The following is a 273,751-nucleotide window of genomic DNA, read 5'->3' as shown; positions in this document are numbered from 1 at the left end:
GTGGGTTTTATTTTTTATATTTACTTATTTATTTATTTATTTATTTATTTATTTATTTTTATTTTTTGAGACAGAGTCTCGCTCTGTCACCCAGGCTGGAGTGCAGTGGCATGATCTCGGCTCACTGCAAGCTCTGCCTCCTGGGTTCACGCCATTCTCCTGCCTCAGCCTCCTGAGTAGCTGGGACTACAGGCGCCCGCCACCACGCCCGGCTAATTTTTTGTATTTTTAGTAGAGATGGGGTTTCCCCGTGTTAGCCAGGATGGTCTCGATCTCCTGACCTCTTGATCCACCCGCCTCGGCCTCCCAAAGTGCTGAGATTACAGGCGGGAGCCACCGCGCCCGGCCGAGAGGGTTTTCTTGCTCAGTTCCAGTAGAGAGAATCCGCTCCCCCTTCCTCGTGTCTTCTGGTCCCAAATACTCTCCTCAGTTTAGCTTTGGTTTCCACTTACATTATCTCCTCCCTCTTCTGTGTTCTGTTCTCTACATTCCCCGCCGGGAAGGGAGCGTCGTAAACTTGGGTGGAAAATGGGATGTCAGTCATGGGGCTTGTTTCAGGTGAAGTTACGTAGAATTTAGGTAGAAATTCTCTAGAGCCACGAGAGTGTCTCAGGACATTGGTTTCTTGTTGACACAGGTGCCGATGCAGAACGTGACCCCCCTACCAAGCTTCACCGCAGACGAATGAGGTGGAGGCCTCACGATGGACCGAGGCTGCGTTGGCAGCGAGATTCGCTGGGATTGGCAGGTAGGAAACAGCCTCTGCGTGGGCAGGGCATCCCAGGACTCAGGCTCTCTTTTGAGACCCTCCCCAAATCCCGCTTTTAGACTCATGTCATCTCATCTCTGCTATCCACCCATCGTCTGTTCAAACAGTGATTCCTATATTCTTTTTCTTTTTGAGACAGGGTCTCACTCTGTGGCCCAGGCTGGAGTGCCGGGCTGCAGTCACAGCTCGCTGCAGCCTCAACCTCCTTGGCTCAAGTGATCCGCCCGTCTCAGCCTCCCAAATAACTGGGACTACAGGCACGCAACACCACGCCCGGCTGATTTTTAAATTTTTTTGTAGAGGTGAGGACTCACTATGTTGCCCAGGCTGGTCTCGAACACCTGAGTTCAAGCGATTCTTCCACCTTGGCCTCCCAGCGTGCTGGGATTACAGGTGTGAGCTACCTGCACCCAGCCCAATCCCCATATTCTTTTTCTTTTCTTTTTTTTTTTTTGATACGGAGTCTCCCTCTGTCACCCAGGCTGGAGTGCAGTGGTGCTATCTCAGCTCACTGCAACCTCTGCCTCCCAGGTTCAAGCGATTTTCCTGCCTCAGCCTCCCGAGTAGTTGGGATTACAGGTGCTCACCACCATGCCCAGCTAATTTTTGTATTTTTGGTAGAGATGGGGTTTCACCATGTTGGCCAGGCTGGTCTCAAACTCCTGACCTCAAGAGATCTGCCCACCTGGGCCTCTCAAAGTCCTGAGATTACAGGCATGAGCCACCACACCCAGCTGATTTGTGTTTCTTGAAAAGAGAAGTTCAAGTTGTAACTCCCAGGACCTGCGAATGTGACCTTATTTGAAAATAGTATTATCTGATCTTTGCAGATGTAATTAATTAAACTAAGATGAGGTCATACTGGAGTAGGCTGGGTATCTAATCCAATATAATTTACAAGAAGAGAAAAAGAGCTGGGCGCGGTGGCTCAGGTCTGTAATTCCAGCACTTTGGGAGGCCAAGGCGGGTAGGTCACGAGGTCAGGAGATCGAGACCATCCTGGCTAACACGGTGAAACCCCATCTCTACTAAAAATACAAAAAATTAGCTGGGCGTCGTGGTGGGCGCCTGTAGTCCCAGCTACTCGGGAGGCTGAGGCAGGAGAATGGCGTGAACCCGGGAGGCAGAGCTTGCAGTGAGCCGAGATCGCGCCACTGCACTCCAGCCTGGGGAACAGAGCGAGACTCCGTCTCAAAAAAAAAAAAAAAAAAAAAAAAAAGAAAAGAAAAAAGAGAGACAGACACGCAGAAGGAAGATGGCCATGCAAAGACAGAGGCAGAGAGGCCAGGCTGCAATCATAGTGCTTTGGGAGGCCAAGATATGAGAATTGCTTGAGCCCAGGAGTTGGAGACTAGCCTGGGCAATATAGAAAGATCCCATCTCTACAAAAAAAATTATTTTAATTAGCCCAGTGTGGTGGTGTGCACCTGTAGTTCTAGCTGCTCAGAAGGCTAACGGGAAGGATTGCTTGAGCCCAGGAGCTGAAGACTAGCCTGGGCAATATAGCAAGACCCCATCTCTAAAACATAAATTAATTAGTCCAACATGGTGGTGTGTGCCTGTAGTTCTAGCTGCTCAGAAGGCTGCGGGGAGACTTGCTTGAGCTCAGGAGGTTGAGGCTGCAGTGAGCTATGGTGGTGCCACTGCACTCTGGCCTGGGCAACTGAGACCCTGTCTAAAGAAAAAAAAAAAACAGAGCCAACAATTGGAGTGATGCATCTACAAGTTAAAGAATGCCGGGAGCACTGGCTCACACCTGTAATCTCAACACTTTGGGAGGCTGAGGCGGGCAGATCACCTGAGGTCAGGAGTTTGAAACCAGCCTGGCCAACATGGTGAAACCCCGTCTCTACTAAAAATACAAAAAATTAGCCAGGTGTGGTGGAGGGCGCCTGTAATCCCAGCTTCTCAGGAGGCTGAGGCAGGAGAATCGCTTGAACCCAGGAGGTGGAGGTTGCAGTGAGCCGAGATCACACCACTGCACTCCAGCCTGGGAGACAAAGCAAGACTCTGTCAAAAAAAAAAAAGCTCATCTAAGGTGCAAATGTGGTAGGAGACGAGCATTACCCCAAAAGGAAGGGCTGCACCCAGAAAAGGAGGAAGGAACTGAGGCAGATGAAGCTTGTCGATGTCCACCACACCCCCTGTGCACCAGGGAGGAACTGAGGCCTTAGGCAGGTGGAGCTCTGCTGGGTCAAGCCTAGAGCTTCTGTGTAGTGAAGCCGAGATTATAACCCAGGTCTTCCTTTTCACAGTGTGAGCTCTGTCTGAATACATCAGGTTCAACTGGAGGATCGTTAAAATCAGCCTAAGAATCGGGCTGGTCAGAAAATTGTCTTCTTGGGGCCAGGTGTGGTGGCTCACGCCTGTAATCCCAGCACTTTGGGAGGCTGAGGCAGGTGGATCACCCGAGGTCAGGGGCTTGAGACCAGCCTGACCAACATGGTGGAACCCTGTCTCTACTTAAAATACAAAAGTTAGCTGGGTGTGGTGGTGTGCACCTGTAATCCCACCTACTCGGGAGGCTGAGGCAGGAGAATCACTTGAACCTGGGAGGCGGAGGTTGCAGTGAGCCCAGATCACGCCATTGCACTCCAGCCTGGGCTACAGAGTGAGACTGTGTCTCATAAATAAATAAATAAATAAATAATAGAGAGACAGAGAAGAAAATTGTCCTTTTGCCCACAGCCTTGCACCCTGTAGATCCTTAAGCCCAGCCCTCCTTATTCCGACGGAGGATGATGGCAATACTGCGGTATTTAGTGGATACAGACACGGAGACCCCACCACAGCTCTGCATTTCTCAGCGGAGTCTGTCCCCGTGTCTCTGCAGCGCGGCCTCCTCGTGGCTTGCATGTGGGCGGCAGAACTCACGCCGGCGACGCCCACAGCCCAGACCCACCCACCGCAGGTGTGCAACGCATGGAAGTCATTACTTCCACACACCGCATTTCCACCTGGACTTCCACTCCCACATGAGTTTTCCTCACCAGCCCAAGCCCATTCGTCCCAGCCCTGGAGGACTCACCAAGGCAAAGCAGGGAGAGGAATTCTGTGGTCATAGCGTCCCTTCTCCCAGAACCAAGGCCCCGCCTTCGGTTTTACCCTTCAAAGGCGGAGCGGGACTGGGGCGGCCGCAGCTCTCGGGCTGCCCGGTTCGTCCCCAGGATGTGCAGATGGAGGAGGTTTTGCTCAGACACTCTGGTTCTCTGCCCCACTCTTGCAGTTCCCTTCTCACAACCGACTCAGGAAACAAGAAGCCGTCGATGACAACTTCTTCCCCCTGAATCCGGTGTGTGCGGCCCCACCCGCCCAAGCTCTGTCCTACCTTATTTGAAGTTCTGCCGAGAGTTTTCTTTTTTTTTGAGACGGAGTCTTTCTCTGTCCCCCAGGCTGGAGTGCAGTGGCGCGATCTCGGCTCACCACAACCTCCACCTCCTGGGTTCACGCCATTCTCCTGCCTCAGCCTCCCGAGTAGCTGGGACCACAGGCGCCCGCCAACACGCCCGGCTAATTTTTTGTATTTTTTAGTAGAGACGGGGTTTCACTGTGTTAGCCAGGATGGTCTCGATCTCCTGACCTCGTGATCCACCCACCTCGGCCTCCCAAAGTACTGGGATTACAGGCTTGAGCCACCGCGCCCGGCCCTAAGAGTTTTCTGTAAATGTAATTTTTAATTTTAAAATATTAATACTGGCCGGGCGCGGTGGCTCGTGCCTGTAATCCCAGCACTTTGAGAGGCCGAGGCAGGCGGATCACCTGAGGTCGGGAGTTCAAGACCAGCCTGACCAAAATGGAGAAACCCTGTCTCTACTAAAAATACAAAATTAGCCAGGTGTGGTGGCGCATGCTTGTAATCCCAGCTACTCCGGAGGCTGAGACAGGAGAATGGCTTGAACCCGGGAGGCAGAGGTTGCTGTGAGCCAAGATTGCACCATTGCACTCCAGCCTAGGCAACAAGAGCGAAACTCCATCTCAAAAAAAAAAAAAAATTAATACCTATAGCTTCCTGTGTACCCACTAGCCAGCTCCCCACAATGTTAATCTCTCTTTTTTTTTTTTTTTTTTTGAGACAGAGTCTTGCTCTGTCACCCAGGCTGGAGTGCAGTGGTGCAATCTTGGCTCACTGCAACCTCTGTCTCCTGGATTTAAGGATTCTCCTGCCTCAGACTCCCAAGTAGCTGGGATTACAAGCATGCACCACCACACCCAGCTAATTTTTTGTGGGGACTGGGTTTCACCATGTGTGCCAGGCTGGTCTTGAACTCCTGGCCTCAAGTGATCTGCTCGCCTCAGCCTCCCAAAGTGCTGGTATTACAGGCGTGAGCCACTATGCCCAGCCAATGGTAATCTCTTATAACTACAGTACTTTTTTTTTTTTTTTTTTGAGACAGAATCTTTGTCAGCCAGGCTGCAGTGCAGTGGCACAATCTTGGCTCACTGCAACCTCTGCCTTTTGGGTTCAAGCGATTCTCCTGCCTCAGCCTCCCAAGTTGCTGGGATAACAGGCTCCCGCCACCATTCTTGACTAATTTTTTTTGTTCTTTTTAGTAGAAACGAGGTTTTGCCACGTGGCCCAGGCTGGTCTCAAACTCCTGACCTCAGGCAATCCGCCTGCCTCAGCCTCCCAAACTGCTGGGATTACAGGCATGGGCCACCGCACCCGGCATATGGTACATTTTCAAAACCAGAAACTGCACTGGCACCACACGTTTAACTAGGTTGCAGAGGTCACTCAGATCTCACCAGTTTCTGCATAATTCGTTTCTCTTTTTCTCTTCCTCCTCCTCCATTTCCTTTTCTCCTTTTCCTTCTTTTCTCCTGCTCTTCCTCCTCTTCCACCTTCTTTTCCTCTTCCTTTTTCTTTGTCTATAGGTATAGTTTTGTAACATTTTATTGCCTGTATGTATGGCTTTATAGAACCACCACCACAGTCAAGACACAGAACTGTCCCACCACCACGTAGGAACTCCCTCATGCTTCCCCTTTATAATCGCTCTCCCACCCTAGCACCTGCTAATCTGTTCTACGTCTCTATCACTTTGTCACTTTGAGATTCTTGTATAAATGGAATCGTCCATCGCCTCAGCTTCTGAGGGTGACCTTTTTCACTCAGCACAATGCCTGTGAGATTCATTCAAATTGTTGTGTGTTATGATGATGGATACATTAGCCAGGCGTGGTGGCACACGCCCATAGTCCCAGCTACTCAGGAGGCTGAGGCAGGAGAATCGCTTGAACCCAGGAGGCGGAGCTTGCAGTGAGCCGAGATCACGCCACTGCACTCCAGCCTGGGTCACAGAGCGAGACTCCATCAAAACAAAAAAGAATTATCTAATGGATACAATGTATGTCACTGGGTTAATGGACACCTGAAAGCCCTAACTTCATCATTTTGGAATCTATCCATGCAACAAAGTTACACTTGTACCCCATAAATGTATATAAATAAAAAATAATCAGCTGGGCGTGGTGACTCACGGCTGTAATCCCAGCACTTTGGGAGGCTGAGGCAGGATTACAGGTGTGAGCCACGGCACCCGGCCTATACTTTCTATCTTAATAACTACAAAAATAATAACTTGCTGGATGGGTCCCTGTGCCCACCCTGTCCTGTCCTAGGTGAGGAGGATGGGAAGAAAGCCATCGGCCTGTCCTGGTGCAGCTCTCAAAGAGCTGGAAATGCTGGCTGCACGGGAAACTCTAAGGATCGGCAGCTCTGGCGCGTCCTACCCTTGGCAGCTGTGTGGTCTGTGGATAGAGAAGGACCGACCTGTGGTTAGTGGAGGAAGACGAGGAATATTGTGTTGATAAGCACATCCTCAGAGTTATAACAGAGGAGACAATAGTTATAAAATAAGAATGATATTTATGAAAAATAATAAGATTATTAACAAGAAACAGCAACAAATCTTGAAAACAAAATGTAACTACAAAATATAAATTTTTTTTTTTTTTTTTTTTTTTGAGACGGAGTCTCGCTCTGTCGCCCAGCCTGGAGTGCAGTGGTGAGATCTCGGCTCACTGCAACCTCTGCCTCCCCGGTTCCAGCAATTCTCCTGCCTCAGCCTCCCGAGTAGCCGGGATTACAGGCATGCACCACCACACCCAGCTAATTTTTGTATTTTTAGCAGAGATGGGGTTTCACCATATTGGTCAGGATGGTCTCGATCTCTTGACCTTGTGATCCGCCCACCTCGGCCTCCCAAAGTGCTGGGATTACAGGCATGAGCCACCGCACCTGGCAACTGTTGACATTTTACATCAGCACCAGAAAGACTGGCTACCAATTACGAGCAAATGGATGCCATGGATAGAATGGAATTTCCCCCAAACTAGGTAAAATGTTGGAAACATATAAAATAAAATGTAAAAGAAATGTATTATAAATACAGGCTGGGCGTGGTGGCTCATGCCTGTAATCCCAGCACTTTGGGAAGCTGAGGTGGGCAGATCACTTGAGGTCAGGAGTTCGAGACCAGCCTGGCCAACATGGTGAAACCCTATCTCTACTAACGCATAAAAATTAGCCGGGCATGGTGGCACATGCCTGTAATCCCAGCTACTTGAGAGGCTGAGGCAGGAGAATCACTTGAACCTGAGAGGGAGGTTGCAGTGAGCTGAAATTACACCACTGCACTCCAGCCTGGGTGACAGAGTGAGACTCCCTCTCCAAAAAAAAAAAAAAAGAAAGAATGTATTATAAATACATATGACCAAGCACAGTGGCTAACGCCTGTAGTCCTGGCACTTTGGGAGGCCAAGATGAGAGGATCACTCGAGTCCAAGAGTTCGAGACCAGGTTGGGCAATATGGTGGAACCCCGCTTCTACAAAAAATACAAAATTTAGCCAGGCGTGATGGCACACACCTGTGGTCCCAGCTACTCAGAAGGATGAGATAGGAGGATTGCTTTAGCCTGGGAGGTTGAAGCTGCAGTAAGCCGTGATCTAGCCACTGCACTCCAGCCTGGGCGACAGAGTGAGACCCTGTCTCAGAATAAATAAATATAATAAATAAATAGGTATATCCCAATATTGGAGTAAATGCTGGTCCAGAAGCACAAAATAGAAAGAATGGAGAGGAAGCGTTAATAAATATTATACAGGAAGCAATGTTTCTCCCTTCGTGTGGAGGAAGAGTTCCCCGCAGGTGAGAGTCACCTACTACTCAATCTGACTCTGAAGTTTTAAGTATTGATTCAAGTTATCAAAAGTGTATTAAGGGCTGGGCATGGTGGCTCAAGCCTGCAATCCCAGCACTTTGGGAGGCAGAGGTGGGGTGATCACTTGAGCTCAGGAGTTCAAGACCAGCTTGGCCAACACCGGTGAAACCCCATCTCTACTAAAAGTACAAAAATTAACTGGGCGTGGTGGCAGGTGCCTGTAATCCCAGCGACTCGGGAGGCTAAGGCAGGAGAATCGCTTAAACCCAGGAGGTGGAGGTTGCAGTGAGCCGAGATCTTGCCATTGCACTGCAGCCTGGGTGACAGAGTGAGACTCCGTCTCAAAAAAAAAAAGTATTAGGTGGCTCATTGTGCCCAGTTCTGTCCTCCGTCCCCAGTGAGAAGTACAGGAAGAAGAAAGCCACCATCCTTCCCTAGAGCAGATCCCAATAGAGCTTAGAGTGCAGGTTCCACAGAAAGCGGTTAAGGCTCAGCTGGTCCAACCCATCATTCCCTGGGCAGCTGTGGGATCTATGGATAGAGAAGGACAGAGCTGAGCTTAGAGGGGAAGGAAGGGGATGAAGATTGTTTTCTCCTGGCATCCAAACACAGCTTTTCAACCACGGGGAGCACCACCCTCACTTCCCATCGCCCCATCCAAGGATATTTGAAAGGTATGAGAGTAGTGGCTGTTTTGTTTGTTTGTTTCACAATAATTAGGTCTTCAACAGGTGTTCAATGGGAAAGGAAGTATTAGCAATGTCGAGTTACGTGTTCCTATAATGGACAAGACAGTCTCACATGGTGAAGAACTATTGCACTTTAAACACCATTTGTGGCCACGCCCGGTGGCACACACCTGTAATCCCAGCACTTTGGGAGGCTGAGGCAGGTGGATCACTTGAGGCCAGGAGTTCGAGACCAGCCTGGCCAATGTAGTGAAACCCCGTCTCTACTAAAAATACAAAAAAATTAGCCAGATGGTGGCAGGTGCCTGTAGTTGCAGCTACTTAGGAGGCTGAGGCAGGAGAATCACTTGAACCTGGCAGGCAGAGGTTGCAATGAGCCGAGATTGCACCATTGCACTCTGGCCTGGGTGGCAGAGTGAGACTCTGTCTCAAAACAAACAAACAAAAAAACAAAAATACCATTTGTGACCATGTGGAGAAACGTGTGAAGTCCCCATGGTAGAGTCTGATGTTTAAAGAACCCCATATGGATTGAATGCACAGCAGGGCGGCTACAGTTCACAAGGCTGCACTGGGTAATTAGAATTTGCTAAGAAGGGCCGGGCGCGGTGGCTCACGCTTGTAATCCCAGCACTTTGGGAGGCCGAGGCGGGCGGATCACGAGGTCAGGAGATCGAGACCATGGTGAAACCCTGTCTCTACTAAATGTATAAAAAAAAAAATAAGCCGGGCGCGGTGGCGGGCGCCTGTAGTCCCAGCTACTCGGAGAGGCTGAGGCAGGAGAATGGCGTGAACCCGGGAGGCGGAGCTTGCAGTGAGCCGAGACTGCGCCACTGCACTCCAGCCTGGGCGACAGAGCAAGACTCCGTCTCAAAAAAAAAAAAAAAAAAAAAAAAAAAAAAAAAAAAAAAGAATTTGCTAAGAAGGTGGATCTTAAACAGAAAGGTCCATAAGCTAGATTGAGATAACCATTGTCACAATTAGTGAACTTTCTTCCTTGGTACACAATTAATTACTTAGTAGGAAAGTTCCCAGAAGGTGGATCTTAAACAGAAAAGTCCATTAGCTACATTGTGACAATCATGTCACAATTAGTGAAATTTCTTCCTTGGTACACAATAAATTACTTAGCAGGAGGGTTCCCCACTCGTAGGTTTATGGGGGTATAACTGACAAATCGAAATGGAATATATCAAAACATCACGTTGTACACAAATATAACTCCATTTTTATTTGTCGATTAGATCTCAATAAATCTGGAGCAGAAGAGAATTCCGTATCTCTACAGCAGCCCAGGAAAGAGAGAAGGGCTCCATTTTTTAACGTGAATCTGTTACTGGAAAGGGTTCCCAGTCCAGACCCCAAGAGAGGGTTCTTGGATCTCACACAAGAAAGAACTCAGGGCGAGTCCACGGAGTTTATGGAAGCAAGTTTATTAAGAGAGTCAAGGAATATGGCTGCTCCATAGGCAGAGCGGTCCAGAGGGCTGTCGGTCGGCTATTTCTGTGGTTATTTCTTGATCGTATGCTAAACAAGGGGGGGACTGTTCATGAATTTTCCAGGAAAGGGGAGGGGATTTCCCTGGAACTGAGAGTTCCTCCCTCGTTTAGCTTCTGGAAGTTGCCATGGCATCTGTAAGCTGTGTTGGTGCTGGAGGGAGTGTCTTTTAGCATGCAAATGCATCATAATTAGCAAATAATGCGCAGTGAGTCCGACCAGAAGTCACTTTTGTTGCCATCTTGGATTTGGCAGGTTTTGGCTGGCTTCTTTATTGCATCTTTGTGTCTTTGGGTCTTTGTGACCTGTGTGTTGTGACCTGTCTCATCCTGTGACTTAGAAAGCCTTAACCCCCTGGGAATGCAGTCCAGCAGGTTGCAGCCTCAGTTTACCCAGCCCTGGTTCAAGATGGAGTCACTCTGGTTTGAAGGCCTCCGAGAGATCCACCTGGAGACAACTTCCAGCTGTACCAGGCCTCCATCACGAAAGCTCCCATGATAATCACAATTATGGCAGCCAGACCCAGTCGTATGAAGTTACCCAGGGTGTAGTTGCTCGATGTGGTACCTGGGGGAACTGAAAGAGAGAAGGGACTCAGCACTGACCCTCAGAGGTATCCCTCCTTCTCAAATGGCCCCACCAAGTCTGACTCTCATCACCCACTCAATGTTTTCGGGTTTTTTTGTTTTGTTTTTGAGATGGAGTTTTGCTCTTGTTGCCCAGGCTGGAGTGCAGTGGCGCAATCTCGGCTCACCACAACCTCTACCTCCCCGGTTCAAGTAATTCTCCTGCCTCAGCCTCCCGAGTAGCTGGGATTATGGGCATGCGCCACCATGCCCGGCTAATTTTATATTTTTAGTAGAGATGGGGTTTTGCCATGTTGGTCAGGCTGGTCTCGAACTCCTGACCTTGGGTGATCTGCCCACCTCAGCCTCCCAAAGTGCTGGGACTACAGTGTGAGCCACTGCACCTTGCCACCCACTTAATGTTTTCTAGCCGGTAGTCCACTGTACTTTTATGTTTTAATTGAACTTTTTTTTTTTCTTGAGATGGAGTTTTGCTTTTGTTGCCCAGACTGGAGTGCAATGGCGCAATCTCGGCTCACTGCAACCTCTGCCTCCCGGGTTCAAGTGATTCTCCTGCCTCAGCCTCCCGAGCAGCTAAGATTATGAGCATGCGCCACCACACCTGGCTAATTTTGTATTTTTAGTAGAGACGGGGGTTTCTCCATGTTGGTCAGGCTGGTCTCAAACTCCTGACCTCAGGTGATCTGCCTGCCTCAGCCTCCCAAAGTGCTGGGATTACAGGTGTGAGCCACCATGCCCAGCCATAATTGAACTCTTTAAAGTTTTAATCCCTGAAAACAACAGATGGAATCTTTGTTGTTGTTTTTGAGATGGAGTCTCGCTCTGTCACCCAGGCTGGAGTGCAGCGACACAATCTCGGCTCACTGCACCCTCCACCTCCTGGGTTCGAGTGATTCTCCTGCCTCAGCCTCCCGAATAGCTGGGACTACAGGCACCTGCCACCACACCCGGCTAATTTTTGTATTTTCAGTAGAGATGGGTTTTCGCCATGTTGGCCAAACTGGTTTCAAACTCCTGGCCTCAAGTGATTCGCCTGCCTCGGCCTCCCAAAGTGCTGGGATGACAGGCATGAGCCACCGCGCCCTGCCAAAATATGGAATCCTAATGAGTTGTAGTGGGAGTTCCTTTATCTTCCTTCCTTGATATTCACTCCACCTTAGCTCTCTTCCTTCGTTCATTTGCTCTTTATCCCATTTCCACCTTCCCACATTGCCTTTTCTCCTTCCCCATCCTTATGTTAAGGAATAGTCTTGGGGCAGCCCATGAGACGGAAGGAGCTCCACAGAACCCCGAATTCCGTGGCTGGATCAGCATCCTCGCAGCACACGCTGCTGTGCAGGCAGAGCACCTGAGAAAGTTTGAGTTGAGGCCGGGCACAGTGGCTCACGCCTGTAATCCCAGCACTGTGGGAGGCTAAGGTGGGAGGATTGCTTGAGGCCAGGAGTTCGAGAGCAGCCTGGGCAACATGGCGAAACCCCATGTCTACTAAAAATACAAAAAAAATTAGCCAGGTGTGGTGGCGGGTGCCTGTAATCCCAGCTACTCAGGAGGCTGAGGCAGGAGAATCGCTTGACCTGGGCCTAGGGTTGGGGGGTGGAGGCTGCAGTGAGCTCAGATTGTGCCACTACACTCCAGCTTGGGCGATAGAGTGAGACTCCATCTCAAAGAAAACAAACGAACAAACAAACAAAACCCTAGCCTCCAGATTCTCAGGGAGGCTGATTTGAGTAATAATAAAACTCTGATTGGCCAGGTGTGATGGCTCACGCCTGTAATCCCAGCACTTTGGGAGGCTGAGGTGGGCAGATCACGAGGTCAGGAGTTCGAGACCAGCCTGGCCAATATGATAAAACCCCATCTCTACTAAAAATACAACAATTAGCCAGGGATGGTGGCACGCACGTAGTCCCAGCTACTCGGGAGGCTGAGGCAGAAGAATCACTTGAACCTGGGAGGCAAAGGTTTCAGTGAGCCGAGATCGCGCCACTGCACTCCAGCCTGGGCAACAGAGCAAGACTCCGTCTCAAAAAAACAAACAAACAAAAAAACTCTGAGGCCGGGTGTGATGGCTCACGCCTGTAATCCCAGCACTTTGGGAGGCCGAGGCGGACGGATCACAAGGTCAGGAGATCGAGACCATCCTGGCTAACACAGTGAAACCCCGTCTCTACTAAAAATACAAAAAAAAAATTAGCCGGGCGTGGTGGCGGGCGCCTGTAGTCTCAGCTACTCAGGCGGCTGAGGCAGGAGAATTGCTTGAACCCAGGAGGCAGAGGTTGCCATGAGCTGAGATCACACCACTGCACTCCAGCCTGGGCGACAGAGCGAGACTCCGTCTTAAAAAAAAACAAAAAACAAAAAATCTCTGGTCTCCCGCTTACCTGGCTCAATGTGTATTAAACTCTTTTCTGCAATTCCTGTCTTGATGAATGGGCTTCATCCGGGCAGCAGGCAAGAGGAACTCATTACAGCAGTTTCAACAGATGCAAAATAATTTACAGAGCTGAGGAAGCAGCGTGCTAGCACCCAGTAAGGCAGGAAACAAGATACTTTAGGAATTCTAGCAGTCAGTGCTAAAAGACATGGGTAGACACCGAATCCATGGCACAGAAGCAGGAGGCTGTGCAAACACCATGTTCTGAGGATGACATAATTCTTTTTTAATTTGAAACTGGGTGTCACTATGTTGCCCAGGCTGGTCTCAAACTCCTGGGCTCAAGCAATTCTCCATCCTCAGCCTCCCAAAGTGCTGGGATTACAGGCCTGAGCCACCGCGCATGACTGAGAAAGAATTATTGAGAGTGAAATCACTAACGCCAAGAAAAAACAAAACATGCCAGGCACGGTGGTTCACACCTGCAATCCCAGCACTTTGGGAAGCCAAGGTGAGCACATCACCTGAGGCCAGGGGTTTGAGACCAGCCTGGTCAACATGGTGACAACCCCGTCTCTACTAAAAATACAAAAATTAGCCAGGTGTGGTGGCCGGCACCTGTAATCCCAGCTTCTCAGGTGGCTGAGGGAGAAGAATTGCTTAAACTTGGGAGGCAGAGGTGAGCTGAGATCGTACCACTGCACTCCAGCCTGGGCGACAGAGCAAGAGTCTGTCTCAAAAACAAAACGAAACAAAACAAAACAAAAAACAAAAATGCTAAGAGATGCAAAGAATGGTAGAAGGAATCTGGTGCTGGTGGATTCATAATTTTCAAAAACAGCCTAGAAATTATCCAAGGATGTAGTACAACAAAAAGGCAAAGGAGGGCCGGGCGCAGTGGCTCACGCCTGTAATCCCAGCACTTTGGGAGGCCGAGGCGGGCAGATCACCTGAGGTCAGGAGTTCAAAACCAGCCTGGTCAACATGGCGAAAACTTCATCGCTACTAAAAATAGAAAAATTAGCCGGATGGGTGGTGCTGGCCTGTAATCCTAGCTACTCGGGAGGCTGAGGCAGGAGAATCACTTGAACCTGGAAGGTGGAGGTTGCAGTGAGCCAAGATCACGCCATTGCACTCCATCCTGGCAACAGAGTGAGACTCCATTTCAAAAAAAAAAAAAAAAAAAGGCAAAGGAGTGGAAATTGTCAAGGGGAAAGGGAAGTTTTTTTTTGTTTGTTTTTGTTTGTTTTTCAGACGGAGTCTCACTCTATCGCCCAGGCTGGAGTGCAGTGGCAAGATCTTGGCTCACTGCAACCCCCGCCTCCCATGTTCAAGCAATTCTCCTGCCTCGGCCTCCTAAGTAGCTGGGTCTACAGGTGCATGCCACCATATCTGGCTAATTTTTTATTTTTAGTAGAGACAGGGTTTCACCATGTTGGCCAGGCTAGTCTCGAATCCTTGACCTCAGATGATCCGCCCACCTCGGCCTCCCAAAGTGCTGGATGACAGGCATGAGCCACTGCGCCCGGCCAGAAAGGGAAGATTTTTTTAAGAGCGATGATATTGCAAGTAATGAAGAAATGAGATTCACAGAAGAACAAAACAATCTCTGATTAAAAACAACACACACAGTTCCTCAAAATCATACATGCCCTTACCTGTCACCAACATCTCAAGCTGATCACTGGGTTCTGAGGCCCAGAAGGGAGACTTTGTCTGGTAGTACATGCAGCTGTAGTTCCCAGAATCGCCGGCTGTCACGTCCTCCAGAGAGAAGTCTATCTCCTTCCCTGCTGGACTCCGCAGCTGGATGGGCGATGACGTCCCTGCCTTCAGTAGAGCGAACATGATAGGCATGAACAATTGGTCTTGCTTCCGGCACTGCAGAGTCACCCTTCCACCTGCGGTCACTGTACCCCGTTGGTAGGTTTGGAGGAAAGGTTTAGATAAATGTCCTGTAAGAGAAGTCAGACTCTGAGGTCCTGGGGAGAAGTCTGGAATCTCCCACTCATCCCTGTTCTCCTGGCCGGAGGCTCTCATGGAGTGTGGGAAATGAGAGATTCCTGATCTCTTCTACCTTCCTCCACTTTCTACTCCGACCCCAGGACAGAGATTCTCCCTCCTACAAGACCTGTATAAGGCCGGGCATGGTGGCTCACACCTATAATCCCAGCACTTTGGGAGGCCGAGGTGGGCGGATCACCTGAGGTCAGGAGTTCGAGACCAGCCTGCCCAACATGGCAAAACGCTGTCTCTACTAAAAATACAAAAATTAGCCGGGCATGTTGGCAGGCACCTGTAATCCCAGCTGCTCAGGAGGCTGGAGCAGGAGAATCACTTGAGCCCAGGAGGTGGAAGTTGCAGTGAGCCGAGATGACACCACTGCACTCTGGCCTGGGCGACAGAGTATAAAACCAAGATATGCAATTTCATTCCTGTCTCTCTCCCTCTCCCGCCACCCCCAACTACTCTGGAGGTGGGACCCCTTTTCTCCCCCTGTTCTTCCACTTCCTCCCTCATCCCCTGTCCCCCATATGTCATTGTTAGGCACCCTGTCTGCACCTGTCACCAACAGTAGAAGGGTGTCACTGTGCTGTGAAAGGATGTGGGGGGATGCTTTTCTGTAGTATTCGCAGGTGTACTCTCCGGCATTTCTGACTTTTAGATTATTGAGGTGAAATTCGGCCGTGCCCTCTGTAGAATCAAGGGGCTTCGGGGACTCCAGAATAATTCCTCCCTTCCTGAGAACAAAGCTCACACCTCTGGCAGGAGTCCAACAACGCAGCGTCACATTGCTGTTGGCAGGGACCACCGAGCTGGGCCAGGCACTGAGGGACGGCTTGGGCAGTGACCCTGGAAGGAAGCAGAGCCCGGTGCTGGACTCGATGCCCTCCCCTGCTCTCAGGAAGCCCTTTTTAAAATTTATTATTATTATTATTATTATTATTATTTTGAGATGGAGTCTCCCTCTGTTGCTCAGGCTAGAGTGCAGTGGCACAATCTCAGCTCACTGCAACCTCCGTCTCCCAGGTTAAAGCGATTCTCCTGCCTTAGCCTCCCGAGTAGCTGGGATTACAGGCACGCACCACCACACCCGGCTAATTTTGTATTTTCATAGAGACAAGGTTTCACCATGTTGGCCAGGCGGGTCTCAAACTCCTGACCTCAGGTGATCCACCTACCTTGGCCTCCCAAAGTGCTGGGATTATAGGCGTGAACCCCTGCGCCCAACCAGGAAGCCCATTTTAAGAAGGGAAAGGGGCCGGGCGCGGTGGCTCACCCCTGTAATCCCAGCACTTTGGGAGGCCGAGGTGGGCAGATCACGAGGTCATGAGATCAAGACCATCCTGGCCAACATGGTGAAACTCCGTCTCTACTAAAAATACAAAAATTAGCTGGGTGTGGTGGCAAGCACCTGTCGTCCCAGCTACTCGGGAGGCTGAGACAGGAGAATCACCTGAACCCAGGAGGCGGAGGTTGCTATAAGCCGAGATTGCACCACCGCACTCCAGCCTGGCGAAAGAGTGAGACTCTGTCAAAAAAAAAAAAAAAAAAAAAAAAAAAAGAAAAAGAAGGGGAAGGGGAAGGGAACAGCAGGGAATTTGGGATGACAGGCCAAGGAGGGTGTAGTTGAGGAAACACTCACCATCTCCCCCTGTGTCTCCTTGGCCCACGCACAGTCCTGCAAGACAATCCTCTGTGAGCCAGAAGCCCCTGCCTGGAGCCACATCGCCCCCTGCCCTGACCCCTGGAGACCGTCCCAGAGTCTTCTGCTGAGAACAGACCCTTGGAGGTCATGCGCTCAGGAGTTCTGTGGCTTCCGCTCGACTTCCAGCTCCTCCGTCCTTTCCCAGAGATTCTCTTTGACCATCCTGTGTGGCTCTCACCTCCCCCGGCTCCAGGCCTTTCCCACAAATCCTTCCATTCTCATCTTCTGTTTCAAAACGGCACTCATTCTTACCATTTCTTTCTTTCTTTTTTTCCAGAGACAGAGTCTCGCTCTGTCGCCCAGGCTGGAGTAGAGTGACGCAATCTCGGCTCACTGCAACCTCCGCCTCCCGGGTTCAAGTGATTCTCCTGCCTCAGCCTCCCAAACAGCTGGGATTACAGGCATGCGCCAGGACGCCCGGCTGAGTTTTGTATTATTAGTAGAGACAGGGTTTCACCATGTTGGCCAGGCTGGTCTCGAACTCCTGACCTCAGGTGATCCACCCACCTTGGCCTCCCAAAGTGCCGAGATTACAGGTATGAGCTTTGCACCCAGCCTCTTCTTTTTATTTCTTTTTATATTTTTTAGTTTTATTATTGTATTTTGAGACAGGGTCTCTCTCTGTTGCCCAGGTTGGAGTGCAGTGGCTCCATCATGGCTCACTGTAGTCTCCGGGGCTCAAGTGATCCTCCCACCTCAGCCTCCCGAGTAGCTGGGATCACAGGTGTGCACCACCACACCTGGCTAATTGTTTAGTCTTTTGCAGAGAGAGTCTCCCTATGTTGCCCAGGCTCATGATCTCTTTTAATCCCTTCATGACTCCAAATAGGACAAAATTTATTGTTTGATGTCCTGTAACAAGCCTCAAAACATCCAAATGGTCATTCCAGAAAGGGGAAAGCATACATTCCTCCCTGTTCCACACACAGCTGCATTTGCTCTTCTTCCTTTTTAATTGTTTTTGATAGAGACAGAGCCGGGCTGGTTAAGAACTCCTGACCATGCTGGGCGTGGTGGCTTACGCCTGTAATCCCAGCACTTTGGGAGGCCGAGGCAGGTGGATCATGAGGTCAGGAGTTCAAGACCAGCCTGGCCAACGTGGTGAAACCCCGTCTCTACTAAAAATACAAATATTAGCCAGGAGTGGTGATGGGTGCCTGTAATCCCAGCTACTCGGGAGGCTGAGGCAGAGAATCGCTTGAACCCAGGAGGCAGAGGTTGCAATGAGCTGATATCGCGCCACTGCACTCCAGCCTGGCGACAGCGCAAGACTCGGTCTCAGGAAAGAATAAAAAAAAGAGAGAAAGAAAAGAAAAAACATAATATCAAGCCTGTTTATGAACATTATCATAATAGTGAGATTGATCTAACCTGAAGAAAGTTAGTTAGGCCAGTGTGTCTGAGAGATTGCCTCTTTTCCCCCTGTGTGAACAGTTTTATGTCTCAGCAGGAAAAAGGAGAAGTTACCAGGCGTTTGTGCTACTATTGCATCCATGAGCCAATCCATAAACTGACACTTCAAGTTTTGCAAAAGGAAATTGTGAACACCCGAAAGGTTCAAACAACGTAAGTGTCCATCCATGGAAAAATGGATAAACACAGTGTGCTCTATACATTCAATGGGATTTTTTTTCTTTTTCTTCGTTTTCTTTTCTTTTCTTTTTTTTTTTTTTTTTGAGACATAGTTTCATTCTTGTTGCCCAGGCTGGAGTGCAGTGGCGCGATCTTAGCTCACCACAACCTCTGCCTCACGGGTTCAAGTGATTCTCCTGCCTCAGCCTCCCAAGTAGCTGGGATTACAGGCATGTGCCACCATGCCCACCTAATTTTGTATTTTTTAGTAGAGACAGGGTTTCACCATGTTGGTCAGGCTGGTCTTGAACTCTCCACCTCAGGTGATCCGCCCACCTCAGCCTCCCAAAGTGCTTTTTTCCTTTTCTTTTCTTTCTTTTTTTTTTTTTGAGACAGGGTCTCGCTCTGCTGCCCAGGCTGGAGTGCAATGATGTGATCCTAGTTCACTCCAGCATCAACGCCCTGGGCTCAAGTGATCCCCACCCCTGCCTCCCGAGTAGCTGGCACTACAGGTGCGCACCACCATGCCCAGCTCATTGTTTTTTGTTGTTGTTTTTTTTAATATTTATTTATTTATTTTGAGATGGAGTTTCGCTCTTGTTGCCCAGACTGGAGTGCAATGGCACGATCTCGGCTCACTGCAACCCCTGCCTCCCGGGTTCAAGCGATTCTCCTGCCTCAGCCTCCCAAGTAGCTGGGATTACAGGCACCTGCCACCACGCCTTGCTAATTTTTGTATTTTTAGTAGAGATGGGGTTTCACCCTATTGGCCGGGCTGGTCTCGAACTCCTTAACATCAGGTCATTGCAAAAAAGTGCTGGGATTACAGGCGTGAGCCATCATGCCCAGCCTCATTTTTGTATTTTTTGTAGAGACAGGGTTTCACCATGTTGCCCAGGCTAGTCTTGAACTCCTGGGCTCAAGCGATCTGCCTGCCTCAGACTCTCAAAGTGCTGGGATTACAGGTGTGAGACACTGTGCTCAGCCTACAATGGGATTTTAGCCACAAGAAAGGAAATCTGACATATCCTACAATATAGATGTACCTCGAGGATATTATGCTGAGTAAAATAAGCCAGGCACAAAAGAACAAGTGTAATAATTATTTCTGGGTGTGTCTGTGGGGTGTTTTTAGAGAGATCAGCGTTTGAATTCGATGCTGAGTCGGGCAGGTTGGCCCTTCCTAATGGAGGTGGGCATTCTGCTGAAGGCCAGGATGGGAGAAAAAGGTGGAAGAGCCACCACAGTGGCTTACGCCTGTAATCCCAGCACTTTGGGAGGCTAAGGCTGAGGCGGGCAGATCACCTGAGGTGATCACCTGAGGGAGCTCAAGACCAGCCTGGCCAACATGATGAAACCCCGTCTCTAATAAAAAGTACAAAAAATCAGCAGGGTGTGTGGTGGGCACCTGTAATCCCAGCTACCCGGGAGGCTGAGGCAGGAGAATTGCTTGAGCCTGGGAGGTGGAGGCTGCAGTGAGCTGTGGTCAAACCACTGTACTCCAGCCTGGGTACAGAGTTAGACCTTGTCTCAAAAAAAGGAAAGAGAAGGAAGGAAGGGAGGGAGGGAGGGAGGGAAGGGAAGGAAAGAGAGAGAGGAAGGAAGGAATGAAGGAGAAAGAAAAACCAGCACTTTGGGAGGCCAAGGCGGGCGAATCACGAGGTCAGGAGATCGAGACCATCCTGGCTAACACGGTGAAACCTACGAAAAATACAAAAGTTAGCCAGGCATGGTGGCAGGCGCCTGTAGTCCTAGCTACTTGGGAGGCTGAGGCAGGAGAATGGCGTGAACCTGGGAGGCGGAACTTGCAGTGAGCTGAGATCGTGCCAATGGCACTCCAGCCTGGGGGACAGAGCGAGAATCTATAAAAAAAAGAAAGAAAGAAAGAGAGAGAGGAAGGAAGGAAGGAAGGAAGGAAGGAAGGAAGGAAGGAAGGAAGGAGAAAAGAGAGAGATGAAAGAAAGAAAGAAAGAAAGAAAGAAAGAAAGAAAGAAAGAAAAGAAAGAAAAGAAAGAAAGAAAAAGAAAGAAAGAAAAAAGAAAGAAAAAGAAAGAGAAAGAAAGAAAGAAAGCAAGAAAGAAAGGAAAAGAAAGGAAGGTTTTAGTGTAGATAGTGGTGATGGTTACACAGCAGCCTCAATTTACTTCATAGTTATCTATTTGACACTAAATTTTTATTTATGGTATTAAGGTATCTGGGCCAGGTGCAGTGGCTCACGTCTGTAACCCCAGCACTTTGAGAGGCTGAGGTGGGCAGATCACCTGAGGTTGGGAGTTCGAGACCAGCCTGGCCAACATGGTGAAACCCCGTCTCTACTAAAAATACAAAAATTAACCAGGCATGGTGGCACACCCCTGTAATCCAGTTACTCAGGAGACTGAAGCAGGAGAATCGCTTGAACCCGGGAGGCGGAGGTTGTGGTGAGCCGAGATCATGCCATTGCACTCCAGCCTGGGCAACAAGAGCAAAACCCTGTCTCAAAAAAATAAAATAAAATAAGGTTTCTATTCTGAATACTTTTACTTACAGACAAAAAGTCAGAGTTGATCCTGAGAAAAGGGGTAAGCCAATGAAGCCAGGTGGTGGAGGCATTCAGCAAAACTCACGAAGTTGAAACTAGAGGAGTTGAAGTTTGCAGAGCACTCGTTTCCAGGGAATGTCTGCGGTGCACTCAGCAGGACGTCTCACTCCTCCCATGTGCTCAGTAAGCCAAAGTTGATGTTATTATTTTCCATCCCCAGCCCAATTATCCCACCAGTTCCATGATTCTCTGCAGTCCCAGTGGATAGCCCTGTGAGACTTACTGAAACAGAGGAGGGAAAGCAGCTTAGGGATCATGATGGCTCCTCAGGTCTCCCAGGGTCCGTCTTGGGTTCTGCAGTCCACAGATGGGAGAAGAGCTTGAGTCGTCACTGTCTCTCTCCCACCCAAGAGTGTGGGCAGTAACAGCTTTTCTTAGCCTTTCAGTTCCCCCTCCCATATCCACATTCAGGAAACATGTTGATGTTGCTGATTGCAACATGCTCCTTACACACACCAGTGTTCGAGCACTTGACTCACAGGAAATGCTCCTCTGTCTCAGGCAGATTTCAGGCATCAAACAGGTAACCCCGAAAATGCTTCAGACTTGGCCCTGAAGGGTTCATATTGAAGAGATGAAAGCACTTCACTCTTTTTTTTTTTTTTTGAGATGGTGTCTGGTTCTGTCACCCAGGCTAGAGTCCAGTGGCACGATCTCAGCTCATTGCAACTTTAGCCTCCTGGGTTCAAGTGATTCTCCTGCCTCAGCCTCCAAGTAGCTGGGATTACAGGCGCATGCCACCATGCCCAACTAATGTTTGTATTTTTAGTTAAGACGAGGTTTCACCAAGTTGGCTGAGCTGGTCTCAAACTCCTGGCCTCAAGTGATCCACCTGCCTCAGCCTCCCAGACTGCTGGGATTACAGGCATGAGCCACCACGCCAGGACTTCATCACCTTCATCATCTTTTTTTTTTTTATTTTTTATTTTTTTTGAGATGGAGTTCCACTCTTTCGCCCAGGCTGGAGTGAAGTGGTGTAATCTCAGCTCACTGCAACCTCCACCCCCCGGGTTCAAGTGATTCTCCTGCCTCAGCCTCCCGAGTAGCTGGGATTACAGGAGCCCTCCAACATGCCCAGTTAATTTTTGTATTTTTTAGTAGAGACGAGGTTTCACCATGTTGGCCAGGCTGGTCTCAAACTCCTGACCTCAAGTGATCCACCCACCTCAGCCTCCCAAAGCGCTGGGATTACAGGCGTGAGCCACTGTGCCCAGCCAGTCATGAGCTCATTTTTTAAGTTCAGAATATTTCAGTATGTATCTATCTTTATCAAATAAGAACCATTTTTAAAATAATATAAGCACCATAGCACTGTCACATCAGGAAAGTTAAGAGTGCTTGATTGTCTCAAAAATGTCATTTCTATCAGGTTTTTAAAAAATAAATCAGGATCCAATTAAAGTCTGCAGATTGCATTTGATAATTATGTTAATTTAGCCTGGCGCAGTGGCTCATGCCTGTAATCCCAACACTTTGGGAGACCGAGGCAGGTAGATCACCTGAGGTCAGGAGTTCGAGACCAGCCTGGCCAACCACGGTGAAACATCATCTCTACTAAAAATACAAAAATTAGCTGGGTGTGGTGGTACACGCCTGTAATCCCAGCTACTCGGGAGGCTGAGGCAGGAGAACTGCTTGAACCTGGGAGGCAAAGGTTGCAGTGAGCTGAGATCGCACCATTGCACTCCAGCCTGGGTGACAGAGCGAGACTCTGTATCAAAAAAAAAAAAAAAAAAGATATGTTAATTTGAATCAGACAAAATTTTTTATTTTTTTGTTAAAATAAGAAATCAAGGCGGGGTGTGGTGGCTCACGCTTGTAATCCCAGCACTTTGGGAGGCCGAGGCGGGCAGATCACGAGGTCAGGAGATCGAGACCACGGTGAAACCCCGTCTCTACTAAAAATACAAAAAATTAGCCGGGCGTGGTGGCGGGCGCCTGTAGTCCCAGCTACTCGGAGAGGCTGAGCCAGGAGAATGGCGTGAACCCGGGAGGCGGAGCTTGCAGTGAGCCGAGATTGCGCCACTGCACTCCAGCCTGGGCGACAGAGCGAGACTCCGTCTCAAAAAAAACAACAACAAAAAAAGAAATCAAGCAAGTTAGTTTTTATCCATGTTTTTTTCATCATGCATTTGGAAGAAGGGCAAAATGCCCCCAAGGCTTGTTTTTGTTTTTGGATTTTTTTGTCTTGATAGCACCTACTCTTCTTACTGTTTTGGAACATAGAAAAGTCAAGAAGGCAACAATCTGTAAGGAGTAAAACCAACTATAATTACAGGTATTTCTTTGAAAGTTATTTTCACAAGATGTGGCAATGATTTTTAAAGGCTTGGGATTCTTATAAGATCCTTTTGTTCACATAACAGTTTTGTGTATGAATTTATTTCAACAGAGAACAATTTAGTGACAGTTATAAATATTCATTTAATTCTCCATATTGTACCAGAAAACAAGATTGATATTCTTGGGAATCTTCTCAATTCAACACTTTATCAAATCAGGTTCCTTAAATTAGTGTTGTGACTCAGAAAAAATCTTTCTCCTTATGCAGTATCAGGAAAAAGAGGACATCTCCTATATCTCTTCTTAACATCTCTTTTGCTAACAACGAAGATGCATATTTTAAAACTAGGCTCTGGAATTTTATCAGTCAACAGGAAAGGCCTGGTAAAGTTCCATTCCACTTAGAAATGAAGAAAGGAGACCCTGATTCAAAAAAACAAAACAAAACAAAACAAAACAAAACAAAACAAAGAATAAAGAATAGCTTAGGGCCAGGCAGGGTGGATCATACCTGTAATCCTAAGATTTTGGGAGGTGAGGTAGGTGGATGGCTTGATCCCAGGAGTTCAACACCAGCCTGGGCAACATGGCCTAACCCCATCTCTACAAAAAATACAAAAATTAGCCGGGTTTGGTGGTGCATACCTTTAATCCCAGCTTCTCAGGAGGCTGAGGTGGGAGAATCGCTTGAATCTGGGAGGGGGAGGTTGCAGTGAGCTGAGATCGCACCATTGCGCCCCAGCCTGGGCAACAAGAGTGAAACTCCATCTCAAAAAAAATAATAATAATAAAATAAATAAATAATCATTCACTTTGTTAGGTGTTTATCACACTTAACCTTAAGAATATGCTACCAAAATAAAAAGGCTTATAGATTAAATCATATTATATCTGAGGTTTACTTTAAAATACTCCAGCAGAAAATTTTAAATAGACTTGGGGGAGGGGACTTATCTGTAGTTATCTGCACATAATCTACATGATTATCTCAAAGCCATCCTTTTGCTGTTGAGAATTCTGACTTTTAGCTGGGCCCATTGGCACCCAGGTAAAAAACTACATTCTTCAATGTTACTTACAGGTAGATGTAGCCGTAAGTCTTCATCTAGGACAATGATATATAAGAATATTGTAGACAGCTTCCAAAAGGTTCTTTAATGAAGTACACTTTCCTTCCTTCATTTAACTGCCTAAAATGTGGATGTGATGACTGATAGTCTAGCGTCATCTTGGACCATGAAGATGAGGTTCAAGATAGTGGAGGGTAAGCCAGAAATAACTTAGGTCCATAATGCTTTTTAGAGTCATTGTGCCAGCCCTGGACTGCTCCCCTCAGATTTATTCTACATAGGGGAGAAATCAATTGGTGTTAGTTTTAAGTCATCATTATTTAGTTCTCTCTTGGGTTTAGGTTATCAATTACTGTGTAACAAACCACCCCAAAACTGAGTGACTTAGAGTAACAATCTTTTTTTTTTGTTTTTTTTTTTAATCATTCCTGATCTGGTGAGATGACTGGGCTCAGCTGGTGGTTCTTCAGCTCAGTGTGATGTCTTCCTGGGCTTCAGTCATCAGGGTGGCTCAACTGAGCTGGATTCTCCAAGATGATGCTTGCAAATGGCTGGCTATTGATGCTGGATGTTGGTTGAGAGTTCGGCTAGAACTGTTGAATGATGTACCTGCACATGGCCTTTCCATTTGATTCAGACTTCTTGGAGGATAGCTTCTGGGTTTCAAGAGGGGATGTCATAAGAGAGCTTTCTAAAATACAGAAGGCGGCTGGGCATGGTGACTCACATCTGTAATCCCAGCACTTTGGGAGGCCGAGGTGGGTGGATTACTTGAGGTCAGGAGTTCAACATTAGCCTGGCCAACATGGTGAAACCCTGTCTCTACTAAAAATAAAAATAAAAAAATTAGCCGGGCAGAACCCTGTCTCTACTAAAAATAAAAATTAGCCGGGTGTATTGGTGCACACCTGTAATCCCAGCTACTCAGGAGGCTGAGGCAGGAGAATTGCTTGAACCTGGGAGGCAGAGGTTGCAGTGAGCTGAGATCACACCACTGCACTCCAGCCTGGGCGACAGAATGAGACTCTGTCTCAAAAAAATAAATAAATAAATAAAATAAAGAAGGCAAAAGTTGTTTGTCCCTTTAAAGACTAAGCCTGGAACTGACACAGTGTCTCTTCTTCTACAGTCTTAAGGAAAGGCCAGATTCAAGGGGAAGGAAAATAAACTCTACCTCTCTATAGGGACAGTGATAAAGAATTGGGGGCCATCTTTAGTCTGTCATGTGTTATGGTCAATGGAAATAGATATATGTATATTTACTGAGTGCCTGAATCCCACCCAGAGATTTTCATTTTTTATTTATTTATTGTTTTTAAGATGGAGTTTTGCTCTTGTTGCCCAGGCTGAAGTGCAATGGCATGATCTCAGCTCACGGAAACCTTCTGCCTTCCAGGTTCAAGCGATCCTCCTGCCTCAGCCTCCCTAGTAGCTTGGATTACAGGCATGTGCCACCACACCCAGTTAAGTTTGTATTTTTTAGTAGAGATGGGGTTTCTCCATGTTGGTCAGGCAGGTCTTGAACTCTTGACCTCAGGTGATATGCCCGCCTTGGCCTCCCAAAGTGCTGGGATTACAGGTGTGAGCCACCGCGCCCAACCGAGATTTTAATTTTTATAATGGGTATAGGATGAGGCCTGGGTGTCTCATTCTGTGTTTTAAATGTTCCTGGGATATTCTCATGTGCAGTCAAGTTTGAGAACCACTGGGTTGGAACACATAACGTCCTTCCCATCTCAAGCCCTGAAAACTCCTGTATCTGGAGTTTTTCCCCCAGTTTTGCTTGGCTAACTTTGACTATTCCATCAGAAACCAGCTTCAGAATCCTTTCTTTAGCAAAGACTTCGCTGCAAGTTCTTTAACAGCACTTATCTCAGCTGTGACAAAATCATCAATGGTGTAATTGTGTCTTTTTAATGTCTTTCCCCCTATTCTTCATAATAGTCAAAGTAAAGGATAGCTCTTCTCTCAGTCAGAACTATTAATAGATGCTGTAATGGAAATGAAACAAGACTCTCAGACTCTTGATAAAGTAAGAAGTCTAGCAGAGTCTCAGGCTTTAAATTTTTTTTTTCCAATCATAAATGTGGGAGAAAGATAATTTAATCTGCTGCTAAGGTCTGATATTTGTTCCCTTGAAAACTCACGTTGAACCAGCCTGGGCAACATAGGGAGACCCTGTCTCCACAAATAATTTAAAAATTAGCCAGGTGAGGTGGCACATGCCTGTGATCCCAGCTACTCAGGAGGCTGAAGTGGGAGGATCACCTGAGCCCAGAAAGCTGAGGATGCAGTGAACGGTGACTGCACCACTGCACTCCAGCCTGTGCAACAGAGTGAGACCCTGTCTCAAAAAATAGATAAATAAGCTGAGTGTGGTGGCTCACACCTGTAATCTCAGCACTTTGGGAGGCCAAGGTGGACAGATCACATGAGGTCAGGAGTTTGAGACTAGCTGGCCAACAGGATGAAACCCTGTCTCTACTGAAAATACAAAAATTACCCGGGCATGGTGGCACGTGCCTGTAATACCAGCTACTCAGGAGGCTGAGGCAGGAGAATCACTTGAACCTGGAAGATGGAGGTTACAGTGAGCTGAGATCATGCCACTGCTGTCCAGCCTGGGTGACATAGCAAGACATTGTCTCAAAAAAATACATAAATAAATAAACTTATGGTGAAATTGAATCCCTAATGTGGCTGTATTGATAGATGGGGCATTTAAGAGGTGATTGGGTCATGAGGACTCTTTTCTCATGAATGAACTAATCCATTCATGGATTAATGGATTAGTGAGTTAATGGATTAATGGGTTACCCTGGGAGTGAGACTGGTGGCTTTATCAGAAGAGGAAGAGAGACTTAAGTAGCACGCTTAGCTCCTTTGCCCTGTGATGCCCTGTGCCACCTCGGAACCCTCCAGAGAGTCCCCAACAGCAAGAAGGTCCTCACCAGATGCAGTCCCTCCACCATGGACTTTCCAACCTCCATAACTACAGGAAATAAATTCCTTTTCTTTATAAGTTTTCTGGTTTCAAGTGTTCTGTTCTAAGCAACAGAATACAGACTAAGACACACACACCAATGCACAGCTTCTGATTTAACAGAATTGTTTTTACAAGCATTTATTCTGCTTGGAAATTCAGATGTCAATCATAAGATTGTTACCAGGGCAACAAAATATTAAGTAAGATCACCAAACGGCACCAAGGTTTCTCCTTCAAAATAACGATTGCAATACTGGCAATAATTTCTAATGTCTTTGGACTCCTACAAGATTATTTTGTGCAAATTACACTTCAAAGGACAGATTTATGGAACCAGAGAATGGAACACTGGCTGCTGTAATAAATATCCATAGATCTCCATACTATGCAAGACTATAAAACACATTTAGAGCCTTTTTAATATTCTCAGTTTATTACCTTATCCACATTCTGTTTGTTTTTGTTTTTTTTTTTTTTTACTTTAAGTTCTAGGGTACATGTGCACAATGTGCAGGTTTGATACATGTGCCATGTTGGTTTGCTGCACCCATCAACTTATCATTTACATTAGGTATTTCTCCTAATGCTATCCCTCCCCAGCCCCGCACCCCCTCTGTTTTTTTTTTTTTTTTTTTTTTTTAAGATAGGGTCTCGGCCGGGCATGGTGGCTCACGCTTGTAATCCCAGCACTTTGGGAGGCCGAGGCGGGCGGATCACGAGGTCAGGAGATCGAGACCACGGTGAAACCCCGTCTCTACTAAAAATACAAAAAATTAGCCGGGCGTGGTGGCGGGTACCTGTAGTCCCAGCTACTCGGAGAGGCTGAGGCAGGAGAATGGCGGGAACCCGGGAGGCAGAGCTTGCAGTGAGCCGAGACTGCACCACTGCACTCCAGCCTGGGCGACAGAGCGAGACTCCGTCTCAAAAAAAAAAAAAAAAAAAAAAAAAGACAGGGTCTCACTGTGTCACCCAGACTGGAGTGCAGTGGTGTGATCTCGACTCTCTGCAACCTCTGCCTCTTGGGTTCAAGTGATTCTCCTGCCCCAGCTCCCCCCAAGTACCTGGAGTTAGAGGGTTGTGCAACCACGCCTGGCTAATTTTTGTACTTTTAGTAGAGACAGCGTTTCGCCATGTTGGCCAGGCTGGTCTCACACTTCTGGGCCCAAGTGATCCGCCTGCCTTGACCTCCCAAAGTTCTGGGATTACAGATGTGAACCACCATGCCTCGCCTAAACTACATTCTTGAATTAGTTTTATGGCACAGAATATCTTTTTCTCCTCTCTCAATCCCCTCTCTCTCCCTAGCTCCCCTTCCTCCCCTACAGCTGCAAAGAAGAAATCTTCTTAATCCATTTCTAAAACTTCTTTTGATTAATTATAAAGAATTTTTGTTTTTTAGATGGAGTCTTGCTCTGTCGCCCAGGATGGAGTGCAATGGCACATCTCAGCTCACCTCAACCTCCGCCTCCTGGGTTCAAGTGATTTTCCTGCCTCAGCCTCCCGAGTAGCTGGGACTACAGGTGCGTGCCACTACGCCCGACTACTTTTTTTTTTTTTTTGTATTTTTAGTAGAGACGGGGTTTCACCATGTTAGCCAGGATGGTCTCAATCTCCTGACCTCGTGATCTGCCCACCTCAGCCTTCCAAAGTGCTGGGACTACAGGCGTGTGCCACTACGCCGGGCTACTTTTTTTTTTTTTTTTTTTTTGTATTTTTAGTAGAGACGGGGTTTCACTATGTTAGCCAAGATGGTCTCGATCTCCTGACCTCGTGATCCACCCACCTCAGCCTCCCAAAGTGATGGGATTACAGGCGTGAGCCACTGCGCCCGGCCAATTATAAATAATTTTTAAGGCTAAACTCTGGAATTTTGCTAGTTAGCCTTAAAAGCACAAAACAGGCCTATAAAGTTCAATTTTACTGGTAGAAAGCAAGAAATAGATGAATAGGATGTTCGCTGACAACCATGCAATTGAAAGCTCCTTTGCAAAAATTACGAGAGTGAGCAAACAATGGCCGTGAAGGAGATTGGATCTGGCCAGCCCCTACGTTGCCTTTGGCCCTCAAACTGCCTGTGGTTATTCCTGGGTTTAGGCTAATCTGACTTGTCTCTTTGGGAGACATTTATTTTATTTTCTTTTATTTTTCCTTGAGACAGAGTCTCGCTCTGTAGCCCAGGCTGGAGTGCAGTGGTGCGATCTCGGTTCACTGCAACCTCTGCCTCCTATTTCAAGTGATTCTCCTGCCTCAGCCTCCAGAGTAGCTGGAATTACAGGTGCCTGCCACCAAGCCCAACTAATTTTTGTATTTTCAGTAGAGACAAGGTTTCACCATGTTGGCCAGGCTGGTCTGAAATTTCTGACCTCAAGTGATCTGCCCGCCTTGGCCTCCCAAAGTGCTGGGATTAGAGGAAAGAAGGAAAGGAAGGAAAAGAAAGGAAAAGAGAGGAGAGGAGAGGGGAGGGGAGGGGAAGGGAGAGAAAGGAAAGGGTGAGAAAGGGAATAAAGAAAGAGAGAAGAAAAGAGAGAAAGAAAGAAGGAAAGGGTGAGAAAGGGAAGAGAGAAAGAGAGAAAGAAGAAAAGAGAGAAAGAGAAAGAAAGAAAGAGAAAGAAAGGAAAGAAAGAAAGAAAGGAAGGAAGGAAGAGAAAAGAAAAAAGAAAGGAAGGAAGGAGGGAGGGAGGGAAGGAAGGAAAGAAGGAAGAAAGCAAGAAAGAAAGAAAGGGAGAAAAGAGGCTACTTATAAATAACAAAAGACACCCTTCTCACCAAGGATTTTTGGAAATTCCAGAGTGATGGGGTGAGAAGGGTGTCTTTGGAACCAAAGCTGAAGACCAAATACATATTTCTTACTATATCACGATATCACGGGAGGTAAAACGGGGTGGCCTTGAAGCAGCTCCTCCCCAGCCCCCAATCCTCTTGTGTGCCCAGAGGATCAGAAGAGGTCCCGCTTAGCTGTGGTTCAATCCTCTGATTGCATGGATAAGTACCAGGTTTCCAGAGTGCCAGGGCAGGACTGCCCCCTTGCGGTGGCATTAACTTTCCATGGCTATTTAAAATCAGCAGAGGACATACGATCTTCAGTTTTACTTCCATATTTTCCCCTAGAGAGAAGAAAAATCATTAAACTTTTTTTCGTTTGTTTTTTGTTTTTTTGTTTTATTGGTTTTTTTGTTTTTGTTTTTGTTTTTTTGAGACGAAGTCTCGCTCTGTCGCCCAGGCTGGAGGGCAATGGCGTGATATCGGCTCACTGCAACCTCTGCCTCCAGGGTTCAAGTGATTCTCCTGCCTCAGCCTCCTGAGTAGCTGGGATTACAGCTTTGTATTTTTAGTAGAGTCGGGATTTCACTATATTGGCCAGGCTGGTCTCCAACTCCTGACCTCAGGTGATCTGCCTGCCTTGGCCTCCCAAAGTGCTGGGATTACAGGCGGGAACCACTGCACCCGGCCTACTGTATTATTATTTTTTTTTAATAGAGAAGGGAGTCTCAAACTCCTGGCCTCAAGCCATCCTCCTGCCTCAGCCTCCCAAAATGCTGGGATTATAAGAGTGAGCCACTGCACCTGTCCCACCCCCTCCCACCCTCATTTTTAGAAGGGCACAGGCTAGAGACCATATTTCCATCAGCCACTTTTGTGGCTAGACCTGGCCATGAGACTAAGTTCTAGCCAATGGGATGCAATAGGAAGATATATGCTCAAATTCTAGGTCCTGCTCTTAAAAAACAATTGTGTGGGCCGGGCGCGGTGGCTCACGCCTGTAATCCCAGTACTTTGGGAGGCTGAGGCGGGCAGATCACGAGGTCAGGAGATCGAGACCATTCTGGATAACATTGTGAAACCCCGTCTCTACTAAAAATACAAAAAAAATTAGCCGGGCGTGGTGGCAGACGCCTGTAGTCCCAGCTACTTGGGAGGCTGAGGCAGGAGAATGGCGTGAACCTGGGAGGTGGAGCTTGCAGTGAGCCGAGATCACGCCACTGCACTCCAGCCTGGGCGACAGAGCGAGACTCCATCTCGGAAAAAAAATAATAATAATTGTGTGAGCCCTTTTCTCTCTGTGCTCTCCACTTTCTTGGGGCTCAGAACCAGAAGTTAAAGCTACACGTTGATAAAAGCAAAACCATCCCATCTTAACAAGTAAATCGTTGAGATTGCCCAGTGATTTACTGTTAAGTGAGAGAGAGGTACATTTATATCTAGTTTTTTTCCGGTGGTGAGGGAGATTCTTTTTTTTTTTTTTTGAGACGGAGTCTCGCTCTGTCGCCCAGGCTGGAGTGCAGTGGCGCGATCTCGGCTCACTGCAAGCTCCACCTCCCAGGTTCACGCCATTCTCCTGCCTCAGCCTCTCCGAGTAGCTGGGACTACAGGCGCCCGCCACCACGCCCGGCTAATTTTTTGTATTTTTTAGTAGAGACGGGGTTTCACTGTGGTCTTTTTTTTTTTTTTTTTTTTGAGACGGAGCCTCGCTCTGTCGCCCAGACTGGAGTGCAGTGGCGCGATCTCGGCTCACTGCAAGCTCCGCCTCCCGGGTTCACGCCATTCTCCTGCCTCAGCCTCTCCGAGTAGCTGGGACTACAGGCGCCCGCCAACACGCCCGGCCAATTTTTTTTTTTGTATTTTTAGTAGAGACGGGGTTTCACCGTGGTCTCGATCTCCTGACCTCGTGATCCGCCCGCCTTGGCCTCCCAAAGTGCTGGGATTACAAGCGTGAGCCACCGCGCCCAGCCTTCACTGTGGTCTCGATCTCCTGATCTCGTGATCCACCCGCCTCGGCCTCCCAAAGTGCTGGGATTACAAGCGTGAGCCACCGCGCCCGGCCTCCTTTTTTTTTTTTTTTTAAATCTCTCTTTTTTATGAGATGGAGCTTGGCTCTTGTTGCCCAGGCTGCAGTGCAATGGCACGACCTCGGCTCACTGAAACCTCCGCCTCCCGAGTTCAAGTGATTCTCCTGCCTCAGCCTCCCGAGTAGCTGGGATTACAGGCATGCACCACCACGCCAGGCTAATTTTTTGAATTTAGTAGAGACAGGGTTTCACCATGTTAGTCAGGCTGCTCTCAAACTCCTGACCTCAGGTGATCTACCCGCCTTGGCTTCCCAAAGTGGTAGGATTACAGGTGTGCGCCACTGCGCCCGGCCAGGAGATTCTTCTTTACAACAGTTTAAAGTGCTCTGTAACCAATACACTATGCAGTGATTTGGTTAATACTTTGTGAGTTCCCTGAGTGCAGGGTTTATGTCTGCTATTGCTCCCCATTGTACCACCAGAGTATAGCACAATGCCATGCACGGTAGACATTGAATACGTGAGTGATAAGTGGATGAATGAGACTAGGGGAAATCAGTGGAAGCCCAAGGCCTGGCGCAGTGACTCACTCCTGGAATCGCAGCACTTTGGGAGGCCAAGGAGGGACGATGGCTTGAGGCCAGGCATTCAAGACCAGCCTGGACAACATGGTGAGACCCCACAGCTATAAAAAATAAACAATTAGCCTGGCGCGGTGGCTCATGCCTGTAATTCCAGCACTTTGGGAGGCTGAGGCGGGCGGATCACGAGGTCAATAGATCGAGACCATCCTGGCCAACATGGTGAAACCCCATCTCTACTAAAAATACAAAAGTTAGCTGGGCGTGGTGGTGGCGCGCCTGTAGTCCCAGCGACTCAGGAGGCTGAGGCAGGAGAATCGCTTGAACTCAGGAGGCAGAGGTTGCAGTGAGCCGAGTTCACGCCATTGCACTACAGCCTGGCAACAGAGTGAGACTCCATCTCAAATAATAATATAATAATAATAACAATAAATTGGCCAGGCGTGGTGATGGCAGTGTTGTCATTGTTTTAAGAGGCACGAACAGGGGGAAAAGACCCAGCAGTCTAACCACACAGACGAGTCCCAAGTTAGGCACTTGTGTGTGTCTTGGGGGCTGTTGATAAAGATCAGAAATAACCTATGTGGATCACCCAGCAAAATGACCAGTGTGAAAAGGTGTTCAGTGGTAGAAAGTGAAATTAGCATTATGACTACAACTCACTCAATAAGCATTCATTGAACACTGGTCACTGGTAAACTGCTATGAAGAAATCTCGGCTGGGTGCAGTGGCTCACGCTTGTAATCCCAGCACTTTAAAGGGAGACCAAGGTGGGCAGATGGATCACTTGAGGTCAGGGGTTCGAGAACAGCCTGGCCAACATGGTGAAACCCCATCTCTACTAAAAACACAAAATTAGCCGGGCATGGTGGCGGGTGCCTGTAATCCCAGCTACTTGGGAGGCTGAGACAGGAGAATCGTTTGAACCCAGGAGATGGAGATTGTAGTGAGCCGAGATCACAGCACTGCACTCCAACCTGGGAAACAGAGCGAGACTCCACCTCAAAAAGAAAAAAATCTCAAGGTTATTGGATAGATAAATGCATAGGTAGATTGACGGACATTGAATGAATAAATAGTTGAGTGGATTAAAAACTGACTGGTTAATGAAGAGATGGATGGGTAAATGGATAGAAATATGAATGAATGAATGATGAATAAGGACAAATGAAATAATAGACAAATGTACAAATGAAAGCAAAGGAAAAAGAGATGCTCAGTAGAAATAAATAAGGATGAGAATCAACGCTAGACATGAATGAGTGAACGGCGAATGAAGGAGCGATTGAATGGTTGAATACATGGAGTCAAGTTGAAGTACAAACTCGGCCAAGACTACTTTTTCTTTGCTTTGGGTGGAAATAAGTTTAAAAAAAAAGAGGGCCGGGCACGGTGACTCACACCTGTAATCCCAGCAGTTTGGGAGACTGAGGCGGGTGGATCACCTGAGTTTGGGAGTTCGAGGCCAGCCTGACCAACATGGAGAAACCCCGTTTCTACTCAAAATACAAAATTAGCCAGGAGTGGTGGCACACACCTGTAATCCCAGCTACTCAGGAGGCTGAGGCAGGAGAATCACTTGAACCCGGAAAGCAGAGGTCGTGGTGAGCTGAGATCGCGCCATTGCACTCCAGCCTGGGCAACAAGAGCGAAACTCCATCTCAAAAATAATAATAATAAAATAAAAAAAGAGGGAAAAAGGAAAAAAAAAAAAGACTCCCTGATGTGCCACTGACTTCCTGTACACATTTAGGGAAACTTAATATCGCCTCTCTTTCCACCATTTTCCCATTTATAAAGTGGGAAGACTGGATGTGATGACATCACAGCCTCATCCAAGTCTGGTTCCTTCCTTATAACCTGGGTGTCTTCTTTATTCTTTTTGTTTTTGTTTTTGTTTTGAGATGGAGTTTCGCTCTGTCACCCAGGCTGGAGTGCAGTGGTGCGATCTCGGCTCACTGCAACCTCTGCCTCCTGGGTTCAAGCAATTCTCCTGCCTCAGCCTTCTGAGTAGCTGGGATTACAGGCGCCCGCCACCACGCCCGGCTAATTTTTGTATTTTTAGTAGAGACGGGGTTTCACCATGTTGGCCAGGCTGGTCTTGAACTTCTGACTTCGTGATCCACCTGCCTCTGCCTCCCAAAGTGCTAGGATCACAGGTGTGAGGCAGCACCCCCAGTCTATTCCTTTTTTAAAATTATTATTATTTCCCACAGCCACTTATGCCAGGGAGGTTGTCCCAGATATATTCTACCAAGGCCCCACGCTGGTACTGAGGACAAACCCCGGAAGACTCGTTCAGTCTCTCCTCCCATCTTTTCAACACGTCAGCGCCCCCACGTGGCTAATTAGACTTCAAAATTCAGTTCTTGAGGCGGGCGGATCACCTGAGGTCAGGAGTTCAAGACCAGTCTGGCCAACATGACGAAACCCCGTCTCTACTAAAAATACAAACATTAGCCAGACATGGTGACATGCACCTGTAATCTCAGCTATTCGGGAGGCCGAGGCAGGTGGATCACTTGAGGTCAGGAGTTCGAGACCACCCTGGCCAATTTGGCAAAACTCCATCTCTACTAAAAATACAAAAATTAGCTGGGCGTGATGGCGCACACCTGTAATCCCAGCTACTCAGGAGGCTGAGGCACGAGAATCATTTGAACCCGGGAGGCGGAGATTGCAGTGAACCGAAATGGCGCCACTGCACTCCAGCCTGGGTGGAGTGAGATCTTCTCTCAAAAAAAAAAAAAAAAAGAAAGAAAGAAAGAAAGAAAGAAAGAAAAAGTTGTGCTTTATCATGCTTGATGGAAAAAAGGTGAGACCTTCCTTTCGACACTGAGTCTGGTAGAAATCGGTGTTACAGGGTAGCTAACGTTTATTGAGCACTTACGAGCCAGTCACTGTTTTAAATATTTTATGTGTATTACCCACTGGATCCTACAACAGTCCTATGAAGTGGGTTTTATCAGTGCATCCATTTTACCGTCAAGGCAAGAGAGAGTTGGGGAAGGGTGCTTTCTGAATGCTGCTACTGTATCTGGAGTTGGTTCCTTCCTGTGGGTTTGTGGTCTCGCTGACTTTAAGAATGGAGCCGCGGACCTTCGTGGTGAGTGTTACAGCACTTAAAGATAGCACAGACCTAAAGAGTTGGCAGCAGCAAGATTTACTGTGTAGAGCAAGAGAACAAAGCTTCCACAGCGTGGAAGAGGACTCTAGCGGGGTGTCGCGCTGGCTAGCTTTTATTCCCTTATTGTCCCCACCCATATCCTGCTGATTGGTCCATTTTACAGAGCGCTGATTGGTCCATCTTACAGAGTACTGATTGGTCCATTTTACAGAGTGCTGATTGGTCCATTTTATAATCCCCTTGTAAGACAGAAAAGTTCTCCAAGTCCCCATTCAACCCAGGAAGTCCAGCTGGCTTCACCTCTCACTACTACCTTTCTGTAGCTGCTACTACTACAGTGAGTAGACGGCAGTGCTGGGATTCAAACCCTCTGTCTTCTGGCTTGGAAGTCTTAACAACTGATCACGTCTTCCACTTGGCTACTCCTTGGGAAATGCCTGGAAAGAAGCTACAGCACAGAGCACAGGGGGGTCTAAGGACCGTTCCACGGGGCTCAGCCAGCAGGACTGCGAGGCTGCAGGAAAGGACAGTCCAGCCCAGGGTCTCAGCTTCTCCGCCACTCAGGTTGGAAGTCTCGGGTTGCAGTGTTCCTGGGGCTCAGGGGCGGATACCAGCAGGAGCACGGTTCTGGCTGCGCCAGTCAAAAGTGACCAGCGCGCCCAGGGAGATGAGAACCAGACCGGCCAGCCCCAGGCGGACAAGGTTCCCCTGGGTGTAGTTGGAGGAGCCAGAGTCTGCGGGTGGAGCCGGAAGAGAGGGGCCATCAGATCCCGGACCTCAAAGTCTGGGCCCTGAACTCCAGGTTTCCAGCCCCTGGGGTGGACTTAGGGACCTGACTCCACAGTCTCAAAGTTGAGGGGGAGTCGATGGAGGCTTCAACTCCTGGGTCCAGGAAGAAGGGGCTGGGGCCTGGACTCCTGGGTCCAGGAAGAAGGGGCTGGGGCCTGGACTCCTGGATCAGGAAGAAGGGGCTGGGGCCTGGACTCCTGGATCAGGAAGGAGGGGCTGGGGGCCTGGACTCCTGGGTCTGAGGGAGGAGGTACTGGGGCCCGGGAATCCTGGGTCTGAAGGAGGAGGGGCTGGGGCCCAGGAATCCTGGGTCTGAGGGAGGAGGGCATGCAGGACTAGACCCCTGGGTCTGAAGGAGGAGGGGCTGGGGGCCTGGGCTCCTGGGTCTGAGGGAGGAGGGCCTGGGGCCTGCATTCCTGGGGCGGAGGAGGCGGGCCGGGCCTCAGGGCCCTCACCTTCCCAGCTGATGACCAGCACCTCGCTGCGCTGCGACAGCACGTAGGGCGCGGAGGGCGTGTGATAGTAGCAGCTGTAGGTGCCCGGGGCGCGGGCGCCCAGCAGCGGGAAGTCGGCCCAGGGCTGCGCGGAGTCGCGGTACTGCAGCGGGGCCGCCACGCCCTCGCGGTACAGCACGAAGCTCATGTTCCTCAGGCGGCCCGCGCAGCGCAGGCTCAAGTTGGCGCCAGGAGCCACCACCGGCCCGGGCAGCGCCACCAGCGACGGCCGCGGGAGCTTCTCTGCGGAGACGGGGTGAGGGTCCGGGGCCGCGTGAGCGTCTTCCGCTCGCTCGCTCTCTTTCTCTGTCTGCCTCTGTCTCTCGCTTTCTCTCTGCCTCTCTCTCTCTTTCTGTCTCTCTCTCTTTCTGTCTGCCTGTCTCTCTCTCTCTGTCTGCCTGTCTCTTTCTCTCTCTCTGCCTCCCTTTCTCCTTCTGCCTCTTTCTCTCTCCCCCCGCACTGTACCTCTCTCTCTTTCTCTCTGCTCCCGTCTGTCTCTCTCCCCCTAGTATCTCTGTATCTCTGTCTTTTCTTGTGTCTGCGAATCTATCAGTTTGCCAGCCTCGCTCTGTCTCTCTTTCCCTATATCTCTCTGTCCCTCCCCCACCTCACTTGTTCCACCCACTTCTCCTCCCCGACCCCAGGACCTCACCTGTCACCAGCAGCTCCAGGGCATCGCTGGGCTGGGACCAGACACCCGGCCCCCATTCTGGCCTTCGGTAGCAGCAGCGGTAACTTCCCCCTTGGGCTGGAGTCACCTCCTCCAGAAAGAATTCTGCCAGCTCGGAGGACACATCCCGGAAGAGAAGGGGAGCGATCTCTCCAGGCTTGAAAAGTCCAAATCTCCAAGCAGGTTGGGGTGCCCGGCACCTCAAGGTCACGTTGACCCCAGGGGTCACAACTGTAGCCGGCTGAGCTCCCAGCCATGGCTTAGGGTAGTATGAAGCTGGGGGGACTGAATAAACGGGGCTGCCTGGGTCCTCGGGCCTCCTGGGAGCCCCAGAAGATGAAAGGGAAGTTGGGGAAGGAGGAAAATCACCTTGGACGATTACTGCCCCTTTCTTAGCCTCAGTTTCCTGTTTGTAAAATCGGGGAGAGACTGGACTACAATCAAGGCTTGTTAAAACCAGGTGCAAATCAGAGGGGCAGGAGAGAAACTTCTGAGCTTTACTCCACAGTTTGTAAACATAGTTTCAAAAGGTCAGGTCCCAGAACTCTGTAATTTTATTATTATTATTATTTTTAAGTAATGAGATGGGGGGGGTCTCCCTATGTTGACCAGGTTGGTCTCGAACTACTGGCCTCAAGCAATCCTCCCACCTCAGCCTCCCAAAGTGCTAAGTTTACAAGCTTGTACCACCACGCCCAGACTTTTTTTTTTTTTTTTTTTTGAGGCAGGGTCTTGCTCTGTGCTCAGGCAGGAGTGCAGTGGCATGTTCTCAACTCACTGCAGCCTCAATCTCCTGGGCTCAAACGATCCTCCACCTCAGCCTCCTGAGTACCTGGGACTACAGGCACATGCCACTACACCAGGCCAACTTTTTTTATTTTTTATTTTTAGTAGAGATGAGCATTCCCTATGTTGCCCAGGCTACTCTCGAACTCTTGGGCTCAAGCAGTCCTCCCCCCTTGGCCTCCCAAAGTGCTAGGATTACAGGTGTGAGTCACCACGCCCAGCCAGAACTCTAATTTTAAATAGCTTTCCAGAATATTTGCAATATAGTATTTCAAGAGTTGCCAAAACTTGCTATTTGGAAAAAAAAAAAAAGTTGGAGCCCTACCTCACACCATTTCCCAAAACAACTTCCAGATTAATTAAAGACCCTGTGTTTCATTTTTTTTTTAACTATAAAAGTATTCAAAAAACTATAGGAAAATATATTTGTCTTGGGGTAAGGAAGGCTTCTTAAAATATAAAATAAAAAGTTGTATGGAAGATTAATTAATTTGACCACTTCAAATTTCTTAAGTTGTGTATGCTAAAAGACAAAACTAGAGGACAAATGACAGTACTGGCAGATATCACTTATTCACAAATCACACAAATTAAGAGTACAGGAAGGCCGCTGGGTCCGGTGGCTCACAGCTGTAATCCCAGCACTTTGGGAGGCCAAGGTGGGTGCATCACCTGAGGTCAGGAGCTCAAGACCAGCCTGACCAACATGGTAAAATCCCATCTCTACTAAAAACAGAAAAATTAGCCAGGCGTGGTAGTGCTAGCCTGTAGTTCCAGCTGTTTGGGAGGCTGAGTAGGAGAATCACTTGAACCCTAGAGTCAGAGGCTGCAGTTAGCTGAGATCATACCACTGCACTCCAGCCTGGGCAACAGAGTGAGAACTCCATGGTGGCATGCACTTTGGGAGGCTGACGCTGGAGGATTGTCTGAGCCTAGGAGTTTGAAGCTGCAGTGAGCTATGATAGAGCCACTGTACTCCAGCCCGGGTGACAGAATGAGACCCCGTCTCTAAAAATGAATAAAAATAAGGGTCAGGTGAGGGGGCTCATGTTTGTAATCCCAACACTTTGGGAGGCTGAGGCAGAGGGATCACCTGAGGTCAGGAGTTCCAGACCAGCCTGACCAACATGGTGAAACCCTGTCTCTACTAAAAATAAAAAAATTATCCAGGCATTGTGGTGTGTGCCTGTAGTCCTAGCTACTCGGGAGGCTGAGGCAGGAGAATCCCTTGAACCCAGGAGGTGGTTGCAGTGAGCCAAGATTGCACCACTGCACTCTGGCCTGGGCGACAGAGACTGGTCTCTAAATAAATAAATAAATAAATAAATAGGTAGAGATAGCTATAGTGACACTGAAATATCTCCAAGAGAGTTTTTGTTTGTTTGTTTGTTTTTGAGGTGGAGTCTTGCACTGTCACCCAGGCTGCAGTGCAGTGGCACAATCTCAGCTTACTGCAACCTCTGCCTCCTGGGTTCAAGCGATTCTCTTGCTTCAGCCTCCTGAGTAGCTGGGATTACAGGTGCGTCCCACCACACCTGGCTAATTTTTTTTTTTTTTTTTTTTTTTTTAGTAGAGACGGGGTTTCACCACGTTCCAGGATGGTCTCCATCTGACCTCGTGATCTGCCCGCCTCTGCCTCCCAAAGTGCTGGGATTACAGACGTTGGCCATTGCGCCCGGCCCAAGATCCTATTTCTTAAGCCCTGTACTGTGCCAGGCTCAGGGTTTTGCACATGTGATTTGATGAAATCTCACAGTGGCCCATTTTACAGAGAAGGAAATGAAGTCTTAGCAAGCTGTGGCTTGTTCAAGGTCATATGGTCATATAAATGAATACGATGGTAAAACTGAGGTCCTAGCTTAGGCCTCTGCCTCAGAAGTTCCTGGTCTTCAGTACTCACCTATAATGGCCACTAAAGGGAATGAGAAGAGAAGGAAGGAAGGAATGGAGGGAGGGAGGAAAATAAGGATATCTGGGATGGGATTGGGCACCAAAATAAAATCTGAGTAGTTGGAAAAGGGGTGTCAGCAACATAAAGGAGAGTGGATGGGGTGGCTACTCACCAGACGGAGTGATGTCTGTGTGACACAGAGGCCCTGTAGAAGGTTGAGGGACTAGTTCCTTTTTTTTTTTTTTGTCTGAGACAGAGTCTCACTCTGTCGCCCAGGCTGGCGTGTAGTGATGTGATCTCAGCTCACTGCAACCTCTGCCTCCCAGGTTCAAGTGATTCTCTTGCCTTAGCCTCCCTCATAGCTGGGATTACAAGTGCCCGCCACCACACTGGGCTAATCTTTGTATTTTTAGTAGAGATGGGGTTTCGCCATGTTGGTCAGGCTGATCTTGAACTCCTGTCCTCAGGTAATCCGCCCGCCTCGGCCTCCCAAAGTGCTGGGATTACAGGCGTGAGCTGCTGTGCCCGACAGCGAGTTCCTTTCAAAGCCCTTTGTGGCCAGCCCCATCTCATTGGTAGCCCAGGAATCTGAGTCCCCAGCTCCTCTCTCCTCTGGGAAATGAGAATCTTATCCCTCCCTCGGGTTCAGGAATCTGGGTCCCCATTTCCCTCTTCTCTCAGGAGCTAAGAGCCCTGTTCCCAGCCCCCTTTTCCCGGGGAATCAGGAGTCCTGGCTTCCATCCCCCTCCCAGATGAGAATCTAGGAGTCCTCCCTGTCTCCTGCCCTCTTCCTGCCTCAAGAGCCAGAGAGACCTGTCCCCACTTCCTTCCTCCTTCCTCTTTCGGGAATCTGTGTTCTCTTGCTTTAGGACCCAGGGGTCTGGGCCCTAGTCCTGTTCTTTATTTGAACCTAGAACCCCAAACCTGCTGCCTGGTCCCCCTGCAGGGTGTCTGGGTCTCCACCTCCTCTCTTTCTGCCCCCAACCCCAGCCAGGAACCCAGGGAGAAAAAAGGGGCGGCTCACAGAGGGTCAGCAGCTGGAGGATCAGCATCAAGGCCATGGTGGGCAGCTATCCGCTGGAGCTGGAGCCAGGGCTTGGTCGCACCCTCTTCCCTCCCAGGAAATGAGGCAACATCAGAGAGCCAGACCCAGATACTCGTTTAGGGAAGTATCGAGGTGGGGGCCTGTGGGTGACTGTGTCATAGCCCTATGGCACTGTGGAAAAAGTTAGCAGGGGGGTCAGTCATAACCTGTGGTGTTCATTCATTTAACTCTAGAAACAAATACTAGTCGGGAGGTGGAGGCAGGAGGATCGCTTGAGCCCAAGAGTTCAAGAGCAGCCTGGGCAACACAGCAAGACCCTGTCTAAAAAAATAAATACATTGTGCCACTGCACTCTAGCCTGGGTGATAGAGTGAGACCATGTCTTTAAATATAGATAGACAGACAGAAAGATATCTGTCTTGTTTTAAAAATAAGAACCTAATATGTGCCAGACTCTTGCTGTGATTGACAGATAGATAAAAATTAGCACCTATTATGTGCCAGGCCCTTGCTGTGATAGATAGATAGATAGATAGATAGATAGATAGATAGATAGATAGATAAAAATTAGCATCTATTATGTGCCAGACCCTTGCTGTGATAGATAGATAGATAGATAGATAGATAGATAGATAGATAGATGTAGATAGATAAAAATTAGCACCTATTAAGTGCCAGGCCCTTGCTGTGATTGATTGATAGACAGATAAGAATTAGCACCTATTAAGTGTCAGGCCCTTGCTGTGATTGATGGATAGATAAAAACACCAATTATGTGCCAGTCCCTTGCTGTAATTAATTGATCGATTGATAGATTGGTTGACAGATAAAAATTAGCACCTATTATGTGCCAGGCTCTTGCTGTGATGCTGTGATTGATTGATTGATTGATTGATTGATAAAAATTAGCACCTATAGGCCGGGCGCGGTGGCTCATGCCTGTAATCCTAGCACTTTGGGAGGCCGAGGGGGGCGGATCACCTGAGGTCGGGAAGACCAGCCTGACCAACATGGAGAAACCCCGTCTCTACTAAAAATAGAAAAATTAGCTGGGTGTGGAGGCACGCGCCTGTAATCCCAGCTATTCAGGAGGCTGAAGCAGGAGAATCGCTTGAACCCGGGAGGCAGAGGTTGCTGTGAGCCGAGATCGCGCCATTGCACTCCAGCCTGGGCAACAGAGCTAGACTAAGTCTCAAAAAAAAAAAAAAAAAAAAAAATTAGCACCTACTACGTGCCAGACCCTCGCTGTGCGATGTTGGCAGGCACAGAGGGAACTCAGACTCCTTTACTGCTCTCAAGCAGCAGCTACCAGTCCGACTGAAAGACCCAGACCAGGTCAGTTTCTTTCTTTCTTTTTTTTTTTTTTTTTTTTTTTTTTTTTTGCGACGGAGTCTCGCTCTGTCGCCCAGGCTGGAGTGCAGTGGTGTGATCTCTGCTCACTGCAAGCTCCGCCTTCCGGGTTCACGCCATTCTCCTGCCTCAGCCTCCCCAGTAGCTGGGACTACAGTCGCCCACCACCACTCCCGGCTAATTTGTGTTGTATTTTTAAGTACAGACAGGGTTTACCATGTTAGCCAGGATGGTCTAGATCTCCTGACCTTGTGATCCGCCCGCCTCGGCCTCCCAAAGTGCTGGGATTACAGGCGTGAGCCACGGCTCCCGGCCCAGACCAGGTCAGTTTCTTAAGTGATCTGAGCTATAATGGCGGTAACAGGGCACTTAGCCCGCAGAAAGCTCCTAACCCAACTGGGATGAGACCTAGCGCTTCCAGGACGAGCTGATGTTGAGCTGAGACCTAGAAGGACAGGTTAGTCATTCACCTTCTCCCAGGCTCAGTTTCTTCGTCTGTAAAATGGGCTTTCATACATAAACTATAAAATGAGGACTATTTTGTTCTGCCTTAGGTGGGTCGCAGCAGGAGGACTAGTCACTCCGGAGCGACTTCTAGGCTGAGACTAAGGAGGTTCCACGCAGGTCCGCAAAGTCAGGCTTACGCTTGCTCCTGACACTACTTCCTTTACCTCCGCGGCTCCATCTTTGTTCTGCGCAAGTGCGCACGCGCAGTCTCCGAAAGCGGAACCTCGCACAGAGGGACCACAACTCCCAGAGTGCTCCGCGTCCTGGCTTTTTCCCTCCACTTCTGCTCCAGGGCGCACGCGCAGCCCGGGGAGCGGTTTCTCGCGCATAAGGACCACAACTCCCAGAGTGCTCCGCGTCCTCGCCGCTGTCGCCGCCGCCGAGACCAAGATGGCTGCGAGTAAGTGCAGGTGCCGGTGGCGCGCGGGGCTTGGGTAGTTTCGGGAACCTCCGGGCGGTCCTGGGACTGAGGTGGGTCAGGGCAGGGGTGGAAGCGATGGGGTCCGTGCTGGAGGGGGACGCAGAAGTCACGAGGGGGCTCCTCCAGGGCAGGGGTGGCACGAGAGGGTTAGAGGTCACCGGGGGCAGCTACTTGCAGGGTTGACGCTCCTCGCCACCCCTTCAGGAGTCGGCGCCTTCCTCAAGAATGCCTGGGACAAGGAGCCAGTGCTGGTCGTGTCCTTCGTCGTCGGGGGCCTCGGTGCGTGAGTGCTCTAGGCGCAAACTTGCATCGTCCACCCCCGTCCCCCTCCATCCCTCCATCTTGTACCCCTAAAGCCCTATCGCCGCCCTCGGGTCCCCTCTAGTGTGTCTGCACCCCCACGACATCCCCTTATCTATCCCCATACCCATTATAATCTCTCCACCATCGCCTCCCGCATTCCTTTCCACCTACCCAATACGCTCTTAATCCCTCTAAATGAGACGTTCTCAACCCTGCTTATGCCATAGCAACACCTGAGCACCAAAAATAAATAAAGTCCAGATCCTCCTCCTCCTCCCTTTCATCTCTCCCCCATTCTGAATTGAGTTGGCTTGGTTGGAGGTGAGGCTGGGGAATGAATCTGTGTCTTGTGAAAATCCCCATATGATCCTAATGTGCCTTGCGGATTGAAAACCTCTGCCCTCTGTCCTGGAACTGCGCTACTCACACCTTAATTAGCACCGGAGTTCCTGCAGGGATGGGGGCGGGGATTGTTAAAATGTAGCTTTTTTTTTTTTTTTTTTTTTTGCGATGGAGTCTCACTCTCACCCAGACTGAAGTGCCGTGGCGCGATCCCGGCTCACTGCAACCTCGGCCTCCCGGGTTCAAGGGATTCTCCTGCCTCAGCCTCCCGAGTAACTGGGATTACAGGCGCCCAGCTAACTTTTTGTTTTTGCTTTTGAGACTGAGTCTCGCTGTCACCCAGGCTGGAGTGCAGTGGCGCGGTCTCGGTTCACTGCAAGCTCCGCCTTCCGGGTTCACGCCATTCTTCTGCCTCAGCCTCCTGAGTAGCTGGGATTACAGGCGCCCGCCACCACGCCCGACTAATTTTTTTTATTTTTAATAGAGACGGGGTTTCACCACGTTAGCCAGAATGGTCTCGATCTCGACCTCGTGATCTGCCCACCTCAGCCTCCCAAAGTGCTGAGATTACAGGCGTGAGCCACCGCGCCCGGCCAGCTAATTTTTTTTTTTTTTTTTTTTTGAGATGGCGTCTCGCTCTGTCTTCCAGGCTAGAGTGCAATGGTTTGATCATGGCTCATTGTAACCTCCGAATCCAGGGTTCAAGTGATTCTCCTGCCTCAGCCTCCCAAGTAGCTGGGATTACAGGCGCGCACCACCACGCCCGGCTAACTCGTGTATTTTTAGTAGAGACGAGGTTTCACCATGTTGGCCAGGCTGGTCTTGAACTCCTGACCGCAAGTGATCCACCTTCCCAAAGTGCTGGGATTACAGGAGTGAGCCATTGCACCCGGCCAAACTGTAGGTTTCGATTCTGTAGGTCTGGGGTGGGGCATGGGGTTCTGCATTTTTGAAGAGTTCCCAGGTCTTGTCAGTACTGCTGGTCCACCAGCCAGGCACTAGGTAAGGTTCTGAACACTTGTTCAGTGTGGCAGCCACCAGCCACACCTGGCCAGTGAGCACTTGAAGTGGTGCTGGTATGAATTGAGGTGGTATAAGACACACTGGATTTTAAAAACTTAATATAACAGAGGGTGTAAACTACCAATAATCTTTTGTTGATTACATGTTGATGTTTTGGATGTACCATGCTTTTTTTTTTTTTTTTTTTGGTTTGTTTTTGTTTTTTTGAGACAGAGTTTGGCTTTTGTCCAGGCTGCAGTGCAATGGCCTGATCTCGGCTCACTGCAACCTCCGCCTCCCGGGTTCAAGCAATTCTCCTGTCTCAGCCTCCGTAGTAGCTGGGATTACAAGTGCATGCCACTACACTCGGCTAAGTTTTTGTATTTTTAGTAGAGACGGAGTTTCATCATATTGGTCAGGCTGGTCTCGAACTCCTGACCTCAGGTGATCCACCCGTCTCGGCCTCCTAAAGTCCTGGGATTATAGGCATGAGCCACCTTGCCCATCCAAGTATGTTTCTTAAAATTTGTTTCATCTGTATCTTTTATTTTTACTGTGGCTACTAGAAGATATAAAATTATATACCTGGCTCTTACCATCTGTCAGATATCACTGGCCTAGAACATTCCTTTTATGAACTGTACCCCATCCCCCAGGACTCCTGGCTCCCACCCTAGATGGACTGTGGTGACTGTTGTTTGTGCGACCCTTTCTCCTCCAGTTTGTAACAGTCTTTTTTTTGTGACGGAGTCTCTCTCTGTTGCCCAGGCTGGAGTGCAATGGCACAATCTGGGCTCACTGCAACCTCTGCCTCCCAGGCTCAAGGGATTCTTCTGCCTCAGCCTCCTGAGTAGCTGGGATTACAGGCTCCTGCCACCACGCCCGGCTAATTTTTGTATCTTTAGTAGAGATGGGGTTTCATCATGTTGTCCAGGCTGGTCGCGAACTCCTGACCTCAGGTGTGATGCGCCCACCTTGGCCTCCCAAAGTGCTGGGATTACAGGTGTGAGCCACTGTGCCCGGCCAAATTTGTAACAGTCTTGATTTCTCCGGAATGATCCCATGACACTACTCCCAGGATGCTCCATGATGACCCCTGCACTTAAACGTACTCATTCCATGACCAACCCCACTGCTCCCTCCTCTAGGCCCCATTATCTGTGAGTGTTAGGCTCCCACCCCTACCTCCACTTAACCCCCCAAAGAAGAGTTTTAAACCCTCCTGTCTGTAAGTAGGGATCCCGAGGTTCCAAGGATCCTCCTGGAGGTGCTGGCCCTCCCTGCTGCCCTCCCCCTTCGCACTTTATCTTCCCTTTGCCAAGGCTCAGCTTCTCTTCCCCTCTCCTCAGAGCCACCTTCCCCTGGGCCTCACCCCTGTGTCTCTCCACAGCTGTAATTCTGCCCCCATTGAGCCCCTACTTCAAGTACTCCGCCATGATCAACAGGGCCACGCCCTACAACTACCCAGGTGAGTGGGGGCCAGGCAGGGATCGCCGCCTAGGCCCAGCCTCCCTGTGCTGGGGTAAGGGCAGTTATGGGCAGGTCTTTCCTAAGCAGTTATCAGAGATTCTGCAGTGGTGCCTGGACCCCCCATTCCATTTTTTAAGAATTGAGATATAATTCGTATACTATTCTGTGTTTGTACTTTGAGTTGTGTTTTTTTTTTTTTTTTTTTTTTTTTGAGACAGAATTTTGCTCTGTCGCCCAGGCTGGAGTGCAGTGGCGTGATCTCAGCTCACTGCAAGCTCCGCCTCCCGGGTTCACACCATTCTCCTGCCTCAGCCTCCCGAGTAGCTGGGACTACAGGCGCCCGCCACCACGACCAGCTAATTTTTTTGTATTTTTAGTAGAGACGGAGTTTCACCATGTTAGCCAGGATGCTCTCGATCTCCTGACCTTGTGATCCACTCGCCTCGGCCTCCCAAAGTGCTGGGATTACAGGCGTGAGCCACCGCGCCCGGCCTGTGCTTCGAGTTTCTATTACCTTTCCAGATTTCTGTCCCTCTCTGGGTTCCCATCTGTGGTGGTTTCTTGGTCTCCATCTTCTCGGGTTTCCCATCTCTTTCAACCCTCGCTCTCTCGTGCGTTGGATCTCTCGCTCGCTCTCTATCTCTCTGGTCTTCCGTGTCTCTCAGTCTCTGTATTTCCAGCCTCTTTCTGCATCACTGATTCTCTGACTCTTCCCCTCTCACCCCTGGGGTCCCCCTTCCCTCTCTGAACATAAAGCAACAGACCAGCTCTTCTCTCCAGGGCCCTGGAGACGTGCTGGTCTCAGTGGCCCACCTCCTGTCCCACAGTGCCCGTCCGCGATGATGGGAACATGCCCGACGTGCCCAGCCACCCCCAGGACCCTCAGGGCCCCAGCCTGGAGTGGCTGAAGAAACTGTGAGCACTTCCACTGACAGAGGCGGCCCCTCTCACGGCTCCCAATAAAAATGTGAAAACCAACCCCAGAACGTGAGCGTGTGTGATCAGAGGTGGGAACAAGTAGACGGTGGCCGGGGTGAGTGTGGGGTCAGTTTACTGGGCATGGGTCAGTCAGAGGCTGGGCTGGCCAGGGTCAGGTAGGGCAGCAGTTTGTCTGGACCCCGAGAAACCCAACTGGAATCCAGGGCCTCATCTGCTTCAAAGCCAAAGTCTTCCTCAACCTTAATCTGCAGGAGATAAGGAACAAGGTGTTAACAGGCCTGGGAATCTAGAAAATCCCATCAGCTTCACTATTTTTGTTTTGCATTTTAAAGAGACAGGGTCTCACTCTGTTGCCCCGGCTGGAGTGCAGTGGTGCCATCATAGTTCACTGCAGCCTCTGCCTCCCAGGCTCAAGTGATCCTCCCACCTCAGCTTCCCAAGCAGCTGGGACTACAGGCACATGCCAACCAAGCCTAACATGTTTTTTTCTTTTTGGTAGAGATGGGGTCTCAGTATGTTGCTCAGGCAGGTCTCAAACTCCTGGCATCAAGTGATCCTCCCACCTAGGCTGGGATTACAGGCATGAGCCACTGCACCTGGCCAGCCTCGCAGTTCTTGTCTTCCCAGGCCAGTCACCTTCCTCCTTACACCTCAGAGGCAACCCCAGTGTTCCTGGGTCCAAATGTTCTTCCAGCTTTCCTCCCCGCACTGGGCCTTCCCTTCCACTCCGTCTTCTCTGATCCTTCCTTCTCCTCTACTCCCAGCCTCCTGTAGCTATTTTTCCTTCTCCAGGTCTTCCTCCTTCCCTTTCCAACTTTGCCTCCTTTTTACCCAAGCCTTTACCCCACTTGTTCCAACTACTTCCCTGCCTGATCCTAGGCCTCCAACACGTCCTGGTTCACCTCCCTTCTCCAACTCTCCCCAGCCCTGGGCCCCTCGGGGTGCAGAACCAAAACCCAAGAGCCCTGAACCTGACTCAGCCCCAGCCCTGGCCCCGGCCCCTCCCCTTGAGTCCTCCCCTCCTCACCTGCACTGGCGCCAGCTCTGGAGCCCCAGTCCCTCCCCTTGAGTTCCCACTTTCCTCACCTGCACCGGGGCCAGCTCTGGAGTCAGCGCATTTCCTGCTCGGCGTCCATCCCGTGGCACTCGCCGCCTCTTCCGCCCACTGGGCCCCTCGCCGGGGGCTGGGCTGCCAGGTTCTGGGGGTGCAGGAGTCCTTCTGGGCGGGGACAGTGCCTCTTTCTCTGGAGGCTCATTCTCAGCATTGCCTGGGGTGGGGGCATCCGTGCCCTGGCTGCCCTCATCCTGGCAGGGAGGAGGGGGAGGTAGGTGATGGGTGGGTCCTGAGCTCCCAGTTCCTTACCCTCCTGGAGGCCCAACACTCACCTCCAGCACAATGGTGAACTGGCTGGCCCGGTAGTCATCCCCGTAGGAGTCCAGCACTCTCATGAGGAACCTGCTCAGGGGCAGAAGCCACCAATGGAATAACTTATCTCCTAGCAGCTGGGGAACAGGGCCACAGGATAGAGCTCAGCTCCCACTCCGCTCAGCGCCAAGGCTGGCCTGGACCCAGATGGTCCTGAGCCCTGGCACTGGAGGCCTGGGAGCCATGCCCTTGACCAGCCTTGAGACCTCGAGCAAGACAAGGCGACCATTCTGAGGCTGTTTCCTGCTCTGCAAACGACATGACACCCTCGGCTGGATGTTGCAGTGGTGACACTGAAGTAGTGACACCAGATGATTTCTGTACTTAACATGATGTCAGCACTTAGTAAACATTCATATGTGAGTTATAATTTTTTACTGATAACTGAAGAGAGGGGAGTACAGAACGCTCCTCCTAATGACCACACCTCTTATAAACACCCCCTTCTCTTCTTTCCCCAGCCCCTGCCTCCAGAGTTCCTTAAAGTTCTAGTTGGTGGAATGCCTCCTGTGCACCAGCACCTGGGCAGGTTTGTTGTTGTTTTGAGATGGAGTCTCACTCTGTTGCCCAGGCTGGAGTGCAGTGGTGTGATCTCGGCTCACCACAACCTCCACCTCCCTGGTTCCAGTGATTCTCCTGCCTCAGCCTCCCGAGTAGCTGGGACTACAGGCGCCCGCCACTACGCCCGGCTAATTTTTTTGTATTTTTAGTAGAGACAGAGTTTCACCATGTTGGCCAGGATGGTCTGGATCTCCTGACCTCGTGATCCGCCTGCTTCGGCCTCCCAAAGTGCTGGGATTACAGGCGTGAGCCACTGCGCCCGGCCTATTTCAACTTAAGTGAAAATCTCACCTGTGGCCAGCGGCTACTGTGCTGGACAGCACAGGTGCGGACAGAGGAACCCTGGGAGCCGCAGGTTTCAGCTTTGCGGAGGGGAGGATGAACTAGCAAAGGCGGCCAAGAAGGAACAGCCGGAAAGGCAGGAGACCCCAGGCTGCTGGGTGCCCAGGATGGCAAGAATGGGCTCCAGGGAAGAGCACGTAGCCCTGGGCCACTGTGCCGAGGACCGAGATGAGAACTGTGGTTGACTCAGCAACGTGGAGCCATTCCTACAAAGCTTGCTCCAATTTTGCTGGGACAGGGACACTGAGTGGCAGGAGCAGCAGCCACCTGGGCAGGTTCTGTGGAGACGCACAGTGGGAAGCTCTGAGCTCAGCTCACCACCTGCAAGCTTCGGCTTAACCCCGCCACAGCCTCATGATATTGGTGCTGCCCTTAGTTGATAGGAAACAGCTCAGAGAAGGGACACTGCTTGCTTAGAGTCACACCGCAAAAAAAAAAAAAAAAAAAAAAAAAAAAAAAACTTGCAGCCAGGTCTGTGCTCATGTGCCTTCCATCCTGTTGTTCCCTCCCTTCAGGGGGAGAAGACCCCTCCACCCGGCCCTCCCTCAGTCCCAGGGCTCAGCCCCCTCCACCCCGCCCTCCCTCAGTCCCAGCGCGCAGCCCTCTCCTCCAAGACGGAATCCCACTCTTTCTCCTTGTTTGCCTCAGCCCCCCGGCCCTCATCTCCAGCTTTTCCTTGTGGCTTGTGAGGGTTGGGTGGATGTGGGAGTGGGAGAGACAGGGGCTGGGAGCGTTTGGGAGCTGAGGCTCACGGGCCCAGAGGGGATGGAGAAGGGGTTACCTCCGTTCCTGCTGCAGCCTCCGAGTTATCCTCTGCACCTGATGGAGCCTGTTCAGGACCCGCTCGTTCACCTTTGGGGTGGGAACTCCCATTAGCTGGATCCCACGGCTCCCGTTCATTTGTTTAACGGATGTTTAATGGGGCACGCACTAACCTCTGGGGAGATTGGCCAAAGACCATCCCGTGGCCTGAGGTCCTTCCACCTTCCCATCCCTCCGGCTCCCCTCTCACCATGCCGCAGTCCTGAGTGCCCTCCAGTGGGCATGCTGTTCCTCTCCCTGGACCTTCTCCCCAGCCATCCTCACAACTCACTCCCCACTCCAAGTCAGGTCAACTGTTACCTGCTCAGAGAGCCCGAACCTCCCATTAAGTCGAAACACACCAGGCCAGGCGCCGTGGCTCACGCCTGTAATCCCAGCACTTTGGGAGGCCGAGGCGAGTAGATCCCCTGAGGTCAGGAGTTCGAGACCAGCCTGGCCAACATGATGAAACCCCATCTCTACTAAAAGTACAAGAAATTAGCTGGGCGTGGTGGCAGGCGCCTGCAGGATAGTCGCATGAACCCGGGAGGTGGAGGGGTGAAGTGAGTTGAGATCACCCCACTGCACTCCAGCCTGGGTGACAGAGTGAGACTGTGTCTCAAAAAAAAAAAAAAAAGTGCCAGGCACAGTGGCTCACCCTTGTAATCCCAGCACTTTCAGAGGCCAAGGCGAGCGGATCACCTGAGGTCAGGAGTTTGAGACCAGCCTGACTAACATGGTGAAACCCTGTCTCCACTAAAAATACAAAATTAGCCAGGTGTGGTGGCGCATGCCTGTAATCCCAGCTACTCGGGAGGCTGAGGCAGGAGAATCGCTTGAACCCAGCAGGCAGAGGTTGCAGTGAGCTGAGATTGCAGCATTGCACTCCAGCCTGGACAACAAGAGCGAAACTCCATCTAAAAAAAAAAAGACCTGAGTTCAAGTTTCCGCTCTGGCTTGGCACAGTGGCTCATGCCTATAATCCCAGCACTTTGAGAGGACAAGGCAGGAGGATCACTCAAGGCCAGGAGTTCAACGCCAGCCTGGGCAACACAGTGAGACCCCAACACTCAAAAACTAACAAAATTAGCTGGGCTTGGTGGCCGTCGTCCCAGCTCCGTCGGAGGCTGAGATTGTAGAGCCCAGGATGTTGGAGCTGCAGTGAGCCACAGTCATGCCACTGCACTCCAGCCTGGGCAACAGAGCAAGACCCTGTCTCAGAAAAATCTCTCACATCTGCCACTGCTGAGCTCTGAGCTTGGGTGCATTACTTAACCTCTCTGAGCCTTGATTTTCTATACTTGTAAAATAGAAGTAATCTATTCCTGGGGGTGGATTAACAGAAGAGGCTCCAGTTGAGTCCGTTTGGGCCTTGGTGTCTGTTAAACAGGGTTTGGAATATGCCCCTGGCCTCTAGCCTTCCTCCTTACAGAACTCCCCAACACTGTCATCAAGAATTGAGGCCAGATGCGGTGGCTCATGCCTGTAATCCTAGCATTTTGGGAGGTCAAGGCGAGTGGATCACTTGAGGTCAGGAGTTCAAGACCAGCCTGGGCAACATGGCAAAACTCCATCTCTACAAAAAGTACAAAAATTAGCCAGGTGTGGTGGTGTGCACCTGTAGTCCCAGCTATTTCAGGGGCTGAGGTAGGAGGACTGCTTGAACCTGAGAGATCGAGGCTGCAGTGAGCTGAGATTGCGCCACTGCACTCCAGCTTTGGTGACAAAGTGAGACCCTGTCTCAAAAAAGAGAAAAAGAGTTGAAGGCCATGTGTGGTGGCTCAAGCCTGTAATCCCAGCACCTTGGGAGGCTGAGGCGGTCGGATCACCTGAGGTCAGGAGTTTGAGACCAGCCTGGCCAACATGGTGAAACCCTGTTTCTACTAAAAATACAGAAATTAGCTGGGTGTGGTGGCAGGCGCCTGTAATCCCTGCTACTAGGGAGGCTGAGTCAGGAGAATCACTTGAATCCAGGAGGTGGAGGTTACAGTGAGCTGAGATGGTGCCATTGCACTCCAGCCTGGGAGACAAGAGCGAGACTCCATCTCAAAAAAAAAGAGTGCAATTATTTTCCCCAAAAGAGCATGTTGAGGCTCTAACCCCCAGTACCTCAGGATCACCTTATATGGAGACAGTGTCGTTACAAAAGTAATCAAGTTCAAATGAAGCCAGTGGGTAGGCCCTAATCCAGTATGACTGGAGTCCTTATAAAAAGGGAAAATTGGGACACAGACACACACACAGAGGGAGCAGCAATGTGAAAATGAAGGCGGGGATCAGGGTGATGTTTCTACCTGCCAATGACTGCCAGAAACCTCCAGAAGCCAGGGGAGAGGCCTGGAAGATTCTCACAATCCTGTCGACACCTTGCCTGGGACGTCTAGCCTCCAGAACCGTCAGACAGGAATTTCTGTGCTTGAGGGACCCTGTTTGTGATACATTCTGGGAGTCCGAGCAAACTAATACAACTGTCTTCAGAGTTTCAGGCATCCAGACCTGATGCTGTCCCTCCCCCGTTTGAAACCCTTCAGTGGCTCCTTCACTCTCAAGGAAAAAAAAAATATCCAGACTTCTTGTCCTGGTGTTCCTTGCCTGCCAAGATCTGAGCCCTGCCTGCCGTTTCATCTTCACTGATTCATTGATTTTGAGACGGAGTCTCACTCTGTCACCCAGGCTAGAGTACAGCAGCATGATCTTGGCTCACTGCAACCTCCACCTCCTGGGTTCAAGCAATTCTCATGCCTCAGCCTCCCAAGTAGCTGGGACTACAGGCGTGCACCACCACACCTGGCTAATTTTTTTGTATTTTAGTAGAGACGGGGTTTCACCATGTTGGCCAGGCTGGTCTTGAACTCCTAATCTCAGGTGATCCGCCTGCCTAAGCCTCCCACAGTGCTGGGATTACAGGCATGAGCCACCACGCCCAGCCCATCCTCATTCTCAGCAAGGAAGCTACTGCAGTCATTCAGCCCAGACAGTTGGAGTTTGCAGTGGCAGCCGTAGGGATGGAGGGGAGGAGAAGGGTCCAGAGACATTCAAGAGGCAGAATGAATGAGTCGAGAGGAGTGAATCCTGGCAGGGGTATGGGAGATGTGAAGAGCCTGGGCTTTCACCTGTGAGCGGTGCCACGCATTGAGGGGCCCCCGGGAGACATCAGAGAACCCATCTGCATTGTCAGGGAAGCTCCACGGGAGATGGCCCTTCCCGGGGCCCAGCACAGGGCCAGACACATAATGCATGCTAAATGACTGAATATATAAGCGGAAGATTCCTTCAGCAAGCCAAAAAAAAAGGCTGGGCATGTGGAAAGGCAGAGATTGCGGGGGGGCGGCAGTTTAGGCCAGGGGACCCCAAAACAGGGGGATCCGCACTCACCTACCTGCTCGATCTCCCGGCAGCGCCGACCTAGTGCCTGGTACTTTCTGCGATTTAATTCCCGCTGGCGCCGCCGCCGACCCCGGGCTGCCTCTTCCTCTTCATCTCGCTCCCGGAGCCCTGAGCCGCCCAGACCACCTGACACAAACTCCACTTCCGTCTCCAGCTCGCTCTCCAGGATGTGGCCACCAAATAGGGGAGGCAACGCCAACTCTGAGCCTGGCGGCGCTGAGAACTCCTCAAAGCCCACGGCTGCCATGGTCCTGAGGGGCAGGGAAAGGCTCAGGGGCCCTGGATCCTGGACCCCCAGCCCCTTCTCCCACTGAACCAGAAGCCCAGACCCCAACCCCTTTTCCCTCAGACCTGGGAGTCCAGGCCCCCAGCCCCTCTTCCCTGAGATCCTAGAATCCAGGCCCCCAGCCCCTCCTCCCTCAGACCGTAGAATCCAGCCCCCAGCCCTCCTCCCTCAGACCCAGGAGTCCAAGCCCGCAACCCCGCTTTCGCAGCACCCACAAGGTTCAAGCCCTGACCCCCTCCTCCCAGGATGCAAGAGTCCAGACCTCCAGACTTTGTCTCTCCAAGGACCCAGGGAGTCCAAGCCCCAACCCTCAACCAGACGCAAGAGTCCTGGCTTCCAACCTCCTCGTCTCTCAGATCCAGCAGTCCAAACCCCTAACCTTCTCCTCCCTCAGGATGACCCCAGTCCATAAAAGGGTTCTAAGGTAAAGCAGTTGCATGAAGGTCCATGAAGCAGTTGCATCTAAGGTCCCAGTCCAGACCCCAGTTCATAAAAGGGTTCTAAGGTAAAGCAGTTGCATGAACTACAACCCCCATCAGACCTCAGCGTAAAAGCTCATATGGTTGCATACAATGCAGCTGCACTGTTTTCTGGGATTCGCACTTTTTCACAAGGGCTCAGCCACATACCCTTCTCTCTGCTCCAATTCCATCTCCGCGACCTCCGGAAGCCCCGGGCCTCAGAGCTTCCAACCTCTTCAATCTGTAGGTTAAGCCGTTCGCAAAACTACTTGTCCCATCAGGGTCAGCAGCCGAGGACAGCGGGACGTGGCCCTAGGCCTTGTGGGAGTTGTAGTTCCCTGTTTCCGGCTTCGCTTCGGCCCACCCCCACGTCCACCCCGAATCCCTGCTTAAAGGCCTTGCTTTCTTGTCTAACGCTGCAACCAGTCCTCTGAGTTGCCAACGTCTTTCTTCTTGTCTCGACGCCCCGTCGTCCGGCCACAGCGATTCTCCGCTTAGCAGGATCGGTCCATAGCGGGCCGTGAGTCCCTTTCCTCCTCGCGGCTTACCGCCTCTCTCCGCCTAGTGCCAGGTGCTAATAAAGTTGTTGTTTCAAATGCGGCCAGGAACATCGCGAGCGGGGACCAATCAGAAAGCAGCTTTGCCTCTATAACGGCGCGAGAGTGAGACGTCATCGGTGAGCGACGAACGCTCTGGGAAAGCTTATTTCCTAGAAATAGTGGTGCGCGGAGAGGAAAGGTGAGTGTGATCGAGACAAGAGGGGAGCGGGAGGCCGGGCTCCTGGGTCTGGGAGAAGAAGCGTGTGAGGAAAAAGGCGGGCCTTTACAGCTTGGTTTTTGTTTTTTTGTTGTTTGTTTGTTTTGAGACGGAGTCTCGGTCTGTTGCCCAGGTTGGAGAGCAGTGGCGCGATCTCGGCTCATTGCAACCTCCGTCTCCCGGGTTCAAACGATTCTCTTGCCTCAGCCTCCAGAGTAGCTGGGATTACAGGCGCCCGCCACCACCCCTGGCTAATTTTTGTATTTTTAGTAGATACGTGGTTTCCCCATGTTGGTCAGGCTGGTCTCGAACTCCTGATCTCGTGATCCGCCCGCCTCGGCCTCCCAAAGTGCTGTGATTACAGGCGTGACCCACCGCGCCTGGCCAGTTGTTTGTTTGTTTTGTCTGAGACGAAATTTCGCACTTGTTGCCCAGGATGGAGTGCAGTGGTGCGATCTCGGTTCACTGCAACCTCCTCCTCCCAGGTTCAAGCGATTCTCCTGCCTCAGCCTCCCGAGTAGCTGGGATTACAGGCGCGCACCACCACACCCAGCAAATTTTTTGTATTTTTAGTAGAGACAGGGTTTCACCATGTTGGCCAGGCTGGTCTCGAACCCCTAACCTCAGGTGATCCACCCGCCTGGGCCTCCCAAAGTGCTGGGATTACAGGCATGAGCCACCGCGCCTGGCCTTTTACAGCTTGTTTACCCAAAAGTCTTACTATGCGCCTACCATGGTGTGGCCCTGGGAATGTGGAAGGAACAAAAATTGTTCCCTGCCCTCTTAGAGCTTTGGTTGATGCCTGGCAGACAGGCTTTATCAAATAATTACTTCATTAATCACAAATGTGTGAAGTGCCTTACTGTAGACAGGCAGAGTGTGCGGGACACGTATCACAAAGCAACCTCCTGTAGTCTAGAGTGGGGCGTGTGGGTCAGGGAGGTGGAACGTGAGAGCTGAAGGCTGAGGAGATGCTGGGCTACTAAGAAGTGAGGAGAGCCAGACGCCATGGCTCACTCCTGTAATCCCAGCCCTTTGGGTGGCCCACGCAAAAGGATCGCTTGAGCCCGGGAGTTTGAGACCAACCTGAGCAATACAGTGAGACCCCGTCTCTACAGAAAAATTTAAAAATTAGCCGGGCGTGCTGGTGTGTGCCTGTCATCTCAGCTATCGCGAGGCTGAGGTGGGAGAATCGCTTGAGCCCAGGTGGTCGAGGCTGCCGTGAGCTATGATGGCAGCCTAGGTGACAGAGCAAGACATTGTCTCAAAAAAAAAGAAAAGAAAAGAAAAAACAAAGTGAAGGAAAGAGCCACTTTAGTTACAAGGGACTCCTTATACAAAGACCTGGAGGTGGGAAGAAATTGATAATGTAACCAACTCAAGTTTCTGCTACTCAGAGGTAGAAGAAGTGGGAGGTGGTGAAAGTAAAGAAGCTTTATTGATCAAATGCTCGCAGTTGAGAAATGGCCAAGCTAATGTCTTTAAAAGACCATTTCAAACTTTAGGCTGGGGAGAGGGGCTTAAAAAGGGGAACTTTGAATGGGAGGCCTACAGGAGTGGTTCTGGGTATGAGGTATGTGTCTCTTGCTCCGAAGGCTGTCTTGAGCCATGGGCCACCTGGAGCATGGGCTGGTGTCATGTCAACAATGGCCAGGTTGTAGATTGATCGCCTTGAGGTAATCTCTGGAGTTTTGCAGCTGGGTTTCCATACCTAGTTTGTTTCAAGATTAGCCCCCGCAGCGAGGCGCTATGCTTCATGCCTGTAATCCCAACAGTTTGGGAGGCCAAGGTGGGTCGCTCACTTGAGGTCAAGAGTTCAAGACCAGCCTGGCTTACATGGTGAAACCTTGACTCTACAAAAAAAAAAAAAAAAAAAAAGAAATGCAAAAAATTAGCTGGGCATGTTGGCAGGTGCCTGTAGTCCCAGCTACTCAGGAGGCTGAGGCAGGAGAATCACTTGAACCCAGGAGGTGGAGGTTGCAAGTGAGCCAAGACTGTGCCACTGCACTCCAACCTGGGTGTCAGAGCCAGACTCCATCTTTAAAAAATAAATAAATAAAGATTAGCCCCTGGAACTTCTAAGTAAGCACATATAGAAGCCAGCAGCGCAAGACAGTGTCTAGTGGGAAAGGAGGGAAACAAAGAATTTCAAAGTGTGTTTCGAAGGCTAAAGGAAAGAAAGGAATAAGAAAGTTTGCAAATGCATTTGGAATCTACGCCACTTGGTTCCAGTAAGTCTTAGCAAGGTGGTGGTCATAGGGGTGTGCTGTGTCTTGCACAGGTCGGAGCTGGAGACTCGCCAGTGAACAAAACAAACTAAAGCACCTGTCTTCGTGGAGCCTGCGTGCGGGTGGGGTTGATAAAGAAGGACCAGGGTCTTCTGGGGGAGAATCATCGCTCAGTAATAAGGAGGGACTTTGTCGGGGCAAGTTTTTAGGGAACCCTGCTCTCCCTCCCTAGGCCTCGGGATGTCTCTGGCAGATGAGCTCTTAGCTGATCTCGAAGAGGCAGCAGAAGAGGAGGAAGGAGGAAGCTATGGGGAGGAAGAAGAGGAGCCAGCGATCGAGGATGTGCAGGAGGAGACACAGCTGGATCTTTCCGGGGATTCGGTCAAGACCATCGCCAAGCTATGGGACAGTAAGATGGTAAGAGGACACGAGGGGTTGCTAGCAGCGGGCTCTAGACAGAATCTCCCAGAAGGGGGTGATACAGGCCTCTTTTTGAAGAGTCCTGGATTCTGACTCTGCCCTCCTTTCCTGCAGTTTGCTGAGATTATGATGAAGATTGAGGAGTATATCAGCAAGCAAGCCAAAGCTTCAGAAGGTGCTTCCTCCCACTCTGTGCCCCTCCCCATCTCCTGTCTCTCCTGCCAGGCCCCCTGGCTCCCTGGCTGCTTGTGGCTGGGTATATCTCCCTCTCAGCCTTTTCCAGAGCCTTCTTTTTTTTTTTTGTTTCTCCCCACCCCGTTCCCTTTTCCACTAAATATATATTGCATTGTAAAGCTCATGCTTCTTAAGTCCTTCCTGTGTGCTGAGCTTACTGATCATGATAGCACTCAGCTTGAGGTTTCCCAGACTTCAGTGATTCACATGACCGGTTACAGGGTTTTTGCTACATCTATAAGCCACTTATCCTATTATTTGCTAAAGAACCACCTAAGGCCGGGCGCGGTGGCTCACGCCTCTAATCCCAGCACTTTGGGAGGCTGAGGCAGGTGGATCACGAGGTCAGGAGATCGAGACCATCCTGGCTAACACGGTGAAACCCCGTCTCTACTAAAAATACAAAAAATTAGCCGGGCGTGGTGGCGGGCGCCTGTAGTCCCAGCTACTCGGAGAGGCTGAGGCAGGAGAATGGCGTGAACCCGGGAGGCGGAGCTTGCAGTGAGCCAAGACTGTACCACTGCACTGCAGCCTGGGGTGACATAGCAAGACTCCGTCTCAAAAAAAAAAAAAAAAAAAAAAAGAATCACCTAAAACCTTTTCTCATGCCCAAATTGAGAGAACACTAGCTTATCTCATGAGTGCTGACTCACCCTTAAGAGGGCAGTCCTGTTACCACTCCTATTCTTTTTTTTTTTCCTTGAGATGGAGTCTCCCTCTGTTGCCCAGGCTGGAGTGCAGTGATGTGATCTTGGCTCATTGCAACCTCCGCCTCCCGGGTTCAAGCGATTCTCCTCCCTCAGCCTTATGTGTAGCTGGGATTACAGGTATGCAACACCATGCCTGGCTATTTTGTATTTTTTAGTAGAGACGGGGTTTCACCATGTTGACCAGGCTAGTCTCAAACTCCTGACCTCAAGTAATCTGCCCACCTCGGCCTCCCAAAGTGCTGGGATTACAGGCATGAGCCACTACGCCCAGCCTTCCCATTCTTCTTGACTGGAATTTGTAGACAACAGGAAGCCATGGGAGGTTTCTGGGGAAAGAAGTGTAGTGAGAGGGCAGCGTTTCAGGAGACTCACTGCTTGCTTTAACGTTTACCTGGGCACCGAGTTGAATCGCCCAGGTCTTTGCTCTCAAAGTGCTCAAGGTCTAGTGGAAGAGGCAGGCCAGGTTCCAGACAGCTGTCGGCGGGTGGTACCAAGCTGGGGACACCGGAGCCACAGGAGGGACTGGCTGACCCTGCCCCAGGTGTCAGGGAAGAATCGATAGCTGAATTGGACTGTGGAGCATGAATCCATGCGCCAGGCAAAGAAAGGGGGCCCAGGGAAAGACAGCGGCAGGCCCGGGGTCTCAGACCTCCGGAGAGAGAATCCTGCAGAGTTCCAGATGCCAGGCTGAGGAATTTCTCCCTCCAGAGGGTTATGGGACACAGAAAGTGACATTTCCTGATGTTAGGCCAGGCTCAGGGATGGAGTCAGACCCCATCACGCCCGGTGTCTGGTTGAGGAGGTAGACGTGAAACATCTCACAAGCTGGTGGCAGTCCCTGTTTACTGGAGGTGCACAAGTGCTGCGGGTACACAGAAGAGGCGTCTGATCCTTCCAGAAAGGGAGGGAAGGATTCTGAGTCTCTGCCTGAGTCTTAAGGACTTAAAGAGCCATTTGAGCATCAGGGTTAGGAACACAGACTCTGAAGCCACCCTGCCTGGGGTCCGATCTGAGCTCTGCCTTCTACTGACTGTGACATCAGGCAGTTAGTATTTGCATGACTTTTAAACACAACATCTTTTTGTTTGTTTGTTTTTTGAGACAGGGTCTCACTCTGTCACCCAGGCCAGAATTCAGTGGCACGATCCCAGCTCACTGCAGCCTTGACCTTCTGGGCTCAGGCATTCCTGCCTCAGCCTCCCAGGCAGCTGGGACCACAGGTGTACACCACCATGCCTGGCTAATTTTTTTAATTATGTGTAGAGATGGGGTCTCCCTATGTCGCCCAGGTTGCTCTCCAACTCCTGGGCTCAAGCAGTTCTCCTGCCTCAGCCTCCCAAAGTGCTGGGATTACAGGTATGAGCCACTGTGCCTGGCCTCTTATTACTAAAGCACAAAGAAGCATTTTCCAGAAACAGAGATGGGATAAGGGACGCTCTGGGGAGAGGGAACAGCACATGCAAAGGCCAGGAGAGGTCTGGCATGGTGGCTCACGCCTGTCATCCCAGCACTTTGGGTGGTCAAGGCAGGTGGATCACCTGAGGTCGGGAGTTCGAGACCAGCCTGCCCAACATGGTGAAACCCTGTCTGTACTAAAAATACAAAAAAAAAAAAAAAATTAGCTGGGCATGGTGGTGCATGCCTGTAATCCCAGCTATTCAGGAGGCTGAGGCAGGAGAATCGCTTGAACCCGGGAGGTGGAGGTTGCAGTGAGCTGAGATCATGCCACTATACTCTAGCCTGGGCAACAAGAGCGAAATTATGTCTCTAAAAAAAAAAAAAAAGCCTAGGAGGAGTGGGTGTCTGGGGCACTGTGATCACTCCTTTATAGCTACAGTGGAATAAAATGGGATGTGGTGAGGGGATGGGGTGGGAAGGGCGGGAGGCCAGACTGCAGAGTTGCTGAGTCCGCAGATAGGAACTGGGCAACTCCCTGTGTGCCAGGTGCTGTCCTGGGTACTCGGGTGTGGGTATAGCCAACGCAGGCACAGCACTGGTCCCTGCAGAGCTTCCGGAGTTGGGGAGGCCTTGAATGTCAGTCTGAGGACTTGGTCATTAGCCTTGGGGCTGTGGGGAGCCGTAGGAGGGTTCACACGGTCAGTTCTGGGGTGGATGGGGTCAAGTCTAGACTGGTGTGGAGGGAGAGGGATTGAAGGCAGGAACACAAGTTCAGGGATGTCTGCAGACGTCAGCCTGTCCCTGGTTTACTCTTCAGCCCCTCCTTCCTGACCCCTCCCAGCCTCATCCTCCATCTCCCCCAGCTCTGGGACCCGAGAGGGGGTAGGGATTTAGATACTCACACCCATGCCTCTGTGTCCTCACAGTGATGGGACCAGTGGAGGCAGCGCCTGAATACCGCGTCATCGTGGATGCCAACAACCTGACCGTGGAGATCGAAAACGAGCTGAGTGAGTGCTGGGGGGCAGGTGGAGACAGCCCCGTGTGATGTCCCTCACGCTTCCTCTCCCTTCCCCACTGGCCTTTCCCAGGGTCCTGCCCCTAAGCCCAAGCTCAGATCGAGGTTCCCCTGCTGTCACAGAGTGGTTGAAATAGGAAGGAAGTGTGTTCTCCCACGCATGAGTCTGAGGAGCACTCAAGGATGGTGTGGCTGCTTGGCTGCCTGTAGGGCCTCGGCTCTTTCCATCCCGTTGGTCGGCCACTTGCCTCACGGTGCGAGGTGACTACCCCACCTCCAGCCATCACCTCCGCATTCCCACCAGCAAGGCACTCCTTTTCTTTAAGAACATGTCACTGCCGCTCACATTTTACAGACCAGAACTAATTCCCCTGGTCACACCTAGCGGTAAGGGCGGCTGAGAAATGGAGCCTGTATGCTGGTGCCCGTGTGCCAGGCTACAAGCCAGGGCTTCAGTTACTAAAGGAAGAAGGGGACATGGGTGTTAGGACCAACCAGCAGAGTCTACCTCCCATCTCACCCGACACCCGCCTGTCCCGTTTACCCTAGACATCATCCATAAGTTCATCCGGGATAAGTACTCAAAGAGATTCCCTGAACTGGAGTCCTTGGTCCCCAATGCGCTGGATTACATCCGCACGGTCAAGGTGAGAGCAGAGAAGGCGGGGTGCTTCCGCTGGTGTGAAGGGGCAGGCGGGGCTCACTCTCGGACCGCCTCCCAGAGGCCTCGGGGTCTGGAGACGATGGAGAGGAGTGGACGAGGGCTCAGTGGCCTGCTCTGCCCAGCGTGGGAGGGACGGAGCCTGGACAGGACTTTCTCAGGGCTCCCCTCCTACCCCGGTCTCCCGAGAGGGCTTCCCCGCCGGCCTGACCCATGCTGCTCCCACTTGGGTCGGAGCCGGTGGCATTGGAGTTGACATCCGAAGGTTGACACAGGGCAGGCACGCGGAGATTTGGGGGAGAGAGACATCTAAGTGCGAAGAGCTGAAGAGGGAACAAGCGGGGAGGAAGTGAGGCGGGGAAGGAGGGGACGGGGAAGAGGTCGGATCATGTCCAGCCTTTGGGTCTTAGGAGAAAGCCAAGGAAGGGTTTCGGAAAAGAGGGGCGGGTGCGCGTGAGGGCGGGGAGAGGAGGAGGTCCCCACGCGTGTCCAGGAAAGGATTAGGATGGCGACGGGGAAGCCCCTGCAGGGAAGCGAGGCCGCGGATTCGCGCTCCGACTTGACGCGGGCCAGAGGCTTGTGAGGCCGCGGTCTTTCCAGACGCCGCTCTGCCCAGGCTCCGTTTCCGGGTCAGCGAAAGCAGGGCAGACAGTGTGGACGCGTGAGGCGGTGGAGGCAGGAACGGTGTGGACGCGTGAGGCGGTGGAGGCAGGAACGGTGTGGACGCGTGAGGCGGTGGAGGCAGGAACGGTGTGGACGCGTGAGGCGGTGGAGGCAGGAACGGTGTGGATGCTTGGGGCAGTGGAGGCAGGAGAGGCCCCCAGTGCAGAGACCCTGACTGTCCCAGTGTCCCCAAGAAGAGACCCGAGGAGGTGCTGAGCAAGAGAGGTTCTCGAGCCTTCCTGAGTTCCCGAGCCTCCCCTGTCTTCTCTGCTCACCCCTAGGAGCTGGGCAACAGCCTGGACAAGTGCAAGAACAATGAGAACCTGCAGCAGATCCTCACCAATGCCACCATCATGGTCGTCAGCGTCACCGCCTCCACCACCCAGGGGTATGTCCACTGCGAGGGAGGCGCCGGGCCCGGGCTAATGGGACTGGGAATTAGGCTGGAGCTACACATGCAGGTGTGCACATGCACACACACATACACACGCACACAGAACTGAGAGGGTGGGGGCTGGGCCCACCTGCCCCTGCAGGCAGCAGCTGTCGGAGGAGGAGCTGGAGCGGCTGGAGGAGGCCTGCGACATGGCGCTGGAGCTGAACGCCTCCAAGCACCGCATCTACGAGTACGTGGAGTCCCGGATGTCCTTCATCGCGCCCAACCTGTCCATCATTATCGGGGCATCCACGGCCGCCAAGATCATGGGTGAGGCCCTGGGCTGGGTCCCATGGAGCGGGGTCTGCTGAACTGTGACCCCGGGGAAGCTGCATCCTTTTCCGTAGAATGGGGGCTTTGGCACCTGGGCCTCTGCACCTTGTCTCCCTGGACATCACAGAGGTCAGCCAGCCTGGCACACAGCGAAGCCTTGTCTGTGGGAAAAACACTCACCCACAGCTCCTCCTCCCTCCCCTGTGCCGGAAACCCAGAGATGACCACACCCAGGCGCTGTTGTCAGGGAGCTCCTGGTTTGGTGAAAATGGTTCCAAAACACAGACGTCCCTGGAACGCCGTTCGTGTGGCTTAGCACAAACGTGGTGGTCAGCTTCCTGTTGGAGGCCTCCTCCCCGCACCCCCAGGCCAGCTGCCCTCCCTCTCTGAGCCTCCTTTGCATCTGCCCCTCGCGGAATGGGCCAGGTTGCCCGCCTGGCAGGGCCACCGAGGAATCCAACCAGAACCTCACGTAAAGGTGCCCAGCACACGTCGAGCCCCCAGGCAGATTCACGCACCCCCACCTCCCTGCTTGCTTCTGACCACCCCCGCTCCCTCCCTCCCTCCCTCCCTCCCACCGCAGGTGTGGCCGGCGGCCTGACCAACCTCTCCAAGATGCCCGCCTGCAACATCATGCTGCTCGGGGCCCAGCGCAAGACGCTGTCGGGATTCTCGTCTACCTCAGTGCTGCCCCACACCGGCTATATCTACCACAGTGACATCGTGCAGTCCCTGCCCCCGGTGAGCCCACCGCGTCACGGCCCCTCCGCTGCCCCCCGGAGCCTTCCGCTATGCCCAGACAGCCTGAGCAGCCACCCCACCATCTGGCCCAGCTGACAGTAGCACTCAGGAGCTGGGAACAGGGTGGCATGGGACGTGAGAGCCAGGGCTCTGCAGCAGACCAGCTCCAGCACCCACCAGTCGGGTGACTGTGGGCAAGAGGCATGAGCGCCCTGTGCCTCAGTCTCCTCCCCTATCAAGTGGGAGCACAGCGCCCGCTTCATGAGTTGGGACGAGGGCTCAGTGCAGATGAAGCACTTACAGGTCCGGCCTAGCTCACGACAAGCAGCGTCGGGTTAGCATGCAGCTGCTCCAAAGACCACCCTCAGGTTTGACCATTCACTAGAAAGACTCACTGAATCCACTGAGGGCTGCTGTGCTGGGGACTATAGTTTATAACAGATAGAGACACAGGAGGGGCAGGAGAGGTCACCAACCTCGGAGCTTCCCGGGTCCTCTCCCTGAAGTCAGGACACATCACCGTCCCAGCATCGGTAACTGACAGCACACACACAGGACCGCCAGCCTGGCGGGGCACGGTGGCTCATGCCTGTCATCCCAGCACTTTGGGAGGCCGAGGCGGGCAGATCACCTGAGGTCAGGTGTTCGAGACCAGCCTGGCCAACGTGGTGAAACCCCATCTCTACTAAAAATACAAAAAAGCTAGCCGGGTATGTTGGCACACACTTATAATGCCAGCTACTTGGGAGGCTGAGGCAGGAGAATCGCTTGAACCCAGGAGGTGGAGGTTGCAGTGAGCTAAGATCATACCACTGCCCTCCAGCCTGGGTGACAGAGTGAGACTCTGTCTAAAAAAAAAAAAAAAAAAAAAAAACAATCAAGACAGGCTCTGGGACAGACAGGCCTGGGTCCAGACCCTGCTCTGTCCAACTGTGGCGAGTGACCTCAGGCTCATGGCCCTGTGCCCTGCCTGGCCTCCCCCAGGGATGGGGAGAACAATAGCACTGATGGCCGAGGCCGGGTGGGCATTTCCTGGCCCCACGCCCCAGCCCTGTGTGGGCTTTTTTTTTTTTTTTTTTGGTCTTTTCTGTGACCCTTTAGGTCAGGCACTGCTACTGGAACACATCCAGGGAGGCTGGCAGGTCGCCCCTTCCTGGAAGGAGGGAGAGCGGGTGATAGAACCCCGGACTGGTGGGCCTGGGGCTCGGGGCTCCAGCTGTCTCCCTGCACCCCTGCCATCGCCGCCGCCTCACAGCCCTAGGCATATGGGATAAACCTGCCCCAGGGAGCCTGGTGTCTTGTCACCCAGGTCTCTGCCTCTTCATTTGCCCATCTCACATCGGTCCAGGCACAGGCCGTACACATCACAGGCCCGTAAGGGAGGCCAGGGCTGGCCATCGCTTCACTGTGGCTGACAGCTGGGCTCTGTTTGCAGTTTGGATTGGAAGCCTGGCTCCATCGCCTGCTGGCTGTCTCCCTGGCCACATGACTTGAAGCCTTGGTTTCCACATCTGAAAAGGGGGTGCGATGATCGCACCAGCCCGATATTTGAGTGTTTGATGAGACGAGCTGAGGGGCGTGCTTAGCACGGGGCTGGCATCCAGGCCGAGCGCACTCCCCCCCGGCGTCTCCACAGACGTCACTGTCCTCGTCGTCAGTGTGTCTTACTGTCATCCTTACCTGACGGCCACTTACCAGCCGGGACATGGCTGTGTGCCCTGCCCTCATCCCCTCTTCCTGTGAAGTGGGAGCTGAGAGCACACACCTCTAGAGCCCACGGGTGGAAAGCCCCCTTCCGGGACCCAGGGTAGAGCCAGAGGAGGAGTGCGCGCGGTTGCTTTGCTATTACCTCTGTCTGTCTGTCTCATACAGATTCCACCCCTGTTTTCCATTGCTCCAGGATCTTCGGCGGAAAGCGGCCCGGCTGGTGGCCGCCAAGTGCACACTGGCAGCCCGTGTGGACAGTTTCCACGAGAGCACAGAGGGAAAGGTGAGGGGTGGCCGGGCGTCTTTTCCTCTGGCCTGGGGTGTCTCTGCGGGGAGAGCCCTCAGCAGGGAGCCCACCCCAGCGGGCACCGTCCTACCAAGGCGGAGGCAGTGTTTCTGCCCACCCTCCCTGGGGTCAGGAACCCCCTTCCCCAGTGGGGTTTCCTAGGGCTGCTGTTGGAAGGTAGCATGAACCTACTGGCTTAAAACAGTGCAGGTGTGGCTGGGTGCGGTAGCTCACGCCTGTAATCCCAGCACTTTGGGAGGCCACGGTGGGCAGATCACAAGGTCAGGAGTTTGAGACCAGCCTGGCCAACATGGTGAAACCCCATCTCTACCAAAATTAGCCCGGTGTGGTGGCATACACCTGTAATCCCAGTTACTCAGGAGGCTGAGGAAGGAGAATCGCTTGAACCTGGGAGACGGAAGTTGCAGTGAACTGAGATTGCATCATTGCACTCCAGCCTGGGTGACAGAGCAAGACACCATCTAAAAAAAAAAAAACAAAACAAAACAGCGCAGGTTTATTATCTGTGGTCCTGTAGGTCAGAAGTCCAAAATGAGTTTCACTGGGCTGAAGTCAGGGTGTCAGCCTGGAGCGTTCCTTCTGGGGGATTCAAGGGATAATCCATTCCCTTGTCTTTTCCAGCTTCTAGGGGTCACTGGCACCCCTTAGCTCGTGGCCCTCCCTCTGTCTGTGGAGCCAGCCACATAGCACCCTCAGCCCTCTCTCTGACCCTGCTTCTGTCTTCATATCTCGGCCTCTGTTTTTGTCCCCCCCTCTATTTTAAGGGCCCTTGTGGCTATACTGGTAGCCTACCCAGATGGTCCCGGATGGTCTTCCCAGCTCACAGTCCTTAAAATCCTTCTTAACCTCGTCACATCCCTGTTGCCCTGTGAAGTGACATTCACAGATTCTGGGAATTGGAACATGGACCTCCTTGGGTGTGTGTGTGTTGGTGGGGGCGTAATTTGCCTTCCACACCAGGACCTGCCCCCCGCTCCAACAGAGGATGTTACTCAAGCCATTATTCCGTCACCTTCTGTCTTCCTTGGTAGAGGTACTCGGGAGAGGAGACATGTTTTCTGTCTTGTGAACTGTCGTTTGCCTAGCACCCAGCCTGGCACAGCATTCAGGTGTTCCGTGTCCCCTTCTACTCCTTTCCCTCTCCCCACCTCACCCCTGCTCTGGGTGTGGGGGGTGCAGCTGTGAATAGCACAGACGGGGGCCCTGTCCCGTGGTGTGGACGTTCTTGTTGGGGCCGGGTCAAAGAGACAGTCAACAGGTGAACTCTGTCCTGTGTCTAGCAGTGCTAAGTCAACACCAAGAAGAGAAAGAAAGGGGGTTGGGGTGGGGCGACATTAGGTGCTGATTTAACTGGGATGTCAGGGAGGACTTAGAGCCCTGAGGAGGTGAGGGTTTAACCGGGATGTCAGGGAGAACCCCGGGCTCTGAGGAGGTGAGGTTTTAACACAGACCTGAGTGAAGCCAGGGAGCAAGGGACGTGGATACTTGGGGGAAGAGTCTTCCAAGCAGGGGCAATGATCGGTGCAAAGGCCCTGAGGCTGGAGCACAGCGAGCCCTGGAGGGGAGAGGGGAGGCCCTGGCGGAATCCAGGGGCAGGCAACATGGAGGCTGTGCATCCCGGGGAGAACGTGGGCTGCAGTGGAGGGGCTGAAGGGGGCCAATTTGGTATTGGTTCTGAAGGAAGAGCCCCCGGGACGTGTGATGTGGGAGAGAAACAGTGGAGTCGGCTGCCTGGCTCTTGGGCGCTGCCGTTTGCTTACACGGGGAGAAGGAAGGCGGACGGTGGAAGGCTGGGAGGAGGAGCAGGGATTCTGCTTGGCCCTGTTACGTTTGAAGGACCTGTTAACCATCTCAACGTCAAGGAGAGTTGTTTACAGGGTACAGAACCCAGAGGAAGGCTGAGCGCGGTGGCTCACGCCTGTAATCCCAGTGCTTTGGGAGGCCAAGGTGGACGGATCACAAGGTCAGGAGTTAGAGACCAGCCTGGCCAACATGGTGAAACCCCGTCTCTACTAAAAATACAAAAAATTAGCTGGGCGTGGTGGTGCGCGCCTGTAGTCCCAGTTACTCGGGAGGCTGAGGCAGGAGAATCGCTCGAACCCGGGAGGCAGAGGTTGCAGTGAGCCAAGACCATGCCACTGCACTCCAGCCTGGGCGACAGAGCGAGACTCTGTCTCAAAAAGAACGCAGAGGAGAGGTCTGAGGCGAGATGAGGGGCATCAGGTTGTAGACGGAACTGAAAACCCAGAGCCCTGGAGCAAGGACGGAGCCCTGGGGCGGGCAGTCGCTCGAGTGGACAGGCAGACGGCGGGCAGAGGAGCCCTGGGGTGGGCAGTCGCTCGAGTGGACAGGCGGACGGCGGGCAGAGGAGGCCTGGGGTGGGCAGTCGCTCGGGTGGACAGGCGGACGGCGGGCAGAGGATGGGGATGGGCAGTCGCTCGGGTGGATAGGCAGACGGCGGGCAGAGGAGCCCTGGGGTGGGCAGTCGCTCGGGTGGACAGGCGGACGGCGGGCAGAGGAGGCCTGGGTGGGCAGTCGCTCGAGTGGACAGGCGGACGGCGGGCAGAGGAGGCCTGGGGTGGGCAGTCGCTCGGGTGGACAGGCGGACGGCGGGCAGAGGATGGGGATGGGCAGTCGCTCGGGTGGATAGGCGGACGGCGGGCAGAGGAGCCCTGGGGTGGGCAGTCGCTCGGGTGGACAGGCGGACGGCGGGCAGAGGAGGCCTGGGTGGGCAGTCGCTCGAGTGGACAGGCGGACGGCGGGCAGAGGAGGCCTGGGTGGGCAGTCCACGTGAGCAGCTGCAGGACCTCCCCCTCGCCCTCCCTAGGTGGGCTACGAACTGAAGGATGAGATCGAGCGCAAATTCGACAAGTGGCAGGAGCCGCCGCCTGTGAAGCAGGTGAAGCCGCTGCCTGCGCCCCTGGATGGGCAGCGGAAGAAGCGAGGCGGCCGCAGGTGAGGGGCCCTGGGGGTCCAGTAGGCATGGGAGTCATGGAGGGGAGAGGCCGGCATCCTCCTCCCAGCTGACTCCCTGGCACCGCCCGCCCACCCGTCCCCAGGTACCGCAAGATGAAGGAGCGGCTGGGGCTGACAGAGATCCGGAAGCAGGCCAACCGTATGAGCTTCGGAGAGGTCAGACTCCCCCAGCGCCCTCCTCACCCCCACAGGCAGCCAGCCACCACTGCCCTCTGCCTCCTGCCGCCATCCCTCCTCTCGTCCTGTGGCCCTGGCTCATGTCTAGGGCGCTGTCCCAGCCTCCTCCCTCGTCCCCCGGCCTCTACTCTCATTTCCATCCATTCAGCCCCAAAGTGACCCGTGTAACCCTCGGAGCCTGTGTCTCCGGCGCTTAGAGCCCCTGCAGCTTCCCATCGCCCCAGGCTGCTTCGCCAGTTCCTCCCTTTCCTCCCTGCCCAGAGGCTCCGCGGTGCCCTGCTGCACTGCCGCCCCGTCCCTGGGCCCCGCCAGTCTCCTCTGTTATCCCAGCATCATCCCCTTGGTCCTGCAAGACCCAACTCAGAGGCCATCTCATCCTATGAAACCTGTTCTGGTTCCTGACACCCCCCAACCCACACGACTAAGGAAGTAATGGCCTCTCAACTCTGAGCTCACAGAGCAATGCTCGGACCGGGCCCCTCTCAGGCTCCCCAGCATCCCCCGCTTGTCGGGGCCCCCAGGCCTCAGTCGGGCCGAGTGGGTCCCTGAGCAGGTGCCCATGGGACCAGCCGGCTGGTGACTGCTGGGCTTCCGGTTGCTGGAGGGAGTGCCTCGGTGGCTGGAGGGCAGGCTGAGCAGGTGCCCATGGGACCAGCCGGCTGGTGACTGCTGGGCTTCCGGTTGCTGGAGGGGGTGCCTCGGTGGCTGGAGGGCAGGGCCTGGTCGCTGAACTGCAGGGCGCTTCCCCTTCCCCCTAGATCGAGGAGGATGCCTACCAGGAGGATCTGGGATTCAGCCTGGGCCACCTGGGCAAGTCGGGCAGTGGGCGCGTGCGGCAGACGCAGGTAAACGAGGCCACCAAGGCCAGGATCTCCAAGACGCTGCAGGTATGGGCCAGACCCAGGTGGGGCTGGGGACCGAGGGACACAAGGTGGGGGGAGTCCAGATCGCAGCCTCCTTGTCCTCCCCACAGCGGACCCTGCAGAAGCAGAGTGTCGTGTACGGCGGGAAGTCCACCATCCGTGACCGCTCCTCGGGCACGGCCTCCAGCGTGGCCTTCACCCCACTCCAGGTACTCCCCTGGGCCGGCTCTGTCCCCAGCCTGAGACCTCCGCAAGGTCCCTTGCCCTCTGCCCGTGAAGCAGGCCAGGATGAGTCCCCTCACGGGACTGTTGTGGAGGGTGTGGTGACGAGGTACGCAGAGGACCTAGACAGCTCCTGGCACACAGGAAGAGGTTGGCAGAGACGAGGGGCCAGCGCTGAGCAGTCCTCATGAGCACGGACTGCTTTAGAACCAGGCCCAGAGCTGTGTTCAGGGCACCCAGTTCCTCTCTGTGGGGCTGTGAGCGGGTTACACACTGCTCAGCCTCCAGGCCCTCCAGTTCAAAATGGCCAGGGCGGTTAAGGTAACCTCAGGACCCCATTCGAGAAAGTTCCCGGCGAAGTGGGTGTGGATGTCACGTGTAGGTCCAGGCCCCAGCCAGTCAGCAGTGAGCAGCGTGGAGCATGGCAGTCACCGCATCGTCGGTGCCTCAGTTTACCATCACAGAGCAGGGCGAGCCTGCACCATGGGGGCGAGACAGCAGCGAGCTCATTTCCTCAGTCAACGGGTGTCTGTGCAGCACCTTCTGAGTTCCATCGGTGTTCCCGGCTCTGGGGATGAGGCGATGAATGAGACAGCCAAGTCTTAGCTTCATGGAGCCAGTGGGTGGCCGGGCATAGACAGCTCAGTAAGATGTCCAGTGTAGTAGAAGGCGGAAATGCCAGGGAGGGGAGAGGTGGAAGGCAGGAGGTGGGACAGGGGAGGCTCTCGTTTTGGAGCAGCCAGGGAGGGCCTCTTTGAGAAGATGAGGCCGGTGGCTGTGCCTTTCCAAGCCTCCCCTCCTCCCCCATGACGTGCTCAGGACTGAAAAGAATGCGCAGGAAGCACTTGGCGCTGGGCTCACCATTAGAGCCTGATGACTGGGTCCTGTTAGTATTTTTAGAGACGGGCTCGCTCTGTTGCCTTGAAAATATTTAGGAAATGCCAGCCAGGTGTTGGCTCCCATCGCTGGCCACTGTGATCGTCAGTGGTGTTGGTGTGATCTGCGCTGGGACCTCAGGCCTGCCATGTCCCCCAGGGACTCAGTTTCTACATGCAGAAACTGGGCAGGATTGGCTGTCCTCAAGCATTGGTTGTTTTTAGCACCCCCTGAAGAACTTCATACAAATCTAGGCGCCCTGGTTCCTCCCTACCCTCCCTCCAGACCCACGGAGTCAGAATCTCCCAAGACAGGGCAACTCCAGGGACAGGCAAACTGTCTCATGCCCACCCACGGCCTGAGTACCATGGGGAAGGGCCTGGGCGTCTTTGATGGGTCACAGTTGGGGGCCTTCTCCTCACCTAACCCATCATCCTCTCCCTCACCTGCCCAGGGCCTGGAGATTGTGAACCCACAGGCGGCAGAGAAGAAGGTGGCTGAGGCCAACCAGAAGTATTTCTCCAGCATGGCTGAGTTCCTCAAGGTCAAGGGCGAGAAGAGTGGCCTCATGTCCACCTGAATGACTGCATGCGTCCAAGGTGGCTTCCCACTGAAGGGACACAGAGGTCTAGTCCTTCTGAAGGGCTGGGATCGGGTTCTGGCAGGCAGAACCTGCCCTGCCACCGGCCCCAGTGCTGGGACTGCCCAGGGAGGAGGCCTTGGAAGAGCCCAGCCCGGCCTCCCCCAGGACCGAGATCACCGCCCGGTATGGGCTAGAGCAGGTCTTCATCATGCCTTGTCTTTTTTATTTTAACTGAGAAAGGAGATACTTTTTTGAAAAGAGTACGATTAAAAGGACATTATCAAGGTCTGTCCTTGGAGAGTGATCATTTTTCAAACAGCTGGGGCAACTAGAAGAGTCAGAGCTGTGGCGTTTTGAGAAGAGCTTGGCCCTCGGGTCCAAGTGACGTCCAGGCCCACTCCCTTCCCCGTCACTTTCTCGTCACGGGATCCCAGAAGGAAAAGACCCTCTCCAAGCCCCTGGAGAACCTCAGTCACTTTGATAGCAAATTATGTGGCTGCCGACGGCCGCAGATCAGCGCAGGCCGACCGGGATTGCTGTCCACCTCAGGCCAGCCTCCTCACCTTTCCAAGCCTCCACACCTACGCCCGGGTGCCCAGGACTGCAAAGAACGCGCAGAAAGCACTTAGCATGGGACTCGCCATCAGCGCCCAATAACCAGGTCCTGTTAGTATTGGGTTTTTTTTAGAGACGGGGTCTCTGTTGCCCAGGTTGGAGTACAGTGATGCGATCACAGCTCACTACAGCCTCAAACTCCTGGGCTAGGATTACAGGCATGAACCGGCACACCTGGCCTCCTGGTTAATTTAATTTTTTTTTTTTTCCTGAGGTGGAGTCTTGCTCTGTCGCCCAGGCTGGAGTGCAGTGGTGCAATCTCGGCTCACTGCAACCTCCACCTCCCGGGTCCAGGTGATTCTCCTGCCTCAGTCTCCTGAGTAGCTGGGATTACAGGCGCCCACCACCAAATTCTTGGGGTTTGTTTGTTTGTTTTTCAGACGGAGTCTTGCTCTGTCACCCAGGCTAGAGTGCAATGACGTGGTCTTGGCTCACTGCAAACTCCGCCTCCTGGGTTGAAGTGATTCTCCTGCCTCAGCCTCCTGAATAGCTGGGATTACAGGCGCCTGCCACCACGCCTCGCTAATTTTGTATTTTTAGCAGAGACGGGGTTTCACCATGTTGGCCAGGCTGGTCTTGAATTGCTGACGTTGTGATCTGCCCGCCTCGGCCTCCCAAAGTGCTGGGATTACAGGTGTGAGCCACCGTGCCTGGCCGAGATGGGGTTTTACCATGTTGGCCAGGCTGGTCTCGAACTCCTGACCTCAAATAATCCACCTGCCTCGCCTCCCAAAGTGCTGGGATTACCCTGTGCCCGGCCCGGCCTCTTATTTATAACCAGCGTTGACGGGCTGTGTGGAGCCGGGCACAGGTGAAGCAGGCAGGCTCCCTGCCCTGGTAGGACCTGGTTGCTATGACAGTCCTGCCAGGTGAGCAGAAAGAGCACACTTCCCCTCCCCTGACCTCCAATCACTGAGTCTTGGGAACCGGGGCTTGGCCAGGGACACCTTTACTTGGGCTGAGGGGAATGTGGCCTGCAGACAGTCGGGAGAGTTTCCAGGGGACAGCAGGGGCTGTCCTAGCGGGTGGCATGAAACCGTCTCCCTGGAGAGGTTATGGAAGGGCAACTCCAGGGGTTCCATTTACTCTGTGCTCCAGAGCTGGGCTTCACGGTGGCACTAAGGAGGCAGCGCTAGTCACCTGACCTACAAGGTCGGGCTTCTGTTAGTTACCTAAGAGATGTTACCAGGACAAGCAGCAGCCTGGTGGGAAGATGATGCCCCCAGGTCTCCACCTCCCCTCTCTCCCTCCCTCTCTCCACCTCCCCTCTCTCCCTCCCTCTCTCCACCTCCCCTCTCTCCCTCCCTCTCTCCACCTTCCTCCTCTCTCTCCCTCACTCTCTCCACCTTCCTCCCCTCTCTCCCTCACTCTCTCCACCTCCCCTCTCTCTCTCCCTCACTCTCTCCACCTCCTCTCTCCCTCCCTCCCTCTCTCCACCTCCCCTCTCTCTCCCTCCCTCTCTCCACCTCCCCTCTCTCTCCCTCACTCTCTCCACCTCCCCTCTCTCCCTCCCTCCCCCTCTCCAGCTCATGCTATCTGGGTCTCCCTCTGACTTTCTAGGTCCTGTCTGAGATTTTGCTCTTTCTGTTCCCCGCTCTGGGCCTCCCCGTCACCACTCTGTGTATCTCTGGATCCCTGTCCTTCAACCCAGAGCTCTGTCTCTGGACCTCAGTGGCAATTTCTGAATCTCTCCTTCCTCAAGTCAAAAAGTTGACACACCCAGGAGGTTCCTTTGAGTGGCTGAACTACCCCAGGTTGCATAACTCAAGTCTGTTTTCTCAATTTTATCCCTGACCCTCTGGGTCAACCCTGTTTGAAAATGACAACCTTTGCTGATCTCTACATACTGGTCTGCCAGGGAAGGACCCATGGTCCACAACCCTGTTCAGAATCCCCCATTTCCCTTGGCCAAAATATCTGGCATCTACCAATGGGGCTGTGGCATGAGGGCGTGAATCTCAGGAAAGGAATCTTGAGTCACCTGGGCCTGCAGCCCTAGTGCTCTAAGAACAGAGGTTCTCAAAATTTAATACGCTTCAGAATTACACCAGGGGCTTGTTAAAACGTTGCTAGGCCCAGAGTTTCTGATTCAGTCTCGGGTGGGGCTCAAAAATCTGCCTTTCAAACAAGTTCCCAGGGGATGGGTATGCGCCTGACCCAAGACCACATTTCAGAAGCACTGCTCTAGAAAAGACTCTGTAAGTGGCTCTTACGCCGGGCGCGTAAGTGTCTCTCACGCCTGTAATCCCAGCTACTTGGGAGGCTGAGGCAGGAGAATTGCTTGAACCCGGGAGGCAGAGGTTGCAGTGAGCCGAGATGGCGCCACTGCACTCCAGCCTGGGCGACAGAGCGAGACTCCGTCTCAAAAAAAAAAAAAAAGAAAGTGCTGAGATTACAGGTGAAATGGCGCAATCTAGGCTCACTGCAGCCTCTGCCTCCCAGGTTCAAGTGATTCTCCCGGCCCCGCCCGGCCTGTAATTAAAAAAAATTTTTTTTAAAAAAGTTCCTCAGGTAGGCCAGGCACAGTTGCTCACGCCTGTAATCCCAGCACTTTGGGACACTGAGGCGGGTGGATCACCTGAGGTCAGGAGTTCAAGACCAGCCCGGCCAACATGGTGAAACCCCGTCTCTACTAAAAATACAAAAATTAGTCGGGTGTGGTGGCAGGCGCCTGTAATCCCAGCTACTCGGGAGGCTGAGGCGGGAAAATCACTTGAACCCAGGAGGCAGAGGCTGCAGTGAGCCTAGATTGCGCCACTGCACTCCAGCCTGGGGGACAAGAGCGAGATATCGTCTCAACAACAACAAAAAGTTCCTCAGGTGACTCTGATGTGCAGCCAAGTTTGAAAAGTCATCACTAGATCCTTGGTGTGCAAAGTGTGAACTGTGGACCGTATACATCACTGGGGCACTTGTTAGAAAAGCAGAATTTGCATTTTAACACATTCCTAGGTGATTCCGGAGATGTCTGAGCAGCAATACTTCGTCCAGGGGCCACAATTTGAATAGCAAAGCTCTAGAACAGTAACTCTAGGCTTCATTCCCGTTGTCTGTGTGTGGGCCTACGAATATGCATTTTAGCAAGCATTCCTCCTCCCCCTTGCGTCAGACCATTCTGATGCGGTGGTGCTGAACGGCTCCATACTTGTTCACGTTCACCTCTCCCTGGGGTTTATCTTATTTTCCACTACCTAGACAGGAAGGGGCGGATCTGGCTTCCCATCTCGGTTGTGTGACCCTGGGCAAATGCCTCCCAGTTCGTGGAAGCCTCAGAGTCTAATAAGTTTTCAATCACAAGTCACTCCTCACATTCATTCATCTATTCCTTTGACAAATGGTTACTGACTACTTCCTGCGTGCTAAGTGCTGGAAATGCAAAATCCAGACAGGGAAACCGAGTAATTACGAAAATGACGGTAGACGTACAAAAATAAATCCTAACGAACAAGGCGCGCAGGAGCGCTCCGCCCGGGAGGTCAGGGAAGTTTTCTCTCCAAGAAGACGACAGAGCTGAGACCTGAAACGAGCAGGCATTAGGGAGCCACCTGTCTCCTCTGTACCTTCTGCAGCGTCCTCAACACACTAAGGAAGAGGAGATGCAGAGAAGAATGACTGTGTCACCATCTGGTCGCCTAACCAGGCAGGGGCAGGACAAAAACTCCATGCCTCACGCTTCCCAACAAATTCTGCTATGCACGGTGCCAGTGACTTAAAGCAGTGTCTCTGGTCCCTTCCTTCTTTCACTCAGCAAATAATGAATTTCAGAGATGTGCCAACATAGAGGCACTTGGAGAAAGACGAGGCAGCTGAGAGACAAGGAAGCAGCTCACCTGGCCGGGACGCAAGGGTTGCGCCCAAGTCCCACTTCTGCCAGCTACACACACACCCTCTTTCACACGCTCTACGAGCAGCTACCGCCCACTCGCCAAGCTATTGGTCAAACTAGCAGGAATGATAACCGTTAGGGCCAACGAAGAGAAAGGGGTGGACTTTCTTGCCCAGCTCCTCCCACTTGGCCCAGTGGCTGTTTTGATTGGCAGATGATTTCGGCTCGGCCCCCGCTTTGAAGGCACCTGTCTGTCTCCCATTAGGTACGCGGCCCCTAACGCCCACACTCCATGCCTTCCTCCGCTTTCCCCACCCACTTCCAGGACCAACCAATGACTTCCAGGCAGAATATGCCCCCGCAACCAATTAAAAAGAGCTCTAAACTTGACGGACGACTTCCCGCCCCTGGACTGTCCTAGCTCCTCCCCCCGACCAATTGTTTTAGGAGAGGGGGGAGGATACATCCAATCAGCACGACACAGGTCTCTTGATTGACGTTCGGGTCCTCGCGCTGGCGTGTTGTGCCCTGAGGCGGGAGGAGGAGGAGGAGCGGGGAGAAAACCTGAGCCAATCCTAGCAGGCTGCGCGGGAGGCCAATCGAACGCCGCGCCTTGGAGCGATCACCCAATCCGCGAAAGGGGGCAGGGCGCATCCCTGCCAGGAACCAATAGAACGCCTCCAAGGGTCAGGAGCGACGTTCAGCGGGAGCAATGACAGGCCTATATTCGGGACTCGGGGGCGGGTCGGCGCCAGAGACGAGAAGAGAGGAGGGGAGGCCTCCTCCGCCGCCGCCATCTTGGACCGGGCCCGGTCAGCTTCCGCGGAGCCATCGGCAGACGCCGCGGCCTCCCTTGAGCCCCGACCCCCGTCGTCAGAACAACCCCGGGCCCACTACCCCCAACCCCACTTCCGCTTCGCGCCGCTATCGCGATAGCGCCCGGGCCCGGGGCGCGAGAAAAAGGCGGCGGGCGCTCGCCTCCCCCGCCTGTCGCGATACGCTCCTCAGCGGCGGCGCCAGCTCCTGTGGTGAGAGCGTCAGGCTCGACTGGGCCGGACCCCTTCCCCTCCTCCCCCCGGCGCCATCGGCCGCCCTCCCCGCCGCCTCCTGCCCTGGCGACACCGCCGTCTGTCGCGACATGGCCTCCCCTCGCCTGCCTCCTGCCGCCGCCTCTGCAGCGCGGTGCTCCCGGCCGGGGGGCGGCTCCCTCCCTCTCGCCCTCCCGTTCCTCCGCCTCTTTCACGCTCCTCAGAGCCTCCCGGGGGTCCTTCCGCGACCCGGACCCCGGGCCCCGCCCGCCGCCGCCTCCCCGCGTGGCATCGCGTCGGGCCCCCCCGGTAGGGGTGTGAGGGTGCGAAGCCTCCCGGGCGCGAGGTGCCCGCCCCTCTCCGCGTCGGTATTGGCTCCTGGCTGGAAGGATGGAGGCGCCCCTGGTCCCAGGTGCCCGCCCTCTCGGGGCTCAGGTGCCTGCTCCCCTCGGCCTCGGTCCTTCGCGTTGTTGGGCAGCCTCCGCGCCGGGGCTTCTCCCTCGACGGTGGCGGGGGGTTGGGTGGTGCCAGCACCCCGGGACGAGGACCCCAGCTGGGTGGGGGAGTCACCCTTCCCAGGGCCGAGGCCGCCCTCCGCATCCCTCCTCACTGCTCCCGGGAGCGCAGCCTCCCCTGGATCTCAGGTTCCAGCTGCCCGTCTGTATTGGATGGGAGCCTCTTGGGAGAGGAGTGGAGGAGAAACTCCCCATTAGTTGGAGCCTTTGCCGAAGTTTCCACCTCTGTAGTCTGCAGCTCTTCTCTCTCATAGCGAGTAGCGCCCTGGGTGGCTCAAGCATCGCCATCCCGCTGCACCTGGCGCCTGCCTTTTGGGGGAGTTTGGCTTTCCCCCACCTGGGGTACAGGACCGTCCTCAGTGTGGCCCACGTCTGGCCTCAGCTCTCACACTTCTTTGATCCTGGCGTCTGCTCCTGGCTTTGCAGCCTCAAACTCCCCTGCATCCTGACTCTCCGACCCTCTGGGTGTGGGCCTCTCCCAGTGATATCAGGGCCACTGTGGTCTTGGTGCTGGGGGCTGCTGGGCTCCCCTGGCGCTCAGGTGCCTGGTGAAGGCTTCGTAGTGAAGGACACTAAGCCCCCACGCTGTCCATGTTAGTGAGCTCCCAATGCGGGCAGCGCCAGCCCCTCTTTCTGAGCAGTCCCTGCCTCTCAGTGCAGGGCGGCCACCCACCCCGGGGTGAGCTCTCCTGCCCTTTTGGTGAGGGGTTTTGATGTCTCCCCTCACTCCCTTCACCCCTGCCTGAATATGAGGCTTCTTCCGCCTTCACACCAGTCTCCTCCTTTAGGGTGTCATCTCTCCAGGGACCAAGAAGCTCCCTGCCCTTGATATTTGCATCAGATCCCACACTGTGGGTTTGTTGTCTTCCCATCTACCCTTACGCTGGGTGTCAGCAGTTGGAGAACAAGGGTTTCGCCTTCCCGCCCCGCTGCTGGTACCCCATGAGAGTAGGAAGCTTCCTAGACTCGGGTCCCTGTACTGCGAGGTGGGGGCTCTTCCCTCTGGGGCTGTGCCTTCTCTCCAGGGTAAGGACCCTTTCTTGGTGTCGCCTCCCCCAGGGATAAGGTTCTTGCTATCCTTAGTATTGGTATGGCTGCTCTTCTGGATTTGAGGTGTCCACGCCTCTGCGTGTATCCCCACCATAAGGCTGAGGACCCCTCTCGGATGCAGGTGCCCCTGGCTAATGCTTCCAAAACCCCCTCTTGATTTTTCACTGTATGGGGTAAGGCATGATTTCCTGGCTGTGTGGATGTAGATACCTGAGTCAAGCGGGAGACTCCCCTGTAGACCCGGTCCCTGGGACCAGAGATTTCTCTGGTGTAGACTTTCCAATGTAGGAGTATCCAGCCCTCTACCCTTGGCATGGGGATCTCAGTGGAGATGACTACCTCTACCCCAGGCCCTAACGCATCCTCCTTCCAGAGTCTCAGAGCCTCTGTGTGGCCACGTCAGCAGCCACCCGGGTTAAGGATCACCCTTCAACATCACTTCCCAGAGCTCCTTGCTGCCGAGGCGGAAGCTCTCCCAGATCAAAGGCGCCTCATGACAAAGACCACTCTGTGGGCACATGACGGCGCCCAAGGTTAAGGACCACCCGGTGTTAGTTTCCCAGGGCTGAGCCTCCTGCCCCTCCCTCCTCGAGTCTTTGTGTGGTGGTATCATCTTCCCTGAGATGGAGTGTGGGGGGCTCTTCTTTACTGGTTTTGGCCCTGATTTTAGCGTGTTGGCTCCTGTGAGGCTGGTGTCCTGTTCACCCCACCCCCCGCCTTGTGGGTCCCTTCCCTGTGGGGATGTGTGTTCCTCTTGGGTAAATCTCCTAGGCCGAGGTTCCCAGATTCCTCAGTGCTCTTGGAGAGCCTTTGCTGCTGGAGCACAGGTTCTTCACGCCTGAGAGTGGACCTGTGATCACCACCTTCCTTGGAAGATCTTGGTGGATGCCCCCCTGACTACAGCAAATGGGGCTCTTTCTTCTCTGGTGGCGTCTCTGCTTCGAGACTCAAGCTCCAGTTTCCCTTCTGTCTGGTCCTTTGCTGGGGGGACCAGAGGTAAAGACACCCTCATGATATAGGGATTTTCTTAGCGGGGGAAGGTGTTGTCTCTGCTGTGGCTAAGGCCCTAGCCTCTCTAGGGGAGAAGTACCCTGGGCCTCTGGCACTTGCCCCTTCTCTGTGGAGGAGCTGCCTCCTCTCTGGGTCTCATCTGTAGTCGACTTCGATGTCACGCTGTTCTGTCTGAAACATCTCCTCCCTGGGTTAGGGCTCTTGTTCCCCTCCACCTGGCTGCTGACCCCTCCAGGACTTCCTTCTCTTGCTGCCACAGTGTGGTCCCCTCTCTGAGGGTGTTCTTCCTCTGCACTAGGGTACCAGTCCTTTCCGTGTGGAGACACAGGGAGGGCATCACCTCCCTAAGGTGTTGATTGCCTTGTTTAGGAGTGTAGACCATGAGACCTCTTCTCTCTCTGGGCTGGAGCACCTGCCCATGACCCTCTGTTGGGTTCTTGGGATGGAAAGAGGGAGTGTAAGCTCTCGTTTCACATTCTTGTTCCCCCTATGCAGTAAGAGGCTTTTCTGTGTTGGGGTGTTGGACTTTGGTGAGGATCCCTGCACACCTCAGCGTTGGTGTCCAGGCCCTTGCCTTGTATAAGCTCCCTGGGTCAAAGGGACTTGCCCCTCCTCAGTCTGAATCCCCTCCATGGCACTTTCTCCTGGGTCCTTTTGTTGGTTGCTTTGCCTTCTTGGAGATTCCCCAGGTACGGCATGTTAGCTGACCCTGGGCGGGGGCTGCTGCTGTTTTCTTTAGGTTGGGCTTTTTACTGAGGAGACTGAAGTTCCCTCAAGTGTAAGGTAGCACCCCTACCTATTACCACCCAGAATGGGTCCCCGCGGTGTTGGGAAAATTCTCCCTGGGGGTAAGGTACCAGCCCTGTCCTTTATGGGCTTCTTGTTCTAAAGCACACCCGTCCCATATGGTTGCTGCTAGTCAAATGTGGTGATAAGTAACTAGCTAAAAATGAAAAATTCAGTTCCTTCATTACACTTGCCACATTTCAGATGTTCAGTGTCCAACAGATATGCGCAAATAGAGTGTTTCCAGCATTGCAAAGTTCTGTTGGATAGCACTGTTTGCCAGATGTTCCCTTCCTTGTGGGTGAGGACCCTCTTGGTGTGACTTCCCTCTGTATTGAGGCTCTTAGTCCTCCGTATGGGGCTGTTTCTGTCTTTACAGTAAGTGACTACTCCAGGGTGCCCTGCCCTGCACAAGTAGAGTGGGAGCGGCCCCTGGATCCCAGGGAACTGTGCTTTTCATTGTAGGCCCCCTCCCTGGAGGGGAAGAAGGCAATCTCCGCTGGTATCTCAGAAGTCTTCTTGTGAGGCATAAGCCTCTCTCCCCAGGGCTCCCCTGGTCTCGCTGTCAGGCCCTAAGGTGTGTCTTCCCCTGGACTAAAGCTCCTTGGAACTCCCTTTTGACCTCAGTCTTCTCTGGGTTCCAGGTAACTTCCTTTAAAATAAAGACGCTCCTGTCTTTAAGTTTTGGATTCCTGCCCTGATGTTATATGTTTCCCTGACTCTAAATTACCAATCCACTTGATATGGGATTCCTTCGTGTGTGCAGATCGGCTCCCTCACAGCTGCGGTACCTTTGCACCCTCTTATCTTAGTAAGATTTCTGTCTTCTCCCAGGTCTCTTGGGTACTGCCTTCTGCCCCCAACTCTCTAACCCTTCTTGGTATCAGCTTCTTTGGGTTAGGAGTGTTATTTCCTTTTGGTTTAAGGATCCTGCTCTGGAATAAATTTCTTGGTGGTTTAAGTCCCTTCTACTTGGCATGCACCCATCTGTATGAGTGGGTTCAGCTCTTCATAGTTTTCGGCATCTCTGCTCGCCATCGTTTTCCCCCACCCCCAATCTTTCTTCTCCTGCTTACAGCTTACACACACACACACACACACACACACCCTTCTCTGTGAGCTGCCAGTTTCATTTGTCTCCTGACTTGTCTGAGGGATAACCTCTCCTAGCCATCTCTGTGCCCAGCCCCTCTGAGTAGGAAGTGTGATCTCCAGGGCTAATGCCTCCATCCCAGTCATCAGCTGTGTGCAGCATGACTTTGTCCTGCTCTGAAAAACCTTTTTGAGTATAATCTGGGGAGAAGGTACTCCATGCTCTAGGAATTTTCCACTTCCTGAGTCAGAGGCACACAAAAAAGTATGTAACTTTTCTTGTTTCAACAAACTTACAGGGTCCCCTGTTGGCCAGACACCATGCTGGGCAGTCAAGCGAGCATCAGGAGAACTGGGTCTGGTCTCTTGTCAGATAGCAAATGCTTCTTCCCCTTACGAGTCCCACCTACCTCACTATGCTGACTAGGTCCATGTCTCTGGGTTTTTACCAGCCGGGGAATACGTGTTAATTCCTCTCCAATCTCTCCTAGCAGCGTCCGTCTCCAAGAGAGTATGAAGAGAGTGCGTCTGTAGGGCAGGGAAGATGGCGGACAAGCGCAAACTCCAAGGTACTAGACTGACTTCCTGCTGCACCTGTAGCCACGTGCTCCCTCCTCTGAGGACTGCTCTTTAGATACCTGCCGCCTGGGCAGGATTCTCACAGCCTTGTTCCTCCCTGGCCAGGTGAGATTGATCGCTGCCTCAAGAAGGTGTCCGAGGGCGTGGAGCAGTTTGAAGATATTTGGCAGAAGGTACAGGGGCTGAGACCCTAATAATCTGGGTCTTCAGAGAGCAGGGCACAGGAAGGCGGCTCAGGACCTCTGGGTGTTGACCAGGGGGAGGGGCTACATATGCAGATGCTGAGGACCTAAGAGAATCAGCTCTAAGATGGATTGGGGGTAGGGGTTGGGGGGGTCCTCGAGTCCCTAGCATAAGGAAGAATCACTGGAGTGGGTACTGGGACATCCCCTCCCACACTGACTTCTCAATTCTCTCCATCCTCAGCTCCACAATGCAGCCAACGCGAACCAGAAAGAAAAGTATGAGGCTGACCTAAAGAAGGAGATTAAGAAGCTACAAGTGAGGGGGCTGGGGGCCTGGACGCCTTTGTCCTGAGGGTAGAGGGAACTGGGAGAGTGGACTGCTGGGTCCCAGGGAGAAGGAGCTGTGGGCCCCAGTTCCCGGGTCCTGAGGTCTGACTTTCTTGTTTTTCCCATCTGCAGCGGCTAAGGGACCAGATCAAGACATGGGTAGCGTCCAACGAGATCAAGGACAAGAGGCAGCTTATAGACAACCGCAAGCTCATTGAGACGGTAGGAGCCCAGAGCCTGAGTCCCAGAGAGGTAGGGAGGTCACCAGATTTTTGAGATCCCAAGGGGTGGAGGCAGAGCGGCCAGACCCCAGAGTTCCTCAAGAGAAGTAAGGTCTCTGCACCTAAGGGAAGGGAAGAGGCAGCGGACTCAGAGCTCAGAAAGTAGGGTCACGAGGCTCGGGTCTGAGTGTCTGCTGGCCCTTAGTCAGCTCCTTTCCCACCTTTGAGAGCCCCCCTGCCAACTGCACTCTCTACAGCAAATGGAACGGTTCAAAGTTGTGGAACGAGAGACCAAAACCAAAGCTTACAGCAAGGAGGGCCTGGGCCTGGCCCAGAAGGTAGATCCTGCCCAGAAGGAGAAGGAAGAGGTTGGCCAGTGGCTCACGGTGAGTTGGGGTAGAGAAGAGGAGGTGAACTCTGAGGATCCTGAACCCTGGGTGTAGGCGGGAACCCTGGCTGATGGGCTTCCTCTTCCTCTCCCTCCCCTAGAATACCATCGACACGCTCAACATGCAGGTGGACCAGTTTGAGAGTGAAGTGGAGTCACTGTCAGTGCAGACACGCAAGAAGAAGGGCGACAAGGATGTGAGTGAGGGAGACCCGACACTTTTGGGATGGGGATGGGCATGGGAATGGGCTGGCCAGCAGGAGGCCAGTCGTTTAGGCTCCTGGGAGTTGGGGCCTGGATTCCTCAGGCGGACAGGGCCAGCAGCCGGGATTAGGGATTTGAGAGACAGGATTGGGAGGGCTTAGCAGCTGCCTGGGTGGAGCAGGGAGGGGGTCAGACAGAATCTCAGGGTCCCCTGGGTGTCTGAGTAGACGGTGGGGCCTTCGTGAAGAGGAGTGATTTGGGGGAAGGTGAATGCAGGTTGAGCTTGGGCCACAGAGTAAGAGTGAGACCTGAAGGACACCCATGGCAAGAGGCCTCCTGGCACCCAGAGGGCCCTGGTCCTAGGGAGAGCACAGTGGGTAGAGACAAGGCAGAACATGGAGAAGGCAGAGAGCCAGGCCTGAAGGAAGAGAGGAGTCTGGGACAAAGCTGGATGTTGGGGTCCCAGGTTCTAAAATCCAGGATTGTGGGGTATGAGTTCAAAGGGATACAAACTGTACGGACTTGTTGAAACCAGAAAGACAGGGAGGAGAGAACTGGGTCCACAGGGAAGCTGTGGGTGGGAGAGGGTCAGGAAGTGGAAGATGACAGAGTCAGGTGTCAGACTCTGAGGGGTTTGGGAACCAGGGGCTTTCGGGGAGATGATGGGTCCTTGAACAGAGCAGGGATTTGGAACCGAGGCTAAGATGTTAAATCCTAAAGGGGCCTTGAGGGGAGGGCAGGAGCGAGGCTTATGAATCTGGGCTTCCTCAGGGATAAATGGGTAGGGTTGAGGGGGCCTAATGATGACAAATATCATCACGATTCTAAACAGCAAGCTTCTCAAAAATGGGGGTTATCATTACTGCTGGAGCAAGTCGGAGGGTATCTGTATGCCAGAGGCAGTCACAGTGGTGGGCAGGCTCAGCTGAGAAATCTGGGCTGTCAGTGAGGTGCAGATGGAGGCCAAGTCGTGGGATGGCACAAGGACCTCTGGGTCTTTTAGAGGTTTCCAAGGACTCCTGGAGCCAGAAAGGTGTGGGGAGAGGAGGGAGCAGTGGGATCCCAAGATGTCAAGGCTAAGATTGGTCCCCACAGGGCTCAGAGGGTGGGTGGACCCCATACTGCCCCACCCCGAAGGGGCTGGCGTGGAGGTTTTGGGTCTCCACAGGGGTCAGGGACTGAGGACAGGTTCTGTGGGGGCAGGAGGGGCCAAGCAGGTGCTCTGCAGCCCCTGAGCCTGGCCCTGGGCTCGCCAGCAGAAGCAGGACCGGATCGAGGGCTTGAAGCGGCACATCGAGAAGCACCGCTACCACGTGCGCATGCTAGAGACCATCCTGCGCATGCTGGACAATGACTCTATCCTCGTTGATGCTATCCGCAAGATCAAGGACGACGTTGAGTACTATGTCGACTCATCCCAGGACCCCGACTTCGAGGAGAACGAGTTTCTCTACGATGACCTGGACCTCGAGGACATTCGTGAGGCCCTGGGGCTGATCGTGGCACAGGAAGTGAGGGCCCAGAGTGGGCTGTGTGAGCCAGCTAAGCATGCCCTTCTTCTGCCCCCACAGCACAGGCGCTGGTCGCCACCTCCCCCCCCAGCCACAGCCACATGGAGGATGAGATCTTCAACCAGTCCAGCAGCACGCCCACCTCGACCACCTCCAGCTCTCCCATCCCGCCCAGCCCAGCCAACTGTACCACGGTGAGGCCCCACGGGGCACTAGTACCTTGTGTTTCCAGCAGGGCAGGACTCGAGGAGACAAATCTGGGTCACTCCAAAGTGGCTAGGGGAGAGTAATTGAGGAAACACAGATCTAGGTATCCAGGGTCTAGGCTCTTGGAGCACACCCTAAGGTCCTACACCTGGGTCCCTAAAGGACATAAAGAGTAATAGGGTGCATCCCGCGCCAGTTTAGGCCCTGGATCTGGGAGGTGGGAGGGGCCGGTGCCTGGGCTGCCTGAGGAGGCTGGGTGGCTGGCCACCTTGGGCAGGGATCCAAGGGTTGGCTTCCCTGTGGAGAGCAGGTTCCCAGATCCTTAAGAGGCTGGTGGGTCAGTGCTGGCTCCCAGAACACAAGAACATTGGAGAGCCTGAGTTTGGGTGGTTTCTCCAGGCAGATTAAGGACGGCCGTTTGACCAGCTCTGGGGCTGCAATGGCAGTCAATGGGGCCTAGGTCCCCGGGACATTCAGAGATTGGCGGTTCTCCATCAGAGGCCCCAGAGGTCACACAGGTTTCTGTTCTGCCTCCCCTACCTCAGGAAAACTCTGAAGATGATAAGAAGAGGGGACGTTCCACAGACAGTGAAGTCAGCCAGGTGGGTGTGAGTCTGGAATGGGTGGGCATGCCACTCACTTATTTATTGGTTCCCAAAGGCATATTGAGGCCTGAGCGCCGGCCACTGTGCTGGGCTGGTGGACACAGGTGGGTCAGAAATCAGTGCTGCCCTGAGGGCAGGTGGGCAGGGCAAGTGGACAGGTGACTGGTGCTGTGGTCAAGGGGGTAGCACAGGTCACCCTCGGCCTGGCCAGGCAGTCAGGAGAGGCTGCTGTGGAGTGCCCTGGGCTTCAGAGTCAGGTGAGTTTGCCTGGCAGGGAGAGGTGGCAGCCAGTAACATGGGCAAGTTGTGACAGAAAGCTTGGAAGTGTGGAGTGGTGAGTCTGGCCAGTTCTGCAGGGCCAGGGGCCCAACTCTGAGCACAGGGACTGGGACTGTCAGGCTGAGGGGCTCAGGCTTTGTGGACCTGAGTGGCCTCCAGAGTCAAATAAGCCTAGGAAGTGATGGGGCCTTTGCTGTGCTGATAACACACACTGCAAGTTTCTGAGAGGAGACGGTCGCGGGCAGTGTTTCTCCAACTCCTTTAACATCTCCCAGGACAGGAGCACACTTTCGGAAACGCTGCTACAGAAGATGTTAGGCAGGAACAGCATGGGCCTGAGGCCCCTCTGTAGGCTAATGGGATGGACAGTTCCAAGGGGACATCCTGAGTGGGCATTGAGGAGGCTGGTGTGGAGACTAAGGGGACCCACAGGTAGTAGAGAGGGTGGGCAGCAGGGCCAGGAGGTGATGAGCAGAGACACTGAGGCAGGTAATCCAGGGGCCAGGCTGGGCTCTGCCACCTTCCCAGGCCCCCACTGCCAAGCAGCGATCCCCAGGAGAGAAGTGGGTAGTCAGTCCTGTTGGGCGCTTGGTAAGCGCAAGGTGCCTGTGGGGTGGCTGCAAAGAAGCCCAGGAGGCGGTTAGGCTCGGCAGCCCGAGTGCTGTCGGCAGGCTGCCTGCGGTGGGGATACCATGAGCACATTTACCCTCCCACCGCTTTCTGGAGTGCTGGTAACTTGCAGCCCTGTGAGTAGTTTCTGTGACCCTTCAGGTGACATTCAGAATTACTATCCAATTTCCAGCTGTTTTTCCTTCTACTCTTGGACATTAGGCAGCTCCAGCTAATCTCATATTGAGAACACTTAGGTGTTTCCCTCTAGTCCCCTGGCTTCCAACAGATGGATCTTCTCTGGTGACAACCTAAGTTGTGTGTCAGATCCCTGTGGGGGTGTCCATGGGGCGGTGTCCAGACAGGACTTGGGAAGCTGGGCAGGCTGGAAATCAGTGTGAGTGTTCTAAGCATGAAGGTGATTGAAGCCATGAGGGTGAGTAAGGTCACCCAGGTCCCCAAGAGGACAGGAGCAGTTGGGGGCAGCGAGGCCAGAGAGGAGGCTGCTGGGACGAAAATGGAGCCTGAGGTGGGGTGGTGAGGGAGACCTGCTGGCCCACTGAGTCCTGACCCTCTGCTCTCTCCCACCCGCAGTCTCCAGCCAAAAACGGCTCCAAGCCTGTCCACAGCAACCAGCACCCTCAGTCCCCAGCTGTGCCGCCCACCTACCCCTCTGGCCCCCCGCCTGCTGCCTCTGCCTTGAGCACCACTCCTGGCAACAATGGGGTCCCCGCCCCAGCAGCACCCCCAAGTGCCCTGGGCGCCAAGGCCAGTCCAGCTCCCAGCCACAACTCGGGCACCCCTGCTCCCTATGCCCAGGCTGTGGCCCCACCAGCTCCCAGTGGGCCCAGCACGACCCAGCCCCGGCCCCCCAGCGTCCAGCCTAGCGGAGGCGGTGGAGGCGGCGGCGGAGGTGGAGGGAGCGGCAGCAATAGTAACAGCAGTGCCAGTGGAGGGGCTGGCAAGCAGAATGGCGCCACCAGTGAGTGGGGAGGCAGCGGGGTGGGGGGCATGGGCGGGGCTGGGCAGCAGGCGGCAGCCCTTTCCATTTACTCTTTGTTCCCAGGTTACAGCTCCGTTGTGGCAGACAGCCCGGCAGAGGTGGCTTTGAGCAGCAGTGGGGGCAACAATGCCAGCAGCCAGGCCCTGGGCCCCCCTTCCGGCCCCCACAACCCACCTCCCAGCACCTCGTGAGTGTCTCGGCCATCGGCAGGGTTGGGATGGCAGCCTTTCGGAACAGAGAGGCGCTGGTGCCTGACGCCCACATCGATGGGTTCTGAGCCCCCCGCCCCTGCTGCTGGGAATGGCCGAGCGCTATCCTCCACCTCCGTTGGGTGTTACACCCCCACTTCTTTCCAGCAAGGAAACTACATCAGCCTCCCTGCTTTGCCCTTCAGAACATTCTAAAATACATTCTCATCTAAGTGGAAGTTTTCTCAAGAGCCCCATACCCTTTCCTCCCCGTTTCTGTTACCTGCCTGAGGCCACTCAACTGCCACCGGAGGGTCACTGTTTCACTTTCAAAGTGAATTGTCCTGAGGTCCTCATTCCTCTGCAGCCACTCCTCCAAATCTTAGACCATTCCACTGGGTCTGCCTGTTCCTGAAGAATGCCCTAAGAAAGATCAATGTGCACAAAGGAAAGGCCTGCTTCCCGGCCCCCTCACCCCAGCTCCAGCTGGCCTGCCCAAGGGGGAGTGGGCCCTGTGAACACCTGCCCAAGGCAAGGGGTTTTGATCAGCCTGTGGCCTGGTGGAGCACCCGATAATCCTCACCCCCACCCCGACAGCTCTGCTCTGCTGATGGGAAACCATTCCAAAGATGGGGCTCTGCCTGTTTGCCCAGAGAACCACTTCTTTCTCCCATCTGTCTACCCTCAGCTGCCCCTCTCAGATCCCATCTCATCTGTGCAGTCTCCCCTCTCTCCAGCCAGGCCTCTCTGCCCACCCCACCCTCAGGGACCCTCCTCTCAACCCCCTCTTCCATGCTCTCTCTCCAGGAAGGAACCCAGTGCCGCAGCCCCAACAGGGGCTGGGGGTGTGGCCCCAGGCTCAGGGAACAACTCAGGGGGACCCAGCCTCCTGGTGCCACTGCCTGTGAATCCTCCCAGCTCCCCAACGCCCAGCTTCAGTGATGCCAAGGCAGCCGGTGCCCTGCTCAATGGGCCTCCACAGTTCAGCACCGCCCCGGAAATCAAGGTGGGCTCCTCGGACATTCCCCGAGCCTCTGTGTCCTGACTCTGCTGTTTCTTTCCTCCAGGTCTCTAGCTGTGCCCCCTGCCCCCACCCTCTTTCTGGATCTCTTTCTCTGGCTTTCTGTCTCCTTCTCACACTTGCTGTTTCTCCAGGTCTTTCTGTACCACCCTCCCCGTGACCTTGATCTCTGGGGGCTCTCATGCCTCCCCTCTTGTTCCCTCCAAAGCTCTGTTTCTCTGGGTCTCTTTTCCTTTCTCTTGGTTGTACTTGTTGCTTGCTCTCTCTGGGTCTCCATCTTCATCTCCCCCTCAGGCCCTCAGTTTCTGTCCCCGTTTGTCCTCACAAGACATACCAGTCTTGCTACTTCACGTGACCCATTACCTAGCTCACTACCCTTTCAGTCAAGAAAACACTTGTTCAAGTCCACTGGGGGCCAAGCTTTGTATTGGGTGAATGCAGCCTGGTTCCTCCCTGTAGGAAGCTTCCCTGCTGGGGCAGCTGCAGGGAAGGTTGCTGTGGGCCCACCGAGGGGCATCTGACCTGACCTGGGAGACAGGCCCAGGAAGGCTCTGAGAGGGGGTGATGTTTAAGCTGAGACCTGGACCAGGCAGGGGGGCTAACAGCTGCAGGAGGGGCTTCAGGAGGAGCCTGCATCTGCCTGGGTGCTTAGGAAGCTGGGCAGGATGCAGCAGAGAGGAGAGAGGTGTCCACTCTGCAGGAGGCAGTGCCACCAGCTGCAGGGCTGAGACAGTGGGTGTAGCAGGACAGGATGGTGGGGTCCTGATCATCGAGGGTCAGGAGCTGGGGCTTGGCTTGTGAGTCAGTGTACTGTAGCGCAGCTTCCACGGGGGACAGTGTGTATGCCCAGGCTGTCCAGGAGGCACTGTGCGCCCAGGCTGTCCAGGAGGCAGTGTGTGCGCCCAGGCTCTCCAGGAGGCAGTGTGTGCGCCCAGGCTGTCCAGGAGGCAGTGTGTGCCCAGGCTGTCCAGGAGGCAGTGTGTGCGCCCAGGCTCTCCAGGAGGCAGTGTGCGCCCAGGCTGTCCAGGAGGCAGTGTGCGCCCAGGCTGTCCAGGAGGCAGTGTGTGCGCCCAGGCTCTCCAGGAGGCAGTGTGCGCCCAGGCTCTCCAGGAGGCAGTGTGCGCCCAGGCTGTCCAGGAGGCAGTGTGTGCGCCCAGGCTGTCCAGGAGGCAGTGTGTATGCCCAGGCTGTCCAGGAGGCAGTGTGTATGCCCAGGCTGTCCAGGAGGCAGTGTGTGCGCCCAGGCTCTCCAGGAGGCAGTGTGTGCGCCCAGGCTCTCCAGGAGGCAGTGTGTGCGCCCAGGCTCTCCAGGAGGCAGTGTGTGTGCCCAGGCTGTCCAGGAGGCAGTGTGTGTGCCCAGGCTGTCCAGGAGGCAGTATGCGCCCAGGCTGTCCAGGAGGCAGTGTGTGCGCCCAGGCTGTCCACGAGGCAGTGTGTATGCCCAGGCTGTCCAGGAGGCAGTGTGTGCGCCCAGGCTCTCCAGGAGGCAGTGTGTGCACCCAGGCTGTCCAGGAGGCAGTGTGTGCGCCCAGGCTCTCCAGGAGGCAGTGTGTGCGCCCAGGCTCTCCAGGAGGCAGTGTGTGCGCCCAGGCTGTCCAGGAGGCAGTGTGTGCGCCCAGGCTTTCCAGGAGGCACTGTGTGCGCCCAGGCCGTCCAGGAGGCACTGTGTATGCCCAGGCTGTCCAGGAGGCAGTGTGTGCGCCCAGGCTCTCCAGGAGGCAGTGTGTGCGCCCAGGCTTTCCAGGAGGCACTGTGTGCGCCCAGGCTGTCCAGGAGGCAGTGTGTGCGCCCAGGCTCTCCAGGAGGCACTGTGTGCGCCCAGGCCGTCCAGGAGGCACTGTGTATGCCCAGGCTGTCCAGGAGGCAGTGTGTGCGCCCAGGCTCTCCAGGAGGCAGTGTGTGCGCCCAGGCTCTCCAGGAGGCACTGTGTGCGCCCAGGCTCTCCAGGAGGCAGTGTGTGCGCCCAGGCTCTCCAGGAGGCACTGTGTGCGCCCAGGCCGTCCAGGAGGCACTGTGTATGCCCAGGCCGTCCAGGAGGCAGTGTGTGCGCCCAGGCTCTCCAGGAGGCAGTGTGTGCGCCCAGGCCGTCCAGGTCCAAGTCTTGGCATTGTCCTTGCTGTGCATTCCTTCATCTGGGAAACGGCAATAGTCACAATTATACCTGCCGTGTAGGGTTATTTGGAAGACTAAATCATCCTCATAAAGCTGTTGGAACAGTTTCTGGCCCAAGAGAAGCATTAATTTTTTTTTTTTTTCTTTTTTGAGACAGAGTCTTGCTCTGTCACCCAGGCTGGCATGCAGTAGTGCGATCTGGCTCACTGCAACCTCCACCTCCCGGGTTCAAGTGATTCTCCTGCCTCACCCTACTGAGTAGCTGGGATCACAGGCGCCTGCCACCACGCCAGGCTAATTTTTGTGATTTTCATAGAGATGGGGTTTTGCCATGTTGGTCAGGCGGGTCTCGAACTCCTAACCTCAGGTGATCCACCCGCCTCGACCTCCCAAAGTGCTGGGATTACAGGTGTGAGCCACCGTGCCCGGCCCAAATTTTAGAAGTAGGTGGACAGGATATTTATAGTGTGTGCATTTTTCTGGAAAAAGGGAAACAGCAGCTTTGAGGTTTTCAAAATGGGTTCCATATCTTTTAACACCACCACCAACAAAAATGAATCGCTGGGGTGGGTGGTCGGGAACCACAGCAAGGTTTGGAGTAGAGAAGGAACAACGTGACTTAATTGGAAAGGTCCCCCGGGGCTGGTGAGGACAGGATTGAGGGAGGGTGGTCTGGGCAGGAGAGGACAGGCCTGGGCTGTGTGGGGCATGGTGGCATGACAGGGAAGGGAGCCATCCAAGGGGGGTTAGAAGCACGACGGATAGCCGGGTGCGGTGGCTCATGCCTGTAATCCCAGCTCTTAGGGAGGCAGAGGCGGGAGGGTAGCTTGAGCCCAGGAGTTTGAGACCTGCTTGGGCAATATAGCAAGACAGGATGGATAAGCCTTGGTGACTGACTCGTTGTGGAGAGTCCAGCACAGGGCTGGGGTTAGGGACAGCTGCACGTGGCTGGAGGAGATGGGAGGAACCAGCCCTGACTTTGGGGAACAGATGCCTGCTGTAACCTTTGTAATAGGAAACGAGGCTGTGCCTAGCCGGGCTGGGCCCACCCCGATTCCAGTCACCCCATGCCAGTCACAGGCAGACAGCTGAGCATGTAGACCTCCTGCCTCCTTCAAGACAGGCGGGAGCTCTCCCAGCGTGTAGGTGTCCCCTAGTGAAGGAGCGTGTACTATTGGCACATCCTTTGACAAAAGTGGTAGCGCACTGTACATATTCTGCAGGTTGGCGTTTACTTCTGTAGTACGTCACGAACTTGTATTTTGAAAATCTCTGCGTAGTACTCCGTGGTGCAGAGTCCCACTTACTAGACGTTCCTCTGCTGACGAATGCGTCAGTGGTTTCCAACTGTTCCCCTACAGTTTGATGCTTCTACCTGTCATGGGTAGATCGTGAGGAGTGGGTCATTGGCCCTCCACGGCCCTCAGACAGGGCAGGTGAGAGCGTCTGGGGCCTGTGTCAGGCTGCACTTGCTCCTGCAGCCCAAGTGCTCAGGCCAGGTCTCTCGTTTCCTCCCCAGGCCCCTGAGCCTCTGAGCTCCTTGAAGTCCATGGCGGAACGGGCAGCCATCAGCTCTGGCATTGAGGATCCTGTGCCAACGCTGCACCTGACTGAGCGAGGTGAGGGACCCAGGCTGGTGGGGAAGCAGCGGGCCAAAGAGGAGGGGCTGGCCCCTGACCCATCCTCACCACTGAGGGGGCCGGACCCCCACCCCTCCCCACAGACATCATCCTGAGCAGCACGTCAGCACCTCCGGCCTCAGCCCAGCCGCCCCTGCAGCTGTCAGAGGTGAACATACCGCTGTCGCTGGGTGTCTGTCCGCTGGGCCCTGTGCCCCTCACCAAGGAGCAGCTCTATCAGCAGGCCATGGAAGAGGCCGCCTGGCACCACATGCCTCACCCCTCTGACTCTGAGCGTATCCGGTGAGGGGCCACAGGGAAGGGGGATGGGCTGGGACTCGAGTCTTAGCGAGGAGGCAGTGGCCGAACCTGTGAGGCTGTGGATAGAGCGCCAGGCCCCTGACTTGGGCTCTCCACTGAAGGTCAGCACCGCCCCGGGTCTCTCTGTACTACCTTCCCCCGCAGGGATGCATTTCTGAGGACCCTTTTGATCAGGACAGGACTAGTAGGCAGCTGGCACTGACCTTCCTGTTGCTCCCACAGGCAGTACCTCCCCCGGAACCCCTGTCCGACGCCCCCCTACCACCACCAGATGCCACCCCCACACTCGGACACTGTGGAGTTCTACCAGCGCCTGTCGACCGAGACACTCTTCTTCATCTTCTACTATCTGGAGGTACAGCAGGGCCCCCGGGGCAGCCTCGGGCCCCCCGGCTTCGCCGCCACCGCCGCCGTCCCCCCTCGGGCTGGAGGGGTGAGGTGGGTGCCCCACTGCGGCCACTGGGACCGCACCCCCTCCCTATTCCCACTCCTGGGCCCCTCCCCCAAATCAACCTGTCCCTTTCCCCCCCGTCCAGCCCAGAGGTGTTAGAACTGCTTGGGTTGACAGCGAGGCTGGTCCACTGTGGCACACCTCAGCCCCGCTTCCAGTTGCTCACTGGCTCACCCGCGGCCCCTCCCCAGCCCTGCTCCAGCAGCCCCTCAGTCTAGGCCGACCCCACTCTGCTCGTCGGCACATTCTCAGGCCCCCCTGGAGACCACTGGGGAACTGTCCAGCCCCCTCTCAACCCCAGTGAGTCATGAGTGACCTCCACCCTTATCCCCACTTGGGAAATTTTCTAAATTGCCTCCTCTCTCAGCTCTCATCACACATTAGTTTTTCTTCCTTCTCAAAGCTTCTCTGAAAGCAATTTTCACCTCCTGTCTCATTTTCCTTCTCCTGACCAGCATTGGTATGTTCTGTGCCCCCAGCCCCATCTCCAAAGGATTGTCCAGCCCAACTGTGGTCTGTGGCGGGGGCCGGGGTTTAGCCCTGATGTCCTGCCCCATCCCCCTGGCTCCCCACCCAGTTTGGGGGCCCCCTGATCCCCCCCTCCACTGTTCCTCCCCCAGGGCACTAAGGCACAGTACCTGGCAGCCAAGGCCCTAAAGAAGCAGTCGTGGCGATTCCACACCAAGTACATGATGTGGTTCCAGAGGCACGAGGAGCCCAAGACCATCACTGACGAGTTCGAGCAGGTGAGGGCCCTGCCCCTTCTCTTCCTGCTGCTAGGGTTGGGGTAGAGTCCCCAGGCTCCAGGCAGCCCCTGCTGGCCTCTGCTCCCTCGCCTTCACCTTTCAGCCGGCGCAGTCCCTCGGCCGGACCAAGTTCTCCTCCCTCTGGCTGTCTGCTCAGCCTGGACCACCACCCTCTCATCCTCCACTTGGCCAGCTCCTAGGCCTCCTGTAGGTCTTAGCCCAAATGTCCCTTCCTCAAAGAAACCTTCCTGGAGCCACCCAGCCCAGTGCCTCCCCTTGCAGTGCTGGGCACACTCGCTTGGGGTGTGGGATTTTCCCAGTATGTGTCCCTGCACCAGGCTGTGGGCTCTGCTGCCCAGGGACCTTGATGGCCCCCACTTCACCTCAGGTCCCAGCACTCAGCAGGGCAGGGGCTCAGTGGGGAAACTTTTTTTTTTTTAATGGGCTTCTCAAGTTCTAATACTGGGAAATTCCTGCCTCTTGCAAACACTCTGGAGCCAGCCTTCCTGGGTTTGAGCCCAGTCTAGCTGGGTGACTCGAGGCAAGTCACTCGAACCTCTGTGTCTCAATTTCCTTATCTGTAAAAATGGGGGGAAGAAGACCTACCTAATGCAGTTGTTATGAAGATTAAATGAGTTAATAACATGTAAGTACTTAACGGTGACTGCTACATAGTCAGTGTCATGGATTTTTTTTTTTCAAATTACTTTCAGTTGGTGTGTTCTACAGTGATGTTTTTTCCCACGAAATACTTCCGTGATGCCAAGCCCCTTCATGGGGATGAAGTATTACAAGGTCCTTCAACCAGGAGAACTCAGTCCCCTCTCCTGGTTCTCCCAGGTTGCCATCTTTGAAGCATTTAAGACATTCATTTAGAACCTAGCTCCTCTCCCATTGTGTCCTCAGACGTTAACTACAGACTTCCTGTCCTTTCCTGGTTTGGCCCAAAACCATCCTCCAAGTTAGTACATTTCAGGGCATCCAGTCATTCAGAAATTCCCACACCACTTCCGTCACCAATAAAATGTCCCTGCAGAGTGCTTGGATTTTTGAGACTGTTCCATTCTCTAGAACAAGGGTGACAGTACCCGCTGCCTTGAGGTCTTTGTGAAGATTAAATGCTAGGCTGTGCATCCTGTACTCACACGTGAGAGGTGCTCAAAAGCCACAGCCCTCGAGGAAACGAAGGCTGTGCACTCACACCTGGGGCTGGGGCCCTGCTCTGGCAGCTGACTTCGGTGGCACCTCTCTGCGGCCCCCTCCGTTTCCTCCTTGCTGAAGTGGCATGATAACATTTCCTACCCAAGAAGAACCTTGTGCGGGTGGATGAGAGTGTGTGCGTGCAGGGCAGTTGGCGCAGTGCCTGACACATCCACAGCCCTAAGAATTGTCCCCTTTGTCTGTTGGTCCGGCCCAGATCCCAGACCACCACCTCGTCCACTCACTGACCGCCTTCTCCCCCGGCCAGGGCACCTACATCTACTTTGACTACGAGAAGTGGGGCCAGCGGAAGAAGGAAGGCTTCACCTTTGAGTACCGCTACCTGGAGGACCGGGACCTCCAGTGACACCGGCCCCTCCCTCTACCCACCCCCTTCCCCCGCATGCTGATCCCCCTGCCCAGGTGAGGGCCCTGCCCTGGAAAACTGGAGGGAGGCCCCAGGCCACGGGGCATCCCCCTCTCCCAGGAAGCAGGGAGGGGGCCGGGAGGTTTTCCTCTCAGCCCCACCCTGGGGGCCCGGGGGCGAGGGCTGCCCCCTCCTCCCCTCCCCAGTGAGGGACATTTTTTGGTAAACCTATTTTCATTTTGGAAAATATTTATGAATAAATAGTTTTATATGACGGCTGGCAGCAGCGGCCTCTCCTGTACCCCCTCAGGAGTCAATGAGCAAGGTGAGGGTCCTGCTGGCGGGGGCGCCGGGCCAGCTGGGGGTTGAATTGGGAGTTGTACCGCCGCCGCCGGTCATCTGTCTCGTCTTCTTCCGGCTGACCCTCCTGTAGTGCCCGGCCTTGGACCCGGGCCAGCAGGGCCTCCGCCCGAGCCCTCTCAGCTGCTTCCCTCCGCAGACGTTCAGCTCGAAGCTGGTCCAGGGATGGAGGCCTGCGGGGAGAGGAGTGAGGTCAGAAAGCTGGTAGCCCCTAGGAGGCCATTCCCCCAGCCTCTCCCACAGAGGGAGCTGCCACCTGGAAGCCCCCCTGCATCCAGCATGCCCAGCCTCCGCTCTTAGGCCTGCTGGAAGAAGCCACCTGGTGCTGGGACACCACAGGCACGTCTCTGGCCTTCCCTTCTATGGGCTTTGGTCCTCCCCAGTCTTTAAAATCTGATGCTTCTCCAGGTTAAGAAAGCACACTGAGCAGCCCCCCGGCCCTCTCTGGGCCTCACTTTTCCCTTTCTAGAGAAAAGAAGACTACAGGCAGTGTACCCCCTCTAGACCAGGGATACAGCATCCTGGAGATAGAAGCCTGCTTTTACTCTCTAACCCAGCGGCTCTCAAACTCTTTGGTCTCAGGACCCCTTTATACTCTTAAAAACCAAGGACCCCAAGAGCTTTTGTTTCAATGGGTTCTGTTAATATGCTGCAAATCAGAGTGAAAACTGAGAAAGTTTGGACACAAGCGTCTGTGCCATTAGCCATCAGAGCGAGGGTGTCTTCTCATCACACAGCCTCTGGAAACCTGCACTGCGTGCCTGAGAACGTGCATGGAAAAGGCCAACAGTGTTAGGAAAATAGGCTTGACACCTCGGCACCCCGGGAAAAGGCTGTCAGGACCCCTAGGGCTCCCTGGACCACATGCTGAGAACCCAGTCAGCCCTTCAGGGAGTCCCTGGCTGTCCTGACCAGAGACCCTGCAGTGCCCATGCCGGGCTGCTGCCAAGCCCTGAAGGTCTGGGCCCTGGTCTGCCGAGGCAGGGTCTTCCTTCTTACTCCTTGGGTTGCTGCTTCTCAGACCCCTCCTTTTCCTTTCTGCTGCGATTGCCTTCATCACCGCTGTGCCGTCTCTTCTTCCCCAGATGCTTCTGCATCTCCCGCAGAGGGTCCAGACGGCTCTTGATCTTCTCATCTGGGGCTGGGCCGGGCGGGGGGCCCCCTCGCCCTGGGGGTAGCTGGTACCAAGGGGGTTGAGTCTGTGCCTCTGCTGCACTCTGGCCCAGGTATGTCAAGATGCCCAGAGCTTTCTCTTGCCTCTCCTGAGGGGGCCAGGAAATACAAGAGATGGGATGTAATCTTTCAAGGTGTCAGGTGTGTCTCCCTGACACAGTTATCTAAGCGAACAGGTATCTAAGGCTTATTATGAACCAGTTGTACCAGGTGCTGGGGTTGGAAGACACCAACAGAGGCCAAGCTCCCCCTCCAGGGACAGTAGCAGGTACAGTAACAGCAGGGAAGGAGGGGACAAGTGGAGCCACTTGAGTGTTCAGAGGCAGGCATCTGCAGAGAGACTTGAAGAGAAGCCTGAAGGGATCAAGCAAAGCAGGAAAGCGATGGGTGGGGTCAGCAAGTCCAGAGACAGCAGGTGAGTGACAAGAGCTGAGGTACCTCTTTTTTTTTGAGATGGAGTCTCGCTCTGTTGCCCAGACTCGAGTGCAGTGGCACGATCTCAGCTCACTGCAACCTCTGCTTCCCAGGTTCAAGCAATCCTCCTGCCTCAGCCCCCCTAGTAGCTGGGATTACAGGCACACACCACCATGCACAGCTAATTTTTGTATTTTTAGTAGAGACCGGGTTTTGCCATGTTTGGCCAGGCTGGTCTTGAACTTCTGACCTCAGGTGATCCACCCACCTTGGCCTCCCAAAGTGCTGGGATTACAGGCATGAGCCACCATGCACGGCCACTGATGTACCTTTTACACTTGATCTTAGCCAAAAAGCAAGAGGCAATTGATTCACTTTTTGTTTGTTTGTTTGTTTTGAGATGGGGTCTCGCTCTGTCATCCAGGCCGGAGTGCAGTGGCACAATCTCGGCTCACTGCAACTTCCACCTCCCAGGTCAAGTGATTCTCCTGCTTCAGCCTCCCAAGTAGCTGGGATTACAGGCATGCACCACCATGCCCAGCTAATTTTTTTGTATTTTTAGAGATACCATGTTGACCAGGCTGGTCTTGAACTCCTGACCTCAGGTGATCCACCCGCCTCAGCCTCCCAAAGTGCTGGGATTACAGGCGTGAGCCACAGCCGGCTGATTTAAATTTTTAAAAGCCCATCAGGGCCGGGCGTGGTGGCTCATGCCTGTAATCCCAGCACTTTGGGAGGCTGAGGCAGGCGGATCATGAGGTCAGGAGATCGAGACCATCCTGGCTAACACGGTGAAACCCTGTCTCTACTAAAAATACAAAAAATTAGCCGGGCGAGGTGGCGGGCGCCTGTGGTCCCAGCTACTCGGGAGGCTGAGAAAAGAGAATGGCGTGAACCCCGGGGGGCGGAGCCTGCAGTAAGCAGAGATCGAACCACTGCACTCCAGCCTGGGCGACAGCGACACTCCGTCTCAAAAAAAAAAAAATAAAAGCCCATCAGGTTTGAGACTCCTCCAGTTTGGAGAACTGAGCTGTTTGCCCAGCAGCTGGGGACCTCTAGCATCTACCTCCAAGCCCTGTGGGCGCCCAGATGGCAATAGCCAACGCTTTTTGAGTGTCATGCTTTGATAAGGTCCTAAATTCTGTGTGTTCACTCTTGTTTGACCTTGGTCACAACCAGTGGCTAAAGTGCCCCCTCCCCCCAACTTGATTCATGGCCCCTCTGATGAAGTGGGTGAGGCCAGCTTACTTTCTCTTGTCGCTTTTCTTCCTCGTACTCTTTATTGCTTCTGATCACTCCTTTCCCTTCCTCCAGGAGCTCCCGAAACAGGTCCACATGGCCCGAACTTGGGGCTCCCGCCTCTGCTGCTTCAAGCTCAGGCAGTGAGCTCTGATGTCTGGCTTTCTTCCGTAGGAATTCTGTACGGGCCTGGGGAGAAAGTTACAGGCAGGACATTCAGAACCTAGAGGTAATTCAAGAACTGTGAGTCTGGTGCCCACCACAGAAAATGGTAGTCCAGGGTGCTGGGGTTATAAGAAAGGGAGCACTAGGCGCCTAAAAGAGGCACCTGTCCTAGCTGGGGGTGATGGTAGGCAGATGAGGCAACGCCTGGGTTTTGTTAACTCCCTTTCAAATAGTAAGCCACGGGTCATCAAGAATGTATGGGAGGAGGTCCCTGGCCTAAACCAAAGAGGTTCCTAACTTCAAGTGAGACAATTAAAACAGCCATAAAGGTATGCATTAGGCCAGACGATCTGAATTCTAGCCATGGCTCCAAGTCACTACCCCAAGTCTGCTGAAGCCCTGTCCCCCGCCTTCAGGACGCGGATTTCAAACAGCGCTCAGCAGCCTACTGAGATTCTAAAAACAGAGACTACCTCCCACCCACGGTGGAGGATCAGACTAGCGAAGGAACTGAAAGTTGGGTGTACACCAAACAGATTTAAGGAGCCATACAGAAAGCCCGTGTTTATGTGTATGTGTCTAGGGGGCGGTGCAGGAAAGGGCTCGCCCGATGGCGTGGAGCTTGGCTGTCCCCCTCTCCTTAAATGTGCCTTCCCCTCACTTAAGCTATCTCACTTCGTGCAACGGAGATGACAGTGCCCCTCTAAGAACGAACAGTGCTTACTGGGGATTCCGCAAGTCCAGTGCTCTGCATGTAGTTAGCATACAGTAGGTGCTCAATAAATAGGCTGTGCAGGCAAACTAAAAAGTGATCCGAATTTCCTTGAACTGTCCAAGGGTTCACGGATTCATTAAATGTTAAGCTTCTCTTTTGTGCTAGACACTGTTCCAGCCATGTGAAATACATCAGTGGGGGAAAAACTAAGACGAGGGCGAGATCAAGGGAGGTTTCGTGGAAGTGGGCACAAGGTTTGCAGAGCAACGTCCTCGAAAACGGGATCGGCGCCTGGTCCGGAATTTCACACGGGGCACACTGAGCCTGCGCAACGCCTCCGCTTCCGGCCCCCAACCGCGGCGCCTGCGTGCTGGGCCCCGGAGCTCCGCCCGGCTGGCCTCCGAGCTTACCTCTTGCTGAGCCAGCAGTACCCTCCGCTCACGCTCCTTCTCCTCCTCCCGGGCCTGGGCCTCGTCACGGCGCACGCGGGCGACATTGTCCTTGTTCCGGACGTGCCAGCTCTTCTTGGGCAAGATATTCATGGCGTCGTAGCTGTCCAGGGACTGGCACGCCCGCCTCTTTGCACTTCCGATTGGCGAGAGGATGCCCCCCTTCTTTTTGTCCCTACTTCGACCGCAGATTGGTTCCGAATTAATTGGTACGGCCCCCTGGCCTGTAACGACAGGTGATTGGCTGAGACACCCTTCATCACAGCGAATGCTAGGCGTTCGGCTCGTGGTATCCCCTAGCAACCGCCTCTTGTCACAGATCAGAACCAATCATAAGTTGGCCCGCCCCTGATGGTACCAGATGCGGCCGTCGATTGGCCAACATGACCGTCAAGTCTCCTTGCGGAAGAGCGCTCCGCACTGACAAACATGCCCATACATTTGATTGGCTCCTGCCCTGCTGTAGCCCTGCCCCCACCTTCAGGACGCAGATTTCAAAGCGCTCTCAGCAACCTCGGCTGTATTTATTGATACAAGAAAGATCACCTCGGCTGTATTTATTGATACAAGAAAGATCACCCAATGGCCGGGCACAGTGGCTCACGCCTGTAATCCCAGCACTTTGGGAGGCCGAGGCGGACGGATCACAAGGTCAGGAGATCGAGGCCATCCTGGCTAACACGGTGAAACCCCGTCTCTACTAAAAATACAAAAAATTAGCCGGGCATGGTAGCAGGCGCCTGTAGTCCGGGAGGCTGAGGCAGGAGAATGGCGTGAGCCCGGGAGACGGAGCTTGCAGCAAGCCGAGATTGCGCCACGGCACTCCAGCCCGAGCGACAGAACGAGACTGTCTCAAAAAAAAAAAAAAAAAAAAAAAAAAAAAAAAAAAAAAAGAAAGATCACCCGAGAGTCAGGGACGCGGCGGCGAGGGGCCCTGGAAATCTCCAGATACCAAAGCTGGAAGGGCGTGGAGTCTTCTCCAGTTCTCCTAGTTCACAGATGTTGTGACCTAGGCTTACAGTGGGCCTGGGGTCTGAAAGTGGGACGTGGGCAGCTGGGGTCACAGAGCCGGTTTGGTGGAGGTCAGCGCCGCAGTGCGCCGTGCCAGGAAGACTTTATTCTGCGCCTCCTGGGGCAAAGAGAGGTGGAGGTGAGACAGCCCTCTTCCCCAACCCATGTTCCCCAGGGGCCCTCTCAGGGACCCGCCTGGCTCACCGTCTCTCTCTGACGTTTGAGCTCAGAGATGAGGCGTCCGTAGGAGTTAGCCAGAGCCACAGTGTACGCCATCAGGATGCTGGAGGAGACAGGAACGGAAGCCACTCCTGACACGCTCTTCCATTATATCCAAACGTCTGGCTCCTTCGAAGCCAGGGATGTGGACCCCTAAGCCCCTCCTCGTCTAGGCTCAAGGAGTTCAGTCTCCCAGCCCCTCCGCCTTCACATCCAGCAGTCCTAAGTCCCGCGCACCTCCTCCTTCGGACCCAGCAGTCCAGGAGCCTAGGCCTCCTCTCTCAGACTCAGTATGTTGCCTGCTCCCACGCCCAAGCCTCTCCTCTCTTGGACGCAGGTGGTGGCCCCCAGATCACACGCATTCAAACCCAGACCCAGAAGTCTGGGCCACCTCACCTGGAGATCAGCAGAAGGGGCACAGCAAAAGCCTGGGTCCCCAGGAAGAAAAGGAAGTTCTGGGTGGTCTCAGGGAGGCTGGAAATAGACTCAGGGATCTGGGCCCAGATGGACGACTGCCCCCGGAATGGACCACACAGCTTAGAAGGCGGGATCCTGAAGTCAAGACAGGCTAGGCTCACGTAGAGCCAGGAGTCTGAACACTGAATGGGGGGAGGGGGAGGGAGAGAGGCGGGAGCCTCTCGCACTTACAGGAAGATGCTGTAAAGCAGGGGAACACTGGAGATGGCCAGACCGAGGAGAAGGACCAAGGGGAAAAAGAAATTCGCCGTGGAGGCCCGGAAGGTGCGGGCAGCCGGGGAGCAGGTGGAGAAGAGGGTAAGCTGGTGGGGAAAGGCACGGAGAAAGGGGATCTGAAAAACAAGAGTCTGTGCCTTTTTTTTTTTTTTCTGAGACAGAGTCTGGCTCTGTCGCCCAGACTGGAGTGCGGTGGCGCTCACTGCAGCCTCCCCTCTCGGGTTCAAGCTATTCTCGTGTCTCAGCCTCCCAGTAGCTGGGGTTACAGGTGTGCACCACCACTCCCGGCTAATTTGTTTTGCTGTTGTTGTTGTTTGTTTGTTTTCTCTTTTTGAGACGGAGTCTCGCTCTGTCGCCCAGGCTGGAGTGCAGTGGCACGATCTCGGCTCACTGCGACCTTCACCTCCCTGGTTCAAGCAATTCCCCTGCCTCAGCCTCTCGAGTAGCTGGGATTACAGGCGCCCGCCACCAAGCCCGGCTAATTTTTTTTTGTATTTTTAGCAGAGACGGGGTTTTGCCATGTTGGCCGGTCTGGTCTCAAACTCCTGACCTCAGGTAATCCACCCGCGTCAGTCTCCCGAAGTGCTGAGATTACAGGCGTGAGCCACCGCGCCCGGCCTACCTGCCTCTCCTTTTTAACAAACCAGGACTCTGAGCCCTTTCCTCATCTAGGACCCCGGAGTCTGAGTCCCCAGATCCTCAGACATGTAAGTCAGAATGCCCTAGACTCCTCCTTCTCTCAGATCCAGGAGTCTGTCCTCCAACCCCCTCCTCTCTCAGGACCTAGTAATCCAGCCCCCCTGGATCTTCCTTGCCCAGGACCCAGGAGTGCGGGCCCCAATACCTCCCGCCTCAGACCCAAGGGTCCCCCTACCCCTTACCTTCTTCAGGTAAAAAAGCAGCAGGAACTTGACCGTGTTAAGCAGGGGCAGTAAAGGGCAGAAAAAACTCCCCACCCAGACCACCGTCTGCGCGTAGATGAGCCCCAGCACCTCGTCGGGCACCTGGAACTCCTGGGTTCCCGCCAGACGACCCAGCGCCCCAGGACAGAGGCCACAGAGGAGCCTGAAGGACGGGGCGGGGCCGGGCCCGAGTCAGGGGAGCGGCGGCCTGGAGTTTCCCCGCCTCCACCGCCCCGCCCGCCAATAGGAAGCATGCGTATCTGAGGAGGGGCGGGACTTTCGAGACTCCACGTGGAGGGGGGTGTGTCCAGAGGGCGGGTCCTGAGGCCTAGACCGGACCCAGGTGTCTCCGTGGTAGGGGCGGGGCCCGAGGGAAGTAACCCACTAAAACAAGGGCGGGGAGTGGGGAGATCAGCGGACCTAGGGCAAGCAAAGGGAGCAGGCAGAGGCGGGAATAGTAAAAAGGTGCGCGGTGAAAAGAACAGCGCGATGGGGCAGGGCCTGGTCCTAGAGGGGCGGGGCCACAGCGAGGGGCGGGGCTCTCACTTTCTAGGAAACTGGATAAGCAGCGCGACTGCCAAGACAGTCAGCAGATCAAAGAGCAGAAGTTTGTACATTTCCTGGCCCAGGACAGTCTCCCAGCACTGAAGAAGGAAGAAATAGGTCAGAAAGACCTCAGGACCCGGGCACCTGGAGGCCCAGGCGTCCGAGTCTCCACATCTCAAGCCTATGAGACCGTCAGTACTTTCTCTGGGGGTCCTCGTTTTTCAAACATTCATACCCTTGGGAGAGTGTTCCAGCACCCTCTCCGCCCAAACCAAGAGTCTGGACCCACCCAGCTCCATCTTTCCTTCAGGGACCCAAGAGTCCTAGGCAGATCCCATGCCGTTCTCACCGGAAGTTCTTTGTAATTGTAGCCACAGGTTTTGCAGTCCTCAGCCTCGGAGTCGCCCCCACAAGTGATCTGATTCCAGAGAGAGAAGAGCAGCACCACCAGGGAGGCCAGGCGAAGAAACACGGTCCTGAAGGGGGGAAGGCAGAGGAGAATGGGCCCTGACCCGGTACCCACCATGTGGCAGTTCCCGTCTCAGTGGAACGCGCCCGCATTCAACCCATCTGACAGATGAAGAAGCTGAGGCCCAGTGACAGAGTCAGGATTTCTTTCTTTTTTTTCTTTTTTCTTTTCTTTTCTTTTTTTTTTTTTTTTTTTTTGAGACACGGTCTCACTCTGTCGCCCGGACTGGAGTGCAGTGGCGCGATCTCAGGTCACTGCAACCTCTACCTCCCAGGCTCAAGCCATTCTCCTGCCTCAGCCTCCCGAGTAGCTGGGACTACAGAAGCCACTACCGCCGGGCTAATATTGGTATTTTACTACAGAAGGGGTTTCACCATGTTCGTCAGGCTGGTCTCGAACTCCTGACCTCAGCCTCGGCCTCCCAAAGTGCTGGGATTACAGGTGTGAGCCACTGCGCCTGGCCAACAGAGTCAGGATTTGAATCCCTGGATCCGATATCAGCAGGATTTCCGTGTCTTACCTGTCAGCGCCAACATCCCTCTGACCGCCCCCACCCTTCATCATTCCCAGCCATCCCCATGAGGCTGGAACCTGAGCAGGATAAAAACGATCTGGCGACTCCGAGTGTAGCCCTCCAGTGGAGCAATGAGCTTGAACACGGGCGGCAGAACAAAGTTGACCACAGCGATGAAGATGGACGGAAGGTAATTCAACACAAGCTTCAGCAGTGGCAACTCCTGGACAAGGGGCATCTCCTGGGAGGGGGATGGATCATGAGTAGAGGCTTGGGGTCCTGGAGGAGCCAAGCTTAAGGTCCTCCCCCCGGCTTCTTCTTCTTCTTCTTCTTCTTTTTTGAGACAGAGTCTTGCTCTGTTGCCCAGGCTGGAGTGCAGTGGTGCGATCTCGGCTCGCTGCAACCTCCGCCTCCCGGGTTCAAGTGATTCTCCTGCCTCAGCCTCCTGAGTAGCTGGGATTACGGGCGCCCACGCCCGTCTAATTTTTGTATTTTTAGTAGAGACGGGTTTTCACCATGTTGGTCAGGCTGGTCTGGAACTCCTGACCTCGTGATCCGCCCGCCTCAGCCTCCCAAAGTGCTGGGATTACAGGCGTGAGCCACCGCGCCCAGCCTCTCTTCTTCCTTTAAAATCCCTAAGTTCAGGGTCCAAACATACCCTCTCCCATACTTCCTCTCTAAGATCTCTGGTATCCCAAACTTCCGTCCCCTCCCTCCACCGTTGGAAATGTAGGTTCCAGGACCCCCTGGCTTCCTCTTCCAAGACCCTCCGCACCTGCAGCTCCACGGTGCACCCCGTAGCCCAGTAGATGCCATAGAAGGCTGCCCCCAGGAGCGCGACCACCAGCAGGTTGAGCAGCACCCGCACCAACCAAACCCTGGCTTGCTGGCCCAGCGTCCGCACCGCAGCCTGGCGCCGCACCACTGTCTCCTCCAGCTCCACCTGAAGGCAGGAGAGATGCCCGCTTGGACTCCATTTCCCAAGGCGCGGGCCTCTCGGTTCCCCAGGCCTGGCTCTCCAGAGATCCTCCTTAACGTGAACTGATGCAGGCGGTCTCCCCACCCGCTAACAACCTCTGCAGTCCTGGTTCCACTCGCTCCGGGGTGCTCCAGGAAACCAGCGGCCCTTTACAGCCCTGCCCCTTCGCGGCTGGATCCAGCAACCCAAGCCCCCATCCCTCCGCGGCCAATCTCAGCACCCCAGGCCCCGCCCCGGAGGCTCCGCCCAGCATCCCAAGACCCGCCTTTCGTCAGCCCTGCCCATCAGAGGCTCCGCCCCCAGGCGGCCCTGCGCTTTATTCCTGGCCTGAAGTTCCAGTTCAGCTGTATCAAGACGTCCCGCTGGCCGCTCCCATCACTTAACTTTGAACCAAATTGCCTTAGGCCCCGCCCGCTTCTTGTGCTTACTTAAAAAAAAAAATTTTTTTTTTTTTTTTTTTGGTAGAGAGGGAGCCTCCCTATGTTGCCCACCCAGGCTGGTCTCGAACTCCTAGACTCAAGCGATCCACCTGCCTCGGTCTCCCAAAGTGCTGGGGTTACAAGCACGAGCCACCGATCCCAGCCCTGGCGCATCCTTTTCCTACACCCTTGGACCTCGGGCAGCCCTATCTCGGCCTCCTCTCAACCCTCTCATTCCCCAGGACCTGCCTTTCTCGGAGAAGGAGCTGCCTAGCATCTCTCCGGAGGCCCCATCACCGAGTTAGGCCCTGTGCGTTATCTCAGCCCGGTCCTGTCTGGTCCCTACCCAGTTGCAGACCCCGCTCCCTAATCACACCTTTAATTCGTACAAGATGATGCGCTGTCGCAGCCGCACGTGGACGTCCCCGCAGAGGCCGAAGTCCCAGGCCGAGAACACCCGGTGGCTGTAGCTGGTCAGAGCCTCGGACTCCGCCAGCAGTGTCTGCTTCAGCCCAGACACCGAGCTGAGAGAGGAGACCCGGGAGACGGGATGTGAAAGGACAGCCAGGAACGGGGGTTATAGGGGAACCCCTCATACTGGGACAAACGGGGAAGATGAACCTTAAGGCCTTGGGTACTACGCGAGTTCCCACCAGACCAGATGGGGAAAGAGTCAAAGAGGCAGAGACACAGTCATTGAAGGCGAAGTCCAAGGGAGATTCAGAGACAGATCTGGGGTGCAGGCACCCCAAAGAGAGAGGCAGAAACCTAGGAGACAGGGACAGAGCCCCAGAGCGAAGGGGGCAGAAACCCAGAGTGAGAGAGACAGAGGCCCTGAGGAAGACAGAGATGTGGAGGAGGGACAGAGGCCCCAGAGGGAGATTCGGAGAAAGGGAGACAAAGGCAGTGAGAAAGGAGAAACTAAATCTACAAAAGATGGGGGTCAAAGACCCGTAAGAAGTACAGGCATCCAGAGAAGGGAGCTGCGGCGGGAAGACCCGAGAAGAAGACAGAGACCCAGAGAAGATGGCAGGTAAAGACTCAAGAGAGGGGGGCAGGCCAGGCGCCATGGCTCACGCCTGTAATCCCAGCACTTTGGGAGGCCGAGGGGGGAGGATCACCTGAGGTCAGGAGTTTGAGACCAGCCTGGTCAATGTGGTGAAACCCCGTCTCTACTAAAAATACAAAAATTAGCCAGGCGTGGTGGTGCATGCCTGTAATCCCAACTACTTGGGAGGCTGAGCTGGGAGGATCACTTAAACCCAGGAGGTGGAGGTCACCTCCAAAAAAAAAAAAAAGACCCAGAGAAGACAGGCAGGTAAAGAGACTCAAGAGAGGGGGGCAAAGACCCAAGAAGGAGATAGAGAACCCCAGCAGGGGCAGAACAGAACTGGACAAAAAGACCATGTGCACCTTCACTGCCCTGGCCCTGGCCCCCATCATCACTCACGTGAACAACCACAGAGGGCCCCCCTTATAATCCATTCTCAGTTCTTGAGCCAGTGGGACCTTCTTTTGATGCAACTCAGACTGTATTCCCCTGTTTAAAACCTATTCCAGGGCTTTTCCCTGCTCTTAAAATCGAGGCTTCTTGGCCGGGCACAGTGGCTCACGCCTGTAATCCCAGCACTTTGGGAGACCGAGGCGGGCAGATCACCTGAGGTCAGGAGTTCGAGACCAGCCTGACCAACATGGTGAAACCCCATCTCTACTAAAAATACAAAATTAGCCGGGCATGGTGGCACATGCCTGTAATCCCAGCTACTTGGGAGGCTGAGGCAGGAAAATTGCTTGAACCCGGGAGGTGGAGGTTGCAGTGAGCTGAGATCACACCACTGCACTCTAGCCCGGGTGACAGAGCAAGACTCCGTCTCAAAAAAAAAAAAACAAAAAATGTTGACTTTTGGCCAGGCACATTGGCTCATGCCTGTAATTCCAGCACCTTGGGAGGCTGAGGTGAGTAGATCTCTTCAGCCCGGGAGTTTGAGTGCAGCCTGGGCAACATAGCAAGACCCTGTCTCTATAACATTAAAAAAAATTTTTTAGCAGGACATGGTGGTGCGCCCCTGTGGTCCCAGCTGCTCCAGAGGCTGAGGTAGGAGGATCAGTTGAGTTCCGGAGGCCCAGGCTTCTGGTGAGCTATGATTGCACCACTGCACTCTAGCCGGGTGACAGAGTGAGACCCTGTCTCAAAAAACAAAACAGACTGGACGCGGTGGCTCACACCTGTAATCCCAGCACTTTGGGAGGCCAAGGCAGGTGGATCACCTGAGATCAGGAGTTCCAGACCAGCCTGGCCAACATGGCGATACCCCGTCTCTACTAAAAATACAAAAAATTAGCTGGGCGTGGTGGCGGGAGCCTGTAAACCCAGCTACTTGGGAGGCTGAGGCAGGAGAATCGCTTGAACCCTGGAGGTGGAGGTTGCAGTGAGCCAAGATAGTGCCATTGCACTCCAGCCTGGGCGACAGAGTAAGACTCTGTCTCAAAAACAAACAAAACAAATGAAAAACAAAAACAAATCCCAAAACCTTGATCTTTTTTTTTTTTTTTTTTTTGAGACGGAGTCTCGCTCTGTCACCCAGGCTGGAGTGCAGTGGCGCGATCTCGGCTCACTGCGAGCTCCGCCTCCCGGGTTCACGCCATTCTCCTGCCTCAGCCTCTCCGAGTAGCTGGGACTACAGGTGCCCGCCACCACGCCCGGCTAATTTTTTTGTATTTTTAGTAGAGACGGGGTTTCACCGTGGTCTCGATCTCCTGACCTCGTGATCCACCCGCCTCGACCTCCCAAAGTGCTGGAATTACAAGCGTGAGCCACCGCGCCCGGCCTGATCTTTTTTTTTTTAGATGGAGTTTCACTCTGTGGCCCAGGCTGGAGTGCAGTGGTGCAAACTCAGCTCACTGCAAGCTCCGCCTCCTGGGTTCAGGCCATTCTCCTGGCCCAACCTCCCTAGTAGCTGGGACCACAGGCGCCCGCCACCACTCCCGGCTAATTTTTTGTATTTTTAGTAGAGACGGGGTTTCACCGTGTTAGCCAGGATGGTCTCGATCTCCTGACCTCAGGTGATCTGCCCACATTGGTCTCCCAAAGTGCTGGGATTACAGGTGTGAGCCACTGGGCCTGGCCCAAAACCTTGATTTTAACTCACATAGAATAAAGGGTTACACAGTAAGACTGAGGATTCTTGGGGAGGGGGTTTCTGCCACCACTACTTGCTCCCCCACCCCAACCCGTCCCGTCAGGGGGTCAGGGGTGCAGGTGCCACTGACCGACGCAGGATGAGCAGGAGGCAGATGAGGCCAACGGCAAAGGCCCAGCACAGGTAGGTGACCGCCAGGCGTGGGCGGGGCGGGTAGAAGCCATAGAAGAGAGGGGACCATTCCAGGTAACCCTGTGGGGGGAAGGCGGCGCAGGGGCCACTGTGGGAGGTGGAGGGGCTCCTGGAGCTGCACAGTCAGGGTCTGGGGTCAGGGTTTGAGGTTCGTGTCATTGAAGGCACTGGGCTCACAGGTGGGCGGGGGAATCTCCCAGGGACCCAGGCACCTACTTCTCCCGAGAGCAAGTTGAAGAGCTGGGTGGCAAAGGTGACCAGGCCCTGGGAGTGGGGGTTATAGGGGCCGCAGGGCGAGGAGATGTCGGGGCCGGGAGGGCCTGGGGGAGCGCCTCCCAACCAGGTGGGCAGCAGCGTCATGCAGGCCATAAGCACAGACGCCAGCACGTTGAGAAGGAGCAGGAAGCGCAGCAGGGAGAAGTAGGACTCGGTGCCGGCGCCAAACTGGCCTGCAGGGGGCAGCAGAGAGAGGCTCAGGTTCTTTCCCGGGAGCAGACCACCCCCTCCCACCCCGGGACTGGGGCCCAGCCGCGCCTTTCTTTTCTTTTCTTTCTTTTCTTTTTTTCTTTTTTTTCTTTTTTTCTTTTCTTTTCTTTTCTTTTCTTTTCTTTTCTTTTCTTTTCCTCTCTTCTCCCCTTTCCTTTCCTTTTCTTTTTCTTTCTCTCTCTCTCTCTCTCTATACATACATATATATATATATATATATATATTTTTTTTTTTTTTTTTGAGACGGAGTTTCGCTCTGCTGCCCAGCATGGAGTGCAGCGGCGTGATCTTGGCTCATTGCAACCTCCGCCTTCTGGGTTCAAGCAATTTTCCTGTCTCAGCTTCCCAAGTAGCTGGGATTACAGGCATGCGCCACCATGCTCAGCTAGTTTTTGTATTTTTAGTAGAGACGGGGATTTCACCATGTTGGTCAGGCTGGTCTCGAACTCCTGACCTCGGGTGATCCACTCACCTCGGCCTCCCAAATTGTTGGGATTACAGGTGTGAGCCACCGCGCCCGGCTCAGCAGTGCCTTTCTCAGACCCAAGAGTCCAGACCCCCAGCCCCTCCTCCCTCATACCCAGATCCCAGCCCCTCCTCCCTCAGACCCAGGAGTCTGTCCCCAGCCCCTCCTCCCTCAGACCCAGGAGTCCAGGCCCTGCCCCCAGGACACCACCCGAACCCCACCGCACCCCCGATCCTCTTCAGTGTCCACGCCCAGGGCTGCAGGCTTCGCAAGCCTTCCTTTGTTTTCTCCTTGGATCTCCGAAGTAGCCGCACCCATTGGTCCGTCCTAGTTCCAGAGCCATAGACCACCTGGTCTCTGCTGGCATTTCTTTGCCTGGGAGGGAAACAGGCAGAAAATGAGGGGTTTCGCAGCCCCAGACTGGGAACCATCTGAATGTAGAAACAACCCAACAGTAGAATGGAGAAGTAAATTGTAGCCTATACATAAGATAGAATACTCTGTAGCAATAAAAAATAAACCGGCTGGGTACAGTGGCTCAATCCTGTAATCCCAGCACTTTGGGAGGCTGAGGTGGGTGAATCACCTGAGGTCAGGAGTTCGAGACCAGCCTGACCAACATGGTGAAATCCTGTCTCTACTAAAAATACCAAAAAAAAAAAAAAAGCTGGGCCTGGTGGCGGGTGCCTGTAATCCCAGCTACACGGGAGGCTGAGGCAAGAGAATCGCTTGAACCTGGGAGGCGGAGGTTGCAGTGAGCTGAGATGGCGCCATTGCACTCCAGCCTGGGTGACAGAGTGAGATTCCAAGGAAGAAAAGAAAGAAACCTAATGCTAGGCAGAAGATGCCAGCACAAAAGACTGAAGACTATGATTCTATTTGCATAAAGTTGCAGAGCACAGCTAGCAAAGCTCTACAGAAAAGCAGGAGGCTGGAGTGGGAGAATCGCTTGAGCCCAGGTGTCGGAGGCTGCAGTGAGCTGAGATCGCACCACTGCACTCCAGCCTGGGCATCAGAGCAAAAAGGTTAGGGAGAAGAGGTTACCTTGTCCTTGTGAGGAGAAAGGGGGTGTCAGGGGAGGGACACACAGGGTGCTGTCATGCTGTGTCGCTTGCCCTAGCTGCAGTTTATCTGGGCTCTCACTTTATGAATACAGCCGTCCCTCAGTATCCATGGGGGTTGGTTCAAGGACTCCCTAAGAATACTGAAATCTGTAGATGCCCAAATTCCTTATATAAAACGGTACACTAAGGCCGGGCGCGGTGGCTCAAGCCTGTAATCCCAGCACTTTGGGAGGCCGAGGCGGGTGGATCACGAGGTCAGGAGATCGAGACCATCCTGGCTAACACGGTGAAACCCTGTCTCTACTAAAAAATACAAAAAAATTAGCCGGGCGTGCTGGCGGGCGCCTGTGGTCCCAGCTACTCGGGAGGCTGAGGCAGGAGAATGGCGTGAACCCAGGAGGTGGAGGTTGCGGTGAGCCGAGATCGCGCCACCGCACTCCAGCCTGGGGGACAGAGAAAGACTCCGTCTCAAAAAAAAAAAAAAAAAGGCCGGGCGCGGTGGCTCACGCTTGTAATCCCAGCACTTTGGGAGGCCGAGGCGGGCGGATCACAAGGTCAGGAGATCGAGACCATGGTGAAACCCCATCTCTACTAAAAATACAAAAAAAAAATTAGCCGGGCGTGGTGGCGGGCGCCTGTAGTCCCAGCTACTCGGAGAGGCTGAGGCAGGAGAATGGCGTGAACCCGGGAGGCGGAGCTTGCAGTGAGCCGAGATTGTGCCACTGCACTCCAGCCTGGGCAACAGAGCGAGACTCCGTCTCAAAAAAAAAAAAATAAAATAAAATAAAACGGTACACTATGTGCATACAGGCTACACACATCCTCCTGTGTTTATTTTATTTTAATTTTTATCTGATTTTTATAGACAGTGTCTCGTTTTGTTGTCCAGGCTGGAGTGCAGTGGTGCAATCATAGCTCAATGCAGCCTCAAACTTCCAGGCTCAAGCAATTCTCCCGCCTCAGCCTCCCGAAGCGCTGGGTCTACAGGTATGGGCCACTACACCCAGCCCTGCAATGCACTTTAAATCATCTCTAGAAGCCGGGCGCGGTGGCTCACGCTTGTAATCCCAGCACTTTGGGAGGCCGAGGCGGGCGGATCACGAGGTCAGGAGATCGAGACCACGGTGAAACCCTGTCTCTACTAAAAATACAAAAAAAAAAAAAAAAAAAAAATTAGCCGGGCGTGGTGGCAGGCACCTGTAGTCCCAGCTACTCAGAGAGGCTGAGGCAGGAGAATGGCGTGAACCCGGGAGGCGGAGCTTGCAGTGAGCCGAGATTGCGCCACTGCACTCCAGCCTGGGCGACAGAGCGAGACTCCGTCTCAAAAAAAAAAAAAAAAAAAATCTCTAGATTACTTATAACACCTTGTACAAGGTAAATGTTATATAGATAGCTGTTCTTTTAACTTGTATTTTTTTTGTCATATTGTTACTTCGATTATTACTTTTAAAAAAATAGAGATGGGGTCTCGCTATGTTGCTCAGGTTGCAGTATAAAGCAGAGAGAAATAAATATTAACAGATTTTGGACACACACAGAGAGAAACTGAGGCAGAGACAGGATTGGTGGAGACCAGGGAGACGGCAAATCCCAGAGAGAAGAGACCCCAGAGCCACTGAAAGGCAGCACTCACCTGGAGTCCGAAGTAGAGACAAAGATGAGGAGAAAAAAGAAACCAAGAGAGGCAGCTCTGAGCGGGGCAGAGAGAGGCCCCAGAAGCCAGGAGCAGCAGAGGACAGAGGGAGGAGACCGAGTCCAAGGTATGGGAGAAGGGCCCAGTCCAGGCTGTGCGGGTCCCAGCTGGAGGTGGGGCCTCACCTGTGTGCCCGTCTGGCCTGCATGGGCCAGGGCAGTTCCCGGGAAGGGTGAGGGTCCTGCAGCTCTGTCTGGGTGACTTCTGTGAAGGCCTTTCTGCTCCTTCCTCCATCCTCCTCCTCCTCCTCCGCCAGCGCCCCCCAAGGCAGCACCCCAGGGCCTCGGTACCGAAGGGTGGCAGCACTCGGCAGCTCGTTCAGCACAGAGGACAGCGATGGGCCTGGGGAGGGGCAGGGGGCTGGGAAGACCTGGGAGTCTGGGCCCAAATTCCTCCTCCCTCAGACCAGGAAACCAGGCCCCCAGCCCCTCCTCCCTCAGACCCAGGAGTCCAGGCCCCCGGCCCCTCCTCCCTCAGACCCAGGAGTCCAGGCCCCCGGCCCCTCCTCCCTCAGACCCAGGAGTCCAGACCCCCGGCCCCTCCTCCTTCAGACCCAGGAGTCCAGGCCCCCGGCCCCTCCTCCCTCAGACCCAGGAGTCCAGGCCCCCGGCCCCTCCTCCCTCAGACCAGGAAACCAGGTTCCCAGCCCCTCCTCCCTCAGACCCAGGAGTCCAGGCCCCCGGCCCCTCCTCCCTCAGACCCAGGAGTCCAGACCCCCGGCCCCTCCTCCCTCAGACCCAGGAGTCCAGGCCCCCGGCCCCTCCTCCCTCAGACCCAGGAGTCCAGGCCCCCGGCCCCTCCTCCCTCAGACCCAGGAGTCCAGGCCCCCGGCCCCTCCTCCCTCAGACCCAGGAGTCCAGGCCCCCGGCCCCTCCTCCCTCAGACCCAGGAGTCCAGGCCCCGGCCCCTCCTCCCTCACACCAGGAAACCAGGTTCCCAGCCCCTCCTCCCTCAGACCCAGGAGTCTAGACCCCGGCCCCTCCTCCCTCACACCAGGAAACCAGGTTCCCAGCCCCTCCTCCCTCAGACCCAGGAGTCCAGGCCCCCGGCCCCTCCTCCCTCAGACCCAGCAGTCCAGGCCCCCGGCCCCTCCTCCCTCAGACCCAGGAGTCCAGGCTCCCAGCCTCTCCTCCCTCAGACCAGGAAACCAGGTTCCCAGCCCCTCCTCCCTCAGACCCAGGAGTCCAGGCCCCCGGCCCCTCCTCCCTCAGGCCCAGGAGTCTGGGTGCCAGCCTCTACTTCCCCTGGACCCAGGGGTCCACAGCCCTCGACTCTGTCCCCAAGCGTGGAACCCTCCTACTCCAGGGCAGTGGAGTCCAGGCTTCAACTTCCTTTTCCCTCTAGCTCAGGAGTGTGGGAACCCAGCCTCTCCTATTCCCGAGACACCCAAACTCCCAGCCCTGAGCCCTCCCCTCCTCCCAGACTAGCCTGGTTCTCCAGGCTCCTCCTCCTGAGACCCTGGAGTTCCAGCCTGCAGTTCCCTTCTCCCCCATAATATCAGGAAGTGGAACCTTCTCTCTTCAGGCCTCAGACTCAGGAGGCCAGGCCTCCCCTTTCCTCCTCCAGCAGGACTCCCACCTAGCCTGAAGGTCGGATGGATCTGAGCTTCTCCTGGCATCCCTACCTCCTCTGGCCTCCTGGCGGGCCAGCCACCCCCTAGAGGAGCCCCAGGCTTCTGATTCCAAGGTCGGGTTTTCTTCCATGGCCCCAGGCTGGGCTGTCTCTAGTGGCCACCAGGCAGACACTGCGCCTCAGGTAAGGGAGGGGCCGGGGACAGGTGTGTACCTGGCCAGCAGGTGGCCCGGAGGGAGTAAGGTACACTTCCTGTGGTTTCTCAGGGCCGCTGATGCGAAAGGTCTCCTGGGAGCTGAAGTCCTCGTGGTGCCCGGGCCTGACCGTTTGGTTCCTGGGCTGGGCTGGGGAGCTGTACCTCACCCTGGGACTTCGTGGCCTAAGTCCTTCCCGCCGTTTATCACCCAGATACCTGCACAGACACGATGCCTTTGTGCAACACTTTATTGGGAAGGATTTACACATGGTGACCTGTCATAGGCCAAGCGATGAGAAGAGGGTGCCAGGAGCGTTGGGGCCCCGAGGTGGCTCAGGTGGAAGCCATAGGACGGCCGTCCCCAGGCCCGCGAATCCGCACCTGTTTCCCCTTTGTGAAATGGGAAGCTTATGCTTCCTTCCAAGTCTGCAATATCGTTGTGATGAGCTAAAAGTGGAGTGAAAGACACAAGGAAGAGGCTTCCCACTCCCAGGACCTGCCCCCAAGCTCCGACCCCACATTGTGGATGCAGAGAAAGGGAATTGCCCAAAACCCACTGCCCAGGGGCCCCTTCCGTTTTGGGGAAGTGCAGTGCTCTCTGGATACCCAGAAGCTGGAGCAGTCGCCAGTGAGGCTCTTGTCTGGACAATACTTTGATTTTGCAGGAGTGGAGGTGGCCCCTGGGCAGAAGGCAGGGAGGACACCCCCGGGTCTGCTGCAGTTGAAGGCAGGGTATTTAGAGCTGGGGAAGAGGAAATTCTCTCCAGGACCCTCTCCAAGGTAAGGACTCTTTCTGGGGAGGAGACAGCAGCCTGGTTCACAGAATTCCCGGGACTAGCTGGCAGAGGGAGCACCGTGACAGCTTACTCCTCCCGGAGCTTCTCCGGGGCAAGGCTGGTGGGCTGGGATGCTGCCTTCCGCCGGCTGGGGCTGCCCCCACCCAAAGCCAGCCCCAGCCCCAGGGCTGCCAGGGCCAGGAAGTGGATACAGAAGTAGATGGAGGCCCAGTACCGAAGTGTGTCAGCCAAGGAGAGCAGCACGAAGCCCATGCACATGTAGTCATAGGCACGCATCTTCAGGAACCAGTGCACCCAGTCCCAGGCCTTCTGGCCCCCTGGGCTCAGCCGTCCCCGCAGGGCTGACTCCAGCCGGCCCTCGGCAGCCAGGCACAGCGGGATGGTCAGGAAGCTCAGGTAGTAGCCCGGGTGGAGGCCGTGCCAGTAGGCGCTCAGCAGCATGGTCCAGGCGCTCCTGGGGAGGCGGCTGGGAGTCAGGACCTGCAAGTCCAGGTCCCCAGTGCCCACTGCCCCCAGATTCAGGAGTCCAGGACCCCAGCCCCTCCTCCCTCAGACCCAGAAGTGCAGGCCCAGCCCCTCCTCCCTCAGACCCAGGAGACGAGACCCCACCTCCCTCCTCCCTCAGATCCAGGAGACCAGGCCCCAGACCGTCCGCGCTCAGACCCATGCCCCTAGCTCCAGAAGGTGGAGGAGGCTATAGGCCTCAGTCTCCTTCAAGGATCCAGGAGCTCGCAGCCTTCCATACACACTCAGTCCTATCAAGACCCTCTCCTCCTCTAAAGATTTAACACTTTATATTCCACTCCACTGCCCTTCCTCTCCCAAGACCAACAAGTCTAATTCTTCAGCCCAGTGGTTTTTTTTTTTTTTTGAGACAGAGTCTCGCTCTGTCGCCCAGGCTGGAGTGCAGTGGCGTGATCTCGGCTCACTGCAAGCTCCGCCTCCCAGGTTCATGCCATTCTCCTGCCTCAGCCACCAGAGTAGCTGGGACTACAGGTGCCCGCCACCATGCCCGGCTAATTTTCTTTTGTATTTTTAGTAGAGACGGGGTTTCACCGTGTTAGCCAGGATGGTCTCGATCTCCTGACCTCGTGATCTGCCCTCCTTGGCCTCCCAAAGTGCTGGGATTACAGACATGAGCCAGTGTGTCCGGCCCAGCCTGGTGGTTCTTAATGTGGGGTCCCAGGTCTGGCATCAGCATCACCTGAGAACTTGTGAGACATACAAATCCTTGTCCCCACCCCTTTTGCACCAGAAGCCCTGGTTAGGGTGGGGCCCAGGAGAAGTCTTCCAGGTAACAAGTCCTCCAGGTGACTTAGATGCCTGTTAACATTTGAGAACTCCTGCCTGGCCCATGAAGGTCCAGAAGTCCCTGGCCTGTGGTGCGTCCTTACTCTGGGCCCAGGAGATATGTTCCTCTTCCTCCAAGGCCCAGCGCCATCTTTCCTCACTCTTTTTTTTTTTTTTGGAGACACAGTCTCGCTCTGTCGCCACGCGACAAGGCTCAATGCAACCTCCACCTCTTGGGTTCAAGCTATTCTCATGCCTCAGCCTCCCAAGTAGCTGGGATTACAGGCAAGCGCCACCAAACCCAGCTAATTTTTGTATTTTTTGTTGTTGTTGTTCAGACGGAGTCTCGCTCTGCCGCCCATGCTGGAGTGCAGTGGTGCAATCTCGGCTCACTGCAACCTCTGCCTCCTGGGTTCAAGTGATTCTCCTGCCTCAGCCTCCCGAGCAGCTGGGACTACAGGTGCCCACCACCATGCCAGGCTAATTTTTGTATTTCTTTAAAGACGGGGTTTCACCATGTTGGCCAGGATGGTCTCAATCTCTTGACCTCGTGATCCACCCGCCTTGGCCTACCAAAGTGCTGGGATTACAGGCGTGAGCCATTGCGCCCGGCCATGTTTGTATTTTCAGTAGAGACAGGGTTTCACCACGTTGGCCAGGATGGTCTTGATCTTCTGACTTTGTGATCCACCCGCCTTGGCCTCCCAAAGTGCTGGGATTACAGGTGTGAGCCACCGCGCCCAGCCTTTTTTCTTTGTAGAGATGGAGTCTTGCTGTGTTGCCCTGGCTGGTCTCGAACTCCTGAGCTTAAGTGATCCTCTCACCTTGGCCTCCCAAAATACTGGAATTACAGATGTCAGCCATTGCACCTGGCCAACTCTTGTTTTCTTGAGAAGGGAGGACCGTTGGCTTTCTGGTTCTTCAAGAGTGTGGAGGTTGGGTGCAATGGCTGGCACCTGTAATCCCAGCACTTTGGGAGGCTAAAAATACAGATTAGTCTGGCATGGTGCCACGTGCCTGTAATCCCAGCTACTAGGGGGGCTGAGACAGGAGGATTGCTTGAACCTGGGAGGGGGAGGTTGCAGTGAGCCGAGATCACGCCACTGCACTTCAGCTGTAAAAGAAACAGGCCGGGCGCGGTGGCTCACGCCTGTAATCCCAGCACTTTGGGAGGCCGAGGCGGGCGGATCACGAGGTCAGGAGATCGAGACCAAGGTGAAACCCCGTCTCTACTAAAAATACAAAAAATTAGCCGGGCGAGGTGGCAGGCGCCTGTAGTCCCAGCTACTCGGGAGGCTGAGGCAGGAGAATGGCGTGAACCCCGGGGGGCAGAGCCTGCAGTGAGCTGAGATCCTGCCACTGCACTCCAGCCTGGGCGACAATGAGACTCCGTCTCAAAAAAAAAAAAAAAAAAAAAAAAAAAAAAAAAAAAAAAAAGAAACAAAAACGATGAATCCTGTGCATTTTAAGGTGTTTAGGAGCATGCCTGGCCTCCACCCACTACATCCGACTAGCCCCTTCCAGTTACAACAGCATGTCTCCAGGGACTGCCATGTGTCTCCTTGGGGTGCAGCAGAAGCACAATTGCCCCCAGTTGAGAAGCACTTGTCTAAACACTGGGGTGCTTTGACCTGGCCTCAGCCCCAGAGCTTTAAGCATCATCTATACCTGGCCAGATGCAGTGGCTCACGCTTGTAATCCCAGCACTTTGGGAGGCTGAGATGGGAGGACTGCTTGAGGCTAGGAGTTTGAGACCAGCCTGGTCAACACAGCGAGACCTCATCTCTATATATATATATATATTTTTTTTTTTTTTTTGAGACGGAGTCTCGCTCTGTCGCCCAGGCTGGAGTGCAGTGGCGCAATCTCGGCTCACTGCAAGCTCCGCCTCCCGGGTTCACGCCATTCTCCTGCCTCAGCCTCTCCGAGTAGCTGGGACTACAGGCGCCCGCCACCACGCCCGGCTAATTTTTTGTATTTTTAGTAGAGACGGGGTTTCACCGTGGTCTCGATCTCCTGACCTCGTGATCCGCCCACCTCGGCCTCCCAAAGTGCTGGGATTACAAGCGTGAGCCACCGTGCCCAGCCTATATTTTTTAAAAGGTAAAAAAAAAAAAAAAAAAAAAAATTAATTAAAAAATTTTGGCTGGGCATGGTGACTCACGCCTGTAATCCCAGCACTTTCGGAGGCCGAGGCAGGTGGATCACTTGAGGCCAAGAGTTCAAGACCAGCCTGGCCAACATGGTGAAACCCTGAGTCTACTCTTGGCATGAGAATCACTTGAACCCAGGAGATGGAGGTTGCAGTGAGCTGAGATCACAACACTGCACTCCACCCTGGGTGACAGAGCATCAAAATAATAATAATAATAATAAATAATAATAATAATAATTTTTTAAAGTACAATTTACACCTGATGCTGCTCAAGCATCCATTTTAAGAGCAACTTTTCCTGTAAGCATCAGAATCACATAATTACCTATCCAATAACCTCAGCTGGAAATCTAAGTCACCTCAAAGTCAATGAGACTAAACCCAAGCCCTGTTTCCTCATCCTTCTTACTCCCAAAACTTACTCCTCCTGGGTCTTCCCCTTCCACCTTTATCTAATTAAATTACATTAAATTAATTATTTATTTTTGTTTGTTTTTTGTTTTTTTTGTTAGTTTGTTTTTGAGACGGAGTCTCGCTCTGTCACCCAGGCTGGAGTGCAGTGGTGCGATCTCGGCTCACTGCAAGCTCCGCCTCCCGGGTTCACGCCATTCTCCTGCCTCAGCCTCCCGAGTAGCTGGGACTACAGGCGCCCGCCGCCACACCTGGCTAATTTTTTGTATTTTTAGTAGAGACGGGGTTTCACCGTGTTAGCCAGATGGTCTTGATCTCCTGACCTTGTGATCCACCCACCTTGGCCTCCCAAAATGCTGGGATTATAGGCATGAGCCACTGCGCCTGGCCTATTTTATTTTATTTTGAGACGAAGTCTCGCTCTATTGCCCAGGTGACCTCGGCTCACTGCAACTTCCGCCTCCTGGGTCCAAGTGGTTCTCTTGCCTCAGCCTCCCTAGTAGCTGGGATTATAGGCGCCCGCCACCACGCCTAGCTAATTTATTGTATTTTTAGTAGAGAAGGGGTTTCTCCATATTGCCCAGGCTGGTCTTCACCATATTGCCTTGACCTCAAGGTGATCCACCTGCCTGGGCCTCCCAAACTGCTGGGATTACAAGTGTGAGGCACCACTATGAGTTTCTACTTTTTTTTTTTTTTTTTTTTTTTTGAGACAGAGTCTCATTCTGTTGCCCAGACTGGAGTGCAGTGTGCAGTGGCGAGATCCCGGCTCCCTGCAACCTCCGCCTCCCGGGTTCAAGCCATTCTCCTGCCTCAGCCTCCTGAGTAGCTGGGACTACAGGCACGCACCACCACACCAGGGTAATTTTTTGTATTTTTAGTAGAGACAGCGTTTCACCATGTTGGTCAGGCTGGCCTTGAACTCCTGACCTCATGATCCACCTGCTTGGGCCTCCCAAAGTGCTGGGATTCCAGGCGTGAGCTGTCGCGCCCGGCCTGAGTTTCTGCTTCTAAAGGCTGCACAGATAACAACGTCAAGCACAGAGTCTCCACTCAAGAAATATTGGAAGAATGAAAAACAATAAAAATGAATACATAGCACGCACTTACCTGTCATGCCTCACATTAAATACATTTCACATTTTATCACATTTAGTCCTTCTATCTACCTATGAAACCAGTAATAAATAGCATTAACTCCATTTAACACTTGAGGAAACTAAGAGGTCAACTAACTCCTCAAGGTTTCTCCATAACCTGGACGGCCAAGATTCCAGGAAGCTGCCTATTGAGTCCATAGGACTCAGTACATTGCTTCTGTTGAGTGAGGCTGACTTTACAGAAGTAGAAACTGAGGCCCGGAGAGGGGGAACGATTTTACACCAGCATGCTGCCACTATAATTAGAGGCACGGTAAAACCAGGCTAAACAAACTACAATTCCCATGAGCCTCCGGAGCAGGGGCCCAGCCAGGGAAGCTGCAGGCTACCCTGGGGCCTGCTGGGAGATGTAGTTCTGCAGTGTCACCTGAGGCTGGGCGGGCTCACTCACCGCAGGACATAGGAACGGGTAGGTGCGCTCTTGTAGATATACTGCGCCAGCCACCACTGCACCGTCATGTTCCAGTACCGCATGCCATCGCGCACCCGCACGCAGAAATCTGTGCTGTAGCAGTCGATGTTGCGGATGGTCTCATAGTCATACTCCAAGGAAGCCGCCTTCTCCGGACTGGGGGGTGGAGGATGAGGGTGGGGGACAGACATGCAGCTCAGCCAGGCCCCCTCCCGACGCCTGCTAGTGTCCCAGCCCCGGATGCTAAGGAAGGGATCCTGGCCAGGCAATCGCCCTCTGGCTGTCAGACTTGCTAGGGCAACAAGGGAGGGTGGCCCAGAGGGTGCCTGTAAGGGAGGAGGATGGGTGGGCCGGGTGGTACAGTTCACTGACAATGGGGTTCTTCTTCTTTTGCTACCTAATGGGGCCTGCCACAGCCATGAAAAGCCTTGAAGGGCTATGGTTGCTAAGCTATGAGTCCTTTAGCAACCAAGCTCAGTATATTCAGAGAAGCCTCCAAGGATGGTCCCTTCTAAATTGTCGGACACTGCAGTTGCCAGGGAAGTTGTGGTTATCATCCCTAATAACAAGGTGCTTCACGGTTGCTAGGGAGATGTTCCAGGCGCCAGTGGGGTCCCCATGATCTTTGTTGCTAAGGAAAAGGCATTCCTTAGCAACAAGGCCTAGGATGTTTAGAAAGGCTTTTAGAAAGGGGCTTTCTTCCTGGGCGCAGTGATTGTTGAAGTGTCGCCTCTAGCAATACAGTGGCTCCCTCATCACTTGTGTCGACAGCCCCAGCACTGGGAAACATTGGCCCATATGAAGCCTTGGTGGCCTCTGATGACGGGAGGGGAGCCATCCTCTAGGGGTGAGGACCGAACAGATTTAGAAAAACCTTCAACTCCTGCTTGGCTTTACTAGGGGGCATCCTCTCTCTAGCAGCTGGAGGTCAGGGCACGGTTATTAGGGCAGTGGTAACAAATTCACGTGGGGCTATCACTACCCCCACAACAGAATGGCAGTTTGTGACTAGGGGCCAACCCTAGCAGGGAGTAGTTCATCATTTACATCAACGGGCTGTTCCCCCAGCCGCAGTCCAAGCCCCTGGGGGAAGGCTGACTGCAGCTGCCAGGAACAGAAGGGCAGTCTACTCCTGGCTGCCGGGGGTGCCATTTCCCTAGCAACACGGGGGCAATACTTCCTCAGCCACAAGAGGGTCCACAGCTATGGCCGTGCGACTTGCCTAGCAACGCCGGTGCTAGGGGGTGGAGCCTCTCTGGTAACAAGGGTCAACCCATAGTTTCCAGGGGAAGGTTTGGCTTCCTTAGCAACAGTGTAAGTGTAGTTGGTAGGAATGGCTGCCCTCTGCTGGAGAACAGCACTGGGCAGGGATTGAAAATTGCTATTTCCTTGCAGAGGGCTGCTATGTGATGACATCCGACGGGGTGGAGCAGTGCTACCTCCTAGCAACAAAAGGGGCAGTGCAGGGGGTGCCATATCTGCAGCAACAGAGCAAAACTTCTGGCAAAAAGGAGGTGAACTACTGTTGCTAGGGATCCTGCTTCCCTAGCAAATAGTGGCGTTCCGTTGCTAGGGAACCGTTTCCCTAGCAACAGAGGGTGACCCACCACTAGCAAAGGATGGCATCCCCAGCAAGCAGGAACAATCTGGTTCTGGGAGGTGACACTTGCGTGGCAACAGAGGGGTGGCACAGGGTTGCTAAGTCACCACCTTTTCCTAACGACGGGGGCAGTTCACCATACTGCGGGGTGACAAGCACTAGCAACAAGGGGCATCTGTCAGTACCAGGAGTCTTTTCCCTACCGACAGGGGCTGGCAGGCCGTGGTTGCCAAGGGGGCGACACTGCTAAAAGGTGGTGGCCCTGGCCCCTTGCTCCCCGCTCTCCTCCCTGCTAGGGACAGAGCCAGCCCTTGGAGGTGGGGGCTGCTGGGTCTTGGGAAGGCTCCCTCGCGCCGCCTGACCTGCTGGGGGGTGGGCATTGGAGGGTGGGGCCGCCTCCGGCCCGGGCTTTGGCGGCCACGGGGTAGGCCCCAAAGCCAGCGGCAATGCAGCCGCACTCGGCGGCAATCCAGGCCACGTAGAAGCGCATGCGGAAGGCGAAGAAGACGGGGATCATGTAGAAGAGGCGGGCGGGCAGCGGGCGGGCGTAGAAGGCGTCCTCGCGCACGGCCTCCAGCGGGAAGAGGTGAGAGGAGAGCAGGAACAGCAGGCCGAAGAGCGGGGCCGGCCAGGCGCGACGCAGCAGGGGCCGCAGGCTGGGCACGGCCCCGGGGAAGGGCTGCTCCAGCCAATCCAGGTAGGTGCGGTAGCGGAAGAACGGGCCTGTGGGGCGGGGAGGGAGGGCCGCGGTCAGACAGGCAGGTGGGCAGAGCTCAAGTCTGCAGGAGGAGGAGAGGGAGCTTGGAAGGAAGGTGGGAAGAGGGAGTGAGAGGGGCAGAGATGGGCGCCGGGGAGGCCCCAAGGGTAGGGAAAGAGACCCTGAGAGATGGGGATAAGGAAAGAGAGACAGGGCGGACAAGAAACTCAGAGAGACAGAGACAGTGACAGAAAAACAGACAGAGGGGCCGGCGTAGTGGCTCACACCTGGAATCCCAGCACTTTGGGAGGCCTAGCTGGGAGGACTGCTTGAGCCCAACAGTTCGAGACCAGCCTGGGCAAAACGGCAAGACCCCATCACTACAAAAAATAAAAATTAGCCAGGTGTGGGCCGGGCGCGGTGGCTCACGCTTGTAATCCCAGCACTTTGGGAGGCCAAGGCGGGCGGATCACGAGGTCAGGAGATCGAGACCATGGTGAAACCCCGTCTCTACTAAAAATACAAAAAATTAGCCGGGCGTGGTGGCGGGCGCTTATAGTCCCAGCTACTCGGAGAGGCTGAGGCAGGAGAATGGCGTGAACCCGGGAGGCGGAGCTTGCAGTGAGCCGAGATTGCGCCACTGCACTCCAGCCTGCGTGACAGGGCGAGACTCCGTCTCAAAAAAAAAAAAAAAAAAAAAAATTAGCCAGGTGTGGTGGAGGGCACCTGAATTCCCAGCTACTGGGGAGGCTGAGGCAGGAGGATCGTTTGAGCCCAGGCTGCAGTGAGCAGTGACTGTGCTACTGCGTTCCAGCTAGGGAGGAAGGGAAGGAGGGAAGGAGGGAAGAAGGGAAGGAAGGAGGGAGGGAAGGAGGGAAGGAGGAAGGGAAAAAGGGAAAGACAGAGGGAAACAGGAAGGAAAGAAAGAAACTAGGAGATAGCTGTGGTCTTTAGCTACAACATGATGGTGGGCTGGCCTAGAAAGGGGGTTAAAATTTTTAGGCCGGGCGCGGTGGCTCACGCTTGTAATCCCAGCACTTTGGGAGGCCGAGGCGGGCGGATCACGAGGTCAGGAGATCGAGACCAAGGTGAAACCCCGTCTCTACTAAAAATACAAAAAAAAAAAATTAGCCGGGCGTGGTGGCGGGCGCCTGTAGTCCCAGCTACTCGGAGAGGCTGAGGCAGGAGAATGGCGTGAACCCGGGAGGCGGAGCTTGCAGTGAGCCGAGATCGTGCCACTGCACTCCAGCTTGGGTGACAGAGCGAGACTCCGCCTCAAAAAAAAAAAAAATTTTTTTTTATATGTTCACAAAGACCGTATGTTTAGGTCAATGTAGCGTGAGAAATTAAAAAGAAAAAAATTAAAATAAATAAATAAGACCACATGTTGCATGATTCCATTTATAAGCACAATGTCCAGAACAGGCAAATCTTTACAGATAGAAAGTCAATTACTGGTTACCAGGGATGGATGGAGGTTTGCGAGATGATGGATATGGGGTTTCTTTGCAGGGTATGAAACTGTTCTGAATATAACTACACAGTGGTCATGTTTGCACAACTCTGTGGATATACTAAAAATCAGGGAGTTGTATGTTGGTTTTTTTTTTTTTTTTTTTCAGGAAATCAAAGAAGCCAAGAGTTGTATGTTTTAAGTGGATGAATATGTGAATTAGAGTTCCCTAAAGCTGTTATTGGAAAAAAAAAAAAAACCTTTGATGAGGTAAACATTAATGAAAAATATTTTCTTTTTAAAATTTCACATATACACACTCACACATACATATATATACACACATGCACACACACATACGTATGTATTTTTTGAGATGGAGTCTTTTTTTTTTTTTTTTTTGAGGCAGTCTCGCTCTGTCGCCCAGGCTGGAGTGCAGTGGCGCAATCTCGGCTCACTGCAAGCTCCGCCTCCTGGGTTCACGCCATTCTCCTGCCTCAGCCTCTCCGAGTAGCTGGGACTACAGGCGCCCGCCACCACGCCTGGCTAATTTTTTTTTTTTTGTATTTTTAGTAGAGACGGGGTTTCACCGTGGTCTCAATCTCCTGACCTTCTGATCCACCCGCCTCGGCCTCCCAAAGTGCTGGGATTACAAGCGTGAGCCACCGTGCCCGGCCGAGATGGAGTCTTGCTCTGTTGCCCAGGATGGAGTGCAGTGGTGCGATCTCGGCTCACTGCAACCTCCGCCTCCTGGGTTCAAGCGATTCTCCTGTCTCAGCCTCCCAAGTAGCTGGGATTACAGGTATACACCACCATGCCTGGCTAATTTTTATATTTTCAGTAGAGATGGGGTTTCACCATGTTGGCCAGGCTGGTCTCAAACTCCTGACCTCAGGTGATCTGGCTGTCTCAGCCTCCCAAAGTGCTGGGATTACAGGCGTGAGCCACTGCGCCTGGCCCTTTTAATTTTATATTTGTTTATTTTTTTAACATAAAGGTTTAAAATAAAGGGACGGGATCTTGCTATGTTGGCCAAGTTGATCTTGAACTCTTGGCCTCACGCAATCCTCTCGCCTCAGCCTCCCAAAGTGCTAGGATTATAGGCATAAGCCCCCACGCCCAGACGAAAAATATTTCCTTAAACTGAAAGTGGACCCTAAGCTGTGAATATTTGTTGTCTGGGCAGCAAAAATATCAGGTTGACATAGATCTTTGCCTCCTTTATCTCTTCTCTTTGCTCCCAATACGCTACAAGGAGAAGAGCAAGGAATTGCTTAGGCTGAGAACAGCCAGCTTCTACCCCAAAGCAGCTCTGGTCCATCGGAGGTGTGAGACATAGACCCAGACACATGCTCACCCTCACAGCAGCAGATGCTAGGATGGAGGTTGCCCCGGGCAGGGCGGGAACACAGAACGGGCACTCAGGGCAGAGGGGGACACAGGAGACAGGGTGGCAGAGCTGTCAGGGCAGCCCCACTCACCTGTCATGATTCCCACGTAGCAGTAGCTGTAGCTGAGCGTCTCCATCAGGGAGGGCACGTCGGGCAGCAGCCCCAGGGTGGGCCCCTTGCTGAAGCCTGAGGCCATTTCCTTCCTCTGGGCCAGATGCAGGTCCTGGACTTCACTGGCCAGGCTCACCAGCTGGGTGGAAGGGGGTGGGCAAGGGGCCAGGTCAGACTCTAGGCCCTTCCCCACACCCATCTCCCTTGCGCGGCTGCCCTCGGCAGCCAAGGGGTGCTGGGTGCCCGCAGCTCTGCATATCTAGGTTGTGTGTAACGCCTCTAGCTGGGCGGTGTTCCCCAGTGCTCAGTCCCAGGCCTTCCTCCCCTCTTTCCCTTTTCCGTGCTTACCTGCTCTCACGCAATCGCGGAGGTTTTGATACTATCCACACGCTGAGGATGCCCAAACACTACCCCAGCCCCAGACCTATCCATCAAATGGCTTATTGGCATTTATACTCGGATGCCTCCAGGCACCCCAAATGCACCGGAAACGGAACACGATGTTACCCACCCCACAAGGTAGATCCTCTTTAGTGTCTCCCCTCAAACAACAGGCCACCAAATTGTTCAAGCCAAAAACCTCCCTCACTCCCCAAATCCGATCCTTTAATCTTTTTTTTTTTTTTTTTTTTTTTTGAGACAAGTTTTGCTCTGTCACCCAGGCTGGAGTATAGTGGCGCATCTCGGCTCACTGCAAACTCCGCCTCCTGGGGGCTCAAGCAATTCTCATGCTTCAGCTGGCCAGGCTGGTCTCGAACTCCTGGCCTCAAGTGATCTGCCCGCCTTGAAATCCCTTAAGTTTGAGTCTGTTGCCTCTTTCCATCTCCACTACTGAGCTGAATATGTTGTACTATCCACCCTTTCCCACCAGTCCAAAGATCCACCCTATATCAATAGATCTCCTTCTTCCAGCTTGTGACTGGGTTGTCAATATAAATCCCTGGCTGGAGACGAAGTCAGGAGAGGGAGGGCAGGGCTTTTATTCCCTTGTGAGATGGCCTTGGGTTGGCCGCCACTCTTGATAGATCATTTCAAGGTGGGTGGCTCTATACACCCTTTAAAATAAATAATTTTGGCCAGGCGCGGTGGCTCATGCCTGTAATCCCAGCACTTTGGGAGGCCGAGGCAGGTGGATCACCTGAGGTTGGGAGTTCGAGATCAGCCTGACCAATATGGAGAAACCCCATCTCTACTAAAAATACAAAAAATTAGCCGGGCATGGTGGTGCATGCCTGTAATTCCAGCTACTTTGGAGGCTGAGGTTGTGGTGAGCCACGATCGTACCATTGCACTCCAGCCTGGGCAACAAGAGTGAAACTCCGTCCCAAAAAAAAAAAAAAAAAAAAAAAAAAATTTAGGGCCGGGTATGACGGCCCACACCTGTAATACTAGCACTTTGGTTGGCCTAGGCAGGCAGATCACTTGATGTCAGGGGTTTGAGACCAGCCCGGCCAACATGGTGAAACCCCATCTCTACTAAAAATATAAAAATTAGCCAGGTGGTGGGCGCCTGCAGTCCCAGCTACTCGAGAGGCTGAGGCAAGAGAATCGCTGGAACCTGGGAGGCAGAGGTTGCAGTGAGATCACACCACTGCACTCCAGCCTGGGCAACAGAGCGAGACTCCGTCTTTAAAAATAAATAAAATAAAAAAAATTCATTTTTTGCAGAAGACAGGGTCTCACTATATTGCCCAGGCTGGTCTTAAACTCCTGGCCTCCAGCAATCCTCCCACTGTGACCTCCCAAAGCGCTGGGATTATACAAGTATGAGCCACTGCACCAGGCCTAAACAACCCTTTTTCCATCCAGGTACCACAACCTGACCCATTTCCCCTGGGCCTAGGGTTGGGATCGGCTCCTTCTGCCCGTCTGGCGTTCAGGCACCATCCCTTCTTGCTCCTCTACATCCTGCCCACATGGTGGCCACTCCTTCAATCATCCTAAATGCACATTTCCTGCTGCAACTCAGACCTACCCACAGCCAGCCAACAGCCTGCATCAAGCCACCACAGTTTGTCACCTGGACTTAGCTAAAGGAGGATCCCTTTATCTGAGTCCATCCCATCTTGCCCTGTTCCACTTCAATTCTCCTTCAACATTCAGAACGAGTTTTCTTTTCCTTTTTTTTTTTTTGGGATGGAATCTTGCCCGGGAAACTCCAGGCTGGAGTGCAATGGCGGGATCTTGGCTCACTGCAACCTCTACCTTCCAGGTTCAAGCAATTCTCCTACCTCAGCCTCCTGAGTAGCTGGGATTACAGGTGTGAGCCACCACACCTGGCTCATTTTTGTATTTTTAGTAGAGACAGGGTTTTACCATGTTGGCCAGGATGGTCTCAAACTCCTGACCTCAGGTGATCTACCCGCATCAGCCTCCCGAAGTGCTGGGATTACAGGTGTGAGCCACCGCAGCTGGCCTAGAACGAGTATTTCTATTTATTTATTTTTGAGACGGAGTTTTGCTCTTGTTGCCCAGGCTGGAGTGCAATGGTACGATCTCAGCTCACCAAAACCTCCGCCTCCTGGTTTCAAGCAATTCTCCTGCCTCAGCTTCCCAAGTAGCTGGGATTACAGGCATGCGCCACCACGCCCAGCTAATTTTTTGTATTTTTAGTAGAGACAGGGTTTCTCCATTTTGGTCAGGCTGGTCTCGAACTCCCGACCTCAGGTGATCCACCTGCCTCAGCCTCCCAAAGTGCTGGGATTATAGGCGTGAGCTACCGTACCCAGCCAGAACGAGTATTTTTAAACATTTAAAACTGGTCACATTGCCTCTTCTGGCAGCAAACCAAAAATCCCCTCTTCCAGAAGATCTCAGTCCTCCACGGGAAGAAGTCCAGTGTCCTCACGGTCTCCAGCCAGGCCTAGCACGGTGTCAGCCCTGCTGCCCATTCCCTTTTGCTCGTCCCACAAAGTAGACGTGGCTGGTGCAGCCTGTGGAACCCAGCCTGCTCCCCTCCACACATCCTACGGCCTGAAATGCTCCTCCACTAACTCCTCTCTCATCCAACCTACTGCTGCCACCGCTGAGCTCCCACGGGGCACACTGAATGCTGGGAAGGCCACACTCCCTACCTAGCATGAGTGCCGTGTTCGCGGATAAGCCGCCAGTAGGAAACCGTGACTCTGTGGGTCTGGGGTGGGCCCTGGGATTCTGTTTTCACCCACCTTCCCAGGTGATTAGGACCTAGACCTGGATCCCTAGTTTTGTGCCCTTCACCAAGTACCTTCTCCCCAGAGCTGGTTTTTCTCCTTTGCAAAATAGCTGGCTACAGAGATTCAAGGACAGCATGTTGGTAAACCACCCAGCTGGGCCTCTGGCACACCGCAAGCACCCAATGGCACCTACTGTTACACTATGTGGGTTATTTCCCCACCCCAGGAGCTGGGAGGTGAAGACCTGCCCAAGGGCATGTGAATGGGGAATGCTGTGCCCAGGGCAGCAAGTGAGGTGACGTCCCACCCCCAGGGTATGTAGGAGGTAAAATCCCAGGAAGCCGCTGGAGGGGGAGGTAAAGTGGGAGGTGAAGGGGCCCACAGGGAGGCTGGAGGGGAGTGGCAAGCCCGGAGTCTGACCTTCAGCGTCAGCAGCAGCTGGACGGCATTGGTGAAGGGCGTGGGAGTGGGCAGGCCCAGGAGGCTGAGGGCTCGGAAGAACAGGAGATAGGAGAAGGTCCAGGCCAGAGCCAGGGCGTGGCAGGAGCTGGGCAAAAGCAGGAGGCGCGCTGTGTTGGGCACAGAAGTCTCGGCCTTGGCCACTCACTCCATGAGTCCAGCCACCAATCCTCCCCCAACTCTCCCCATTCGTTTAGAGACAGAAACACAGAAGCGCAGAGAGAGGACAGGAGGGTGGATGTAGGGACAGAATGAGTATGATTGAAACAGTGGGAGAAGAGGCTCAGCCACATAAAAACACACACCAACAGAGAAGAATGAGGTAAAGAGAAGCTTTGGGTGAAGACCCTGCAATCCTCCACTTTTTCTTTATTTCCAAGGTCCAGGGCTCAAGAAGAGAGAGGTGGATATGAATGAATATGAACGGTGGCTGGGCCAGCAGACACACCGTCCACCTCTCTCCATGACATGGATGTAGCGGACTGGGACAAACACACAGGGACCAGACGCAGAAGGCAGGGGAGGAAGAAAAGCAGATGAAGGCTGGGCGCGGTAGCTCACGCCTGTAATCCCAGCACTTTGGGTGGCTGAGGCGGGCAGATCACAAGGTCAGGAGTTCGAGATCAGCCTGACCAACATGGAGAAACCCCATCTCTACTAAAAATTCAAAATTAGCCAGGCGTGGTGGCGCATGCCTGTAATCCCAGCTACTCGGGAGGCTGGGGCAAGAGAATCGCTTGAACCCGGGAGGTGGAGGTTGCAGTGAGCCAAGATCCCGCCACTGAACTGCAGCCTGGGCAACAGGAGCGAAACTCCATCTCAAAAAGAATGAAAGAAAGAAACAAAAACATGAAACAGAGAAATGAGCTGATCAACAAGAGACAGCCAGAGATGAGGCAGAAGCTGAGAAAGACTCAAAGAGGAAACAGGTTGCTTCCCCCTCTCCCCTCCTCTCCCTCTCCTCCCTCCACCAAATTCTCACCAGGGCTGGGCCTGAATGAGGGCCCAGGTCCCGAGGATGGTGACCAGAGAATGCAAAGTGTGGGGGCCACAGGTGAACAGGGTGAGCCCCAGGCCCACAGCGGCTGCCCCCCATCTCTTCAGCCGAGGACCTGCAGGGGGAAGGGACAGCATAAGCCTGGAACCTTCCAGAGGGTCCCCCCCCTTATTTTCCCCTGGGGAGGGAGCCTGACTCACCGGCTTTCTTAAAGAGGAAGCCGATGGGGATGGAGATAAGAAGAACCACTAGATAGGTCCATTCTTCAGGCGACATGGTCTGGGGGAGGGGCAGAGATTCACAGTGAGAACCCAGGAATCCGGGCCCCCTGCCTCCTCCCTCTTCGAGGATCCAGGAACCCAGCCCTCTAGACCCCAGTTTTTGAGGATGTTGAAGTCTGAGCCTCAGTTCCTCCCCTTTGAGAACCTAGCAACCCGGACTCTAGCCCCTTCCTCCTTGGAGGAGACAGGAATCCACCCCCAGCCCCTCTCCTTTGAGCGCACAGGCCTCCAGCTCTCCTCTCCTTGGAGAACCCGGGAAAGTGTGGGGATCTCCCAGCACCCAGGCCCCTCCTTTGCGAACGCAGAAATCAAAGCTACTCCCCGCATCCATACTGGGGACCCACATTTGAAGACGCCCCTCTTTTAAAAACCCAGAAACAGCACCCCTCCCGGACCCTTCCTCTTCGACAGCCCAGGAATCTAGACCTCCGAGCCCCCTCTTCCAGAGAGGATCCAGGAACCCAGACCCCCTCTTTGGATCCCCCATTCCCCGGCCCTTGTGAAACCAGATATCCGGACCCCCCAGCCTTTCTCCTTCGAGACCACCCAGAGGAGCCTGGGCCTCCAGCTTGCGCCTCCTTCGGAGCTCCAGACCCTTCTCCTACTGAGAACCCGGGGATCGAACACCCTCCCCTCCCCAGGTCCAGGCCCAGGCCCAGCCCCAACCCGTCCCGCGCACCCCAGCGCATACCCGGCAGAGCCACAGGCGGTTGCGCCAGCCCCGAGCTCCAATGCGCCGCCGGGCCCGCCCCGCACCCGCCAGCCCGCAGAGACCCTGCCGCCGTGTAACCTCGCCTCGCCACTGGGCGCCGCCACCCTGGCCCACCTGAGCTGCTTGCCGGGAAGTAGGCGGCCGAGCAGTCCCAGCCCGCTGGCCGCCGCGGCTCCGGCCACGCCTCCCCCGCCCAGCGCACCCCCGCGCCTCCTGCTCCTTCTGGACGCCCGCCGGGTTGCGCGGATCAGACCCGGGAAGAGGTCACGGTCAGGGCCCCGAGCGGGCAGGGAAGGAGCCCCGGAGCAGGCGCCGAGAGCGCGAATCGGCAACGGGACTTGAGTCCAGGTCCACACTGGGATCCGAGCTCCGAGTACGTGAAGGGGCGGGCCTTCGGGCTCGGAACAGGGAGGAGCCAAAAGCTTTGGACCCGAAGGGGAACAGACGGGATCCGGAAAGGAGGCGGGGTCTGGAGCTTGGCGTGAGGAATGAGGCGGGGTCTCCTTTCGGGTTCCTTCGGGCACAATCGGGAGCTTGAGTTCACTGGAGGCGGGGCCACAAACTTCGGCTCACTTCGGAGATAGTCGAGAACGGAAAGCTGGGGCCAGTGTGGGCGGGGCCACATGTTTCGGCTTTCTTCGGAGATAGTCGAGTCCTTAGGGTCACCGTTCCGATGTGGGCGGGGCCACAGACTCGGCCGGATGTCGGTGGGGCCACAAGTTTCGGTTTACTTCGTAGATAGTTGGGTACAAGTGACGCTAGGATGATAGGCGGAGTCAACAGGTTCGCCAGAGACCGATGAGTATTTACAAGGGGGCGGGGCGAAAGCGACTTGCCCTCAAAGGGGCGGAACCCCGAGGGCCGGCGTGCGCCTACGGGACCGGGCCAGGGTGACGATCCTCAAGTTCCCAAGTTGAGGAGAGGAAGCGGCAGAGAGAGGTGCGCTTAGTGGGGCGGGGCCAAGGTGGCCCCCGCGGGAGGAGGGCGGGGCTTCGGTCCTGCGAGGGGCGGGACCTGACTTCCCGCGGTGCTGATGGGGCTGGATGACGAAGTTGACGAGGGTGTCGGCCTGAGGGGGTGGAGGAAGGAGCGCGTGGTGCGGTGCGTAGTGGGTGGCTCCGCCTCGACTGCGAATTACTGTTTATGAGGTGACTCGCTGGTTCTATCGGTGGACAGTGGGACATTCTGAAGGGAGGCAAGGAGGCGGACTGAGCGCTCCCAATTGGGGTGAGCCCGCCGGGGCGGAGAGTGGACGGCGGGTGCCCAGGGGGCGGGGCTTTCGCTGTGGGGTTCAGTCGTCGGGCGGGAACTCCCCAATTGGGGTGCGCTGGCGCTCAGAGGGGGCGGGGCAACAGGCTGCGAGACTGCTGGGAGCCGATGACGCCCGAACGCCGAACCTAGTGCGTCCGGGAGGAGGCGGGGCTACGGATTCGGCCGAGCCGAGAACACCCGAACGTCAAATTGCTCACGTTAGAGAAGGGGGCGGGGCTGCGGATTCGGTGAAGCCGAGGACGCCCGAACGCCGAACTTCCTGTGCTCGGGAGGGGGCAGGGTTTTGTACTGTGGGTGTCTGAGAGCGAGTAGGCCCGAAAGCCGAATCACAGTCGTTCGGAAAGAGGAGGAGCGAAGGCCCGAGCGTCCCGAAGAGGGTGTGGCCTCGGCGGTGCCTTAGCCTCGAGAGCTTCTGACCCCTGACGGGACCACCCGAAGGGGGACGCCCACTTTGCAAAAGAGTGGTGCCAAAATGCACCTTTGTAAGGGGGCGTGTCGCCGCGCTTGCGGAGGTTTGTTTTTCAGACTCCAAGGCGCAATGGTAGGTACGGCAGTGTGGGCACAGAGCGGGTGCCGACCGCAGGGACACAAGGGTAGAGCGGGGCCCCGGGGACTTGGCAAGGGTCGAGAGCCGGGGGCTCGTCTCCGGCGGCCGCGCGGCCTGGTGGGATCGCCCGGGGGCGGGGCCTGGCGCTCGGGCCCAGCAGGTGGTGAACGGCGGCTGAGCGGGGCCCCGCCCCCTGAGGCCTAGGGGCGGGGCTTCGCCGAGACCCCGGAGGTTTTGGGTGCGCTGCGGCGGTCCCCGGCGCGCAGCTGTTTCGGTAACTGCTTTGCCTCCCGGCTCCCGCAGGAGGATGCTGGTGGTGGAGGTGGCGAACGGCCGCTCCCTGGTGTGGGGAGCCGAGGCGGTGCAGGCCCTCCGGGAGCGCCTGGGTGTGGGGGGCCGCACGGTAGGCGCCCTGCCCCGCGGGCCCCGCCAGAACTCGCGCCTGGGCCTCCCGCTGCTGCTGATGCCCGAAGAGGCGCGGCTCTTGGCCGAGATCGGCGCGGTGACTCTGGTCAGCGCCCCGCGCCCAGACCCTCGGCACCACAGCCTGGTAAGGGGGCGGGGCTCGAACTCCTGGGTTCGGTGGGAGCGGGACCTGGGAGTCAAGATTCCTGGCTTCCGAAGGGACCATAAGCTTGGAGGTTCCAGCGAAGTGTGCTTCTCAGGCCCTGACAGCCTTCAAGCACCAGCAAGAGGAGAGCTTCCAGGAGCAGAGCGTCTTGGCGGGATTCCTGGTGGGATCGTAAGGGGGCGGGGCTCGAATCCCTGGGTTCGGTGGAAGCGGGGCCTGGGAGTCAGGATTCTTGGCTTCCGAAGGGACCATAAGCTTGGAGGTTCCAGCGAAGTGTGCTTCTCAGGCCTTGACATCCTTCAAGCGCCAGCAAGAGGAGAGCTTCCAGGAGCAGAGCGCATTGGCAGCTGAGGCCCGGGAGACCCGTCGTCAGGAGCTCCTGGAGAAGATTACGGAGGGCCAGGCTGCTAAGAAGCAGAAACTAGAACAGGCTTCAGGGGCCAGCTCGAGCCAGGAGGCCGGCTCGAGCCAGGCTGCCAAACAGGATGAGACCAGTGATGGCCAGGCTTCGGGAGAGCAGGAGGAAGCCGGTGAGCATGGGAGGTGGAGTCCAGGGACCACGGGAAGGAGAGGAGAGATCTTTTAGGAATTTTAGCTGGGAATCCAGTGCCTGGGTCTCCCTGAGGGTGAGAAGACTTTGCCCCTTGGATTTACCAAACTCTTCTCTGTACTCCCCACCAGGCCCCTCCACTTCCCAAGCAGGACCCTCAAATGGGGTAGCCCCCTTGCCCAGATCTGCTCTCCTTGTCCAGCTGGCCACTGCCAGGCCTCGACCGGTCAAGGCCAGGCCCCTGGACTGGCGTGTCCAGTCTAAAGACTGGCCCCACGCTGGCCGCCCTGCCCACGAGCTGCGCTACAGCATCTACAGAGACCTGTGGGAGCGAGGCTTCTTCCTCAGTGCGGCTGGCAAGTTCGGAGGTGACTTCCTGGTCTATCCTGGTGAGTATGGGTTGGGGCCTCTGGTCGCTGTGCCTTTCCATACGATCCCAATGTATTCTGCGTTTTTCTTTTCTATCTTTTTTTTTTTGTCTTAATAGTGGTGGGGTCTCTATTGTTGCTCAGGCTGGTCCCGATTCCTGGGCTTAAGCAATCCTTCCACCTCGGCCTCCCAAAGTGCTGGAATTACAGGCCCAGCTGCATTTTTCTTTTTTGTCTCACTTTCTCTTAGCCTCTGAAATTCATAGACAGACAGGAAACATTTGGGAGCTCCCAAACTCATTGGGCAAGCAGTTTAACGACTTTTATTAAATGATTACTGTGATCCAGAAGATTCACTTAGAAGTAAGTTAGACATCAGGCTGGGCGCAATGGCTCACACCTGTAATCCCAACACTTTGGGAGGCCAAGACAGGTGGATCATCTGAGGTCAGGAGTTTGAGACCAGTCTGGCCAACATGGTGAAACCCCGTCTCTACTAAAAATACTAAAACTAACTGGGCGTGGTGGTGGGTGCCTGTATTTCCAGCTACTTGGGAGGCTGAGGCAGGAGAATCACTTGAACCCAGGGGGCAGAGGTTGTAGTAAGCCAAGATTGTGCCATTGCACTCCAGCCTGGGGGACAAGAATGAGACTTCGTCTCAAAAAAAAAAAAAAAAAAAAAAAGCCTGGAAGTGGAATAGTTGGGTCCAAGAGCATCTGTTTTAGAGTATCCATAGTGATGGCTGAAATGATCTCAAATCTCCCAGTGGTCGTTCCCGTGGTGTCCAGCCCTCTGCCATTGGTCACTGCTTCAGTGCCTCTCTCCCTCCCCCAGGTGACCCCCTCCGCTTCCACGCCCATTACATCGCTCAGTGCTGGGCCCCCGAGGACCCCATCCCACTCCAAGACCTGGTTGCTGCTGGGCGCCTTGGAACCAGCGTCAGAAAGACCCTGCTCCTCTGTTCTCCGCAGCCTGATGGTAAGGTGGTCTACACCTCCCTGCAATGGGCCAGCCTGCAGTGAACTCCAGAGACCTAGGGGGATGTGGCTGTGTCTGCAGCAAGAGCCTTTCTGGAGGTTCCCCAGCTTTTCTCTGGGAGTCTAGAACATCCTACCTTTCTCCGTGGTTAGTTTTTGATTCCAGGTTTTCGAACACTACGTCCTTTTTATGTTCTTCCTTGTTTCAAAGCACTTATTGGCTGTGTTTTTGTAGTTACCTATTTTCACACTGTGAGCTTCCCGAGAATGGGGTTTGATTCATCTGTTTTCTACAGGGTTTAAGTCTCAGGAGGTCTCAATAAACTTGTTATATAACTGTTCATGATTTGAATGTTTACGACAGTCCTGGTACCTGTGGATGGTCTCATCTGCATGTACAGATGAGAAAAAGGCCTGGAGGAGGGGGAATGATTTGCCCAAAGTCACACGCTTAGTAAATAGCAGGCTTGGCCTTTCAAAATTGGTTTTCTGACTCCTAAATCTGCACTCTTTCTACCGCACTAAACTTCCTTTTGAAAAGATTTCTATGAAATTTCCCAGATGCATACAAAGGTTATAAATAAAAATATAGGCTGGGCAGGCCGGGCGCGGTGGCTCACGCCTGTAATCCCAGCACTTTGGGAGGCTGAGGTGGGCGGATCATGAGGTCAGGAGATCAAGACATCCTGGCCAACATGGTGAAACCCCGTCTCTACTAAAAATACAAAAAATTAGCCAGGCGTGGTGGCGGGCGCCTGTAGTCCCAGTTACTCGGGAGGCTGAGGCAGGAGAATGGCGTGAACCTGGGAGGTGGAACTTGGAGTGAGCCGAGATCGTGCCACTGCACTCCAGCCTGGGTGACAGAGCAAGACGCCGTCTCAAAAAAAAAAAAAAAAAAAAATATGTGTGTGTGTGTGTATGTGTGTGTATATGTGTGTATACATATATGTGTGTATATATGTGTGTATATATGTGTGTATACATATATGTGTGTATATATGTGTATACATATATATGTGTGTATACATATATATGTGTGTGTGTATACATATATATGTGTATATATGTGTGTGTGTGTGTGTGTGTGTATATATATATATATAGGCTGGGCATGATGGCCCACACCTGTAATCCCACAGAACTTTTGGAGGCTAAGGCAGGAGGATTGCTTGAGCCCAGGAGTTTGAGACCAGCCTTGGCAACATTGTAATACCCCATCTCTACAAAAAATAATTAAAAAAAAAAATTAGCCAGGGATCCCTTGAGCCTGGGAAGTTGAGGCTGCTGTGAGCTGTGATTGCACCACTGCACTCCAGCCTGGGAGACAGAACAAGACCGTGTCTCAAAAAATATACATATGTGTGTGTGTGTATATATGTAAATACACATACACGTATGTGTATATATATGTGTGTATATATATCATGAAAGGAAATGAGTATTGTAATTTTAGGAGTTCAGAGCATGGGGAGAATCTCAGGAAGGACTCTGGAAGGTGTTCTGCTTTTTCATGGCCTGGGTAGTGGTTGAGAATTTTTTTGATACTGTACGTTTATATTTTAGACTCTTTTTTGGATGTGTTATATTCTGCAATTTTTATAAAAGCTAAAACATGTATATGTATAAAATATGCACTTATGAAATCATTTACCCATGTTTTTGCTTAAGAAAGTACTGGAACACTACCACTATTTCAATAATTACACCTTTATCTTATCAATATGTAGTTTTATTTTGTCACATTTATTTTGTCGGTGTAATACATTCACATGGTGAGGCCGGGCATGGTGGCTCATGCTTGTAATCCCAGCACTTTGGGAGGCCAAGGTGGGCGGATCACAAGGTCAGGAGTTCGAGACCATCCTGGCCAACATGGTGAAACCCTGCCTCTACGAAAACTACAAAAATTAGCTGGGCATGGTGGCGGGCGCCTGTAATCCCAGCTACTCGGGTGGCTGAGGCAGGAGAATCACTTGAATCTGGGAGGCGGAGGTTGCTGTGAGCCAAGGTCGCGCCACTGCACTCCAGTCTGGGCAACAGAGCTAGACACTGTCTCAAAAAAACAAAAACAAACAAAAACTTTCAAATGGTAAAATTCTGGGGCTGAAAGTCTCCACCTCTAGTTCTTCTATTTCTTCCCCCCACGTTTCATTCTTTCTCTTTTTTGTGTGAATTGAGCAGCCTCTGGAACCAGAATAGGTTTAGAGAGACTCCCATCTCCCCTCTTTCTTGCCATTCCCAGTAAACAGACTTCATAGAATCTCAATTTCCTGTAAGTTTAGATTAATTTAAAATACAACACTGGGCCGGGCGTGGTGGCTCACGCCTGTAATCCCAACACTTTAGGAGGCTGAGGTGGGCAGATCACCTGAGGTCAGGAGTTTGATATCAGCCTGGCCAACATGGTGGAACCCCATCTCTACTAAAAATACAAAAAAAAACTAGCCGGGCGTGGTAGCACGCGCCTGTACTCCTAGCTACTCAGGAGCCTAAGGCAGGAGAATCACTTGAACCCAGGAGGCAGAGGTTGTAGTGAGCCAAGATCACACTACTACACTCCAGCCTGGGCAACAAGAGCTAAACTCCATCTCAAAAAAATAAAAAGAAAAGAAAAAAAATGACACTAACCCCTGTCTGGCCAATACTCTCTTCTTTGTGTCTCCTTCATAAGTGGCTTTGTAAGTCTATTCTCCACCCTTTCTCCTCTCTACAACAAAGTACTTAGAAGTCTCATTACCTCTGTCATGAGTCTCCCCTCTGAAAAGTTCCTCATTTAAAACTCTTGTGGCCAGATGTGGTGGCTCAGACCTGTAATCCTAGCACTTTGGGAGGCCAAGGTGGGAAGATCAGTTGAGCAGGTGAGCTCAGGAGTTCGAGACCAGCCTTGGCTGAACATAGTGAGACCTCATCTCATCTCTATTTAAAAAAAAAAAAAAAAAAAAGTTTGTGACTGGTGACCCCACATATTGTCAGTCAACAAATTCTACAGGTGCCATGTTCAAAGCACTGTGGATCCAGTTTGGCTCCACCCTCTACCTTCACTGCCAGTATCTTAGAAAAACCAAACCATGGCTCATTTGGTCTTGATAGCTTCCTAACTCATCCCCTGCCTTCTATTCTTGCCCCTCTATTGTCTGTTTTCAACAGAGCAGCCAGAATCATCATTTTAGTCAGACCATGTCACAGCTCTGTCTAAAACTTTCCTGGAGTTTTCCATCTCAGAGTAAAACTCAGAGGTCCCACTTTGCAGCTTCCTCGTGAACTGACCATGTGCATCCTCTTCCTTGCTTATTATTATTTTTTATTTTTGAGACACAGTCTCTATTGTCCAGGCTGGAGTGCAGTGGCACAGTCTCGGCCCACTGCAGCCTCTGCCTCGTGGGTTCAAGTGGGTTCAAGCGATTCTCCCACCTCAACCTCCCAAGTACCTGGGATTACAGATGCCTGCCACCACGTCCGGCTAATTTTTTATATTTTTAGTAGAGATGGGGTTTCACCGTGTTAGCCAGGATGGTCTCGATCTCCTGACCTGGTGATCAGCCCGCCTTAGCCTCCCAAAGTGCTGGGATTACAGGCATGAGCCACCACACCCGGCCAATATTTTCTTTTCTCTAGCTTAATTCATCATAGGAATACAGAATATAATACATATAGCATACAAAATATGTGTTAATTGACTGTGTTATTGGTAAGGCTTCCAGTCAACTACGAGTAATTTTTTTTTTTTTTTAATCCTGAGACAGTGTCTTGCTCTGCCACCTGGGCTGGGGTGCAGGGGCACGATCGTGGTTCACTGCTGCCTCAACCTCCTTGACTCAAGCAATCCTCCCACCGCAGCCTCCCAAGTAGCTGGAACTACGGGCACACGCCACCACACCCAGCTAATTTTTCTGTTTTCTGTAGAGTGCGTCTCGCCATGTTGCCCAGGCTGGTCTTGAACTCTTGGGCTGAAGTTCTCTGCTCACCTCAGCTTCCCAAATCTCACCTGGGATTACAGGTGTGAGCCACGGTGCCTGGCCTAGTAGTTAAGTTTTGGGGAAGTCAAAAGTTATATGCAGATTTTCTTTTCTTTCTTTTTTTTTTTTTTTTTTGAAGCAGTCTTGCTCTGTTGCCCAGGATGGAGTGCAGTGGTGCAATCTCAGCTCACTGCAACCTTCATGTCCTGGGTTCAAGCGATGCTCTTGCCTCAACCTCCTGAGTAGCTGGGATTACAGGCACCTGCCACCATGCCTGCCTAATTTTTGTATTTTTAGTAGAGACCAGGTTTTGCCATGTTGGCCAGGCTGGTCTCGAACTCCTGACCTCAGTTGATCCACCGGCCTTGGCCTTCCACAAAGTGCTGGGATTACAGGCGTGAGGCACCGCACCCGGCCTATGTGGAGGTTTTCGATTGAGCTGGGGGTCAGTGCCCCTTGCCCCCGGACTCTACAGTCAGCTGTGTTAAGATATTAAGCACCTTTAGTACACAAGGCTCTGGGCTGGTTTTCTTTCTTTCTTTTTTTTTTACTCTAAATCATCAAACCCTATGAGGAAAGTCCTGTTACCTTCTCCCATTTAGCACTCTTGAAGAGGCTAATTTGCCTAAGATCAAGAGCTCGTCAGTGACAGCTGAGATTCAAACGCAGATCTTTTTTAAGACTTGAGAACCTACAGGTTCAACCACTATTATAAAACCATCTCTGTAATTACGAGGCACCCGGAATTTGTGGAGCTTGGACTTCATCCTGAAGGGAGTGAAAACTTATGGAAGTCTTTTCCTTCCACGTTTCCCCCTTCCAGATGAATAATATATGCGTGTTCAAGATACAAAAATGCGTAAAATTTGGCTGGGCATGGTGGCTCACACCTGTAATCCCAGCACTTGGGGAGGCTGAGGAGAGTGGATCACTTGAGCCCAGGAGTTCAAGACCAGCCTGGGCAATATGGCAAAACCCCGTCTCAAAACAACAAAACAAACAAAAATCCCATAAAACTGAACAAGGTAGTTTGTAAGATATGGAAGTACAATGCAGATGACAATAATGACGATGGTGGCTAACACTAGGCGCTTTATTTATGCCAGACACTCTCCTAAACGCTGGATAGACTCTCACTTAATCCTCACAAGCTTATGAGGTAGGCACTACCATCATTCCCCGTGTTACAGAGGAGGACGCCGAGGCACAGAGTGATTGAGAAACTTGTCGAAGACACTGCAGCTAGCAAGTGGCGACGTGGCGTTTGAATCCAGGCATCCGGATGGCGTGGATGCCATGGAAGAGAGAGGGGCGGGTGGGACTGCTTCCTGAGGAGATGCTGACTGTCAAGGCAGCAGCGTAGGGAAGACAACTGAAGAACACGAGCTGTGGAGACAGACCATCGCATTCGGAGTGGAGAGATGGGTGTACAGACAGACAATAACCAGACTATATATGAAAAGAGAACTCTAGGTCAGGCGCGGTGGCTCACACCTGTAATCCTAGCACTTTGGGAGGCTGAGGCGGATGGATCACTTGAGGTCAGGCATTTGAGACCAGGAGTTCAAAACCCCGTCTCTACTAAAACTATAAAAATTAGCCGGGCTTGGTGGTGGGCGCCTGTAGTCCCAGCTTCTCGGGAGGCTGAGGCACGAGAATCGATTGAACCCGGGAAGCGGAGGTTGCAGTGAGCGGAGATCGCACCACTGCACTCCAGCCTGGGTGACGAGCGACACTCCGTCTCAAAAATTAAATTACTGATAATAGTATTAATACCCCTTAAGTGGGTATTGGTAATAGTACCATGGGGGGGCAACATCTCTGAGAGTGCTCCGTAAGTATGTATTGAAGATTGAGTAAATACATTTAAAATTCTTAGAACAGTAAGTGGCACATAGCGTTCCAGAATGCCACATTATTGTTAGTGACAGAAATAATCTCGGCTGGGCGCGGTGGCTCATGCCTGTAATCCCAGCACTTTGGGGGGCCACGGCGGGAGGCTCTCTCGAGGCCAGGAGTTCAAGGACAGCCTGGGAAACATGGCAAGACGCCGACTGTTAAAAAAAAAAATGTTACCCGGGCGTCGTGGCGTGTGCCTGTAATCCCAGCTACTGGGGAGGAGGTGGGAGGATCGCTCGAGCCCGAGAGGTTGGTCGGGGCTGCAGTGAGCCGAAATCACGCCACTGCACTCCAGCCTGGGCGACAGAGCGAGACCCTGTCTCAGAAAGAAGGAGAAAAACCACCGTCCAGCGGCGGAGAAGGAAGGTTCTCCCTACTCAGGTTTCCACTCCCTGGCCGGAAAAAACCTAGTCCTCCCAGGTTAGCAGGCCGCTCTAGCCCAGCCTCACGTCTCCACTGCTTCCCAGCCAGCCAACGCCTCTTCTGATTGGCTCTGACGTGCGTGGTGCGTGATAACGTCACGAGGCGCCAGCGTTCCTATAAAGGCGCAGCCGTGCTGCTTGCGCGCCTCTTAGCGACCTGGTCTTTCCCTCAGGTGAGGTGCGGTGGTGTGCTTTTTCGCTAGGGTTTGGGTCGGATGGTGGCCTGGGCCTTCCGAGTTTCTATGAGTAAGCTAAAGACGTTAGGGGTGAGAGCAGGGTGGTTGAACGGGAGTGCAGCACGGTTGTGGGGGCGGATACTGACTATGAGACCATTGGAGGTTATTCTCGCGAGATTCTATCTGGGCGCCGCGAGGTTTTGGCGTAGTTTTGGGACTGCGCAGGCGCTGCTTGGGGCCCTTAACTCACGCTTCTCTCCCGCGCAGGCGCAGACGGGGAAGCGGAGCCAATATGCCAGTGGCCCGGAGCTGGGTTTGTCGCAAAACTTATGTGACCCCGCGGAGACCCTTCGAGAAATCTCGTCTCGACCAAGAGCTGAAGCTGATCGGTGAGTGGCCAAGGCTTCCGAGAAGTGGTTCGGCTTCCGGGAGGCGGTTAGCACGTGAATGAACGCGCCCAGGTGCTCGATCTAGTCCGCCCGCTAAATTTGGTACTATTGGTGGTTTAGGAAGGTTTTGTGTATCCAAAGCTGCCAGCCTGGTTTTTGTGCCAGTACGTGGGACCACACTTGTCCACCCCCTTCTCCCCACCAGGCGAGTATGGGCTCCGGAATAAACGTGAGGTCTGGAGGGTCAAATTTACCCTGGCCAAGATCCGCAAGGCCGCCCGGGAACTGCTGACGCTTGATGAGAAGGACCCACGGCGTCTGTTCGAAGGTGTGTATGGGAGTCCACAGCAGAGGGATGGGGTGCAGGGCTTGTGAGGTTCATTCTGCCTTCTGCTGCCTCTGTTCCATTGATGAGAGAGGTCATTGGATAAATGGAGCCAGCCTTTTAACTTTTAGTGGCACTTGTGGAGGAGGAAAAGTGGATCTGGATCAGTCTTTGCCCTGTTTCTTAGGTGTGTGGCTTTTCTGCCCAGTTACTGGACCTTCAGTTTAGTAACGACCAGAGCTAAAGATAGGCCTGGCACACTTGGGCACCTGTCTGTATATGATGACTCAAAACAGTCATGTGTCTATATATGGGCACCTGTCTATATATGATGACTCAAAACAGTCAGTTATGTGACCTGTTGGCTGGTGGTGAGAGTAGACTGTGAAGTGGAATTTCTGGACTAAGAGATGGTGATAACAGGGTTTGCACATTTGCTTGGTTTATTGTTTTTTTAATTAAACTTTCTCGTTTTATTTATTTTTTTGATACGGAGTCTTGCTCTGTCGCCCAGGCTGGAGTGCCGTGGCGCAATTTCAGCTTACTGCAACCCCCGCCTCCTGGGTTCAAACAATTCTATCTCAGCCTCCCAAGTAGCTGGGACTACAGACAGGCACACGCCACCACGCCTGGCTAGTTTTACTTTTGAGACGGAGTCTCGCTCTGTTGCCCATGCTAGAGTGCAGTTGTCGCAATCTTGGCTCCCTGCAAACTCCGCCTCCAGATTTCAAGCGATTCTCCTGTCTTAGCCTCCTAAGTAGCTGGGATCACAGGTATGCGCCACCAAGCCTGGCTAATTTTGTATTATTAGTGGAGACGGGTTTTCACCATGTTGCCTAGGCTGGTGCTTGTTTTATTAAGCTGGTCAAGGACATTTAGGTGGTATTTAGCAAAGGCCTGAAGAGGAGAGAATCTGTAAAATGTTTCAGGGAACAGCATTTCAGGTGATGGCTTTAGGAGGGCATGCAGATCACATAGACTTAGGCTTACTTTACGAATTGTGGTGAAATATACATTAACTTGAAAATGTACCATCTTAATCATCTTGTTTGAAAATCTACTCTGAGATGCTGTGTTATTGGAGTGCTTTCTACAGCAGATTGGCATGACCGAGATTGGCATTAGTATATCCTGAGACGCTGCTTTTGCCTGAGTTTGGGTAGTCATGATTTATGGTGAAAAGCAGTCTCTACACCTGAGCCCTGACTGTTAAGCATGAGAGGGGTCATCCATATTAGGCATTGAGAAAGTCCTGGAGCATGTTTAGCCACAAATTATCACAGTTTGTCCCAGGCTTGCAGATGTTAGAAGCTTTTTTTAAAAAATAGGCACAGGATCTTGCAGTGTTGCCCAGGATGGTTTCCAACTCCTGACCTCAAGTGATCCTTCCATAGAGCTGGGGTTACAGGTGTAAGCCGCTGCACCTGACCCTTTCATTCTTTTCGTCAATTTGTAGAACCCTGTTGACAATCTCATGAACGTGCTGGAGATCCCTCCCCCATGGATACCGATGCTGGGTGGGAGTTCATCCCAGAGTTCTGTGGGGAGTGGGCTACAGCTGGTTCTGGTTTTAGGGAGGACTTCTAAATATAGATCCTAATTGCAATGAAACTTAGTCATGTGGGAAAGCGGTGCAGATGTCTGAGGGTTATTTGTGGTTTTCCAAGGCAGAAGTGAAAATTCCCAAGGGGTACACAGCTGTTCAGGTGAGTACACTTTCTAGTAAATGAAGCCATCTAGCCTAGCCACGGACAGGAAGGAGGAGCTTGGATGTTTGCTCTTTGGTGTAATCCTGCCTTGATTCAGATCCAGCCTTTCCCACTAAGATGTGTGACTGGCGAAATTGAGTCTTGTCTGTTAAGACTGAACAGCCGCTAACATTTGGCTGGCAGTTAATCAACAGAGGCCCGGCGTAGTGGCTCATGCCTGTAATCCTAGCACTTTGGGAGACCGAGGTGGTCGGATCACTTGAGGTCAGGAGTTCGAGACCACCCTGGCCAACATGGTGAAATTCCATCTCTACGAAAAATACAAAAATTAGCCAGGCATGGTGGTGTGCCTGTAATCCCAGCTACTCAGGAGGCAGAGGCAGGAGAATTGATTGAACCTGGGAGATGGCGATTGCAGTGAGCCAAGATCCGCGGCACTGCACTGGATGACAGCGAGACTCAAAAAAAAACACGAATTTCTCCCTCAGCACAACTGAAGAAATGTAGGAGTCATGTCCATTTTTCAGATCAGAAATGAAGGCCTTGTAATACCTAACTGGCTTGTATGATGACAAGGACCTGTTTCCCGCTGAGGTCCTCCCTGGTTTGCATTTTCACCGCATTTTAAATTCTCTCGGTGCATTGGCCCAGTGGAGTCTCAGCAGTAGGACATGCTTTTGTTGAAGGTGTAAGGTTTATTGTGCTGTTGAAAACTGTTGTCTTCATACTTAAAGGTTTTGCCTGTGGCTGACCCTCCTGTTCTTTTTCAGGAGATAGATGGTTTAATAAATGTGGGCCGGGTGCAGTGGCTCACGCCTGTAATCCCAGCACTTTGGGAGGCAGAGGCAGGCGGATCACCTGAGGTCGGAGTTTGAGACTAGCCTGACCAAAGTGGAGAAACCCCCTAGTCTACTAAAAAAATACAAAATTAGCTGGGCGTGGTGGCACATGCCTGTAATCCCAGGCTAAGGCAGGACAATCCTGGGAGGCGGAGTTTGCAGTGAGCCGAGATCACACCATTGCACTCCAGCCTGGGCAGCAAGAGCGAAGCTCTGTCTCAAAAATGATAATAAATGTGAAACACATTTTTTAAAATCATGCCTTTGTTGTGCCTAATGGTGATGATCTCACTTTGTCTCCCAGGCCGGAGCACAGTGGCATGGTCGTGGCTCACTGCAGCCTGGACCTCCTGTGCCTAAGTGATCCTCCTCAGCTCTAGTAGCTGGGACCACAATCCACCATGTATCACCATGCCTGGCTAATTTAGTTTTACTTTTTTGTTTGTTTTGGTACAAATGCGGTCTCACTATGTTGCCGAGGCTAGTTTCAAACTTCTGGACTCAACTGATCCTCCTGCCTCAGCCTCCCAAAATACTGGGTTGATAGGCCAGGCATAAGGTACTGTGCCTGGCTGAAGTTTCTGTTTTCTAATGTAAAGACAAAAACGCGTGAAGTGTCCAAAGAGGTAAATGATCCCAAAGTCATTTTCATTGCCTTTTGGACATGTTTTTGTATTTTGATATTCAGGTGTTTAAATATCCTCTGATGTTGAGTGTTAAAAAAGAACAAAAATTGAAGCCATAGTATGACATAGGTTGCTGGAAATGTACACAGCTGGTGTTTCCATTTTGATTCTCCCTACCTGTAACTGCTCCCTACTGGGAAGACTTTGGGTCCTCACAAAGTGAGCTAGCTTTCTTTCAAACTGCTTGGAGGGTAACAGTGCCAGGAATATCAGAAGCGCCTGATGCGTGTGGATCTATTTATGAAAGCTTGCTTGAATGGTGTGCTATAACTAGTAAGAGCCACTTTTTATAAAAGTGCACATAAGGAAAAAAGTTTGAGGTGTTTACCCCAGTGTCAAGGGGGCAGTTGATTTGCTGAACGCGTGTGGGATTATAGCAGTGAGCGGGAGCCCAGGGGAAGGCGTTTGTCCCCCGGGCCCTGGGGCTGTGGGCAAGGGCAGTCCAGAGTATTAGCTAGAAGCCACGGCTTTGGACAGGGTAAGGAGCAAGCCGTCCTGAGCCTGGGGTTGGAAGAAAGGTGTAGTAGCTGACATCTGTTGGGTATTTTATGCAGTGCATTGTTAGGTTATATACATACTATATATATTTTTGGTGGAAAATTTCATACAGAATAGTAAAATAAATGACATGTACTTAACTGGAAAAATTCTAGTGTTAGAAATTACTTTTCTCTCCCTAAAAGGTGTAGATACTACTATTTATGGCACAGGGAATGTGATTTAATCTCGCATCTGGTTAATCAGAAGAGCTTTCTGGACTGAGGGGATGAAGTTTTAAGCACTGCTTTGTTACGGTGGTAGTAGCTTAATAGCAGCTGCACTTGGTCTTTTGCAGATTGAGTCCTTGTAAGGAGATGATTTCCTCAAGTGATCCGTCTCCCAAAGTGCTGGGATTACAGGTGTGAGCCACCACGCCCAGTCCATAGGGTGGTTTTGACAGTGACAGTGGGTCACAGTGACTGGTGCTATACTACCTGTGCCTCACCACCACGACATGGAGCTACCAAGAGGTGGAACGAGGATTTGAACCCAAGAAGCCTGAGGTCAGAAGGCTGAATCAGTGTTTCCTCCCATTCTTCCCAGGCAACGCCCTGCTGCGGCGGCTGGTCCGCATTGGGGTGCTGGATGAGGGCAAGATGAAGCTGGATTACATCCTGGGCCTTAAGATAGAGGATTTCTTAGAGAGGCGCCTGCAGACCCAGGTCTTCAAGCTGGGCTTGGCCAAGTCCATCCACCATGCTCGCGTGCTGATCCGCCAGCGCCATATCAGGTACTACCTCTGATGGGCACCTGAATCTTCCTCCATCTGCCCCTCTGATGGTTGCCCTCACTAAGCCTGCTGTCCCTATCTCCTATGCAGCCCTTGGAGGTGATGGGTGTGAACTCACCCAGAGGGTACAGATTCACCCTTGCACACAGCTCACCAGGGAGCTGGGGCAGCCTTCTGCCCCAATAGCCCAGCGCAAGGGTCACTGCGGCTCTAGCCGTACACCTTGTGAAGGCCTCTGCCAGGCATGTGGGCAGCTGGACAGGTAACAGCTCTTGGTGTCCCCAGTGGAGGGAGAGAACCAGCCTCACCTCGCTTGGGTGGTGGGTTCAGCTGTCTCCTGGCTCGCTTGTGAAGTTGATTCCAGACCCTAATCCATGACTGCATTCTGGGTACTCAGTGTGCCCTTTCTGTAACGTGGCACCATTGAGGGGGAGGAGCTGTACAGAAAGAGGGCAAGATATTTGCGTTTAGAATCTTCGCCCCAGCCCTTCACTAACCCTGTGATGCATAGGCAGAGCCTTGTGTGTCAGTGCTTTCGTGGGAGACGTAGCCTCGGGTTGCTGCGTTATTGTGGGCATTGCTGCCGCTCGTGGTAATACAGCTCAGTGTCAGGCGTGGGGTTCAGGATGTTTCAGACTCGGAACTTGGGGGTTCTTACACGGCCACCTCATTTGCTTTGTGGTCTTCGGTGGGATGCTTTTGAATTTCTCCTATAAAATGGGGTTGAGAAACTCATCTGAAGCGTTTTTGGGGATTAAGGTGATACCCTAAAACCCCGAAGGGTGCCCATAGGATCAGGTGCACCCTTCCCGCAGTGCCTTGGTGTCTGTGGCCATGGCAGCCTCACAGCGTGGGTGAAGAGGACAGAGTGGTGCCTTAGCTGGGGTTAGCGTCCGTTTCTCCAGTCCACTTCACTTTGTCACCTCTTCCAGGGTCCGCAAGCAGGTGGTGAACATCCCGTCCTTCATTGTCCGCCTGGATTCCCAGAAGCACATCGACTTCTCTCTGCGCTCTCCCTATGGGGGTGGCCGCCCGGGCCGCGTGAAGAGGAAGAACGCCAAGAAGGGCCAGGGTGGGGCTGGCGCTGGAGACGACGAGGAGGAGGATTAAGCCCACTTGTCCCTCCTGGGCTGCTGGATTGTCTTGTTTTCCTGCCAAATAAACAGGATCAGCGCTTTACAATTGGTGTGTGGGGGTCTCTCCTCGGCTCACTCACTTCCGGGTGATACTTGGGAGTGCCTACCAGTTAGTGGTCCCTGGTCTCTCAGTACTTTTCTACAGTAGTGAACACACATCTTTACCAGAAACTTCTGGCATCAGGGGAGAGGCGAATGGTATTTTTGGAAAAACTGAGTCAAAACCAGAAGGAAATTCCCAGTAAGCCGGCGTTTGCATATAGGGGTGGGAGGGAGCCAGTGATTGCTAGGCAGGGCAGGCGCCAAGTGGAGGTGGGGGCCTGCCCTGCCTGCTGGCCCTGGGACCCTGACCCCACCCAGCAAGAGACAGGTGGGACGGGAGCTGACCTGAGGCTGATGGGTTGTTGGGGAAGGTGAACTGTTAGTGATTGTTGGGGAGCACTTCACAGAATTTGCTTGCCAGTTTCAAAGCTTGTGATGTGGTTGATGTTGGGCAAGTTCCCAGTTTTGTCTTCACATGTAGGGGAAGTGGGTTAGCGTAGGGGAAGGGGCGTTGAGGGAACTGTTCATCCTATCCGTGGTTGGTGCTTCTGTGGACTCATGGTCAAGAGGTTGGCAGGCTTCCCTTTTCTCGGCCTTGTTGATCATCTGTGTTGGGAAGGGGTTTGGTTTCTGAGGAAGTGAGAAACCTGAAATTGTGCAACCCCCTCAGGCTGCAGGCTGTAGTTGATTGGGTCCTTATCTGGAGGCCTTCAGGGTTTGAGGTCAGTGCAGGGACAGTTCTGGAACACAGCTGAGTTACTGTAAACCACGTGGAGAAGTCCATTGCGGCTGACTCGAGCTAGGTGGTTGGCCCTTCCTTCCCTCAGGGTTGCTACTTGGAAAATGATGGTGGTCTTGTGTCCGTGGGGCCAGCTGCTGCACTGTCTGGGCTCACTGTGGTCTCCTTCCTTGGAGCGTGGCGTCTGGGCTAGTGGATGGCCAGGGCAGCGTACTCACTGGGCTCCTGGGAGCTCCCCTGGGAGGAAGAGACTGCAGTTGTCTGGTCTAGAGGTGGTGGCTCACCTGGGTGTAGCTCACAATTTGTGGAGCTCCAGATGCAACAGCCTGGAGGGAGGGGAGAGTGGGAGTTGAGGTATGCGGTTCTGGGGAGAAGCCTATGGGCCTGGAAAGGAAAAGGGTCTTCATCTCAGGGCTGTCTACAGAGGCAGCGAGCGGGGCAACAGAGGGAGACTCCAGCTCAGGGCTCTGTCTACAGAGATGGCGAGTGGGGCAACAGAGGGAGACTCCAGCTCAATTTGTAGAGATGGGGTCTCACTGTGTTGCCCCGGCTGATCTAAAACTCTTGGCCTCAAGCAATCCACCCGCCTCCCAAAGCGCTAGGATGACAGGTGTGAGCCACAGTGCCTGGCCTGCGTGGGTCTGTTTAATCTCCGGGCCTCTTGCTCTCCCTTTCTTGGTGATTTCCTTGGACCACTTCCCTGTATCATTCTCTCCCTCAACTCTCATCACCAGGGATGACCCTGAGCCCAGGGTCCTGAGCAGAGAACGGGATGGGGGCTGGGTAGGGGCCCCTCACTTGCAACCAGGATGTTGGATGGGGGCGACGGGGGGCCAACCTTGGGCAGGAGGCACTGTGTCCACCGCAGCGTCTGTGCTGGACCCCATGGGGGTGGCTCACAGGGCCCAGGAGGAACAACAAAGATGTTGGGTGTGGGGGACGAGGCCAACCTTGGGCAGGAGGCACTGTGTCCACCGCAGCATCTGTGCTGGCCCCCATGGGGGTGGCTCACAGGGCCCAGGGGGACTTCCGGGAGGTGCCGCCCATTCTAGGTGCTGGGAGATTGGGAGCCCCTTGTCCTGGTCAATGCAGAGCTGTCAAAACCAGCCTCTGAGTGACGCTGAGGGCTTAGGCCGTCTCCAGAGAGCACCAGCGATCCTGGCTGTGCTGAGAGGGAGGGCTGAGGGCTGCCTGGATGCCCCTGCGATGGGGCGGCTGGTATTTAGGGGATGCACACTCTGGGGCCTGCAGGGAGAGCTCTCACCGGTCTCGACTCCATGCCTTCTGCCTTGTGCTTCCGGCCCAAGAGGTCAGGGTCACCGACCACCCCGTGTCCACCTAAGGCTTCCCTGGACACACAGCAGGGAGATGGGCAATGAGGGTGGGGGTTGTGGCCCTGCCTGTCACGGTCCCCAGCAGTGCAGATGAATTAGACGACTGAGCCACAGAGCCTGGGGGCAGATGGCATGCTGGGCATAAGGAGCCCTGGGCTCTGTGTTACAGGTCATGTGTTCTCACCAGTGGCCTTGCAGGAGGGGAACAGCCCCTCCCCCGGGCCTCGCTCTGCTCCCCCTGAAGGATGGGGCTGAGGGGACAGCAGGCTCTGGGGGCCTTTCAGACCACCTCACCCGACTCAAATCCAGGGGTGACCCTTGTTCTAGCACGAGGCCAGAGAGGGCAGGGCCTTAGGACACAGCCCACTGTTGTAATTCTAGAGGCAAGCCCCTTCCGTGTCCTGAGCTCTGTAATGCATCTTTTCTTTCGTGAGCCTCGCGATCAGGCGATGTTTATTCAGTGGTTACCACATCCAGGCATGCTGCCAGGAGGAGGGGAGTCATGGGTGAAGCTGATAGGATTCCTGCTGGACTCACGGAGCTTGGGTTAACGAAGACACATTACCCATGTTTAGCTCTGCGCCGGTTTCAACGAGTTGTAGGAAAGGAGAAAACATGCTCATAGGTGAGCAGCGTGCACCTGTCACGGGAGTGAGGGGTCCTTCTGGGGGATGGAGAGACCAAGTTGTGAACAGCGAGTGTGGCGCGCGGAGGGCGTCCTGCACCAGAAACAGTGTGGGCTGTTCTCAGACCTGAGAGTGAGCCAAAGAACGCTGGGACCATGTCATTCAGGGGACCTGTGCACCATGAAGATTTATTGGATGCTATGTTTAAGAAAATGGAAAATCCGGCCGGGCGCGGTGGTTCACACCTGTAATCCCAGCACTATGGGAGGTGGAGGCGGGTGGATTACGAGGTCAGGAGTTCGAGACCAGCCTGGCCAACATGGTGAAACCCCGTCTGTATACTAAAGACACAAAAAATTAGCCAGGCGTGGTGGTGGATGCCTGTAATCCCAGCTACTCGGGAGGCTGAGGCAGGAGAATCACTTGAACCCGGGAGGTGGAGGTTGCAGTGAGCTGAGATCGCGCCACAGCACTCCAGCCTAGGTGACATAGTGAGACTCTGTCTCACAAGAAAAAAAAAAAAAAAAAAAACAGGGAATCTTTAGAACAGGGAATCTTTAGAAACAGGTGTCTGTTTTTACAAGCCCATCACTGCACAGAATGCAATATGGGAGGGTCTTACTAATGGTTAACCATAACCACACGCTAGTGTGAGCCCAGCCGCTAGGCGATGTGCTGATAAGGATTCTAAGTGGTTTACGTGGACTCCTCATGGCCTGTGACACACATACATTTACAGTGGAGTGGAACGGATAAGGATTCTAAGTGGTTTACGTGGACTCCTCATGGCCTGTGACACACATACATTTACAGTGGGGTGGAACGGATAAGGATTCTAAGTGGTTTACGTGGACTCCTCATGGCCTGTGACACACATACATTTACAGTGGAGTGGAACGGATAAGGATTCTAAGTGGTTTACGTGGACTCCTCATGGCCTGTGACACACATACATTTACAGTGGGGTGGAACGGATAAGGATTCTAAGTGGTTTACGTGGACTCCTCATGGCCTGTGACACACATACATTTACAGTGGAGTGGAACGGATAAGGATTCTAAGTGGTTTACGTGGACTCCTCATGGCCTGTGACACACATACATTTACAGTGGGGTGGAACGGATAAGGATTCTAAGTGGTTTACGTGGACTCCTCATGGCCTGTGACACACATACATTTACAGTGGAGTGGAACGGATAAGGATTCTAAGTGGTTTACGTGGACTCCTCATGGCCTGTGACACACATACATTTACAGTGGAGTGGAACGGATAAGGATTCTAAGTGGTTTACGTGGACTCCTCATGGCCTGTGACACACATACATTTACAGTGGGGTGGAACGGATAAGGATTCTAAGTGGTTTACGTGGACTCCTCATGGCCTGTGACACACATACATTTACAGTGGAGTGGAACGGATAAGGATTCTAAGTGGTTTACGTGGACTCCTCATGGCCTGTGACACACATACATTTACAGTGGGGTGGAACGGATAAGGATTCTAAGTGGTTTACGTGGACTCCTCATGGCCTGTGACACACATACATTTACAGTGGAGTGGAACGGATAAGGATTCTAAGTGGTTTACGTGGACTCCTCATGGCCTGTGACACACATACATTTACAGTGGAGTGGAACGGATAAGGATTCTAAGTGGTTTACGTGGACTCCTCATGGCCTGTGACACACATACATTTACAGTGGGGTGGAACGGATAAGGATTCTAAGTGGTTTACGTGGACTCCTCATGGCCTGTGACACACATACATTTACAGTGGAGTGGAACGGATAAGGATTCTAAGTGGTTTACGTGGACTCCTCATGGCCTGTGACACACATACATTTACAGTGGAGTGGAACGAGGCAGGAGGGCTTGTCTTTGTCATAGTTTACAAGCTCTGCAGAGGTGTCGGCTACATCCAGATTGGCTCAGGGAGCAGCCGTCAGAAGACTCACACGTGTTTAATAACTGAGGTTGTGTGTGTCTGGTAGGGGGTGGGTAACTGTGATGAGTTTGGTGTGGCAGAGGGGGAGCCATAGCCTGTGAAGCTGGAAAAGTGTATCAGGTTTGGTCATCAACAAGCACAGAACGTGAATCTTATTTTTGGAAGATGGAGCCCCGTTGAAGGAATTTGAGCAGTGGAGGGTCACAGCCAGGTAAGATTGTCAGAAGAGGCCTCGGAAGTGATGAGAGGGATGGACTGGAGTAGGGATGGGAGCCAGTAGGGGGCCAGGAGGGAGGTTGATGCAGTGCACAGACAGGGCGTCCTCGGTTTCCAGCTGAGCTTAGACTGTGGGGGTGGACCAGCGGACACGGGTGGAGCCGGGTGAGGAGGGATGGGGGCAGCGCGGTTTGGATTTGCTCACTGTGTGTGAAGCAGAAAGTGTGAGGAGCTTTCCCACTCTCTGCCTTTGTTGATGGGAGGAGCCAGTGGGGCCGCTGCAGGACAGACGACCCGCGTGGGAGAAGGAGGCTGGGGGAGATGTTTCTAAGACTGTCAACTTGCTCACAGAGGGAAGCACGAGCTTCCTTCGAGCCTGGGTTTTGTTTTCCCAAACAGGTCCCTTCACTGACTTTCTTTTTTGAGACAGGGTCCCGCTCTGTTGCCCAGGCTGGAGTGTAGTGGCGCCATCTCGGCTCACTGCAAGCTCCACCTCCCAGGTTCACCCAGTCTCCTGCCTCAGCCTCCCGAGTAGCTGGGACTACAGGTGCCCGCCACCACGCCCGGCTAATGTTTTGTTTCTTCAGTAGAGACAAGAGTTTCACCGTGTTAGCCAGGATGGTCTCAATCTCCTGACCTCGTGACCCGCCCGTCTCGGCCTCCCAAAGTGGTGGGATTACAGGCGTGAGGCACCGCACCCGGCCAACTTTCCTTTTTTTTTTAAGACGCGGTCTTGCTGTTTCCTAGGGTGGATGGCAGTGGCATGATCTCAGCTCACTACCACCTCCACCTCCTGGGTTCAGGTGATTGTCCTGCCTCAGCCTCCCAAGTAGCTGGATTACAGGCACGTGCCACCACGCCTGGCTAATTTTTGTATTTTTAGTAGAGACGGAGTTTCACCATGTTGGCCAGGCTGTTCTCAAACTGCCTTGGCCTCCCAAAGTGTTAGGAGTACAGGCATGAGCCACCATGCTTGGCCTCTTTTTTCTTTTTCTTTCTTTTTTTTTTTTGTTTTTGAGATAGAGTCTTGCTCTGTCGCCCAGGCTGGAGTGCAGTGGCGCCATCTCAGTTCACTGCAGCCTCCATCTCCCAGGTTCCAGCAATTCTCCTGCCTCAATCTCCCGAGTAGCTGGGATTACAGACATGCGCCACCATGTCCGGCTAATTTTTGTATTTTTTGGTAGAGACAGAATTTCACCATGTTGGCCAGGCTTGTCTTGAACTCCTGACCTCAGGTGATCCGCCCTCCTCAGCCTCCCAAAGCGTTGGGATCACGGGCATGAGTCACCACGCCCAGCCTCTTTTCTCTTTGCTTAAAAGATGAGGTCTGTTGCCCAGGCTGGAGTGCAGTGGCACTATCATGGCTCACTGCAGCCTTGACATCGTGGCTCAAGTGATCCTCCCGCCTCAGGCTCCCAAGTGGCTGAGACTACAGACATGCACCTCCACAGCCACTACTTATTTTTGTAGCGATATCTATCAGCTGTGAATAGAGAAACAGTGTAGTATATCCTTACAACAAAATATTAACCGTAAAAAGGAATGAAGTATTCATACATGCTACATGGGTGAACCTTGATAATATACTAGATAAAAGCAGTCAGGGAAAAAAGGTCACACATGACGTTATTTCATTTATAAGAAGTATCCAGGCTGGGTGTGGTGGCTCACGCCTGTAATCCAGCACTTTGGGAGGCTAAGGCAGGTGGATTGCCTGAGCTTAGGAGTTCGAGACCAGCCTGGGCAACATGGTGAAATACCATCTCTACCAGAAATACAAAAAATTCACCTGGCGGCGTGGTGGCATGTGCCTGTGATCCCAGCTACTTGGGAGGCTCAGGTGGCAGGATCGCTTGAGCCTGGGAGGCAGAGGTTACAGTGAGCCGAGATCACACCACTGCACTCCAACCTGGGTGACAGAGTGAGACCCTGTCTCCACACACACACAAAAAAAGGTATTCAAAGAAGGCCAATCGATAGAGGCAAAAAGTAGGTTAATTGTTGCATGGGATTAGGTGGGAGTGATTGCTTAATGTAAACTCGGCTTCCTTCTCGGTATGATAATAAAAATGTTTTGGAATGAGATAGAGGTGACGCTTAACGCCATATTGTGAATTTACTAAATGCTACAAAATAGTGTTGTATCTCGAAAAAAATACGTTTGTTGGGCTGGGTACAGTGGCTATATGGCCTATAATCCCAGCACTTTGGGAGGCAGGTGGATCATGAGGTCAGGAGTTCGAGACCAGCCTGGCCAGCATGGTGAAACCCTGTCTCTACTAAAAATATAAAAATTAGCCAGGCGTGGTGGCATGTGCCTGTAATCCCAGCTACTCCGGAGGCTGAGGCAGGAGAACAGAGCGAGACTCTATCTCAAAAAATATATATATATAATATATTTTATATATATATATAATATATATATTTTATATAATATATATATATATGTTGGGCATAGTGGTGCGCACATGTAGTCCCAGCTACTTGGGAGGCTGAGGCAGGAGGACCACTTGAACCTGGGAGGTGGAGGTTGCAGTGAGCTGAGATTGCACCATTGCACTCCTGCCTGGGCAACAAGAGTGAAACTCCGTCTCAAAAACACAAACACACACACACACACACACACACACTAGTAGATAAAATCAAATACCATTCTGTATCCCATAAATATGTACAATTATTATTTGTCAATTAAAAAACTTAAGCTGGGCACGGTGGGTCATGCCTGTAATCCCAACACTTTGGGAGGCAGAGATGGGAGGCTCTTGAGTCCAGAAGTTCGAGGCCAGTTTGGGCAACATAGTGAGACCCCATCTCTACAAAAAAATTTAAAATATATTTTTTAAAAACCCTAATACAGGCCGGGCACGGTGGCTCACGCTTGTAATCCCAGCACTTTGGGAGGCCGAGGCGGGCGGATCACGAGGTCAGGAGATCGAGACCACGGTGAAACCCCGTCTCTACTAAAAATACAAAAAAAAAAAAAATTAGCCGGGCGTGGTGGTGGGCGCCTGTAGTCCCAGCTACTTGCTGAGGCAGGAGAATGCCGTGAACCTGGGAGGCGGAGCTTGCAGTGAGCCGAGATTGCGCCACTGCACTCCAGCCTGGGCGACAGAGCGAGACTCCGTCTCAAAAAAAAAAAAAAAAAAACCCTAATACAGTAGTCCCCCTTTATCTGTAATTTTCTTTCTGTGTTTTCGGTTACCTGGTGGTTAACCATGGTCCAAAAACATTAATTAGAAAAGGAGTCATAAGTTTTTAACAAATCAAAACGAAAAATATTTCTAAAAATCCAAGAGTAAGCAGGAAAGGGGAAACAACACACAACAGAGGAGACAAAAAGGCACGCCTGAACACAGTCACGTACCGCATAACGATGTTTCGGTCCACTACACATTGCATATGTGATAGTATAGCCTGTGCATGTAGTAGGTTATAGCACGTAGGTTTGTGTAAGTACACTCTATGATGTTCACACAATGGTGAATTTTTTGTTTTTCTTTTTGAGATGGAGTCTCATTCTGTCTCCCAGGCTGGAGTGAAATGGCACGATTTTGGCTCACTGCAACCTCCGCCTCCCAGGTTCAAGTGATTCTCCTGCCTCAGCTTCCCAAGTAGCTGGGATTACAGGCATGCACCACGATGCTCAGCTAATTTTTGCATTTTTAGTAGAGACAGGGTTTCACCATGTTGAGCAGGCTGGTCTCGAATTCCCAACCTCTGGTGATCCACCCATCTTGGCCTCCCAAAGTTCTGGGATTACAGGCATGAGCCACCATGCCCGGCCAAAATTTTTTAATGATGGATTTCTCAGAATATATCCCTGTTATTAAGTGACATACAATTGTAATGTCATCAGTGATTACATTAAATGTAAGTGATCAAAAAGAGATTACAAGATTGGATTTTTTTTTTTTTTTGAGACAGAGTCTTGCTCTGTTGCCCAAGCTGTAGTGCAGTGGTGTGATCTCGGTTCACTGCAACCTCTGTCTCCCGGGTTCAAGCAGTTCTCTGCCTCAGCCTCCCTAGTAGCTGGGATTACAGGCGTCCGCCACCACGCCTGGCCAATTTTTGTATTTTTAGTAGAGACGGGGTTTCACCATCTTGGCCAGGCTAGTCTTGAACTCCTGACCTTGTGATCTACCCGCCTCAGCCTCCCAAAGTGCTGGGATTATAGGCATGAGCCTCCGCGCCTGGCCTGTTGTTTATATTTTATCACATTAAAAAAGCAGAAGGATGAAAAATGTATTATGCAAACACTAATCAACAGATAATTTCACTGGCTTGTTAGTTGTTTTGTTTTTTTGAGACAGTGTCTCACTGTTGTCCAGGCTGAAGTGCTGTGGTGCGATCTTGGCTCACTGCAGCCTCGACCTCCTGTACCCAAGTGATCCTCCCACCTCAGCCTCTCAAGTAGCCGAGACTACAGGTGTGTGCCACCACGCCGGACTGGTTTTATTTTTTGTAGAGATGGGGTCTCACTATTGCTGCTCCAACTGACTCGAACTCCTGAGCTCAAGCCATCCTCCCCACTTGCCCTCCCAAAGTACTAGGATTACAGGCGTGAGCCACTGCACCTGGTTATGCTTCCTTTTATTTTTTATTTTTATTTATTTTTTTTTGAGACGGAGTCTCGCTCTTTCACCCAGGCTGGAGTGTAGTGGCGCGATCTCGGCTCACTGCAAGCTCCGCCTCCCGGGTTCACGCCATTCTCCTGCCTCAGCCTCTCCAAGTAGCTGGGACTACAGGCGTCCGCCACCACGCCCGGCTAATTTTTTGTATTTTTAGTAGAGACGGGGTTTCACCTTGGTCTCGATCTCCTGACCTCGTGATCCGCCCGCCTCGACCTCCCAAAGTGCTGGGATTACAAGCATGAGCCACCGCGCCCGGCCTATGCTTCCTTTTAATTTTTTTCTTTCTTTCTTTCTTTTTTTTTTTTTTTTTTTTTTTGAGACAGAATCACACTCTGCCACCCAGGCTGGAGTGCAGTGGTGTGATCTCAGCTCACTGCAAGCTCTGCCTCCCGGGCTCACGCCATTCTCCTGCCTCAGCCTCCCGAGTAGCTGGGACTATAGGCGCCCGCCACCACGCCCAGCTAATTTTTTTGTATTTTTAGTAGAGACGGGGTTTCACCGTGTTAGCCAGGATGGTCTCGATCTCCTGACCTCATGATCCACCCGCCTCGGCCTCCCAAAGTGCTGAGATTATAGGCATGAGCCACCGCGCCCGGGCTATTTATGCTTCTTAATTTTCCCATTTCGTAAGTTTGATATGTAATATTTACATTATCATTCAGTTTAAAACATTCACTCTTTTTTTTTAGAGACAAGGTCTCGCTCTGTCCCATAGGCTGGAGTGCAGTGGCAAAGTCATAGCTCACTGCAGCCTCAGCAGCTTTAACTTCTTGTGCTCAAGGAATCCTCCCCACTCAGCCTCCTGAGTACCACACCTGGCCTTTACGTCTGTTTTTTTTTTTTTTTTTTTTTTTTTTTTTTCTTATTAACTCATTGATTATTGAGAAGTCTGTTGCTTTATTTCCAAAATGCGACGATATTAGTCATCTTTGAGTCAGGTGAGTCCCACAAGTTCCCAGCGTCTCCTCGTGGTCTGTTAGGGGTCCAGGCTGACTGGGGTTCATTGGTGTCCACTGGGGGCAGTTCCTGTGCCTTCAGCAGTCCTGAGTCTCCTTCTCCTGAGTGTGGGGTCTGGGTCCCCCCTGGGCTAGCGGATGGCCAGTGTGGCATAGACGCTGGGCTCAGCTGGAGGTTCCCGTTCCTGGGATGGAGGAGGTTCAGTTGCCTCCCGTCTGAGGGTCAAGCTGTGCAGCTGGGCGTAGGTCACATCCTGGGGGGCTTCAGATGCAGCAGCCTGCAGTGGGGGAGAGTGAGAGGGAAGGAACGTGATGGGGGTGGGGGAGGCCTGGGGGCCTGGAGAGGAAAGGACTCACCTCGGTGTCCATCTGCCTGTCCTCTTCTGCCTGTGTGTCCTTTGTGTCCAGGAATTCCTCGGACAGTGGGGAGGGAGGGGAGGCCATTTCTCTCCTAGGTCTGGAGTGTTTCACCGGGGCATACGTCACTGCCTGGGGGTCTTCATCGTGTGGGCTCTGCTGGAGAGAGACAGTGGTGGGGGGTGTCCTTGAGTCCCCCTGACCCCCTGGAGTCAATTTTCCTCACTGTTCCCAGGGTGATCCGATTGCATCCCTTTCCTGATGGAATCTCAGGGACGCCCTAAGGCCGTGGAGGGTCTGGCTGCTCCCTCCCTGTGGTTCTGGCCTCTCCTCCTCACTCTGACCTTGCCCATTTGGCTGCAGCCTCACGCGGCCTTCCTGCAAGAGCTCGCTGCTGCCTCGGGGCCTTTGCACGGCTGTTTCCTTTGCCTGTAGGGGCTTGTCTATTAGAGGATCCTGTGCCCCGCTCCGTCCAGGCTTCTCAGAAGACAGCTGAGCAGACAGCCCTCCCCTTCCATTCAGACTGGCCCCACTGCCCCACACTCTCTGCCCTTTCCCTGGTTTATGTTCCCTACAGCACGTTGCACTGCTGGACACGGCGCATTTATTTGCATTTTGTCTCCCAGCACGAGGTGAGCTCAGGAGGCGGGGGCGGCTCTGCTCCCTGCTGTGTCTGCAGCTCCCACGGGGAGCCCGATCCACAGTGAGCTCCCTGGGAACACTCGCTGGATGAATGAATGAAGGGGAGCCCAGGGGACCGGGTGGTTCATTTATTCCTCATCTTCCTGAGGCCCAGGGAGCGCTCTAACAACCAGATGGCCAGAGGACGAGGAGCAGGAAGGGGACCCGGGAGGAGGCCCACGAGGTCCCAGGACAGCAGGAGAGAGTGAGGTCGCAGCAGGCGGGAGGCAGCGTGTTGGACAAGGAGGGGCCCACCGTGACGATGCTGAGAGCCGGGGGAAGGAGGACAGAGAAGTCCTGCAGGATTAGATCTGGCACCAGGAGGCCTTTGGTGCCCGGGACAGGGGCAGGGTCTCACCTGAGTGTCCATCTCCACCCCGTCCTCAGGCTGTGTGTCCTTCATGGCAGCATCTGCTGGGGCAGAGCAAGGGGTTCGTCTCCTGGTTCTCTGAGACCTCTCCGTCCTGCTGGCCCCTGCCCTGCTCCCAGATGGGGCCACTGAGATCCAGGGAGGTCCCACAGTGTGGGGCGAGACCATCTTCCACGGAGCCCCAGACCCTTCCCAGCCCCTCCCTTTGCTACTGAAATTTTGGGACTCCTGTCTCTCCAGCACCCCCATTTGTCCCCTCTCTTCCTCTTACAGAGGTTTTCTTCCTGGACGTCAGCAGCTGGGCTGGACCTGAGGGAGGACATGGGACTGTGAGGGGCAGTGTATGGGCTGCGGTGGGTGGGAGTCTGGGGTCTTTGGGCAGAATTACCTCTTCAGCAGGCTCCTGTCCTTGGGCTCTGGCTCTGCAGCTCCTGCAGGACGCTGGGAATCAGTCCGTCTCTGGTCTGGGTGAAGATGGACAGAGTCTCAGCCCTGGGAACATTAGAACCCCCATTCTACACATGCAACTTGAGGGAAAGAAGGAAAACTAAAAATATTCCTGCCTAGATGTTCCAAATATTTCATGAGATAGAAAAAAACTGCATGAATACTGGAGTTTGTAAATGCGTGCTGACATTACGTGCCCCTGGAACCGGTTTTCTAAACTGACACCTGTGTGTTTGGGTTCCCTCTGGCTGGTGCTCTGAGCCCACCCTCGGTCGGCCCATGGGTCCCCCGCTTCCCTACTCACCAGATGTCCTGTGTTTGCTCTGACGCTGACGTCGGAGGAGGAGGAAGATGAGAAGGAAGAGCAGCAGGACGAAGGCCACCGAGACCCCAATCAAAACCTCCAGGTATCTTCCCAGACCTTGACATGATGTCAGGAGTGGGAATGACGTCATTGATGTGAGCACCTACTGTGTGCAGGCGCGAGCCAAGTCTTTCCTTCGTGACCTCCAACCTTCACAAGCAGTCGTGCAACATGGAATTGCCACCCCCACAACCCATTTCACAGATGCACAAACTGAGGCTCAGAGTGGGGAATCGCCTGCCCTGGGCCCCCAGCCAGGAAGCGGCAGAGCTGGGAAGGGAGCCCGGGAGTCTGACCTGCAGCCCTTGTTCCTGCACCAGAGCTGAGCCCCGGAGCTGCAGGGAAAGAGCCTGACCATCCTGAATCACCGTCCTGTTCCCCTCCCCTGCCCCAGGTCACTGTCTGTGCTGCAGGTGGGACAGGACAGGCCCCTGCGGAATCGGGTCTGGGAGGTTCCCTGGTAGGCCTCCTCTCCCAGGAGGTCACAGCTGGGAGTCAGAACTGAAAGGAACTTTCCCACCCGCAGGCCTTTCTCCTTTACACTTGGAGAAACTGAGGCCCAGGCATTGGAGGGGCCTGTCCACATCGCCACCTCCAGAGGAGCCTGAACCTAGGACAGAACCCACCCCTGCCTCCCCCGCCCACCTCCCACTCAGAGCCCCTCACTCACCACTCTGGGGGCCTGACCCTGGGGGGCTCAGGGGCTGGTCTTCAGGGCCTTCTGGGTCAGGACAGGTTGGTGAGGGCTGGGGCTGCCTTGCCCCCCACATCAGCCCAGCTCCTCCTCCCCCAGGCTGGGCCCCAACATCTCCCTCTGCCTCGACACCCCCCCCAACCAGCACAGCCTCAGAGCCCCTGGGACACAAGCCTGTCCTTTAGGGGAGGGGAATGGGAAACTTTGGGAGACTCAGACTGCCCTGGGGGAGGCCGCGCTCCCCAAGAGGCCCCAGTGACTCACCAGGTGTGGAGGGCGGCCCTGTGAGTGGGGGGCTGGAGCCTCCAGCGGGTCCTGGATGGAGCACAGGAGGCGGGTGAGGGGCTGGGGCTGTCCATGGGGTGCACCCTTCCACTCCCAGTCTCTGTCTGCCCAGTGGATTCCCTGGAACCATTTCTCTGCCCACCTGGTACCTTCTGCATGCCAGCAGGGGAGAACGGGTGGCCATGCCTAGGAGAACCCCTGTTGGCCTCCTCCCCTCTGTGCGCTGGGTCCCCTCTGGCTAAGCCTCCCTCACAGCCTCCCTCACTCCATCCCAGCCGAGAGCTCTGCTCGGGGCAGGGCCGGAGCTGAGGTTTGAGTTCAGAGAGGACAGGGTCAGGGCCCTCACCTGAGACCATGAGTTCCAGGGGGTCACTGGGGAGAGAGAGCCGGTGGGGGTCGGAGCTGCGTGAGCCATAGCACTTATAGGTTCCCCCATGGGCTGAGGTCACAGGACTCATGTGGAATTCAGCCTGGTACTTATGAGCTCGGTACTTTGATCTCAGACTAAGCGGGGGATGGGCTGCCCCTTTTTTGGTCAGAAGGAAAGTGTCAAACTGCCACCATGACTGACACAGCAGGGACACATTCTCTCCTGAGGCCACCGTGGGGCCCGGCTGCACCGAGAGGGAGACTGTGTCATAGATCTGTCCTGGAGAGAAGAAGGATGGGTGAGGGGCTGCCCCTCCTTGTTCTGAGCTGAGACCTCCCCAGGCCTCTCTCTGGGACCCTCAGTCTCTCTGTCTCTGTTTTCTCTGAGTCTCCCCCTCCCCGCCCATCCCCTGTCTCTGTCTGTCTCTCCCTCCCTTGGGACCCCACCCCTCATCCCGGCCATCACCACCTGGGCTCCCCCGGCAGGGCCTGTGCAGAGCCTGGATCCCTGACTGAACCCGCTGGGCTCCTCACCTGCGATCTGGATGTCCAGGGGGTCACTGGGGGCCGACCACTCGGAGGAGAGGTTGTGTGCACCGTAGCATCTGTACTGGCCGCCGTGGGAGCCCCTCACAGGGCCCAGGGTGAAGTTGGCCTGGGAGAGCCCAGCCTGGGGCTGCCGGCCAGGGCGCTGGAGGAAGTCACGTTGCCCGTCCTTGTACAGAGCGAATCTGTCGTAGCCGACATCAGAGCCACACTGGAGGGTCAGAGTCTCCCCAGAGGCCACGACAGGGCCCTGCAGGGTCAGGAGGGAGGGCTTCCTAGACACGCCTGGAGAGAAAGAGGAGCCGGGACTCCGAGGGGCTGGTTCCTCCCACGCCCCTTCCTTCTCCCGTCCTCGCCCTGCAGGTCTCACTGTCTCTCACACTCTGGGTCTCTGACCCCAGGGCCTCCTCCTCACCCGGGGCTGTCTTGGAGTCATTTCAGAGGAGTGGGGTCTCCCTAGCCCTGGCCACTGTGCCTGATCTTTCCTCCTGTCCCTGAGAGCCGGGACCTTACAGCAAACACACCGGCGCCTTCCTGAGTCCTCCCCTTCCAGGTGAGGGTGGCCGAGGGCTCCTCCTCCCATGTCAGAGCCTCCCCATGGGGTCTCCCTCACGCCTTCAGCCCGTCCATCAACACATCACTCTGAGTCCTTTCCAGATTCAGTCACCAGCCAGACTCCCCACAACCTGTCAGCTGCCCCGAAAGTGTATTAGAGAAGGCCGTGGCTCCCTCACCTGAGGCCAGAATCTCCAGGGGGTCACTGGGCTGGGACCACACCTGGGGGGCGCTCCTATAATAGTAATAGCATCTGAACGTCCATCTGTGGCTGGGGGTCACGGGGCCCACAGGGAACAGGGCCTGGAACCACCCACTGTGGGGCTGCTGTGAGTCCAGGGTCCAGGGGAGCTGGTGTTCTCCTTCCTTCACCAGAACAAAATGGTGATATCCCTCCTGTGAGCCACACTGGAGGGTCACGTTCCCTCCTGAGGCCACCACAGGGCTGGGCAGGGCTGAGAGGGTGGGTTTGTTGTAGAATCCTATGAGAGAAGGAGGCACCGTGTTAAATGGGGCTCCCACCTCCCACATCATCCCCAGGGCTGGGCTGTGAGAGGGAGACGCCCCTGAGAGCCGGCCCCCTTCCTGAGGGCAGAGCCTGGGGCTGGGACCCCTGAGTGTCCTCTCACCTGTCACCACCAGCTCCAGGGGGTCGCTGTGCTCTGACCAGCCTGCAGAGCTGCGATAGTGACAGCGGTATCTCCCTGCATGGTGCTGTGTCATGGATGGGATGGAGAATCTGCCCTTGCTCCTGGGTTCCAGTGGGTTCTGTGTGTCCCAGGATGCTGGGCTTTCCTCTTTATACAGACGGTACTCCTCGGCCTCCAGGGTCCCCCGACACCAGATGGTCACGGGGCTCTCCCGGATGATCACAGAGCCTGGCTCAGCCCAGAGGGTGGGTTTGGGGAGGGGCCCTGGAAGGAATTCAGAGGCTGGATCCCAAGACGTCCCCACACTCAGATCCCAGCTTTCTGCCCCAGGACCCCCCGTCATCCCCATCAGTCACCCAGAACTGCTGTCCCCTCCCCCAGCTGCCCAGGTGTGGCCCTTGTCCCTACTGAGGAGGAGGGACCTGGGACAGCTGGGGACAGACTCACCTGCCTGCGTGTGGGTCCTGGGGCCCAGACTCAGCCCTGCAAGAGAGTTCCCTGTGAGGGATTTGCCCCGAAGCCTGAGCAGGTCCCCGCCCTGGTGCCTCCTGAGCTTCTGAGGTCTCCTGATGGACCAGGGCTTGTGTGTGGGGTGGGGTCCCTCCAAGATTGGGATCTCCCGCTCCCCATCTTGAAGTCTCACCGAGGCAGAGCAGGGCTGTGAGGGTGGGAGCCATGGCGTCTCCTCCCAGCGACCCCGGGCTCTGCAGGTGGATGAGCCCTCGGTGCCGGCAGGACAGAGAGACACACAGGGTGTGGCTGCTTGGAGGCTGGGTCCTTCTTGTCATGGGGTTGTTTCATCCGCAGCCCACAGGAAGGGGAACTGCCCTCTCCAGGGGCCTGGCTCTCATTTCCCCAGGGCTGAAGTGGGGGCGGTCACCAGGCTCTCTGCAGACATTTCAGAGAGAAATGGGGTCTCCCTGCTCCCTGGCCACCATCTCCCTGATCTGTCTTCATCTTACCGAGAGCCAGGACACAGCAGCAAATAGACGCGGTGCCTTCCTGAGTCAGCCCCTTTCAGGCGAGGGTGACCATGGGCTCCTCCTCCGTCTCAGAGCCTCCCCATGGGGTCTCCCTCCCTCCTTCAGCCCGTCCATCAGCACAGCATTGTGGAGTCCTTACCATGGCAGTCATCTCTCCAGCCCTGGAGACGCTTCAGGGAAGACAGAGGTCCATGCTGCAGGGAGACTCAGATCAGCAGAGACGCACCTGATACCTGGCTGTGCAGCCCAGGCTGAGCTGCGTGTGGCAGTGAGCACAGAGGAGAAATGCAGGGTCCACCGTGGTGGCTCATGCCTGGAATCTCAGCCCTTAACGAGGCTGAGGTGGGAGGTGGGCTTGAGGCCAGGAGCTTCAGACAGTCCCGGGCAACATACTTTGACTCTGTCTCTACAGAAAAGAAAAAAGTGAGCTGGGCATGGAGGCTCATGCCTGTGGTCCCAGCTACTCAGGAGGCTGAGGTGTGAGGATCATTTGGGCCTGGGAGGCGGAGGCTGCAGGGAGCTATGATCACCCCTTGGCCCTCCAGCCTGGGCGACAGCGCAAGAGCCTGTGTGAAAAGGGGAAATAGAGGGATACAGAGAAATATATATGTTTCCTTGTCATCTGTCATCTGATTCTGGGGGAGGGGAGCTGATCTGCATTCAATTCCTGATTATCATCCAGGTTTATGTGACCTTGGACAAGAATGTCACCTCTGAGCCTGTTGTCATGAACCCCACTCATCACAGTGGCTGTGGGGTCAGTGGTGCCCAGGACTTGGCAGGCTCAGCCATGGTGAATTTCCAGACCAGTTCAGACAGGAGGGCGGGGACGGGAGAGGATCCTGGTGTTGGGCTCCACAGTGGAGGATGATTGACGCCCCCACTCAAGAGCCCACATCGGCTCCAAATACCATGAAATTCTCCTTGTGATCCGTCTGAAATATGCAGATCATCACAGCCACAGGCACAGAAAGAGGAAGAACAGTTCCTCCCGTGGAGACGCATCCCCTTCAATGAGCAGAGTTCATTGGAAGAAGCAGGTCTGGGAAGGGAACCTGGGACCTTGCGTTTTCCCTAGCTGTCCTCCTGCTGCCCCACCAGGTGGACACCCACTTCCTGCTCTGGGTCTCCTCATCTGACAGGAAGGGCCTGTCTTAGTGTCTCCATCTGGGGCTGGTGTCCTCCTTGCAACCCTCCCTTCCCCAGCACAGCAGGGCCTGGGGGAGGGAGTGGGCTGTACAGGACGGACCCTGCATTGCTCTCACCCCCAGCCCAGCCAGGTCCGTCTCCCACCCTGCCAAGCCCTGACCTTCCCATGCAGGGCCTTTGACCACAGACTGAAGGCTGCACTGTCGGCTTCTCTGCTTCTGAGGTTTTGAGACTCAGACTAGCTTCCTTGCTCCTCAGCTTACAGACAGTCTATTGTGGGACGTCACCTTGTGATCGTGTGAATCGGTACTCCTTCATAAACTCCCCTTTTTATATACATCTATCCTATTAGTTCTGCCCCTCCAGAGAACCCTGACGAATACGTGTTTCTGAAATACGCAGCCGTAGAAGGATATGAGAAATGAAACTTCCTGACACAGGCAGGAAACCTCAGGAAGCAGCGAGGTCAGAGCCAAGTGGCTGCTGGTGACTTGCCATGTCAGGGAATCACTAAAAGGGAGGTTTCCGCCTCTATATGAGACAGAGGAGAACCCCAGGGCCCTCACAGACAGGGAGGGGTCATGGTTTTGGATGAAAGTGGGAGGTTGTGGCTCCCCGTCCCCTGTGTTTGTGGAGGGCACTGGGGATATCTCTGCTCATTGACTCAGGTCCATGGTCAGCCCTGAGCCGCCTCCTCCATGTGTGTGGAACAGATTCACTGCAGCGTTGTCACACATGGGCGTCTGTCCCACATGAGAGTCTGAGGCTCATACTGGACCCTCCCCTGCCGGTTACAGCCCTGAGCAGACTCATGTGGCACTGGCAGGTGGAACCATCTCCCCTTTTCCAGCCTTAACTCCCAGCACAGCCCTGGTGGAAACTCCCTCTGGAAGATGAGGCATGTGGGAAGCATGTGTCCAAAAATGACAAGAAGAAGGAATTATCCTAATGATCAAAAGTGCTATGATGGGCCGGGCACCGCAGCTCATGCCTGCAGTCCCAGCACTTCGGGAGGTCAAGGCGGGCGGGTCACTTGGACCTAGGAGTTCAAGACCAGCCTTGGCAACATGGCAAAACCTCATTTCTTCAAAAAATACAAAAATTAGCTGGATGTGGTGTCATGAATAATGGCCTCCAGCTCATCCAACTTGCTGCAAAACTCAATCCCTTGTACAACAGTTGCAAAAAATTAAAAATATCTAAGAATATACTTAACCAAGGAGGTGAATATCTCTACAAGAAGAACAACAAAATGCTGCTGAAAGAAATCGTAGATGACACAGCAAAATAGAGATATATCCCATGCTCATGGATTGGAAGAATCAATATTGTGAAAATGATCATACTGCCCAAAGCAATCTTCAGCTTCAATGCAATTCCCATCAAAATACCAATATCATTTTTCACAGAATTAGAAAAAAAATCCTAAAATTCATATGGAACCAAAAAAGAGCACGAATACCAAAGCAATCCTAATAAAAAGATCAAATGTAAATTTAATACCCATATCCTAGGCTGAATTGTGGGGGTTTTATTTTTTATTTTTGACAGAGTCTCGCTCTGTTGCCCAGGCTAGAATGCAACGGCATGATCTCCACTCACTGCAACCTCCGCCTCCTGGGTTCAAGCAATTCTGTCTCAGCCTCCTGAGTAGCTGGGATTACAGGTCTGCAACACCACACCCAGCTAATTCTATGTTAAGTGAATAATTCTTCTAAGTGAAGAATTCTATGTTAACCCAAATTATTAAAGACAAAGGTGGCCGGGCGCGGTGGCTCACACCTGTAATCCCAGCACTTTGGGAGGCCAAGGTGGGTGGATCTCGAGGTCAGGAAATCAAGACCATCCTGGCTAACACAGTGAAACCCCGTCTCTACTAAAAATACAAAAAATTAGCTGGGCGTGGTGGCGGGCGCCTGTAGTCCCAGCTACTTGGGAGGCCGAGGCAGGAGAATGGCGTGAACCTGGGAGGCGGAGCTTGCAGTGAGCCGAGATCACACCACTGCACTCCAGCCTGGGTGACAGAGCGTGGGTCCATCTCAAAAAAAAAAGAGTAGAGTAACAAGTGTTGGTGGGAATGTAGAAAAAACAGAACCCTGCACTCTGCTAGTGGTAATATAAATGAGTACAATGACCACAAAAATACTACAGATGTTTTTCAGAGGTTAATGATCAGAGCTACCCTATGTTTCAACAATTTCACCGCTGGGTGTGTATCCACAGGAAATGGAATCAGTAGGTTGAAGAGATGCCCGCCCTCCCATGTTCATGACAGCTTTAGCCACCATAGCCAAGACATGGAACCCGGCCAAGTGTCCATCAGCAGGTGAACGGATACAGAAAATGAAGTGCTCAGTATATACACAGCGAAAAACTATTCCGCCTTCTAGAAGAAGGAAATTGTTTCATTTGTGACAACATGGATGAGCCTAGAGGACATCACGCTACGTGGAATAAAGAAGGCACCAGAAGACACCTGCTGCCTGATCTCACTTATGTGTGGATTGCCCCAGTTCAACTCATGGAAGTAGAGAGTAGAAGGTGGTTCCCGGGAGCTGGGCTGGGGTGGAATCAGAGAGCTGCAACGAAGGATACCGCATTTCAGTTAGACAGGAGGAGTAAGTGTAGCGGATCTGTTGTACAATATGGTGACTACAGTTGCTGACAATGGATTGTATACTCGAAAATTGGTAAGAAAGTAGATTTTAGGGCCTGGCACAGTGGCTCACACCTATAATCCTAGCACTCTGGGAGGCCGAGGCGAGTGAATCACCAGGTCAGGAGTTCAAGACCAGCCTGACCAACATGGAGAAACCCCGTCTCTATTAAAAATACAAAATTAGCCAGGCGTGGTGGTGCATGCCTGTAGCCCCAGCTACTCGGGAGGCTGGGGCAGGAGAATCGCTTGAACCTGGGAGGTGGAGGTTGCAGTGAGCTGAGATTGCACCATTGCACTCCAGCCTGGGCCACAAGAGTGAAACTTCGTCTCGAAAAAAAAAAAAAAAGAGTAGATTTTAAATATTCTCTTAACAAAAAGATAACTATGTGATGTTACAGATATGTTAATTAGGTTGACCTAGCGATTTCACAGGGCATTCATATATATTAAAATATCATGTTGCACACCTTAAATGTGTAGAATTTTGAATTGCCAAATAAAATAAAGTAAAACATTAAAATAAAATAAAAATATTATTTTGAAACAAAAAAACTGTAGAGTTTAAAACATGCCTTTTATAGAATGGAAAATTCCATTTTATATGTGATGACTTTTTAAAAAAAATTTTTTGAGACAGAGTCTGGCTCTGTTGCCCAAGCTGGGGTGCAGGGGCGGGATCTCAGCTCACTTCAACCTCCACCTCCCGGGTTCGTTCAAGTGATCTTCCTGCCTCTGCCTCCCAAGTAGCTGGGACTGCAGCGTGCGCCACCATCTCCAGCTAATTTTTGTATTTTTAGTAGAGATGGGGTTTTGCCATGTTGGCCATGCTGGTCTTGAACTCCTGGCCTCAAGTGATCTGCCGCCTCTGCCTCCCTAGATGTTGAGATTACAGGCGTGAGCCACCGCACCCGGGCACATTGACTCTTTTTCTATTCTCAAGAAACATTTGTGATGCTCTGGGTGTGTTTGTGTGTTTCATTAGTGTGTTAATATTTGTAAGAAATCACCAGTGAAGCTTCGTGAACTCGAGTTTATACCATGGGAGCATTTTTATTACAGTCAGTGTTTTTCTCACACACACACACACACACACACACACATCTAAAATGAGTCAGATTCTCTGATGACTCTTACGTTCATTATGTAAACTCCAGTTTGGAATATTTCATCTATTTAATCTGCATTTTCTTTTTTTTTTTTTTTTTTTTTTTGAGACAGAGTCTTGCTCTGTCGCCCAGGCTGGAGTGCAGTGGCGCAATCTCGGCTCACTGCAAGCTCCGCCTCCCGGGTTCACGCCATTCTCCTGCCTCAGCCTCTCCGAGTAGCTGGGACTACAGGCGCCCGCCCCCACACCCGGCTAATTTTTTTGTATTTTTAGTAGAGACGGGGTTTCACCGTGGTCTCGATCTCCTGACCTCATGATCCGCCCGCCTCGGCCTCCCAAAGTGCTGGGATTACAAGCCTGAGCCACCGCGCCTGGCCTTATTTAATCTGCATTTTCTAGCATATTGGCATAGGTTTGCAGCCTGTTCTGGGGTTAGTTTGTGAAAATGTGTGTGGGATCTGCAGGGCTGTCTGCTTCTTCACTCCCATATGGAAATGCGTGCCTGCTCTTTCTTTCTCTTCCTCAGTCTAGTTAGGATTCATGAGTCTAATTAATATTTTCAAGAATGAGCTTCACTGGCTTTGTTGAATTTTCAAGTTTTGGTTTTTCCTCATGAGCAACTCTTCTTCTTATTATTCCCTTTCTTACACCTTCATTTGGAATAATTTGTTATTCTTTTTCTAAATTCCTTATACAAAAGCCAACGTCATTCATTTCCTAGTTTTTTTTTTGTTTTCTACTTTTTTCATTTCTGGTTTGTAGTTTTTCAATTTCATTGTGTGATGTGTAATATTTATATTGTGATTCAGTTTAAAGTACATTCTTACTTCTGATTTTAGTTTTCTCAGTTAACTCATTGATTATTGAGAAGTCTGTTTCTCTAATTAAAAAATGTAGGGATATTAGTTATTTAGACTGCAGAATCAACTGAGTCCCAAAGTTCCCAGAATCTCTCGGTGGTCTTTCTTAGGGGTCCAGGCTGACTAGGGTTCACTGGTGTCCACTGGGGGCAGTTCCCATGCCTTCAGCAGTCCTGAGTCTCCTTCTCCTGAGTGTGGGGTCTGGGTCCCCCCTGGATTAGTGGACGGCCAGTGTGGCGTAGATGCTGGGCTCAGCTGGAGGTTCCCCTTCCTGGGATGGAGGAGGCTCAGTTGCCGTCCGTCTGAGGGTCAAGCTGTGCAGCTGGGCGTAGGTCACATCCTGGGGGGCTTCAGATGCAGCAGCCTGCGGTGGGGGAGAGTGAGAGGGAAGGAACGTGGTGGGCGTCGGGGAGGCCTGGGGGCCTGGAGAGGAAAGGACTCACCTCGGTGTCCATCTGCCTGTCCTCTTCTGCTTGTGTGTCCTTTGTGTCCAGGAATTCCTCGGACAATGGGGAGGGAGGGGAGGCCATTTCTCTCCTAGGTCTGGAGTGTTTCACCAGGGCATACGTCACTGCCTGGGGGTCTTCATCGTGTGGGCTCTGCTGGAGAGAGACAGTGGTGGGGGGTGTCCTTGAGTCCCCCTGACCCCCTGGAGTCAATTTTCCTCACTGTTCCCAGGGTGATCCGATTGCATCCCTTTCCTGATGGAATCTCAGGGACGCCCTAAGGCCGTGGAGGGTCTGGCCGCTCCCTCCCTGTGGTTCTGGCCTCTCCTCCTCACTCTGACCTTGCCCATTTGGCTGCAGCCTCACGCGGCTTTCCTGCAAGAGTTCACTGCTGCCTCGGGGCCTTTGCACGGCTGTTTCCTCTGCCTGTAGGGGCTTGTCCATTAGAGGATTGTGTGCTCCCCTCCGTCCAGGCTTCTCAGATGACAGCTGAGCACACAGCCCTCCCCTTCCATTCAGACTGGCCCCACTGCCCTACACTCTCTGCCCTTTCCCTGGTTTATGTTCCTTACAGCACGTTGCACTGCTGGACACGGCGCATTTATTTGCATTTTGTCTCCCAGCACGAGGTGAGCTCAGGAGGTGGGGGCGGCTCTGCTCCCTGCTGCGTCTGCAGCTCCCACGGGGAGCCCGATCCACAGTGAGCTCCCTGGGAACACTCGCTGGATGAATGAATGAAGGGGAGCCCAGGGGACCGGGTGGTTCATTTATTCCTCATCTTCCTGAGGCCTGGGGAGGGCTCTCACAACCAGACGGCCAAACAGAGGACGAGGAGCAGGAAGGGGACCCAGGAGGAGGCCCACGAGGTCCCAGGACAGCAGGAGAGAGTGAGGTCGCAGCAGGCGGGAGGCAGCGTGTTGGACAAGGAGGGGCCCACCATAACGATGCTGAGAGCCGGGGGAAGGAGGACAGAGAAGTCCTGCAGGATTAGATCTGGCACCAGGAGGCCTTTGGTGCCCGAGACAGGGGCAGGGTCTCACCTGAGTGTCCATCTCCACCCTGTCCTCAGGCTGTGTGTCCTTCACGGCAGCATCTGCTGGGGCAGAGCAAGGGGTTCGTCTCTTGAGAAGGTTCCCTGGGACCTCTCAGCCCCGCCAGCCCCTGCCCTGTTCCCAGATGGGGCCACTGAGATGCAGGGAGGGGCTGCGATGTCCCCAAGGTCCCACAGTGTGGGGTGAGATCATCTCACCCTGAGCCCCAGACCCTTTCCAGCCGGTGCCCCTTTCCCCATTGCTACGGAAACTTCGGGGCCCCCATCTCCCTCCTGGCTGGTCACCTCCTCCTCTCACTCACAGAGGTTTTCTTCCTGGGCGTCGGCAGCTGGGCTGGCCCTGGGGGAGGCACGGGAGCTTTAGGGGCAGTGGATGGGCCAGGGGCGGGTGGGAGTCTGGGCTCTTCGGGCAGAATTACCTCCTCTGCAGGCCTCTGTCTTTGGGCTCTGGCTCCACAGCCCCTGCAGGATGCTGGAAATCAGCTTTTCTCTGGGCTGAGGGAAGAAGGACAGAGCCTCAGCCCTGGGAACATTGGAGCCCCCTGTGCCCCACACGCAGCTCGAAGGTAAAACACTCCTGCCTCCATGTTCCAAATGCCTCATGAGACAGACAGAGCCCGCAGGACACTTTACGTTTGTAGATGGACTGAGCCCGCAGGACACTTTACATTTGTAGATGGACCGAGCCCGCAGGACACTTTACATTTGTAGATGGACAGAGCCCGCAGGACACTTTACATTTGTAGATGGACCGAGCCCAGAGGACACTTTACATTTGTAGATGGACAGAGCCCGCAGGACTCTTTACATTTGTAGATGGACCGAGCCCGCAGGACACTTTACATTTGTAGATGGACAGAGCCCGCAGGACACTTTACATTTGTAGATGGACCGAGCCCAGAGGACACTTTACATTTGTAGATGGATAGAGCCCGCAGGACACTTTACATTTGTAGATGGACCGAGCCCAGAGGACACTTTACATTTGTAGATGGACAGAGCCCGCAGGACACTTTACATTTGTAGATGGACCGAGCCCAGAGGACACTTTACATTTGTAGATGGACCGAGCCCAGAGGACACTTTACATTTGTAGATGGACAGAGCCCGCAGGACACTTTACATTTGTAGATGGATAGAGCCCGCAGGACACTTTACATTTGTAGATGGACAGAGCCCGCAGGACACTTTACATTTGTAGATGGACCGAGCCCAGAGGACACTTTACATTTGTAGATGGACAGAGCCCGCAGGACACTTTACATTTGTAGATGGATAGAGCCCGCAGGACACTTTACATTTGTAGATGGACAGAGCCCGCAGGACACTTTACATTTGTAGATGGACCGAGCCCAGAGGACACTTTACATTTGTAGATGGACAGAGCCCGCAGGACACTTTACATCTGTAGACAGACAGAGCCCGCAGGACACTTTACATTTGTAGATGGACAGAGCCCGCAGGACACTTTACATTTGTAGATGGACCGAGCCCAGAGGACACTTTACATTTGTAGATGGACAGAGCCCGCAGGACACTTTACATCTGTAGACAGACAGAGCCCGCAGGACACTTTACATTTGTAGATGGACAGAGCCCGCAGGACACTTTACATTTGTAGATGGACAGAGCCCGCAGGACACTTTACATTTGTAGATGGACCGAGCCCGCAGGACACTTTACATTTGTAGATGGACCGAGCCCGCAGGACACTTTACATTTGTAGATGGACCGAGCCCGCAGGACACTTTACATTTGTAGATGGATAGAGCCCAGAGGACACTTTACATTTGTAGATGGACAGAGCCCGCAGGACTCTTTACATTTGTAGATGGACAGAGCCCGCAGGACACTTTACATTTGTAGATGGACTGAGCCCGCAGGACACTTTACATTTGTAGATGGACAGAGCCCGCAGGACACTTTACATTTGTAGATGGATAGAGCCCGCAGGACACTTTACATTTGTAGATGGACAGAGCCCGCAGGACACTTTACATTTGTAGATGGACTGACGTTAAGTGCTTTCTCCATTCGCCTGGTGAGAGATGCTGGAACAGTTTCTCAAAGCTGCATCTGCCCAGTGGTTTGGATTCTCTCTGGCTGTGCCCTGAGCCCACCCTCGGTCGGCCCACAGGGTCCCCCAATTCCCTACTTACCCGATGTCCAGTGTTTGCCATGACGTCGATGTCGGAGGATGAGGAAGAGGAGGAGGAGGAGGAGGAGCAGCAGGACGAAGGCCACCAAGACGCCGGTCACAACCCCCAGGTGCCTTCCCAGACCTTGAGCACCATGATGTTAGGAATGGGGGTGATGTCATTGAAATGAGCACCTACTGTATGCAGGTGACTGCTGGACCTTCCATTCACCACCTCCAACCCCCACAACAGTCGTGCAGCACGGAATTGAAACACCCACCCTACCCACTGTACAGATGAAAAACTGAGGCTCAGAGCGGGGAATCACCTGCCCCAGGCCCCCAGCCAGGAAGCGGCAGAGCTGGGAAGGGAGCCCGGGAGTGTGACCTGCAGCCCTTGTTCCTGTACCAGAGCCGAGCCCCAGAGCTGCAGGGAAAGAGCCTGACCGTCCTGAACCACGGCCCTTCTCCCCTCCCCTGCCCCAGGTCACCATCTCTGCTGCAGGTGGGACTGGACAGGCCCCTGTGGAATCGGGTCTGGGAGGTTCCCTGGGAGGCCTCCTCTCCCAGGAGGTCACAGCTGCGAGTCAGAGCTGAAAGGAACTTTCCCACCCGCAGGCCTCTCTCCTTTACACTTGGAGAAACGGAGGCCCAGGCAGGGGAGGGGCCTGTCCACATTGCCACATCCAGAGGAGCCTGAACCTAGGACAGAACCCACCCCTGCCTCCCCAGGACCCCACGCACCTCCCACTCAGAGCCCCCACTCACCACTCTGGGGGTCCGACTCCATGGGGGTGAGGGGCTGGTCCTCAAGGCCTGCTGGGTCAGAACAGGGCGCTGAGGGCTGGGGCTGCCTTGCTCCCCATGTCAGCCCGGCTGCTCCTCCCCCAGGCTGGGCCCCAACATCTCCCTCTGCCTCAACCCCTCTCCCCTCACCAGCCCAGCCTCAGAGCCCCGGGGAGCCTGTGGCCCCTCCTCTGGCTCTGTCTCAGCTCCCTGGAGGGAAGCCCTTGCTTGAGTCCCCGAAGGGAATGGGATTGTCTGGGAGACTCAGGACTGCCCTGGGGGAGGCTGCGCTCCCTCCGAGCCTGGAGGCCTCAGGGACTCACCAGGTGTGGGGATGGGACCAGTGAGTGGGGGACTGAGAACCATGGAGGGTCCTGGGTAAGAGAATGAGACGAGGCTGAGGAGCTGGGGCTTCCTTGAAGAATCCCCCTCAAACCAAATTTCTCTACATGGGCCCTGTGGCCTCCCCAGGTCCCTCCCTCCACCCACCTCTCCTGTTCACGATGCTGGCGATGCTGCTGAGGGCGGGCATGCCTTAGGGGGAGCCGTTCTCCTCCTCCCCTCTGAGGGGTGAGTCTCCCACTGGCTGAGATCCCTCAGACCCCCGCTCACTCCATCCCAGCCCAGAGCTCTCCTGGGGGCAGGGCCTGAGCTGAGCCTTTGAGCTCAGAGAGGACAGGGTCAGGGCCCTCACCTGAGACCACGAGCTCCAGGGGCTCACTGGGGTGAGTCAGCAGGTAGGGGTCGGAGTTGAGTGAGCCGTAGCACCTGTAGGTCCCCGCGTGGGCTGAGGTCACAGGACCCACGGGGAATTCAGCCTGGTGCTTATGAGATTGGTGCTTTGATTTTAGACGCAGCAGCGGATCAGCTGCCCCCTCCTTGGTCAGAAGGAAAGTGTCCATCCATCCCTGTGACTGACACAGCAGGGTGACGTTCTCTCCTGAGGCCACCATGGGGCCCGGCTGCACTGAGAGGGAGGGTCTGGCACGGATCTGTCCTGGAGAGAAGAAGGATGGGTGAGGGGCTGCCCCACCTTGTTCTGAGCTGAGACCCCCCCAGGCCTCTCTCTGGGACCCTCAGTCTCTCTGTCTCTGTTTTCTCTGAGTCTCCCCCTCCCCTCCATCCCCTGTCTCTGTCTGTCTCTCCCTCCCTTGGGACCCCACCCCTCATCCCGGCCATCACCACCTGGGCTCCCCCGGCAGGGCCTGTGCAGAGCCTGGATCCCTGACTGAACCCTCTGGGCTCCTCACCTGCGATCAGGATGTCCAGGGGGTCACTGGGGGCCGACCACTGGGAGGAGACGTTGTGTGCACCGGAGCATCTGTACTGGCCCCCATAAGAGCGGCTCACAGGGCCCAGGGTGAAGTTGGCCTGGGAGAGCCCAGCCTGGGGCTGCCGGCCAGGGCGCTGGAGGAAGTTACGTTCTCCCTCCTTGTACAGAGTGAATCTGTCGTAGCCGACATCAGAGCCACACTGGAGGGTCAGCTCCTCCCCAGGGGCCATGACAGGACCCGGCTGCACTGAGAGTGATGGCTTCTTAGAAACCCCTGGGAAAAGGTGGTCATGGTTTCCAGGAGCCGACCCTCAGGCTTCCCCACAAACCCTCCCTCTCCCCTGGGGCCTCACCACTGCTGATCTTCCTGTGTCTCTGGCCCCAGGAGCCCTGAGCCCTCTCGCCCCAACATCATCCCCCCTGGAGCTGCCGTGAGACGCGGCTTCTCCCCACCTGCCTGGAGACTCAGGGAACTCAGGGAACTCCAGGCAATGCTGCGAATGTCTCACCTGGGACCAGGAGCTCCAGGAGATCGCTGGGTGAAGACCACATATAGGGAGAGCTGGAGTCATAACCATAGCACCTGTACGACCACCTGCGACTCGGGCTCACAGGGCCCACGGAGAAGATGGCCAAGGACCACCCACGGGTACGGGGCTGAGAGATCAGGCATTGTGGGTGTTCATCTTCTCCTTCCTTACACAGAATGAAGCCGTCAAATGCCAGCTGTGAGCCACACTGGAGGGTCACTCTTCCTCCTGAGGCCACCACAGGGCTGGGCTGGGCTGAGAGGGTGGGTTTGCTGTAGACTCCTAGGACAGAAGGAGGCACCATGTTAAATGGGGCTCCCACCTCCCACATCATCCCCAGGGCTGGGCTGTGAGAGGCAGACGCCCCTGAGAGCTGACCCCCTTCCTGAGGGCAGAGCCTGGTGCTAGGACCCCTGAGTGTCCTCTCACCTGTCACCACCAGCTCCAGGGGGTCACTGGGCTCTGACCACCGATGACTGTAATACTGACAGCGATACCGCCCTGCGTGTTCCCAGGTGACGGATGGGATGGGGAACTGGCCCTTCTTCACTAGCTCTGGTCGTATCTGGTTAATCCAGGATGCTGATTTTTTCTCCCTATATAGATGGTACTCCTGGGTCTCCTGGCTCCCCTGACACCTGAGGGTCACGGGACTCTCCTGGGCAATCACAGAGCCTGGCTCAGCCCAGAATGTGGGCTTGGGGAGGGTCCCTGGAAGGAAATCAGAATTCAGATTCTAAGTCATTTCCCACCCGACAGATCTCAGCTCTCAGCCGCAGGACCCTCCAGATGCCCCCATCAGTCAGTCCAGAAATGCTATTCCCCATCCCTAGCTGCACACGGGTGGACCCTTGTCCCCAGTGAGGAGGAGGGACCTGGGAGAGCTGGGGACAGACTCACCTGCCTGCACGTGGGTCCTGGGGCCCAGACTCAGCCCTGGAAGAGAGTTCCCTGTGAGAGATTTGCCCCCTGAAGCTTGAGCAGGCCCTCCCCTCCCTGGGATCTTTGTGAGCCCCTGGGGTCTCCTTAGGGACCAGAGTTTGGCTGTGGGGTGAGGTCCCTCCTAGGTTAGAAGCTCCCTCCCTCTTCAAATCTCACCGAGACAGACCAGGACTGTGAGGATGGGGGTCATGGCGTCTCCTCCCACTGCCCTGTTCTGCGGATGGATGAGCCCTCGGTGCTGGCAGGACAGAGACACACAGAGAGAAATAGCCTCCCCTCCTTCCCACCCTGTGTGGACACTGGGAGGCTGGCTCCTTCTCATGGGGTGTTGTCATCTGCAGCCACACAGGAAGCAGAACTGCCCTCCCCAGGAGACTGACTCTTATTCTTTTAGAGCTGAGGTTGGGGCAGACACCGGGCCCTCTGCAGGCATTTCGGACTGTAATGGGGTCTTTCCTGACCCCCAGCCACTGTCTGTCTGGTTTCTCCTCATCTCACTGACAGCCGGGATGTAGCAGCAAATAGAACTGGTGCTTCCTGAGTCAGCCCTTTTCAGGTGAGGGTGACCGTGGGCTCCTCCTCCCTCTCACAGCCTCCCCATGGGGTCTCCCTCCCTCCATCAGCCCGTCCATCAGCTCAGTGTTGTGGGGTCCTTACCGTGGTCAGTGATTCTTCAGCCCTGGAGATGCTTCAGGGAAGACCCAGGTCCATGCTGGAGGCCGACTCAGATGAGCAGAGACGCATCTCGCATCTGGCTGTGCCGTTCAGGCTGAGCTGCGTGTGGCAGTGAGCACAGAGGAGAAATGCAGGGAAATAGGGGAAGAAAAGTTGACTTCTTTCTTGACACTGGATTGTGGGTTTTCTTTCAACCAAATAGTCCCCTCTCAACTTCCCCTTTTTTAATTTTTTTTTGCTACAGCATCCACCCCCTACTCCCCTACCCGGGAACAAACCTCTGAGTCTTTCCTGCCTCCTCGGTGCCCCTTGCGTCCTTGGCCGTCCCTCTGCACCTCAATACCTGTTCAACGTTTTGGGAACAATGACTTATGTTTGAGCTTTGATTTGGGGAGTCGGGGAGGGAGTTGATATTTATTCAACGACTGGTTATCATCCACTGCCTACGTGACCTCGGGCGGTAATGAACCATCTCTGAGGCTCAGATTCTTCCTTTGCTGACTGTTGTCACAAATCCCACTCGTGACAGTGGTTGTGGGGTCAGTGGTGCCAGGACATTGGGAGGGGCTCATTTGTGCTTGATTTCCAGACCAGGGAGGACCTGAGGTTTTTGGGACATGAGAGGATCTTGGTGTTGGACTCCACAGTCTGTGTAGATGATTGATGTGTCCACTCAAGATATCACATCAGACCGTAATGGAGAAATGTACGTGAGGCATTTCTGAAATACCCAGAGCATCAAGGTCATGAGCAGAAAAAGAGGTGTGGAAGTTCCCAAGTGTAGATGGATCCACAAGAAAGAACGGAGGCCAGAGGTGAGAGGCCACAGGGTCCCAGGACCATCAAGGGCTCATTAGGGTGGAGGATCCACCACTGAGTGGAGCTGGGAGAGGAACCTCGGGATCTGCAATGACAGTGAGCGGCTCAGGGCTCCAGACCAAGGTGGGAGGCTGCGTCCTCCAGCTACACCTGAGGCTGGAGTGGACCCCAAGCAGCCCAGGGGAATTCCCTCAAGGGAGTGCACCAAACCGTCCAGTGATAGAGCTGCTGGGATTCCAACGAAAGAAGCACTAAACACCAGGATGTGCATAGAGCATTTATTAGGGGGACTTCCGTACAGTCAGGCACCCTCGTCTCCTTGCCCAGTGTCTGTTTGTGGATCTCAAGGATGTGCTTCCACATAGCAGCATGTTCTTCAGATGGACAAGGAGACACTGGGTGTTCTACCCAAGGCTTTAACCTAAAATAAAAACAAAAATAAACCCCTAGAGAATATGATATCTCAGTAGAGTTGTTTCTTGGGATACACAGGGAATTCGTTTCGGCATTCCCTACATGTAACAAAACCTGATGTACCAAAGCAGCTGACAGAGCTGCTTAGAAACAGAGTTCCCTGGTTCCAGAGGTTCAAAGTCAGAGTTGCTGTCAGTCCATTGGAGGAGAAGCCGTTGCTGGGCAAGTGTTCTCTCAAGATCATCTTATCTGCATTCCTGACGTCCTAAAGAATATCTAGTGATAAAGCTTGTCAAAGCAGGAGATGGGTGAAGGACATGGAAGGGTTTCTTGTGGGGTTTTTAAAAAATGCTTAGAAACAGTTCTTATCTGAGACCTGGCAACACGAGCCTCCTCTCCTTCAGGCCTTCCTGGCCCTGTGGGGTCTGAGTTTGACCAAAGTCATCTCATCCTTACACGTGTGAATTTCCTATTGGGTGTCTGCAGTGAAGGGATTGGGTTACAAAGTTTAACCTGAGAGTTTCAGGAATTTGGTTCAGGGCAAGGCTTGTTTCCACATCTTTAGCAAAAGGGTTAATTTTTCAGTGTTTTCTAGAAAAAATCTAAAGTGCTTTATCAGTACTTGGGAATGCTCAAGACCTCAGCTTGGGTTCCAGCCTGCAGGTAGAAACATGCGTCTGTCCAGTCCACAGAGCAGTCATGGCACTTTGTCTCTCTCTCTCAGAACAAAGAAAGAAGTGGAGGAGACCGTTGGACCCTAGAGAGACTGGCTCCCCCTCTTCTGTGTTTGTGGACAGACCCTGGGATAGCTCCACTCAGTGACCTGGGCCACACTCAGCACTGAGCCACCTTCCCGGGTGTGCATGACACAGACTCGCTTTATCATTGCTGGACCGGGCATCTCTCACACATGAGTGTGAGGCTCACATGGGCCCTGCCATACTGGGCACAACAAGGAGCTGATTCTAAGCTTGGGAGTGTGGACACTGCAGGGTACGAGTGGCCACAGCAATGCCCCTCATCAGTTTTCGTTCCTGAGTGGTCCTGGGAGAAACCCTGAATGGAAGATCAATTGGGTAAGAGAAAAGTCACCCAAGGGGAATAAAAATCAAACAGTCTATTAGAGAAAAAACAGGCAATTCTATAAATGAATTAGAAAGATATTTTGAGGTGAAAAATAGTAAATTATATTAACACATTTAGAAATAATTTCATCCAGAACAACACACAGCTGAAATGATAAATATTATATTGGTGTAGAATGTTTATTAAAATTTTCAGAAGTAATCAGAGCAACTTTAGAAATGAAAAAATAGAAAACATAATTAACGCACAGAAGAAATAGAATGAGAAGGGTAAACAGATATCTCTCTATGGATCACACTTTCAGAATGAAAGAAATAAGGAGTATGTTAGTCAGTAAAACTTGCAAAGAAAACAGTTTACATTTTTACAGAAATGAACAAAGAACATGAGCTTAACATGCACAAATTTATAAATAAAATTAATATCTTGAACATGGTAGAATGAAAGATATCTAGAATAAATAAAAAGTAATTTTAAAACTACTGGAGAAAATGTAAATTATTCTCAAATGAATGACAAGCACATTGGGACTGGATTTCCCAAGAGTAAAAAGTGGTGAAAAAAATGACCAGGGGTTCAGGCTCAAGTTGAGTGAATGGGAACAGCTGGCGTGTGCCTCTCTCCTTAAGAGGAATAAAAATGGTGAGTAAATACCGAAACACCAGTGGATTTTCTCAGAGAGCACCCTGGGGCTCACCAGAGAAGCATGGGGACATGGAAAGCACAGAGGATAAAAGCCCAGAGCCAGGAGATCCTCCTAACAAGAGGAGGGGGTGAGTGAGTGAGAGGCCCCCTAACACGAAAAAGGGATGAGTGTGTTAGTCAAGGTTCTCTGGAGGGACAGAAGTAACCTAAAGCCTTTTGGTTTATGATACTGGGATGAGTTTTTCCTTATTTAGGTCTTTTGTTATTTCTTTGAGCAGTATTTTTAAATTGTCAATGTATACATATTGCATCTCTTTGGCTAGATGTATTTCTTTTCTTTTTTTTTTTTGTTTTTTGAGACTGAGTCTCACTCTGTTGCCCAAGCTGGAGTGCAATGTCACGATCTCAGCACACGGAAATCTCCGCCTCCCAGGTTCAAGCAACGCTCCTGCCTCAGCCTCCTGAGTAGCTGGGATTACAGGCATGCGCCACCGCGCCCACCTAATTTTTGTATTTGGTTAAATGTATTTCTATAAGCGTTTTTTTAAAAATAAATTGACTTGTTCCCCCTAATATACATGTTAAAATTCTGAGCCCCATTAGCTATAAATGTGAACATAGTTGGAAATAGAGTCTTCGCAAATGCGTTTAAGTCATGATCAAGGGATCATAATGAATTAGGATGAGTCCTAATCTGATCTGACTGGTGTCATAATCTGAAGAAGAGAAGGGACACACAGAGAAGAATGGGTGTGAAGACAGAGGGACCCAGGTAGACGTAAGCATTGAGAAGATGGAGGCAGAAATATGCACAATGCTGCCCCAAGCCAAGGAGTGCCTGGTCCAGCAGAAAGTAGGACTAGTAATTTAAGAATTCTTCCATCGGCCAGGCGCGGTGCCTTACACCTGTAATCCCAGCACTTTGGGAGGCCAAAGGGGCAGATCACCTGAGATCAGGAGTTCAAGACCAGCCTGACTAACATGTTGAAACCCCGTCTCTAGTAAAAATAGAAAAGTTAGCCGGGCATGGTGGTGTACACCTGTAGTCCAGTTACTTGGGAGGCAGAAGCAGGAGAATCGCTTGAACCCGGGATGCAGAGGTAGCAGTGAGCTGAGATCCCGCCATTGCACTCCAGCCTGGGTGACAATAGTGAAACTCTGTCCAAAAAAAAAAAAAAAAAAAAAGAATTCTTCCATCAAACCTGCATAGTTCTGTTAACATTTTTCTTATGTTGTACTTAGATTTTTGGGTGAGCCGTGTTATCTCTCACATCAGATATTAACAGGTTTGTCTTTTGTGGATATGCTAGGATAACAGTATCAGAATTTCATTTGACCTGTGCCATAACACTGAAGTAGAAGTGATCATTGCCTCTGAAATAGAAAGGACTCTAGGTATATGCGTGAGCTCTCAGTGGGATGTGCCACAAGTCCCTGGTGCTCATTAGTGAAGACAGTTCTGTCCCTTGCTTCCCAACCCTGCATTCAGTGAGAACCCATTGGCACCTTGATTTGGGCCATGAAAAAAAATTATGTCACAGAAACTGCAAGATACCACTAATAATAGCATTTTAAAGATTTTTTTTTTCAGAATCAGCATAGCTGTGGTGTCACTTGAAATGCCAGTGTGATGATTCCAAGTGGTGATATTTCAGGAGAAATTACACAGATAGCATCTGAGAAAGAGGGAAGGGCTAGTAGGGTACAGAGAGGGTGTCAGGGCAGCAGGGTGGATTTATGTCTTCCTGGTTGGAATCTGATCTCCTGTCGTTGATTTAGTTGGTGGTTCAGGTTTGGATCTCTGAACTGAAGAGATGGGGACTCAGTAAGGGACATCAAGGAGTGTGACAATGAGGAAGAAGGAAGACTGTGTCACATGCTGTGGACCAGAGCACGCAGGTGTGTGGAGGTGTGGACCCAACACTGCCATGTGGGATGGAGCCTCATGTCTGGGGATGGGAAAACAAAGGGGATCCAGTCAAGGAGAGTCAACATTCATAGATAAGAAAATATATCACAGTTTAATGATCTCCTAGGAATCACCCCAGACAGTTTCCCTGCACTCAAATATTGATTCCTGTCTCTAGAAATGACCAGCAGACAGTCCAAATAATGTAGGTCCTAGATTGTCCTCCAGAGCCTCCTGGAATCATCAGATCTGTCCCTGGGGCTCCACCACGCTGAAGGGTGCATTGTCCTCTCTGCTGTTCACCTCCCGGCTGCATCTTGGAGGCTTCTCTGGCTGTGCTGAGCCTCAAATAGCAGAATCCCGAGGACCACCAGGACCAAGCCAGCCACACCCATGCGGATGAGATTCTCCACTGTGTAATCCTGGGGGTGTTGGCCTAGGGATGCTGGACAAAGAGGTCACAGAGGTCAGGGCAGATCAGAATCACCCCGGGACCCTTGGATGTCCACCCAGAGCACCCACCTCCCCTTCACAGGACCTGACCCTCTGTGCCAGCCCCATAACTGAGAGCATCTCCTCACTCACTAGTCATGGAGTCTGTCTTGTTTTGTGATGGGCTGAGGGTCTCAGCTGCTTCTGTGAATCAAAACAGTGGAGAAGAACCCTGAGCCCAGCCTCACTCCTGGGCTCTGCATTCTTCTTTTCCCCTGTGTCTCTTGACATGAGTTTTAAGGAGTTCCTCAATAAACCCTTCCTCTACTGTAGCAGGGGTCCCTCCAGTCTCCTCATTGAATTATTTCAGACTTCCTGTGTTCTACAAATCCAAGCTTGGCTCCTGTGTGATTCGGGAGAGTTTTCCTGCATTCCGGGAGCTCAGCATGTATAAGGAAAGTGGTCCCCAGTACAGAAATAACTGTGACCTTATGTGCTGTCTGTACAGCCTGGGACCTTGTGTGCTCTCTGAGCCCTAACAGGCTGCAAGGAGCAGGTGCAGGACCACGGAAGCCAATGCCTCCAGACATGAGAGTTTCACGTATCCACCAGCTGAAGACCCAGGCTCCATGGAGGAGGGGTTGGACCTCAGGGGCTCTTGAATGCCAGGAGAACAAAGAGGTGAAAGTCTGGGCCTGCCTCCGCTTCAGGCCCTCAACCACCTCACCTGGGGTTTCATCTTCTGTTTAATCCTTAGGTAACTAATTCCTCATACATGAAGCAACCCCTAGAATGCAATACAGGTGCACACACGCCCACACACACACACAGATATGCATATGCTAAATGATGGTGCTGAGGTTCATAAATGAATATTTCTGCTCTAGCAAGTGTGAATCTAGATGAGAAGACCAATAACAAACCTGTAAAGATCTGTCATGTCAAATATATGAAGCATATGGATGAATACATATAAAAATGTATTAAGTATACTTCCACTTACATCATGTGTAATGTATAGAACCTGTGTATATATGTAAAACTTCAGATATGTATTTATTATGTAGTTATATACATGTTAATATTTGAGAAATATTGGCATATAATTTAGAAATAAAGAAATAAAATTTCCATGTATTATGGTTTCTAAAATTGTACCAGAAATTAAAGGAGATCATTGAAGAGTGAGTAGAAAGGAGCCATTCTCTAGTGGGTGAATAACAAATAAAAAGAACCTAATGAAGCCAGTCACTTTCTCATGGATACCTATCTCTTCTTTAAAAAAAACATAGGCGTCGCTTCCAAGATCGTCGAATAGGAATGGCTCTGGTCTGCAGCTCCCAGCGAGATTGACACAGATGATGGGTGATTTCTGCATTTCCAACTGAGGTACCTGGTTTATCTCATTGGGACTGGTTGGACAGTGGCTGCAGCCCACAGAGGGTGAGCTGAAGCAGGATGGGACATCGCCTCACCTGGGAAGCACAAGAGGCTGGAGGATTTCCCTTTCCTAGCCAAGGGAAACCGTGACAGACTGTATCTGGAGAAACAGTACACTCCTGACCAAATACTGCACTATTTCCACAGTCTTAGCAACTGGCAGACCAGGAGATACCCTCCCGTACCTGGCTCAGTAGGTCTCACATCCACAGAGCCTTGCTCACTGCTAGCGCAGCAGTCTGAGATCGACCTGCGATGCTGCAGCTGCACGGAGGGAGGGGCATCCACCATTGCTGAGGCTTGAGTAGCTCACAGTGTAAACAAAGAGGCCTGGAAGCACGAACTGGGTGGAGTCCACCACAGCTCAGCAAGGCCTACAGCCTCTATAGATTCCACCTCTGGGGGCAGGGCATAATGGAACAAAAGGCAGCAGACAGCTTCTGCAGACTTAAACGTCCCCGTCTGACAGCCCTGGAGAGAGCAGTGGTTCTCTCAGCATGGCATTCGAACTCCAACAATAGACAGACTGCATCCTCAAGTGGGTCCCTGATCCCCGTGTAGCCTGACTGGGAGACACCTCCCAGTAGGGGCTGACAAACATCTCAAACAGGTGGGTGCCCCTCTGGGATGAAACTTCAAGAGGAAGGATCAGGCAGCAATATTTGCTGTTCTGCAGCCTCTGCTGGTGATACCCAGGCAAATAAGGTCTGGCTGGACTGGACCTCCAGCAAACGCCAACAGACCTGCTGCTGAGGGGTCTGACTCTTAGAAGGAAAACTAACAAACAGAAAGAAATAGCGTCAACATCAACAGAAAGAACATCCACACCAAAACCCCACCTCTAGGTCACCAACATCAAAGACCAAAGGTAGATAAAACCACAAAGATGGGGAGAAACCAGAGGAGAAAAGCTGAAAATTCCAAAAACAGAGTGCCTCTTCTCCTCCAAAAAATCACAGCTCCTCACCAGCAATGGAACGAGACTGGATGAAGCATGAGTTTGACAAGTTGACAGAAGTAGGCTTCAGAAGGTTGGTAATAACAAACTACTTCGAGCTAAAGGAGCATGTTCTAACCCATTACAAGGAAGCTAAAAACCTTGAAAAAAGGTTAGACGAATAGCTAACGACAATAAACAGTGTAGAGAAGACCTTAAATGACCTGATGGAGCTGAAAACCATGGCACAAGAACTTCGTGATGCATGCACAAGCTTCACTAGCCTATTCAATCAAGTGGAAGAAAGGATATCAGTGATTGAAGATCAAATTAATGAAATAAAGCAAGAAGACAAGATTAGAGAAAAGAGAGTGAAAAGAAATGAACAAAGCTTTCAAGAAATATGGGACTATGTGAAAAGACCAAATTTATGTTTGATTAGTGTACCGGAAAGTGACTAGGAGAATGGAACCAAGTTAGAAAACACTCTTCAGAGTATTATCCAGGAGAACTTTCCTAACCTGCCAAGGCAGGCCAACATTCAAATTCAGGAAATACAGAGAACACCACAAAGATACTCCTCGAGAAGAGCAACCCAAAGACACATAATTATCAGATTCACCAAGGTTGAAATGAAGGAAAAACTGTTAAGGGCAGCCAGAGAGAAAGGTCAGATTACCCAAAAAGGAAAGCCCATCAAACTAACAGCAGATCTCTTGGCAGAAACTCTACAAGCCAGGAGAGAGTGGAGGCCAATATTCAACATTTTTAAAGAAAATAATTTTCAACCCAGCCTCTCATATCAAGCCAAACTAAACTTCATCAGTGAAGGAGAAATAAAATTCCTCAAGAATCTACAACTAGAAATACCATTTGACCCAGCAATCCCATTACTGGGCATATACCCAAAGGATTATAAATCATTCTGCGATAAAGACACATGCACACATATGTTTATTGTGGCACTATTCACAATAGCAAAGACTTGGAACCAACCCAAATGTCCATCAGTGGACTGGATTAAGAAAATGTGGCACATATACACCATGGAATACTATGCAGCCATAAAAAAGGATGAGTTCATGTCCCTTGCAGGGACATGGATGAACCTAGAAACCATCATTCTAAGCAAACTGTCACAAGAACAGAAAACCAAATGTCGCATGTTCTCACTCATAATGGGAGTTGAACAATGAGAACACATGGACACAGGGCAGGGAACATCACACACCAGGGCCAGTCTGGGCATGGGGGGCTGGGAGAAGGATAGCATTAGGAGAAATACTTAATGTAAATGACGAGTTGATGGGTGCAGCAAACCAACATAGCACCTGTATACCTACGTAACAAACCTGCACATTGTGCACATGTACCCTAGAACTTAAACTATAATAATAAAATATATATATAGAGAGAAATCAAATACCTCACTTATCAATTGTTAAAGATGTTGAATAATTCTTTAAGTTAAAATGAGCATACAATATTCTTAGGAGTAAAATTTCAAAACGTGTCTTAAATTCATTAAGAAAATCTTCATTTTTAATGTGTGAAGGAGGAAGACTTGATATTAATGAGAAATTTGTTTCTACATTGCATATATAAATTAAATCAAGACTCAATTAAAGGGGAGTAAAATTAAGGATTTTTAAATAATAAATGCATACAACAAATAAAAATTATAAATTCATATATTCAAATATTGTTTTAAAAGTTTTAGAAAAAAAGTAACAATGGACAAGTGCATACAGAAAATGCAGAGTAGAAATGAGTTAAACACAAAGACACGCTGTGAATAATTACCTGACTCGTCCAGGGAGCAGGTGCAGGGCCCCTCCTTATTCTCAGGTGTGCCCTGAGCACAGAGGCCTCCAGGTGAGCACTGGAGGGGCCGTGTGAGCGGCACCCACAGCTGGGGTGCTTCTCTCTAAAGGAGCACATCTGGGGTGGACTCCAGCCTCGTCACAGTCAGATCCCACCAAGGCCCAAGCAGCCTCCTCTCTTGTCTTGAGATGGCCCAGGGACCCCGCAGGTGTGGGTGAGGGGCTCATACTCAGGGGCTCTTGGGAATGAGAAATGAGAGCTGCCAATGGACTGTCCATCTGTCCTCTCTCCATCTCGCCTGCCTCTCTTCCTCCTCCATCAGCCCCAGCATCTTCCCCGTGTCCAAGTCAGGCCTGGACCCCAAATCCTCCCGACCCAGCCTGTTCTCCTTCCTCTATTCGTCACACATCCTGCAGGACAAGGTCAGGGGCTGGGGGTCCTGCAGAGCTGTGCCATGTGTTGATTTTGGAAGAAAATGGGAGAAATTTTCTCTTGTACACAAGAGAGGGGAGACTCTCAACCAGCGGGGTTTTGTAAACTTTTGTTTTTTCTAAAATATTGTGGCTTTGTCTTACTAAGCTGAGATTCCAGGAGGGATGAGTAAAACTGCATGCACCTGCCCCCATCTCCGCTGGTTTTTTTAACTCTTAACAAGTCTCAGTTATTGGGAGAGTTAGGAGAGGGCCAGAGAGGGCTGCAGACGGGAGCAGGTCTAGGATGAGCCACATCCCAGATGCCCCAGAAGGTCAGAAATGAAGGGGCTTTGGGGCGGTCACATCCAGGCAGCTCCCCCTTATTCAGATGGGGAGTCCAGGGTGCGAGGGGAACGGTCTTTTCCAGAAGTTCCACCTCCCAAGGAGAGGCTGAGCCATCACAGACCCAGCCCCACCTCCCCGGGCTCCTCCCACTTGACTCCTTGACCAAGCACCTGCCTGTGATCTCCCCTGACCCTGGCTCCCCATGAGAGCTGACGGCTCCTGGGACTCCTGCTCGGGGAGGGGGAAAGACCCCGCTGCTCCACTCATCAATGCTGAACCTCAGACACCTCCCTCCCCTCTGAACACCACGGAGGGAACACCTGCCCCATCCCTGGAGCACCAGGAAGCCACGCAGACCACACCCTTACTGTCCACCCTCCCCTCTGCTGCCCTGGAAGTCAGACCCTGAATATTGGAGGTAGCGTTGAGATGAGTCTAGAAACTTCTCTTGAGCTGGGAGTGGCTGTTTTTGTCACCCATGGGGTCAGGACTTAGAGGTTGGGATCCCCAGAGGCTCTGATTCTGAGGTGGAGACATCAGGAGGGGAGCGGGTGGGGCCTCCGTCTTCCACCCTCAGTCTAATCTCATCTCTGAGGTTCACCCCCCCGCCCGCCGTCTCCTGTCTCCTCCCAGCCCTCCCTGCTCTTTACTGAGACTTCAGGGGTGGGAGCCAGGGGTGGGAGGTCCCTGCCTATTTCCACCCTCTCAAGGGCTGGACCCTCCCCTGCAGACCCTCCCCCTTCACTCCCCTCATTCATTATTGTCCCAGAGCTCTGCTGGGGGCAGGGCCTGAGCTGAGCCTTTGAGCTCAGAGAGGACAGGGTCAGGGCCCTCACCTGAGACCACCAGCTCCAGGGGGTCACTGGGGGCCGACCACTCGGAGGAGACGTTGTGTGCACCGTAGCATCTGTACTGGCCCCCATGGGAGCGTCTCACAGGGCCCAGGGTGAAGCTGGCCTGGGAGAGCCCAGCCTGGAGCTGCCGGCCAGGGCACTGGAGGAAGTCACGTCCCCACTCCTTGTACAGAGCGAATCTGTCGTAGCCGACATCAGAGCCACACTGGAGGGTCAGCTTCTCCCCAGGGGCCATGACAGGACCCGGCTGCACTGAGAGCGATGGCTTCTTAGAAACCCCTGGGAAAAGGTGGTCATGGTTTCCAGGAGCCGACCCTCAGGCTTCCCCACAAACCCTCCCTCTCCCCCGGGGCCTCACCACTGCTGATCTTCCTGTGTCTCTGGCCCCAGGAGCCCTGAGCCCTCTCGCCCCAACATCATCCCACCTGGAACTGCCCTGAGACGCGGCTTCTCCCCACCTGCCTGGAGACTCAGGGAACTCAGGGAACTCCAGGCAATGCTGCGAATGTCTCACCTGGGACCATGAGCTCCAGGAGATCGCTGGGTGAAGACCACACATAGGGAGAGCTGGAGTCATAACCATAGCACCTGTACGACCACCTGCGACTCGGGCTCACGGGGCCCACGGAGAAGACGGCCTGGGACGACCCACGGGTACGGGGCTGGGAGTTCAGGCATTGTGGGTGTTCATCTTCTCCTTCCTTACACAGAATGAAGCCATCACATGCCAGCTGTGAGACACACTGGAGGGTCACATTCCCTCCTGAGGTCACCACAGGGCTGGGCTGGGCTGAGAGGGTGGGTTTGCTGTGGGCCCCTAGGAGAGAAGGAGGCACCGTGTTAAATGGGGCTCCCACCTCCCACATCATCCCCAGGGCTGGGCTGTGAGAGGCAGATGCCCCTGAGAGCCGACCCCCTTCCTGAGGGCAGAGCCTGGTGCTAGGACCCCTGAGTGTCCTCTCACCTGTCACCACCAGCTCCAGGGGGTCACTGGGCTCTGACCACCGATGTCTGTAATACTGACAGCGATACCGCCCTGCGTGTTCCCAGGTGACGGATGGGATGGGGAACTGGCCCTTCTTCACTAGCTCTGGTCGTATCTGGTTAATCCAGGATGCTGATTTTTTCTCCCTATATAGATGGTACTCCTGGGTCTCCTGGCTCCCCTGACACCTGAGGGTCACGGGACTCTCCTGGGTGATCACAGAGCCTGGCTCAGCCCAGAATGTGGGCTTCGGGAGGGGCCCTGGAAGGAAATCAGAGGTCGGATTCTAAGTCATTTCCCACCCGACAGATCTCAGCTCTCAGCCGCAGGACCCTCCAGAAGCCCCCATCAGTCAGCCCAGAACTGCTATTTCCCATCCCCAGCTGCATGGGGGTGGCCCCTTGTCCCCAGTGAGGAGGAGGGACCTGGGAGAGCTGGGGACAGACTCACCTGCCTGCACGTGGGTCCTGCGGCCCAGACTCAGCCCTGGAAGAGAGTTCCCTGTGAGGGATTCGCCCCTGAAGCCTGAGCAGGCCCTCCCCTCCCTGGGATCTTTGTGAGCCCCTGGGGTCTCCTTAGGGACCAGAGTTTGGCTGTGGGGTGAGGTCCCTCCTAGGTTAGAAGCTCCCTCCCTCTTCAAATCTCACCGAGACAGATCAGGACCGTGAGGATGGGGGTCATGGCGTCTCCTACCACTGCCCTGCTCTGCAGATGGATGAGCCGTCGGTGCTGGCGGGACAGAGAGACACACAGGGTGTGGACAATCGGAGGCTGGGTCCTTCTTGTAATGGGGTTTTGTCATCTGCAGCCACACAGGAAGTGGAACTGCCCTCCCCAGGAGCCTGGCTCTCATACCTTTAGGGCTGAGGTGGGGGCGGGCCCAACCCTTCTATAGACATTTCAGACAGAAATGAGGTCTTTCCTGACCCTCAGCCACTGTCTGTCTGGCTTGCCTTCATCTCAATAAGACCTGGGGTGTGGCAGGAAAAAGACCTGGTGCCTTCCTGAGTCAGCTGCTTCCAGGTGAGGGTGACCTCCTCCCTCTCACAGCCTCCCCCAAGGTCTCCCTCCTTCCTTCAGCCTGCCCATCAGCTCAGCGTTATGGGCTCCTTACCATGGCAGTCGTCCCTCCAGCCCTGGAGATCCTCCAGGGAAGATGCAGGTCCATGCTGCAGGGTAGACTCAGATCAGCAGAGACACACCTGACACCTGGCTGTGCAGCCCGGGCTGAGCTGCGTGTGGCAGTGAGAACAGAGGAGAAACGCAGGGAATAAAGAGAGGAAGTCATGACCCTCTTTGTGGCCCTGGACTATAGGTTTTCTTTCTAATCAATAGTAATCCCCCCCTTTTTTTTTTACTTACCATTTTTTTTTTTTTTTTTTTGGCTACAGCTTCCCTACAGCTTCCACCCCTGACGTCTCTGGGAACAAACCTCTTGAGTCTTTCCTGCCTCCTCTGTGCCCGTTGCGTCCTTGGCAGTTCCTCTGCACCTCAATACCTGTTCAACGTTTTGGGAACAATGACATGTTTGAGCTTTGATTTGGGGAGTGGGGGAGGGAGCTGATATTTATTCAAAGACTGGTTATCATCCACTGCCTACGTGACCTTGGGCGGTAATGAACAATCTCTGAGCCTCAGCTTCTTCCTTTGCAGCTTGTTGTCACAAATCCCACTCATCACAGTGGTTGTGGGGTCAGTGGTTCCTGGCACATGGGAGAGGCTCATTTGTGCTTCATTTCCAGACCAGGTTAGTACATGAGGTGTTTGGGATATGATAGGATCATAGCGTTCGATGACTGATGTGTTCACTCAAGATCTCACATCTGAGATCCCTAATGGAGAAATGTACATGCAGTATTTCTGCAATATGCAGAACATCAATGTCATGAGCAGAAAAAGAGGTGTGGAAGTCCCCAAGTGTAGATGGATCCACATTAAATAACAGAGGCCAGAGGTGAGTCGCCACAGGTGCCTGGGACCATTAAGGGGTCATTAGGGTGGAGGTTTCCACCAAAGGTGGCCCAAAGTGATTAGACTCAAAATGCCAGACCTGCCTTGGTTTACTACAGAGAAAGAGATTCAAACGTTTAGGAAGATTAAAATGTTAGAGAGGAGTTGTCATTCAAGATGGGCTCATCTAAATTGGAAGAGTCTAGATCTATCTTTCTTTCTTTTCTTTTCTTTTTTTTTTTTTTTTTTTGAGATGAAGTCTCACTCTGTTGCCCAGGCTGGAGTGCAGTGGCATGATCTTGGTTCACTGCAACCTCCATCTCCTGGGTTCAAGCGATTCTCCTGCCTCAGCCTCCCGAGTAGCTGGAATTACAGGTGTGCGCCACCACACCCAGCTAATTTTTGTATTTTTAGTAGAGACAAGATCTCACCATGTTGGCCAAGCTGATCTCGAACTCTTGACCTCAAATGATCCACCTGCCTCCGCCTCCCAAAGTGCTGGGATTATAGGTGTGAGCTACCATGCCTGGCCGAAGATCTTTCAACAATATTGTGAGAAATAAATGTGTGAGGGAAGACCCAGAATTATGGAAGAGCTCTGTGATGGTTTTTCTTTTTAGTTTCAAACTTCAGGCTAGAGCTGCTGCCACTGAAATGAGAAACATAAATGTAATTAGAGTCATTGGATCCTAGAGTGGCAGGGGCCATGTGGCAGAACTCCACTAACAAAGGCAAGGTTGGTGTGACCACCATAATGCAAAGCAGACTCAAAGCAGCAATTGAAATCATGTGACTTATGCAGGCATGTGGTGTTTGCTAGTTGGTCATGGTGTTCCCATAAGTGAAATAGATAAGAAACCTACTTAATTTTTACTTAATCTGTGTCATCAGAAAATGACTGGGTAAAGTAAGCAAATTTTAAATCATAAAAGCATATGTAGTAGTCCGTTAATCAATTCCTGGAATGGAGCCAGTTTATAGGCCCAGAACTCCTTGAATTACAATGAAGGCCACATTTCCTTGAAATTGCCTCTGGTACACTGCCAAACATTTACACTGTTAATCTCTCTCCCAGCCTTCCTGAAGGAGACCTATGGCCTTTTGTCAGGGCAACTGTCCACTAGAGGAAAACACAGGTATTTTGGGTGCTACTGGACACTGGTTCTGATCTGACACTGATTCCAGGAGATCCAAAATATCACTGTGACCCTCCAGTCAGAAGGGGTTTGTGGAGATCATATGATCAACATAGTTTGAGCTCACATCTTTCTCAGTGTAAATTCAGTGAGTCTCAGACCTATCCTGTTGACCGTATCTGCAGGTCTGGTATGCACAATTGGAAAAGACAACTATCCAATTAGTTGTCTATTTAGATAAAAACTATCTAAATTCCCACATGGGTTCCTTGACCTGTGGAATGAGGGCTAGTGTGGTGGGAAAGGCTGGGTGCAAACCATTAGAGCTGCTGTTACCTAGAAAAATCATAAGCCAAAAGCAATACCTCATTCCTGGATTAGTTGCAGAGATGAGGGCCACCATCAAGGATTCAGAAGAGGCAGAAGTGAGGATTTCTACTACATCTCCATTTAACATTTCTGTTTTAACTGTGCAGAAGACAGATATATCTTGAATAATGAGAATAAAATGTATTAATCTAAGCAGACACTGAATTCAATTACCACTGCTGTACCAAACGTGATGCGTTCTTTGAGCAAATTAATGCATTCACTGGTACCAAGCACACACCTATTGATCTGGGCAATGCTTTTTTCGTTTCTTCCTCTTCCTCCTCCTCCCCCTCCCCTCCTCCTCCTCCCCCTCCTCCTCCTCCCCCTCCTCCTCCTCCCCCCCCTCCTCCTCCTCCTCCTCCTCCTCCTCCTCCTCCTCCTCCTCCTCCTCCTCCTCCTTCTTCTTCTTCTTCTTCTTCTTCTTCTTCTTCTTCTTTTTCTTCTTCTTCTTCTTCTTCTTCTTCTTCTTCTTCTTCTTCATTTTTGAGACGGAGTTGCATTCTTGTTGCCCAGGCTGGAGTGCAATGGCGTGATCTCAGCTCACTGCAACCTCTGCCTCCCTGGTTCAAGCAATTCTCCTATCTCAGCCTCCCAAGTAGCTGGGATTACAGGCGCCCACCACCATGCCAGGCTAATTTTTGTATTTTTAGTAGAGGTGGGGTTCCTGTCCCTGCTACACAACCTTCTGCCTTCCAGCCTGCACCTATAATCTCATAGGGATTTCTCTACGCTCAGTTGACAGAGAAAGTGAAGACTCAAGTCTGGTTTGCAGACGGTTCTGCACGATATGCAGGCGCCACCCAGAGGTTGAGAGCTTCAGCACTTCTGGCCCTTTATGGGACATCCCTAAAAGACAGTAAAGTCAGGGTGCAAGTGACTCCCTTCCTGAGGACAGAGCGTGTGGCTGGGCCCCTTGAGTGTCCTCTCACCTGTCATCACCAGCACCAGGGGGTCGCTGTGCCCTGACTGGCCTGTGGCACTTTGATAATAACAGTGATATTTCTCTGCATTGTGCTCTGGCTTGTGTGAGATATGGGTCCTGGTCTTGTTCACAGGCCCCAGTGGTTTCCTTAATGTTCCATGACACTGAGCTTCCCTCTTTATGCAGCTGGTACTCTTGGGCCTCCAGGATACCCTGACACCAGGTGGTCACAGGCCTCCTCCTGGTGATCACACAGTCTGGCTCAGCCCCGGTGGTGGGTTTAGGGAGGAGCCTTGAAATGGAATCACAGGTTGGGTCCCAAGATACTAATGCATCCCTCAAATCCCAGCTGTCAGTCCCAAGACCCGCCCAGACGTCCCCATCAGTCGGCTCAGAGATGCTCTTCTCCATCCCCAGGTGCCTAGGGGTGGCCCGTTGTCCCCAGTGAGCAGGAGTGACCTGGGACAGCTGGGGACAGACTCACCCGCCTGCACGCGGGTCCTGAGGCTCAGACTCAGCCCTGGAAGAGAGTTCCCTGTGAGAGATTTGCCCCTGAAGCCTGAGCAGGTCCTCCCCTGCCTGTGAGCATCCTGACCCCTGAGATTTCCTGATAGACTAGGGCTTGGCTGTGGAGTGAAGTCCCTTCAAGACTAGGGTGACCCTTCTCCTCTTGAAATCTCACCAAGTCAGAGTAGGGCTGTGAGGGTGGGGGTCATGGCATCTCCTCCCACTGGCCCCGGCTGTGCAGATGGATGAAACCACAGTGTCCAGGAGGACAGACAGACACACTCAAAGACTGGGTTCTCCCTATCATGGGGTTGTCCCATCAGCAGCCCCACAGGAAGGGGAACTGCAGAAGCCTGGCTCTCATTTCCCCAGGGCCGAGGTGGGAGTGAGCACCAGGTTCCCTGAAGACATTTCAGATAGAAATGGGCTCCCCCCGATCCTTGGCTACTGGCTGCAGGATCTTTCCTCATCTTATTGAGGGCTAGGATGTAGTAGAAAAATGGGCCCAGGGCTTCCCTGAGTGAGCCTCTTCCAGGTGAGGGTAACTGAGGGCTTCTCTTCCCCGTCTCAGAGCCTCCACATGGGGTCTCCTTTACTCCTTCATCCTGTCTATCAGCATGGGGTTGTGGGGTCCTTACCATGGCCAGTCATCTTATCCGTCGTGGAGATGCTTCAGGGAAAATGCAGGACCATGCTGCAGGGCAGACTCAGGTCAGCAGGGACGCATCTAACATCTGGCTGTGTAGTTCAAGTTGAGCTGCATTGTGGCAATGAGCGCAATGGAGAAACACAGGAAATATGGGTAGAGGACATGACCTGTATCCAACGCTGCCAGTTTGCTGTATCAACCAGTGCCCTCCATGGACTTTCCCTTTCTCTGAGCAGCAGCATCCACCTTCGTCTCCTTGGAAACAGACTTGTGATCCACTCCTGAGTCTTCAGTGTCCTTTGTTTCCTGGAGAGGAACTCACCCGTTGGGATGGGGAGCTGATTTTTACTTAATGATTACTCATTATCTGCTGCCCATGTGACCTTGAGCCTTCACACCCCCTTCTCTGAGCCTCAGTTTCCTTGTGTGGAGCAAGTTGTTATACACCCCACTCATCAGAGGAGTCGTGGGGGTCGGTGGTGACTGGGACTTCAAAGGAGCTCAATGATGGTTAATTCCCAAGACAGAGTAAGACATAGGGTTGTAATTTGAGAAAATCAGGGTGTCGGACAATTGACGCTCCCACTCAAGGATCCTCATTTACCCTGAGCACTAAGAAATGGTACATACAATATTGCTTAAATACTCAGATTATCACAGTCATGAGTAGAAATCCTTTCTTCCTTCCTCCCTCCCTCCTTTCCTTCCTTCCTTCCTTCCTTCCTTCCTTCCTTCCTTCCTTCCTCCCTTCCTTCCTTCCTTCCTCTCTCTCTTCTTTTCCTTTCCTTTCCTTTCTCTTTCTTTCTCTCTCCTTCCTTCCTTCTTTCTTTCTTTCTTCTTTCTTCTTTCTTTCTTTCTTTCTTTCTTTCTTTCTTTCTTCTTTCTTTCTTTCTTCTTTCTTTCTTTCTTTCTTTCTTTCTTTCTTTCTTTCTTCTTTCTTTCTTCTTTCTTTCTTTCTTTCCTTCTTTCTTTCTTTCTTTCTTTCTTCTTTCTTTCTTTCTCTTCTTTCCTTTTTTTTTTTGACAGAGTCTCACTCGGTTGCCCAGGCTGGAGTGCAGTGGCACAATCTTGGCTCACTGCAACCACCATCTCCTGGGTTCAAGTGATTCTCCTGCCTCAGCCTCCCAAATAGTTGGGATTACAGGCGCGTGCCACCACACCCAGCTAATTTTTGTATTTTTAATAGAGACGGGGTTTCTGCACGTTGGTAAGGCTGGTCTTGAACTCCCGACCTCAGGTGAGCCATCTCCCTTGGCCTCTCAAAATGTTGGATTACAGGCGTTAGCCAGCGCGCCCAGCCCATGTTCGACCCTTTCTTATCAGGCACACTTCTGAGAGGATGCTACGTTTGGAAGAGTAGATGCTTGATCATTCTGCTTTTGAGAGCTCGTAATAAAATTTTCAGTTCAGCCAGTGTGTTTCTCAGCGTTAGTATTTCTGTTTAAATTCTTGAAACTATTTCAATTTCTTTGCCAAATTTATCTGAGACATTTCTAAATTGGTTTTATTTGTTATCATGGAGTTTGCCTAGTTTTTTTGTTGCTGTTGTTGTTGTTTTTGCATAACTGCTATTTTGAATTCTTCATCCAAGAGCTCACATAGCACCATGTTTTTAGGCTCAGTTCCTAGCTCCTTGCTTTGTGTATTTGAGGTGGTCATAATTCCCTGTTTGCTCTTCTTTCTTTTGGACGCTTGTCCATGGTCTTTCAATGAAAGGCTAGTTATTTGTTTATTTATTTTTGAGATGGAGTCTTGCTCTGTCACCCAGGCTGGTGTGCAGTGGCATGATCTTGGCTCACTGCAACCTCTTTCTCCCAGAATCAAGCAATTCTCCTGCCTCAGCTTCCTGAGTAGCTGGGACTACTGGTGCATGCCACCGCACCCAGCTAATTTCTTTTGTATTTTAGTAGAGATGGGGTTTCACCATGTTGCCCAGGCTGGTCTTGAACTCCTGAGCTCAGGCAATCCGCCCGCCTCGCCCTCCCAAAGTGCTAGGATTACAGGCGTGAGCAACCACGCCCAGTCGAAGGACTAGTTTTTGATTCCAGTTCTGGCTGTCTGGTTGGTTTTGGTTTTCCTCGTGTATGTTTGCTGAGAGGATCTATGTAGTTGCCTGTGATGCCCATTAATCCAAAATTGCCAGTTCACTTTCATCAGTAGGTGGTATCTTAGGCCATCGTTATATAAGAGTAACTTTTTTTTCACTTTTTGGAAAATATTTTATTTATCAAAATACATTTGAGAAAAATAATGTTGATTATACAAGCAGATAAAGCAATTGTCATATATATATATACACACACACACACACATATATACATATATACATATACACATATATATACACATATATAAATATACACACACACACACACACACCCACTGTGGAATACTACTCAGCCATAAGAAGGAACAAAATAATGGCATTCACAGTGACCTGGATGAAATTGGAGACTATTATTCTAAGTGAAGTAATTCAGGAATGAAAAACCAAATATTTTATGTTCTCACTCTTGAGTGGGAGCTAAGCTATGAGGATGCGAAAGCATAAGAATGTTACAATGGACTTTGGGGACTCGGGGGAAAGGGAGGGAGGAGGTGAGGGATACAAGACTATAAATTGGGTTCAGTGTGTACTACTAGGGTGATGGGTGCACGAAAATCTCAGAAATCATCACTAAAGAACTTCTGCAAGTAATCAAACACCATGTTCCCCAAAAACCTATGGAAATAAGAAGAAAATAAAAGAAAAGTGATGTTGGTTATAAGTTGTGCAAACCCGTGTCTTAACTTGTTCATTCCACCAGCATAAAATGCAGCAACACATGTGTAGTGTTGGCCCCAGGCAAATCTGCTTGAGACTCAGTGTTCAAGTTTGTTATCAGGCCGGGCGCAGTGGCTCACGCTTGTAATCCCAGCACTTTGGGAGGCTGAGACGGGCGGATCACGAGGTCAGGAGATCGAGACCATCCTGGCTAACACAGTGAAACCCCGTCTCTACTAAAAGTACAAAAAATTAGCCGGGCGCGGTGGCAGGTGCCTGTAGTCCCAGCTACTCGGGAGGCTGAGACAGGAGATATGGCGTGAACCTGGGAGGCGGAGCTTGCAGTGAGCCTTGATGGCGCCACTGCACTCCAGCCTGGGCAACAGAACGAAACTCCATCTCAAAAAAAAAAAAAAAAGATTGTTATTAGGTGGGGACCACATAGGCATAATGAGCAGCTACAGAGAAACCAGAGGAAACTGGGTGTTCACCACGAATTACACTGTTTACAGAAACAGCCTAGTGAAGACATAACAGCAGAATTCAGTGCCGCAGGCACACAACCTCACGTTGTCTCTTAGTAACACAGGGAACATGCTAGAAGGCAAGTTCCTAGATGCCAACCAAGAACCAAGCTCACAAGCAAGTCCTTCTAAAGTTAGCATCCTCATCACTGTTAGGTTAACTTCTTCTTGCATACCCTGCACCTAAAAGAAATAGTAGTCATCTTCAGTCCTTCAGCACAGCGTTCACACAGAACGTGCCTCCAGCCCTCCCAGATTCTTCTAGGGCCAGCGCAGCTTTTCTGATGCAGATTTTTCAAAGTTCTCCAAACTGAAGAGTCAATCCAAAATCATCTTGTCTTTCCATGTTGGCAGCCTTTGGGGGCCTTCTCTGGCTGTGCTGAGCCTGAAAGATTATCCCCTAGAGACCAGCAGGATCAAGCCAGCATGGTCATTGGAATGAGATTCTCCATTGCACAGTCCGAAGGGGCATGGTCAGTAGACAGAACAGGGCTTTCACTGGGGACCAGACAGGCTGCACTCACGTTGGGAGCCTGGATGGGTGTTTACACATTCACACTCCTGAAAGGAAAGTCATAGTTACTCCTGACTCTGAAACTATACTTGGTGGATGCTGGTTGAGAGGATCAAGGACTCCTAGGAATAAGAGCAGGGGAGGATTAGAGCAGCTGGGGCCATTTTACTCCTGCTCCCATGTCTTGGTTCCTTCGTAACAACTCTCTTCCCTTCTTTTTTTTTTTTTTTTGAGATGGAGTCTTGCTCCATTGCCCAGACTGGAGTGCAGTGGTGCCATCTCAGCTCACTGCAACCTCTGCCTCCCAGGTTCAAGCAATTCTTCTGTCTCAGCCTCCAGAGTAGTTGGGACTACAGGGGCCTGCCACCACGCCTGGCTAATTTTTGTATTTTTAGTAAAGACAGTGGTTCACCTTGTTGGTCAGGCTGGTCTCGAACTCCTGACCTCAGAAGATCCACCCGCCTTGGACTCCCAAAGTGCTGGGGCCACCACGCCTGGACCTCTCTTCCCTTCTCATGGGAGAATTGTGTAACCGTCCTTGCTAACCTCAACTTGCACCTCAGATAGGGCACTGTATGATTTCCTTCCTCAAATTTGTTCAAGTTCTTGGGCCTCATTGAAGTCACCACCAACCTCTCGGTTTGGGGGATATTAAGAGTTTAGTTTTGCAACCACAACTCAGTGACAGAAAAAAGGAATTCAAAGACACAGGAATGCTTAAGTGTGCTCCTTTCTCATCTCAGATTTGTTCCCAAATTAGCTAAACCCATGCTTAACCTCTTAAGGTAAACACCTCTAGTAACTCTTCATCTGTCAATACAGAATTCAGAGATGCATATGTGGGACTCTAGGTTGTACCAGAGTCCAGGATACAACAGAGCTAAAGGCTGTCACTGCCTTTTCTATTGTTCTGCCTCATCCAATTATCTCTGTGGTCCAGTGCAGCTTAATACTACTACTAATAAAAGTAACAATCACTGCCTCACTTTTAATGATTGGTCCACTCATCTTACTGTTTGGCGATGAATGAGAGAATGATTATAGCATCCAAGACTTTTTTTTTTTTTTTTGAGACAGAGTTTTGCTCTTGTTGCCCAGGCTGGAGTGCAATGGTGCGATCTTGGCTCACTGCAACCTCTGCCTCCCAGATTCAAGTGATTCTCCTCCCTCAGCCTCCTGAGTAGCTGAGATTACAGGCATGCACAACTACACCTGGCTAATTTTGTATTTTTAGTAGAGACAGGGTTTCTTCATGTTGGTCAGTCTGGTCTCGAACTCCTGACCTCAGGTGATCCGCCCACCTCGGCCTCCCAAAGTGCTGGGATTACAGGTGTGAGCCACCATGCCGGGCTGCATCCTAGCCTCTTTTCCAGGAGCAAGAAATACTACAGTGAACAAAATCTCCTATTGTTAATTCAATGTAGAAACTCATGAGAAAAAAACAAAAATTTTTAAGGAGATAAATTAGAAAAAAACATGTGCAGATGGATACATGGACAAAAAAATTAAGCTACCTAGAGATCTCGAATGTGTGTTAACCTAATACAAGGACTATTAGAGAATACAGGTGAGCAAGAATCACTTAACCCACTTTATCATGGAAAATGTCTTTGAGGATGTGACAGGTTTGGTAAGAACAGAACAATGAGAAGGTGGTCATTAAATGAAGATCCAGAAAGTTTCCTAGTGTGGATAACACTTATTTGATTATGAGGAAATTTAATAAATGCTGTGAAGTAACATAGATCTGTATTTACAGATGTGCAATAAATTGTTAAGTAAAAATCAGTAAAGACACAAAATGAGAAAAAAACCTGTCTACAATAAAACCATGAATCTCAAATCATTGGATGGAGAGAAATATACATACACAGAATACTCTCTGAGAATAACTAGAATAAGGAGATATGTGGCTGGGTGCAGTGGCTCACACCTGTAATCCCAGCACTTTGGGAGGTTGAGGTGGGTGGATCACTTGAGGTCAGGAATTCAAGACCAGCCTGACCAACATGGTGAAACCCCATCTCTACTAAAAATACAAAATTAGCTGGAAATGGTGGTGCATGCCTGTAATCCCAGCTACTCAAGAGGCTGAGGCAAGAGAATCGCTTGAGCCCGGAAGGTGGAGGTTGCAGTGAGCAGAGATCACGCCACTGTACAGGAAGTTTCAAACCCAGGAGAGATTATCTTTCAAGTTCTCAGTGTTATGGTTTCCCCTGCCAGGGTGACAACCTGATGATTATGGAAATCTAATCAGAAAACTGCTATCTTGCTTTTATTCCTACCTCCACAGGATGAAAACAGTTAATGGTGGAGACAAAATATGCCCAGAGTAGACAGGAGTCACAGAAAAAGTGAATTCTGATACGTTCTTTCCCAGGAAGTTACTGGTACAGAAGTTTAGAACTGAGATACCTTTTGGAAACAAGGATGGCATTCTGCCTTTGATGGATGGAAGAGTACCATCCCAGATAGAGTTTGCTAAAGACGTCTATCTTAGAGTGGCTGAGCCATCTCCACTTTAAGCTATGACTTTCTGTGAATTATCCACCCACTTGTCCTTCACAATAAGAGCTTACCCACCCACTTGTCCTACAGAATAAGAGGGACCTTTTAGTCTGCTCTTCTGATTGCGGACCTGATTCCACAGGTGCCTGGGGCATCTTTGCAATCCCTAGGAATCAGCACCATGGATAGGAGCAAGGAATAGGGTCCACTCCTTTCTCCACTTCAGCTGGACCTCTTGTTCTTTCTTTCTTTTCTTTCTTTCTTTCTTTCTTTCTTTCTTTCTTTCTTTCTTTCTTTCTTTCTTTCTTTCTTTCTTTCTTTTTCTTTCTTTCTCTTTCTTTCTTTCTTTCTTTCTTTCTTTCTTTCTTTCTTTCTTTCTTCTTTCTTTCTTTCCTCTTTTCTCTCTCCCTCCCCTTCTTTCCTTCCTTCCTTCCTTCTTTCTTCCTTTCTTTCTTTCTTTCTTTTCGTTCGTCCCTCCCTCCCTCCTTTCTTTCTTTTCTTTTCTTTCTTTCTTTCTTTCTTTCTTTCTTTCTTTCTTTCTTTCTTTCTTTCTTTCTTTCTTTCTTTTTCCTTCCTTCCTTCCTTCCTTCCTTCCTTCCTTCCTTCCTTCCTTTCCTTGCTTCCTTCAGATACAGGGGGTACAAGTACACATTTCTTACATGGGAATATTGCTTGATGCTGAGGTTTGGAGTACAGATCACATCACCCAACTAGTGAGCATAATACCCAATAAGTAGTTTTCTAACCCTCCTCCACCCTCTAGTAATCCACAGTGTCTATTGTTCCTATCCTTATGCTCATCCTTTTCTTTACACATTTCGCCTCATACTGACCACCCAGCGGGAACCAAAGACCTCAATGCTGCTTGGAAAATAAGGCTCCCTTCCTTCATCTCTACCTTCCTTCCCAGGCTTTCTGGAAACAACCTCTTCTGTAAAGACTTCAAGGGCAGAAGAATAAGCTGAGAAACTCAGCCCAGAGCTGCAGGAGACTGTGACTCCTGTAGTCTGTGAGGACCTTGTTGCTCAGCCAACATGAAGTGAGTCCATGAGGGTAAGGAGTTGCAGATCCCACAGACTGTTTGGGGCAGGGACAGAAGGAGTAGGTGGGGTTGTGGTGCCTCTTGCTCTGTTCCTCAGTTTCATCTCTTTTGCTCAAAGGCCAACCCCCTACATTTTCAAATCTTCTCATTCCACTTACCCAGCACCTTCTGTGACCCCCAAGTAGGGTAAGGCATGGAGTGAGAGTGAGAATCACCCCCACTTTCATGACTTTTTTCATCCCTTTCTGAGATGGGATTGCTCTTTGACTGGTCCCTGCTGTACCCCGGTAATGTCCACCCTCGTTTTTACTAACCCTGTTTTTAGACTCTCCCTTTCCTTTAATGACCCAGCCTTGTTTCCACCTGAATTGACTCTCCCTTAGCTAAGAGAGCCAGACAGACTCCATCTTGGCTTTTTCACTGGCAGCCCCTTCCTCAAGGACTTAACTTGTGCAAGCTGACTCCCAGCACATCCAAGAATGCAATTAACTGATACGATACTGTGGCAAGCTATATCTGCAGTTCCCAAGAATTCGTCTGGTTGATAATGCCCAAAGCCCCGAGTCTATCGCCTCGTAATTGACCTAGAGCCCCTGCACCTGGAACTATTTAATTTCCTGTAATCATTTATCCTTTTAACTTTTTTGCCTACTTCTGTAAAATTGTTTTAACTAGACCCCCCCTTTCCCCTTTCTAAATCAAAGTATAAGAGAAAATCTAGCCCCTTCTTCGTGGCCGAGAGAATTTTGAACGTTAGCCATCTCTCGGTCGCCGGCTAGTAAACGGACTCTTAATTCGTCTTAAAGTGTGGTGTTTTCTCTAACTCACGCAGGTGCAACACCCCGACCACCGTGGGTACATGTTCTCAAGACCTCCTGAGGGCTGTGTCACGAGCCCTGGTCACTCATATTTGGCTCGGAATAAATCTCTTAAAATATTTTATAGGGTCCCACCCTTTTCGTTGACAGCAGGTTTCTGGTTGATCGGCTGAGACACGGAGCCAAAGGTGGCCCACAGTCAATGAGCTCAGAGGGCCATACTTGACTTGCTTTACTGTAGAAGAAGGAGTTTAAGGGCTCAGGGATCTTGGACTGTGAGAGAGGAGTTTTCGTTCAAGACTGACTTCTCCACCATCAGTCTTCCACTCAACACTGTTTCTGATGGAGAAACTCACTTCTCCGCAGCTGAAGTGCAGCAGTGGACCCTTGCTCATGAGTTCACTGATCTCACGTATCATCCATCATCCTGAAGCAGGTGGCGCGACAGAGCAGTGGGGTGGTTCCCCGGCTGAACAGAGAGTCGGGCTGCTTATTCTCATGGCCCAGTAACAAGATGCAGATGAAATGAGAAAGAAGAGAGTTTCAGTGAGAACACACAGACACAGGGAGGGAACATCACACACTGGGGCCTTTTGGAGGGTGGGGGTTTGGGGGAGGGGTAGCATTAGGAGCAATACCTAATGTAGATGATGAGTTGATGGGTGCAGCAAACCACCATGGCATGTGTGTACCTGTGTAACGAACCTGCACATTCTGCACATGTATCCCAGAACTTAAAGTAAAATAAAAACAAATTTTTTTGGCCAGGCGCAGTGTCTCACACCTGTAATCCCAGCACTTTGGGAGGCCGAGGTGGGCAGATCACGAGGTCAAGAGATCGAGACTATCCTGGCCAATATGGTGAAACTCTGTCACTACTAAAAATACAAAAATTAGCTTGGCATGGTGGCGTGTGCCTGTAGTCCCAGCTACTTGGGAGGCTGAGGAAGGAGAATTGCTTGAACTCGGGAGGTGGAGGTTGCAGTGAGCCGAGATCGTGCCACTACACCCCAGCCTGGGTGACAAAGTGAGACTCTGTCTCAAAAAAAAAAAAAAAAAAAAAAGAGTGAATGGGGCTTGAAGGCTACAGACAGGAGGTTAGGACACTATTTTGGATTTATCTTTTCCTGGAGGGGATCTGATCTTCTCCCATGGATTTAGTTACTGGTTCAGCTGTGGAACTCTGAACTGAAGAGATGGAGGCTCAGTAAAGCACTCAAGGAGTGTGATAATGAGAAATGAAGTGGATTGTGTGACACGCCAAGGACCAGAGCACGCAGGTGTGCAGAGATGTGGACCCAGCGCTGCCTGCCATGTGGGATGTAGCCTTTTGTCTCGGGCTGGGAAGAGAAGGGAATCCAACCAAGGGAAGTCAACATTAATAGAAAGGAAAGGTGTCACATTTTAATGGTCCTCCATGGATCACCCCAGACCAGTGTCCCTGCACTCAAACACCCATTCCTCCCTCTAGAAATTGCCAGAGGCTGAGGCAGGAGAATCACTTGAACCCGAGAGGCGGAGGTTGCAGTGAGCGCAGATTGCGCCACTGCATTCCAGCCTGGCGACAGAGCGAGACTCCGTCTCAAAAAAAAAAAAAGAAAGAAGGAAAAAAAGAAATTGCCAGCAGACGGTCCAGATGGCATAGGCCTCAGATGGTCTTCCCAAACCTCCCAGGACCAGCAGATTCATTTCCAAGGCTCTAGCATTCGATGGTGCATTGTCGTCTCTTCTGTTCACCTCCCAGCTGCAGCTTGGGGGCTTCTCTGGCTGTGCCAATCCTGAAATATCAGAATCCCAAGGACCACCAGGATCAAGCCGGCCATGCCCATGCGGATGAGATTCTCTACTGTGTAATCCTGAAGGTGTGAGGCTGGGGGTGGTGGACAAAGAGGTCACAGAGGTCAGGGCAAATCAGTATCACCCAGGACCCCTAGATGTCCCCCCAGGGTACCCACGTCATCTTGACAGGACCTGACCCTCAGTGCCAGCCCCATAACTGAGAGCATCTCCTCACTCACCGGTCCCAGAGTCAGACTTGTTTTGTGATGGACTGAGGTTATCAGCTGCTCCTGAAAATCGAAACAGGGGAAGGGGAAGGAGAAGTTCTTGAAGAGATCTGGGCCCAGCCTCTCCCCTGCGCTCTGCATTCTCCTAGTTCCCTATGCCTCTCAGCATGACTTTTACGGAATTCCTCCATAAACCCTCCCTCTGCTGGAGCACGGTTCCCTCCAGTCTCCTCACTGAATTATTTCAGCTTTCCTTTGTTCTTTGAATTTAAACTTTGCCCTTGAGTCATTTGGGAAAGAGCTTTCCTGCACCGTGAAAGCTCAGGATCTGCAAGGAAAGTGGCCCCCAGAAGTCACTGAGCCCTGTGTGCTCTTATGTGCAGCCTAGGACACAGGAGCACATAAGCCAATTCCCCCAGAGATGAGAGTTTCACGGATCCACCAGCTGAGGACCCAGGCTCCGTGATGATGGCTTGGTCCTCAGGGGCTCCTGAATGTCAGAATCACAAACAGCTGCCTCCCCTTCACGCCACCTCAACCACCTCACCTGGTGTTTCATCATACAATTAGTCTCTAGTTAGCCAATTACTCATATAGATATGTATGTATATAAATGTGTGTGTGTGTGTGTGTGTGTGTATATATGGTGTTATCAGAGGCTCATAAAACAATTTCTGCTTTTAGGGCCAGGCGTGGTGGCTCATGCCTGTAATCCCAGCACTTTGGGAGGCCAAGGCGGGCAGATCACGAGGTCAGGAGTTCGAGACCAGCCTGGCCAACATGGTGAAACCCTGTCTCTACTAAAAATAAAAAAATGAGCCAGGCACGGTGGTGCCTGCCTGTAATCCCAGCTACTTGGGAGGCTGAGACAGAAGAATCGCTTGAACCTGGGAGGCAGAGGTTGTAGTGAGCCCGGGTCGTGCCATTGCACTCCAGCTTGGGCGACAGGGTGAGAGACTCCATCTCAAACAAACAAACAAACAAAAATTTCTGCTTTTATAAAGTGTGAATCTAGGTGAGAAGACCAATAACAAACACGTAAAAGCCCGCCATGTCAAATACATTAAGCATGTAGATATACATGTAAAAAATATATGCAGATATCCCTACACTTATATTCAGATGTAACTTATATAACCATACATAAATATGTATATATGTAAAACTTTAGATATTTATTTAAGATGCAGTTACATGCATATTAATACTTGAAGTCACAAAAATTGATATGCAGTTTAGAAATAAAAAATAAAATTTCAGTTTTCTTATAGTTAATATAAATTTTTTCAGTAAATTTGGGGAGATCAGTGGAAAGATAATTGAGAGGGAAATATGTTATAACAAAAGCTAAAGTGAAATTAAATGAATATACTCAAACTAAAAGCTTTCTCACATGTATATCTTACTTAGAAATATAAATGAATCAGGCCGGGCACGGTGGCTCACGCCTGTAATCCCAGCACTTTGGGAGGCCGAGGCAGGTGGATCACGAGGTCAGGAGATCGAGACCATCCTGGCTAACACAGTGAAACCCCGTCTCTACTAAAAATACAAAAAAATTAGCCAGGCGTGGTGGCGGGCGCCTGTAGTCCCAGCTACTCGGGAGGCTGAGGCAGGACAATGGCATGAACCCAGGAGGTGGAGCTTGCAGCGAGCCGAGATCGCGCCACTGCACTCCAGGGTGGGTGACAGAGCAAGATTCCATCTCAAAAATAAAAACAAACAAACAAACAAAAAAAAAGAAATATAAATGAATCAAATACTTCACTTAAAAATAACTAAAGTAGTTGAAGAATTATTTAAATTAGACTAAATATACACATTCTTATGAACGGAACTTGAAAACACTTATTAACTTCATTAATAAACTTCAATTTTATATATTAATAATAGAAATACTTGCTATTAACAACTAATTTTATACAGCAAATGTAAATATTGAATTATGCCCCCAGGACGATGGGAGTGGAATTACTTGTTTTTATTTTATTTTATTTATTTTTATTTTTTTTGAGACAGAGCCTCGCTCTGTCACCCAGGCTGGAGTGCAGTGGCGCAATCTCGGCTCACTGCAAGCTCCGCCTCCCGGGTTCACGCCATTCTCCTGCCTCAGCCTCTCCGAGTAGCTGGGACTACAGGCGCCCGCCACCACACCCGGCTAATTTTTTTTTTTGTATTTTTAGTAGAGACGGGGTTTCACCGTGGTCTCGATCTCCTGACCTTGTGATCCGCCCGCCTCGGCCTCCCAAAGTGCTGGGATTACAAGCGTGAGCCACCGCGCCCGGCTGGAATTACTTGTTTTTAAATCATAAATCCATATATCTTAAAGAGACAAATTTAAATATTCAAATATTGTTTTAAAAGATTCAGAAGAAGAGAGAAAAAATAGACAAGTATGCCCAGAAAATGCAGAGCAGCAATGAACAGCAGACAAGATGTGCTGTGAATAAGTTCCTAATTTCCTCCAGGGAGCAGGTGCACGGCCCCTCCTTTGTCCCAGGGGTGCCCTGAGCAAAGAGGCCTCCAGTTGAGGACAGGAGGGGCCGTGTGAGTGGCACCCACAGCTGGGGTGCTTCTCTCTAAAGGAGCAGGTGTGGCGTGGACTCCAGCCTCATCAGTCATATCCCACCAAGGCCTGAGCAGTGTCCTCCCCTGTCCTGAGTGGGCTCAGGGACCCTGCAGGTGTGGGTGAGGGGCTCCATCCTTGGGCTCTTGGAAATGAGAAGTGAGAGTTGCCAAGGGAGCATCTGTCTGTCCTCTCTCCAACTCGCCTGCCTCTCTTCCTCCTCCATCAGCCCCAGCATCTTCCCCATGTTCCAAGTCAGGCCTGGACCCCAAATCCTGCTGACCAGCTCTGTTCTCCTTCTTCTACTCATCACTCATCCCGCAGGATAGGGTAGGGGCCTGGGAGTCTTGTAGAGCTGCATGGTTTTTAGTAGAAAATCTGAAACACTTTGTGTGATGTGTGAGAGAGGGGAGATTCTAAACAGTGGGGTTTTTACACATCTTTGATTTCTCATAATATTGTGGCTTCATCTCACGAATCTCAGACCCCAGCACTGATGGATATGATTCCATGTACCTGCAGCTGCCCCTCTTGGCTTTCTAACCCTTGCGAGGCATAGCTATTGGCAAGAGCGGACCAGGTCTTAGGGTTAGTGATGGGAGCTGCTTTTCTAGGTCTAGGATGAGTCACATCTCAGATGCCCCAGAAGGTCAGAAATGAGGGAGCTTTGGGGGTCACTTCCAAGCCCAGGGGGAAGTCAGCCTGGGAGAGCCCAGCCTGGGGCTGCCGGCCAGTGGAGGAGGTCATGTTTGTCCTCCTTGTACAGAGCGAACCTGTCATAGCTGATATCAGAGTGACACTGGAGGGTCAGGTTCTCTCCAGGGACCACAACAGGGCCCTGTGGGGTCAGGAGGGAGGGCTCTCTAGACACGCCTGGAAGGAAAAAGGAGCCGAGACTGCAGGGGCCGGTTTCTCCTGTAAACCTCCTTCTGGAGTCTCCCTTGCTCTGGTTTTCTTTCTTTTTCTTTTTCTTTTTTTTTTTTTTTGAGACAGAGTCTCGCTCTGTCACCCAGGCCAGAGTGCAACGACACAATCTCGGCTCACTGCAACCTCCGCCTCCCGGGTTCGAGCGATTCTCCTGCCTCAGCCTCCCAAGTAGCTGGGATTACAGGTGTGCGCCACAACGCCCGGCTAATTTTTGTATTTTTAGTAGAAATGGGGTTTCGCCATGTTGGCCAGCCTGATCTTGAACTCCTGACATCAGGTGATCCACCCGCCTCGGCCTCACAAAGTGCTGAGATTACAGGCCTGAGCCACTGCGCCTGGCCCTTGCTCTGTTTTTCTCACCCTGAATTTGTGTCCCTAGGATTTCTGTGTTCTCCTTCCCCTTTTTTTCTTTCTTAGCAGGGGCTGCCCTGCAGGTAAGGCTCTCCACAACCTGTCTGGCTTCCCTAAATTGTACTAGAGAAGGCTGTGGCTTCCTCACCTGAGACCAGAATCTCCAGGAGGTCACTGGGTTCTGACCACACCTGCAGGATATGCCTGCGAGAGCCATAGCATCTGAGCATCCACCTGCGGTGGGGGGTCACGGGGCCCACAGGGAACAAGGCCTGGAACTGCCCACTGGGGGTCAGCTGTGAGTCCAAGGTCCAGGAGAGCTTGTGGTCTCCTTCCTCAGTCAGAATGAACCTGTCGAATCTCAGCCGTGAGCCACACTGGAGGGTCACGTTCTCTCCTGAGGTGACCACAGGGCTGGGCAGGGCTGAGAGGGTGGGTTTGTTGTAGAATCCTAGGAGAGAAGGAGGCACCGTGTTAAATGGGGCTCCCACCTCCCACATCATCCCCAGGGCTGGGCTGTGAGAGGGAGACGCCCCTGAGAGCCGACCCCCTTCCTGAGGGCAGAGCCTGGGGCTGGGACCCCGGAGTGTCCTCTCACCTGTCACCACCAGCTCCAGGGGGTCGCTGGGCTCTGACCAGCCTGCAGGGCTGTTATAGTAACAGCAGTATCTCCCTACAAGGTGCTGTGTCATGGATGGGATGGAGAACTTGGCCTTGTTCCTGGGTTCCAGTGGGTTCTGTGGGTCCCAGGATGCTGGGCTTCCCTCTTTATACAGACGGTACCCCTGGGCCTCCAGGGTCCCCCGACACCAGATGGTCACAGGGTTCCCCCGGCTGATCACAGAGCCTGGCTCAGCCCAGAGGGTGGGTTTGGAGAGGTTTCCTGGAAGGAAATCAGAGGCTGGGCTCCAAGACCTCCCCACCCCTCAGATCCCAGCTCTCAGCCCCAGGGCCCTCCAGACGTCCCCATCAGTCACCCAGAACTGCGGTCTCCACCCCTAGCTGCTCATGGGTGGCCCTTTGTCCCCAGTGAGGAGGAGGGACCTGGGACAGCTGGGGACAGACTCACCTGCCTGCACATGGGTCCTGGGGCCCAGACTCAGCCCTGGAAGAGAGTTCCCTGTGAGGGATTTGCCCCTGAAGCCTGAGCAGGCCCTCCCCTGCCTGGGAACCTCCTAACACCCTGGGGTTTCCTGATAGACAAGGGCCTGGTTATGGGGTGGGGTCCCTCCCAGACTAGGGTGCCCCTTCCCTGAGGCTTCCAATCTCACCGAGGCAGAGCAGGACCATGAGAGCAGGGCTCACGGCATCTCCTCCCACTGGCTGCAGCTGTGCAGGTGGATGAGACCATGAGGCCTGGCAGGACAGACAGACACACAGGGTGTGGCCGCTTGGAGGCTGGGTCCTTCTTGTCATGAGGTTGTCTCATTCTCAGCCCACAGGAAGGGGAGCTGCCCTCCCCGGGAGCCTGGCTCTCATTTCCCTAGGGCTGAGGTGAAGTAGCTGGGACTACAGGCACCAGGCTTTCTGCAGACATTTCAGACAGAAACGGAGTCTCCCTTCCCCTGGGCCACTGTCTGCCTGATTTATCTTTATCTCACTGAGAGCCGGGACACAGCAGCAAATAGACCCGGTGCCTTCCTGAGTCAGCCCCTTTCAGGCGAGGGTGACCTCCTCCCTCTCAGAGCCTCCCCATGGGGTCTCCCTCCCTCCTTCAGCCCGTCCATCAGCTCAGCATTGTGGGGTCCTTACCATGGTCAGTGATTCTCCAGTCCTGGAGATGTTTCAGGGAAGATACAGGTCCATGCTGCAGGCAGACTCAGATCAGCAGAGACGCTCCTGATGCCTGGCTGTGCAGCCCAGGCTGAGCTGCATATGGCAATGAGTACAGAGGAGAAATGCAGGGAAATAGGGGAGGAAATCATGACCCTTTAGTGGCCCTGGAGTGTTTTCTTTCTAACCAATAGTACTCTCTTTCTTGTACTTCCCTTAGTTTTTTTTTTCTTTTTTTTTTTTTTTTTTTGCAACAGCGTCCACCTCCACCCCACCTCCGGTAACAAACCTCTGAATCATTTCTGCCTCCACTGTGCCTTCTGTTTCTCCGGGCTTCCCTCTACACCTCAATCCATGTTCAACATTTTCAGAGTAATTACTCAGGCTTTGTTTTGAAATTTTCATTCTTATGTATCTATTTATTTTTTAATTTTTGTGGGTATGTTACTTAGGTTTGGGCTCTGGTTTGCTGAGTGGGGAGTTGATTTCTTTTTTTTTTTTTTGAGACGGAGTCTCACTCTGTTACCCAGGCTGGAGTGCAGTGGCGCGATCTCGGCTCACTGCAAGCTCCGCCTCCCAGGTTCACGCCATTCTCCTGCCTCAGCCTCCCGAGCAGCTGGGTCTACAGGCATCCGCCACGACGCCCAGCTAATTTTTTTTGTACTTTTATTAGAGACAGGGTTTCACCATGTTAGCCAGGATGGTCTTGATCTCTTGACCTTGTGATACACCCGCCTCAGCCTCCCAAAGTGCTGGGATTACAGGCGTGAGCCACTGCGCCCGGCTAGTGGGGGGTTGATTTCTATGTAATTCCTGATTATTATCTATGGCTTGTGTGATCTTGGGCAGAACTGTCTCGTCTCTGAGCCTCAGTTTCCCTGTGTGGAGCCTGTTGTCATGAACCTCACTCATCACAGCGGATGTGAGGGTCATCGTGCTTGGGTCATGGGAGAGGCTCAATCACGGTTAATTTCTAGACTAGATTAAGACATGAGGGGTTGGGACATGAGAGGATTCTGGTTTCAGACTAGATTAAGACATGAGGGGTTGGGACATGAGAGGATTCTGGTTTCAGACTAGATTAAGACATGAGGGGTTGGGACATGAGAAGATTCTGGTTTCAGTCTCTATGATTATGTCATAGAGGTGCAGAAAAAGCATTTGATAAAATCCTGACTTCCTTCGTGATAAAAATTCTCAACAAACAAGGCACAGAGGGACATACCTCAAAATACTAAAGGCCATAGGTGACGAAATCCCAGCCAATACAGCAAACAGGGAAAAGTAGAAAGCATTCCCCCTAAGAACTGGAGCACGACGAGGATGTCCACTGTCACCACTCTTCAGCGTAGTACTGGAGGTCCTCGCCAGAGCAATCAGGAAAGACAAAGAAATAAAACACATCTGAATTGGAAAAAAAAAAGTGAAGTTATTTCTGTTTGCTGATGATATTATCTTATACCTCAAAAACCCTAAAGACTCAGCCAAAACACTCTTAGATTTGATAAAGAAATCCAGTAAAGTTTCAGGATATAAAATCAATGTACAGAAATCAGTGGCATTTCTGTACAACAATAATGACGAAGCTGAGAACCAAGTCAAGAAGGCAATCCCATTGACTGTGGGTACACAGAAATAAAATACCTGGGAATATATTTAACCAAGGAGGTGAAAGATTTCTACAAGGAAAACTTCAAACCAGTGATGAAAGAAGTTGTAGATGACACAAACAGATGGAAAAATATCCCATTCTCATAATCAGAATAATTACTATGATTAAATTGACCACACTGCCCAAAGCAATCCACAGATTTAATGCAATCCTTACAAAAATACCATCATTTTTCACAGACTTAGAAAAAGAAACCTTAAAAGTTATATTGAGTCAAAAAAAGAGCCCAAACAGCCATAGCAATCCTAAGCAAAAAGAGTGAAGCTAGAGACATCACATTAACTGACTCAAAGTTTACAAGCCTATACTAACCAAAAGAGCATGACACTGGTATAAAAATAGACATATAGGCCGGCTGCAGTGGCTCACGCCTCTAATCCCAGCACTCTGGGAGGCCGAGGCAGGTGGATTACGAGGTCAGGAGTTCAAGACCAGCTTGGCCAACATGGTGAAACCCCATCTCTGCTAAAAATACAAAAAAATTAGCCAGGCGTAGTGATGGGTGCCTGTAATTCCAGCTACTCGGAAGGCTGAGGCAGGAGAATCGCTTGAACCCGGGCAGCAGAGGTTGCAGTGAGCCGAGACTGCACCATTGCACTCCAGCCTGGGTAACAGAGTGAGACTCCAACTCAGAAAAAAAAAAAGACATGTAAACCAATGGAACAGAATAAAGAACCCCAAAATGAAGCCACATATCTACAGCCAGCTGATCTTTCACAAATCTGACAAAAACATACACTGGGGAAAGGGCACCCTTATCAATAAATGCTGCTGGGAAGATTGGCTGGCCGTATGCAGAAGAATAAAACTGGACCCCTATCTTTCACCATATATGAAAATCAATTCATGATGCATTAAACACTTATATGTAAGACATGAAACTATTTTTTAAAAATCTAGAAAAAAAACTGGAAAATTGTTTTGGACATTGGCTGAGGCAAGGAATTTATGACTAAGACCTCAAAAGCACAAGTGTCAAAACAGAGAAATGGAACTTAATTAAACTAAAAGTTTTCTGCACAGCAAAAGAAATAATCAAATTGAGTGAGTGAACAGAAAACCTGCAGAATGGGAGAAAGTATTTGCAAACTGTACATCCAACATGGGACTAATATACAATATTTACAAGGAGCTCAACTCAACAAACAGCAATGAAAAACACCATTAAAAAGTGGGCAAAGAGCACTATTTGCAATAGCAAAGACTTGGAACCAACCCAAATGCCCATCAATGTTAGACTGGATAAAGAAAATGTGGCACATATATACACCATGGAATACTATGCAGCCATAAAGAAGAATGAATTCATGTCCTTTGCAGGGACATGGATGAAGCTGGAAACCATCATCCTCTGCAAACTAACACAAGAACAGAAAACCAAACACCTCATGTTCTCACTCATAAGTGGGAGTTGAACAATGAGAACACATGGATACAGGGAGGGGAACACCACACACGGGGGCCTGTTGGGGGATGGGGGCAAGGAGAGGGAAGCATTAGGACAAATACCTAATGCACGTGGGGCTTAAAACTTAGATGATGGGTTGATGGGTGCAGCAAACCACCATGGCACATGTATACCTATGTAACAAACCTGTATGTTCAGCACATGTATCTAGGAACTTAAAGCTAAATTTAAAAAAAGAAAAGAACAAAATCTCTAAGAAATACGGGATTATATAAAGAGACTGAATCTACAGCTCATTGGCATCCCTGAAAGAGATGGGGAGAATGGAAGCAACTTGGAAAACAGATTTTAGGATATAATCCATGAGAACTTCCCTAGTCTAGCTAGAGTATTCAACATTAAAATTTAAGAAATATAGAAAACCCTTATAAAATTATTCTGGAAGATCGTCCATGAGACACATAATCATCAGATTCTCTAAGGTCAAAATGAAAGAGAAAAATGTTAAAGGCAGCTAGAGAGAAGGGGCAGATCACCTACAAAGGGAAGCCTATTAGACTAACAGCAGATCATTCAGCAGAAACCCTCCAAGCCAGAAGAGATTGGAAGCCTATATTCAGCATTCTGAAATTCCAACCAAGAATTTCATATCTGGCCAAACTAAGCTTCATAATCATGGGAGAAATAAGAGCCTTATCACACAAACAAATGCTGAGGAAATTTGTTACTATTAGACCTGCCTTACGAGAGCTCCTGAAGGAAGCACTAAATATGGAAAGGAAAGACCATTACCAGCCACCACAAAACACGCTTAAGTACACAGACCAGTGACACTATAAGCAATGGCACAGTCATGTCAGCATAATAAACAGCTAATGACACAAAGACAGGATCAAATGCACGTTATAACAATACTAACCTCAAATGTAAATGGGCTAAATGCACCAATTAAAAGGCACAGAATGGCAAAGTGGCTAAAGAAGCAAGACCCGTTGGTATGCTGTCTTCAAGAGACCCATCTCACATGCAATGACATCCATAGGCTCAAAATAAAGCGATGGAGAAAAATCTACCAAGTAAATAGAAAACAGAAAGAAGCAGGGATTGCAATTCTAATTGCAGGCAAAACAGAGTTTGAACCAACAAAGATCAAAAAAGGCAAAGAAGGGCATTATATAATGGTAAAGGATTCAATTCAACAAGAAGACCTAACTATTCTAAATATATATGCACCCAATACAGGGGGACCCAGATTTATAAAGCAAGTTCTTGGAGACTTACAAAGAGACTTAGACTCATACACAATAACAATGTGAGACTTCAACACCCCAGTGAAAGCCTTAGATGGAGCATTGAGGCAGAAAATTAACAAAGATATACAGGACCTGAACTCAACACTGGACCAAATGGATCTGATCGATACTTACAGAATTCTTCACCCAAGAAACAACAAAATATACATTCCTATCACCTGTACATGGTACATACTCTAAAACTGACCACACAAGCAGACATAAAACAATCCTCAGTGAATACAAAAGAACCAAAATCATAACAACTACTTGTATGGACCACAGCACAATAAAAATAAAATTCGAAACTAAGATAATCACTCACTCAGAAAACATATGATTACGTAGAAATTAAACAACCTGTTCTTGAATGACTCTTGGGTAAATAATGAAATGAAGGCAGAAAAAAGAAGTTATTTGAGACTAATGAAAACCAAGATAAAATCTACCAGAATCTCTGGGACACAGCTAAGACAGTGTTAAGATAGAAATTTATAACAGCAGACACTCACATTGAAGAGTTAGAAAGATCTCAAATTAACAACCTAACATCACAACTAAAAGAGCTAGAGAAGAATCAGCCTGGTGCAGTGGCTCACGCCTGTAATTCCAGCACTTTGGGAGGCGGCGGGTGGATCACAAGGTCAGGAGATCGAGACCATCCTAGCTAACATGGTGAAACAGTGTCTCTACTGAAAACACAAAAAATTAGCCGGGCGTGTTGGCGGGTGCCTGTAGTCCCAGCTACTCGGGAGGCTGAGGCAGGAGAATGGCGTGAACCCGGGAGGCGGAGCTTGCAGTGAGCCGAGATTGCGCCACTGCACTCCAGCCTGGGTGACAGCAATTGGCATGCAATTTAGAAATAAAGTGAAATTTCAACTTTCTTGTGAGTTATGTACATTTTATTAGTAAATTAGAGGGGATCAATTGAAAATAATTGGAATTAAGAAATTCTGTAGGAAGTTGGTATAAAATAAAATAAATGTACTCGAACCAATTACTCTATCATGTATACCTAGCTTTTATTTATAAGGAATCAAAGGCCTCATTTACAGATTATTCAAGTGATTGAATAATTGTTTAACTTGAAATAAATATATAAAATTCTTATAAATAAAATTTCAAGACACTTAAGTTCATCAATAAACCTCAATTTTAAAAGTTTAGGATAGGAAAACTTAACATAAATAAGAAACTATTTTCTAAAGCAAATATATAAATGAAATCAAGTCCCAAATTAAAATGATAAGTTTATATATTCATGTATTGCTTTAAATGTTTCAGAAGAACAGAGAGTAACAATAGGCAAGTGTGCACAGAAAAGGCAGGGTAGAAATGAATGACACACAAGCTGCACTGTGAATAATTCCCTAACTCATCCAGAGAGCAGGTGCACGGCCCCTCCTTACTCTCAGAGGTTCCCTGAGCACAGAGGCCTTCAGGTGAGCACAGGAGGGGTGGTGTGAGGGGCACCCACAGCTGGGGTGCTTCTCTCTAAAGGAGCAGGTCTGGGGTGGACTCCAGCCTCATCACAGTCAGATCCCATCGAGGCCGGAACAGCCTCCTCTCCTGTCCTAAGAGGACCCAGGGACCCCGCAGGTGTGGGTGAGGGGCTCATCCTCAGGGGCTCTTGGAAATGAGAAATAAGAGCTCCCAAGGGAGTGTCCGTCTGTCCTCTCTCCATCTCGCCTGCCTCTCTTCCTCCTCCATCAGCCCCAGCATCTTCCCCGTGTCCAAGTCAGGCTGGACCCCAAATCCTCCTGATCCAGCCTGTTCTCCTTCCTCTATTCGTCACACATCCTGCAGTACTTGGTGTCTGGAGCCCATGCCACACTTGCCTCTCAGTTCTGTCCATGGGGACCTGTCTTCTACTTGAGCCCAGATTGCCAATCTCTGGCCCAAGACTCTCCAAAGTAGTGACCCTCACCCATGCTTGATGTCAAGTTCTTGCACTGTCCACTAAGGATTGGGATCAGGAATGGCCTCTTTCTATCGGCATCCAGGTCTGGGAGCACACATGGAGCACTTCCCCGGGCCCTTCCTTTTCACAGTCCTCCCACTGTTCCCTAAGTCAGATCCAGGGCTTCGGTCGGTCAAAGAGCTCCCCAGTGGCCTGGATTGCCTGGCTCCCCACTGAGAATGGATATCACGTGGTCTCATAATTTCCCTCTCAGACACTGGAAGTTCACTCGTGGTTTTCTGCCAGGCCTTGCTGCATGAGCTGCCGCCTGCCTGCCTTCTTTTTAGCAGTATCTGAGATTTCCTTCACTTTCATATTGAACTCCTGTATCAGTCCGTTTTTAGGCTGCTGATGAAGACATACCCAAGACCGTGTAATTGATAAGAAAAAGAAGTTTAATTGACTCACAGTTCCACGTGGCTGCAGAGTCCTCACAATCATGGTGGAAGGTCAAAGGAACGTCTCACATGGTGGCAGGTAGAGAGGAAATGAGAGAGCCAAGCAAAAGGGGAAACCCCTTATAGAAGCATCAGATCTTGGGAGACTTATTCACGACCACAGGAACAGAATGGGAGAAACTGCCTCCGTGATTCCATTATCTTCCACGGGCTTCCACAGCACATGGGAATTATGGGAGCTATAATTCAAGATGAGATTTTGGTGGGGACATGGCCAGACCATGTCACTTCCCATGTTCTTTCTTGGATGCAAGAATGCAGAATGCATCTCTACACACCATTTTGGTATTTTCACCATCTCGGAGGACATAACAGTGTATTATATCCTTAAAAATCACTATAAAAGTAGATTTTAAGGGTTCTTACCACACAAAAATTGGAAGTATGTAAAGTAATGTATATGTTAATTAGATTGATTTGCCCAACAGACAAGTATATATATTTCAAAACTACATACTTTACACAATAAGTATAAACAATTTAGGAATTTTTCTTTTTTTTTCGATGGAGTCTCACTCTGTCACCAAGCTGGGGTGCAGTGGTGCAATCTCGGCTCACTGCAATCTCCTCCTCCCAGGTTCAAGCGATTCCCCTGCTCAGCCTCCTGAGTAGCTGGGACTACAGGTGCCCATCACCACGCCCTGCTAATTTTTTGTATTTTAGTAGAGACGGGGTTTCACCATGTTGGCCAGGATGGTCTCGATCTCCTGACCTTGTGATCCGAAGCTGTGTTGCAAACATGTGAAGTTCTAAACACATTTTCTCATATGTTCACACATGTCTCATTCCAGCCTCAGTGCTCATGGGGTAGGATCTTCTTACCTGAGACCACAAACCCTGGGGGTCCCTGGGGCGTGAAAACAGGTAGGGGGAGGTGTTCCATAAGACATAGCACCTGTAGGTCCTCCCAGAATTCATGGAGAATTCCACCTGTACGGCTGAGCTTGGTACTTTGATATTAGACACAAAGGTAGGGATCTGCTGCTCCCTTCTTGGAAATAAGAAAAGTGTCACTGATGTAGCAGGACCATGTTCTTTCCTGAGGCCACCATGGAGCCCGGCTGCACCAACAGGGAATATCCCTCAGGCAGCTGTCCTAGAGAGAGGCAGAGAGGCAGGATGGGTGAGGGGCTGCCCTCACCTTGTTCTGAGCGGAGACCTTCCCAGGGCCTCTCTGTAGGACCCTCAGTGTCTCTGTCGTTCACTGTTTCCTCTGAGTCTCTTCCTCTCCCTCCCATCCCCCTTGCCCCTCTGCCTCTTTCCCTCTCTAAAGAACCTTATCCATTGTCATGGTTTGGCTGTGTCCCCACCCAAATCTCATCTTGAATTGTAGCTCCCATAATTCCCACATGTTGTGGGAGGAATCTGGTGGGAGATAATTGAATCATGGAGGGGGGTGGGTGGTTTCCCCCATACTGTTCTCCTGGTAGTAAGTCTCACGAGATCTGATGGTTTTAAAAGGGGAAACCCCTTTCACTTGGCTCTCATTTTCCGTCTCATCTGCCACCATGTAAGATGTGCCTTTCGCCTTCCACCATGATTGTGCGGCCTCCCCAGCCACGTGGAACTGTGAGTCCATTAAACCTCTTTTTCTTTATAAATCACCCAGCCTTGGGGATGTCTTTATCAGCAGCATGAAAACAGACTAATACACTCATCATGCTGGTCATCACCACCTGCAGATCCCCAGCAGGTCCTGTGCAGAATCTGGGTCCCTGAGTGAGCCTGCTGGACCCCTCACCTGCAATCAGCATATCCAGGGGATCCAGGGGACCAAACAGTCAGAAAAGACATTGTGGGCCGGGCACGGTGGCTCACGCCTGTGATCACAGCACTTTGGAAGGCTGAGGTGGGTGGATCACTTGAGGTCAGGAGTTCAAGACCAGGCTGGCCAACATGGTGAAACCCAGTCTCTACTAAAAATAAAAAAATAAAAAAAATTAGGCATGGTAGTGTACACCTGTAATCCCAGGCACTTGGGAGGCTGAGGCAGGAGAATTACAAGTGAACCCGAGAGGTGGAGGTTGCAGTGAGCTGAGATCGCGCCACGCACTCCAGCCTGGGCAACAAGAGCGAAACTCCATCTCAAAAAAAAAAAAAAAAAAAAAGAAAGAAAAAAAGAAAAGAAAAAAGAAAAGATGTTGCGTTTGGCACGGCATCTGTCCTGGCTCCCATGGGAGCCACTCCAGGGAAACGTCAGCCTGACAGAACCCAGCTTGGGGCTGCCAGCCATGGTGCTGGGGTGGTCACGTCCCCTCTCCACGGACAGGAGAAGTCCCTGGTAGCCAACATCAGAGCAACCCTGGAAGGTCAGACTCTCTCCAGAGATTAGGAGGGGCCCCTGCTGGGAGTCCTAGACGCACCTAGAGGGAAAGACATGTCAGGACTTTGGGGGCTGGTTCCCCTCAAATACATCCCTTGCCCTCCTCTGGCTCTGCAGATCTCACTGTCACTTATACTCTATGTCTCTGGCCCCAGAAGCCCTCGTTCCCCCCATTCCACCCTCACACTTGGGGCTTGCCTGGGAGCAAGATCCACAGCAACCTGTCTGATGCGTCAAAGAATGTGTGGGGTAAAGATGGGACTTCCTCACCTGAGAACAGGAGCTTCAGGGAGTCGCTGGGTTCCGACCACACCTGAAGGGTGTTCCTGTTATTGCCATGATATCTGAACATCCACCTGTGGCTGAGGGTCATGGGGCTCACAGGAAACAGCTTGGGACTGTCCACTAGGGTGTTGCTGAGAGTCTAGGATGCAGGACAGACTGAGTTCTCCTTCCTCAGCCAGAATGAATCTGTCCAACTGCAGCCATGTGCCACACTGGAGGGTCCTCTCCTGAAGTCGCAACAGGCTCAGCGGGGCTGAGAAGGTAGATTTTCTGTAGAATCCTAGGAGAGAAGGAGACAGTGTGATCATTGAGGCTCAAGCCTCCCACCTTATCCCTTAGGGCTGGGCTGTGAGGGAGAGACACCCCTGAAAGCAGACCTCTTTCCTGAGGGCAGAGCCTGGGGCTGGGACCCCAAGGTGTCCTCCTACCTGTCACCACCAGCTCCAGGGCGTCAGTGTGCTCTGACAAGCCATTGGGGCTGAAATTGTGACAGTAATGTCATCCTACATATTCATTTGTCATGGATATGACGGGGGAACTCGGCCTTGTCTCCAGGCTGCAGTGGGCTCTGTTGGTCCCAGGACACTGAGCTTCCCTCTTTTTTTTTGTAGATGGAGTCTCGCTCTGTCACCAAGCTGGAGTGTAGTGGCACAATCTCAGCTCACTGCAAGCTCTGCCTCCCGGATTCAAGTGATTCTCCTGCCTCAGCCTCCCAAGTAGCTGGGACTACAGGTGCACGCCACCACGTCCAGCTAGTTTTTGTATTTTTAGTAGAGACGGGGTTTCACCATGTTGGCCAGGATGGTCTCCATCTCTTGACCTCATGATCCGCCCGCCTTGGCCTCCCAAAGTGCTGGGATTACAGGGGTGAGCCACCGCGCCCGGCCCTGGGCTTCCTTTTTATTCAGTTGGTACTCCTGGGCCTCCAGGTACCCCTGACACCAGAGGGTCACAGGCCTCTCCCAGGTGATCACAGAGCCTGTCTCAGCCCATGGGGAGGGTTTGGGGAAGGGCCCTGAAATGGAACCAGAGGCTGGGTCCCAAGATCTCTTTCACTCCTGGTTCTCCAGCTTAGTCCAAAACCCCTCTCTGTTTTATCACCCTCAGCCCAGAACAACTGTGCCTCCCAACCCCAAGAGCCCAGGGGCTGGAGTAAGAGGGAGGCTCGTGGGGAACGTGGTAGTCCCTTCTTCCTCCATCACTGACTGAGGCAGAGAAGTACTAACATCGTGTTGCCTGCTGTAGGGTCTCCAGCTGTTGGAGAGGAGACCACAGGGCCCTCCAGGATGGAGAGACACATGGATGTGGTCACTCAGAGCCTGCTGCTGCCCGTCCAGGTCCCCACAGCTGTGGACCCACAGGAGGGGAACTGCTTTTCCCTGGGCCTGGCTCTGGTTCTCCCTGGGTGGGGGGGTTCAGGAGGACCCCAGACTCTCTGGACACATGAGCCTCTGCTCCCCTCCCCTGCCCCAGGTCACCGTCTCTGCTGCAGGTGGAACAGGACAGGCCCCTATGGAATCAGGTCTGGGAGGCTCCCTGGGAGGTCTCCTCTCCCAGGAGGTCACATCTGGGAGTCAGAGCTGAAAGGAACTTTCCCACCCAGAGGCCTCTCGCCTTTACACTTGGAGAAACGGAGGCCCAGGCAGGGGAGGGGCCTGTCCACATCACCATCACCAGAGGAGCCTCAAACTGATGACAGAACTCAGCCCTTCCTCCCCTGGACCCCGCCCACCTCCCACTCAAAGCCTCACTCAGCACTGTGGGGGCCTGACGCTGTGGGGTGAGGGGCTGGACCTCAGGGCCTGCTGGGTCAGGACAGGGAGGTGAGGGCTGGGGCTGCCCTGCTCCCCACGTCAGCCTGGCTGCTCCTCCCCCAGGCTGGGCCCCAACATCTCTCTCTGCCTCGACCCCCCGCCCCTCACCAGCCCAGCCTCAGAGCCCCGGGGAGCCTGTGGCCCCTCCTCTGGCTCTGCCTCAGCTCCCTGGAGGGAAGCTCGTGCTCGAGTCCTTGAGGGGAATGGGATCACCTGGGAGACTCAGGACTGCCCTGCGGGAGGCCGCACTCCCTCTGAGCCCAGAGGCCTCAATGACTCACCAGGTGTGGAGGAGGAGCCTGTGGGTGGGGGGCTGGGGCCCCTGGAGGGTCCTGGGAATGAGCACAGAAAGGGAGTGAGGAATTGGAGCTATCCTGGAGTCCCCACCTCCACTCAAAGCTCTCCTCTCCATCTGCCCGGTGGCCTCTCCAAGACCCTCCCTCTTCCCACCTGGCACCTTCTGGACTCTAGGTGAAGGAGAAGAGGGAGAACTGTTGGCTTCTTCTCCTCTGGGGGGGGTGAATTCCTCTGTGGCTGAGCCTCCCTCACAGCCCCCTTCACTCCATCTCTGCCCAGAGCTCTCCTAGGGGCAGAGCCTGAGCTGAGTCTTTGAGCTTAGAGAGGACAGGGTCAGGGCCTTTCACCCAAGACCACCAGCTCCGACTGGGGTGTGACAGCAGGTAGGGGGAGATGCAGCCATGGGAGAATCTTGAAGCTGCCCATGAAGAGAGTGTTTATGCCACAGTCATCAACAAATTCCACAAATAAATGCTTTTTAGAAAACTTTTTTGTTGTTGGTCAGGAAGCCAGTCTGTGGGCACAACAGCAGGCTTTTCCATCAAACACTTCTCTTTTGATTCCTAGTGACCATATTTCTGGAGAAACTACAGATGAAGAGTGACAGTTGGTACAGTATCACTTTGAACTTAAATTTTCGAAACACGAATCTGATTTTTGCCCACAGATTTAATTATCGAAAGCAAATTCCATGTTATGAGCTGAAGAGATAGTCCCAGTAATACACATCAGAAAATGCAGTAGTTAGAAATAAAGAAAGATGTATTACCTGAAAGTGGAGCAGAGCATGAGGTCACAGAGGGGTGGACCCAAACCCACCATAGGGGTGAAGCCTTACATCATAGGGAAGAAAAATGAAGGGAGGGGCAGTCAAGGAGAGTTGACAATGAAGAGGAAAGCACCACAGTTTAATGGAGGAAGCACCTTCTACAGACACCCAGACATCTTCCTGCACCTGACCCATGCTTCTTCCCCTCGATATTCTCAGCAGACACTTCCCCAACTGCTGCCCCAGTCTTCCAGGACTTTCTGAGATCATCAGATCTGTTCCCAGGGCTCCACCACTCTGAAGGGTGCATTGTCCTCTCTGCTGTTTGCCTCCTGGCTGCACCTTGGGGGCCTTCTCTGGCTGTGCTGAGCCTCAAATAACAGAATCCCGAGGAACACCAGGACCAAGCCAGCCAAGCCCATGCGGATGAGATTCTCCACTGTGTAATCTTGGAGGTGTGGGGCTAGGGATGGTGGACAAAGAGGTCACAGAAGTCAGGGCAGATCACAATTACTCAGGACCCCTGGATGTCCACCCAGGGCACCCTCCTCCCCTTGACAGGACCTGACCTTCTGTGCCGAGCCCCATAACTGGGAACATCTCCTCACTCACCAGTCTTGGAATCTGACTTCTTTTGTGCTGGATTGAGGGTCTCAGTGGCTCCTAAGGATCAAAGAACAAGGATGTTGGTGAGAAGCTGAAGAGCCTGTCCCCTGGGCTCTGCATTCTTATATTCCTCCATCTCTCATGGCGTGACTTTATGTAGATCCTTAGTGAACACATTCTCTGCTCTCACAGGCCTCCCCTGGTACATCATGGGGTTTTTCAACCTCTCTGTGCTCTGAGAATTCAGATCTTGTGCCTGAGTCACTTTGGAACAAAGTTTACTTGAGCCCAAGAGCTCAGGATTAGTGAGAAGAATGACCTCCCAACTAGAAAGAATTGGGCTCTTGTGTGCTATCTTGGATGTGCAATCTCGTGCAACAAGAACACAACAGCTAATTCCCCCAGAGACAGAAATTTCCATTTTTCAGTGGATGAGGACCCAGTCTCTGTGGATGAGGAGTTGGTCCTCAGCCACTCTTGAAGTCAGGAGCACAAGGGCTGGAGGCTGCAACGGCCCCCGCTGTGTGCTGCCTCAGGCAGCTCCCCTGCGGTTTCATCATCCGTTTAATGTCTTGTTAACTAATTCTTCATATAGTTAGGAACGCCTACAATGTGATATACTTAAATATGAAAATGTAAGTTTTCCTAAATGATAATGATGGAGTGGGACAGAAAAACATCATTTCTGCTTTTTTGAAGTATGAACCTAGATTGGAAGGTGAAAAGCAAATATTTAAAAACATACCCGCACTTAAAGTAAAATAAAAAATAAAGGCCAGGCGTGGTGGCTCACGCCTGTAATCTCAGCACTTTGGGAGGCCGAAGCGGGGCGGATCACGAGGTCAGGGGACTGAGACCATCCTGGCTAACACAGTGAAACCCCATCTCTACTAAAAATACAAAAAAAAAAAAAAAAAAAAAAAATTAGCCTGGCGTGGTGGTGGGCTCCTGTAGTCCCAGCTACTTGGGAGGCTGAGGCAGGAGAATGGCGTGAACCCGGGAGGCGGAGCTTGCAGTGAGCGGAGATCACACCACTGTACTCCAGCCTGGGTGACAGAGTGAGACTCCATCTCAAAAAAAAATAAAAATAAAAATAAAAAATAAAAACAAATATTTAAAAATCTGATGAAAAATATTAAGCATAAGAATGAATACTTGAATATATGTTTGTGTCTATATATGTACATAGCACATGTATTCATATAAAATATATGTGATTAACATGGTTTGCACTTGTGTCTCTCTCAAATCTCATGTTGAATTGTAATCCCCATTGTTGGAGGAGAGGCACAGTGGGAGGTGATTGGCTTGTGGGGCCGACTTCCCCTGGCTGCTCTCGTAATAGTGAGTTGTCATGAGATCTTGTTATTTAAAAGTGGGTAGCACCTCCCCCTTCTCTCTCTTCCTCCTATTCCAGCCATAGAAGAAGTTCCTGCTTTCCCTCCACCTTCTGCCATGGTTGTAAATTTCCCGAGGCCTCCCCAGCCATGCTTCCTGTATGGCCTGCAGAACTGTGAGCCAATTAAACCTCTTTCTCTTATAAATTATCCAGTCTCAGGTAGGTGTTTGTTTGTTTGTTTGTTTTTGAGACAGAGTCTTGCTCTGTCCCCCAGGCTGTAGTGCAGTGGTGTGATCTCAGCTCACTGCAGCCTCTGCCTCCCGGGTTCCAGTGATTCTCCTGCCTCAGCCTCCGGGGTAGTTGGGATTACAGGCACCCACCACCATGCCCAGCTAATTTTTGTATTTTTAGTAGAGACGGGGTTTCGCCATGTTGGCCAGGCTGGTCTTTCACTCCTGACCTCAGGTGATCAGCCCACTTCGGCCTCCCAAAGTGCTCGGATTACAGGCGTGAGCCATCGTGCCCGGCCTCAAGTAGTTCTTTATAGCAGTGTGAGAACAGATGAATACAATGATTATAGATACATATGTATATGTGGCTTTAGATATTTGTTTTAAAAATATATATGTAACTACATATATATTCATATCTGAGGTGAGAAAGATGGGCTTACAATTTGGAAATGGAAATGTGAAATTTCCAATTTTTTATGGCTGATATAAACATCAGCCCCAGCATCTTCCCCTTGTCCATGTCAGGCCTGGACCCCCGGACCCTGAATCCTGCTCAGACAGGGGAGGACATTCCTGGCTCCTCCACCTATGATCGCAGCTCCCTCCTTCCTGCCTGGTCCTAGGACACCTCCCTCCCCTCTGACCACCACAGAGGGAACGCCTGCTCCATCCTTGGAGCCCCAGGAAGCCACGTGGACCACACCCTTATTGTCCACTCTCCCCTCTGCTCCTCTGGGGAACAGACCCCTTTCCTGAATATTGGAGATAAGGTTGAGACGAGTCTAGAATATTATACTGGGTCAGTGTAACTGCGCTTTCATCTCCCATGGGGTCAGGACTTAGAGGTTGGGGACACCCAGACGTTGATTCTGAGATGGAGACATCAGGAAGTGAGCAGGTAGGGCCTCTGTCTTCTACCCTCAGTCTAATCTCATCTCCTCCAAGGCTCACCCACACCTCCTTCCAGCCCTCTCCACTCTTTACCCTACTGAGACTACAGGGGTGGGAGTCCGGGGTGGGAAGTCCTCATCTATTTCCACCCTCCCATGGGCTGGACCCTCCCCTGGGCGGGAGGTTCCCGTGTATTTCCACCCTCCCATGGGCTAGGCCCTCCCCTGTGGACCCTCACCCTTCACTCTCCTGTTTTCTTAGTGTCCTGAACTCTCCTGGGGGCAGGGCCTGAGCTGAGAGAGGCTCAGGGCTCAGAGAGGCCCGGGCTGATGGAGGAAGAAGTGTGGGGGCAAGTGAGACAGACAGATGGACACTCCCTTGGAACCTCTCCTTTTTCATTTCCAAGAACCCCTTTGAACTCAGAGAGAACAGGGTAGGGGCCCTCACCTGAGACCACGAGCTCCAGGGGCTCACTGGGGTGAGACAGCAGGTAGGGGTTGGAGCTGCGTGAGCCGTAGCACCTGTAGGTCCCTGCGTGGGCCGAGGTCACAGGACTCATGGGGAATTCAGCCTGGTACTGCTGAGCTCTGTAAGTGGATCTTAGACGCAGTGGGGGATGGGCTGCCCCCTCCTTGGTCAGAAGGAAAGTGAACATCGGGCTCCATGACTGACACAGCAGGGTCACCTTCTCTCCTGAGGTCACTGTGGGGCCCAGCTGCACTGAGAGGGAGGGTCTGTCAGGGATCTGTCCTAGAGACAAGAAGGATGGGTGAGGGGCTGCCCCACTTTGTTCTGAGCTGAGACCCCCCCAGGCCTCTCTCTGGGACCCTCAGTCTCTCTGTCTCTGTTTTCTCTGAGTCTCCCCTCCCCGCCCATCCCCTGTCTCTGTCTGTCTCTCCCTCCCTTGGGACCCCACCCCTCATCCCGGCCATCACCACCTGGGCTCCTCCGGCAGGGCCTGTGCAGAGCCTGGATCCCTGACTGAACCCGCTGGGCTCCTCACCTGCGATCTGGATGTCCAGGGAGTCACTGGGGGCCGACCACTCGGAGGAGACGTTGTGTGCACCGTAGCATCTGTACTGGCCCCCGTGGGAGCCCCTCACAGGGCCCAGGGTGAAGTTGGCCTGGGAGAGCCCAGCCTGGGGCTGCCGGCCAGGGCGCTGGGGGAGGTCATCGCCCCCCTCTTTGTACAGAGCATATCTGATGTAGCCGACATCAGAGCCACACTGCAGGGTCAGGTTCCCTCCAGGGGTCACAACAGGGCCCTGCAGGGTCAGGAGGGAGGGCTTCCTAGACACGCCTGGAGGGAAAGAAGAGTCGGGACTCGGAGGGGCTGGTTCCTCCCCTGCGCCTTCCTTCTGTAGCCTTCCTCACTAGCATTTCCAGCATCCTTGTTTTTTTCTCATTCTGTGTTTGTGTCCCCAGGGCCCCCGTCTTCCCCTCATCTTTTCTTCTTGCGTGGGCTAGCCTGAGGGTAAGGCTCCCAACAGCTCAGCCGGTGCCCTGACTTTGTATAAGGAAAGGCTACGGCTTCCTCACCTGACACCAGTAGCTGCAGGGGGTCACTGGGTTCTGACCACACGTACGGGGTGTTGTTTTCATAGCCGTAGCATCTGAATGTACCCCTGTTGCTGAAGGTCAGGGGGCCCATGGGGAACAGGGCCTGGAACTTTCCATGGTTGTGCTGGTGTGAGTCCAGGGTCCAGGAGAGCCTGTGGTCTCCTTCCTCAATCAGAGTGAACCTGCCCAGTCCCAGCCGTGAGGCACACCGGAGGGTCACGTTCACTCCTGAGGTCACCACAGGGCTCGGCAGGGCGGACAGGGTGGGTCTGCTGTAGGCTTTCAGGAGAAAAAAAGGCAGCCGTGTTTAAATGGGGCTCACACCTCCCACCTTATCCCACAAGGCTGGGCTGTGAGAAGGCAGAACCCTTGAGAGCTGAGAGCCGACCCCCTTCCCGAGGGCAGAGCCTGGGGCTGGGACCCCTGAGTGTCCTCTCACCTGTCACCACCAGCTCCAGGGGGTGGCTGGGCTCTGACCAGCCTGCAGGGCTGCGATAGTAACAGTGATATCGCCCTGCGTGTTCCCACATCATGGATGGGATGGAGAATTCGATCTTGTTTTCCGACTCCAGTGTTTTTAATATGTGCTTCGACATTGAGTTTCCGTCTTTATCCAGGCGGTACTCCCGAGCCTCCAGGGGACCCTGACACCAGATGGTCACGGGCTTCTTCCAGGTGATCACGGGACCTGGCTCGGCCCACAGGCTGGGTTTGAGTGGGGTCTCTGGAAGGAAATCACAGGTTAGGTCCCAAGATGTCCTCAACCCTCAGATCCCAGTTCTCAGCCCCAGGACCCCCCTCATCCCCATCAGTCAGCCCAGAACTGCTGTCGTCACCCCCAGCCGCCCAGGGGTGGTCCCTTGTCCCCAGAGAGGAGGAAGGACCTAGGACAGCTGGGGACAGACTCACCTGCCTGCACCTGGGTCCTGGGGCCCAGGCTCAGCCCTGGAAGAGAGTTCCCCGTGAGAGATTTGCCCCCCAAAGCCTGAGCAGGTCTTGTTTTCCTTGAGCCCCTGGGGTGTCCTAATTGACCAGGGCATGGCTATGGATTGGGGTCTCTCTCCTAGACTAGGGTCTCTCCTCCCCCTCTTAAGATCTCACCAAAGAAAAGCAGGGTTGTGAGAATGGGGGTCATGGCATCTCCTCCTCCTGGCCCTGGCTGTGCAGGCAGATGTGAACACGGTGCCCGTAGACACAGACAGACACACGGTGTGCGGGCACACGGAGGCTGGGTCCTCCCCATCACAAGGTCGCCCCATCAGCAGCCCCACAGAAAGAGGAACTGGCCCTCCCCAGGACCCTGGCTCTCACTTCCCAGGGCTTGTCCTGGGGGTGAGCACCAGGCTCTCTGCCAATATTTCAGACACAAATGGGGACTCACGAGGGGGTCATTAAGAAGGACGTTTTCGGCCGGGCGCCATGGCTCACACCTGTAATACCAGCACTTTGGGAGGCCAAGGTGGATGGATCACTTGAGGTCAGGAGTTCGAGACCGGCCTGGCCAACATGGCAAAACCCCGTCTCTACTAAAAATACAAAAATGAGCCGGGCGTGGTGGCGCATGCCTGTAATCCTAGCTACTCGGGAGGCTGAGGCAGGCGAATGACTTGAACTCGGGAGGCAGAGGTTGCAGTGAGCCAAGATCACGCCATTGCCCTCCAGCCTGGGCAAAAAGAACAAAACTCCATCTCAAAACAAAAAAGAAGGACGTTTCCACCTCTATGTGGCACAGAAAAGGAAGTCCAGGTTCCTCACAGATAGGGAGGAACCAGGGCTCCAGGTGAAGGTGGGACGCTGTGGCTCCCCCTCTTCCATGTTTGCACATGGGCACCGCCATCTCTCTGCTTCCTTGTGGGAGCCCATGAAGGGCAGAAAGAGGAACTGCCCCTCCCCAGGAGCCTGGCTCTCATTTCCCCAGGGCTTGTCCTGGGGGTGAACACCAGGCTCTCTGGAGATATTACAGACAGAAATGGGGTCTCCCTTCACTTTGGCTGCGTCTATCTAATCTGTCCTCCTCTCACCAAGGGCCAGGATGTAGCAGCAAACAGACCCGGTGCCTTCTTGATTCAGCCCCTTCCAGGTGAGAGGGACTGACGGCTCCTCCTTCCCTCTCAGAGCCTCCCCATGGAGGCGGCTCCATCTCCCCTGTGTGTGTGTGAAAAACAGGCTGTCTGTGGTATTGTCACACCTGGACATCTGTCCCACACATGAGTGGGAGGTCACATTGGACTCCGCCTTGCCAGCCGCAACCTTGGGTAGATGCTAAGTTTGGAAGAGTTGATGCTCCTGGACAGGAGCAGCTGCAACCACCCCCTCTGGACAGGCCTGATTTCTGAGTCGTCTCTGGGAGAAATGTTCTTTGTGAGATCATGTGCATGGGGGTACATGGACAGCATGCAGTATATTTGAGAAGAGATAGCCAACTAGAAATTATGTAGGCAGACGTTGCTGTGGTGAAAAGTAGTAGGTAGAATTAACACACTTAAAAATCAATTCTATGGCCGGGCACAGTGGCTCATGCCTGTACTCCCAGCACTTTGGGAGGCCCAGGCAGGTGGATCACCTGAGGTCAGGAGTTCAAGACCAGCCTGGCCAACATGGTGAAACCCCATCGCTATACTAAAAATAACAAAAATTAGCCTCATTTTTGAATCCCTTTAAACATTACCAGCCTATAAATATCTGCTTTTTGGATTATTCTTTGAATTCAGTATTAACATCTTTCCCGTTCCCTCGTTAATAGTAAGCTAAATAAAAACTTGTGTCCATTTTAACCTTCTAGAAGAGTAATTTTTTTTTTTTACCTTTTTGAAAAAAAAAAACTTTACCAAAATATATTTAAGATCAAGAATGCTGGTCATAAGCTGTGAAAATCTGTGTCTTGTCTTAGTCATTCCATCAGCATAAAAAAATGTGGCAATGCATGTGAAGTGTTGGTTCCAGGCAAACCTGCTTAAGACTCAATGTTCAAGGTCGTTATTAGGTGGGGGCCATATGGGCATAATGGTCAGTCACAGGGAAACCAGGGAAAAGCTGGTGTTCATCAGCATTTTATTTTACTAGCTCATCAACAGTGAGCTACATTGTTTGCAGAAACAGCCTAGTCAAGACACAGCAGAATTCAATGCTGCAGTCACACAACACCAGCTTATCTCTTAGGAACATAGAGAACATTCCAGGATCCATGTTTAGGAACTAGATGCCAGCTAAGGACCAACTTTACAAGCAAACCCTCCCTGTGAGATTAACTCCTTCTTGTACACCCTGCACCTGAAAAAAATAATAGTCCTCTTGAATGCAGCAGCATGGTATTCACCCGGAACATGCCTCCAGCCCCTGCAGATTCTTCCGGGCCTATCTCAGTTTTTTTCTGCAGATTCTCCAAGGTTCTGCAAACTGTAAGTAGTAAATCCACACTCATCTTGAGTTTTCATGAGGGAAGCTGTCTGGGGCCTTCTCTGGCTGTACTGAGCCTGAACAAGCATCCCCCAGAGACCACCAGGATCAAGGCAGCATGGTCATTGGGATGAGATTCTCCATGGCAGAGTCTGAAGGGGCGTGGTCAGTAGACAGAATGGAGCATTTGCTGAGGGCTAGACTGGCCACACTCACCTCGGAAGCCCTGGATGGGTGTATACACATCTACACTCCCGAAAGGGGAGTTTCAGTTATTCCTCACTATGAGTCTACACTTGGTGGAGGTTGGCTGAGAGGATCAGGGACTCTGTACGAGTCTGTTCTCACTCTGCTGTGGAGAACTATCCAAGACCGGGTAATTTATAAGAAAAGAGGTTTAGTTGACTCACAGTTCCACATGCCTGGGGAGGCCTCATGAAACTTACAATCATGGTGGAAGACACCTTTTTATAGGGCGGCAGGAGAATGAGAGTGGAGTGAAGGGGGAAGCCCCTTATAAAACCATCAGATCTCGTGAGAACTCACTCACTATCACGAGAACAGTACGGGGGAAACCAACTGCCCCCATGATTCAATAATCTCCACCTGGTCCCGCCCTTGACATGTGGGGATTATTACAATTCAAGGTGGGATTTGGGTAGAGACACAGAGCCGAACAATATCAGACGCCTATGAATAAGAATGAAGTGGGGCATGAGTAGCCAGACCACCACTGTATCCCCCCCAGGGCGTGTAACCCACCATTGTATCCCCCAACCGGGGCACGTAACCCACCACTGTATCCCCCCAGGGTGTGTAACCATTGTATCCCCCCACCAGGGCATGTAACCCACCATTGTATCCCCTGACCAGGGCATGTAACCCACCACTGTATCCCCCCACCAGGGTGTGTAACCCACCATTTTATCCCCCTCAGGGTGTGTAACCCACCATTTTATTCCCCTCAGGGTGTGTAACCCACCACTGTATCCCCCCACCAGGGTGTGTAACCCACCACTGTATCCCCCCACCAGGGTGCATAACCCACCATTTTATTCCCCTCAGGTTGTGTAACCCACCACTGTATCCTCCCACCAGGGCGTGTAACCCACCATTTTATTCCCCTCAGGGTGTGTAACCCACCACTGTATCCTCCCACCAGGGTGTGTAACCCACCATTTTATCCCCCTCAGGGTGTGTAACCCACCACTGTATCCCCCCACTAGGGCGTGTAACCCACCATTTGATCCCCCTCAGGGCGTGTAACCCACCACTGTATCCCCCCACCAGGGCATGTAACCCACCACTGTATCTGCCCACCAGGGTGTGTAACGGACCATTTTATTCCCCTCAGGGTGTGTAACCCACCACTGTATCCCCCCACCAGGGTGTGTAACCCACCATTTTATCCCCCTCAGGGTGTGTAACCCACCACTGTATCCTCCCAGGGCGTGTAACCCACTATGCCCTGGCTCCTTCACAACTCTCCTCCCTTCTCATAGGAGAATTGTATGAGATCCTTGCTGACCCCAACTCCCAGCTCGGGCTTAGAACCTTATGGTCCCTTCCTCAAATATGTTCAGGTTCCTGGGCCTTGCTGAAGTCACAAACAACTCAGCTGCAGAGATACTGCAGGTTTGGTTTTACAGCAACTCAGGGACAGAGGACAAAAATCTCCAACCTCTGGGATGCTTAACTTTGCTCTTCCCTGGTCTCAGATTAGTCCCAAAATTAGCTAAACCCAAGCCTCACCCTTTGACCTCTAGTAATGCATCAGCTGTCAATATGGAATCCATAAATCTGCATGTGGGACTCCTGGTGTCCCAGGGCCAGGAATACGAAGCAGCCAAAGACTGTGGCTGCCTTTTCTTTTCTTTTCTTTTCTTTCTTTCCTTCCTTCCTTCCTTCCTTCCTTCCTTCCTTCCTTCCTTCCTTCCTTCCTTCCTTTTTCTTTTTCTTTCTTTCTTTCTTTCTTTCTTTCTTTCTTTCTTTCTTTCTTTCTTTCTTTCTTTCTCTCTCTCTCTCTCTCTTTCTTCCTTCCTTCCTTCCTTCTTTCTTTCCTTTTTTTTTTTTTTGTTCTGAGATGGAGTCCTGCTGTGTTGCCCAGGCTGGAGTGCAGTGGTGCAATCTCAGCTCACTGCAAGCTCCGCCTCCCAGGTTCATACCATTCTCCTGCCTCAGCCTCCCGAGTAGCTGGGACTACAGGCACCCGCCACCACGCCTGGCTAATTTTTTGTATTTTTAGTAGAGACAGGTTTCACCGTGTTAGCCAGGATGGTCTTGATCTCCTGACCTTGTGATCCACCCACCTCTGCCTCCCAAAGTGCTGGGATTACAGGCGTGAGCCACCATGCCCGGCCTTTTTTTTTTTTTGGCAGGGAGTCTTGCTCTGTCCCCCAGGCTGGAGTGCAGTGGTGCAATCTCAGCTCACTGCAACCTCCATCTCCCAGGTTCAAGCGATTCTCCTGCCTCAGCCTCCTGAGTAGCTGGGACTATAGGCATGTGCCACCATGCCTGGCTAATTTTCTGTATTTTTAGTACAGATGGGACTTCATGTTAGCCAGGATGGTCTCGATCTCCTGACCCCGTGATCTGCTTGCCTTGGCCCCCCAAAGTGCTGGGATTACAGGCCTGAGCCTGGCCCCCTTTTTTTGTACCTCACTCAGCTCTCTGCATTCTCTGGTTCAACTTAATAGTACTACTAATAATCCAAGTAATAATCTCACTATTTATTCTTCTGCCCACTTATCTGTTTTGTTACACAATTAATGACAGAATAATCATAGATTCTAAGTAACTTTTTCAGGAATAAGAAACACTATAGTGAATAAAACCTCCCATCGTTCATTCAATTTATAATAGAAATGGAGAAAGTCAGATGAATTAAGCAAAAATACAAAAGAGATGAACTATTATTTAAAAACAACACACAGAGGGATAAATGGACAAAATTTAAGCTACCTAGAGGTCTTGAATGTGTGTTGCCCTTATAAAAAAAAAATACCAGTGCCAGCCTGGCCAACATGGTGAAACCCCATCTCTACCAAAAACACAAAAATTAGTTGGGCCTGGTGGAGTGCACCTGTAATCGCAGTTTCTCAGGAGGCTGAGGCAGGAGAATCGCTTGAATCTAGGAGGGAGAGATTGCAGTGAGCCGAGATCTTGCCACTGCACTCCATCCTGGGTGACAGAGGGAGACTCTGTTAAAAAAAAAAAAAAAAAAAAAAAAAAAAGCAGCGAGTACTAGGGGCAAAGATCACTTAACCCAGTTTGTCATAAAAAAAAATGTTTTTGAGGATGTGACAGGTTAGGTAAAGACTGAACAATGAGGAAGAGGAAGATCCAGAAAGGTAATATTGCCCAACATAGGAGCAGATGATTGCAGTATTTTGATACCAAAAAATGCAGAAATGTTCCCAGTGTGTCTAAAATGTATTTGAGAATGAGGAAACGGAAAAAGTGGTATAGAGCTGTATTTCCAGATGTGCAAACGGACGTATGAACATCGACGTGTGCAATACATTAACTGAAAATCAATACAGAAATAAAGTGAGAGATAAAAACACTTATCTGCACTACAGCCATGAGTCTCAGAGCACAGCGTGTGGAGAAATGTACATGCACGGGGTATCTCTCAGAGGAAACAGAATAAAGAGGTACTTGACTGTCTCTGGAGGTGGAAATTGAGAAGATGGGAACAAGGATCACCTCTATGCCCGCTGATAAATATATTTGCCTGTGTGTGTTTCTTTTTTTGAGGGAACAAGGATCACCTGTGTGCCCACTGGTAAATATATTTGTGTGTGGGGTTTTTTTGTTTTGTTTTGTTTTGTTGTTGTTTTGTTTTGTTTTTTTAGATGAAGTCTGACTCTAGATGAAGTCTGACTCTTGTTGCCCAGGCTGGAGTGCAGTGGAGTGATCTCGGCTCATTGCAACCTCTGCCTCCACCTCCCAGGTTCAAGTGCTTCTCCTGCCTCACCTCCCGAGTAGCTGGGATTACAGGTGCCTGCCACTATGCCCGGCTAATTTTTTGTATTTTTAGTAGAGACCGGGTTTCACTATGTTGGCCAGGCTGGTCTCAAACTCCCGACCTCAGGTGATCCACCCTCTTTGGCCTCCCAAAGTGCTGGGATTACAGGCATGAGTGAGCCCCCGCCCAGCCCGTATTTTTTTTTTTTTTTTTTTCAGTAGAGATGGGGTTTCACCATGTTAGCCAGGCTGGTCTTGAACTCCTGACCTCAGGTGATCCTCCCACCTTGGCCTCCCAAAGTGCTGGGATTACAGGCGTGAGCCACCGCACCTGGCTATATTTGTGTTTTTATATTGCATTAATGAACATGAAGAGGATAAATTGGCTTTACTGGGGGAAATGAATTTCAGGAGAACGTGAGGAAGCAACAGATGGAGATCATTGGTAGGAGAATTGATCTGGTGACAAATGACAGGTGCTTGGATCAGGTTGATGCAGGAAGAAGTGGAGGTCATGGGGGTTTTGAGATATGTGTGTGATTAGAGTCATTAGAACTTGAAGCACCTCTATATTCGATTTTCAAAGTAAAAGATCTGCAAATGGACCCAACTTTTTTTTTTTTAGACGGAGTCTCGTTCTGTCGCCCAGGCTGGAGTGCAATGCCGTGATCTCGGCTCACTGCAACCTCCGCCTCCCGGGTTCAACCAATTCTCCTGCCTCAGCCTCCCGAGTAGCTGGGACTATAGGTGCCCGCCAACGCCTGGCTAAATTTTTTTTGTATTTTTGGTAGAGACGGGGTTTCACCGTGTTAGCCAGGATGGTCTCGATCTCCTGACCTCATGATCCACCCGCCTTGGCCTCCCAAAGTGATGGGATTATAGGCGTGAGCCACCGTGCCTGACCCCAACTTTTTTTTTTTAATCAAGTGAGTGAGAAGAGGATTCATCTTTTCTTCAAGCCTCAGAAGTCCAGGTGGTGATTCTGGTTAGAAAGAGCTGTCCATGGTCGGGTCACGAGGTCAGAAGTTCAAGACCAGCCTGGCTAAGAAGGTGAAACCGCATCTTTCCTAAAAATATGAAAAGTAGCCAGGCGTGGTGGCGGGCACCTGTAATCCCAGCTACTCGGGAGGCTGAGGGAGATAATTGCTTGAATTCAGGAAGCGGAGCTTGCAGTGAGCCGAGATCGTGCCACTGCACTCCAACCTGGGTGACAGAGCGAGACTCTGTCTCAAAAAAAAAAAAAAAAAAAAAGAAAGAAAGAAAGAAAGAGCTGTCTGGAGTTAAATTCAGACCAGAGGCCGGGTGCGGTGGCTCACGCCTGTAATCCCAGCACTTTGGGAGGCCGAGGCGGGCGGATCACGAGGTCAGGAGATCTAAACCATCCTGGCTAATACGGGGAAACCCCATCTCTACTAAAAATACAAAAAATTAGCCGGGCGTGGTGGCGGGCGCCTGTAGTCCCAGCTACTCGGGAGGCTGAGGCAGAAGAATGGCATGAACCCAGTTGGCAGGCAGAAGAATGGCATGAACCCAGTTGGCAGAGCTTGCAGTGAGCCGAGATCACACCACTGCACTCCAGCCTGGGTGACAGAGCGAGACTCCGTCTCAAAAACAAACAAACAAACAAACAAACAAACCAACAAACACCCACAAAAACAAATCCAGACCAGCAGTGATTTTCCCTAAAATGAGAATCCTGAGATAGGAGCTTCCACACTCACCACAATTGGAGTCAACTTACACACAGACCTCAAGGTGTCCAAGTACTTTCCGTATGAGTGTTGCTGCTAAAAAATAAAATAAAATAAAATAATAATAATACAAACTCCAGGCCTCTTGGATTCTAAAAACGGGGGTTGTGTATCTCTTTTTTCTCCAAATTTAGCCTGGCCTCTCGTTCTTGAGTTGTCTACAGCAGTCTCCATGAGTTCCCAGTGTGGCTGAAATCATGAATACTCCTTCCCTTTCATTTCCCTTTTTCACATCCCCAAACCCACGTGGTGGTTCAGCTGGGGAGCTATATTTCCATGGGGAGGAAAGTGAGATTTTGAGGAAAGTAGCACAGTGGGTGTCATACCCAGGGGAGATTAACTTTCAGGTCCTGCAGTTGCCCCTCCCAGGGAGACGACCTGGTGCTCATAGAAACCTGCTCAGAAAATCTCTTTCTTGCTTTTGTTCCTTCCTCAACATAATGGCCACGGTTACTGGTGGAGACCAAATATGTCCGGAGTGGACTGTAGTCCAAGAAAAGGTACATCGGGCATTTCCTTGCCTAGGAAGTCACTGGCACAGAAGTTCAGAAATGAGCGAGATTTTGAAAACAAAAATAGGCCGGGTGCGGTGGCTCATGCCTGGAATCCCAGCACTTTGGGAGGCCGAGGCAGGCACATCATCTGAGGTCAGGAGTTCGAGAACAGCCTGGCCAACATGGGGAAACCCCGTCTCTACCAAAAATAAAAAAAAATAGCTGGGCTTGATAGTGCAGGGCTGTAATCCCAGCTACTCTGGAGGCTGAGACAGCGGATTTCTTGAACTCTGGAGGTGGAGGCTGCAGTGAGCCGAGATTGTGCCACTGCACTCCAGCCTAGGTGACAGAGCAAGACTTTGTCTCAACATACACACACACTCACGCATACACACACACATACATGCACACACACACAGACATGAATGACATTCTGCCTTTGATAAATGGGAGAATAACATCCTAGATTTATTTCGAGTTTGCTAAAGGTGTTTATCTTAAGAGCAGCTGAGCAAACTCAACTTTGAACTACCACTCTCCATGAGTTCCCCAACCTCCCTGTCCCTTAGAATAAAAGACTTCTCTTATTCTAGTCTTCAAATTGGGGCCTGATTCCATCGGTTCTGGGGATGTCTCTTTGCAATTCCAAAAAAAAAAAAAAAAAAAATTGGCACTGCTGGCAAGAGCAAGGAATACAGTCTGTTCTCTCTCTCCCCATTTCAGGTGGGCCTCTTAACCTTCACATGTTTCCTTCCACAATGACCGCCCAAGGAGCACCAATGACCCCAATACTGCTCGAAAAATAAATCTCTCCTTCCTCCCTACCCCTTCTGGAAGCAACCCCTTCTGTAAAGATTTCATGGCCGGGCATGGTGGCTCATTCCTGTAATCCCAGCATTTTGGGAGGCTGAGGCGGGCGAATCACAAGGTCAGGAGATCGAGACCAGCCTGGCCAACATGGTGAAACCCCGTCTCTGCTAAAAATACAAAAATTACCCGGGCTTTGTGGCGTGTGCCTGTAGTCCCAGCTACTCAGGAGGCCGAGGCAGGAGAATCATTTGAACCTGGAGGCGGGAGGTTGCCGTGAGCCAAGATAGCGACACTGCACTGAAGCCTGGCGACAGAGCAAGACTCCGTCTCAAAACAAAAACAAAAACAAACAGACAGAAAAAGATTTCTTGTGCAGGATAAGCTGAGAAACTCAGCTCAGGACTTGGGGAGACTGCAACTCCTCTAGGATCCTCTTACTCAGCAGATGTGAAGTGTGTTCGTGAGGGTGAAGGGCTGCAGACCCCACATGCTGCTTGGGCCGTGGCGAGAGGAACATGTGGAGCTCTGATTCCTTTTGCTCTGTCCCTCACCTCCATCTCCTTTCCTCAAAGGTCAACTTCCAACATTGTTAATCTTCTTCCTTCACTCACCAAAAACTTTCTGTGACCGCCCCCCACCAGTGAGGTAAGGCATGGGGTAAGAGTGAGAATAACCATCTGTTTTATCCTTCTTTGGGCTGGGATTGCCCTGTGCCTAATTCTCTCTTCTACTCCTTTCTTCCCATTCCAACCCAGGGCTCTCCTGGCACAGGGATGCATGCTGAGGGTCTGGAATTTCCACGCACATGGGCCTTGGAGCTCCTGTCCTGAGAACACAAACATTGGGGTCACTGGGGTATGCGACAGGCAGGAGGAGTATATTAGTCTGTTTTCACACTGCTAATAGACACACCCGAGTAATTTACAAAGGAAAGAGGTTTAATGGACTGCCAGTTCCACATGGCTGGGGAGGTGCCTCACAATCATGGCAGAAGGCAAAGGAGAAGCAAAGGCATGTCTTACATGGTGGCAGGCAAGAGAGCGTGTGCAGGGAAACTCCTCTTTATAAAACCATCAGATCTCCTGAGACTTACTATCACGACAACAGCACAGGAAAAACCTGCCCCCCATGATTCAATTACCTCCCACTGGGTCCCTCCCATGACAGATGGGGATTATAGGAGCTACAATTCAAGATGAGATTTGGGTGGGGACACAGCCAAACCATATCAAGGGAGGTACTGTATAAACCACAGTATTGGTAGGTTCCCATGTGGACTGAGGTTGCAGAACTCAGTGTAAAGTTGGCCTAAGAGAGTGAAGCCATGTATTGCAAACAGTGGTTTTGGGGAGATGCAGCTAGCTTCTTGGACAGACGGAAGGTACCCAGTCAGATCTCCGAGTAGTAACACTGCAGGGTCAAGTTCTGTCCCAAGGGCACTGAGAGCCCTGGCTGAGCCAAAAGAGAAGATGTCTCATACATTCCTCGGAGAGAGGAAGGCCATGTTATGTGTGGGGCAGTCCCTCCCCACTGCCTTTGACCCTTAGCTGAGGGACCACCATCCACCCCTAGGGATTCACCTGTGACTGCCTCTTTCAGCTCCTTTTAGACTCTCAGTGTGGTTCTGTTTAATCTCCAAGCCTCTCACTCTCCCTATCTTTGTTACTCTCCTTAAACTACTGCCCCATCTCATCCTCTACTCCAGAACCCTTTCCCTGGACCCTCATCACCAGAGGCAACCGTGGGCCCAGTTCCCTGAGCAGGTAACCAGGACAGGGGGTGAGCAGGGGCTCTTCATCCAGGATGTTCAGGGCACCCAGGAAGCTGACCACAAGAAGGAGACCTTTTGTCCACTCTAAAATTTGTGCTGCCCCTGAAGGGTGTGGCTCACAGGGCCCCAGGGCAAGTCAGTGCAGTGCTGCCCATCTAGGCCTGGAAGGGATGTAGGCCCATCATGGGTGGTGAGCAGAATTTGAGAAAGCTGAATTCCAAATGACACTAGCGTGTCAGGCTGTCTCCTGAGAGCACCAGTGGGCCTGGCTGGGTTTAAGGGAGTGGTGAGGGCTGTCTCCACTCCCCTGAGATCAAGAGACAGTGTTCACCAGGCGCGGTGGCTCACACCTGTAATTCCAGCACTTTGGGAGGCAGAGGCGGGCGGATCCCAAGGTCAGGAGATCGAGACCATCCTGGCCAACACGGTGAAACCCCGTCTCTACTAAAAATACAAAAAATTAGCCAGGTGTGGTGGCGGGCACCTGTAGTCCCAGCTACTCGGGAGGCTGAGGCAGGAGAATGGCGTGAACCCGGAAGGCAGAGCTTGCAGTGAGCCGAGATTGCACCACTGCACTCTAGCCTGGGCGACAGAGCGAGACTCCGTCTCAAAAAAGTAAATAAATAATTAAAAAATTAAAACATTAAAAAAATAAAAATTTTCTCGGGGAGGTGACTATGAGAAGGCAGAAATATGTTAATATCTCAAGGTGTCTGGGCTGTGGTGGGTGGGAAGAAGGCGGAAGTGGTTTCTTGTAATGAATTTGCTCTGTAGGGAAGAGCCATGTTTTTTGGCGCTGGAGATGTTAACTTAGTCCTGGTCATCAACAACGTGAACGTCAGGCAGATACTTGTGTCTTACTTGGAGGAAGCTTCAGACCCGGAGAAGGATTTTGATCAGGGAAGAGTCAGCTACAGATAAGGTTGGGGCTATGAGAATAATAGGTGTCAGCCTGGGGTGAGGGCTTGGAGAAGAGGACCAGGAGGAGGCTGATGTGATGGCACAGACAGGCTGTCTTCAGTCTCCAGTGAGCTTGCACCGTGGGAGTGGACTCGGGGACGTGGGTGAGGAGGGCTCAAGGGTACAACTGCTTGGATTTGTTCACTGTATGTGAAACAAAAGTGAGTGAGTAACTAGGGTCTGTTTCACTCTCTGCCTTGGTTTACTGGAGGACCCAATGGTGTCATCCCAGGATGAATGACTCCGGCGTAGGAACTAGGCTAGGGAGATATTTATAAGGCTGTTCACGGACTGCAGAGGAAGCGCTACCTCCCTCCTGGCCCTGCTGTCTGGTTTTGTTTAGCCCTTCTTCCCTCTGACTTTCTTATTTCTATAAGTAGCAGCACCAGAAGGCGATCACGTCTGCTGCAGAGATGTGAATGGAGCTGGAGGTCATTATCCTTAGTAAACAAACACGGGAACAGAAAACCAAATACCACATGTTCTCACTTATAAGTGGGAACTGCATCAAATCTCCAAGTCATCTACAACCTCTTCTTCCCCTGTCCATAACTCTTCATTTGATACGGTGAATTCTGTCTTCACGCTTTGGGCCAAAGCACTCACTGGAAGAAATTCCCAAGCTTCAATTTAAGGCATGAGGGTTCATACTTACTGTCAGTTGACCTTTAGCAGGTGACATCCTCCCCTGCCCCGTCCATTTTCCTCATTGTAGGAAGACAGTAATTAACTCTCCCATCAAGTTTTTTTTTTTTTTTTTGAGATGGAGTCTCGCTCTGTCACCCAGGCTGGAGTGCAGTGGCACGATCTCGGCTCACTGCAACCTCTGCCTCCTGGGTTCAAGCCATTCTCCTGCCTCAGCCTCCCGAGTAGCTTGGATTACAGGTGCCCACCGCCACGCCCGGCTAATTTTTCCTATTTTTAGTACAGACGGGGTTTCACTGTGTTAGCCAGAATGGTCTCCATCTCGACCTCGTGATCCACCCGCCTCGGCCTCCCAAGCAATTATATCTTTTTTTGTTCATTTTCTCGTAGAGCTAAAATTCCCAAACATAAAATTAGCCATAAAATGTTTTAAAGTGTACAATTGGGGGGAGGGGGGAGGGACAGCATTAGGAGATATACCTAATGCTAAATGACGAGTTAATGGGTGCAGCACACCAACATGGCACATGGATACATATGTAACAAACCTGCACATTGTGCACATGTACCCTAAAACTTAAAGTATAATAATAATAATAAAAAAAAGAGTGTACAATTCAGTGGCATCAGGACATCCACGATGTTGAGAAAACACCACATGTATCTCTTTCCTTTTTTTTTTTTTTTACTTTTAAATTCAGGGGTACAAATGCAGGCTTGTTACACAGGTAAACTTATGTCATGGGAGTGTAGTGTACAGATTATTTCTTCATCCAGGTATTAAACCTAGTATCCATTCGTTGTTTTTCTTGATCTTCTCCCCGCTCCCACCCTCCACCCTCCAATAGGCCCCAGTGTGTGTTGCTCACCTCTATGTGTCCGTGCGTTATCATTTAGCTCCCACTTAGAAGTGAGAACATGTGGTATTTGGGTTTCTGTGCCCGTGTTTGTTTACTAAGGATAATGACCTCCAGCTGCATCCACGTCTCTGCAAAAGACTCGATCGCATTATTTTTTATGTATCTCCAGCTGAGCTTGTACTTTGGGATGGACCAGGGGACGTGGGTGAGGAAGGCTAAGGAATGTTCTCTACCGTGTCTAAACATGGCAGAGAAGGTCAAAGGGAAACGTGTCACATGAGAAGCAGGACCAAACATGAAGAGGAGCCTTCCTTTGTGACAACCTGCTCTCCTGGGAACTAATGCATTTCTGTAAGAACTAACACAGGCTCGTGAAAGTGAATGCTCACTTACTACTCTGAGGGACGCTAGGCCATTCATGAGGGATCTGCTCCCATGATCCAAAACATTTCATCATGGCCGGGCGCGGGGACTCACGCCTGTAATCTCAGCACTTCGGGAGGCTGAGGTGGGCGGATCACGAAGTAAGGAGATCGAGACCATCCTGGCCAACACGGTGAAACCACTTCTCTACTAAAAAAAAATACAAAAAATTAGCCAGGCATGGTGGTGGACACCTGTAGCCCCAGCTACTTGGGAGGCTGAGGCAGGAGAATGGCATGAACCCAGGGGGTGGAGCTTGCAGTGAGCCGAGATCGTGCCACCGCACTCCAACCTGGGTGACACAGCAAGACTCTGTCTCGAAAAAAAAAGTTAAACCCAAAGAAGCTGAGAGAGAATGGTGGTTATCAGGGGCTGGATGAGAGAAATGAGGAGATGTTGGTGAAGGGGCAGAAAGTTTCAGTTTTCCAAGATGAATAAATTCTAAAGATCTGATATATACCACAGTGACCACAGGTGACAGATGCTGTGCCGTGTACTTGAAATTTGCCAACAAAGGAGTCCCTTAGTGTTCTCACCACACACAAACACACAGCTGGCAACTGTGTGGGGTGATGCTTATGTCAATTATCTTGACTATGGTGATTATTTCGCTGCGTATGCATATAGCAAATCACTAAACTGTATATCGTAGAAATATACATTAAAAAACAGTACCCAGTGCAGACAAACAAAATGTGTCTATTGCTTAGGTGAGACATGGACTCCCATTATTGAACACAGTAACAGATAAAAGCAGTATATTAAGGGGGTACCACCTCTTGTACTATTTTTATTATTTTACATCAATTAGGATGCCTTGGTAGAAGACTGACTAGAAGTAGAGATAGCATTAAATGTTTTTTTGGTGAACATTTTACTGGAAATGGATCTAAGCTTTACCATTAAATACGATGTTTTCTATTAGTTATTGCTAGAGATCTTTTCCCATGTTTATAATGTTTCCTTCTATTTCTAATTTAAGACTTTAAAACCATACATGGAAAGTGCTGTTTATGTTAATATTAAGGAAATACTTTCTTCTTGTCCTTAATGGGTCATCCCCTACAGACCCTAGCCTTCCCCTCACTCCGTCTAACTCACACTGGGTCACTTTCCCCCAGGCCCCTGCAGTATTAAAGAACAACCTTTTTATTATTACCGTGGTTATAATTAGTAGCACATGGAAATTGCTCAAAAATAAGACCAACATGCCTGAATCTATCATTTTTTAAATTCAATACACCTCTAGTAAATACAAGCAAGAGGGCAAAATATAAAAATAATAAGCATGGATGCGTATCTTGGCAATCACAAAATTAACATTTTTAAGCTCTGGATGTGATCCAGTTCCATAATTGTTATATAAATCACTAAACAGAAAAAATAATTTTTATCAATATGAGTTTTAAAAATACATAAATACTAGGTAAAACGGTAATTTAAATATTTTTTTAAACAATAATGAATTTTTTTTTTCTAGAGACAGTGTTATATATACAATTGTAATAAGAATGTCTCAGGCTGGGTGCGGTGGCTCATGCCTGTAATCCTAGCACTTTGGAAGGCTGAGATGGGCGGATCACGAGGTCAGGAGATCGAGACCATCCTAGTAAACACGGTGCAACACCGTCTCTACTAAAAATACAAAAAGTTAGTCAGGCGTGGTGGTGGGCGCCTGTAATCCCAGGTACTTGGGAGGCTGAGGCAGGAGAATCGCTTGTAGCCAGAAGGTGGAGGTTGCAGTGAGCCGAGATCGCGCCACCGGACTCCAGCCTGGGCAACAGAGGGAGACTCCATCTCAATAAATAATATATAATATAATATAATATGATGTGATGTGATGTAATGTAATGTAATGTAATGTAATATAATATAATATAATATATAAAATAAAATAAAAAAGTCAAATGAGACACTCTTGCCCCCTAGTGGATAATGATAAGGCTTAGATCCATTTCCAGTAAAATGTTCACCAAAAAAACATTTAATGCTATCTCTACTTCTAGTCAGTCTTCTACCAAGGCATCCTAATTGATGTAAATATCAGAAAAAATAAATAAATAAAAATAAGATGTATGAGAGTTGAAGAGAAAAAAAATACTTTTTATTATTTACAGGCAATGTGACTCCCCAACTAGAAAATTCAGTTTTTCAGGATATCTGGGAAAATGAAAACAAACAAACAAAAAATCAGTATGATTTGCATTGAGCAGAAGTAGCCAATTAGAAAATGTAATGGAAAAATAAAACATGCCATGCAACTTCGCACCAACACCAAAAAACAAAACAAAACAAAACAAAACCTTCAATAAACCATACGTGGAATAAATACATTCCAGACCTTTATGTTTCCCAGTACTTTGGGAGGCCAAGGCAGGAGGATTGCTTGAGCCCAGGAGTTCGAGACCAGCCTGGGCAACATAGCAAACCTCCATCTCTTAAAAAAAAAAAAAAAGGGTACTTTTCTGTTTTACTCTCAGTACGGACAGCACTACTGACCATAAAAGTGGGGTGGAGACACCAGCAGGTCCCAGCCCACAGCTGACTTGGGGCTCCCCTGATGTGTGAGTGTGTTCATGTGGGTACATGTGTGCATATGTGCGTTCCTGTGTGCACATGCATACGTGGGTACATACAGGTAGGTGGGGTCAGCTGTCTCCCTTCAGCCAGCCACACCTCCCTTCGGACATCCCCCCCATTCATCTCTGATACACACACACTGTCAGACATCAGATACACCAAACTGAAGTCCTAATATGACCACATGCAGGGGAAGGAATGTGTTCATAGAGCCTGGGTAGCGATGGATGTCTACTTAACTTGACTGTGGCGATGATGGCACAATGTATACCTCTATCAAATGATCACTTTGCATATCATATAAGTCTGGAACATATGTAATCATTGTCAATTAGATACTTTTTTTTCCAATAAAGAGAAAAAGAAGTATTGACACCTCTGTTGTAGCTGTTTTCTTCACTCAGCTTTGAGCAACGGTGGAGACAGAGATGGGGTACAAGTGTTCTTTGGACTCCAGGACCCGAGACAGGGCTGTGGGATGTAGGTCTTTAGAAATATTTTTTTGATGTACCAAGTAAAGCATGATTCAGAGAAGTGGGCTCAGCTCTCAGCTGCATAACTACAGCCCAGTCTCAAGGTCAGCAGGTGGACACCAGGAAGGGGCCACAGCACGGGCTGTCCTCTGTGTAAGAGCCCAGTGGTCCAGCTGAGCATATGTCACCTCCTGGGGTGCCCTGCAGCAGGGGCCTGGGGGAAAGTGACCCAGGGTGAGTTAGACGGAGTGAGGGCAAGGCTAGGGTCTGTAGGGGATGACCCATTAAGGACAAGAAGAAAGTATTTCCTTAATATTAACATAAACAGCACTTTCCATGTATGGTTTTAAAATCTTAAATCAGAAATAGAAGGAAACATTATAAACATGGGAAAAGATCTCTAGCAGTAACTAATAGACATCATATTTAATGATAAGGCTTAGATCCATTTCCAGTAAAATGTTCACCAAAAAAACATTTAATGCTATCTCTACTTCTAGTCAGTCTTCTACCAAGGCATCCTAATTGATGTAAATATCAGAAAAAATAAATAAATAAAAATAAGATGTATGAGAGTTGAAGAGAAAAAAAATACTTTTTATTATTTACAGGCAATGTGACTCCCCAACTAGAAAATTCAGTTTTTCAGGATATCTGGGAAAATGAAAACAAACAAACAAAAAATCAGTATGATTTGCATTGAGCAGAAGTAGCCAATTAGAAAATGTAATGGAAAAATAAAACATGCCATGCAACTTCGCACCAACACCAAAAAACAAAACAAAACAAAACAAAACCTTCAATAAACCATACGTGGAATAAATACATTCCAGACCTTTATGTTTCCCAGTACTTTGGGAGGCCAAGGCAGGAGGATTGCTTGAGCCCAGGAGTTCGAGACCAGCCTGGGCAACATAGCAAACCTCCATCTCTTAAAAAAAAAAAAAAAAAAAAGCCAGGCACGGTGGTGAGTACCTGTAGTCCCCACTACTCAGGAGGCCAAGGTGGGAGGATTGCTTGAACCTGGGAGGCAGAGGTTGCGGTGAGCAGAGATTGCCTCACTGCACTCCAGTCTGGGCAACAGAGGAAGAAAAGAAAGAAAAAGAAAGAAGAAAAAGAAAGGAAGGAAGGAAGGAAGGGAGGAAGGAAGGAAGGGAAAGAAGAAAAAGAAAGAAAGAAAGAAAGAAAGAAAGAAAGAAAGAAAGAAAGAAAGAAAGAAAGAAAGAAAGAAAGAAAAAGGAAGGAAGGAAGGAGAAAGAAAGAGAAAGAGAGAGAGACAGAGAGAAAGCAGGCAGGCAGGCGGGCAGCCAGGCAGGCGGGCTGGCGGGCGGGCAGGCAGGCGGGCTGGCGGGCGGGCGAAGACTCCCAGGTTAAAGTCATTCTCCTGACTCAGCCTCCTGAGTAGCTGGAACTACAGGCATGAAGCTACCATGCCCGGCTAATTTTTGTATTTTTAGTAGAGACAGGGTTTCACCATGTTGGCCAGGCTGGTCTTGGACTCCTGACTTCAGGTGATCTGCTCGCCTTGGCCTCCCAAAGTGCTGGGATTACAGGCGTGAGCCACCGCGCCTGGCCGGCTTTCTTAGTCATGTTTAATTTAACAGAAAATTTTATAATTATCTAAAATGTAAATGATTTTTAAAGAATTCAAATTAGGATTCATCAAAAATAGGACTGTCTTTATTCTTGGAAAACATTGTATTTCTTTAATAATGAACAAGGTATTAAGTTATGATGTGATTTAACTGGTATGAAAATTTGGGAAATTAGAATCTTGGTAAAGTACAGATTAGTTAAAAGAAAAAGATGCTTTAGAAAATCAAAGACATTTCTGAAAGAATGTACAATAATCAATAACAATTTGGCTCCAGTGTTAGAGAGGATGGGGAGAAGGTGGAAGAATGAGACAATGATATGCATTTCATGTAGCATATGTGCACAAATCTTTTTCTTTTGTTGGGAAGAAAATGTTTTATCACAACAAATGTAATAAATTTAGCAACTTTGTCCTAGAGATCAATCAATAAATCCAAACAGGAGAAAGAGGAGGGGTCTATAACAGCACAAAGCAAATTCAGAAATGAATATATATAGTGTACTAAATAAATTGAGCTGGATGGTAAATAAAGAGAACAAGAAAATATCTGTGAGTCTTAGACCAGCTGTGATGATGGCTCTGTATGCCCTTAAATAACGGCAATAATTCATGAAAAAGTAAAGACCTTCTCCTTTCTTTATCAAAGTGATTTTTTTTTTTTTAAGAGACAGAGTCTTGCTCTGTCACCCGGGCTGGAGTGCAGTGGCTCGATCTCGGCTCACTGCAAGCTCCGCCTCCCGGGTTCACGCCATCCTCCTGCCTCAGCCTCCCGAGTAGCTGGGACTACAGGCGCCTGCCACCACGCCCGGCTAATTTTTTTTATTTTTAGTAGAAACGGGGTTTCACTGTGTTAGCCAGGATGGTCTCGATCTCCTGACCTCGTGATCCGCCCGCCTTGGACTGCCAAAGTGCTGGGATTACAGGCGCGAGCCACCGCGACCGGCCCAAAGTGATTTTTATGGAGGTACAATTTAGGACTAAATGAGGCACATTTTACTTCTTGGAACAGCAACAGGAAAATTCCCATCCTGCAGCTCTTACAACTTAGATCTTAGCAATCGGAACGGAACAGGTTTTCACTGCTGAAGGACTGAGCAGAACAACGGTTTTAGGAAGCTTTAGCTCTAAATCCCAGTGGATGTGGAGCAGGTGCAGAGCTCTGGGGACTCTCAAAGCACGTTCAAATCTGGTTAAGTGTCAGAATTGCATTTAGACATCAACACATTTATATTCCTTGATTATTCCTCCTCCCTAAGCCTTAAACATATAGTCACCTTTTATCAAAAAGATATTTTATTTGTTTAAATGGAAGATATAGTTTACTTTCTTCACACAGATGCCAGAAATTTTCTATAAACATAAAATCGTGGGTGCAATCAAGTGCATACTGCTTCCCAGATCCTATAAGAAAGGAGATTAAGGTGTAGAATTTTGTACTCATCACAGAAAGTTTTCCGAGACTAACTGGCATCACCAACCAAAATACAACATGCTATCACCACAACGATTTTTAAATGCCTTAAGTAGTAGTTTCCATTGGAAGCTGGTGTGTAAGCAGGAGCCAAGAGTGAAACACGCTCTCGCTCCTCTTCCCAGCAAGAGAGCAAAGACTGTGAGGTTTGGTGTATTCATCCGGAGAGAGTGTTTTAAATGGGGCTATGAGAGAGAGGTAGACAAGAGGTGTCAGGCAGCCCTGGACACCCTCAGAAAATATCCCTTCTTCATGAATTTATTTTCTATGTTCAGTTTTACACTAAAAGGTAAAAAAAAAAAAAAAAAAAAAAAGAAAGAAAGAAAAAGTCCACCCTATAGTTTGTATGACAAACATTCTCACTTGTTCATGCTGTGTTCAACGTCAAGCCCATTTTCTTGCCCCTACTACAAAATCCCACCGCTGTGGTCCTTGTACCTACAGTGATGGTTCTGAATAAAGCCCTTCTTATTTTGCTTTGATAAAGGTCACTGGGTAATCTTTCTCTCAACACCTTGCCCAGCTGGCCCAGGGCTCCAAGAAAGGGAAGGCCAGACCCCTGGCCTCTGCCCTGGTTCCTCACAGGGACATCTGTGAGTATCTGCTGCTTCTCCATCTGGCCCAGGTGAGGCTGCTCCTCCCTTTCACGCTGGGCCCCACTGCAGCCTCCTGATGTTCACCGCCAGGACACACCCCAGGGGAATTGGGGTGGGGTCATAAGCACAGGGTAGGCCCTCCCTCTCTGCCTGGCCACACTGCACTGCCAGGTGAATTAAACATGGCTCCTCCCCCAGGTGGTGCTTGGGGGCCCGTGCAGCAGGAGGGACATCTCTGCACAGCAATGTCCCCAGACCTCATCACCCTGAGTTCTGGCCCCTGCATTGGGCGGGTTGGCAAGTCAAGAGAAAAAACAAGCCCCTGCATCTAACTTTCTGTCTTCTCTCTGGGCCCTTTGTCTTTCCACTAATACGTCAAGAAATAACAGTGTGGTATTTTTGCTTAATTTCCCCTAAACTATATCTGTCCTGCTTTCCACTGTGACCTCACTGCCTGAACTTTCTGGACTTCCTTACACTGGAGCAGACATGGGCATCTGCTCAGCTCTCCTGTGCTCTGCAAGGGACAGAAAAATTCACACATCCTCTGCTATGTCCAGACTGTCCACCTTCTGCTAAAGAGTTCATTTACCCACCCGTCAACCTCAGAGTCAAACAAACAAGATGTTATGGGAGAAAACACCCGGCTGATGGTTGAAAAACAACCAGAGAAGAAAGACAGAGATGCAGAAAAAGAGACAGAGACGGCTGGGCGCAGTGGCTCATGCCTGTAATCCCAGGACTTTGGGAGGCTGAGGCGGGTGGATCACCTGAGGTTGGGAGTTCGAGACCAGCCTGACCAACATGGAGAAACCCCGTCTCTAACAAAAATACAAAAAATTAGCTGGGTGTGGTGGTGCACACCTGTAATCCCAGCTACTCGGGAGGCTGAAGCAGGAGAATCGCTTGAACCCAGGAGGCAGAAGTTGCAGTGAGCCAAGATTGTGCCATTGCACTCCAGCCTGGGCAACGAGTGAAACTCCATCTCAAAAAAAAAAAAAAAAAAAAAAAAGAGAGAGAGAGAGAGACACACAGTGAAAGACAGAAAGAGAGACAGGGATAGAGACAGACAGAGCAGGGAGAATGTGTCCCACGTGAAGAACAGGGAAAATCAGTCATGATGTTCACACAAGAAAGCAAAGATACAGAGTACAGCACTGGGAAGCAGATCCCAGGAGGAAATTAAACCTGAGCACAAATAGAAAATCAAAGCTCAGTACAAATTAAAATTGGGTAGGCCAGCCAGGAACCCACCCTCTTTGAACCAGGACAGAAACCTCCCAGCAGACCGAGCTGCAGCCCAACCGGGGTTCATGATGTGGAGTCAGGAGCCTCCCCCGGGTCTGAAGCCCGTGTCTCTGAGACTTGGCCAACCTTGGACAGGTTACTTCATGTCTCGGTCCGTAGTTTCTGTTTTTAGAAATGAGGAAAATAATAGAGCACGCTGTGGAGGGTTTGTAGGAGAATTTAATGTGTCCATGTTTGCCTAGAACTAAATTAGCAACTGCCTCATAGAACGAGCTGGCTGAGTTTTTGCTGAATTCTTAAAAATCTTTCTTTTCTTTCTTTTTTTTTTTGACGGAGTCTCGCTCTTTTGCCCAGGCCGGAGTGCAGTGGTGCGATCTCAGCTCACTGCAAGCTCTGCCTCCCTGGTTCACACCATTCTCCTGCCTCAGCCTCCCTAGTAGCTGAGACCACAGGCGCCCGCCAACGCACCGGCTAATTTTTTGTATTTTTAGTAGAGACGGGGTTTCACCGTGTTAGCCAGGATGGTCTCGATCTCCTGACCTTGTGATCTACCTGTCTTGGCCTCCCAAAGTGCTGGGATTACAGGCGTGAGCCACCGTGCCCAGCCAAAAATCTTTCTATATATACAAAAAATAATATTTTAAAAATATTCTCCTTGGGCCGGGCGCGGTGGCTCACGCTTGTAATCCCAGCACTTTGGGAGGCCGAGGCGGGTGGATCACGAGGTCAGGAGATCGAGACCACGGTGAAACCCTGTCTCTACTAAAAATACAAAAAAATTAGCCGGGCGTGGTGGCGGGCGCCTGTAGTCCCAGCTACTCGGAGAGGCTGAGGCAGGAGAATGGCGTGAACCCGGGAGGCGGAGCTTGCAGTGAGCCGAGATTGCGCCCACTCCAGCCTGGGCGACAGAGCGAGACTCCGTCTCAAAAAAAAAAAAAAAAAAAATATGTGTATATATATATATATATATATATATATATATATATTCTCCTTGTAGTGGGCGTGCAAGCTTCTTTTCTAGGAGTCTTCATTTGTTTGGTTTGCTTTTCTGGGTTTTTTTTAGTATTCTTTTTTTCATTGACAGATAATAACGGCATGTATTTATGGGGTACAGATATAAAGAACCACCCAGGACTGGGTAATTTATAAAGGAAAGAGGTTTAATTGACTCACAGTTCAGCATGGCTGGGGAGGCCTCAGGAAACTTACAATCATGGCGGAAGACAAAGGAGAAGCAGGCACCTTCCTCGCAAGCAGGCAGGGAGAAGAATGAACACGGGAGGAATTGCCAAGCACTTATAAAACCATCAGCTCTCATGAGAACTCACTCACTATCAAGAGAACAGCACGGGGAAAACTGCCCTGATGATTCGATTACCTCCACCTGGTCTCTCCCTTGACACGTGGGGATTATGGGGCTTACAATTCAAGACGAGATGTGGGTGGGACCACAGAGCCAAACCATATTAATGTTTTGATATTGGTTTACACGTGCAGTTCTTCTCAGGTGGAGTCTCATCAGCAGTCGTGCCCGTTGCAGTCTCCACTTCAGGCTTGTGACTGCTTTGGGTTTTTTGTTTGTTTGTTTGTTTTGTTTTTTTGAGACGGAGTCTCGCTCTGTCACCCAGGCTGGAGTGCAGTGGTGCGATCTCGGCTCACTGCAAGCTCTGCCTCCTGGGTTCACGCCATTCTCCTGCCTCAGCCTCCTCCTGCCTCAGCCTCCTGAGTAGCTGGGACCACAGGCGCCCGCCACCACGCCCGGCTAATTTTTTGTATTTTTAGTAGAGACGGAGTTTCACTGTGTTAGCCAGGATGGTCTCGATCTCCTGACCTCGTGATCCACCCACCTCAGCCTCCCAAAGTGCTGGGATTACAGGTGTGAGCCACTGCGCCTGGCCTGTTTTTGTTTTTTAAAGACAAACACAGATTAACCCAAATGAGATTCTGTCGCCTCCTAGTGGTGCATAGGGTAATTTTCTATGTCAATCATTACATCTGACCCTACAGGTAGGGTGGATACTCGTATATGCCTCAACCAACAGCAGTCTCAGTGATTCCTTGGATTTCCTGGGGCGTGTGAGTGTGTGTGTGTGTATGCATGTGTGTGACAGCATGCATTCCTGTGCATGTATGCGCAGATGTGGACCTGTAGGGTCAGCTCTCTGCCTTCACCCAGCCACACCTACCTCATTCATTCCTGACACACGTGATTGTCAGAAAACACTGACAGCAATGTGAAGTCCTAAGATGAGCAAGTTCAGAATATCTAATGTATCGTATCCATGGGGATGGGTGTGCTGATGAATTTGATTGTGACTATCACTGCATAATGTATGCGTATAACAAATTATCACATTTTACGCCTTGAATATGTACAATCCTGGTCAATTAAATTTTAAAAAGAAAATGCCGACACCTCTTTTGTAGGTCGTGTTTCCCTCACTCAGCTTTGAACAACTGTGAAGGCAGAGAGTGGGTCTGAGAGACCTATGCACCCAGGACCTGGCCTGGGGCTGCCAGATGCGAGGCCTTCAAAATTATTTATTGGTGCACGGAGTAAGGCGTAACCCAGAGAACTGGGCTTGGCTCTCAGCTATGTGTGTATAGCGCAGTCTCAAAGCTAGCTCTTGACTTCTAGAAAGGTCTTTAGGGTCTGCAGGGCAGATAATTACAGCAAAGTCTCTGAGGTCACTGGAGGTTCACAGCAGACACCTGGGACAAGCTTGGAGGTGGCATCACTCCTCAGGAAATCCACTGATTGGCTGTAGCTGGGCCTCTAGAACAGGCGGGTGACTTTAGCTGGGTCTCTGGAAACAGTCAGGTGAATAAAGCTGGGTCTCTAGAAACAGCCAGGGAACTGTAGCTGGGTCTCTGGAAATAACTGAGAAACAGTCTGTCCAAGGAACTGCTCAATTGTAGAAAGGACCACCTGGCTAAGGAACCTTCTGGATGCTGGTTAGAAATCTCCAGTCTCCAGCTCTTGTCTCCAGGACAGCTGCCTGGCTGGCTTTCCAGACGAGGATGAGCCCAAGGGGAAGCCTTCCACATGGCTGCTTCAGGCTTTTCCTAGAGTGACTTTCTATCCGCAGGTACGGAGGCCAGGTGGGCCTGGGGTCAGTGTCTGGCAATGGCTGCATAGATGCTGCACTCAGCCGTGGGCTCTGTGGACTGTGGGGACACAGCCTGGGCTGTCCTCCGTGTGAGGGCCCAGTGGTCCAGCTGAGCATACGTCACCTCCTGCGAACTCCCTGCAGCCGGGGCCTGGGAGAGAGAGACCCAAGGTGAGGGAGTGCCCGGTGGAGGGTGAGGTGAGGGGCTGTGGGGATGGAGGGCTGTGGCGGCCATCTCCAGGGGCCCTGAGGACCCTCTCCTGAAACTGCATCCGCGTGAAGAGCCCTCCCACAGGGTATTGGGGTTGGTTTACGTGACAGTGAACAAGGCAGAAGGGAAGACTCCTGACTTCCAAGCCGAGCCAAAAGACTTCGTGCTTCTGTCCCCTCCCCGCCACCCGTCCTTGGATCCCTCCCTCTGGGGGAAGCCGGCGGTGTGGAGAGGCCCCTGTGAGAGGAACAGCGGTTTCCTGCCCACAGCCGGCGGAGTGAGCGTCTTGGACGTGGATCCTCCAGCCCACGGGAGCCTTCAGATGCACACGGCCCTGGGTGACCTCTCGACGGTGACCTCTCGACAGCGACCTCTTGACGGCGACCTCTTGACAGCGACCTCAGGACAGGCCGTGAGCTGGAACCGCCTAGCTGAGCCACTCCTGAATTCCCAACCCTAGGAACTGAGATTTTTTTTTTAAGCTGCTAAATTTGGGGTACTTTAATAACCAGTAGGAAGGCTCACCAAGGTGTCCGTCTCTCTGTCCTTCTCAGGACGTCCATTGACTGTGGCCTCGTCTTGGGGAGAAAATACATGGTCAGTTTTCTGGGGAGGATGTCACAAGGCAAATCTGCCTGAGACCCCCCAGCTTCCGATGACATCCTGCACCCAATCTATAATACAACGTTCTAGAATGTTCCCAAAGATTCTTCCCACCGCCCCCCACATTGCAACTGGATTGGCACCAAGTTCCCACTTCCCCATCCCAGGCCTGTCCCTCCTTCTCCCCCTTTACCTGCTGTCCTCTCTAGCACATCAACAGTCAGGTCGGGCCTGAGAGGAAAAATAAAAGTGAACCTCAGGGGCAGCCTGGCGGCCAAGGACTGGGTGATGGTCCAGGAGTCATTCCCAGGGGCCTCACCTCTGCTGTGGCTTCTGCTCCTCGTCCTTGCTTCTGGGGGGCCCTGAGGACAGTTGGGGTGTGAATTAAGGAGACCTTCTTCCTAGCATCTCCTGACAGCTTCCCAGGTCACGCCACCCTGCCCCGAGACCTACCCTGCTTTATCTGATTCTGGCGATGGAGGAAGAAGAGGGCCAGGAGGAGGAGACAGAAGAGGAAGACCACTGAGACCCCGATGAGAATATAAAGATGCTCAGCTTTCAGGCCTTGGGAAACAGGTGCATCTAAGAAAGACAGAAACAGATTTTCAGCAGTGTGCATTTATTGAGCACCTACTGTATACCACACACGTCGCGTGCGTGTCATAGACTTACTAATATATAAAATCTCTCAGGTAAACAATAGTCCTGCAGCACAGGGATCGTTATCCCCTTCTTCCACCACGGGGGTCCTGAGTGCTGGGGTCCTCTGCACAGGGACACAGCCGGGGCCACTGGCAGAAGCTGGCTGCACTGTCTGCATCTCGAGGGCTCAGTGACCCCACGTGCCTGATGCCATCCCTACTGGACGGTGCAGATACAGCACGTTTCCTGGGCATGAAGCTGTGGTAGACATCGCTGCTCTCTGCCCTCTGCGGATCTAGGCAGAGACCAACCACCCGCAAGAAGAGGAAGGGAGACCTTCCCTCCCTGACCTCCTTCTGGGTTCCCAACAGAGGGCAAGAATCCCCATGTCTGATTTTATCTGCCCTCGAGGCAACCCTCTGACGGGGATGTAACCCGCCCTCCTGTGGGAAGAATCCAAGTCCCGATGTGCTCCTGTTTCCTGAAGCCCTGCAGCTAGCGGGCGAGTGTGTGCGGCACCGCCCAGGCTCCCTGCGCAGCGCATTGCACGTCCGCCCGTCATCTCCTCCAACATTCACCCTCCTCTGCACAGTGCACGCCACTACCCAATTCCCAGGTGGCTAAATGGGGTCCTGTGGGGCTCCCCCAAACCCAGGGTCCAAGCCAAGCGTCCCTTTTCCAGGAACAGCGTCCCTCCCCTCCCCCACTGCCGAGGCAGCATCTTCAATATCCTTCAAGAAAGGCAGACATTCTGTCTTGGAGTGTCCTTCCCTCATGCCACAGTCCAAGGTCCAGGACACCACCCGTTATTCTACACCATGACTTCCTGGGCTTGGTCTTCATAACATTTGCCACCATTTAAAATTACATATGTATTATATATGTGCAATATTAAAATTTTTATATTATTTATAGTTATATGTATATCATGTATTATGCAAATGTATAATATGTAACAAATATATATTTTAATTATGTAATCTTGACATATACATTAATTTAATGTATATGTTAATTGTATATGATTTATAACTATATGTTACATATATTCACTATAATAATGTATAATTTATATTAGATATAAACCTATAATTAAATATAAAATATTTTTTCTATTATAGTTATACATAATGTAAACATAATAGATAATATATTTACATTAATACCTATATTTATTTATTAACTATAACACTTGAAATTTATTATACTATATATTGTAAATATAATATCTTTCATATAATATATAATATACATTATAGTCATATGTAGTTATACACTAACATATTTTATTATATAATTATCTTCCTTATATACGTAATATATGATGTAAACATATTTAATATAATTTAAATTATAGATCTGAAATCTACATTGCAAATCATATGTTTTTATCTGTATATGCATGTATTGGAATCAGTGCATTTCTATTGCTTATTCGAATTATTTCTCCCCATTGAAGTTCACAAGACGGAAGGCCATTTCTCCTCATTCATGGTGCATCAAACCCAGAGACTTCAGTGCCCGGCACAGTCCCTGTGAGGACAAAATACTTCCTCCGTATTAATGGGAGCATCCCTCCTTTCGGGTTTTCTAATCAGCACTGATGGCAGCACCCTGTGTACCTGAACTCAAGTCTGCCATAAACGATTCTACCAGGACAGCTCTTTTATTGCCTCTGTTTCACACGAGGAATTTGGGACACAGGAGGTTTGGGTGAGTCACCGTCAGGCATAGAGCCAGGAAACGGCAGAACCACCGGGATTTGAACCATGAACCCAGCAATCTGGCTGCAGGAGGGTCTGTCCTCGCCACCTTTATATGTCACTGCATGAAGATGAGAGAGGAGAGAGGGAAGGAGAAGACGAGAGGGAGAGAAACAGAGGCAAGATATTCCCGCAGACGGAAGGCTGATAAAAACCAGACGCTGGACTTGAACCAGGTCTGCGGGACTCAGGGGCATGTCCCGCTGTGCCCCGGCAGCCCAGGAGCCTCTGAGGGGGTCCGGATGGAGCACGGCATCGCTCCTCCCACCTCCCCATGTGGCTTCAGCCCCTGCTCCCACCTGCCTGAGCTCACAGCCCGAGCCTCACAGGCAGTCACTGGGTCTAGGTCCAAGGGCGACTACTCTGGTGATGGAAACCCAGGTGGGGAAGGGTCCGCGGATGGCTTATGACCCCGTGTCCTCCCCTGGGAGGTTCTGGTCACAGATCACAGGGAGAGATGGACAACTTGAGACCCAGGGACTTGGGGCAGCTTCACTCCCATCACACAGAGTCCAGGGCAGAGCCAGATGCAGCTTCTCTCCCATCACACAGAGTCCAGGGCAGAGCCAGACGGAGGGGAGGCCTCATGGCTTCATCCTGCTCACCGTTCACAGCTGCGTCCCCTCCCTGTGGCGCCCTCCTCCTCTTAGGGGACCTCACTCCACTGTTCAGGCCTCCCCCGGACACCACAGAGCCAATAGGAGCATCCCCGTCCCTCTCCGCGTGTCCCAGGTTGGAAGGTGAGTTCTAAGTCCCTCCATCAGGTGCAGAGCGGGGTGAAAGGTGAGGCCACGCCCACAAGGGGGCAGCCTGGAGCTCGGTCAAGCCCGGAAGTCTGGGGTGGGGCTGCCCGGGTGGGTGGCCCCTGCCCCTTCATAGCCTTGTGCCTTTAAGCAAGAAACTTTAATTTATGTTTTGCATATTGGAGAGGAGGAGGAGTTAGAGGATCAGACTAGTGCCTCCCCCATTAAGTGGCGCCTGCATTAAGTGCTGTCCACAGTTCCTGGCATGGAACGAGGCTGCAATCACGGTACCACTGTTGCTATGGTCTCTATGAGCATTAGCAACCTCCCAGAGCTGAGCGGGTGACAGTCCCTTCCCGTGGCCTCCCTAGACCTTGACTCCAAGCCCAGGGCAGAGGGCTGGACCCAGAGCCGCATCCGCAGCACAGATCCCCCTGTAAGCCCCTTCAGCTGAGGACCCTGCTACCGACCAGCTGAGGAGCCGAGCTCTGTGTCGGGGGAGTCCGTATCTCCAGAGGTTTCTGTAAACAGCGGCAGGAGAAGGATTTAGAACCCCTCCCAACCAACCTGCCCTCCTCCACCCTGAGCCCCCATCCAAAGGCCGCATGGCCATCACGCAATCCCAGACAACCTCCCGAGACTCCTGAGAAAACTGGGCAGGGGACAGGAGGCACTGCTTGCCCCATTCTCCCTGGGGCTGGTCACTCCCTCTGCTCCTCCCACCACAAGCTCTTCTTGACCTCAGGGGACCGTTGAGGTCCTGGGGGGACATGAAGGTGGGCTGGAGCCTCTCCAGTGGACTTTGACTCCAGGACATCTCGGGCTGAGCACACACAGGGGTGCGTGTGGTCACAAACCAAAGGCTTTCCCAAAACACTGTCCCGCCCTGCTCAGGGACCAGGATGGCCCCTGTGTTCTGCCCAGTGGGAGACGAACCACACCAGGAGAAGCACATTACCTGGGGCAGATTCTGGCTCAGAGGAAAGGAGTAACAAGTGGGACCATCCATCCTGTGTGGAAAGACACTCATCCCCTTGTAGGGGGGTTGCCCCCTAATCTCTGGGAACCCCCTCCCCACCCAGCCAAGCAGAGGCAGCTCTGAGCCCACCGGATGCTGGAGTTCAGTGTCCAGGCCATCCGTGGCATCCAGAGGAGACCAGGGCTCCAGGGACCTAGGCAGGAGTGAGGCAGAGGGAACCTGTGTGCAGAGGGAGAGCGGGAGGGGAGGGCTTGGGGGTCAGGAGGAGGGCAAGGGTGGCCGCAGAGAGAGGACAGCAGCCGGGACAGGGTCCAGGGACCTGGGGACAAGCTCGAGGCTCAAGCTGAGACTGGGGCAGGGCCCAGGTGACGTCCTCACCTTTCACCTGCAGCTCCAGGATGTCACTGTGCTCAGACCATCTGGAGGACTTAAGATAGAGGCAGAAATAACGCCCAGCACTGTCTTCACTTACTGAGTCAACGTGGAATCCGGCCTCTGACTCAGATGGACCAAGTTGAAACACATTATAACTATCTTTATACTTGGCTCTATCCTCCCTCTCCAGGCGGAATGTCTGAACCCCAGCCGGGCCCCGGCACACGAAAGTCACATGGCTCCCCAGGGGGATCACAGTGCTTGGCTCAGCCGAGATGGAGGGTCTGGGCAGGGCCCCTAGGAGGGAAGCAGAGAAGGATCTCAGCGTCCACTGTAGGAAGTCACCATGCCACACATGTCATTTTAGCATCACACTTCAGGGTTTTTAGCAATTTTATAGTTATGCAGCCACGACCACAGCCCAACCTTAGAAAGTTCCCACGCCTCCTGCACCTTCTACGTGCGTGTGTTTCTCATCGCTGCAGAGTTCTTTTCCCAGTTGACAGTAAGGACCCTGAGACTCGCTCACAACTTGGGTCTTGCTCAGGGTCACGTGGGAAGTGCCGGAGCAGCCTGGGGTCTTTCATGTCTGCTGCAGAGCCCAGGACCACTTTCCAGAGGGACGGAGGGTGGGAGGGAGGCACAGGATGGGGATGACAGGGTCATTCGTGAAGGACAAGGGACAGGGAAGCGAGGGCTCTGGAGATGGCTCGTGCTGGGGCCTGAAGGGCACTGGCCGGTCCCCAGGTGGGACTGAGTGTGGCAGGAGGGTTGCCAGGCTCCTGTGAGGGTCCGATGGGGTGAGGGTGAAGCCCCCAGCCCTGATCTGCTCACAGCAGATGCCCAGCCCGTGACAGGTCTCCGCTGCTAATGCAGGTCTCTGTGGAGACACCACCTCTGGGTTTTCCTCTATAGTTTCTACTTTCTTCTCAGCCTAATTTGCATTTCCTTGTTATTAAAGCTCTTGAAAAACCCCATTTATCTCAACTGGGCTTGGGGTGGAGGAGGAAGGGCGGGTTTGAAGCCCTGAAACAGGAAGGTTGTGTCAAAATTAGCAAAATCCCTGAGCAGGGCAGAGAGCTGGCAGGGCTTCAATTCACTCATCGCGACTTCAATCATTCCTTATTATTGACAAATTAAAACTGCATATGTTTAAGGTGCACAACATGATATTTTGATATAGGTATACACTGTGGAATCGCTGAATCAAGCTAATTAATATAACCTCACTTTGCGTAGTTAATGGTTGTGGTGAGAACATTTAAAATCTGCCCTCTTAGCCATTTTCAAGCATACGATACATTGTGACTAACCCTAGTCATCATGTTGCACAATCCTGAACTTACTCTTCCTGTCTGGATGAAATTTTCTATCCTTGGCCGGGCGCGGTGGCTCAAGCCTGTAATCCCAGCACTTTGGGAGGCCGAGGCGGACGGATCACGAGGTCAGGAGATCGAGACCATCCTGGCTAACACAGTGAAACCCCGTCTCTACTAAAAATACAACAAATTAGCCGGGCGTGTTGGCGGGTGCCTGTAGTCCCAGCTACTCGGGAGGCTGAGGCAGGAGAATGGCGTGAACCCGGGAGGTGGAGCTTGCAGTGAGCCGAGATCGCGCCACTGCACTCCAGCCTGGGTGACACAGCAAGACTCCGTCTCAAAAAAAAAAAAAAAAAAGAAATTTTCTATCCTTTGACCAGCATTCCTCAAACCCACCCATTTGTTCATTTTTCTTTCTTTTAACCGTATCTCAGTTACTTATCAATCTATTTAAAGACGTTTCTCATGGGCTGCTAATTCCACAAATGTGAGAAACACACACAGGATGCCTGCCCTTTGGAGGTGGACATCCAGAAGGGAGGACAGAAATTGATCGAAGAATTGTCCAAATCTGCAGCTGTGAACTGACAGAGTCTTTCTCTGTCGCCCAGGCTGGAGTGCAGTGGCATGATCTCAGCTCACTGCAACCTCCGCCTCCCAGGTTCAAGCAATTCTCCTGCCTCAGCCTCCTGAGTAGCTGGGATTACAGGTGCGCACCACCATGCCCAGCTAATTTTTGTATTTTCAGTAGAGATGGGGTTTCCCCCATGTTGGCCAGGCTGGTCTCAAACTCCTGACCTCAAATGATCCGCCCCCCTCGGCCTCCCGAAATGCTGGGATTACAGACGTGAGCCACCGCGCCCAGCCTCATTGGTCATTTTTAAAATGAATTATTTTTTTCAAAATCAGCATGTGAGAAGGCCCACCATATTGAGCGGCATATGGAGTGTTTGAGAAAGTGAAAGAACGTGGAGGAATGTAGAGATGGGTGAGCCCAAGGTCACGGGGACAGGATGTGGCCGGGAAAATGCGCATGTCCAGACCAAAGAGAGGTGCACGGGTCTGATTCTATCTGAAGATAAACCGGAAGGGCTCTGAGAAAAAAAAAATAAAGATTTCATCTTACAATGAGATGTTAAATGAAAAATTTTGAATACAGTTTAAAAACTGTGGAAGGTACAATGGTCATGGTTGTCCTTTTGCAAATCGCCAGTCCCTGGGGTCAGGAAGGGAGCAGGCAGCAGTGGCATGGACAGGCTGAGGCCGGCCTCGGGGAGCCACGGAGGGGACAGGGGCCGTCACCTGGAGGTGACGCAGGAAAAGTCGATGAAGAGAGAGGGAAAGGTGAGAAAAATTTAGAGTGAAATCACCAGGACTGGGTGACATGATGCATCTAGGAGAGAAGAGGATGAGTGTTCAGAGTCTGCCCTTTGTGACTGTCATGTTCGCCGCCAAGAAGCTGCCGAGTGAAGTGTGGGCTTTTCTGGGGAAAAGAGCCGGGCTCAGCCTTGGTCGTGTTGGGTTTGAATTCTCATTGTGGAAATCGGTGTGTGGAGGTGACACCTGCACTCCCAGGGTGACCACAGCACTACTCACAGCCGCCAAGACCTGGAAATAACCTGAGTTATATAACCACCACCAAATGAATGGATGAGGAGAATGTGGTGTGTATATGCAATGGAATATTATTCAGCCCTAAAAAAGGACATTCTGTCATTCGCAACAACATGGATGAACCAGAGGACGTTAGGTAAGTGAAATAAGCCGGGCACAGAAAGACAATTACTGCATGATCTCACTTATCTGTGGAATCTAAAAAAAGTTGATCACACGGAAGTAGAGAGTAGAATGGTGGTTACTGGAGGCTGCAGGTGCGGGGCATGGGAGAGACACTGATCAAATGATACAAAGTTTCAACTAGCCAGGAGGAGTGAATTTTTCAGATCTATGGCACAGCAGAATGACAATAGTTCATAATAATTTATTGTATATTTCAAAATTGCTAAAAGGAGATTTAAAATATTCTCATCACAATAAAATAAGTATGTGATGGGGCTGATATGTTAATCAGCTTTATTTAATCTTTCCACAATGTGTACATACGTCATAATATCACACTGTACCCCGCAAACTACAATTATTTGTCAATTAAAAATAAAATTTTTGAAAATAAGAAAAGCAAAATATGACAGGTGGAGGATGCGAGAGAGAACTGGGTGAGGGTTATGCATTTTACATTTGGAGGAGTTTGCAATCTAGGGTATATTTAAAGGGATCCCTCCGGGCCCTCTAAGAATCGACATCACTCCCACCCAGAACTGCCCTTGGGGTGACAGAGGGGACTGGGAAGACGGGACGAAGATGTGACTCACCCTCCCGCGTGTGGATCGTCTGGGCCAGGCAGAGCACTGGAAGAGAAGGTCCAGTGAGAACAATGCCCACCACCCAGTCCCCTTACGGGGCTGCTAACGAAAGGGGGCTCGATGCAGCTGGGGGGCATTCAGCATTTCATAACGACCAAGCCAACCCTCCTCGACAGCACTAGCTCAGTGTAATCCTTCTTGCTGCAAAATGGTTTCAAGATAAATCCCAAAGTCTCCTCTTCCAAAAAGGCTCCTGCCCCCCAGTCCTTCTTGAAGCTGAATTCATCCCCACACTCAGGACCCTGTTTTTAGGACAAGGTCATCTCTGATCAGACTTAGGCCCGGGGAGAGCAGCAGGGCAGTCTTGGGGGGAGGAGGACACTTTCCCCCCCAGAATCTTCTGGACTAGAGTCAGGCTTGAGCAGGGAACTTTCCAGACCCCCTGACCCCCTTTCCAGCCTCCCCGCTGCCTCCAGGACTCACCTAGGCCCAGGAGGGCGGTGGGGTGGGGAGACATGGCCCCAGTCCCAGCAGTCCGGCCTGGCCTGGGGTGCACCAATGCAAGCAGAGAACTCTGCAGCAGACACAAGCGGACAGGATGTGCTGGCGAGGGGCCCCCTGCCTATGGGGCTTCCACAGCAACTGCCTCACACAAGAGGAAGAGCTTTTCTGTCCTGTTCTTTCCACCCTTCCCACTAGTGAGACGAGAGGGAGGGCCTTGGTTTCTGAAAAATGTCGCTTACCCTAAGTGTCGCTTAGAGTCAGATGACCCTAAACTAGTTACCCGATGTGTCAGCCTCTTTCTAAATCTATGAGACAAGGCAGAATAAAGGCCGGGCAACCAACTGACTTGGACGCCAGCCCAACTCCACACGTTAACGACCACTGCTCTTGGGCAAGATGTTACAAAACTGGAAGCTGACATTTCCTTTATTACAAATGGGAGCCATAGAAATCCTTCCCCAAGTTTTTAACATTGTGATCTTTGCTAAAATCCCAACAAGGTATTTAACACATTAAAAATATCCTATAACGCATATTTTTTTTTAAGGAGACAGTATTGGTGAGGATGTGGAGAAATTGGATCCCTTGCATACTTCAGTGGGAATTAAGAATTGGGCAATCACTGTAGAGAACAGTGGGGAGGTTCCTCAAAAAATTAAAAATAGAGCTACCATATGGTCCAGCGATCCCACTTCTGGGTCTGTATTTAAAAGCAACAGGCCAGGCACGGTGGCTCACAGCTGTAATCCCAGCACTTTGGGAGGCCAAGGCAGGCAGATCACAAGGTCAAGAGATGGAGACCGGCCAGGCACGGTGGCTCATGCCTGTAATCCCAGCACTTTGGGAGGCCGAGACGGGCGGGTCACGAGGTCAGGAGATAGAGACCATCCTGGCTAACACAGTGAAACCCCATCTCTACTAAAAATACAAAAAAATTAGCCGGGCATGGTGGCAGGCGCCTGTAGTCCCAACTACTCAGGAGGCTGAGGCAGAAGAATGGCGTGAACCCGGGAGGCAGAGCTTGCAGTGAGCCAAGATTGTGCCACTGCACTGTAGCCTGGGCGACAGAGCGAGACTCCGTCTCAAAAAAAAAAAAAAAAAAAAAAAAAAAAAAAAGAGATGGAGACCATCCTGGCCAACATGGTGAAACCCCGTCTCTGTTAAAAATACAAAAGTTAGCTGGGTGTGGTGGCACACACCTGTAGTCCCAGCTACTCGGGAGGCTGAGGCAAGAGAATCACTTGAACCTGGGAGACAGAGGTTGTAGTGAGCCAAGATCGAGCCACTGCACCCCAGTCTGGGGACAGAGCGAGACTCCGTCTCAAAAAAAAAAAAAAATCCTACGACCTTGTGTGAAAAGGGGACTCAACCCTCAGAGCTGACTCCAGGGAAGCCACCTGCAGGGTGGAGTGGAATCAGGGCTGAGGACTGACGAGCTGGCGACAGGAAGAGCAGCTGGGGGAGACGTGGACGGAGGAGACAGCTTCTGTGAAAGCCCCAATCAGGAGATAATTTTTCCTGCTGTAAGTTGAGTGGACTCCAGATGGAAAAATAATAAGGAAGAATATGTGTATTGATTGAGCAGGAGTCTCTAAAAGGCCAAATAAAGTTTTGGTATTTTACCCTCAAGAGAGTGGGACAGGTTTTGAGCATATGTGTGGCATCATCATATTTTTGTCTAAAATGTGTCTGTAAGACCGCTTCCTGAAGTCAGAATTGCACGAAGCAAAAAAAGTAAGAGTTAACATTTTCTGAGCATTTACTTTATGCCAGACACTGCCCTGAGTCCCCTGTATGGATAGTTTACTTAATTTTCCCAACAACTTTGGAAAGCTGTTTTCATCACTAGACTCATTTTACAGATGAGAACACTGAACTCAGAGGTTAATTAGTTTGATTAGTTTCATGCATTAACATGTATAATTTCATGGATGGAACTGGATTTCAACCCAGGAAGAAAGTATGTCCTTACCTATTATTATTATTATTATTAATTATTATTATTATTCTTGAGACAGAGTCTTGCTCTGTCACCCAGGCTGGAGTTCAGTAGCATGATCTCGGCTCACTGTAACCTCCGCCTCCCAGGATCAAGCAATTCTCCTTGTCTCAGCCTCCCGAGTAGCTGGGACTACAGGCGCCCACCACCACGCCTGGCTAACTTTTATATTCTTAGTAGAGATGAGGTTTCACCATGTTGACCAGGCTGATCTGCATCTCCTGACCTCAGATGATCCACCCGCCTCGGCCTCCCAAAATGCTGGAATTACAGGCGTGAGCCACCGCACCTGCCCGTCCTTACCTATTAGTGATATATCATTATATTTCTTAAAGAAAACAAGAAAAACCAAGTGTGAATAGACCAGTTAGAAAGTTCTGGCCTTCCAGGACAGTGATGACAGTGATGATTTGTTTGGACTGGAATTATCACAGCAGGAATTTCAGTAAATATGTGGATTTATGACTGGGAGGTAGGCTCAGAAGAAATGCTGATGGAAGTTTGGCTTCCAAAAATATCGGACTAGGTCGTTTTAGACTAAACTTCTCACTGTTAATAAAAAAAAAAAAAAAAAAAAAAACAACCTTTGGGCCAGGCACTGTGGTTCACGCCTGTAATCCCATCACCTTGGGAGACAGAGGCAGGCAGATCAGGAGGTCAAGAGATCGAGACCATCCTGGCAAACATGGTGAAACCCCGTCTCTACTAAAAATACAAAAATTAGCCAGGCGTGTTGGTGCGCGCCTCCAGCTACCCTGGAGGCTGAGGCAGGAGAATCGCTTGAACCCGGGAGGCGGAGATTGTGGTGAGTGGGGATCGCGCCACTGCACTCCAGCCTGGGCGACAGAGCGAGACTCCATCTCAAAAAAAAAAACTGTAAAAAGATGAACAAAAACCACAGAACATCTGTCTGTAGAACTTGGCATGCTTCCAAGGCAGGGAGAATTTAGGGTTCCAAGACATAAAAGAGGAAGGAAACCAAGCAAGGGGACTTTATCCTTTGAGGTTAGTTTTATGTTAACGGTTTGCTGATTCTGAAACTAAAGGCAGCAGATGAGAGACCAAAAAGCTGAGGAGCAGGATGAAGAATTTCGACAAAGAACTAGCAAATATAAGAACAAGCACAGCCGGGCGCGGTGGCTCACGCCTGTAATCCCAGCACTTTGGGAGGCCAAGGCGGGTGGATCACCTGAGGTCGGGGGTTTGAGATCAGCCTGACCAACAGGGAGAAACCCCATCTCCACTAAAAATACAAAATTAGCCAGACGCAGTGGCTCATGCCTGTAATCCCAGCTACTCAGGAGGCTGAGGCAGGAGAATCGCTTGAACCCAGGAGGCGGAGGTTGCAGTGAGCCGAGATGGTGCCACTGCACTCCAGCCTGGGTGACAGAGTGAGATTCTGTCTCAAAAAAGAAAAAGGAAAAAGAAAATACGGGACGTGGTGAAAACGCTTAACATATGTACAGTTGGAATCCCATAAGGGGAAGAAAGACAGAGAAAGAGAATGAGGCAGACGCAATATTGGAAGGGTTATTGAACAATATTTCCTAAAATTAATCAAAGACATCAAGCCACACAGTAGATGTCCAGTAGGAACTTGAACCTAACATGTTTATAACTAAGTTTCTTATATTCACTCCCAAATCTGCTCCTCCTAAGGTCTTCCCCATCTCAGTAAATGAGAATTCCAGTCACTAGTTATTTGGGCAAAAAAAAAAAAAAAAAAAAAAAGCGTTATCCTCGATTCCATGTTGTCCCTCATATCCCACCGCCGTGAGTATATTACAAGGTGTTTCTCTTTGAAATATCTCCAGAATCGTATCATTTCTCACCACCTCTTGGAGACCACCCGGGCCTGAACCACTGTCTGCTGTACCTGGATCATTGCGAGAGCTTCCTAACGAATCCTTCTTGCATCTAACATTCCTCCTCTATTAATCTGTTCTCCACACAGTAGCAGAGTTGTCCTGTAAAAAGATAACAATTCTCCCAAGGATTAGAGCCGATCAGACACAGCAATGGCTGCTGCAAGCCACAGGGATGCCTGCTCACGCCCCGTGCCAGCCAAGCTCATTTCTGGAGTTTTGGGTGGGTCCGGATGAGAGAAGACAATAGCTAACTTTATGGCTGTCATTCTGGGAAATCATTCTCTTGAGAACGGAACTTTGTCAAAAGAAGGTGGATTCTACAAAAGATTAAGCGGTAAATGACTCAAAAGATGATGAGGCAATGGGGGAAAATTAGCCACGAGCTGATTCCTGTGAAATGTTTTATTATTCCTGTGAAATTTTTGCGTAAATCAAGACCGTGGCTTTGGAAGGAGCCCTCCTTGGAGAAGACGTCTTCATTGGAAGCAATGGTCCCTGTACAGGTGGCTGAGAGGAACACAACAAAAGCGACGTCCAGGTAGAACAGGAAGGACGCCCCTCAGGAGCAAGGAGTGGTCATCAGGTGAAACCCAGGGTGTCTCCTTAGAGAGTGAAGGTCCCAGGTACCTGCCGCCAGGTCCTAGTGACCAGCCCCCAGAATGGAAGTACAAGGGTAATGCCCAGCTACTCACACGGGGTGGGGGGGTGATGTCCTGGAGATAGGGCTGACGGCAGCTTACCTGGATTGCTGGCATCATTATCACATGCATGCCGCATGCCTTCATGAAAGTCAAAGTCTGCCTCCAAAGTGCAAGTCCAATTCCATAAAATAAGGCATGCTGATCATAAAATACGATTTGGCAATAAAATGACAGTATAGCGAAAGCACTGGCCACTTTGTGTCACTCCTTAGTATGGTTTGGATCTGTGTCCCCACCAAATCTCATGTCGAATTGTCATCTCCAGTGTTGGAAGTGGGGACTGGTGGGAGGTGATTGGCTCATGGGGGTGGCTCCTGCGTGAATGGTGGGGACTGGTGGGAGGTGATTGGCTCATGGGGGTGGCTCCGGTATGAATGGTGGGGACAGGTGGGAGGTGACTGGCTCATGGGGGTGGCTCCTGTGTGAATGGTGGGGACTGGTGGGAGGTGACTGGCTCATGGGGGTGGCTCCTGCATGAATGGTGGGGACAGGTGGAAGGTGACTGGCTCATGGGGGTGGCTCCTGCGTGAATGGTGGGGACTGGTGGGAGGTGACTGGCTCATGAGGGTGGCTCCCTCCAGCATGAATGGTTTGTCACCATCCCCCTTGGTGCTGTTCTCATGATAGTGAGCTCTCTTGAGATGTGGTTTAAAAGTGTATGGCACCCCACTCCTCTCTCTCTCTCTCTTCCTCCTGCTCCAGCCATGTAAAGTGCTTGCTCCTCCTTTGCCTTCCGCCGTGACTGAAAGCCTCCTGAGGCCTCCCCAGAAGCCGAGCAGAAGCCACTATGCTTCCTGTACAGCTTGCAGAACCAGGAGCCAATTAAACTTGTTTTCTTTGTAAGTTTCCCAGTGCCAGGTATTTCTTTACAGCAATGCAAGGACGGACTAATACAGAAAATTGGCACTCGGGATGGACTAATACACTCTTCTGCCCAAAAGCGTTCCAGGACTTCCCACCGAGGTCATATTGACAAGACTTTGCATCTTCTCTCCCACAGCCACCTCTCGGCTTAGCGCTCTGATTGTATCTCCTCCCACTCCCCCCTTTGTGACCCTGATCCAGCCACATGGACATCCTTGCTGTTCCTAGAATACACCAAGCGTGCATCTGCCTCAGGACCTTTGCACTTGCCATGCTTTCTGCCTGGAACACTCTTCCCCCAGACATGCATGGGGCTCACTCTCTGCCTCCTTCACTCTTGACTCCAATATCCCCTTCTCCTTCAGGCCTTCTTGGACCATCCTACCTAAAGTTGCAACGCTCCCTCCAGATTTCATATCACATCTCACTGCCTTTTTTTCTTTCTTCATCATATATCACTAATCTTGCATATGTTTTACGTATTAATATTGTTTATGATCTGCCTCCCCACTAGAATATATCCTCATGAAGTCATAGATTTTTTTTCTGCAGTGTTTCCTATAGTGTCCCTGCACCTAGGACAGTCCCTGGCACACAATAGATACTCAATAAATTTTTTTGAATGAATATTTGTTGAGTATCTAAAATCTCTAAACTTATGAATGAATAGACATATACAGTATATAGGAAGTATAAGGAAGGCTACAAGGGCAGGGCATGGTTACTGAGTGCAATTCTAGAAGCCAGATCTCTAGCATTTAATTATGGTTGTACCAGTTATAAGCTTTGTGACTTTAGAGTAAGTTTATTAACCCCTCTGTTCCTCTACTTCTTCCTCTGTAAAAAAAATTTTTCAGCCGGGCACGGTGGCTCACACCTGCTGTAATCCCAGCACTGTGGGAGGCCGAGGCGGGCGGATCACGAGGTCAGGAGATCAAGACCATCCTGGCTAACACGGTGAAACCCCGTCTCTACTAAAAATACAAAAAATTAGCCGGGCGTGGTTGCGGGTGCCTGTAGTCCCAGCTACTCAGGAAGCTGAGGCAGGAAAATGGCGTGAACCTGGGAGGTGGAGCTTGCAGTGAGCCGAGATCGTGCCACTGCACTCCAGCCTGGGTGACAGAGCGAGACTCCGTCAAAAAAAAAAAAAAATTACCTAACGGATATAATGTATGTCACTGGGTTAATGGATCCCTGAAAGCCCTAACTTCATCATTTTGGAATCTATCCATGCAACAAAGTTACACTCGTACCCCATAAATGTATACAAATAAAAAATAATCGGCTGGGCATGGTGGCTTACAGCTGTAATCTCAGCACTTTGGGAGGCTGAGGAGGGCGGATCACCTGAGGTTGGGGGTTTGAGACCAGCCTGACCAATAGGGAGAAACCTTGTCTCTACTAAAAATACAAAATTAGCTGGGCATGGTGGCACATGCCTGTAATCCCAGCTACTCAGGAGGCTGAGGCAGGAGAATCACTTGAACCCGGGAGGCAGAGATTGCAGTGAGCAGAGATCACACCATTGCACTCCAGCCTGGGCAACAAGAGTGAAACTCCATCTCAAAAAATAATCATAATCATAAATATAAGGCAAAAGTAAGCATGCTTTCTTTAAAAAAGTAGTCAAACTGCGCCTGCCATCTGGTAAGAACTGTAACGTTTACTGTTAATGTGATTGTTATTATCGCTGTTATATTTTCATTATTGGTGTTGTCATTATATTTATATGTACAAAACAGCATCAACAGAGAATCCACATCTTTTTCAAGAACGAATGAAGCATTCACAAAAATTGATGACTTATTAATCCACCCAGGAAGTCTCAAAATCTTCCAAAGACTTCATATAATACAAACCATGACTGGGCGCGGTGGCTCACGCCTGTAATCCCAGCACTTTGGGAGATCGAGGAGGGCAGATCACCTGAGGTCAGGAGTTCGAGACCAGCCTGGCCAACATGGCGAAACCCCATCTCTACTAAAAATACAAAATTAGCCAGGCGTAGTGGTGCGTGCCTGTAATCCCAGCTACTCGGGAGGCTAAGGCAGGAGAATTGCTTGAAGTCGGGAGATGGAGGTTGCAGTGAGCCGAGATTGTGCCATTGCACTCCAGCCTGGGCAACAAGAGTGAAACTCCATCTCAAAAAAAAAAAAAAAGAAAAAGAAAAAAAAGAAAAGAAAAAGGAAAGAAAAAAAAAAGAAATACAGACCATATTCTGGGACTACAAATTTATGTAAAAGATTAAATATTAAAAGATTTTAAAATACATTTTTAAAACTAAAAATTCAGTACAACTTA

The 273,751-nt window shown here is 51.8% G+C and overlaps 17 protein-coding genes across 87 annotated transcripts in view; 5 read left to right on the top strand and 12 right to left on the bottom strand.

The window, feature by feature from the left end:
- VSTM1 (V-set and transmembrane domain containing 1) overlaps positions 1-3,951 on the bottom strand; it is a 21,979-nt gene extending 18,028 nt beyond the window's left edge. For all 3 annotated transcript variants that reach the window (XM_055239043.1, XM_055239044.1, XM_055239045.1), the window contains exon 1: positions 3,798-3,951. In XM_055239043.1, the coding sequence (XP_055095018.1) occupies positions 3,798-3,831 (34 nt within the window). In that variant the 5' untranslated portion in view covers positions 3,832-3,951. The remainder of the gene's footprint in view (positions 1-3,797) is intronic.
- Positions 3,952-10,534: 6,583 nt separating this feature from the next.
- Positions 10,535-21,200, bottom strand: TARM1 (T cell-interacting, activating receptor on myeloid cells 1). The gene is given in 6 exon segments (XM_055239034.1): positions 10,535-10,561; positions 10,563-10,696; positions 14,740-15,036; positions 15,644-15,934; positions 16,728-16,763; positions 21,167-21,200. Coding segments are annotated over 6 exon segments (819 nt in total).
- A 14,598-nt stretch (positions 21,201-35,798) lies between these two features.
- Positions 35,799-41,775, bottom strand: OSCAR (osteoclast associated Ig-like receptor). 7 transcript variants are annotated; one of them, XM_055238881.2, is made up of 6 exons: positions 41,433-41,766; positions 40,581-40,613; positions 40,418-40,429; positions 37,714-38,016; positions 37,023-37,304; positions 35,799-36,512 (listed from the first exon to the last, which is right to left on the bottom strand). In XM_055238881.2, exons 1-6 carry the CDS (start codon positions 41,467-41,469, stop codon positions 36,376-36,378), a joined length of 804 nt encoding a protein of 267 aa, XP_055094856.1. In that variant the 5' UTR covers positions 41,470-41,766; the 3' UTR covers positions 35,799-36,375. The 7 variants fall into 7 exon arrangements, with proteins under 7 accessions (XP_055094856.1, XP_063471548.1, XP_055094857.1 ...); XM_063615478.1 differs by having other exon boundaries at positions 35,799-37,304; positions 41,433-41,775; XM_055238882.2 differs by lacking the exon at positions 40,418-40,429 and having other exon boundaries at positions 41,433-41,764.
- NDUFA3 (NADH:ubiquinone oxidoreductase subunit A3) lies at positions 37,064-47,826 on the top strand. Of its 4 annotated transcripts, none has more exons than XM_063615486.1 (7): positions 37,178-37,317; positions 37,706-38,191; positions 43,009-43,260; positions 43,358-43,710; positions 43,936-44,010; positions 46,769-46,846; positions 47,629-47,826. In XM_063615486.1, the coding sequence occupies exons 4-7, from the start codon at positions 43,701-43,703 to the stop codon at positions 47,754-47,756; spliced, it is 291 nt and encodes a 96-aa protein (XP_063471556.1). In that variant the 5' UTR covers positions 37,178-37,317; positions 37,706-38,191; positions 43,009-43,260; positions 43,358-43,700; the 3' UTR covers positions 47,757-47,826. The 4 variants fall into 4 exon arrangements, with proteins under 4 accessions (XP_055095032.1, XP_063471556.1, XP_063471558.1 ...); XM_063615488.1 differs by having other exon boundaries at positions 37,230-37,317; positions 47,676-47,826; XM_063615487.1 differs by lacking the exon at positions 37,178-37,317 and having other exon boundaries at positions 38,133-38,261; positions 47,676-47,826.
- Positions 47,827-47,882: 56 nt separating this feature from the next.
- Positions 47,883-55,358, bottom strand: TFPT (TCF3 fusion partner). Of its 2 annotated transcripts, none has more exons than XM_055239039.2 (6): positions 55,220-55,358; positions 54,297-54,555; positions 50,898-50,968; positions 49,174-49,243; positions 48,874-49,092; positions 47,883-48,032 (listed from the first exon to the last, which is right to left on the bottom strand). In XM_055239039.2, exons 1-6 carry the CDS (start codon positions 55,240-55,242, stop codon positions 47,913-47,915), a joined length of 762 nt encoding a protein of 253 aa, XP_055095014.1. In that variant the 5' UTR covers positions 55,243-55,358; the 3' UTR covers positions 47,883-47,912. The 2 variants fall into 2 exon arrangements, with proteins under 2 accessions (XP_055095014.1, XP_055095015.1); XM_055239040.2 differs by lacking the exon at positions 55,220-55,358 and adding an exon at positions 54,853-54,963.
- A 287-nt stretch (positions 55,359-55,645) lies between these two features.
- On the top strand, positions 55,646-72,588 carry PRPF31 (pre-mRNA processing factor 31). Of its 2 annotated transcripts, none has more exons than XM_055238956.2 (14): positions 55,646-55,789; positions 58,268-58,452; positions 58,570-58,630; positions 61,724-61,807; positions 62,365-62,462; positions 63,421-63,527; positions 63,676-63,845; positions 64,432-64,589; positions 66,490-66,579; positions 69,431-69,558; positions 69,663-69,735; positions 70,515-70,643; positions 70,730-70,828; positions 72,172-72,588. In XM_055238956.2, exons 2-14 carry the CDS (start codon positions 58,276-58,278, stop codon positions 72,295-72,297), a joined length of 1,500 nt encoding a protein of 499 aa, XP_055094931.1. In that variant the 5' UTR covers positions 55,646-55,789; positions 58,268-58,275; the 3' UTR covers positions 72,298-72,588. The 2 variants fall into 2 exon arrangements, with proteins under 2 accessions (XP_055094931.1, XP_063471543.1); XM_063615473.1 differs by lacking the exon at positions 55,646-55,789 and adding an exon at positions 58,092-58,157.
- Positions 72,589-77,478: 4,890 nt separating this feature from the next.
- On the top strand, positions 77,479-96,640 carry CNOT3 (CCR4-NOT transcription complex subunit 3). Of its 20 annotated transcripts, none has more exons than XM_055238820.2 (18): positions 77,479-77,769; positions 82,718-82,792; positions 82,908-82,975; positions 83,229-83,303; positions 83,447-83,536; positions 83,793-83,921; positions 84,025-84,120; positions 85,384-85,606; positions 85,699-85,832; positions 86,391-86,447; positions 87,933-88,320; positions 88,405-88,528; positions 89,337-89,535; positions 93,182-93,281; positions 93,386-93,584; positions 93,825-93,957; positions 94,674-94,799; positions 96,268-96,640. In XM_055238820.2, exons 2-18 carry the CDS (start codon positions 82,768-82,770, stop codon positions 96,364-96,366), a joined length of 2,265 nt encoding a protein of 754 aa, XP_055094795.1. In that variant the 5' UTR covers positions 77,479-77,769; positions 82,718-82,767; the 3' UTR covers positions 96,367-96,640. The 20 variants fall into 20 exon arrangements, 14 of the variants coding, with proteins under 14 accessions (XP_055094795.1, XP_063471539.1, XP_055094796.1 ...); XM_063615469.1 differs by having other exon boundaries at positions 82,715-82,792; positions 85,387-85,606; XM_055238821.2 differs by having other exon boundaries at positions 77,484-77,769; positions 85,387-85,606.
- LENG1 (leukocyte receptor cluster member 1) lies at positions 96,598-101,012 on the bottom strand. The gene is made up of 4 exons (XM_055239035.2): positions 100,843-101,012; positions 99,562-99,741; positions 97,726-97,988; positions 96,598-96,899 (listed from the first exon to the last, which is right to left on the bottom strand). The coding sequence occupies exons 1-4, from the start codon at positions 100,972-100,974 to the stop codon at positions 96,680-96,682; spliced, it is 795 nt and encodes a 264-aa protein (XP_055095010.1). The 5' UTR covers positions 100,975-101,012; the 3' UTR covers positions 96,598-96,679.
- An 882-nt stretch (positions 101,013-101,894) lies between these two features.
- TMC4 (transmembrane channel like 4) lies at positions 101,895-115,502 on the bottom strand. 2 transcript variants are annotated; one of them, XM_055238850.2, is made up of 15 exons: positions 115,299-115,502; positions 113,800-114,016; positions 111,144-111,292; positions 110,182-110,414; positions 109,904-110,025; positions 107,010-107,157; positions 106,011-106,178; positions 105,313-105,476; positions 104,602-104,728; positions 104,253-104,350; positions 103,686-103,869; positions 102,760-102,890; positions 102,508-102,663; positions 102,097-102,175; positions 101,895-102,010 (listed from the first exon to the last, which is right to left on the bottom strand). In XM_055238850.2, the coding sequence occupies exons 1-15, from the start codon at positions 115,375-115,377 to the stop codon at positions 101,942-101,944; spliced, it is 2,124 nt and encodes a 707-aa protein (XP_055094825.1). In that variant the 5' UTR covers positions 115,378-115,502; the 3' UTR covers positions 101,895-101,941. The 2 variants fall into 2 exon arrangements, with proteins under 2 accessions (XP_055094825.1, XP_063471541.1); XM_063615471.1 differs by having other exon boundaries at positions 113,800-114,034; positions 115,299-115,377.
- A 170-nt stretch (positions 115,503-115,672) lies between these two features.
- On the bottom strand, positions 115,673-133,069 carry MBOAT7 (membrane bound O-acyltransferase domain containing 7). Of its 2 annotated transcripts, none has more exons than XM_055238964.2 (8): positions 132,638-133,069; positions 131,731-131,809; positions 131,516-131,645; positions 130,495-130,621; positions 126,899-127,058; positions 123,630-123,990; positions 121,647-121,823; positions 115,673-116,693 (listed from the first exon to the last, which is right to left on the bottom strand). In XM_055238964.2, the coding sequence occupies exons 2-8, from the start codon at positions 131,804-131,806 to the stop codon at positions 116,306-116,308; spliced, it is 1,419 nt and encodes a 472-aa protein (XP_055094939.1). In that variant the 5' UTR covers positions 131,807-131,809; positions 132,638-133,069; the 3' UTR covers positions 115,673-116,305. The 2 variants fall into 2 exon arrangements, with proteins under 2 accessions (XP_055094939.1, XP_063471544.1); XM_063615474.1 differs by having other exon boundaries at positions 132,503-132,671.
- Positions 133,070-133,369: 300 nt separating this feature from the next.
- TSEN34 (tRNA splicing endonuclease subunit 34) lies at positions 133,370-139,516 on the top strand. 6 transcript variants are annotated; one of them, XM_063615476.1, is made up of 5 exons: positions 133,370-133,462; positions 134,646-134,892; positions 135,200-135,443; positions 135,595-135,852; positions 136,667-137,150. In XM_063615476.1, exons 2-5 carry the CDS (start codon positions 134,650-134,652, stop codon positions 136,852-136,854), a joined length of 933 nt encoding a protein of 310 aa, XP_063471546.1. In that variant the 5' UTR covers positions 133,370-133,462; positions 134,646-134,649; the 3' UTR covers positions 136,855-137,150. The 6 variants fall into 6 exon arrangements, with proteins under 6 accessions (XP_063471546.1, XP_055094980.1, XP_063471545.1 ...); XM_055239005.2 differs by lacking the exon at positions 133,370-133,462 and adding an exon at positions 133,526-133,671; XM_063615475.1 differs by lacking the exon at positions 133,370-133,462 and adding an exon at positions 133,531-133,624.
- Positions 139,517-143,432: 3,916 nt separating this feature from the next.
- RPS9 (ribosomal protein S9) lies at positions 143,433-149,662 on the top strand. 3 transcript variants are annotated; one of them, XM_055239048.2, is made up of 4 exons: positions 143,433-143,651; positions 143,857-143,979; positions 148,294-148,480; positions 149,413-149,662. In XM_055239048.2, the coding sequence occupies exons 1-4, from the start codon at positions 143,555-143,557 to the stop codon at positions 149,588-149,590; spliced, it is 585 nt and encodes a 194-aa protein (XP_055095023.1). In that variant the 5' UTR covers positions 143,433-143,554; the 3' UTR covers positions 149,591-149,662. The 3 variants fall into 3 exon arrangements, with proteins under 3 accessions (XP_055095023.1, XP_055095024.1, XP_063471555.1); XM_055239049.2 differs by lacking the exon at positions 148,294-148,480 and having other exon boundaries at positions 143,491-143,651; XM_063615485.1 differs by lacking the exon at positions 143,857-143,979 and having other exon boundaries at positions 143,497-143,651.
- Positions 149,663-160,030: 10,368 nt separating this feature from the next.
- On the bottom strand, positions 160,031-166,377 carry LOC129460676 (leukocyte immunoglobulin-like receptor subfamily B member 3). Of its 23 annotated transcripts, XM_055238857.2 has the most exons (15): positions 166,071-166,355; positions 165,875-165,910; positions 165,407-165,691; positions 164,957-165,259; positions 164,211-164,507; positions 163,654-163,956; positions 163,287-163,337; positions 162,999-163,049; positions 162,625-162,663; positions 162,269-162,385; positions 161,906-161,981; positions 161,789-161,826; positions 161,506-161,558; positions 160,467-160,625; positions 160,031-160,387 (listed from the first exon to the last, which is right to left on the bottom strand). In XM_055238857.2, the coding sequence occupies exons 1-15, from the start codon at positions 166,213-166,215 to the stop codon at positions 160,241-160,243; spliced, it is 2,100 nt and encodes a 699-aa protein (XP_055094832.1). In that variant the 5' UTR covers positions 166,216-166,355; the 3' UTR covers positions 160,031-160,240. The 23 variants fall into 23 exon arrangements, with proteins under 23 accessions (XP_055094832.1, XP_055094840.1, XP_055094831.1 ...); XM_055238865.2 differs by lacking the exon at positions 162,625-162,663 and having other exon boundaries at positions 160,497-160,622; positions 162,999-163,046; positions 166,071-166,371; XM_055238856.2 differs by lacking the exon at positions 162,625-162,663.
- Positions 166,378-171,243: 4,866 nt separating this feature from the next.
- On the bottom strand, positions 171,244-193,286 carry LOC129460680 (leukocyte immunoglobulin-like receptor subfamily B member 1). Its single transcript, XM_055238887.2, has 16 exons — positions 193,241-193,286; positions 179,505-179,586; positions 179,307-179,342; positions 178,836-179,117; positions 178,386-178,688; positions 177,854-178,150; positions 177,298-177,600; positions 176,927-176,977; positions 176,586-176,636; positions 176,206-176,244; positions 175,840-175,962; positions 174,100-174,175; positions 173,983-174,020; positions 173,670-173,722; positions 172,627-172,785; positions 171,244-172,547 (listed from the first exon to the last, which is right to left on the bottom strand). The coding sequence occupies exons 1-16, from the start codon at positions 193,241-193,243 to the stop codon at positions 172,401-172,403; spliced, it is 2,043 nt and encodes a 680-aa protein (XP_055094862.1). The 5' UTR covers positions 193,244-193,286; the 3' UTR covers positions 171,244-172,400.
- Positions 193,287-207,204: 13,918 nt separating this feature from the next.
- On the bottom strand, positions 207,205-213,038 carry LILRA5 (leukocyte immunoglobulin like receptor A5). Of its 5 annotated transcripts, XM_055239011.2 has the most exons (6): positions 212,954-213,038; positions 212,752-212,787; positions 212,281-212,565; positions 211,831-212,133; positions 207,851-207,901; positions 207,205-207,702 (listed from the first exon to the last, which is right to left on the bottom strand). In XM_055239011.2, the coding sequence occupies exons 1-6, from the start codon at positions 212,970-212,972 to the stop codon at positions 207,566-207,568; spliced, it is 831 nt and encodes a 276-aa protein (XP_055094986.2). In that variant the 5' UTR covers positions 212,973-213,038; the 3' UTR covers positions 207,205-207,565. The 5 variants fall into 5 exon arrangements, with proteins under 5 accessions (XP_055094986.2, XP_055094987.2, XP_063471552.1 ...); XM_055239012.2 differs by lacking the exon at positions 212,752-212,787; XM_063615483.1 differs by lacking the exons at positions 207,205-207,702; positions 207,851-207,901 and having other exon boundaries at positions 211,796-212,133; positions 212,954-212,983.
- A 12,488-nt stretch (positions 213,039-225,526) lies between these two features.
- Positions 225,527-231,647, bottom strand: LOC129460702 (leukocyte immunoglobulin-like receptor subfamily A member 4). The gene is made up of 8 exons (XM_055238958.2): positions 231,464-231,647; positions 231,272-231,307; positions 230,802-231,086; positions 230,342-230,641; positions 229,806-230,102; positions 229,250-229,552; positions 226,346-226,396; positions 225,527-226,196 (listed from the first exon to the last, which is right to left on the bottom strand). Exons 1-8 carry the CDS (start codon positions 231,603-231,605, stop codon positions 226,003-226,005), a joined length of 1,608 nt encoding a protein of 535 aa, XP_055094933.2. The 5' UTR covers positions 231,606-231,647; the 3' UTR covers positions 225,527-226,002.
- Positions 231,648-255,823: 24,176 nt separating this feature from the next.
- On the bottom strand, positions 255,824-266,176 carry LAIR1 (leukocyte associated immunoglobulin like receptor 1). Of its 4 annotated transcripts, XM_055239031.2 has the most exons (9): positions 265,998-266,176; positions 265,524-265,559; positions 261,836-262,129; positions 260,949-260,999; positions 257,784-257,912; positions 257,650-257,692; positions 257,524-257,561; positions 257,253-257,305; positions 255,824-256,667 (listed from the first exon to the last, which is right to left on the bottom strand). In XM_055239031.2, exons 1-9 carry the CDS (start codon positions 266,029-266,031, stop codon positions 256,521-256,523), a joined length of 825 nt encoding a protein of 274 aa, XP_055095006.1. In that variant the 5' UTR covers positions 266,032-266,176; the 3' UTR covers positions 255,824-256,520. The 4 variants fall into 4 exon arrangements, with proteins under 4 accessions (XP_055095006.1, XP_063471529.1, XP_055095007.1 ...); XM_063615459.1 differs by lacking the exon at positions 260,949-260,999; XM_055239032.2 differs by lacking the exons at positions 255,824-256,667; positions 257,253-257,305; positions 257,524-257,561; positions 257,650-257,692; positions 257,784-257,912 and adding an exon at positions 259,210-259,505.
- Positions 266,177-273,751: the final 7,575 nt, after the last annotated feature.

Source organism: Symphalangus syndactylus, chromosome 13 (assembly GCF_028878055.3).
Source record: "Symphalangus syndactylus isolate Jambi chromosome 13, NHGRI_mSymSyn1-v2.1_pri, whole genome shotgun sequence".
In the NCBI taxonomy this organism is placed as follows: Eukaryota; Metazoa; Chordata; class Mammalia; order Primates; family Hylobatidae; genus Symphalangus; species Symphalangus syndactylus.
Note: the sequence above shows the minus strand (reverse complement) of the source record. Positions and strands in the feature narration are given on the sequence as shown.

Excerpts from the sequence above, each read along its gene's own strand:
- RPS9 (XM_055239048.2), top strand. The coding sequence starts at position 143,555 with ATGCCAGTGGCCCGGAGCTGGGTTTGTCGCAAAACTTATGTGACCCCG. Across the intron at positions 143,652-143,856 it reads CCAAGAGCTGAAGCTGATCG|GCGAGTATGGGCTCCGGAAT; the intron begins GTGAGTGGCCAA and ends TCTCCCCACCAG. Across the intron at positions 148,481-149,412 it reads ATCCGCCAGCGCCATATCAG|GGTCCGCAAGCAGGTGGTGA; the intron begins GTACTACCTCTG and ends CACCTCTTCCAG.
- LOC129460702 (XM_055238958.2), bottom strand. The coding sequence starts at position 231,605 with ATGGGGAGGACCCAGCCTCCGTGTGCCCGCACACCGTGTGTCTGTCTG. Across the intron at positions 230,103-230,341 it reads CCTGCAGCTACTGGTGTCAG|GCGTGTCTAGGAAGCCCTCC; the intron begins GTGAGGAAGCCG and ends CTTTCCCTCCAG. Across the intron at positions 229,553-229,805 it reads CCTGGACATCCAGATCGCAG|GACAGATCCCTGACAGACCC; the intron begins GTGAGGAGCCCA and ends TCTTGTCTCTAG.
- NDUFA3 (XM_063615486.1), top strand. Across the intron at positions 44,011-46,768 it reads CTTCGTCGTCGGGGGCCTCG|CTGTAATTCTGCCCCCATTG; the intron begins GTGCGTGAGTGC and ends GTCTCTCCACAG. Across the intron at positions 46,847-47,628 it reads CACGCCCTACAACTACCCAG|GGCCCTGGAGACGTGCTGGT; the intron begins GTGAGTGGGGGC and ends TCTTCTCTCCAG.
- CNOT3 (XM_055238816.2), top strand. The coding sequence starts at position 82,768 with ATGGCGGACAAGCGCAAACTCCAAG. Across the intron at positions 82,976-83,228 it reads TTGAAGATATTTGGCAGAAG|CTCCACAATGCAGCCAACGC; the intron begins GTACAGGGGCTG and ends CTCCATCCTCAG. Across the intron at positions 88,529-89,336 it reads AACCCACCTCCCAGCACCTC|GAAGGAACCCAGTGCCGCAG; the intron begins GTGAGTGTCTCG and ends CTCTCTCTCCAG.
- MBOAT7 (XM_055238964.2), bottom strand. The coding sequence starts at position 131,806 with ATGTCGCCTGAAGAATGGACCTATCTAGTGGTTCTTCTTATCTCCATC. Across the intron at positions 131,646-131,730 it reads CTTCCTCTTTAAGAAAGCCG|GTCCTCGGCTGAAGAGATGG; the intron begins GTGAGTCAGGCT and ends TTCCCCCTGCAG. Across the intron at positions 123,991-126,898 it reads CTACGTGGGAATCATGACAG|GCCCGTTCTTCCGCTACCGC; the intron begins GTGAGTGGGGCT and ends CCCGCCCCACAG.
- TSEN34 (XM_063615475.1), top strand. The coding sequence starts at position 133,557 with ATGGGGCTGGATGACGAAGTTGACGAGGGTGTCGGCCTGAGGGGGTGG. Across the intron at positions 134,893-135,199 it reads ACCCTCGGCACCACAGCCTG|GCCTTGACATCCTTCAAGCG; the intron begins GTAAGGGGGCGG and ends TGTGCTTCTCAG. Across the intron at positions 135,444-135,594 it reads GGGAGAGCAGGAGGAAGCCG|GCCCCTCCACTTCCCAAGCA; the intron begins GTGAGCATGGGA and ends ACTCCCCACCAG.
- LAIR1 (XM_055239031.2), bottom strand. The coding sequence starts at position 266,031 with ATGTCTCCCCACCCCACCGCCCTCCTGGGCCTAG. Across the intron at positions 265,560-265,997 it reads CACCGCCCTCCTGGGCCTAG|TGCTCTGCCTGGCCCAGACG; the intron begins GTGAGTCCTGGA and ends CTTCTCTTCCAG. Across the intron at positions 256,668-257,252 it reads ACAGAGAGACGGACACCTTG|GCCCCGGCTGCAGGGAGTTC; the intron begins GTGAGCCTTCCT and ends TCTCTCTCCCAG.
- LENG1 (XM_055239035.2), bottom strand. The coding sequence starts at position 100,974 with ATGAATATCTTGCCCAAGAAGAGCTGGCACGTCCGGAACAAGGACAAT. Across the intron at positions 99,742-100,842 it reads TACTGCTGGCTCAGCAAGAG|GCCCGTACAGAATTCCTACG; the intron begins GTAAGCTCGGAG and ends CTTTCTCCCCAG. Across the intron at positions 97,989-99,561 it reads AAGAAAAGCGACAAGAGAAA|GAGAGGCAAGAGAAAGCTCT; the intron begins GTAAGCTGGCCT and ends TGGCCCCCTCAG.
- LILRA5 (XM_055239011.2), bottom strand. Across the intron at positions 212,566-212,751 it reads CAGGACCCATGTGCAGGCAG|GAAACCTCTCCAAACCCACC; the intron begins GTGAGTCTGTCC and ends ATTTCCTTCCAG. Across the intron at positions 212,134-212,280 it reads CCTGGAGCTGGTGGTGACAG|GATTCTACAACAAACCCACC; the intron begins GTGAGAGGACAC and ends CTTCTCTCCTAG.
- OSCAR (XM_063615478.1), bottom strand. The coding sequence starts at position 41,469 with ATGGCCTTGATGCTGATCCTCCAGCTGCTGACCCTCT. Across the intron at positions 40,614-41,432 it reads CCTCCAGCTGCTGACCCTCT|GGCCTCTGTGTCACACAGAC; the intron begins GTGAGCCGCCCC and ends AACCTTCTACAG. Across the intron at positions 37,305-37,713 it reads CCTGGAGCTGCTGGTGACAG|AGAAGCTCCCGCGGCCGTCG; the intron begins GTGAGGTCCTGG and ends CCGTCTCCGCAG.
- TFPT (XM_055239039.2), bottom strand. The coding sequence starts at position 55,242 with ATGGAATTGGAGCAGAGAGAAGG. Across the intron at positions 49,244-50,897 it reads AGGCTGCAGCAGGAACGGAG|GTTCCTCATGAGAGTGCTGG; the intron begins GTAACCCCTTCT and ends GCCCCTGAGCAG. Across the intron at positions 49,093-49,173 it reads AGTTCACCATTGTGCTGGAG|GATGAGGGCAGCCAGGGCAC; the intron begins GTGAGTGTTGGG and ends CCTCCCTGCCAG.
- LOC129460676 (XM_055238857.2), bottom strand. The coding sequence starts at position 166,215 with ATGACAAGAAGGACCCAGCCTCCAAGCAGCCACACCCTGTGTGTCTCT. Across the intron at positions 165,911-166,070 it reads CACAGCCCTGCTCTGCCTCG|GGCTGAGTCTGGGCCCCAGG; the intron begins GTGAGACTTCAA and ends ACTCTCTTGCAG. Across the intron at positions 165,692-165,874 it reads CAGGACCCACACGCAGGCAG|GGCCCCTCCCCAAACCCACC; the intron begins GTGAGTCTGTCC and ends AATTCCTTCCAG.
- PRPF31 (XM_055238956.2), top strand. The coding sequence starts at position 58,276 with ATGTCTCTGGCAGATGAGCTCTTAGCTGATCTCGAAGAGGCAGCAGAA. Across the intron at positions 58,453-58,569 it reads AGCTATGGGACAGTAAGATG|TTTGCTGAGATTATGATGAA; the intron begins GTAAGAGGACAC and ends CCTTTCCTGCAG. Across the intron at positions 66,580-69,430 it reads ACGAGAGCACAGAGGGAAAG|GTGGGCTACGAACTGAAGGA; the intron begins GTGAGGGGTGGC and ends CGCCCTCCCTAG.
- TMC4 (XM_063615471.1), bottom strand. The coding sequence starts at position 115,377 with ATGGAAGAAAACCCGACCTTGGAATCAGAAGCCTGGGGCTCCTCTAGG. Across the intron at positions 114,035-115,298 it reads CCGCCAGGAGGCCAGAGGAG|CCCCCTGCCCCTCCCCAGGC; the intron begins GTAGGGATGCCA and ends AGGTCTTCCCAG. Across the intron at positions 110,026-110,181 it reads TCAACTTGCTCTCGGGAGAA|GGTTACCTGGAATGGTCCCC; the intron begins GTAGGTGCCTGG and ends TTCCCCCCACAG.
- LOC129460680 (XM_055238887.2), bottom strand. Across the intron at positions 179,343-179,504 it reads CACAGTCCTGGTCTGTCTCG|GGCTGAGTCTGGGCCCCAGG; the intron begins GTGAGATTTGAA and ends ACTCTCTTCCAG. Across the intron at positions 178,151-178,385 it reads CCTGGAGCTCCTGGTCCCAG|GGGTTTCTAAGAAGCCATCA; the intron begins GTGAGACATTCG and ends ACCTTTTCCCAG.